The sequence below is a fragment of the Pseudonaja textilis genome, chromosome 7 (genome assembly GCF_049901715.1).
Source record: "Pseudonaja textilis isolate UNSWEBS1 chromosome 7, rPseTex1.2, whole genome shotgun sequence".
Classification (NCBI taxonomy): Eukaryota; Metazoa; Chordata; class Lepidosauria; order Squamata; family Elapidae; genus Pseudonaja; species Pseudonaja textilis.
This window is the reverse complement of record NC_141996.1, coordinates 50900262-51132125: the sequence shown is the minus strand read 5'-3', so window position 1 is coordinate 51132125 and position 231864 is coordinate 50900262. Positions and strand designations below refer to the sequence as shown.

Genomic DNA, 231864 nt, shown 5'->3' with positions numbered 1-231864 from the left:
CTTATCCTTTAACCGGGAAGAACTTCCAAAAAGCAGCACTCCAGCCTTCCAATAAATCAAAGAAAAGAGGTATATCTTCTGATAGGGAACAATGCCAGTTTGATAGATAAGCACTAAAAGACTTCAACTAAAATTAAGAAATGCCATGATCCTGTTGCATACAGAGATCTTGATACCAAAGTTTCTGATAAATTATACTTGATTTTAGGAATCATCATTCTGATGCAGCCATTACTACATTCAGCCACTGATTTCAGAAAAACCATTCAGATTCTGAAAGTTTATATCCCTGCCTGCATCACTGCAATATCATTTAGTCTGGTAGAATCTTGCTAGTTTTCCCTTAATCAAAATAAGCCAGAACTAGAGAACACATGTAAATGATAGATCAGTACAACTTTTTCCAAACTGCTACTTACCAGATACATTGGAATTGAATCTCCCAGAATTTTTGTAAGCATGGCTGAATGGTGAGAATGCTAGCAAGTACAATTTTAGTTTATCTGAAAAGTTCCAGGTTGGAGAATGTCAGAGGGAAGATAATGAGGAACTATCCTGTGTAACACTTCAAAAAGCAAATACAGTAGATGTGAATGGCTAACTGAAAGTATTCCTCCAGCGAAGGTAAAGGAAAGCTATATTAGAGAGAGGTTCATGTGAATCATACTTTACCTGGGCTTTTAAAGTGATCTTTTTTCCCCTCTATTCCAGCCTGTTTTTGGAAATATTGTGTGCAAAGCAAGTAACTGCTTGAAAGTGCCGACTCAGCAAACCATTCTGTTGCTTACAGAATTGAAGCCTGACAATGAAATCTTCGGAATCTGAAGACTTCTTCCACAACAGTATTAGTGCAAATAGCAATTTGATCATGTTTTGTTTTGTGTTTGTATTTGTATAATAATTTAATAAAATAATTTTTATATGAACCATGGTATATCAATGGAATCTTGAAAGAAATAAAATGTTAAATCTTTCTGGATGACAACTGTCAGACTACACAGGTGGCAAAACATAGATGTTTCTTCAAATAATGCAAAAAGAAAAAAAACATGCTTTCTAGGACCGAGGATATCCGTAGAAGGTGTTAGGAAATGCGTAGGATACCTGTAATTTATATGTCCGTAGCTAGGAATGCTATTATTCAAAGCACTTCCTTTATCTACTGGCTGCTTTTGGACAAATCTATGTCCAAAAGAGATCTGAATTATAGATATGGCCTGTACACATATACCAGTTCTTTTTTAGTGTTCTATTCATCCCAAATTTACGACTGGTAAATTTCATGCAGCTTTTTTTGAAATTAGACTCAAAAAATAACTAGCCTCCCTCCTTTTTTATCTATTCAGTTATAATACCATAATTTTAATGTTGTTGACACTTATATACTTTTGAAATGTGATCTAAATGCCATTCGAAGTCACAAATCCCTGACCCTTGAACCACCATCTTGATCCTTTCTGCTTCTTTGGCAGTAGTAGCCTCAATGTTCGAGAGTGTTCAACTGGTTTGCAGTCTGCAAGTCTCTTTGCTCCTGTCTCAAAAGCTAATATTGCAAAAGACATTGAGAACTTTGAGAAATACAGCTTTCACTATTGGTATAACATTTGTATCATTGTGTGCATGGAACTTTGTGTGTCTGGAAAATAGATTTTTCAGGCTCTTGTGCCTTAAATGGTATCATGACAGATGTACCTATATACAGTATTATAGTCCATGAAATTTGGTTGGAAAACCGTATTTCCATGCTATGTGAGATGCTATCATTCACTATATCTGTAGTAACAACAGTAACAGCGCTAACACATTTATTTTGCTAATACTGTTTAGAAAAATGCAATAATTAGTAAATATTGCTGAATACTTTGAACAGGACGTTCAAGTCAGAGTTAACTGTTGATGGCATTAGGAAACTCGTCAACCATTGAGGAGTATTAAAACAACCGGCTCTGTTTAGGAATAAAAGGTATTGCAAGGTAAGTATATAATGAGGAATATAAAACATAGGATGCAAGAATCCACAAGCACCTTTCAAAATCTTCTTTTAAAAAATCAGCTTTTACCTATAAATTGCTGTAAAGTGCTTGCAAAGTGACAAGGTGCTGGTTTGGTACTTGATTAGAAGAACCTTAGCAATTCGATAGCTACTTGTGACAGTACTTTTCTTTGAGCTGAATTTTATATGAACATTTTATATTTTTACTAAAATTACTCCAAGAATATTCTGATTCAATTGTTTAACATTCTTATTTCTGATTATGAAATAAACTAATAAAAGATTATTTTCAAGAAGTGTAACTTGTACAATGAGCTGCTCAATTTTTTTCTATTAGTCTAGTAAAAGCACCATGTCCTCCTTCTTATTCACCATAAACCGTGATTACACTTTTGAAATGGTATTGAAGGTAATGGAATAATATTAAGCAAACCACTAATGCTTCCATTTAAATCAGTCACTTATATTTAATTGTAATAGTTTTGATACATATGGTTTCCTAATTCTTCCCTTTCCCTAGACTTAGTAAGTACAAACTTAAAATACAGATCAACATATTTAAATCTTAATTTATATATTTTATATTCAACTATATATAAGGTATATTAACTACATTACTTAATTGTATTGTTTGTATATGCTTCAATAGATTGAATTATTATTATTTATTAAATGTGTTTACCAACCATCTCATCCTAGGAATATTAATTTCCTATGTAATATATCAAATATAGCATTAATCTTAATTTGATTGCAGATAGAGGAAGGGAAAAATAATTCCATTATGTGCAGCAAAATTAATCATGAGTGTAAAATAAAATAGGAGTATAAAGTGCAAAAGTTAAAAATGTTATGCCAATAGTAAAAAATGGAAACAAAACAGACATTTCCACTTTCATTTCTGAGGTAAAATTTCTTGGTAGACATAAAAGTAATTCCTAGCTACCACAATGTACTCAGCCAGCTCAGTTTTAATAACCTCTATTGATTAAAAAAATATTTTTCCTACTGAATATGAATCATCAAATCAACTATATGTCTTGTGTAATGCAACCGGTTTAGTGAAGTAAAATATTTGGATGGTGTGCTACATGCACAGAATTAAACCAATGTTAATTGAAAGTGAATTTGACAAGTCGTTTATGCAGATTATGGAGAATTCCTAATAGTTTCTTTTTGCCTTTACATCAAAGTATTAAACCTTGCATAAGATGTTCTATGTTCCAAATATGAAATTAAAGGGCTTCTTTTTCCATAAAAGCCAGTTCATATTTAGTGTATTTTATATAAACAGCATTTGTTTTATTGCTCCATGTATCTTGAGAGAAAATAAAGTAATTTCTTTATAAGACTTAACTCAGTCTCAATTTGGCAATAGCTCTGAATCAAAATATACTGTAACACATTTGAATGAGAACAGGAATCTTTGTCTTCATTTCAGAGACCGAAGAGGGTAGATGTATCCTCATAGTTAAAGGGATTATGAGTTCAACACTAAGGCCGTCTCATTGGCTGTCTGGCATTCCCTCACTAATGAATAACTTCCATTGCAGGCAACAGTAGGATGAGGAGCTTTGACATCTGCCTTGTAGGTCAATGAACTGTTAAACACTTGGAAGTTGATGCAGCAGTGCTTGGGATTATATGCCACATAATACGAAAATGGGCATAATACGAAACATCTGCAACCAGAATGGCCTAAAGAGATGTAGAACTCTGTGAAACAAATGCACAGGTGCAACTATATGTGGTTGGAATAAATGAATGAATGAAAGACAACAGATCAGAAATTGCCAATGCAAGTCCTACATTTCCCCCAACATCTAACCAAATAAAAATAATTTAAAATAAGGCCAAAATGAATTTGCCTAATCATTTGAAAGATGATTATTTAATTTATTTAATTTACTTACTTACTTACTTACTTACTTACCATACTTATTGAGCCATGATGGCACAGTGCTTAAAGTGCAGCATTGCAGGCTACTTCTACTGACTACCAGCTGCTTGCAATTTGGCAGTTGGAATCTCACCAGGCTCAAGGTTGACTCAGCCTTCCATCCTTCCAAGGTGGGTAAAATGAGGACCCAAATTGTTGAGGGCAATATGCTGACTTGGTAAACTGCTTAGAGAGGGCTGAAAAGCACTATGAAGCGGTATATACTGTAAGTCTAAGTGATATTGCTATTATTTACTCATTATATCCCACCTTTATTATTTTTATTATTGAGTTATTTTTACACTAACTCAAGGCAGCAAACATATCCAACATACTCTCCTCTTATTCCAAAGGTGCTTTTCAAAAGACAACTTGACTTTGTTGTTTTTTTTCCTTGAAGAAGCTTCTTGTATGAGAAGTGAAACATTTTCGGGGAGTGGGGACCCAACAAAGTGCACTTGCCTTTTGAAAAGCACCTTTGGGACAACCATGACCTGGTTGACTGAAAATCTCCATAGACATTCCCCCTCCTATTTTTCCTACAACAACCCTATGAGGTGAGAGGAAGTGATTGCCCTAAGGTCACCTAGCTGGCTCTTATGGCTAAGGTGAAACCTGAATTCATGACTTTTTGTTTTTTAGCACCTTAACCACTAGACCAAAGGAATAGCAAGAACTTGGCATTAATATATAAATTTCAGATGAAAAAGCTGAAATTCTTCAGGAATGGCAAGAGAAAATAATGGAATCTCATGTATCAAAGGTGACAGTGTTAAAAATTAAGTATTTATGTATGTATTTATTAATTTACATTTAATTTTATGGTGCTATATAAACGTATCTGAAGTCTTTTAGTTGTTATTCTCAATGCCACAGAAGCTGGAGTGTATCAAATCCTCTGTGCCCTATTATCCATGTATAAAATTGGATGACTAAGCAATCATAATTTATATGCAGAACAACGTATATAATTATTCTTCAGTGTTCTTATTAGTTCTGAAAGCATAGCAAAGGTTTCTGGCTTCAGTTAAGTTCATTAAATTTTAGCTCTACCTAACCTCTCATGTTCGTGATGCAGGAAAATAATTACCAGAAGCCTAACATATATAATGTGAATGTCACTGTTCCTAAGAATGTTTTAGTTTAAATGAAGCTTAACATACAACACATATGTCCAGTTCATTTGCATATTCACAATTACGCGCACACACAAAATCCCCTGCACACTATACATTGTAATAAGTAGATTAATAAAATTATTTCCCCAGGAAAATTCTCCACTTTCTAACCTTGCTGATGAATAGATGCTTTGCTTTTGATTCTTTTATAAAAAAAACACTCATAGAAGAAGTATAAGACACAGGACATTTTTGATTTATTTCATTCGTTTTGCAACATCCAGGTAGGCATATTCTATTTCTCGATCTGCAGGGCATGTATTTATGAACTCATCCCTATCATATGCATTATTCAAATATCTCCAGATACCAGTCATTTCAGATGGAAATTCAAAATTTCTAAACTTCTTTGCCACAACCTTAAAAAAATAAATGAAGAAATCATTATCAATAATACTTCTTATGTAATTAGTAGAAAATAAAAATATGGTGATAGAAAATTGTACAAATTTTAATGTAGCAGTAAAAGCTATTTTAGATCTTTTTATAAAACAGATAATCTGGAATAAATAGGACGTTCACACTTTTTGGTCACTTGTCTTCATTAATTGTTTGGCTTGAATTAAAGGGATAAAATTGACTCAAGTTAAAGTAAGGATTTTTAAAATATTAAATGTGAAGCAAATATGACTTGAAAATATAATTTTGGGGACATGGTTTATATAACAAATTAGAATAAATACTACATTAACATGCATGCAAACATAGTTTGAAGTATGAAATAAATGTAAAGAAGGAATTGTTGTTACATGCATTACTCATTTTTACACAAGGGAAAAACAAACCAACCTTGATGATATGAAGCTTTGGCAAGAGATTGCAATCTGCTAATGTGAGTTCATCACCATCTAGGAATTTCCTCGTGGAAACAGTGATGTCTTCAGTGCTATTGGCATCTATTTCTTCAGGCAAGGGGGTATTTAAGTAAATATTCAGTTTATTTAAAGCCTTAAGCAATGTTTTTTCTAAATCTAAAATAAAAAGGAGAATAATGAAATCCATTATTTGTTCGCTGATAATTAAGTAGCCAAACAGCAACATCCATAAAGAGGAAGATAACAGTCTGTATACTTTGAGGGGGAGATCTTATATGTGCTATAATAGAAAGATGTTGAGAAAATAACTTGAAAAAATACTGCCCATACCACTCAACATTTTCACCCCACAAGTGGCAAAGCTGCCTATTGGGAGAAAGGAGAAGATATAATTTTCAGAACTCTGGAGCTAAGATCTTGCACTGTCAATGTGACCTGAACTCAGTGACAAATGGATCAACCTTAATGGTAAAGAACAGAATAAAGGAGAAAAAACTAGGTATATTCAAGTAGCAAAACGGAGAACAAATCAGGTTGGGTTGTATCTTAACTTATAACAACCTAAAGGAAACAAGTAAGCTACTAAGCATGAAGAAGCATGATCAGTATTCACAAAACATTAGCTATCAATTAGAAAAGAAACTAAATGAATAAAAGCAGGGGGGGAAGAGGAAAGCAAATAAAATAAATTACTATAAAGGAGTGTTTTTGAAGCTGCTGTTGATATAAAATCCTTGGCCAGCTATAATGATAAGCTTTGGGACAATTTTGCAACCAAGCACTTTTCTCTCCCAGGAGCTGTAACCAAAGTTGCATATTGCTGAAAGACGGTAATCTAGGCAGGAGTAAGATAAATGGCTATAGAAAGGCATCTTGAACAGGGCACTGAAAGTTAACTCAAGGGTAGAACTTGTGAAATAAATAATCTAAGGCTATAAAAATTATCTCACTACCTCCAGCATTCATCAAATCAGAACAGAAACACATCCTATCTGTTTTTGAGTTAATGACTGAAAAAGCAGGCAAACAAAAAAATCCAGAAGCAACAGCCGATATTTAGTCCTTTGCTAAAACAAAGTGGGGGGGAACCCTCTTTATTAGTTTTCCCATAATTCCCTTTACTTAGGCTAGCGGGCATGCTGGGACGCTTGCAAGAACATGTATAGAGTCAAACTACCCAGAACAATCCCAACTGCCTTTGTCCATTTCTCTAGTTCTATGTAAACATGAATTTTGAGTGTTGTGGTGGAGGCTGGTAAACCGAGGTATTGTTCTCTTGTAAGGGATCTGTGACTTGAACGCGACATTAGCAAAAGCTTATGAACAGAAACAAACCAGAAAGTTCTGCAAAAAATTTATTACTGCAAATAGAACGATCGCTTTTTGGCCTTTGCAATTCTGGATTTCCTGCAGCTGAATTAATAGATATAGGTGCCAAACACGGATGACATGGAGTCTATGGCAACTGAAGCAGAGCAAAGTTAATAATACTTACGTTCATTGACATCTTCCCTTGTATTTTTTATAAATGCAGAAAATTTAGCAAACACATCATTTCCTGCAGAGTAAGATTCTGTATGTTTTGGTGCAAGTTTAGCATATCTGAAAAATTTAACATATAAGAATTTAATGCCATCTAATTATTTTTCAACATTGAATTTGAAACTGAAATAGAACTAAATTGTCTGTGCCGATCAAATCCTTTACCTATCCATTATCCACCTTTAATCTTTTTCAATCCACAGCCAATGATTTAAGAATATTCAACACCCATTTTATATAACATCAAACTAATTGTAGCACAGCAGAATACTGTACCTTGGTGGTGCTAACTTTTCTTCTAGAAATTCTTCAATTTTATTTACATCAATTTTAACATCACCATCAAAAGTTATAAATGGAGGATTTGTTCCTGGAGCTAATTTCTGTAAGTCTGCAGGCTTCCTATACAAAAAAGAAATATATTTTTTGAGGAAAATAAAAACTGGTCAACTGTACAAAGTATTGCCTTTTAATTCACTTATCTTGGAATTTAAAATTGTGATTGTCAATGTAGTATTTATGTACATTTATTGGAGGTAAATCATATTTAGTTCAGACTAAGTAGACATGTTTTTCTTGTTTGTGTGATAGGCTTAACTAGGCTAGGGTTGAGTGAGTTAGCAAAACCTATCAATTATGTTATTCAAGGAGATGTAAAATGGTTAACAGCAAAACAGCTCTTATCTGTGGAAGTGGAAAGATGCTATCCTAATAGGGCTTTGGAAGAATATGTCTTCTCCTAGCATTCTGACCAACATAGAGAGATAGATTGACTAAGCTTCCCTCTGACACCTTAGATGATGGTGACTCTAAACAATACACTATATATTTTTCATTCTTTTCTGGGAAATGTGGGGGAAAGAAATAGAGAAACATGGTTTTCCCTCTCTTCCTGGCAGTTGGGAAGACTACAAACATTGTGACTGTATCTTTTCATTGAAATATCTGGGAACCAAGAACTGATGATATCCAGAAATAATCAACTGATTGGAAAAGTGACTAACAGAATGTCAATCCTCATGTCAGCTCCTGATACAGCAACAAATCAAACATTTTATTAGGAAAGCCATATTATTCTATGATGGCAAAAAAAAAAAAATCAGAAGTTTGGTAGCATCTTTTCCAATTGACACAATTTCTCAAAAGGCATAAATGCTTATTGATCTAGATTTCCCTTCACCAAACACATAGAAAGGCTATTCCAATATAGAATTTAATTAAGGGTGAGTCAAAGAGTGGGGAGGAAGAGTTCATTGTGCAGATAAAAGTTAAATATGAAACGGATTATCAGTATTTTGTCAATTAAAAACTGTGCTGTGTTAATAAACTATTATATTTCTTGAGATTTTCTGAAATTGCCTGAAACCTTATACTTGTGGAAATTTAACCATTTCTCATTCAGTAGCGCTGTTGGAAGTCCTGTTTTTCCAAAACAGATACATAAGAGGTCTATCATACAGTACTAAAGAAGGTTAAAATGCTTTAATAATAGTCACTGTTTGGGAAAAAATTCCTAATTTTTTTCACATGGACAAGCATGTCATCTTTATTGTAATTCTGGAATGGCAGCCAAAACAAGACACTTGACACTCTCTGAACAGACAGAAGACATAGTTCAGAATTTATATCTAAACCTGTATAAAAATTATATTATACCTAAAGCATGCAATTATTTCATGACAATGAAGGAACTAATAAGAATTTAGTGAAAGTTTACAAATACCTCTCTGAGTAATTAGAAATACAAATTCTGGGCCGGAAGCTTTAAAAGATGTAATATTAAAAATAAATAAATATTAAAAATAAACAAATGGAGAAAAAGTCTTATAACTCACCGTTTCAAATCCACAGTGGTAACATTAAAAATAACACCCTTTAGCCAGAGAATCATGAAGAGACGTTGAGAAAATGGGCAGTTTCCAATACTTTCTCCATCACTGCCAGCCTACAGCAAGAATGAAGATTCATTAAACTACCGGCATTAATTTAAGATGCTCAGTCGTGACTGCATGATGCACATAGTCCAAGTCTCCCATAACCACAGTCTCAGTGCTCTCTTGAAATTTCTTCCTTGTTTCTTCCAGCCACATAATTAAATGACAGCAATACTGTACCATTTTTCCTGTCAGGTTCAGCTCTATACCAGGAGTCTCCAATCCCCAAGCTGCAGCCCACCATCAGGCTTTGAGCCTTTTAGAACCGGGCTGTGGAAGTGATGGGCAAGTGGGTACCCCACTGGCGCGAGAAGTGGGTGTGCGCACTCCATTTTCATGCGCGGTGGGTAAGCGCTCGCGCAAATGGAGCTATGCACGTGCTTGCCCTCCACTCACAGAGAACCATCACCTTCCCTCCCCAAAAGCTGGAAAGGTTGGTCTTTTATGAACTTCTGACAAGCAAAGTCAATGGGGCAGCCAGATTCACATAACAGCTGGTTTACTATCTTATCAACTGCAATGATTCACTTAACAACCGAGGCAAGAAAGATCCTAAAACAGGACAAAACTCACTTAACACATGTCTCACTTAACAGCAGAAACCTTGGGCTCAATTGTGGTAATAAGTTGAAGACTACCTGCACCCAGTCAACTGAGGCCATACAAGTAACTGTGATACAGAATGGATGGGAAGAGGGGGATGAGTTAAAGGTCTCAAGAGTTAAGATTCCAGAGAGAGTTAAAAGGAAAAATACATTAGGATACTTAAAATAGTTATATGTAATAGGAAGAAGATATTGTGTTGGAAATATGAGGCCATGATAAGTGGACAAACTACAAAATGGTGAATAAAGTAGAACTAAATAGGGAATAATTCCTGGGAATAAGAAAATCAAAATAAAGACTAAGAAAAAACAAAGCAAACTGTTTTCATTATAGAGGAATTTTTATGCTGAAACATAAAAATGTTCTTGTCTGGTTTGGGAACCATCTCCCCAAGAAAATCCACAGGACCATTCTTGTTTGTATTGGTCTTAAACTCGGTACAAGGTCAGAAGTGCACAGAAGTGAAATTAATATTTGCTATTTATCCTATTATGAGAATTATGGTTCCAACAGACCAATGCTATTTCTAATCCGTATTTAATAACATGCTAGACCAACTAAAGATCATACATCAATAAGGAAAAAAATAGCATTGTTAAATTCTTAAAGGGAATTATTTTAACAAAAGAGCATTGTATTCTGGAACACATTATCGGGCTGGGAAAAGGAGATTAACGGGTATTTTAATTACATGTCCTTTAATTACATATCCTTTATAGGGTTTCCACTATCCTTAATGTAAATATCATTTAAAGTAAAAATCTGTAATGAACTTTGAATAAATAGCCTTAAAAACATGAGAAGTAGGGAGTTGAAAACAACGAGACAAAAATCAGGAAACAATCTAAGATTGATAATCCTAACCTCTGCACTAGAACCAAATGGTGAAATTAAATATGAAAAGCAGGCAGTCTTTGTTTGTGAGCAGGAGCTTTAAAAGGAGTTTACTTATCTTAGTTATATAATATGAATAATAGTCTTTCACCAAAACTTTAAATATTGAGAAAGGAGTTGAAAATAATTACAGGAAATCAGTAAAAGGTTACAAGCATAACTGTTTCCAAAACTCCTCTACTGGGAGGATATAGTAGGGGGCATGTAGGCATCTAGTCCAATCTTTTGCCCAGAGGAATCTAGATTATAACGTCCCCCAAAAATGATTTCCCATCTTTGAGGCTTTAATAAGCCAGTAAGAAGTCACGGTCCAGATCATTCTCTTGTCTTATCATTTGTATTTTCTATTTTGTCTACATCAGATAAGGTTTTTTTCAAGTCTTTCTCCTGTAGATCTTCTACAGCAGTCTCTTTCAGATCTGTCTTTTTTTTTTTCATATCTTTGGGACATACTCATAGTAGATCCATAGAAACAGAAAACATTGTTGGCATTGTAATAATGAAAGATGAATGAAGTTTACAAAGACTTTACTTTTGGGTTTGTGTGCACCTTCAAACTAGTTTTTGAATCCCGGCAACTGTATGGACAACTCACTGCAATTTGCTTGGCAAAATTTTGGAAGTGATTCCCATTGCCTGCTTCTTAGGGCTGAGAGAGAGTGACTGGCACAGTCACTGAACTAGTTTTGTGTGATTAGAACTGACTACCTTCCCGTTTCTAGCCTGGTGCCTTAGCCACTTCACCAAACTGGTTCTCAAGTAGCTGGCTTGCCAATTCTTTTTTAAAAACCATATTTGAAGAAACCTATCTGTACTTCTTAGCGCTTTTTGTCAAGTTCAACTTACTATGACTTTTAGCTTTTCTGGTATCATCTTTTACAATGCCACACTAAATGTCTATCTTCTAAGGTACAGAGAATAAATTATTGCAGTATAACACTGAAAAGTCCTATAGAAATTCTGTTTAAATCTTCTGAGGCAAAAATATATTTGCCTTAAATAAATATCAGTATAGTCTCACATTTTCCCTGGAGGATCACATCCTGAACACATAAATCAGTTTAATTATTCCCCTGCATCAGTATTGTATAGCCTACAGTTTGTCTCTTAAGCAGAAATAACAGATAGAAATACTGGATGACTCTGTGATTAGCAACAATATTTCTCAATCATTCACTTACATATTATTATAAAAGTAAGTTTAATTTAGAAGCTACTGTAGAATAAATGTAAAGGGATGGGTTTTGTTACATTTCTAAGTTGGCAGCAGAATTACATGACAGTATAAACATACTAAATAAACCATAAAGTACATAATAACAGGTAATCATAGACCCAAACTGATTAAAGTATAACGTATACTATACTTAGAATGCATCAGACTAGAGAAGATTATTCCATGGCTACTCAGTAGAAAAAGGTGAAGAGAAAAACTTCCATGTGCACAAAAATGATTGCCTACTACGTTTTAGAAATAGAATATTTTACCTATGATTTTTTTAAAGAAAAATTATACAATGAGACATGATGATTCATATAGAGATTTTTGCTACAAAAAATCTGGAGAATCACTATAAGGCAATAAAGAATTTTCCATATCTCTCTGCTGCCATGTAATAGTCGCCTGGACTTGACAGCCCAGCTCTGGTAGCCTAAAATCTGATGGGAAAAGCATTTGTTTCCCAGGACTCTTATTCCCAGAAGAAGGGCATAAGTAGAACAAGTTTATCAGCAGCAGAAGTGATGATTTAGTAATCTCTTGGCAAAAAACATTTTCACCTTTCATTAGTACAGGTGTAAACATAGCAGAAATGAAAATCCAAACTGTTCTTTATTACATCATGGGTTTTTATATCAACACAACAATCAGATAACCTTCATATGTTATTTCTATAGCAGAGTTTAAAATAAGTAGGCTGTACAGAACAAAAGCTATGTGATCCTTTCAGATACCAAGATGCCAGCGTTACCCAACTCCAAATATTTGTTGGCTGCAAATAAATAAACCCATTTGCTACAGAGTAATTATAGTTTCCAGTTATCTTTATTCTGAACATTTTCTTTGTTGGCATTCCCTACTATTGAGCTAGGAACTTCTTAAATTTCTACATAGATCTGGGGGTGGGGAGAGGTAATTCTTTCCCCAACATAAAGAGTAAATCTTTACTTTTATTTTTCAGAGAAGAGGGGCAGCAGCAGAAGTCTGTTATATACTGTAAATACTGAGTGATCCTTAAGATGATACCTGCCAGGTGTGCTTGGAATCTCTAAAAATAACACCCAACAACTTTGTCCAGTATCAAGTTCAGGAAGACTGATGTTGTTTTGATGGTATATCTGAGGGAAAATCTAGAAGAACTACAAAATACAGAATAACAAAGTTGGAAGGGACCTTGAAGATGATCTTGTCCAACCCCCTGCCCAAACCAAGAGATTCTATACTGTTTCAGACAAGTGACTGTCCAATCTCTTCTTAAAACCTCCAGTGATGGAACATTCACAACTTATGAAGGCAAACTGTTCCACTGATTAATTGTTCACTCCTTAATTCTGGTCTGGATCTCTGATAACTTTTCATCTGTTATTTCCTATCTTGTCCTCAGATGCTTTGAAGAATAGGTTGACCTCCTCTTCTCTGTGGCAACCCACAAATATTGGAAAACTGTTATCATGTCATCTCTAGTCCATCTCTTCGTACCCAGTTCCTACAACTGTTAATCAGACAGTTTAGCCTCCAGACCCCTAATCATCTTTGTTGCTTCTCTTTGCATTCTTTCTAGAATCTCAACATCTTTTGGTAATATGGTGACCAGAGCTGGAACAGGATTCCAAGGGTGGTCCTACAAAAGCGGTGTATAATAGTACTAATATTTCATGTGATCTTGATACTATTTCTCTGTCACAAGGTTAAATTATGGGAAATCATTTTTCCAGGTGGATACAAAGAAGAAACAAATTTCCCCCAAATACTTGTTCCTATTTGTTTGTTTGTTTGTTTGTTTAATTTATATGCCACCTGTGCTGTCCAGACAGTATAGAGTTAATGGGATTTGGGATAGTTACTTAGGAATTGTGAGCTGTCCCCTTAAGGGAATGCATCATGGTAAATGTAGTTAAAGGTATCCTGGGAAATGTAGTCCATGTCACGAGACCACATCTGTAATCCTCATTGCTCACTATAGTGACCCTTGTTGGGTTGGGGGAGGCTCCCTCACTCTTGCCTGTAACCACCATTCGACACCATGCTTCGATCATCATGGGGTTGAGACCTTTTTTTATCTTTCTACACTACAAGACAGATATGCAAAGGATTGGACATTGAGAAGAACTTCATCATAAAAGTGAGTTATGAGGATACCTGATGTATTAATAAAAAGACTTTGTTTTGGATGTTTTGTGGAGTTACTCTGTCTGCTTTATACCATCCAGAGAATAAAATGCAGAACAGTAGAAAGATAAACTAGTCTTAATTCCTGGAAGAAGTAGGAAAAAGCAGCTGGAGTCACAGTAAAATGACATTGTTCGATTTTGAGACTCCCTAAAGTAAAAAATTTGAATCTCTGCAATAAAGACAAAGATATGTGGAAGCCAGGAGCAGAACACCACCCATCTCACTGTTGTAGTGATTCAGGGAAGCATATAGAATGATAACAATATAACATAAAAAGTTAAAAATTAAGTAAGGTTAAAGATAAAAACCAAGGTAATAGGTGGCATGGGAGCGGGGATCTTCTCATTATTCCCTCAGTCAATTCCTGAATAGAGCACCCCTATTAGGGCCCCAGGCCAATCGGCAGAGCCAGGTTCTTAAGGTCCTTCCAGAAGACATGTCTGGAGGGAGAATATTCCAGAGGACAGCAGAGGCACTTTTCTTGGATCCCACCAGCTGAAATTCTTTGGCAGATAGGATCCAAAGTAGGCCTCTTCTGCTGGAGTGAGTGGGTCAGGACATTGGGGCGAGACACCTCCTCAGACATCCTGTCTGAGGCAAATAGGACAGAATTTCAAGGCAGTTGAGTCTTTGGAGTTTTTGACTGTTTACAAAACAGTAACAAGCATCACAGCACCTGTGGCTGCCATGGCCTCTATAATACCTCTCTTCGTTATTCTATAACTTTATAATTAAATAACACTATTTAAAAAAAACTCAAAATGTCAATGATATCAATGTTCAGGTCATGGTTATCACATGTTTAAAACAAACTGATGCCTGTTATCTGAAAATATGCCTGCTCTTACTATACAACTATATACTAGCTCAAAATCAGAAGCATTTTACTTTTTAGAAGTCAATGAAGTACTTTCAAATCATCTAAGCCAAACTTGTATAAAATCCATCATTTTCCAGCTAAATCTTGCAATTAAATATTATCAGTGGGTCTGTGAGGAAATATTTGAGAAGGCTATGTATGCATGCCTTGACGTACACTGAAAACACAGAATTTTTAATGCATCATAATGCAGCACAACTTAGTAATGTCACAAAACTTGGATTATTTTAACACAGCAAATTGGTGATTAAGAATCAAGTCTTGAGATACAACAAAAGCTAAAACAAATTCCCTAGGATGAATTTCCTAAAAACTGGAGACAAAGATCATCCTCCATGAACACAGCTATTGAGTTTTAAGTCATATGGTGAAGCATAGTTGTAACAGTTTTCATAAATGGGAAAAGGTACTTCCTGTCAAATCATATTAAAACTCTTATTGATTTCAATGAAACTTTTTGGGTGGGGAGGGAGCCTTTGAGACATTATTGAATCCTTGTGATTGCCTGGACAGGTCCCTGCAGTTTTTTGGCAAACCATTTCAGAAGTGGTTTGCCATTATCTCTTTCCTAGGGCTTAGGAAGAGAATGGCTGGCCCAAGGTCACCCATCTGGCTTTGTGCCCAAGGCAGGATTAGAACTCACAGTCTCTCCGTTTCTAGCCAAATGCCTAAACTATTACAATACAACTGGCTCTCTCCAACGGAACTTGCTTTTAACTTAAATGTGAATTCAATATAAATTCTAAATAAATCTGTAAGTATTTAAATTTCCAATATCTAACAAATAACTTTTAACAATGTACAAGTATAATTTTCAAAAATATCAACAGATAATTAAACAAATGACCAGGTATGTTATGCCTATGTAAATTGAGAAAATATTCTGTTTTAACTAGTGAACAATGAAATAAATAATGCTATAGGAAGCAGCCCAAGGAGCTTAAAATACCACAATCACATGAAGGTTATGAAAAGAATTTATAATTCCAGCTTTCCCTAAGCTGCATTATGAAGCCCCACATTTTCTGTTGGAATTTTTGCATTTTCTAATACAGGCTTAATATTTGCAAAAGATTAAACATAAAATTGATGGGTTTGACATCTAGACTTAGGATGTCCATTGGCTCAGTTATATCCAATCCCCCCAGCCCTCTAGGCACTGGAAGTGTTCTTGATAATACCGGGTGGCCAGAGGCAGATATTCAGCTATCATCAGCATACTAATGATATTTAACCCCTTGCTGATAAATGACCTTATTTAATAGTTTCATAAGAATAATATAGTTTCATAAGACCTACACAACCATAGCTCTAAGCAGGTCTGAATGATTTTACTCAATAAATACCTAAAATAGTCTTCAAAGTGACTTCCTAAAGTTTTATCCAAGAAACCTCTATCCACTGTAGACAGAACTGATGGCAGGTTATCTGCAAATGCAATCAATGGAAAAATAAGCATATTTTGAATATGTATCACTCTAAAGAAACTCTTAAGGAAGATCCTTCCTTACCTGCAATCAATTAAATTTCTTCTTTGTTTTTTTTTTTTTTTTTCAATAGTGATGAAGATTTTTTTTCTTCCATTTAAGTTCTGAAATTCCTACAAAAACCTGAGAACCTATAGAACTGTGGTGGCTAACCTTTTTGGGCTCCTGTGCCAAAAATTGTTCACGTGCTTGCATGCTCGTGCTTGCGTACCAGCACCCAGAAGGCAATGCGCCCACCCTACGCATGTGCGCGCAATCACCCCCCCACCCTCTGCCGTCCCCTTACCTGCACTGTGCCTCACAGCTGATTTTTCAGCCGGTTTGAGGCCTTTTTTGGCCTCCCAAAGGCTTGAGGAAGGCTTCTGCAAGCTTTGTAGGCCGAAAACTAGCCCTGTTTAGTCACTTCCTGTTTTTCCGAAAATACCGGAAGTGACGAAACAGGACTAGATTTTGGCCTACAAAGCTTGCAGAAGACTGCAGAAGCCTTCCTCAAGCCTTTGGGAGGCCAAAAAAGGCCTCAAACTGGCCGAACATCAGCTGTGAGGCACGCACATGCTCAGTGAGGTAAGTTTGCCTGCAGCTCACATGCCGGCAGAAATGGCTCTGCGTGCCACCTGTGGCACGCTTGCCATAGGTTCGCCATCACGACTATAGGATAACTCACAGAGAATCCAGATGGATTCAAGCAACCATCACTCTCTTATCCCAAACAGTAATTAAGACATCAATTGAGCTGAGCAGTCCTAAGCATCTTCTGAAACCAGTGGACCAGCTGAATAGGTCCTTCCTCCCTGCACCACAAGCAGCCACAAAGAACTTTGAATTGTCTGTTTATGAACAAAGAACCCCCACTCCAGATCACTTTATTATTGCCCTGCCACAAAAATCAAATCCAGTGTGTCTTTGTGAACCTCTTTGTGAATCAGGTCATCAATAAACTTGGTCACGGCCATGCTGGCCCTGAAATCCCAAAATCACCTCAGATTGGGCAGGTTGAAGTTTTCCAGAACCATAACTTAAAAATATATATTTTATGGGGGCCTGTTAAAACTGCTAAGGCATATCCTTTCTGGAAAATTACAATCATATAGGTACTAAAAAGCCGCCAAGTATAAGATTTACTTTGAAATTAGAGTACATCTGAATCTGAATTTTTGTCAGTGGGAAATTGATTCTACCATTGCAAAATAACAGGAAAGTTTTTGTTGAAAGAAATTCCAGAACCAGCACTTTTATGGTCGGTGTGCCATGCCCAACTTATCATTACTTTCAGGTGGCCAGACAACGACAAAGGCTCTATTCTTAACTGACAGACTTTGTATTATTATATATACTTAGCACATAGCATGCTGACTGTAAATGCGCTTAGAGGGCTGTAAAGCATTGCAAAGTGGTAAAGGTAAAGGTTCCCCCGCACATGCGTGCTAGTCATTTCCAGCTCTAGGGGGGCAGTGCTCATCTCCGTTTCTAAGCTGAAGAGCCAGTGAAGATGTCTCCATGGTCATGTGGCTGGCATAACTAATCACCAAGGGCGCACGGAGCACTGTTACCTTCCCACCAAAGTGGTCCCTATTTTACATGCCTTTGAACTGCTAGGTTGGCAGAAGCTGGGACAAGTAACAGGAACTTACTCCATTACATGGCACTAGGGATTTGAACCGCTGAACTGCTGACCTTCTGATCAACAATATTGGAATTTACTCTGAGTTCATCTTGAAGATACCAGATTTAAAGACATGATACAAAGATAAACGCTCCATGTTTACATCATGTCTCTCACAGGATAAACAGATTACATGTTTGTTTGAATTTTTTTCTAAGTTTTCGACTGTTTCTAGGAGACATTTTGATGTCCACTTCTGAGGGTGCTTTCCACTCAGCTTATTTCTAAAAGTATTCTTTGGGGTTCAAAATGGTAATTATTGACACTTTAGAAAAACAAAACTATTATCAACAACAACATTTAACTAAAAAATGTTATCAACCATAGATCTCTCTGAAGCTCAGCCATAGAATTTGGTCCCAAGTTTGCTATAGTCTCCACCCCCAAGTTCAAAACCAACAATGAAAACTCTTACAGCCTTACTGGCAAGTTCAACAAAATTCAAATACACAATGCTTAGTTTCTCACCTATTTCAAACATTAATATTTAATTCACTCACGGTACCGTAAATTGATTATGCTGTGGAGATTCTAAACTGCATGACTTTGTTATCAAAACTTTAGGTATGATCTCTCTCAAGCATTTAGAATCTAAAGTCATGCAGGTACACGGGATCCTACTCAAAAGAATAAGTTATAGACAAGCTAACACACTCATTTTAAAGAAAAAAAATGCTAACTAAAGAGAGGCTCCCTGATTCCAACGTCTACAGTTACCTAACTGGCCCAAAGTTGTAGCTTACTTAAGTAGTTTCATTAAACAGCAGCAACCTATAATATCACCATTTTTATTATTCGTGAGCAATATTCTGTGACAGCTAACGACCCCGATGCTCATGTAAGTATCCTTACTTTTACAAAGAGAGAAATGTCATGTTCCTGTTTCTCTTGCTCAGGCACATCGAGGGGGACGGTCTGCTTCCCTTCTACAGTCGCTGCTGCTGCTTCTTCTTCTTCTTCTTCTTCTTCTTCTTCTTCTCTTCCTTGAAGGCCATTCAGCCCCAGAGCATCTACTTCTTCAGCCCCTTCGGCGGGCCCGCCAACAGGCTCACCCTGCTGTATGTGGCTGCTGAGTTCATCAGCTTCTCCCGGGCAGCCCACCGCTCCGGAATCGGCGGGCTGCACCTGCTCCTGCTGCTCCTCCTCCTCCTCCTCGGCGCTCGCCTCAGGATTATCCTGGGCGCCAGCTTCCTCTGTCCTGGCATCTGGCGCTGGTGGGCTTTGCTGGTTGACTTCTGCTTCTTCCGCCGCGAGACCCTCCTCTGCCGCCAGAGTTTCTTCAAGAGGGCTCTCGCGAGGAGGGCTCTCTCCCCGCAGAGTTTCCTCTCCGGTCCGCCACTGCTCCTCCAGCTGGATATGACTGTCCGCCTCGCCCTCCTCTTGTCCTTCTTCTTCTTCTTCAGCAACTTCAGGAGATTCTTTTTCGGAGCCCTCTTCGGCCGCGTCTTCTTCTCTCTCATCCTCAGCGCCCTCTTCCAATCCTGGGATTTGCTCAGCTGCGCTCCTTTCCTCCGCAGGCTCCTCTCCTTCAGAGGCGTCTTCTGCGCCGGCCAGGCTTGCCCTCGACTCTCCCGCCGGCTGCGGAGGCTCCTCGGGGACAGGAGCCTCGGCCCAGGTGTTGCCCTCCGAGTTTTCCTCGGGGCTTTCCGCGCTAGTTGTTCCTTCGGCGCTCGGACTGTCTGCTGATCCAACTTGCTCTGCGGGTGACCCCGCTATACTCGCCGGATCCTCGTCCTCGGTCTTTGGGGTCGTCTCTCCGCTGCTCTGGCTCGGAGGACTCGCCCCGGGGCTCCCACCTTCTTCCTCCCGGGCTGTTTCTTGACACGCTTCTTTCAGAGGGTCGCCCTCCTCGGCGGGGCAGGCGGGGGGGCGCTCCTTCGCCTTCTCGCCTGAGTCCACCGGCGCTCCATTTTCGCCCCCGCCTTTCTTTAACGCTTCTTCAGTATTCTCGGCCGGAGCTGATGGTTCGAGCGACCCTCGCGCCTCTGCCATGCTGACCTCCTCAGGGAAAAGAGGGACCAATTGCAGGCGGGCAGGTCTGGCTCCTCTCTGCTAAGAGCGCCGAGCTCTTGGCCGGCTCGCCCTCTCGCAATGGCGACTCTGTCCTCCCCGAGCTCTGTGTGGGGATTAAAACGAAGACTTGCCCAGCCCCAAGGGTCACATTCTTTACTCTCCGCTAGGTAGCCTGCCCGAGGGGTGCGCGCATGCTCAAAAGCAACCGGGGAAGCTGCCGTCCTCACCTTTACCTTTCCAGGGCAGTGGGGGAGAAAAGACTAAAAAAATAAAAGGAGCCAAGAGGGGGGCGAACCTTTATCCCCAAACTCCCTGCCCAAGTCTGCCCTTTTTCCCAAGTATTGTTTAGGGCTCTACCTGATTTTGCTTTCCTTATCTTGTTTTGAAAAATGCTAACAAGCCTGTAACTATAGAGGTAGAGACAATCCCCATATCATGTTAGAAAATGGTTTGGGTGAGGGGGGGATTGGTATGAAATGTGCTTGATCTACATAGATACTGAACGCACATTACATGTTGTCTGCTGTGCCATAAATCCACGGGACTCAATGCACGTTTACAGCTTAAAGATTGCTACTTTCACACTTTTAAAGTGGAAACCGTTGGCAGGGATGGAGAATGATTTAGTGTTTTTTTTTTCTTTAAAGAAGAGTAGTACGATGGAATGTGAATGTTACGATTCCAATAGTCTTAATTTGTAGTCTCCAGTACTTACAGTAGTCTCCAGTGCTTACTTTGCTTTAAAAAGAAGTCCCAGTCAAAACAGAAAAATTGCCTCAGTCTCTCTGATATCACTGCTACTTACTTCTATAAAAGCAGTGGCAATAAAATGGAATGAAACTTTACACTTTAAACTTAGAACCTTCTGTGCAGGAAATTGATATGTATAAAACTCCAATTTTTCCATCTCGATTTCTTCAATTGCCTGTGATGTATAAATAAGACTGGCTAAGGATAAGGTTAGAATGGCTTCATCAGTAATGCAGATCCATCCATTTCAGTTTGTCAGAAATGGTTTCCTCTCCAGGTTCATATTTATTGGGTAAATGCCTCGACCTAACACTGCCATCACTTCACAGGTGGACTACTATAATATGCCCTAAATGGGGATGTACTTGAAAACATTTGGAAACTGCAATTGATGACAAATGCTGTGCCCAATCTAAACTGAGGCAACTCACTGTTTTCATATAGTACCAATTCTGTAAGAGCAACAAGCTGGTTTGTTCCAGGTGCAATTCAAAGTGCTATTACTAATGTACCTTTAAAATCCTACATGGTTTGGCATCTGGCTATATCTGATACTGCCTAATTCAAAGAGAACCAGACCGGCAAGTTGTGCCTGTAGCAACTGTTTGCTTAGTGTCTCCACACCTTGTAAGATACAAAGAGAGGCAAATGTCCTCTGTAGGAGCTTCTTCCCCCTGTGGAATGCCACCTCCCTAGACTTAAGATCCATGCCATGGAATTACAATACTGAAGACCTGATTCTTTCAAAGAGTGTTTGGGAAGTGATTGTAAAGTTAATGGGGTATACAATGAATTTTGCAATAAGTTCATATGATTTACAGTTCTCTAGTTTTATTATAACTATTATTTCATTGTTAGTATGTATTAAATATCATTATGTATGAAGCATATTAAATATGCATTAAATTATTCATGAAATACTATATAATTGATACTATCTGTATGATTTTTGTTTTATTGTGTATTAAGTTATTACAAGTCACTTGATATTACAGCAATACAAAAGATATTTAATAAGATGAACAAACAAACAGAATTATACTGAGCCACTGTGAGTTTAACTACAAACCAAAACAGCTGGAGTCTCCAAACACTAAATTAAAACCCAGCACAGCAGATGATTGCTTAGCACATAAATTACATAGTGGAAGCCTGAATTTAATGATGGGGGGATTTATTGGCAATCTTTTATTCATTCCTTTCAGGATAGCCCTAGAAATATTCACAGAAGAGAGATGTGCCATGATTTAATTATATAACAAATCACTGGGTGCAGAAGAAATCTGGCTTAGCTCCCGTTGTCATGTTTGTTTTAAAGATAAAAAAGATTTCTGACTGAAACAGTGGGTAGACACTGTCAATCAAAGTACAAAAAAACTGGACTACAAGGACAAATACAATTTTGAATTGTAAGCTGCCCAGAGTCATTGAACGAGATAGGCAGCTATAGAAATTGAATAAATAAAATATTTTGACCAGCAGAGGTCACATGCACCAAGAAAGGTTCCCAGTTAAAAATATTACACAATTTAATCAATAAAATCTAGAACATATAACATAAAACATAGAATAGCAGGGTTGGAAGGGACCTTGGAAGTTTTCTATTTCAACCCCTTTTCAAGTAGGAGACCCTGCATCATTCCAGACAAATTCCAATCTATCAAACTCAATGGGAATTCCAGGCAGATATGTTCCCTGACTCATTGCTATCATGACAAAACCTCTATTGGCTGATATTTTTTTCAGGAAAGACTGTATCTATTCTTTAATGTGCTGGTTTCTATCATTTGTGCTTAATTATATTAATATCATGCACATCAGAATCCAAAATATTTTTTTTTCCTTCTGATAAGTTCACATTTTATAAAATGAGGTATAATTTGGAAATGAAACCTATGTTAAAGGCAACTAATCAAGCAAAAGTGAGAAGAGAGTTTCAATGTGCCACAATTAATGTTTCTACACTTTTTCTTGTTTTCCTCCTTTTCTGTTTTGTAGTATAAAGTTCAGACATACTCAAAAGACTAATAGTTCAAACTGCAGTTCTAAACAGAGTCCACCGAAGTAAGAAAGATTAATATTGAGTAAAATTGTACACAATTACACTGTTATGGCAGAATCTTTTATGGTTAATAATGTTTTATATAGTGCATTGCTAACTACAGATGTGGCTGCTGCAACACAAAATGTCGTTCCCAAAAACATTCCTTCACAGATCCCATCTAATAAAGGATCACTGCATTATTTGAAAGTGCAGAATAATATTACATGACATGGATTCCCACTGAATCATTGATAAGTTTGTTGCTTGTTCATTAGCATAGTGGCTAGTTAATATAATCAGATTGTAAAATAATTAAGTGACTTTCATTCTGTCATGTAAACATTACAGAAGAGCCACTGTGAATAATGTAGAGAATAACATATATAAGAAAATTTGAAAAAATTCTAATGTTGAGGTGATTGCCTTACAAGTAGTTGCAAAGATGTTGATAACAAAATTCTTATAAATTATATTCTTATATTATTCAAATTAATTAATGTATAGAAACTACAACTTAAAATCAATTTTTTTCTAAAAATATGAAGTCTACAATTAATAATTAAATAGGTTACCAATGAAAGACTGAATTTCAAGGACAGACACATACAATCTTAAATAGATTAGCAGTATTTGCTTATGAATGTTCAGGGTTTTTTGTGAAACAATAGATTAGCTTTACAAATAATTGCTAGAGTCAAAGTGTTGTTTGAAAGTGGTTTAAAAATTACCTTTGCAACAAGTAAAAGAATGTAGGACATAGATGTAGATATGGGTTTTTCAGGAAAGGTCAATAAATAACTTTTCAGAGGTTATTTTGGTCCTATAATATGTTAACAAGCTATAATATTGCCAAGCAAAATAAGCCCCTCTTTTTAAAAAAAGCATTATTGTAGAAACAAATTCTCGAAACTACAAAGTGCCTAACACTAAACAAGCCAATTTTATATAAATATGAGATGTACTTGAAATAAAGATCTAAGAAGTAGAATAGAAAATGATCCATATTTCAAACAGAAGTTTTTGCAAGTATACTTTGCAAGTATAAAAAAGATGTCGAGACTCTAGAAAAAGTACAGAGAAGAGCAACCAGGATGATTAGGAGACTGGAGGCTAAAACATACAACGAACTGTTGCAGGAACTGGGCTTGGCTAGTCTAGTAAAGAGAAGGACCAGGGGAGACATGATAGAGATCTTCCAATATTTGAGGGGCTGCCACGGGGAAGAAGGGGTCAAGCTATTTTCTAAAGCTCCTGTAGGCCAGACAAGGAATAATGGATGGAAACTGAACAAGGAGAGATTTAACCTGGAAACAAGGAGAAACTTTTTGACAGTGAGAACAATTAACCAATGGAACAGCTTGCCCTCAATTAACAATTAACCAATGGAACAGCTTGCCCTCCCCTGTGGGAGCGCCATCACTTGAGACTTTCAAGAAGAGATTGGACTGCCATTTGTCAGAAATGGTGTAGGGTCTCCCGCTTGGGCGGGGGGCTGGACTAGATGACCTACAAGGTCCCTTCCAACTCTGATTATCTGACTTATATTGAAGAGAGTATGGAAAGATTAAGGCTGAGTGCAATTATTCTAATACTGCCATTACTATTAAGGACTTGTATATAATGATTCACACAGAGGGGTATACTTAGTAGAACACATTTTTTTAGGCAGAAGGTTAGGAAAAAATGTTTCACATAAATTCTTGAAGAACGTTCAGAAATAAAAATTTGCTTAGTCCTTTTAACACCATGCAAACATGCCAACATGATGAAGCAATGGAGAAACCAACCAAACCAACAAATAAATATATATATATATATGTTGTGACTCAGAGATTTGAACCTGATCAGTCAGCAGATGTGGGTTCGAGCGATGAAGAAAATCTCGCACTGAGATTCGAGCCTGCATTATTAAGTGACTTAGAGGGGAGTCAAGTAGAGGGAGAGGAGTTGGATCTGAGATATGAGCCTGATTTATTGGAGGTTTCAGAGTCCACTCCCTCCCCTGAATCTACTTCCCTGATTGCACCTCAGGTGTTAACTGTTAATCAGGAAAGTGTGTCAGAGGCTTCAAGTGGTGATGAAACTGCCGGATGCTGGCTGGATGCCAGAACTAGGAGAAGATTGAGACGTCAATCTCAATTAGAAAAGAGACATCCAGCAAAGGATTAATTAATGAGACTGACACGCCCTCTCTCAGAGGATATAAGGGAGCGTACGAGTTTGTAATCTTTGCTGGAAACGAAGTGGATTTTGCCTTGGAAAGAAGTGCGTCTGACTACAGCGTTGTGATTTACGAACTATACAGAATTGCCAGACAGATTCTAGGAGGATTGCCAAAGGACTGTGATAACAGAGCAATTGAATCTTCTGTCTCTGGTTTTGTTTGCGTAAAGTATTTGAACTCTGTAACTTGAGATTCTCACCTGTGGATACAGGTAGGACAGAACATATATATACATACATACATACATACATACATACATACATACATACATACATACACTGAACAAATGTTGAACAATCGGTTATGTTTTATAGGCTATATATTATTTTAAAAAATCAAGTCAGACTTGCTCATTAGCTTTATGTGCATTGAGACATAAACATTATTTAAATATGCAGCAAGCAACACAGGATTTTCATAAATAAATATGTTAGAACTGGTTAGGCTGGCAGCATATTGTAGCCTGAAATCATGGAGAGTATAATAATCCAATCAAAAGGAAATGGGAGATACCAAAAAGAGAGATATTAAAAATAGACCCACAAATGATCCCCATGAGATAGAAAACAGGACAAAGCTTTAAAAGACCTAATGTTGAAATTCAATCTCAAGCTGAGAAGCAAAAAGGAAATAAGGAAGCAAGGATTGATAACTAAAGAGCTAGTCAATTTCATAGTTTAAGACTATTAGGATAAAATGTGAAAAGCTAATCCTCAAAGTAAAATGATGTTGAAAAAAACGAGGGATTTGCAGAAATAAATGAATAAATAAGATGGTTTGTTGTGGAAGAAAGGGGGTGGTTGTATAAAGAGTAGGAATTTTGTGTCTTTCCTCATAGAAGAGGAGAGACCCCATGCTAATATGGTTGTATGGGAATAAACTTAAGGATTGATCAACGTGTAATAAGAACATACAACGTTATCTTAAACAATGCAAGTTTCCAGGGCCAGATGTTGAATGAATTAGCACATGATAGTACAGTAAATCAAGTAAATGCCGATATTTATTTGATTAAAATCTCTCTGAGAACTAATCAAGTACTAAATGATTAGAGGAGAGCAAACAGAAGCTTACTATTCAAAAATGGAAAGAGAAAAATCAAGAAATTGCAGTCCAGTTAGCTTAATGTCTATACTAAACAAGTTAATACAGGTAGTCCTCTACTTACGACCATAATGGAGCCCAAAATTTCTATTGTTAAGTGAGACATTTGTTAAGTGAGTTTTGCCCCATTTTACGACCTTTCTTCTCACAGTTGTTAAGTGAATCGCTGCAGTTAGTAAGTTAGTAACCCGGTTGTTAACCGAATCTGGTTTTTCCATTGACTTTGCTTGTCAGAAGGTCACAAAAGATTATCACATGACCTTGGGATACAGCAAAGGTCATAAATATGAACCAGTTGCCAAGCATCTGAATTTTGATCAAATGATCCTGGGGACGCTGCAAAGTTCTTAACTGTGAAAAACAATCATAAGTCACCTTTTTCAGTGTCATTTTAACTTTGAATTAAATGAATTGTTGTAAGTCGACAACTACCTGTACAATAGATTATTTGAGATTTTTTAGAAAAGCATGCTGCCAGCATGGATTTATTAAGAAGAAGAAATGTCAAATTAATTTTATCTTTTAAAAAAACATAACAATTAATTTGGTAGACCTAGATAACATTGTGGACGTAGTGAACCTTGATCTCAATAAAGCTTTTAGATCTTACGATATGCTCATGGTCATTGGATAAATTTGAGCCAGACAATGGGTTTGCAATTGGTCTACCCAAAGGATTCTGCTTATAAATAATTTTGCAACAATAAGGAGAGAAATATTAAGTGGAACTTCCAAGGTGTAATCCTTAGTACTATTCCATATTTTTATATCCAGAGAATGGAATGGAAGGTATGCGATAGCTTAGAAGATTCCTGCACAGAACAGTATTTCAGGACCTGTACATTTTTTTCTGGTTCATCCATTCAATTATTTTATTATGTCCAAAATGTAGACATCAGAGGATGTTAGTATTTTGATAAAAGAAAGGAAACTATATGCATTGATTTTACTATTTTTTCATCTAAGTATAACTAACTAAAAGATATGTCAATTTTAGGTTTAAAAATGGAAAACAAACTTGTGGCAGTTTTAACCTTTAATATATTAAAGATGATTTAATCCAGCTTATCCTCTCTCTCCTTTTCTTTTCATGAGAAATATAGTACGTAAACAATGGGATAGAAGACTAAAAAATACGAAGTGCAACCCTGATGTTTCTACATGAAGCTAAAATATACACAAGATAAGCATGAAACATTACACAATTCACAATAGCAGTACCTATTGATAGTGCTACCTTTTCATTTTCCTTGATTACACAAAAATACTTTTGATTGTTCTCAAATAAATATAGTCAGATAAATTCTAATTGATGTATTGTTGAAATATTCAAGTTTTTACCCTTAAATATTGATTCTTAGTGTTTTAGAAGATATGGGTGTTTTTCCCCCCATAGTCTCTGAATTTTGTCTGTGTTTATGACATTTATTCCTTTAAATGGAATTATTTTAGTTTATGTAGACAACCGTATTAAATGTTCAGCTTAGTCTGGCAAAACTAGCATAAAGAATGTAATGTGATCAGCTACTGCTGTTGCAAATAGTCAGAGTGTTTATCTTATATACAGTTTAATATTATATAGTAATTATCAAGACTACAATACCACCGTTTTAAGCCTTGATGATTGATTGATTGATTACATGCCATCAAATTGTTTTTGACTCTTGTGACCTAAAAGATTTTCTCCATGGTGATTTGTCCCTAACCGGATGCTTCAGCTCTTTCAATGGTGCATTGGTGGTTACTGTAATTGAATCTAGAGCAGGGGTGTCAAACTAATTTCATTGAGGGCCGCATCAGGGCTGTGGTTAACCTCGGGGGGCCAAGCAGGTGTGGCCAACTGGATGGGTGTGGCCAGATGGATAGGCATGGCCAGCTTGACACCACTCACTGGGTGTGGCGGACTGGATGGGTGTAACCAACTGGGTGGGCATGGCACTTGGTAGACTGGGCTGAAGCCATGCTGGCCCAATGTTTCCTCTTTGCATTGGATAGACCGGCCCAAAGCAATGTGGGCTAGCCCCTTACATTTTCCAGGATGGCCCTATGGGCCAGATCCGACCACATTGCAGGACTATGTTTAACACCCCGATCTAGAGCAAGGACCTTTCCAACAGGATGCAGAATCACAGAGGACCTTATCCACTTTTTCAAGATCCACAGACTCAAATGCAGTATTTCCATGATAATACTACAGGACGCCAATATGTTAAATTGCTTGGATTCTAACCATCAACTTTCCAGCTTTTAGAAAATATGAGAAGTGTGTCCCCATGTGCTCTCTCCATTACTCTTTTCTCTCTTTACCAATGTCTGCATATCAAAGGATCCCTCTGTTAAAGTACTGAAGTTTGTGGACGATACAACATTGGTCTCATTCAAGATGATGATGAATCTGCATGTAGACGGGAGGTTGAACAACCAGCCCTATGGTGCAGCCGGAACAATCTAGAACTGAACACACTTAAAACTGTAGAGATTTTAGGAGGAGCCCACCTCTTCTAACATATCTTACAATATTGGGCAACACAGTATCAACAATAGAGACCTTCCAGTTTCTGGATTCTATAATCTCCCAGGACTTGAAATGGACACATAACATTAGAACCGTCATTAAAAGGCACAACAAAGAATGTTCTTCCTGCAACAACTCAGAAAGTTTAGACTGCCCAAGGAGCTGTTGATACAGTTCTACAGAGGAATCATTGATTCTATCATTTGTACTTCTATAGCTGTGTGGTTTGGTATAGTTAGGACTGCAGAAAAAACAACTGCCACCAGCCTTCCTTCGAGGACCTGTATACTGCACAAGATAGAAAGAGAACTGAGAAAATATCTACAGACCCCTTACATTCTGGATATAAACTGTTTCAACTTCTCCCCTCAGAATGCTGCTACAGGACATTGCATGCCAAAACAGACACAAAGACAGTTTTTTCCTCCATGCTATCACTCTGTTAAATACATAATTCCCACAGCACTATCTAGGATATCTACTATGAAGCAGAACTGTATTATTATTAACCTTCTCATCCTTCCTATTACCTACTCCTATTGGTATCTTATGATTAACACTTCCTTGGTTATATCTTATGATTTATGATTGTATCTTATGATTTATGATTTATCACTTTCTGTTTGTATTTATATATACTAAGAACTTATGCACCAGAGATAAATTATTTGTGTCCAATCACACTTGGCCAATCAAGAATATTCCATTCCATTCCATTCTACTCTTTTCTACTCTACTCCACTCCACTCCATTCCATTCCATACTAGCCCCTCTGGCATAAACAAAATTTCATTTGTATATTTCATCAACTACCACTAGATGGTAGTATTTGATTGTCCGTGATATTCTGATAGTCTGACTGTTTATCCAATTTAAACTGCTCTCATTCCAATTTGTTCTCTCTCTGCCCTGAAATCTGCCTGATTTGCTTCAAAATAAATATATTAAGGTTCATGTGTACAGGTTTTATTAATAATTTGCAAGATAATTATATTTATGTCTAGAAGGATCAATATCCCAGAAGGATCAATATTCCTTTGGCATTAGTATCTAATAAATGTAGTACATATTATTCTGAATTAAGAAAAGTCTCAATTTCGGATTTGGTGATCACATCTCCCACAGATATCTTGGAAATACCTTTGCCCAGGATGCTTACCTAAATATTAGTCCAGAAATACTAATACAATGATTTATCGGAAGAAAATAGTCAGAATGAGGTTTCAGATGTAAATAAATATTTGATGTCTAGAAAAAAAACAAAATATTGAGTTTCTGTTGTTGCTTCATTCTTCAGTTTTCATTCTGTATCACATAAGCATGCTTATCTTGAACGTTGCATTCCCATGATTTCTTTTTTTAAAAAGTCTAGAACTGTATCATATATAATTGATGACTGGAGGCTAATCATTCTTTCTTATCCCAATCCAGTTCACTCTGCTGTTGCAGGGTTGAAGGGAAGGGAGCTCTTTGAGAAAAGTAGTTAGAAATCTCACTAAATAAACAAACTTGATTGCTTCAATTTGTAGGCTTCATATCCCTGCTTTAAACAAAAAAACAAAAAAAGTATCCCTGTTTACCTGAGGCAGATTATGATAAAACACATTTGCTGCCTCTGGTAGCTTTTTATGCAATAAATGCCTGAATGTGGAATCTTGAGTTGGGAGGGACATGTTTATGTCAGCATATAGACTTCAATATAATTCACAGGTGCCTTCTTCCATTATAGGTACATAAAAACTGGTGGGCATTTAGTTTCCAGAGTAGTCAGGCTGTCATCAGCGTTCCATGCTTGTTCCCTAGCAACCGCTAAGGAGGCTTACTGCCTCAGATACCTAGATTTCATCATTTGTAACCATGGATTTAACTACATGTGCCTTATTTTTATTCCATCTAATTTAAAAAAAACATCTATGCCTTAAATCTATTCAGACTGGCTGCCATTATTCCCTCCTCCCTACCCCCCCCCCTTTTTTTGTAAATTTTATTTGAGTTTTCACAAAAAAACCAAAAACAAATAAAACATCTTTTTTGAAAGTAGCATAATCCCGGGTTACATTTCTTCGTACAGACACAAATTCTACTTCATACTCATTTTTATGTTCTATTTCATACCTTATTACTGTTTTACATTTTCTGCATAGCTTCTCCCCTCTTTTAATTTTCTCAATTTTATTTTAATTATCTCATCTCAGTTCAATTCAAATCATATTTATATTTTTTGTCTTTCCTATTTCAATTATCTATTATCTTTTCTCATTAAACAAAATTTCTCCTGTAGTTACTGACTGGAGTATGACGCCTTTATATCTTTTAAGTTTATCCATTTAACTCTTATTTAAGCTTCAATATATACCCTAAAGTTATAACATTCAATATAATACATAACTTCCATTCGGATTCTGCTTGGTACATTCTTAAAATACACACTATATTCTTTAAAAAAAAAAACTATAAATATATGTAATTAAAACAAAACATTCCATTCCAATTCAATTCTATCATTAATATTAATGTTCATTAAAATCTTAACTTCTTTAACATTACTTTTCAATTAAATATCATACTTCTATGGGGACAATTATAAACTTTCCATAATTAATCCCCCCTCACTTATATTTTATAAAACATTAACTAATTAACACGTTCCCGTTCCTTCCTAATTTCATTTTCTCATTTATTTTATTTCACTTATTTTATTAACAAACATTTCACTAAATTACACTATTTTATTCCTCATTTTGATCATACATTGTTTCCAATTTTCTAAAGTTATTTCTGTTACTATTATAACAATACAATCTTATGTACCTTTACAGAATCCCTTTTACAGTTAGATTTTCACCCATTATCTCTAAATAGGTCCTGTTTCTCTATATCTTTCTCCGGTCCTTTGTAACTTATCCTTTCCTTCTTCCCTCTCTTCTTCTCTCTCCCCTTTTTACACCCTTGTCTCTCTACCTCTATTTCTCTCTTCTGTATTCCCTTTTTCTGTTGCTTTCCAGTATTATACTTATTTTTCGAATTATTTTTCTTTTCTTTGGTTGTTTTTTTAAGTCTTAAATTCTCCATTCTCTTTCCCCCCTTTCCTTTTTCTTCCCCACATAGAATTACTTGTTCATTAAGGATGGCTTCTTCTTGGTCCCAGTCTTCTTGTTTTGCAGTCTTTTCTTGTCGTTTCTCATAGTTCCAAATCTCCATTTCTAAGAATTGAAAAACAAAGCCAAAAGAACCTCTCCCTTCTTGTGCATCTTCTTTGTACTTTTTAAGTTCCATTTTCAATTCATCCAGAAGTGGTGCCATTGTATAAATTTTTAAACAACCACCCGATTAATTTTAGTCATTCAAATGTAATAACCAAAAATCCAAAGATCACCAAATAATCCAAATACACACAAGCTGTTTCTTTTTTGCTCCTTTTTTTCCACTTTCTCTTTGTGGGGTTCTACTGTTTAGTTACAAAGTTTCAGTTAAAATGTATCTTTTAGAAGTCTTGTTGAAGTTTTACTGTAGATTCTTTTTAATTCCAGGCAGTCTCCTAGCTCTTCCAGATCCTGCCCTTATTCTTTTTCTCTCCCTTCCTGCTTATGAAAAAATTTTTTAGTGTCCAGAAATCTTTGTTATCCCTTTGACATTTTGTTTTATTTTCAGCTCAATTGCCTGTTAATGTCAAAGTGGATTTTTCCAATTTCTTATTTAAGTCTCTTAGTTGTCAGTATAGGGAAGGAGAGAGAAGGAAAAAACCCCAAACCTTTCCCCTTTTCACTTTCCTTCACTGCTTCCGACTCTTCTTTGGGAGCGATGTCATTTTTTTGTAAGTTTAGATTCCAGGGTACCTTAGTTGTTGCTTTTACAATTTAACCTGATCAGCCAAAACTTTCACTTCTTATCTTCCTCCTGCACATTCTTTTCTGGTCAAGTTCTTCTTTGAGGTGGCCATTTCTGACCACCGCTGCAACCGCCTTCGGGAAAGGGAGTAATGGCCAGCTGAGGAGGAGAGATGCAGCTCTCCTCAACCCTGCAGGCAGTCTCCCCCTTCTTCACCACCTCTACGGGGTGGCTTAGCCCCCAAACCAGCTGTCTCGGGGCGCTCCAGCAGCGAGCCCAGACCGAAACCGCACATGATCGCGGATTTCTGTCTGTCGCTGAAGAGACTTCAAACTGGAAGCCCCCTTCTCCCTACCCTTCTGATGGTCACAGAAACTATGTCCCAAAGGTGCTTTCCAAAAGGCAACTGGACTTTCTTGGTCTTGATGATCTGATCTGATGAACCTTCTTGGATGAGAAGCAAAGTATTTTCAAGGAAAAAGACAAACAAAAAAGTCCAGTTGCCTTTTGGAAAAACGCCTTTGGGACAACTATGACCTAGATCAGGGGTCTTCAAACTTGACAGCTTTAAGACTTGTGGACTTCAACTCCCAGAATTCCTCCTCCAGTCATGTTAGCTCAGGAATTTTGGGAGTTGAAGTCCACAAGTCTTAAACTTGCCAAGTTTGAAGACCCTTGACCTAGATAATTGAGGATCTCCATAGACATAGGGACTATGATGCAGTCCTTATGGATTATGACCTGGGACACCCAGATTCAGATCAACCCTCTGCCAAGGAAACTCACTGGCCAAATGACTTGGCTCTTAGCTATTAAACACCTCACATAGTCATTGTTGTGGGAATACAAAAAAGGGGATGCAAAATAAGGTAAGATACAAATATGTCAGCCAAAATTTGGTGGAAACACTACCCTCTTTGTGCTAAGCCAGTGATTCTCAACCTGTGGTCCGCAGTGTCAACCTGGGGGAGGTGGAGTCTGCAAAGACTTGAAGAAATGTTATGGTTTAAATCTTGACTTAAGTCTTGGGAGTCCGTGGCCATGGTCTGTGGCCACAAAAGGTATTTAGAGGGGGTCAGTAGTTGAAGAAAAGGTCGAGAACCATGTGCTAAGCAGCTGCTCCCAAATGAGTGAGGATAAGGACTGAAGTCTAGTCATTGTAACGGAGTATCTTTACAAAAAGCTATGGTAGTGAACTTAATATACAGCACCCCGAGAAGGATGTTTTATCTTTATAGGTGTATTTTTCAGGCAATGACCAACGTTTGAAAACAGCCTTACAGTATATGGGAAATGTTTGAATGGCTGTCTCGATCTCGTTAGCTTAAGAACTAGATAAATAACTTAAATGCAGCCTTAAGCCTCAATCATATGGCCTACATGGGCTAGAAAACGCCTTTCTCATTCATCTAAAAAAAGCCTTCGGGGCTCGAAATTACTGCGTCTATCCAACGAAAGCGAAGGAGATGGTCGGTGCAGGGCGCGGGAGACCAATGCTACGCTCTTCGCAAAGGAAGGAACCGAGAAAGGGGCGGAGAAGCAAAGCGGGCAGTGCCCTCAGCTAAAATGGTTGTTGTGGAGCCGAGACGCCTCACGATAGGTGATCTGTTGAAGTGGAGTCGAGGAGTTTGATTGGCTCGGGACAGGCCTTGACGTCACCTCAGGGGCCGAGGGGGTTAATTTTCGGGAGGGCGGCGACGAAGCTAATCCATGTTTCTTCCTACTTCAGCTGGGCCCAGCCCGAACGCGTGTGTTGCCACCCTCTAACTCCTCCCCGCCCCTCGGCATGGAGGATCGGGGGGGCGGCTGGGAAGAGCAGCAGAAGCCGTACGAGGAAGGCGGCGAGCAAGGCGAGAGGAGGGCTGCGGCAACCTCAGAAGACGCAAAGGCAACAGCTGCCGCCGCCGCCGCCGCCGCCGTTGGCGAGACGCAGCCCGAAAGCGACGAAAAGGCGGCGGAGCAGGAGGTGGAAGCGGCGGTGGAGGTGGATTCGGATTGGAACTTCATCGACATGGAGACGGTCTCGCTGCACGACCTGCCCCATGCCCTGATCGCCTGTAACCTGCCGTTGGCCGTCTTCTTCGCCGATGGTCCCTGCAGGGTGGGTGAACCGACGGGAAAGGCGAGCGGGTGGGAAAAAGCCAGGTGGAGGAGCTGCCTCGCTTTCCGAGTGCGGCCCGGGTGGGCGGGTGACCGTGTGTACGCGCGCGTGTGTTAAGGGAGTGTCTGCCCGCCGGAGAACTGACAGATCGGGCCGAGAAGGAGGATCGTGGCCTCGAGAGAGAGCGGCCGAAAGGCAGGCCTGACCGCCGGTCCAGGAAAGCCAGCCGCGGTTGTAGATGGTCCCACAGGAGCTGAACATCTGGAAGGCGGTGGACCAGGATGTTTCCACATTGTGAAATAAGGGGTTAGCGGCCGAAAGGGTCTTTTCCGTGGTTGTGAATATTCTCTGCGGGAGCGTTCATGCCCTTCCTTCGGAAAAAGAAACGTGCCAAGGACGCCTGAAATCCTCACTTGAGCATTCATTCCTAAGGCAACAGTTTGGTGGGTTTAGATGCCAGCTGCTCATTCTGCACACCCAGGAACATCTTAACGATTTGAATTGGATAAGAATCTTTTGACTCCTCACATAGTCAGGAAGGGGAAAAAAACAGCTGGGCAAAATAGGATGCCCAGAATGCTATGGCAGCATCACAAAGAAATCTTTGAGCTTTCTAATCTTGGCATTCCTTCTTAGATGAAAGGAATACAATGTCTCTTCTATGCTTATTTTTGTAATTTTTCCAACTAGATTAGATTCTAGAAGGTGCATTAATAATTTGTTATGTTGCATTGGAAAACTATAGATTGGTTCCCACCTCATTAAAAATTGGAAATTAATGCGCTGACCACTTCTGGATATCTACATTGCTACTTTACAGATCGTGCTTCAGTGGAGGGAGAATGCAGTAGAGTAGTTATTTGCCAAATAAATACATTATTCAGTGTAAAAAATCTATATCTTCAATTAAGTTTTTTGATACTATTGCCATTGTTAAATGTTATGACCCCTCCATTTGCTAAATCATTAATTATCAATCCAAAACCATTCATGATCATATGCCTTCATGTTATACCACTACAGTGTCCCCCCCCAAAAAACATGCTACTTTAGCGTTCCTTTACCATTTAATCAACTTATTTGTCAATTCACGTTCTCTGACTTTTGCTGAAGTAGCACACTAGCTTCTGTACACTGTTTTTTGCCCTATAACACTGCTATCTGTCCTGCTCCCTAGATTAATATCTGACACATTTTCCATCTAATTTGGCAAGCCACTTCTATTGTACAGTGGCTCATGAATATTTTAAGAAATTACCTTTCATGCCTGTATCCCTTTGGTAGAATAGAAAATAAGACACACTCTGCAGGAAAATATGCTCAGGAGTTTAGCTGAAGAGAATAGCTCTAGCCCTCAGATACATTACTTAAGAAAATTAGAATGGGACAGTGATCATCTCCCCTCCAATCAGAATTAAAAGACCCATTGCTGTCAATGTTTTGGTGGTTGCAGAACCCTAAAAATAGCACTTAGGCAGCAAATTGAAGGTGGCCATTCATATGAATCAAGACCTTTTGTTCACATTAAAAACCTTGTGACCATACACTTAGAGTGCAAAAATCAGTAGGGAGAAAAAAGCAGTGCGGGGGAATCAATTTCATGCAAATTCCTGCCTTCTACACTTCATGCTTCTTACCAGTGAGATTTTTCTGAAGAGATTTGTTCTAAACCAATATTTTAATTTCCATATAATTACTTTGAAACGGCTTAGAAGACTAAGATTTTAAATTACTTAAAATGTACTCTGAGCCAATAAACTTTTCATATCCTTTAATTGGGATGTATATAAAAAACTTGGAAACCTTAAATAAGCCACAGTATAGAAGTTTTGTGTCGTTAACAATACCATGCTGTTCAAGACTTAAAAATGAAATCATGCCTGGATCTACCACAAGAGGGTGAAATAACACCACTTGGTTGGTAAATTGTCTTCCAGAGAGGGTTGGAAATGTGTGCTGTGTGTGCTGTGTTTCTTCAAAAATAAGACCTGGTCTTTTGGGTTCCAAAATAAATACCAGGTCTTATTTTCAGGGGATGTCTTACCCACTTACCTTGGGACTACCACAGCCACATCTCCCATATTCTGACACCTGTTATGCCGCTGTCTAACTTCTTCTGCGGCCACATGGCTCATCGCGCCACTGCCACTGCTCATGGCAGGAGGTGCATAGTGTGTTGTGCCATTGCACGCGTCAGCAGCAGCATCAGAGCAATGAGCCATGTGGCGTCCTGCCACAAGTGGCACCATTGGGGTGATTTGAGGATTTGGCTTATATTAGGCTCAGGCATGAAAATTGGGCTAGGGGAAACAGTGTGTGTGTGTGTGTGTGTGTGTGTGTAATTTCAAAGAAGAAGCTTTCAGAACTGTTTAATTTTTTAATTGTTATTTAAAGTTTAAAACAATCAATAGCAAAGGCTCTCAGTCAACCTGGAAAAGTATTTAGCCATAAAACGGCTGTTTATGGCATGGTAAACCAGATTTTTTTATGTTCTAGAAGCAATTGAAAGAGAATCTAAGAAGTGAGAATGAAAGTAGTATGGGTAGTTTTTAGAACTTTGGTGTTGTGTAGAATGGTCAGCAGAAGAACTGTAAAAAAATATGGAAAGAAGCAGTGATGGAATACAGCATGAGAATGAACAGAGAGGTTGAGAATCTGATCAAGTGGGGAGCCCTGTGGGGCTTTAGGGTGCTTGTGAGCAGAGGCTGTGACAATTTGAGAATCATCAGGTATGTTTTATAGTGATGTCTTCATGGGTAGCAGATATGGTACGGGAGAGCCAATATCATGTTCAGTAAAGTATCTTGCGTTGTAGCTAATGCCATGCTTAGACAGACTGCCACCACTTGGAACTATGAGCTACCATCAAGTCCAAGTCTCAACAGTGAAAATGAGCAGCTATTTGACTTGAGGAACTGCATTATAAATTTTGAGAAGAGTCATGTGCCACTTATTTGTCACAAAATGACAGAGATGGGTTTGGATCAGCCCAAGTCTGAGAATTTTGTGGGTTATTTGTTGGAAAGCAGGTTGGATTGCCACAGTCAAATCTCAAGAGATTTAAAAGAAGGATTGGAAGGGAAATTGGAACAGTCATTCATCAGATGAGGGAACAGGAATGACTATATGCTTTCTGCTAGAGTCACGGGTAGTATTCAGCCAGTTCTGACAGGTTCTGGAGAATCTGTAGTGGAAATTTTGAGTAGCTTGAAGAACTGGTAAATACCTCTAGTTGGCCGCACCCCCATCTATTCTCTGCCTCCCAAGTCTTAGCTGATCAGCTGGGTCTTCTTTTGTTGCCCTGCACAGGAGAACAGAAGTGGAAAGCAGGTTAGTGGGTGGGGAGGGAATGGGGATTTTACAGTATCCTTCCCCTGGAGTGGGGTGGAAATGGAGATTTTGCAGTATATCCTTCCCCTGCCAGCCCACCAAGCCATGCCACACCCATAAAGCTACACCATGCCCACCAAGCCATGCCCACAGAACTGGTAGTAAAAAATTTGAATACCACCACTGCCTAGAGAGTTAGTACATGTTCCCTTTAAACTCCAGGAAAGCAAAATTAAGAGTTAGGGAGAAGAAATATGGAGGTGGATATATCAGGGGAGACAGAATGATTAGTAGTGCAGTGGATACTGACTGACTGTTGGAAGCAGCCACAAAGAGATTGTATTAAGGTCCATGTAGCCCTAGAGGTTATGGAACTGCACTGGTTGAAGAGAGTGGAATGGAGAGAAATAGAATTGAGATGGTGAAGGGTGGAGAGAAATAAATAATATGGTGGCAGTTGAGGAAGCAATCTTGATGGTTTGACCCTTCAGACCCTATTACCTTGTCTTACATACAGGATGCCTATTTGGAATCTTGGGCTGTGGCTAGAGTTACTAAATGCAAGATCTAAAATAAATCTATAGTACGATCATCCATAACAGATGAGAGAATACATCTGGCTCATGGTACCCAAACTGGAGTAATAGGGATAATATTTCTGTTTGCAAAACCCGGTAAGCTCTCACCATTTGGACATTCAGAGATTGCCTTGATTTAATGAGATGAGGTGATAGAAGAAAGACAGTATTGCTGACCATAAACCCAAAATATATATGACTGGGCATAATTAAGAGCTTTACACCTTCACAGAAGTAGTAAGAGTGGCAGAATATCAATATGTTTCTGCAGTAATTTCATCCATAGATTGTTTAGAATTAATTCTAATTTTAGGGCTAAAAGTTGGCTGGTCAAAATATGTTGACAGTATGATTTTTTGTAGAGTCTTCTGATTTTGATTCAAACTTACTGTTAAAGAAAATAGGTTTTAGTTCTGCCACCATGGACTAAATCTCTTCCTACCCACTTTGTCAAAATTGTCACAGAAGTAGCAAGTTGAAGCTTTGGTGAACTGTTCTTTGTTAATGAGGGCAATGCCACCTTTCTGCAAGAGACCAGCTGTTATCCAGAGTAATTCTGGTGTGTTTCTTTTGGGGTAAAGGTGGTGGGACAGAATTGTATAGGGCTAGTTCGTATTCAGTCCTGGGTTTGCCTCTGACACTGTATTGGTTGCTCTTGTTGTAATGGATCTTGAATGAGATGAGTAACTAAGATGGAGATAATGGAAGCTCCATTACTGAAGCAGTGAGGGAAGATGCATTTTAAATCTACAACAAAGTGTTCAGAAGGAGCTCACAGAGACACCTCCCTAATTCTCAAGAATATAAAAAGAAGGCAGATTCTGGTTTTGTAGACACTTTCAGTAAAAGTAATTATAGCCTTCCTATGGAGTTGGTTTCCTAGTCTAACCTACCCGGTGGAACTGACATTAAGCTCTCATAGAATACAATCTTACAATACAATCGTAGTAGCTGCAAAATTAATGTATGTCCTTGTACATTGCAATTGGAGGCTATCAATGAGTTTGGGTTGCCTTGTCTGACCATTCACTTTGTATTCTTGCAATCTGGTGGTTAGCTATCTCCCCATCTGTCCTGCATAGCCACAGGAGCAATCTATTCAGGGGCTCTGGTAGATTACATTGGAAGTATCTCCTACCTTGCTTGGAGGTGGGAGATAGTTCCAATGAAACCTATTGGATCTCCTACATAGATTTCCCCTGTGGCTATCTAGGACAAATGGGGAGGAAGTCACTACCAGATTGCAACAACACAAGCGAGTGGTCAGACAAGCAGACTCAAACGCATTGGTAGCCTCACACTGCAGTGAAGAAGGACATAAAATTTTGCAGCTACTAAGAGTGTTGGACAAGCTGGCATAAAAGCAGCCAGGAAAGTGATTGAAACCTGGGAAATGGGCCCCTTGTCAGTCAATATGCTGTTGATTTACCACCAGCTTATCAAGTACTTAAGAGGTGAGGGCTTGGCAGCACAAGGAAACAATAGCCAACAACTTAATAGCCAGCCATCAACGCCTTAGCCAACATCTAAAAAGCCAGATACAGCAGGCACCATATAAATACCACACACAGAATAGCCCAGAGCACATACTCTGCTAGAAAGAAGTTCCCTGAAGATGGACTCTAGTATGAGTCCAAAAGCTCAGAAGACTAAACCTCTGATCCCAACCTGACAGGTCCTGCATATGATACCTCTTTTTGTGAGAGCACCATTGTTTACTGCTTGGCTTCTAGGTTCAATTAAAGATGCTAGCCCAATTCAAGTGAATTCTCTCGATTCAATGGGAAATAATAACACATCTTACAAGTGCTGCCCCAGGGAAAGTTGGCCAGAGTGAGCCTTGGAAATAAGCCACCTTGGTGAAGGCTCTCTTTATCATTTATCCTCAGAGACAAGTATGGCCTCATTCCTCTTGACATTTCAGAAGGAAATAGTTAAGACCTAGCTCTCCTGTGGAAGACTAATGGGTGTTTCAGCTGTGGAGGAGAATGAGTCTGCCCATTGTTGGCATCTATTTTATTTATTTTTATTTGTTTAAAAATATAGTTTTTGACAAGTGTTTGGGGGAATATTTTCAAATTATAATTAAAATAATAAGATGGAAATATTACAGAGAAATTATGAATGGAAAGGGGAAATGTTCACTTTTAAGTCTCTTGCTTTACATGTAAAATCTTTCCTTCCTTTATAATTTTTTCTTTCAAACTAATCTGTCTGCCAGGTTCCTCTTCTCTTTTACTTTTGCTTATGTCAATTTTATTGTATAGAGGTTAAAGGGATAATTGAGGAAGTTTGAAGAAATTCTCCAAAGCATCATTAACATACTTTGGATTCTTTCTTTTGCTTAAGGAAACAAGTTATTTATAGTTTTGCATTTTTTATGGTTCTAAGTTTCCATTTGAAGTTATAAGGAGATTATTCCACTTATTTCTTTGTACCAGCTAGTCTCCATTCTTTCAAGTATCACATAACATGTTAAAAGATCAGTGTGTAGATAGTGGATACAGTGAAGCTCTGTTCTCTAGGGAGACATTCCTTTAATGGCATTTAATAGAATGAATGCCAGGGATAGAATAACACTTTATTATTATTTTAATGGGAGTGCTATACATAAAATAATGAGATTATAAGTACTTTTCCTGAAATGGCAAATAAAGAATGAATATATATATGTGTGTGTGTGTGTGTGTTTTCTTAAGTTTTCGCGGGTACTTACATGTATGGCATTCAGCTTTGTTCAGGTATTTTCCCACGTCATTGTAGTTGTGCTTTTAAAGTTGTAGGACGTTTCGAGATGAGATTCTGCCGATATGTTATCTTACAACAATGACGTGGAAAATATCCGAACAAAGCTGAATGCTATAAATACATACATACATACATACATACATACATACATACATACATACATATTCTTTATTTGCCATTTCAGGAAAAGTACTTATAATATATATAATATATATTTGTTTTCTTAAGTTTTCAGGGGTACTTACATGTATGGTGTTCAGCTTTGTTCAGGTATTTTCCCACGTCATTGTAGTTGTGCTTTTAAAGTTGTAGCAACATTTCGGCAGAATCTCATCTGCCATCATCAGGCTTCTGTATAGTGTTCATCTGTGAGTCAGGCTTTTATAGTGGTTTCAGATTTAAATTTGGGGCAGCCTATTGCTGTGCCAGAATGATTTTTTTCTTCATCCTGATTGGTTGGGCGTCTTGGTCTGTGTTTATTGGTCTTGGAGTTTGCTGTGTTCTGCTTGATTGGTGTTTCTAATATCTTTTGTCTGTTTTGGGGCTCTTTTTGTATCTTGATTGGCTGGCAACATTGTATTCCTTTATTGGAGGCCTTTAATGCAGCTTGGCTCCGGGTAAATGGACGGCTATCATTTGTTAGGAAGCTAGGTTTCATCTGGGTGCCTGGTTGGGGTGTGTTTGAGCTGGAGGTATCAGGCGGGATCTGTTTGTGCCCAGGTGCTTGTCTGGCTAGTGATGTGGAGATTTTTTTGTTTGTGAGTGCAGGCTTCCAAATGATTGACAGTCTGGTGGAATCATCTCTTCTATTCATGCTTTCTGGTCTTTTTTCAATCTCTATGGCTTCTCTGATGATTCTGTGGCTGGGGTTTTCTATAGTGGCTAGGGTTTTGGTACCACTGAAGTTGATGCTATGACCTGTGGCTTCCATGTGTTGGACTAGTGAGGAAGTGTGTTCCAGCTTTTTGACTGCATTTTTGTGTTCATCCAGGCGGGTACTTATTCTTCTATTGGTCTGTCCAATGTATGTGGCCGGGCATGATGCACAGGGGACTTCGTATATGCCTTGGTTTTCCAGGTCAATTTTATCTTTGGGGTTTCTAAGGATGGCTGCTATTTTTCTGTCTGTTTTGAAGGCAGTCTTGATGTGATGTCTGTGTAGTATCTTACTGATTTTGTCTGTAGTACCTCTTATGTAGGGCATGACAGCTGTTCCATAGGTCTGTTCATCTTCTGGGTCTCCATTATGTCTCAGTGTGTTTTTGTGGATCAAGCCAGTGATTTTGGTTTTGTGGAAGCCGTTGGCTGTCAGTACTTTAGTCAAGGTGCATAGTTCAATCTTTATGTGTGTCTTGTCTGCCAGGTGTTTGGTTCTGGCAATTAGTGTTTTAGCCACGGAGTTTATCTGTGCTGGGTGATGTTGAGATTGGGCGTTGAGGTAGCAGTTGCTGTGTGTTTTCTTCTGGTATATGGTGTGTCCTAGTGGGCCATCTGTTTTTTTGTAGATTAGTACATCTAGGAATGGTAGTTGTTTGTTTCTGTTTCCATGGTGAACTTGATTTTGGGGTGTGTGCTGTTTAGGTGTGTTAGGAAATTGTTTAGGTTTTTTTTCCATGGGTCCAAATCACAAATGTGTCATCCATGTATCTTAACCATAGTTTGGGTTTGAGGATGGCATTGGCTGGGGCTCTGGATTCAAATTCTTCCGTGAACAGGTTTGCAATGACGGGTGACAGTGGTGATCCCATAGGGGCTCCTTCAATTTGTTTGTATCTTTGTCCTTTGTATATGAAATATGTGTTGGTTAAGCAGTGTTCTGCTAGTTTCATGAGGTGTTTAGCTGGTTGGTATTTATTTTTGATGATTTCAAGGGTCTCTTTTATCGGGACTTGAGTGAATAGTGAAACCACGTCAAAACTTACAAGCAGATCTTCTTGTTCCACGTGTAGATCTTTGATCATTTCCAAGAAGTGGTATGAGTTTTGTACATGTGAAGCTGCTGTTTCAGCATGGGGCTGTAGCTGTTTTGCTAAGTGTTTAGCTAGGTTTTGTAGTGGTGCTCCTCTGGAGCTGACTATGGGTCTGAGAGGTATGCCTTCTTTATATATATATATATGGTATTCAGCTTTGTTTGGGTATTTTCCCACATCATTATAGTTGTGCTTTTAAAGGTGTAGCAACATTTCGGCAGAATCTCATCTGCAATCATCAGGCACCCAGATGAAACCTAGCTTCCTAATAAATGTTAGCATCTGTTTACTCAGAGCCAAGCCACACTAAAAGCCTCCAATACAGGAAACACAATGTTGCCACCAATCAAGACAATAAAAGCTACAAAACAGACAGAAGATATTAGAAACACCAATCAAGCAGAACACAGCAAACTCCAAGACCAATAAACACAGACCAAGACTCTCAACCAATCAGGATGAAGAAAAAACCATTCTGGCACAGCAGTAGGCTAGCCCCAAATTTAAAACAGAAACGGCTGTGAAAATCTGACTCACAGATGAACACAATACCCGATGATGGCAGATGAGATTCTGCCGAAACGTTGCTACAACTTTAAAAGCACAACTATAATGACGTGGGAAAATACCCGAACAAAGCTGAAGAGGGGGTCTCTGGAATATTATGCTCCAGAAAAGCATGGGGTTTTCAAATTTACACAGTGTGGCAGAAGAGATCCAGAAGATATATATATATATATATATATATAAAGCAAAGCAAAATTTAACACTGTACCTGACCAAAACATGCATCTAGGCATGGCAAGTTCAAACTCTGTTCCTATAGAACTAAAGAAATAAACCAGAATTAGTTCTCCTTTAGCAGATTTCCAAATTTGTGTTAAAATATTTTCTTAAAGGACACAGAAGAAGCAATTGGCTGTGAGATATATTTATTTCATAATTGAATTATTTCTTTCAAACAATTCTTTATTTGCATATGAGAAATAAGGAATCAGCTAAAGCAAAACAATTCAAATTATATCTTCTCCCCATTCCAGAAGAGGAAAGCAAACATGCAAACTCATCAAACCAGCAACTCATGCAAAGTTCATTCCTACTTATATGCACAATATTACATTACAATGATAAAAACCATCTAAATGCAGACATTAGTAGAATTCAACAAGAACCAATTGTCTGACAGCCAATGCTCTGCTTGTTTTTGTTGTTTGTATTGCAATTGTACATCTATTTTAGAAGTAAATAGAAATCAACTGCAAACATAGGATTTGTAGCTATGATAGTATGAGAAGAAAGCTTTACAGCCTGGGAATGGATACAGGATCACTTGAAGCTCTTCTGACATAACTGGCACTGATTCTGTGATGCAAGCTTTAAAATTTGATCTGTATTTTGTAATTAAGAAACTATTTATAGAATTGGGTGTTTGTTTTAAGTAGCTACATGTTCCATTTCTATGGGAAAATATAGGGCAGAGATTGAAAAAACTAGTAAACTAAATAAACATGTAATTCTTCAAAATTAAAATTTTAAGTATTTAAAATTAATTTAGTAAATATACACTGCTGTTCTAGTGTATTTATATTAATGATTCTGTGCATCATGATGCTATCTTCTGGATATCTAATTTTAAGGCACTGCAGTACGTTTGGAGTATAAATATTTTTTTATTGGAAGTTCTAATAGGTTGGTATTGTTTTTAGTTATTTGTGACTGTTATTTGGAAATTTAAAAGAATAAATTATAATTTTTGTAGATAAATAATCTTTTATCTTTTAAATTCATTTCTGCCTAGTTAGAAGAATGGCAGCAAACTCATTTATTTCTAGCTTCTTAACATTTGTAATTAAAGGGACCTAAAATAAAATGTATATGAAAAGTGGTCCTAGTGATTATATTTTGCATTTTCTATTTTAAAAGGAAAGATATTAATGGATACTTTAAACAACATATATACATCTGGATAAAGAACCAAAGTAAAAAAATATGTAAGAATGTATCTTATTAGATTAATATTTGTTCTTCCATTGAAAATGGGAAATAATTATTAAAACAACTGAGAGTAAGACACTGAATTCTTTATGCTACTGAATCCATTTGCTAAACTATGTAAGAAAGACAATTGTTATTCAGCCCACAGTAATTATGCTTCATTGAATCTAGAACATACTAATAGGTCACCAATATAACCAATAGCAAAATATCAGTCACTTTCTCTCAGCCTAACACATCTTTAAAAGGTTGTTTTTGTGGGGAAAATAGGAGGAGGAAGATGTATTAATTATATTGATCTGCTTGAGTTACTTGTAAAATAATAAAGTCAGGACAAAAAGAAAATATAATAACAATAATTAACATCATCAAAAAACAATATCTGCCCATCCCAGATCTTTGGAAAGGACTCAATAGGTAGATAAAAATGCCAAATCCAGTCTAAACATCTGATTGTGCAACCAACCCAAATAGTAAGAATACTTTTCTGTACTATAACCTTACTCTATGTTAGTGATTGGACTTGTGGAAGCAATATAAAAATATACACAAAATTGTGTCACAAGTGTTGTTTATACGGCTTTTAAAAATTTTATTTAAAAGACAATATTTTTGCTAATACTGGTTGAGTCAACATGCACAATATTTGTATAATAATGAGGTGCTATCTTCTCAGGTGGGTGGTAGTCCTTGAAATCTGTTGTCTATTATTAACTGTTCATTGTATGCTATAAACTTAATCACTATTTTAATATGTGTTATTATTTGGGGGTGTTATAAAAATGTGAGATATAATAAAAATGAATACATTTAAAAGGTAAAGCCCCTGTAAAACTTACTTCAGCTCCTGCTGACTCTATGATATATCCATGTATTTTGCTTGGCAACAGTGCAAAGGTGATCTGCCCTCTCCCCCCCACCTTTTTTTTTAAAAAATGGGAATCCATGTGTATACACACACACATACATATACTCTTTCCTAATCAGGATTGCCCCATTATCTTTGATTCAAGTGCTACCCTGATACAATCCTGGTTTTTGAAATAATTTGAGTTTGGCTAGGTGTCAGGGTGCTACTATCTGTTGAAATAATTAGTGATGTGAATAAATGTTTAGTTATTTTTTTCCCCACTGTTATTTATAAGGTTAGTCTGTTTTAACAAATATTGGTATATGAAAGGCCTGGTGGGCTTGATATTTATGCTGGTCCCCTTCTAACAGACATACTAGTGTAAGCTAGATGCCTTTTTACAATATAATGTTTTAAAACTCTGTTACTCTGGAAGCCAAATAAACTAAGGCATTGTGTTTTTATATCAAGAGTGTAAAAACATGATTATATTCTCTGTAGCTAGCTAAAAACTGCAGGTGGGGAAGAAAAGAAAGTGATCTTTCTATAATGTGTTCACTTGAATTCATGAAGTATTCATCTCTGGAAATTTGCATAGATAAATTTCTGTTCACCTATATAGCTTAATACCTGAAGAAAGTTACAAGAGAAAATTTATTTATATATTTGTTAGATTTATATTACATTTTTGCTCAGAAGTTTGGGAATAAAACTCCCGCAGTAACAAACATTTGAGGTACATTGGGTTAAAATATAATGACTGGCTCAAAGTTTGTTGGCCAGCTTCCATGTTGCCTGTAGCTTGAACCTGGGTCTCCCTGGTGTCAGTCCAGTACCTAAAGCACTGTATCATGTTGGCTTTCCTTTTATTTTTCACACACAAAAAACGATGATAGCTACACATATTATCTCATGCAGAACCAATTCTTAGAACTATTATGTGCCACCCGGAGAGCTGTTAGTTTTTCACAGCTAGCCCAGAGTGAAACTAAATACAGAGGCAGGCAACCTGTAATCCTGTAATACCTGATTGCATTGTGTCACAGAAATTTAGCAATTCAGTGTATGTGTTTCTTCAGTACAACTTCTAGCTTTTTGTTATTGTTTATATTTTTTGTTAGGAGAAGTGAGTTTAAGATTGAGGAAGGAAATTGTTTTCTCATGAAAGCCTCCCATTCCATCCTGGAGAAAAAAATGGGCTGAAGAGTGATATCAAAGCATCACAGTACGATCTCTTTTGGCCTTCTAGAACAGGGGTCTCCAACCTTGGCAACTTTGCAACCTGTGGACCAACTCCCAGAGTTCCTCAGCCAGAGTTGAAGTCCACAAGTTATAAAGTTGCCAATGTTGGAGACCCCTGTTCTAGAAGATCAGGAAACCAAATTGGAATCCCCAGCCGTTCATGTATTACTCACCTTTCACATATGGTTTAAGAAATAGGATAGATTTTTGTATTCAAGCAAAGTGTAATGATTTGAAAAAAGTTATTTGTACACAATAGTTTATTAAATTAGTTTGTTTCAGTTAATCTGGTTAAAATGGTAAACTGATTTATCTTTATAAATGAAAGCAGAAGAGAGAATGTCCAAGCCAGGCTGATTCTCATTCTCAAACCAGAAAGGTGCAATTTTTTTCTCTAGTTATTGTTGGACTTCTGCGCCAATCATTCCCCGTCCTCAAACTGCCAAGCAATTAACAAGATCTGAAGGACCCCAGGCTGCCCATCCCTGCATTTAAACAATAGATTTATATTACATTCAGATGCAGCTGTTGTGTTAGTAAACCAATGGAATATACGTGATCCTTTTATCTAGAAACAATATGCCAGAGGCATGTTTACTGTTAAAAAATTGTGTTTATAACTGTTAGCCATGTGAACATAAAGTAGACATTGTTTATTTCAGTATATTATTTGCATCAATTGGGACTATGGGATTGAGAGGCACTACTGATAGTCACTCATGCCCTAGCCATCTTTTGTTTGGATTACTGCAATGGGCTCTGCATAGGGCTACTAAAGGCCCTTTGTAAATTACAAAATATTGACTCAGGAAATAAGGAATGTGTTCCAATATCCCCAGCAATGATTGTGCATCTTCAGGAATTGCATTGGCTGCCAGTCAGCTGCTAGTTGCAATTCAGGGTGCTAATTAGAAATATCAATATGTAAAAGGCAAAACATACATTACCACAAAAATTCACAATACATGTTGGAAAGAGTAGCTATTATGATGGGAATAATGCAGTCTCTGGTTAATACTTTGGAGAATTTGTAATTAGAAATACGACTCAAGTATAACTTGAATAGTCTTTAAGGAAATACTTCATGGTTTTTCCATAGAAAGAGCAGTTTGTGTGAGATTTCCAAGATGTCTGGAAACTGGAATATATTGTAAAGCACATACGGAAACTGATTTGCCGTTTGATTGTTATCAGGAAATAGACTTTCCTTAGTATTATGCCATTCATGTGATTCGTTTAAAAAGACTGTTCACAAGTTATTGGCTAATTTTCCAATTTATTATAATTTTCCAGCAATCCATTCTTGGGTGCAGCTTTCCATGCTTAAGTTTTTCCTCAAACAGGAAACTTTTATGAGCATAAAGGAAAGCACAAACAGGTTTGGTTGTTAATTAACCTAGGAAAATTGTGTGGAGCTATTTTTAAGAATGTGAGATCAATGGCAAACCACTTCCAAAAATCTTGCAAAAAACCCTGCATGGATTGCACCCTGCACTTAGCCACCAGAATCAAGACTGACTCTAAGACATACTTACACAACCCTCCTTTACAATTGACTTTATTCATTTTCATGAATCATATACATTCAGGTATATCTTGCCAAACTGTTTGGGGTTTACCAAACCCCAGAATACCTTAGTTGTTCCAAACTGCATATGAAGCAAAATGAAGATGGGATAGGTAGACCATGGTTGATGTATATGAATACTTTCTTTTCTCTTATCCCAAGCAATTCCCTAATTAGGTATCTTTGAGTCAGGCATAGCTTCTGGGACTGCATGTTTGCCATCTTAGTGCCATTGTTTAACGTCTATATCAAAATTGGGCCCCCAGTTGATTTTGAATTTTATTTTGGGAGATCAAATTGACCAATTATAAGGTACCGTATTTTTTGCACTATACCTAACTTTTGGGGAGGAAAACAAGAAAAAAACCTGCTTCCCAGCATCCATCCGCTATTCATCTGGCTAGTTTCCTTTCAGGAAACAGCAAATGGCCTGGTCAGCTTCAGCACGTTGTCACAGCCTGATTTATCATGAGCAGCTGATAGGCAGTTGGATTGGCCACCCAGAATATTGCCGATCAGCTGTTCCAGGCTGTGGGGGTTGTCACCGCCGGTGGTGGTGATGGTGATCAGCGGTGGTGATAGGCAGCGATCCCCACCGCATGGAATGGCCTGAAAATGGAGCACACGCAATGGGCCATATATTATGTTAAAGAAGGCCGATGTTTTGTTTTGAACTATTGTGGTTTGTTACCTCAGTTGTCGTCTTGTAAGATTAAATACTGTGAATACTTCTTGTTCTAGTGCAAAGTTTGTAAAATCTGGTTGGAGTCAAGTCTTTTTTTTCACGTTAGATTCATTCATTTTGGACTTTTCTATTGTGATATAAAAGGTTCCTAGCTTTTTATTTCCCTTTGTGGAATTGCTCTTAAGTGTAATTCAGTGGAAGAGCTGGTATAGAACAAAATTCAGGCTGTTCTGTGTTAGTTAAACTAGTTAGCTATTTCTTCCAGGCCATGTCCTCAGTGCTCTTTTAATCTTCACAGATTCTCTTTATTTTTTTATCCCAAGGACTATCTATCATTATTAATATTAATTTTGTAGGCTGTTTTGCTAATGCTGTCTTTTGGCAAGTACAGACAGCAGTAGTCTAGATGAAGGATTTTAATAATAATCATTGTGAAATTTTAGAAGCCACCAGTAAAACTGGCAGCTCACTTTTTCCAGGAACTAAAAGATGTGTAATCTTTTTAAGTAATCTTTTTTTGGGGAAAGGTATTTGTGGTTATGTAATTTGATATGCTGGATTTTTAAAAATTGTATTTGTTATGGTGGCTTCCAAATCAATTTAAAAATGTAAATAGCAGTAATAAAAATGTAACTATCAATCTACAACTAAGAATTAAAGAAATGCCACAGCACATTGTAATGCCATATAAAACTAGATTTGATAAGTAATCATATGGGAAACCACTTCAAAATCCCAGTTTTGAATCCCAGAGTTTCATAATAGAAGAAACATGTAAAAGTTGTATTTTAGGTTTGTGTGGTAAAGTTGATAAGATGCTGTTAAGCTTTGTATTATTCGTATAAAGTAAATTTGCAGCAGTTTTATTTCAAAATATTTTCAAAGATAACAGAGATTGATTTAATGTTGATTGTGATTTCTCATAATCTCAAAGTTAGTATAGTTTTGTAATAATTGAAATAGTTTTGTGTGCTTCATGGAGCTTTATGGAGGAGCTGGATCAGGAGAATAAATGGAACATGATTAATTATTTGCAATGTTTTTCCATGAAATTTATAGCTATTGCTTTTTAAATCTTCCTTCTCCCCCAAACAAAATCTAGAAAAAGTAACTTTCTATTAATATTCACAATTCAATTTTTGCTATTATTGAAACAGCATGCTAAATTCACAGAATAGTAAAAATTTAAAGCTTATAAAACCTGAAATAATAAATAATAAAGGATATTTGCTTGGTTTTGAAAGGTGTATTAAAGTGTGCACAAGGTTAGCTTCTTGGGAAAGCAGAGGACACAAAGCTGATGAGCCAAAGCTAAGAAAACTGTCACTTTCACCTGCACTACTATGTTTGAGATAATTCAGAGAAGAGGTCTTTATTAAAAAAGTAAATATGGAAAAACTAAACCTAAAAACTGTAAAGATTGTCACAATGTTCTTTTCTGATTTAAAATATAAATGTAATAAATAAAATGAAATGGCACTTCTGAATTTAGGATTAGGGTTGATTATTAGCTCGCATTTTCAATGAGCAGTAGCCCTGGTTTTAATGATTTTAACTACTAATTACAATCTGCTGGACAGGAAACAAGAAAGTGTAATTCAACCAAACTGCGACATTAAAAGAATGCCCAAATTAGATTTATTGCCCTCCATGTATAAATACATCAAAAATAAAACATACAGTCCACAAAAATGTTTATACCTTTCTTTGAAAGATAGATTTACAATTTTGTTAACTAACCGCTGCAAAACCTTTGTTAAGGTCAAATATAAATCCAAGATGGAGAAAAAAATTGCATTCCATAAAGTAATATGAATAAGGAAGTAAATATGTAATACAAATAGGGAAGTAATAGAAAAGAGAAGGAAAATGCAGAAACATAGATTTGGATCCAAGGGAGCTATTCTGCTTTTTAGTCCAGTGGAGCTTCCATAAAGTATAGTGTTTGTATATATTGGGATGAGTATAGAGAGGGAGAATAAATATTATTTTCTTAGCTCTCTAAGTAATTTGTAGCCATTTGTGGGGAAGCTTAATTTTTGTCATCAAATTAAATGAATGTTTACAATAAAGCTCAAAGTGTACAATGCAAAGATAATACTATTTGAAAGTAATTTCTCTTTCATTTTTGGTTTTAGGTTACTTTAATTCTGAAAATAGCATGCTATGACTATCTAATGAAACACAATTTCAAGTAATAGCTAGATTCTGTATTGCATGATTCCACTAATAACAATTGCCTTCTCCAAACCCAAAATGTGATATTCTCCATAGTAGATCAAAAGACTTATCAGCAAAAAGCTGCAAGGATAGTGAAATAAAATAGCTACTAACTAATGCAGTGGTGGCTAACCTTTTTGGGCTCCTGTGCCAAAAATTGTGTGTGCACTTGCGTGCGCGCATTTGCATGCCAGCACCAGAAGGCAATGCACTCTCCCCATGCCCCCTGCACATGCATACACAATCCCCCCTGCGACCCCCTTACCTGCACTGCGCCTCCCAGCTGATTTTTGGCCTATTTGAGGCCTTTTTTGGGCTCCCAGAGGCTTGACGAAAGCTTCTGCAGCCTTTGCAGACCAAAAAAATGGGCCCGTTTTGTCACTTCTGGTATTTCAGAAACACAGGAAGTGAAGAAACGGGCCTATTTTTCAGCCTGCAAAGGCTTTCCACAAGCCTCTGGGAGGCCAAAATTCAGCTGTGAGGTACACGCATGTGCAGTGAGGTAAGTTTGCCTGCGGTTCGCGTGCTGGCACAAATGGCTCTACATGCCACTTGTGGCATGCGTGCCATAGGTTTGCCATCACGGAGCTAATGGATCACAATCTAATGAGTAAAATTTCAAGTTATATATATTTATTTAGGCTTAATATAATAATAATAGGCAAGACGTTTTGGGTAAGAGTATTTCAATTTTGAGATGTTTCTACCTAAGAAAGCTTAGGTAGATTTTGTAATATTTAATAAGTTATTTGTAAGTGAATTTTTTTCCTTTTAGTAAGGCACATTTTTATAATTAGTCTACTTGATCAAGTACACCTTAAGATTGTGATTGTTTTTTCCTAAGTAAACTTGAGTAACAAGAATAGGGATGGAAAACGTTCTCAGAGAAACATGAATTAACATGTTTGGGTTTCAAGTGCAATGAATGTATGAGCATAAGTATCAGAAGTGTAGGAGGACAAAAATGTGGTACTGATATTTTCTAAGGCATTCATTTTAAAAGCTGTTACTTTTTTCTTAATCTTCATAAATGCTAAGATTTGTTTATCTAAATATGCCTCTAGAATTAACAGACCTGAAATTTAAACCGGCAAATTTGTTTCTCCAATAAGGTAACCTGTCCTGGCCAGTAACTTAAAAAGAAAAAATGAGCCTCTTAGCCACAAAACAGCCAGCATAACTCGAACTGATCCCCTCCACCCCCCAATAATTCATTTTAAAACTATCTCAGTCATGGAAAATACAATCTTAGGAGTGCTATATTTGTTTCATTAAGACCCGTGGGAGTGAATTCTGAGTAAACATATATAGGCTTTGACTCCATAGTGACTAAGATTTGTTCTTAGTTTTCCAAAGTCTTGAAATATTTCCTGCCAGCTAATTGCTGTTTATTGCAGCTAACCTTAGTCCTCAAATAGTAACTTTTTCCATCTTAAAATGGGTTGTCCTATTCAAGTGAAGAGTATGTTGTCTGAGTGCTAAATGGAGTTACTAGCAATGGAAACTATGCTGCAGGAGGAGTTGATAAAGCAGCTGCCTATGAAAACTTCAGCTGTTTTTTCCATACTCCAGAGCAAAGTTAATTAGCATAGGGAAAGTGACTAACATGCTTACGTCACCTCTTTCCAGCTGAAGCTTACATTTTGTCCCTGACAGCCTGAAACTTATGTGGCAGAACTTTGCTCAGGAATTTGCTGTCACATACAGGATACTCTAAAACTTGGGGTGTTGGGGTTTTTTGTGCTTGCCAAGGGGCTGGACTTAGTCTCTTTTATAAGCTGTCTTTCCAGTACTGAACTGCTTCTTCAAAAAGAGTTTTTCTTGGTCTTGTGCTGAGCTCCTGGCAATCTTTACAAGAAGGCAAAAATGCATTTCAGGAACTTTGATTACATTTTTGGTTCCTTGATTGCTTGTGTTGCAGACCACAAGATTTTCAGTCAACCTGAAATTAGGGTAAGACTTTTGGATGTAAAAAACTGCTTTAGAGAAAGGTTTATATTGCATACTGGGAAACGTGAGTGTGTTGAGAATATTGAATTGGTTAGAAAGTGAAGCAGAATAACAGATGCACTGTTCACATTTTAAGGTAGAGAAGCTTATGTTCCTTTGATGTTTTTGTGTGGTTTAGAAATTTCTCATGTTTTTAAATTGCAAGATCGTAAAGACTCATAAAATAGTTAACAAAATATTTTATTTGCAAGTTCTCAAGTATTTCGGGTAGAAGATAAAATCTTTAATGCTTCCATTGGTTATGCACACAATGCTTCTGAGTGTGCTGGGAATGCAACAATATTAGTTGGCACTGTACAAATAACTGGAACAGAAGAACTAAAGATTAACAGTCTTATCTGTCTTAAGAATTTCATGGGATATATTCTCATTAAATCATAGTTTGGTAGTCTACCAGTATTAAAAATTCTTCAACTTCCCAAATTCCAGCAGAAATGTACATTTATCTAGCGACATAAAAGTAAATGATGCTCTCTAATTATAACTGGAAGTATTTAGCATATACAAGAACAGTATTTTTGGAATTTAATCTTATTTTCATTAGGTTAGTATAATATTTTTAGTTGCTAATTTTTCCATATTTTATGTCATATTGTGTTTCATTTCCAATATTTTACTCTATGCTTTATTTGTTTTTCATTCCATTTATCTATTTCTACATTCCTTGGACCTCAAATAACTGTAGTTGTAAAGGAACAGCCTTGCATTTTCCTGAATGTTTTACTTTTTAAGGATTTCAAATTTTCATATAAATACTAAAATAATTATAATTCTAAAATAAAATAAAATAAAACAATTACAGTGATTATTTTAAGATGTAATTAAATAATAAAGTCTTCCATGCTAATAATTTTATTGTTGATTTGAATATTTTATTTATCAGCTATAATATTTTAAGAATCATAATAATTCAGTTAGTGGTTAATTTTTCAGGTTAGCTAAAGTGAGATAATTATGTTTTGCTCCTGCTGGTGAATAAAAAGTAAGATATAAAAACACTGTCTCCTTCTAAATTCCACTCCTAGTTCTTTCACCTTAAATTTTAAAGATAGCATCTATTTTTATTAATAGTGGAAACATAAATGTGGGTTGAGTATGTGCTTAACATTTCTAATGGCTGTTCCAATAGCAGTGCCTCAATAGGAAAGGCAGTTATTGGCAGATTTATGTACATGAAGGCAGACTAGTAAAAATATTTTTGGGAGGCCAGCAACTGTCGTATTTATGAAGTTCTTTTTAAATGCAGACTTTACTTCAGACATTGCAGCACTCAGTGTCCTCATTAAACTATATCAAGTTTTACCCTCCATCTTTACCCTACTCGTTTTGCATATTTCTTATATTGTCACATATGATTGGGATGTGCTATATAGTTTCTCTAGAGTTGCTCATACAACCAAAGCAGTATTAACCATCTTCTAGCAAGACCCATCCTACGGGACTGGCTATAGCTGCACAGCAAGCAAGAAGACGGACAATAAAACAGCATATAATTTTCATCCAAGGGATGACTAGGAAAGACAAAGAGTGAGCTACATGTTCTGATTTTGTAAGAAGCAGCTGTAGTTGATGCTGATTTTCCTGGAACAGGATGATGGTGACAGAAATATATCTGTTAAACATTTTTCATAGATCTGTTAAAGTCTATGTTAGTAACACATTCAGTATAGCTTAAGTTTTCTTTTATATATTATAATGCTGATGGCTATTTATATGGCTAACAATGTAGCTCATAGCTCAATTTTACATTTTAGTTACTGTTTTTGAAATAATTGTTCTTTGAACTGGATGATATAGGTAATATTTGCAGCCCTGCCAAATAGATAATCTTCCACAGGATATTGAGCAATAGTGTTGATAGTTGTGGTATGTAATAAAACCAATATATATGTTGCCTTATTGTTCCGTTCTTCTGGCCACCACAAGATTAAAAATTAAAATATTTCAATTCAATTCAATAGCTTGTTGGGGGATTTTTGCTGTTGTTGCTAACTCATGAAATAGCCTGTCTCTGTTCTGATATGTAAGAGCCATGGTGGCACAGTGGTTAGAATGCAGTACTGCAGGCTAACTCATTGCTCCCTCTAAGAATTTGATTCTGAGCAGCTCAAGGTTGACTCAGCCTTCCATCATTCCGAGGTCAGTAAAATGAGGACCCAGTTTGTTGAGGGCAATATGCTGACTCTGTACACCACTTAGGGCTGTAAAAGAACTGTGAAGCAGTATATAAGTCTTAAGTGCTACTGCTACTGCTATTGCTACTATGAATAACAAAATTGGAGGATTCCTCCCAGTGATTCTGAATTTGATTTGTTCCCTTCCCTGCAACTGTAACAGTTTAAAAACAAACAAAGATATGTCATGCATGAGTTGTAGAGTCACTGGTTTACAAGGAAAGGAGTAGGCAATTTTCAGTCTTTTCTCTGCATTCTGGTTAAGTTTGTATGTAATACCCCCTATCTGGTCAATGTTCATGTATAATTAGAATGGAAACCTGCCACTGGGGGTGCCTATATTTCTATATAGAAATAAAGGATGCCTTTACCTAGTTAAAAACAAATAAAGATGTGTTCAGTTTAGTACTGATCACAAATCTTCTTAAGAGAAAACAAAGTAGGGAAACATGCAGAATGTGGCTTCTTGGATTCTTTTTGGTCCTTCTTCTATACACCATCCATATATGTTTCTGCTTTTTTGTTGTGTCTGCTGTTTTTGCCTATGTGTGCACTGAAAACCACAGGAGAGGGAGCATAGGCTCTGAGTCATGCGACCGGAAGGGAGAGAGGGGAACTTAGAAGAGGGCAGTCACAAAATTTTGAGCTGCTCCTCAGTTGCCCCTCCCAGAGGATTGTAGTGTAACTTTTTCTTTTTTGCCACCCAAACTGAGTCTATCTTGAGAACATGGCTCTTCTTTGCACTAATATACATAGCAAGGGGAATTTGGGGTAATGCTACTAGACATACAAGCTGGTGGGGGAGGGGGGAATTAATCTTCCTGGGGGCACTTGCAAGCTGACACATAAGCATTGGGAAGTAAAGTATAGAAGAAGACAGGAGGGGTTTTTCTTTTATTTTTTATTTCTTTTGATTTGTCAATCGCTTACAAGATAATAGATATAGGTATATACATAGTTATGAATACATAACTATGAAATGGGTACATATAAGAAAAATAAAAGAAACAATAGGACAGGGACAGTAGGCACGTTGGTGCGCTTATGCATGCCCCCTACAGACCTCTTAGGAAAGGGGTGAGGTCAATAGTAGACAGTCTAAAGTTAAAGTTTTTGGGGTTTGCGGAAGAAACCACAAGTCAGGTAGAGTATTCCAGACATTGACCACTCTGCTGAAGTCGTATTTCCTGCAATCAGGTGCGGTTAACCTTGAGTTTGTATCTGTTGTGTGCTCTTGTGTTGTTATGGTTGAAGCTGAAGTATTCATTGACAGGTAAGTCATTGCAATGCATGATTTTATATACCATACTTAGATCAGACTGAAGACGGCATAATTCAAGGTTTTCTAGGTCTAGAATTTCAAGTCTGGTGGCATAAGGTATTCTACAACGAGTAGAGGAGTGGAGAACTCTTCTTGTGAAATCTTTCTGGATTTTCTCAACTGTGCTAATATCAGATACATAATGTGGGTTCCAGATTGATGAACTGTATTCAAGTATTGGTCTAGCAAATGTTTTGTATTCTCTAATTAGTAGTGTGATATTACCAGAGAAAAAGCTACGTAGGATTAGTAGGTTTTAGGTTCTGCAAGAGATGTTGACAGTGAGAGAGACAACTGGTCTATTAAATTTGTTTTTATCTGGATTTATATTTAACTAACGTACAATGCAGTTAAATAAATGTAGTTATTAACCATTTTTTCTTAACAATTGCATTAAAAATTCAGTAACAACCATTGGGCAAGGTCTTAGTAGCTGTACTCAAAAACTTTAGAGGCATAGGAGCCCAAGTATGCAGAAAATGTGCTTGTGTTTTTTTTGGGGGGGGGGTTGTAGATTATTTATGAATTGTATTTAATTCAGAATGTGAAACTCTTGAAATACTTCTATCTTTGTTTATAGATCAATAAACAATAGGCAGGAATGCTATATTCTTGTTAACTGTTCACATATTTATTTTTCAGGCCAGATTTGAAGCTCTGTTTAAAACATATGACAAAGATGTCACCTTTCATTATTTCAAGAGTTTTAAAAGAATAAGGCTGAACTTCAGCAATCCTTTATCAGCAGCTGAGGTTAAAATTCAGTTGCACAAGACAGAATTTCTTGGAAAGGAAATTAAACTATATTTTGCTCAGGTAAGACAAGGTAATCTAACCAGTTATATTTTAATAGCTTTTTAAACAGTTCTTATATTTTTATTTTCTGCTTAGTTTCCCGTTCCTCTACTGTACTGGTTAGAATACATCATACCTTTCCTTTGCAATATATGAGCTAGAAATCAGTGAAACTTACATTATTTATAACTAAATTTCACTTATTTCTATCTATTGCATGCATCTATATCATATGTACAGTTTATTTAATTAGCTGATATTTTAAAATATTCAGAGATACTTCAGAAAAAAGGCACATGTTGCGTGGTCGGCTATTCCAAAAAGCTTTTCCACTTACCTATTGATTCTCTAGTGATATTAATAGAGACTTTTGTAAGTAGAGCTTCCAAACCAGAACTAAACTCTGTGTAGATTTGATGTTTGGCCTCCTACTTCAGGAAATGAAATAAAAGTTGGCCATTAAAAATTACTTAATAAATTATAGATTCTGGGAGACGCAGAATTATCACAGTTCATCCCTAAGTGTCTCTCTCTCTTTCTCTCTCCCTCCCTCTCTTTCTCCCTCCCTTTCTGCAGTTCAGCTATAAAAGTTTCCATGAAATGTCTAAAAATATAGGAAAATTGAACTTGATGTCATCAGAGTATTATTTTCCTTTCTCCATCTCAGGATTTAAATTAGGACATAAGTATACCTGAATGTTTTAGTTTATATTGGCTACTTAACACATATTCTTTAGGTGACACAAGCAATAAAGTAATAAAATCAATATTAAAAGAAAAGAAAACGGCAATAAATAAAAATAAATTATATGTTGTATCGGCCAATCGATCACAAATGACGTGAGGCAGTGACTAGTTTAAGCTCTTTTTATTTCAGGACTGAATCTGCCGCCGGCTGAGTATGCGGCGGCTTATATTGAACTGGTGCCAGGCGCCGCGGCCAATGACAGCTGTTCGAATCGCCTGCGATCGGCTCGGCCAATCGCGGTCGCTTCGTAACAGCCAATCAGTGTCGCGCACTCGACCAATCCAGTTGCTGTGCATTTGGCCAATCAGGAGTGCAGTATTCCAAGAATCCAAATGTCCATACAGAACATTATACATGGTCAAAAGCTCAAATAAATAGGAAAATAACAAAAAAAAATCTATCACAATTTGTACATTTGCAGAAATATTCATTAAAAATAATATTGTTTAGACTCCATTTCAAATAATGGAAAACAAAAGTCACCTCTACTATGAAGTGGGAGGGTCAGAGTACTGCATGAGTTGCTAAGGGATCATGTAGTCTTGAATGGTTTTTAAAATGGAAATGTGCTATAACCAAAATGAGTTATCAAATGATACTTTCTTGTATGATGGTACTGGTGATCTATTTCAGAATGCTTTATCAGAAGCAATCACTATTTTGCTCTTGGAATTGTTTTTCTAGCTGCAATTGTCCTCTAAATAAGCACACCTAAGATTACTGATCTGTAATTTCCATTACTAACTGCTAATAGTAAGATCAGCTGGGTTTCCATGCTTGATATGGGAGAGGACAAGCCTCTTCTACATATAACATAATCAGCAACCTTAGTATGCAGGCTGGTTGTGGAGCTGAATCAGTCTTTGCCATCTTGACCTATAATGTCTCCCATTATTACTGATCTTCTTCAACCTCAATGATTAATAGGACATTCTTCTAGAACAGCTTTATGGATTATGAAGTCAGGTCAGAATGTACCATTTGTACCTGTAAGGTCATGTTTCAAGGATAATATTGTTCTAGCATTTATCTTCTCTGGTTATAGGATTCGTTTGTTTTTGAAAGGCTCTTGCCTAGTTCTTACAACAAAATTATTCAAGGTGGAAGATAATTTTGGATGATTATATGACAGCCACAGGACAATTAACCTGTAAATTTTTGTGTAGTCACATTTTATTCTTAATGATATTTAAAATCTGTATGAAATAGTCGGCCAAGAACTTTTTTTTTGAGATTTGGAGTGAGTTTTCATGAGGGTATCCAGCTCTGCTTCTCTTGATTATGTAAACACAAAGTATCATACAGTCATTTGATCAGCATCTGGATGCAGTGGTAGGTTGAGTGAGAGCCAGTAAGGTGATGCTGAATGAAAACAAGATGAAGGTACTATGAAATTAGAGGTTCTATGAAATTAGAGAAATTGCCCATTGTTGACGGGTTCCATTCCTTCTGAGTCTGGTTGCTCTTGGAGTAATCATTACCCACAATGGGGCAAGTGGAAAAGAGTAACTTTTTCAGAACAACACCAAGATTCAGTTTTAGACTTGGCCAAATTCATCTATGAGCTGTTAACCTGAACATGAGATTACTACAGTGAGCTTTACATGGAGTAGCCTATACAGTTGGCCCAGATGCCACAGCTGAATACCAAAGACTGAAGGAGAGGAAGTTGTTTGAACATATATATCTTCTTAAAGGGAATGGACTAATTGCTGGTCTTGTTACCAAACCAAGTTTAAAGTATTTATTTTGCTGTATAAAACCTACATAGCCTTTTCTCATTAACTATGATTTTATGTGAATGCTCGAACCTTTTATATTTTGAAGTTTTATTTAATTAGTTTTTTAACTGAAGTTATGATACTCTATTCTTGATCTTAATATTGTGAAGATTCTATTATTTTATGTCTTGAATATTTATTGTCTCATGCATACTCAATCCATGAGTAGCCCAGCAGCATTATATCAGCCTGATCTTTTCTAGTTTTTCACACAAAGAGATAGTTGCCACTGCCGTAAAGTCACTAATGAGTAGATTCCTTCAAGCAGTGGAAGCTTGTACAAAAGCCTAAAAAATGAGCAGGCTCTTTTTATAAATAGAAATGAGGTGATGTGCAAAACAGCCCAACTATATGCATGCCATCTTTTTCATTTCATTTCATATAATGGTCATAATAAACATAGGAATGCTTTTTTTTTTTTGATAACTTTATAGAGATTGTATATTGGAAATACGCACTTAGCACCGCCTGATCCAGAGAAACAATTCCTGATTTCTCCTCCATCTTCTCCTCCTGTTGGTTGGGAACAAGCAGATGATGCTAAACCTGCTATTAATTATGATCTTTTATATGCAATTTCCAAATTAGGACCAGGTAAGACATTTTAAATCTGAATTCTTAATAACTCAAATTCATGTTATTTTTTCCTGTTTAATTTATTTAATCATATTAGTCTCTTTCTCTCTGTGTGTGTGTGTGTGTGTGTAAAATGTAAACTCATAAAGTATGGAACTTTATTCTAGACTTCCATGTGAGCCTGGAAAAAAATGCTGCTCTAAGAAGTAGCTCTATTACCCATTAAAGTACATGCTTAAAGAAGTTGTATACAAGTAGTCCTCGTCTTACAACTGTAATTGAGCCCACAATTATGGTTGCAAGTAGTGACAGTCATTAAGTAGGTGACCATGTCTGACTTTACAACCTTTTTTTTGTAGAACTCTTAAAGCAAATGCTGTTGTTATAAAGTGAACCCATTGTTGTTATGGGAGTGTTTTGCCAGAAACTGAATGTAGAAGCTGGTTTCTGACAAAACTGTAGATTGTGGGCACATACCGTGAAACACTGAAAATGGTCAAAAATGCAGACTAGTTGCCAAGTTCACAAAATGTGGTCCCATGACCATGGGAGGGACAGCCATCAGAACTTCAAATATGGTTTATAAGTACATTTTAGAGGGTCACTCTAAAGAGTCATTTCAAATGGGCACTAAGGGACCGATCGTAAGTAAAAGATACCTGTATTTTCTTCAGACTCATGCAGAACATGGTAATATGTTGGACTACTTTAGCAGAAGTTTACTTGGTCCAAAGTACTTCTAAACCATTTTCAAGGTGTCATTCATTTCTGTTTCAGATACAAGCAATAACCTTAAATATTCAATTTGTAGTACACATATTTAGATTGGGGAAACGAACGGATGGGAAAAGGAGAATGCATCAGTAAAACGTGTTTCCATAATGTTTTTAGCTTCCTGTGTAACTTCCTTTAAAAATTGTTAAAAGCTTAAGGTAAATAAATAAATATATCCTCCTTTAAAATTTAATCGTTTTCAAGGAATGTATGACCATAGAAGTCATATTTGTGTTTAGAATTATTTAAAAGGATTAATTAGGAACAGGACTAAGGAATGAAACAATCAGGAACTAGCAATGGACTCCTTAACGTTTTTTGGCCTATTTTTTATTTTTTTATTAGTAAAGTAAAACAAAAAAGAGGAGGAAATAGTGCATCAGCTATAATGCAGTAAGAAACTACATAGGTTACTTCGATTAAAATAAAATAAACATAAATGGGGGGGGAGAAAAAATGATATTCATATGATAAATAAAATTAATTTAGTCAGTTCTGGTGCAGTTCTTTACGCAAAAGTAATAAAAGAGAATATTTTGTTTTATCAAAATTGAGAAAATTTTAGATATTTCCAAATTCTCTATTGGAAATCTGGGAGCAGCATTCTGGATTCAGAAAGCTAAGCAGCTAGATATTATATTCCTCATCATGTTGCAACTGTTTAATCAATGGCAATATGCAATAAATTCAATTGGGAAATTGTATGTGTTATTAAGTGGTACTATTATCACTTATTTTTTTTAAATACATTTTAGGGGCTCAGTATGAACTTCATGCTGCAACTGAAACTACTCCTAGCGTGGTGGTCCATATATGTGAAAGTAATGAGGAACTTGAGTCCGCCGAAACAATGGAAGAAGTCAAGAAACCAAAGCCAAAAATTATTAAAACTAGGCGGCCAGACTATTCTCCAACTTATCAAAGCTGAACTATATAAAGTTCTCAATTCCAAACTGACATGCTCAAGGAGACTTTGAAGAGATAGCAAGCCACACTTTGATGACGCTAGAGGTGGAAGCAGCAATTGTTATGTAAAGATCCTTTTCAGAAAGAGAAGTTATCATTTGCTAGTTGAATGGCTCATGAGACAGATTCCACTATGAACTTTCTGAATGGTTGTCTTGGAGAATAATCAAACTGGGGCATTGGGAGCAGAAATATGTTCTTTGTATTTAGGGAATTACTCAGATAGTCCAGATATCTGAAATCTAGCACGATGCCTTCCCTATTAATGTATTCATTCTGTGATAAATTCCTCTAATTCATGAGACAATTATATTGTATTTCTAAAATACAGTCACTAGTGAGCACATTGGAATCAATGAGTCATATAAATAAGAGTGTTAGGAATTTCAGCTGGGGTAAAGCATCTGGAAATACAGCAAAACGTTTTAAACATGAAGTAACAAATTGTTAGTCATTTTCCATATTGGATTTTTGTGCATGCATATAGATCTAAAAAAGTAAACCTGTGCAACTTGATCTGTACTTTTAATTTATGTTTAAAAATATCTAAAATATTCAGTTTTCTTTCTGAATGGTTTGCTTTTTTAGGAGGGACAGACTTTCAGTATAACACCCTTAAGCGTAGTGAAATAATGTTTCTTAATGTTAATTGCTGATGTATGGTTTTGTAAAAAAAATGTATAAAATATCTGTGCATTCTTTCAATGGATGAATTACTTTAAATTATTCTAAAAACAATTATTTATATTGGTTTAAAACTACCTTGACTGCTTTATTGACCAGAAGTAAAAGGAACTGCAAATACTGTTACAGTTTTCTCAACAGTTGAGAGGATATAAGCTTGTATTGTCCTAGTCACAAATGTATACTTTTATAACTGTTGCTGTTAAGTATTGTTAAAGTTGTCTGAGTATATTTACCTTGTTAAGAAACATGAATTCTGGCATTTGAGAAGATCTAGTGCCTTTTTTCTCCTCATGAATTTCAAGAGAGATTGTTGCAACAGTAACTGATAGAACTATATTCCGCTTAAATGTCATCAACTAAACCAGAGATTTTCAATCTTTCTTGACTCACAGGGCCATTAGCGTTTCAGTAATTTTTTCATGGCAGTTCTTGACCAAAGGAAATGTTTTGACAATTTTATTTATTAAATAGATAGGTTCAAACAGGAAGATTTTGTGTCCTAACAATGTAATAGTCATTTGAAAAAAAACAAACACATAAATTCCAATGGTTTCTTAAAATTATTCTTAAATAATCACAATTATTAAAGGAATCTGTGTATGTTTGGGCACACAACTTCTCAAATCTTGGAATCAGATTGGACACCTCCACCCTCATTTCCTGTTCTACATTGATTTTCACACAATGCCTGCTTTTTTCACAGCAACTGCCAAAAATCAGCTTCACAAAGATTGGACATTGCAAACCTAACTTTGCAAATAAATGGAGCAAAAATTTAAAATATTCCATGATGCCCCTGTGAGTTTATTAACCGCACACAACTTGGGAACTGTTGAACTAAACTATAATTCCAAGTCCTACTTTCAAAATCACAGTGCTTTTCCTTAATACAGTACATTGTGGAAGATACTTTTTTCCTTATTTGTTTACTGACTGACTGACTGACTATTCTTTGCTAGGGCTCTGCAAATTACAGAAATGATTCAAACTGTATGCCATTATAGAATCTTTCTGCTGTTTTTTTAAGTAATTCAGCTTATTTAATTCTTGCATGTGAGCCTAAAAGGCAATGTGGCTGCTTTAAGAATCACATTAATGTTGATGAATCAATCCTTTAAAATAGCCATTTTGTTGCAGGTCTCTACAGAAGCCTGAAAAAAAGACTGATTTTCTGAATAGTAGATGCAGAGTTTGTACAAGATCTGAAATATTTCTTTTGAATTGTTATTGAAGGATTCCCTTTAGACCAATTAGCTATCATTGAAAACTAAACTCTTTTTCTACCATATTGTCAAAAAATCCTCAGCTGTCAAGTGGCATAATATTGTAAATGTTTCTAGGTGTTCCTTTGATAATCGATTCTCAAGTGGATTTAAAAAGTTCTAAACAAAATACATTTTACAATCTCCTAAGTATGAAAAAGTGGTTTTTCAGCCTTTTTATTTTCAGGCTATTCACATTTTAAAAACAGGTTCCTGGTTAGGTTTTGTTTATGGATGTCAATAGGAGACCTGTTGAAAAGAAGCTATTCTTTAGTTACAAAAAACGATATGAGGGCTTTTCTCTGTAAGCTTTTATACCCACAAATAGCCAATGTTGAATAAATAAATATTCTAGTTTGCCCTATATACTTGATAAATGTACGCTGAAAGCTCTGAGGACTTGTTGTTAGTTGCGAAGTTGTATCTGACCCATCACAATTCCATGGACAACTTTCCTCCAGGCCTTCCTGTCCTCTACCATGTTCTGGAGTCCATTTAAGCTCACACCTACTGCTTCATCCAGCCACCTTATTCTCTGCCGTCCCGTTCTTCTTCTTCTTTTGCCCTCAATTGTTCCCATTATTAGGCTCTTCTCCATTGAGTCCTTCCTTCTCATTAGGTGGCCAAAGTATTTGAATTTCATCTTCAGGATCTGCCCTTCTAAAGAGCAGTCCAGGTTGATCTCCTCTAGGACTGACCGGTTTGATCAGCTTGCAGTCCAGGGGACTCGCAGGAGTCTTGTCCAGCACCATAGTTCAAAGGCCTCAATTCTTTGGTGCTCAGCCTTCCTTATAGTCCAACTTTCACAGCCATACATTACAACTGGGCAAACCATAGCCTTGATTATACACACTTCTGTTGAAGGCTGATGTCTCTGCTTTTTAGTATGCTATCTAGATTTGCCATAGATTTCCTCCCCAGGAACAAGCGTCTTTTAATTTCTTGGCCGCAGTCCCCATCTGCGGTATGATCTTGGAGCCCAGGAAAATAAAATCTGTCACTACCTCCATTTCTTCCCCATCTATTTGCCAGGAATTGAGAGGGCCAGATGCCATGATCTTAGTTTTCTTAATGTTGAGTTTCAAGCCAACTTTTGCACTCCTTCACCCATGTCAAGAGGCTCTTTAGTGCCTCTTCACTTTCTGCCATTAGAGTGGTATCATCTGCATATCTGAGGTTGTTGATATTTCTCCTGGCAATCTTAATTCCAATTTGTGATTCATCTAGCCCCTCCTTTCTCATGATGTGCTCTGCATATAAGTTAAATAGGCAGGGTGACAGTATACAGCCTTGCCGGACTCCTTTCTCAATTTTGAACCAATTAGTGGTTCTGTGTCCAGTTCTTACTGTTGCTTCTTGACCCTCATGTAGGTTTCTCAACAGACAAATAAGATGGTCTGGTACTCCCATCTCTTTAACAACTGGCCACAGTTTGTTGTGATCCACACAATCAAAGGCTCTAGCATAGTCAATGAAGCAGAAGTAGATGTTTTTCTGGAACTCCCTAGCTTTCTCCATGATCCAGTGTATGTTGGCAATTTGATCTCTAGTTCCTCTTTTTCATATTTCACAAAAAATGTTAAACATGCTGAGTGTACTGTATATATAGATCTGAATGTGGAACTTCACATCTCTGTGCCTGAATTGACCCATTCAGAGTAAGGCATCTGTAATGCTGGCAGGATGTTGAATAGGTATACTCCAGTGCTTTCAGAGGTGGTATTCAGCAGGTTCTGACCAGTTCTGGAGAACCGGTAGCGGAAATTTTGAGTAGTCCGGAGAACCAGCAAATACCATTTCTGACTGGAGACTGTACAGTATCCTTCCCCTGCCATGCCCATCAAGCCACACCCACAAAACCGATAGTAAAAAAATTTGAATCGCATCACTTTGTTTCTGTTTTGGGTAAGTTAATTGATGAAAAAATTATAGAGTCCTTTGTTCTTGCCAAATATTACACTCAAGAAAATATACTATTTGAATTTGGGGTCTTTATTGTTTTCATTACATTTGGAACTAAGATTCTTCACAAAAATAACTAGTAAAAGAGAGACATGTATTCCTTAGTTGTCATTAATATTTATACAAAAAATCTTACATAAATTAGAGTATAAAATTTAATTTATAAGCAATTGTTTAAAATATATCAAGCACTAAGTTGTCAGAACTTTATTTAATGTTTATTATTTGCATGACTGGTAATAATTACTTTGAGTACCTCTTTTGTCCTGCAGGGAGTGCTAAATCCGCAGTAATATAGCATTAATTGCTACCATAAGCTGGAGGAACTAACCTGTTAAGAATCCTAATTGAAAATAAACTACTTGAGCAAAAGCAACTTGCATAAACTTTGAGATTACTTAGAACACTCCATTTGATCTGGAAAACTCAGAATAAATGCATGATAAATTCCATTATGCATATTAAAATGTATTTTACCATCCCTGCCTTATTCCAAGGAAGTGGATAGCAATGCACATTATGATTCCTATTCCTATTACACAAGCCACTGAGTTATTAAACTTAATATTTTTATTAATAATATTTTGATAGCACATATAAAACATTTATCAAGTGACACTGTCTCACAAAAATGTTAACTACCTCAAAAGGGCTACATTTGATTTATTTGATTTTTCTCCTCTTTTTTAAGGAAAAATAGCTGTTCTATATTTGCTCAGATGAGAAAGAATACATTTGTTTTGTATTCTTTTTATCTGTTTATTGTGACCCAATCCTGGAAAAATAATTATTTTTGCTGACTTTTATAGTTGTTGAGTCCAGTCAGAACCAGGACTATAATACATTGATAGATCTTCAACCCATCCTGCCTCGGGAATTCTGGAAATTGAAGTCCATGTATCTTAAAGTTGCCAAGGTTGTCAATATGGATGTCAACACTGTTTCAAACACTAGTTCATACAGTATATAAAGTATAGGTTGGATAAAATAATCGCAACCGCAATACCACTTAGGTTTATATACTGTTTTACAGTGCTTTACAGCCCTCTCTAAGTGATTTACAGAGTCAGCATATTGCCTCCAATAATCTGAGTCCTCATTTTACCGACCTCAGAAGGATGGAAGGCTGAATCAACCTGGTGAGATGAACTGCCAAATTCTGCAGGCGATCGGTAGAAGTAGCCTGCAGTACTGCATTCTAACCACTGCACCAACATGGCTCCAAACAAACTTTACAAGTGATATCTTTTTGCTAGGCATCTATTATCCCTTTGTCCAGTGATGCGTCTGAGGAATAGGAATATCTTACATTTTGAGAAGCAACATCTTTCTTTGGCTTGTAACCAACACGTTGACAAAATGTCCACTTTTCATTCTGTTAATGTTGAAGCTGCCTGCTTCCAGGCAACACTGAATCTTTCTAAGTGAGATCCAAGACTAATGTTGATTTCAAGTCTTCCATCATATGTATAGGTAGTCCTCAACTTATGACCACAATTGAGTCCAGAATTTAGGTTGCTAAGTGAGGTATATGTTAAGTGAATTTTGCCCCATTTTACAACTTCCCTTGCCACCGTTGTTAAGTGAATCACTGCAGTTTTTAAGTTAGTAACATAGCTGTTAAGTAAATCTGGCTTCCCCATTGACTTTGGTTGTCAGAAAATTGCAAAAAAATGATAACATGATCCCATTGGAGCCATCATACATATGAACCAATTGTCAAGCATCTGAATGTAAATCATGTGATCAGGGCGATGCTGCAATGGTCATAAATGTGAAAAATGGTCATGTCATTTTTTCCAGTGTTATTTTTTTATTATAACACTGATTTGACAACACTGCTTAGTTTTGATACAGCTCCTATTTCCTAATAACTAGCAGAATTGTAGAAATGGTTTCAAGAAGAAAGTATTATTTCAACCATTAACTAATGTTGATTTGGTTAAGGATGCCTGGCTACTTCATGGTTTATGAGTGCAAGTTAATATTTCCACCAATCTTTTTTATCAAGAAATACTAGGGCAATATATTATGTATATTTTCCCACCCACCCACCCACTCAACAAATGGAAAATGCTATGCACACATGAAATTGCTATTAATTGACAAAATAGATTTATCTGGAGTTAGCAAAGTCTCTGGTATCATTCAAAAGGCAAGTTTAAAACTGGATGCACTATGGCGATGTTGAATTTTTAACTAGTTTGAGTGTAGGAACTGAAAAACTAATTGAGCTTTTAGTCACATTTGCAGCAAACCATCATGTTGTAAAATGATGACAAGCGAAGGAGGGAATATTATCCTTTTAATGTACCCTGTACATATATTTGAATCCCAACATTTCACACAACTGTGTTAAGTTATTGCATTTGCATGAGGTCATCAACTTACATATTCAGGCATTTCCCTCCCTGGAAACCCGCATGTGTGTGCTAGCTGTGCTTGATGTACAAATTACACCAATTCAGTTCTGTGAGGAACTGACTGTAATGTTTGCACATTTTGTTAGTTCAAGGCAAAATCAATAGAAAGAAATCTCTTGATTATATACCCTGATGGTTTCAACATTGACTTTGGATTTTGCAAACAAATCCCACCTCAAAAGTAAAGGGATTCCTTTTGATAAATTAAATAATTTTTATTGGGGAAAAAAACTAACCATGGTAATGTAAGAGAGAAACATCATATTCCCAGTTGGCTCCATATCAAAAACTATAAATGGTCTGCATATTTGTATAAATCTTTAAAAATAGAAATTAATCCCTTCTGTAAAAAAAATATTTTGATTTTGAAAAGCTGGTATTTTAACACTAGGAGACTTTCTATTGCTCATGCTTCAATTATGCGTTAATTTCCATTTGGATTTTTCCCCTTTGAACTCTGCTTTTTTAAAAACTATGAGGTTAACTAAATGTATAGAAAGAAAATCCGTTTTCTTTTTTTCTTTTCCTCTTTTCCTTTTAAAGCACATTAATTGCTTCATTTCAGAATACAAATAATACATTGTAAAACACAAATAATAACTACTGTAATCCAGTGTCCATATACAAGCAGTCCTCGGTTTATGACCCCAATTGAGCCCAAAATTTCCACTGCTAAGTGAATCTGTGCAGTTATTAAGTTAATAACATAGTTGTAAAGTGAATCTGACTTTGTCTGTCATAAGATCGCAAAATGTGATCACATGAGCCCAGGACACTGCACTGCAATTGCAATATGAACCAGTTGTCCAGCACCTGAATTTTGATTACATGAACATGAAAATGCTGCAGTAGTTGTTAAATGTGAAAAATGGTCAAAAATCACTTTTTTCAGTGTCATTGTAACTTTGAATGGTCACTAAAAGGTTGTAAATCACAGATTATCTAATAAAAATTAAAATGTGATGATTAAAAATGTAAATATAAATTTCAAAGTAGAACATGTATATCAATACTAATTATAATTTCTAAAATATATATGAAAATAGACTTGCTTAAATTTTAGTTGATGCTTAGTATGACATTGATAAGAAGTTGCAAAGTCATGAATTATTTTGTAACATGAAAATAATTTATTTAATACTAAAACCTTGTGGCTGATTCTTTAAAGTTTCGCATCTGTTTTATTATGCAGTTTTAATTTGTTCTGCCTCTACATCATATCTAAGAGTTTACCTATAAATGATGTTGGTTTTATATATGCATTTTGAATTCTGTCATATTTCTTAGTGTCCCTCCCTCTTATTTAAGAACAGATTTTATCCTTGTAAATCAGCCCAGGTATGGACCAGCCTTCATTAAGTTACTCTTGCTATATATTTAGTCTTGGACTCTGAATATTTGAACATACTCTTTCTGACCCCCCCCAAATAGAGGGTCATACTCTTTCTGACCCCTGAACTTCATTTCTTCTACGACATATTGCTAATATTGAATTAACCAAATGTTGTGATTGTCTAAAATGCTTTAGGTGCCAGCACTTACTGTAATTCCCAAAGACCCACTTTTGAAAAGCATGAAAAACTTTTGAAAAACTATTGATATTATATTACCCAATCACTTTAGTTAAATTAAAGCTACAGAACTTTTACCAGTCTTTGAAATTAATATAACAGCACAAATCGGATAAAATTGCATAGGTCACATTCTTTGGGAAGAAAGGATGAGTTGAAGGATGTTAATTCTGGGCGTTTATTATTATGGTTAATCTTCAATTCAATTCACAGTCTGGGACTGGTAAAAACTTAACAGTGTAAGGCATCACCTGGTATTGCAATATCAGTGAATCAGATTTAATAGTAGTAGTAGTAGTAGTAGTAGTAGTAGTAGTAGTAGTAGTAATAGAACAATGTGAAATCACATTAGTCAGTTCTTTAGATGGTGTTGACTTTTCATTCACATCAAATTATTTTCAAGGACCCAAGGAATGTTGTGTATTGGCGTAGTATATGTGTGGATCCAAGGAGTGTGGCCTTTGACAGTTGAGAGACAGAAATTTTGTCAATGCACAGGTTTTCTATGTGCAATCCAATTATGGTTTATTCCATAATCATTCAATTTCAATTTTTAGATCTTGATACTTTGTAATCTCCACTTCTTTGTCTCTTCTATTCTACTATCCTGTGGTATAACCACATCACTTATTCATACTTTCTTCTTTGCAGCCACAGTTAAATCTGGTGTGTTAAGACTTTATCAGTCTATATTTGGAAATCCCATAATATTTTAACCTGCTCAATTTCAACTACTTTTTCAACTATATGTTTTCACCAGTTTTTCATTAGTAGTACATTATTTAAGGACATTTCAGTGGATTATTTTAGTGAGTGTGTGTTTATAATCAGTTTGTGCAATTTTCTTGCACAAACTATATGTGATCTGTTGTTTCTTCTTGCTTCTTTGTACTTTGAATCATTTGATGATTTTTCAATTCTGGCCTTGATTGCATTAGTTCTAATAGCTTGTTCTTGAGCTGCCAAAATCTTCAGGATTTTTTTTTAATGTTCCAGTTAAGTCATTACCAGCTTTTAGCTTTATTCACATTCCCTTCAAACCTTTTTAGAAATTGACCAGGTCAATAATATAATTGACAATTATATTAAATAATTAATTATACACCAATTTCTCAACTTCAGATCTATCGTTCTTTGTATATCAGGGTTCTTCAATTATCAAGACAAATAATAGATCTGTTTTGGATGCTATTAGTTTCTTTTATTATATGTGCATTACACATGCAAAAATTGTGGTAGCCATTTTTACTCTCCCCACCAAACGAGCAACAAGAAAATCTCAAAACATTTTTTTCTTTTTCTTTGTTGTACACTTTCCCATTTCCCCTCCACCCTTTTTTTCTTTTTCTCTTTGCACTTTTTACTTTCATTTTTCTTTTTCATATTTTTCTTTATTTGTATTAGCTTTTTTTGCCTTTGTACTTTAAAACTTTAATAAAAATTATGAAAGTTCAAAATAGTGAAAAAAATACACTTTTTTCTTCAGTGTTGCTCTCGAGAAAAGACAGTCCCCACAAATGTTCTTGTGGCAGTTTAAGCAATCATTGGTGGTGCAAGATGAATGGAAACCACTGAAACTCTAAAAAGTAAAAACAACATTTTGCATACCGAATTTCCTGGGTTTACTTCATTACTTCTTGGGTAATTCAGAAGATCCCAATCTGAAACTGTAAGCTAGGAATGTTTTGTATATGGAAATTTTGATGCAACTTTAATTATACATTGCAATAGAATAATCCAGCTTTAACATATAGGTCAGAAGATTTCTTCCTTCATATTTCTGTGGTCCCCTGTTGCTACAGTCACCTGTGCAGAAAGACGGATACATTTGCTTGCTTAAATCTTGTACAGTTTTTAAATATTAGAAATAATTATAGAAATGAGTCTGATATTAATCTTATTATCATAATGTAAAGTAATGAGTTATAAAATGTCCAGAAGCAACTCAACTCAAAAGCCACTTAGAGAGCACTGAAGAAGACTTTTAAAGATATTAGTTGCTTGGTAAATCATCTGCCATCAAACTACTCTACTGCTATTTCCCCTAATTTTATGTTGTGTTTTATGATGGCCAATCTCCTCAAAGGATTTTCTTCTGTTCAGCTCATTGTAGACTTTCACAATCCAAAATGAAGTAATGTGGTAATCTATGGCCTCAGGTTGCACCTCTAAGAAAGTGAGGGAAGCTGTGCCTTTTTCAATTTTTTGAAAGCTGCTTACTTACTCAAGTGATCTCAGCATCATTCAAGACCTGAGTAGATGTGGTGGCTGTCACAGTGTGGCAGATTTCCTTTTTGAACTGGCGTTGCATTGTGGTGCAAGGGTGGCAATTGACACAGAAAAATAAGACAGTAAAGACTTTTACATTTTTTTTACTATTTAGAGTGACAGTATTTATAATAGGTATTTGCAATGGTACATGCAACACAATACTACTATTCATCTGAAATCTTACAGTAACTCTGGACAATTGCATAACTGGATAGTAGCATTCCTGTCAAACAGACAACAAATAGTCAAAATTGGGAGTGTCCTGTCAAATTCTGTACCTGTCAATAGTGGTGTCCCCCAAGGCAGTGTTCTAGGACCAACTCTCTTCATACTCTACATAAGTGACCTCTGTGATCATATTAAGAGCAGCTGCGTTCTCTTCGCTGATGATGTAAAGCTATTCAACACCACAGACAATACTGCTACCCTTCAAAAAGACCTCGACTATATATCAGAATGGTCAAACAAATGGCAACTTCAAATCTCAACAAATAAATGCTCTGTCTTACATATTGGCAAAAAAAAATCAGAAAATAAAATACAAGCTGAATAGTCAAGACTTTGTTGATAATCCAAGCTCTGTAAAGGACCTTGGAATACTGGTCTCTAATGATCTAAGTGCTAGAGCCCACTGTAACTACATAGTCAAAAAGGCATTAAGAGTTGTTAACCTAATCCTAATTAGCTTTTTCTCTGGTAATATCACACTACTAACTAGAGCATACAAAACATTTGCTAGACCAATTCTCGAATACAGCTCATCAGTCTGGAACCCACATTACGTATCTGATATTAACGCAGTTGAGAAAGTCCAGAAATATTTCACAAGAAGAGTTCTCCACTCCTCTACTTGTTGTAGAATACCTTATGCCATCAGACTTGAAATTCTAGACCTAAGTATGGTATATAAAATCATACATTGCAATGACTTACCTGTCAATGAATACTTCAGCTTCAACCATAACAACACAAGAGCACACAACAGATACAAACTCAAGGTTAACCATACCAAACTTGATTGCAGGAAATATGACTTCAGCAACAGAGTGGTCAATGTCTGGAATACTCTACCTGACTCTGTGGTTTCTTCCCCAAACCCCCAAAACTTTAACCTTAGACTGTCTACTATTGACCTCACCCCTTTCCTAAGAGGTCTGTAGGGGGCGTGCATAAGCGCACCAATGTGCCTACCGTCCCTGTCGTATTGTTTCTTTAATTTTTCTTATATGTACCCATTTCATGTATTCATAACTACACTGCTCAAAAAAATAAAGGGAACACAAAAATAAGACATCCTAGATCTGAATGAATGAAATATTCTTATTAAATACTTCGTTCATTACATAGTTGAATGTGCTGACAACAAAATCACACAAAAATTATCAATGGAAATCAAATTTAGCAACCCATGGAGGTCTGGATTTGGAGTTACACTCAAAATTAAAGTGGAAAAAAACACTACAGGCTGATCCAACTTTGATGTAATGTCTTTAAAACAAGTCAAAATGAGGCTCAGTAGTGTGTGTGGCATCCACGTGCCTGTATGACCTCCTTACAATGCCTGGCCATGCTCCTGATGAGGTGGTGGATAGTCTCCTGAGGGATCTCCTCCAACTCCTGGACAGTCTGTGGTGTAGCATTAGTGGATGGAGCGAGACATGATGTCCCAGATGTGCTCAATTGGATTCAGGTCTGGGAAACGGGTGGGCCAATCCATAGCATCAATGTCTTTGTCTTGCAGGAACTGCTGACACACTCCAGCCACATGAGGTCTAGCATTTTCGTGCATTAGGAGGAATCCAGGGCTAACCGCACAAGGTCTCACAAGGGGTCTGAGGATCTCATCTCAGTACCTAATGGCAGTCAGTCTACCTCTAGTGCAGGCAGCAGAATGTTCTCCACAGTGTCTCCAGACCCTGTCACATCTGTCACATGTGCTCAGTGTGAACCTGCTTTCATCTGTGAAGAGCACAGGGCGCCAATGGCCAATTTGCCAATCTTGGTGTTCTCTGGCAAATGCCAAACATCCTGCACGGTGTTGAGCTGTAAGCACAACCCCCACCTGTGGACGTCAGGCCCTCATACCACCCTCATGGAGTCTGTTTCTGACCATTTGAGCAGCCACATGCACATTTGTGGCCCGCTGGAGGTCATTTTGCAGGGCTCTGGCAGTGCTCCTCCTGTCCCTCCTCGCACAAAGGCAGAGGTAGAGGTCCTGATGCTGGGTTGTTGCCCTCCTACGGCCTCCTTCACGTCTCCTGATGTACTGGGCTGTCTCCTGGTAGCGCCTCCATGCTCTGGACACTACGCTGACAGACATAGCAAGCCTTCTTGCCACAGCTCGCATTGATGTGCCATCCTGGATGAGCTGCACTACCTGAGCCACTTGTGTGGGTTGTAGACTCCGTCTCATGCTACCACTAGAGTGAAAGCACTGCCAGCATTCAAAAGTGACCGAACCATCAGCCAGAAAGCATAGGAACTGAGAAGTGGTCTGTGGTCACCACATGCAGAACCAGTCCTTTATTGGGGATGTCTTGCTAACTGCCTATGCTTCCACCTGTTGTCTATTCCATTTGCACAACAGCATGTGAAATTGATTGACAGTTTGATTTGCTACCTGACAGTTTGATTTCACAGAAGTGTGACTGACTTGGAGTTACATTGTGTTGTTTAAGTGTTCCCTTTATTTTTTTGAGCAGTGTATGTATATATTTCTACCTATTATCTTGGAAGTGATTGACAAATCAAAATAAATAAAGAAAGAAAATAAATATAAAGAAAGAAAGAAATCTGATGTCCAGCTTTCTCCTAAATCTCCTCCCAGAGACTGTTCTCCTCTAGCTCTCCTGCTTTCTTTTCATTTTCCCCCTATCGCCCTTCCCCTTTCTGGAGATAAGAGTAAAAAGAAAGGAATGGATTGGAATATATTACTGTGTGCTCACCCTGGCTTGACTTTCTCCTGGATCTGCTCGGCCAAACACCTTACTGTTCCTGTCTTGGGGACGAACCTCTTCCAGGATCTTCTGCCCAGTCCTTCCACAGAGATCAGAGCTTCTCCACCCACCTCCAATCTCCTCCTTCCCTGCCTGGGTCTTGAGTGAGGCCACTGTCTGCAACCAACCAGATCCCTCCTCCCCATTCCCGTGGAGTCTTCCCTTCCCTTGATCCAGGGATGCCATCCGTGGACCTTTTTTCTTTGTTCCCAACCAAGAACTGATAAATGCTCCACACACTTAATTCACCTCTTCCACTTTACTCTCCAGCAATTCCATTCACTCTGTTTTGTAACTATTTTTATCTCCCCACTCTCTCTTCAGACTCTCCAGTTTTCAGGTTAAACCAGCAGCAAGTAACTCAGCAACAGTGTAGGTGGCTAGCCAGGGCTCTGACACCCCAACACGATATGCCAGTTTGGACTAAAGGGACTATATGCCTAAATAACTCGATATACCAGCCCTGGCTAGCAGCCAGGTCAGCTCATCAGGCCTCATGACAGTGCACCTGTCCTTTGGGGCAAAAATTGAGCTTCTTTCGCCGCCCCCCGCCCCCCTTAAACTTAAGCTAATGCCAGCAGAATAGTAGCCAGGCCAGGCCACTAAAACCCATATGCCACCGTGGGAGTGTTTACCAAGGAAGCAGAGTCATCCAAGTTGTGGCATAATAATCTGTGATTATTATGCAAATATAATCATCCTATAATAGCAAGTGCACACGTGCTTCCCAAACATGCCAGCTCATGGAGTCTATTGTCTAAGGAAGGAAACCAAAAGCAGTTCCATTTGCAGGAGTCATAGAATTACAGAGCAGGAAAAGACTCCAAAGACAGCCTAGGGCAATAGCTCTCCCTGAGGCAATGGCTACTTTAGTTGCTCCCAAAATATCTTCAATCTGATCTTGGCAATTTCATGAAAAATATTTGCACTTGGCACATCAATAAACAGGAAACAGCTTTTTGATGAACTCGGACCAGCTCTTCCAGAAAAAAATGTGGCTGAGCTGTTTGCATGTTTATCAAGGGCAGATGATTTGGGGATTATATAATTAAGACAGTCCAAGATATCAGACTACATCAAAGAATGAAGACTCCTTGTAAAGCAGAGAGAAGCACCGTAAAGGATAGGAGGGAAAACAACAATATATATACTTTGAACCTATGGGTAACTCTGCCACAATCTTGTGCATGTTTATTGGGCATCTATAATCAGATGAAACACAATTTGCTATACAGGTGGTCCTCAACTTATAATCTTTCATTTAGTGACTGAAGTTATATCACCATTTTTAATATTTAGGACTATTGCAGCATCTCTGTGGTCCTGTGATCAAAATTCAGATGTTTGGCAACTGGCTGTATCCTGGGGTCATGTGATCACTTTTTGCAACCCTCTGACAAATTTCTGCTACCAGTTCTCCAGAACTGGTTAGAATCTGCTGAATACCACCTCTGCAGCAAATACCACCTCTGACTGGAGATTTTACAGTATCCTTCCCCTGCTATACCCACCAAGCCATGCCCACAGAACCGGTAGTAAAAAAAATTGAATCCCACCACTGCTCTGAACAACAATTTGATTTTCACCATTGAACTTCTCAATGTTTGCAGCTACAGACTGATGCTGCTGTTTTTCTAAAGTGCAAGGTAATGCTAGAAAAACATTACGAAATCCAACATGGTTAGCTAAAGAGTGAGACAAGACTAATCACAGATAAAACTACTGGGCAATCAAATAAAGTAAGCACAGAAAGAAAGAACAAAAACTACCTGTTCTGGTGCCCATGTTCCTGAGTGGTGCCAAGATAAATCGGTCAGGAATTCACTCAAAGGGACATATACTTCCCACTGTGCAGTGGTGAATGATCAATGAGAATGTTTCTGAAATGGTAGCAAGTACATAAGGATTTTGTGATATTCAACATTGGCCATACTTAAGGAATATTAGATATTCTCAAAATCACAGACAAAGTTCTGAAAAGGTAATTAATTTATTACAGAAGTGAAATAAGTTTTTTAAAAAAACATGTGAGAAATTAGAATGACACATGAAACTATGAATGTTTCATGGATGTTAATACAGCAGGGGGGGAATTGTCTATAAAATATAATAAACATAAATCAGCAAGATCCAACAACAATAAAGTTTGAATTTCTGAGCTGAGAGATGATAGGAAATGTGAAAGATGAAGAAAGAAAGAAAGGAAAACCACTTCTCCTTCCTGGGTGGAAGAGAGAAGAACAAAAAGACCTCTCAGAATACAAGGCTGCTTGCAAATTAATAAATGAGAGATTTTTAACCAATGGTTTTTCAGGAGTAAACAGATATGGCTGCATCAGGAAGCCTTGGGATATTCAAACTGACAGATTATTCAACTATTTAAAGATTTTCAAAGTACAGAAGTTGTGACTGTGTACTAAGTTGCTTATAAAACCAACTTTACAACCTTTTGGTTTAAATAAGAAGTTTCAAGTCAACGTAGAGAATATTTCATGACTACTTTTATGGCTTTTCAGCAATGTAAAGTATTAAAAGAAGAGATCGCCAAAGGAGCTTGCAGAAACCCAGAAGATGCATTTGCTAATGGAAGAGCTTATCCTATGCCTTTGCCAAACCGAAATTGGGCCTTTTCTTTCAACTGCTACTATTTTTAACAGAATGCGTGGGAGTTTCCCAATGGACAGGTTTAGTACATGAAATGAAAGCAATACTGGTTTTTATAAGGTATAACAGAAGGAAAAGGGGTGGAAAAATGAGGATGGAGAGAAAAAAGTGAGTCTCAAGTGCTAGTATTTTCTAATGAAAAGGGTACACTCCAGGGACAAGATAAATCTTATGAAAATGGTCTTTCAGCAGGGTTGATAGATTGGCTAATGTCCATATCATTTTCCTTTGAGCTGATGAAATAGTTGCCACCTACTGACAGTTCGTTGTACATTTCTCCCCAAAACATTGCAAATTAGAATTCAAAGCAGGGCCAAGGTAAAGCTGTTCCACAACTGGAAATTAGATCTGTCAGTCACAAAATGATACGCCTCTTCTCTCCTCCTACCCAACCTAGCATTTTGTTTATACAAGAAGCTGTGGGAGGGGAAACCTCACTATTTATGGTCACTCACTGATTCACTCCCATGTTTATTGCAAGACCCTTATTGTAAGATATCGTAAACTGTCTTCTGAAGTGAGCAATACATAAAAGTTTGCATAACTGAATGGATTAAAAAGATCCTGAACCCATCTTAATGCTGATTTTCTTAATCAGCATTCAATTTAGAATTCATTTTTAATTGAAATCCTGCACACCTTTAGTTCACTTATTTGTCACTCACTATTTAATCCAACTGCATGCATTCCAAAAGTCTGTTTTTAAGATAGATGATAGATAGATAGATAGATAGATAGATAGATAGATAGATAGATAGATAGACAGACAGACAGATAGATAGAAAGAATTCTTTATTGGCCAAGTGTGATTGGACACACAAGAAATTTGTCTTGGTGCAAATGCTCTCAGTATGCATAAAAGAAAAGATACATTCATCAAGAGTCAAGAATCATAAGGTACAACACTTAATAATAGTCATAGGGTACAATAAGGCAATCAAATTATACTAGGATACAGTCAGTATAAATCGTAAGGATACAAGCGACAAAGTTACAGTCACAAGTGGGAGGGGATGGGTGATAAGGAGTGATGAGAAGATTAACAGTAATAGTAGTGCAGACTTTGTAATAGTTGAACAGCAATGTTCAAGCAATGTTACACAGCTAGCACAATAGTTTAATTGGGGTTTTACCTAAAGGCTTCTTCATAATAATAAATCTGACATTACTTATGAAATTATAACTCAGTTGACCAGGATTTCCCCAAGCAGTTGCTTAAGTTTTGCAGTTTACAATGCCACAAAAGCACTAAACAAGAATACTCTTCATACTTGTTATGAATAAAATAAAAATACAATTCTTCATATTTTTCTCTCAATCTTACCTCTTTCACAATGTAAATGATCAGATGCAGCTGCTCCCCAGTTAATGAACTGGTAATAATTTCTACCTTTTTATTAAAATAGGAAATGAATTGCTAAATTTTAACATCATTATGATGCTTTGATTGTTCAAAAAAGTCCATGACATTTTGGAAAATCATATATACACTTTGAAACTATATAAGCATGCAAATCAATATTTGGTCAATATTTGTGATACCTTGACAATTATCTTACAAAAAAACCCAAAGCCTTTTGTCAGCAGCATTACCAAATGTTTCATAGCCATAATTTCACTTAATTTGCATAATTCAACCAAGGAATATGACTTGGTGTACATATCATGAGCAAAAAATGAATTGTGTGGGAAAAAGTGCCAACAATTTCTTGTTATTATGTGACCTTCCTATTTACCTCCAACATCATTGTGCAAAATGAAATTTTGCACTTGCTGACTTCTTCTCTCAAAGACTTGTTTTTTTAATTTTCATATGATACTGCTTTATCTTTGGTTTTCAGTATTTTGTTCTACAGCAAATGAGTCATTTCCATCAACAAATGTAATTTATTTTCCCTTGTGATCATTAATAAGAACAAGAAAATTATATTGTTGGTAAAATCTAGTCTCTATCACTTTAGAATATCAGCTATAAGTCTGCATGTTTTCCCAAATTCTAAACTTCTTTCTCTAAAGAAAAAAACTGCCATTGTGATTTAGTGGCAACTAGCCAAATTATAGCAATGAATCATTTATATTTTCCTTTCAAAGCCAACATCATTTCAGATTTAATTAAAATGATAACTTTGTTGTTTTTCCCAAAGTGGATTCATTAAGATGATGGAAAATTTTGGCCATCTAAAATATTCAGATGTGTTGAGATAGTTTTCTTGGTTGTAATAATCAAGTCAGGAATGATCTGGCACCAGGAAAATGCAGGAAAATTCCATTCAAGTTTCAAAGCAGCTCTCCACCTCTATATTCTTGCAATGTTGGAAAGCTGAGCTCAATTATTTCCACCTTAGATGTAGCGTGGTTGAAACTACTGGGAATCTAAGGTTGGTTGACTGGTTTTTAGATACAATGGCTATTCCCCAGCCAAATAAGTTCCTATATCGCTCCTTATACTGGCTTCCAGACCCATTAGATCTTAGGCAACAAGAGTCCAACTTTTTCATACAGGGTTGTCTTTCTATGATAGTCAGATCTCTGTGTCTGTTTGGAGAATAGAGTCAACTGAAAAAAACACAATTGACCAAAAGTGATGGTGAGGTTACATTGTGAATTGGAAAATCTCTGGCTGCCATTTATAGAGCAACATTGCTTCTTGCCTTTCAACTGCTATTGAGACAGCTTCTGGACTCAGGTTTAGTGCTCTTCTGGAAGCTTGATAAGCCCAAGTTTAAGCATCTAGCAGCTGAGGTGGCAGAGAGAGCATTAGCAGGTGCAACCTCTACCACTACTTCTCTTAGCTATTTTTCATGCTATTTGGAATACCGCTCTTTCAGTAGGGCACTAAACTCATGTAAGGAAAATCTGTAGGTTTAGCATTTCTGAGAAGTTTATTTTGAGTTTAGATAGTTCCAAAGAGCAGCTGACTTATAGTGGGGATTGTAGCATGATGAAGTAGAAAAGAGAGAACTAGCTGAAGTGTAAATACACACACACACACACACACACACACCAATGGATACACCATCTGCTTTTGTTCAAGCTGATAACTACTGTATATGGGCTGATGATCCAAATATCTCAGCTTGGAGACCTAGCAGGTAAACACCTTCCTCTTGCCCTTCCTCTGTTACCTACCTCTCCTATCCTACTGTTCCTTAGCCTAGAAAATGTGGTGATTAAAAAGGAGGCTAGTTCAAAGGTGGGTCTAGCTGTCTCTTAAAACTTTCCAGTCGCAACAGCACTATCATTGTTGAGGAGCCTGTTTCGTATACATAGTGATGTACCTTGCTAAAAACCAGGAGAGTGTGAATTCTAGTTCCACCACAGGCATAAAACCTACCTTGGGGCAGTCACTCTCTTTCAGCCTTTGAAAAAAAGCAATGGCAAACCATTTCTGAAATGTTTCTAGAAAAACTACAGGGACATATCCAAGCAATTACCAGGAATTGATCCTCGCTCAAAGGCACCAAAAGAAAAATCATTGTTCAATAGTTTACTGCTGCTTAATGACATTGAGAAGATGTTTCAGTTGGCAATGGGATCATCAAAGTCTGTGCCAGTTTGACAGACAGGACCGCCGCCCGAGAGGATTATTAATCATTTATCAAAAGATAAATGGAAGCACATGCACAACGCGAGGCTTTGTGTCTGTCCATAATCTGCAAATTATTAGCTGTTTATTTTTTCGTGGTCAGTCTGTTTGTACAGGATGGTCTGGGTCTAACTCCATACAGCCGACAGGAACTTTTGGATATCGGATTTAACCACCATAAGAGCAACTTTTTAGACATTTGTCTTGTCCCTGCTGAGATCTCCAAGACATCGGAGGCTGCGTACTCTTCCTGGCCGGGCGGAAGTGCTCACAGGTGGCGTCGAGACCAAAAGCAAAGATGAGGGAAGCGCGGAGGTTTGAGAGCTAAGCTAAGGCTAAAGCCGCATCGGCTCTCTTTACCCAGTATTTTTCTTGCTAATGTACGGTCTCTAGCAAATAAGATGGACGAACTTCGACTTCATATTGCCACCAACAAAGGATTAATGGACTGTAACATCATAATCCTTTTGGAAACATGGCTGAACGGTGGCATTCCCAATAGCACTATGGAACTAGCCGGACGCTACACTCTACGGCTGGATAGAACAGTAGAAGGCTCCGGTAAGACTAGAGGTGAGGGTTTATGCATTTATGTGAATAAAACCTGGTGCACAAACTGCTATCGTCGAGAAACACTGCTCTGCTATCATGGAATTTCTCATGATTAAGTGTAGACCTTTTTATCTCCCAAGGGAGTTCATTTCTTTGATAATAACTGCTGCATACATTCCACCAGATGCTAATGAGAAGCTAGCAATGAAAAAGCTACATGCAGCCATTAGCAAACAATTAGCATTGCATCCTGAGGCAGCTTTTATTGTTGGGGGTGATTTTAACCACTCTAATTTGAGAACAGTACTCCCTAAATTTCATCAGAATATCTCATGTCATATAAGGGGGAATCAAAACACTGGATCATGTCTACACTAATGTTGAAGATGCATACAGAGTTTTCTCCCTCCCACATCTGAGACAGTCTGATTACCTCCCATTGTTTTTACTCCCTAAATACACATCACTCATTAAACGTGTAAAACCCTCTGTGATTACAATTAAAGTTTGGCCAGAAGAATCGGACAATATATTGGAGGACCGATTTCAGCATACGGACTGGAGTATGTTTGCTTCCCAAGCTACTTCTGATTCTCACATAGACATTGATAAGTACACCTCTTCTGTTTTGGATCATATTAACTCCACGATTAACAGTGTCACAACTGAAAAACAGATTATCATATACCCTAATCAGAAGCCATGGATGAATAGGGAGGTCCGTCTCCTGCTCAGAGCCCGAGATGCTGCCTTCAGATCTGGTGACAGACAGGCCTATAGTGCAACCAGGACTGATCTGAGAAGGGGCATTAAGAAAGCGATGCGTAGCTACAAGCTAAGTATTGAGGACCACTTTGCCAACTCCAATCCTTGGCGTATGTGGCAGGGCATTCAGAACATCACTGACTACGAGCCTGCCCGCTTTACTCCCTCATTTGCTAATGTCTTGTTTCTCAATGAGCTAAATGACTTTTATGCTCGTTTTGAATGAGACAACCAGGAAGCAGCAGTTAAGACCAGACCCTCTGTAAACTTACAGCCCCTCATACTTTTAACCACTGAAGCAGTGGTGGAATTCAAATTTTTTTACGACCGGTTCTGTTGGCGTGGCCTATTTTGTGGGTGTGGACTAGGGGAGCATGTGACAGTGTGGGTGTGGCTTATTTGGTGGGCGTGGCTTGGCAGTCATGTGACTGGCTGGGTATGGCTTGGTGATCATGTGACTGGCTGGGTGTGGCCTGGAGGTCATGTGACTGGGAGGGATCGCTTTTTTTACCCAGCAACAGTGTACAGTCTTATCAGCATGAGGTCCAACAAACAAGAAAGACACAGTTTTTCATTGTTGGAAGTTAAAATCCACCCCTCTCCTAGGAAAATGAAATATTTTAGGATATATTCAAAAGGTAGAAAATTTCCCCTAAAAAGAAAAGTAAAAACTCAAGAGAGGCAGAAACTCAGCACCACCACCCCAACCTTTGCTAATGTGCCATTACTCTGGCCTAGGCCAATCTATTTTACATAACAAAGATCTACTCCAGGTAGAGCTATATCAAGAATTTCCCAAAGCCGAGAGTTCCGGTTTGTTAGGCTTCGGCGGCGGCAGGTATTCACGTTTGTGTGCGATCCCTTCCGCGCTCGCTGCTGGAGTGCCTCCGATCCAATTGAATCTGGAGGCTATAGTTATCCTGTAGGGATAACTGAAGACAGGGGAGATCCGGACAGGGGTCTGGGAACATCACAATTCCCTTCCTCAGCCGGTTAAACTCCCTTTTCCAAAGGCGGTGGAGCGGCGGTCAGCAATGGCCACCACAAAGAACCTCTCAGCCAGACAAGTTTTGTGCAGGAGGAAGTGAAGAAAGTGAAAGCTTTTGGCTGAACTGGGACGACAATCAACATCTGAATACCCTGGAACTTTGGCTTCTTAAGTGATACATTGTTCCCAAAAGGATTGCAAAGCTGCGGTTGAAAGTGAAAGGGAAAGCTTTTTTTTTCTCCTCACTTTCCTTCCCTACGGAGATAGCAGATGGAAATCGGAAATACCCGCTTTGGCAGCAGAAGGTAACTAACTTTAAAAATTAAAGCCAAGGGGACATTAGATTTTTAAACACTGACATTTAAAAATTAAAATCTTTTTGCTCTAAGTGGGAAGGAAGAGAGGTAAATGATTTATACCAACATTTCTTGAAGGAGACTGCTTGGAGCTTATAAGATCAGAGATTAAACTGCAATAAAACTTCAAAAAATTAATTTGGAACTGTGTAATTGAATTCTACCCCAGGTAAAGAAAGTATTAAAAGAAGAAAGTGCTAAATGAAACAGTTTGTGCTGATTTGGATTGCTTGATGACTTTGGAATTTTTGCAAACTACTTTTTGAAAGTTTAAAAACACTTGGATTGTTTAAAAAAATAAAAATAAAACAATGGCATTATCTGTGGAAGAACTGAAAATCGAATTTAAAAAGCTAAAAGAAGAGGAACAAGAAGGCAAGGGCTCTTTTGTATCTGTTTTCTGGTGTATCTGGTGATTTCTACCTATCAGGAAATACAGCAATCAGAAAGTTGGGAGGAAGAAGGAGAAGCCATCTTTAATGGACAAACTATTTTAGTTGATGAAGAAAAGGGAAAAGGCGGAAAGAAAATGGAGAATTCAAGATTTAAAAAAACAACCAAGAAAAGGAAAAATAAGGTGAAAAATCAATATAATGTCAGAAAGCAACAGAAAAGAGAAATACAACAGAGAGGGGAGACTAAAAGGGTGGAGATTGAGAGATGGCGGGGGGGTTAAAAAGATCAGATTTGACAAGAAAGGAAGGGGAAAAGAAGTCATAAAGGCTTAAAACAAGATGCTAAAAAGCAGGGTTTTTTCAGAGATAAAGGGTAAAATATGATTTAAAGAGATTCTGCAAAAGTACATAAGATTGTATTGTAGTATTTGTATTTGAAATAGAGTTAGAAAACTGGAATATGAATGTGTTAATAGAATATTGTAGGGAATGTGTAAAATATCTAAGATTTAATAATACCTAATATCTATGTGTAAAATATCTAAGATCTAATAATAGAGTCTAACTAATTAATTTGTTATGGAACATTGTTTTTTACTATACTATAAGCTTACTATCTTTTTTTCTTATTTTAAAATGTTATTTAGAATGTACTAAGCAGAATCAGAATGAAAACTATGTAGTATTTTAAGTGTTAAATTGGGGGAAAGATAGAAAGGCGTCATACTTCAACCACTGATTACAGGAAAAATTTTGTATTAAAGAGAAAAGATAAATAGACAATTGAAAAAGAACGGACAAAAGATACAAGTATAATGGTTTAAATTGAGATGAAGTAAATAATAATAGAATTAAGAGAGTGAAAAGAGGGGAGAAGACATATAGAAAGTATAGAATGTTAAATAAGATTGAAATAGTATATAAGGTGAGCATGAATTTGATTTATGTCTGTACAAAAAGATGTAACCCGGGGTTAAGCCGCTTTCTAAAAAGAAGTTTTATGTTTTCATGTTACATGTTTTGTTTATGTTTGCTTATTGAGAATTAAGATTGTTGGATGAGAACATATGAAAGTGTAAATAAGATAGATGAAAGTATAAGTTTAATGAACAAAATTGAATAGAAGTAAAGGGAAAAATAGTGAGAAATTGGAAAAAGAGTAATAAGATATGAAGTTGAATATATAAGATGCATATTAAATTGTGTTTGTATGGAAATGGGATAATTTGGAACTATGCTGTACTTAAATAAGATGTTTCATTTGCTTTCTTAAAAGATGTTCTGTGTTCTTATGTTTTATGTTTTGTTGGTTTGTGTATTGTTTTTGAAAATTAATAAAATTTGTTTAAAAAAAAAGAATTTCCCAAAGCCCTTTCATTACATTATCATCCAGCAAGGCTCAACCAAGTCTGGGACTCAGGACAGCCTACAGAGTTGCCCCTGCATGGCTCCATGGGAGTCTGACAACCAATCAGAATATAAGCTCATATTCAAATCCCAACAGAGTGCATTCTGGGTTTAAAACCAGAAATATTTTGTTGGATTCATTTAATTTTACACATACAACAGCTGCTAGAATTGTGTTTGCAAAACAATGGAAAAACAAAGGTATGGAAATGAATTAAAATATTAGAACATGCAGAAATGAATAAATTAACAATTACAAATTTACAATCAAGGAGAAGGCTTAGAATACTTTTTAACATGGGATTTCTCTTATCAATGGCTAACTAACAGAAACAGAAGTTAGAAATGTAAAAATATAAAAGAAAACACCAATTATTTAAGGAAACTTCAGTAAAAAGGATAAGTAAATATTAGTATTTGATCACTGTTAATGAGTAGATGACTTTGAAAGCATACACGACCCCCCCCCCCAAAAGAAAATACTGCAGATAAAAACTATTTTTTTACTTAATCCGCAGACAAAGCCACTGCAATAAAAACCCTGGATTGTTCCCCCAAGGACCGAAAACCTCACACCAGAAATCTCAGCCCTTCTGCCTTTAAGAAACCCCCAGGCAAACAAGCAAGACAACAAAAAGCACCACTAAAGTACAGCCATTATTAAGGTAACTCACCTGGAGGTCCCCTTTTCCTGATAACTGGCAGAATTAACCACCATGGTAGGAGAGACAAAAGACCCAGGCAAGAACAAAAGCAGCGCAATCATGAGCACTCCAAACCCATCAAACAGGCTCAGCCTCAGAAATCTCAACATGTTAAGACCAGCTTTAATAAGGATGAAATGTTATCCCCCCAAACAAGTTACTAATTTTCTCAGAAACCATAAAAGCAGCTGGACTTCATGTAAAATGTCACCTGGCCTGTATGCTGCAAGCATCAACATCAAAAAATGCTAGGGCATGTAACATGGCTGGATTGGCAGCAGACCCACAAAACTACACAACTGAAAACTACACACACACACACACACACACACACTCACAGAGCAGATACAGCTGGAAAAATCTAAAAATATAGCTTTAATTTATAGGCACATAACATTTCACACAATTCAAAAGAACTTCCATGCACACACAATGACAACCTCACAAAGCAGCTGCTTTCTAAAAATAGAAAAGCAGCTAAAATTTCCCAAATTTTATATGACTATTTTTTTAGGAAAAAAATTAACACACTTACTATTTTTTTAAATCAGGGGTCTTCAAACTTGACAGCTTTAAAGACTTGTGGATTCCCAGAAGCCCTCCTCCAGTCATGTTAGCTCAGGAATTCTGGGAGTTGAAGTCCAGAAGTCTTAAGCTTGCCAAGTTTGAAGACCTCTGCCCTGATTTAAATAATGAGTAGAGAAAAAAAGCCACTTACTTACTCAATTGAAGAAAGCAGGCAGGCAGAATCAGTTGCTCACCTATGAGCAGCACAAAAGCAAGACAGGAGATTGCAGCAGCAGTTTGGGAATCGGGAGAAGATGTCTGAAAGAGGTAGGTGCTTGCTGGAGGCTGGAGGTGGGAGGGAAGTGGGTTCTTTTAAAAAGGCTTCTCTGAGGGCTTTTAGAAGCCCTGGGGGTGGCGATCGTGGTGGCTTGGAAGATCGGGAAGAGGACAGGCTGTGGCGAGGCGATCCAGGGGCCTTTGGCAGCCGGCACAAGCCATCATGGCAGCTTGGCCAGCTGCGCCAGGCCCCAGTTTGGAGGCCATGGCCTCCGGAGGCAGCCGGAAGGTCGGGAAGAGGGCGGGCTGTGGCAAGGTGATCTAGGGCAGGGGTCCCCAACCACCGGGCCCTGGACCGGTGCCAGTCCGTGGAACATTTTCTACCGGGCCGCCGGTTTGCTGGGTGCCGCCATCTTGTTTCGATGAGAAAGTGCTTCCGGGTGAGCTTTTCTGGTTGGAAAGCGGCATTTGGGTCCTGAAGGAATCCTCGCGTCTTGGTTTCATTAAAGGGGGGGGCGGCTTCGAACGAAACTAAGGCGCGAGGATTCTTTCAGCACCCAAGGCAAGGTGAGCCGAGCGACCGTCCCGCAGCCGTCCCGAAGCCCATTGACAAAGGTACAAAGGAGGAGTTGAAGGTGGCGGGGAGAAGCGGGGGACGGCTGGCTGGCCGGTCGCTCGGCTCGCCTTGCCTTGTCATGCGTGCTGACGCCGGTACCAGGCCGTGGTACAAAAAAGGTTGGGGGCCACTGATCTAGGGGCCTTCGGAAGTCGGCACAAGCCATTGTGGCGGCTTGGCCGGCTGCTCCAGGCCATGGCCTCCAGAGGCAGCCGGAAGGTCGGGGCGATGCCAGGTGGCAGGAAAGAGCGCCAGGGGTTAAGGCTGGGGCCGGGCGGTGGGCAGCTAGCAAGTCAGAACTTACCTGGTCCTGGAGGCAGGAGGAGGCTGGAAGCTCCATTGGGAAGAGCAGAGTAGAAGACCAAATCAGCTAAGGCAGGCTGCCGCAGAGCACACTAGCATGAGCAAGTGATAGGGCCATGTGGCAAAGGGTTTTTATAAGGTGGGCTTGGGGTGGGCAGGCCAAGCGTTGTGCGGGCAGGGCAAGCGAGCAGGCAGGCAGGGCAAGCGAACTGCGAGAACAGCGTGAGGATGGGCGGAGCAAGCAAGCATGCAGTGACTACTCAGACGACTGAGAACTGGTTCGGGGGGATGGCTAGCTAGAAATTGCTAATGGTTCTGTGACCCACGCCAAATTCTTGCTACTGGGTCACAGAACCGCTGCGAACCAGCTGAATACCACCTCTGCACTGAAGTCTGTGCTGTTCTGAGCCGGAATAACACGCAAAGCTGCGGGCCCCGATGACATTCCAGGACATGTAGTTAGGGCCTGTGTGGGACAGCTGTCTGTGGTTTTGACTGACATCTTTAATCTTTCTCTTTCCCAAGCAACTATACCAATTTGCTTCAAGACCACTTCCATCGTGCTGGTGCCTAAACACTCCAAGCCAGAGTGTCTTAATGACTACCACCCCGTAGCACTTACACCTACAATCATGAAGTGCTTTGAGTGATTAGTCCTGGCACACCTCAAAACTTGTCTCCCAATCACACTGGACCCCTATCAATTTGCCTATAGCAAGAACAGGAGCACCGAGGATGCTGTTTCTATAGCATTACATACCATTCTAACACACCTGGACAATAAGAACACCTATGCAAGAATGCTGTTTGTTGACTTCAGTTCAGCATTCATTACAGTCATTCCTTCCAGGTTGATTACTAAGCTTGGTGACCTTGGCATCAGTAGTACTCTCTGCAACTGAATACTGGACTTCTTGACAAACAGACCACAACATGTCAGGTTGAATTACTCCACCATCACACTAAGTACTGGCGTTCCCCAGGGCTGTGTGCTGAGTCCCTTCCTGTTCTCTCTTTTCACTTGTGACTGCAGGCCTGTGTAGGGCTCTAACACCATTATCAAGTTCGCAGACAACACCACAGTGATCGGACTCATCAATGATACTCATTCAGAGTACAGGGAGGAGGTGCAGAGTCTAGCTACATGGTGTGCTGACAACAAGTTATAACTCAACACTAAAAGACCAAAGAGCTCATTGTGGATTTCAGAAAGAAGTATGTTTACACACATTCCCCTATATATATATCAATGGGAGAACAGTAGAATGTGTCACCAGCTTCAAGTTCCTGGGGATCCACCACACTGAGGACCTGTCCTGGCAGATCAACACCACCAGCCTGATCAAGAAAGCTCACCAGCGCCTCTTCTTTCTGAGACTCTTGAGGAAGAACCACCTTTCCCCAACTATTCTGATCAAATTCTACCGCTGTGCAGTCGAGAGCATCCTAACCAGCTGTATTTCAGTCTGGTATGGAAATTGCACCATTAAAGAAAAGAAGGCATTACAGAGGGTGGTGAAAACCACCCAACGTATTATAGGGGTCCCACTTCCTGCCATTGTGGACATTCAAAGGAAAAGATGTCTGCGAAAAGCCCACAACATTGTAAACCATAAAGTGTTTACTCTGCTTCCATCTGGGAAGAGGTTCAGGTGCCTGCAGTCCAAGACCAGCAGGCTAAGGAACAGCTTCTACCACACAGCAGTTTCCTTACTGAACTCAATTTGTCTATCCCCACATACTGTTATTTCCCCTGACAATATATAATATATCTTGTATAAACTCTCTGTGCATTATACTTATATTCAATATGTCTGTGCATTATACTTATATTCAACATACTCATAAACACTCTGTACAGTCTAATATATTTATTTCATATATATATCTTCTGTATATTCATAGATATTCTGCATATCCATATATAGTTATATATTCTGTATATTTGTCTATACATATTTATATTTCATTGCTGTTTTGCACTTCTGGTTAGATGCTAACTGCATTTCGTTGCCTGTGTTCATGTGCAACGACAATAAAGTTGAATCTAATCTAATCTAAGTGCTGGAACAAGACTAAAATAGGCCCCTCACAAGAGGGTGCCCCTGATCCAGAGCATCCACCTGAGGGCAGCAGCATAGCTGCCTCCTCAGCCAGGCTCTTCATGGTGCTGGCAGGGCCAGGACCGGCCTGGGCGGGGTGTCACGCACGCATGCATGGGGCAGACCAGGAGCACTGCTCCTCTCCCATGGAGAATGGTGCGCCATAAAGGCGACGGGGCAGAGCAGTGCATGCACGGGGCAGGCCAGGAGAGCAGTTTCTCTCCTGCGGAGGGGTGCCATAGAAATAAAATTAAAATTCAATAAATTGCATAAATAACTGTTCACTGAGTTTTAGATTAATAAAGGTTATGTCAAACAAGGCTGCAAGGTAGTTTTGCTATATACACAAAGTAAAGAGCACGAAGTTTATATCCAATATTGTTTTTCTTTTTAAACATTTACTTTTGTAAAAAAAAAAAAAATTAATCCCCTTCATGGGCCTTCTTTGAGTTCAATGGGCCCCAGAACAATGTACCGGCTGCACCCCCCTCTCCTCAGGCCTGCTCACAGATGGAAAGCAATTTAACTGAGATATGGAGAGTTGCTCTGAAGAGATCAATACATGTGGGAGATTGCCTTTCAGTTTTTGCTAAACTACTTATAAAAATGTATGACAAATATATTTTCTATTATGCTAGCCAGGGCAGGACATTTCTTCAGTATTATGATTAACCTTGATGAGGTTCACTCCGTGCTTTCTTCTGAATAAGGAAGTCTCTAATTGGCCAATGCTGGCACAGAAGGATATCTACATCTATTCTTCAATACTTTTATTATTATAACTCAGTGTTCCCCAACCTAGTACTTTTCAAATCTTTAGACTGCAAATCCCATCATTTTCAACTAACATCGCCAAAGGAATGGGGATGATGAAATTTGGCACAACACATGAAGAGAACAGCAAATTGAGGAGGACAATAGTACACTATAATGTATCATACAGAGATTTGAATCAGCATTCCATATTTCAACCTTGATTTAGTGAGATGGTACCACCTATTCAATGTAGATGCTTGCCAACTTATTTCATGTGACTGTCAATTTCACTACAATTGTGCTATAGATCTTATTAACTTTGGCTGCCACATTATTTAGTTTTTAATTAGGATATAGTATTCATTGAGCTGCTGTGTCACTACAGTACCAACTACTCCTATTGTTCTATTGAAAATATTTTTTTTCTATTCTGGGCAAACATCTCAAACAATCTGAATAATTTTGAATGGTTGTTCACCCCATTCTATGTGGTAAACAATAAAGCAAATGTTGCTGCTTCCCAGCATGTATATTTTAGATTTTAGTTTTCCATAATCAATGAACCAGAAAACTTTTGCTGTTTCTCTTTCTTTTCCTTTTTTTGCGGGGTGGGATTTTTGCTATTTTTGGAGGGCGAGTTATAGTACAATCTTTGACCTGTAAATTGGGAATAGTGGGAATATAATTTCAATATATACATAAGTCTAAGTGCTATTGCTATTGCTAATGTATCTGAAGGCAACAGATTGAAGAAGGATAACATTTCCACCTTCTAAAATTAGCATGTGGTTGCAAACTCATCCTCCTCCAGCCAATTCCACTTCATGGAATGTCAGCATTTTGTTTAGAACAAGAACTTACTGAAGCATTGAGACTTAAAAATATTTGTTCCTATGAAAAAAAAACAATACTCTTATGACATAAAAGTCTTGCTTATTCCAACATAAGTACAGGCATTGTGTTTTGTTCTTTGTTCTTCAGAGTATCTGATCTACCATTGTATATTGTCAGACTGGGTCTTATTACTCTTCTCAATGTGAGATAACAGATTTGAATTGCAGCCATAATTACAGATGCAATTAGAGAGATTAGAGTACATTCTCATGGTTTCTTTCTTACTGAATGAACTACAAGATTCAATTCTTTAATTTTGTATATGATGAGACCACACTAAAAGGAATATGGGAGATCTCTGGTGGTCAGATTCTCCTCAGAGTTGTATCTAACTGCCTCTTCAGTTAGCATTCCAAATGCATTGAACTACCCATCCTATAATCTCCAGCAAGCATGGCCAAATGGATGGTTAGAGACACAAATTGTTTTTTTGTCCGTTCATTTTTTTGCTTTGTCTTCTGCAAAAATCAGCACGTTTAAATAACGGAAGTAACATGGAGATACATGTTAATCCCTTTTTCAGGGACTTGATCACAATCCATTTTATCATCTGTAGAGATTCTCCAGTCATCCAGGTCATGATTGTCCCAATTTGGGATGAACACTCTTTGAATGGTATGGGAGTAGGAATAGATTTCCAGAGAAAAATGACAGACTACAGGAACCAGGAGCACTTCTCAGGTGACCCCGAGGGCACAGATAAACCTCCAAATGCTTCACAACCCTCTAAATAAAGGATGCAGATTACCAGCTGTCTGCAAGGAATATAAATCCTTCCATTCCCCACTATTCTGTCAGAACTGAAGAAGCTTCTTGGATGAGGAGCAAAACATCTTCAAAACAAAAAAACCCAATTGCCTCCTGAAAAAGCATCTTTGGGAAAATCCATTTTATCCTCTATTTGCCAAAAGCTTGCTTTTATATCTTTAAAAAGTATTAAATATTCAGTCACAGATCTCTATGTCAGTTGCAATGACAACTTTCAGCTACATTTTATATATATATATATATATATATATATATATATATATATATATATATATATACTGTATGCATGTATATATATAAAAACAAATATATATATATGGGAGGAGAACAAGAGAACAGCAAAGCCCTCCTCCCATATATAAAAGGCACTACAGACAAAGTCAGCAAGATCCTCCAAAAACACAACATTAAAACAGCATTCTGCATAAACAGAAAAATATCCACCATCCAAAGAAACCCTAAAGACAAAATCGAGTTAGAAAACCAAGGAGTAACGCCCAACACCTCAAAGTCACAGGACATGAGATTGACTTTAAAAATACCAGAACTATCGCCAAAAGCGAACACTTCAAAATCAGAATAATCAGAGAAGCCATAGAGATAGAAAAACGCCCACACAGCATGAATAAACGAGATGACACCTCCCGCCTACCAGCCATTTGGAAACCCGCCCTCATGAACAGACGAGTATCTAACATGAAGAATGACACCAGACCCACACACACGAGGGCCACACAAGATGCTACCACCACACTTCCATGTAGAAAGCAGACTCACACCCACACAGAAGATGAGACATGACCATGGACCAGAAGCCGCACTGCAGCTGCATCACTACCTGCTTCAAACCCCTCCGACCCATACATGAAGCGAACTGACGCCCACCATGAAGATGCGGCACGACCACGAACGTGAAGCCAAACAGCAGGATCACAGCTCACCAGCTCAAATCCCCCAGCAACTAAGACTAACCTGAGCACAACCAAGCCCCCACCTGAACAGAACACACCCCCAGCCAATCAGAACACAGCCAGCCCCCCAACTAATCAGAACCCAGCCAAACCCCCAACCAATGAGAACACACCCCCACCCAATCAGAACACAGCCAAGCTCCCACCCAATCAAGTCACACCCCCACTAGCAGTTAAAAGGAAGAAGCAGCTGCAAGCTCACATTACTCTGAGAAGCACAGAGTCGAAGACACAACCTGAAGATGATGAATGAGACTTCATCGAAACGTTGCCTAGATACTTCCAATTTTACGCGGGAGAAAACCCGAATAACCAAAGATCCACATACAAATACCCGCGAGAACCTCAGAAAACACACACACACACACATATGTGTGTGTGTGTGTGTGTGTGTGTGTGTGTGTGTGTTATTCAGCTTTGTTTGGGTATTTTCCCACGTCATTGTAGTTGTGCTTTTAAAGTTGTAGCAACGTTTCAGCAGAATCTCATCTGCCATCATCAGGCTTCTGTATTGAGTTCGTCTGTGAGTCAGACTTTTACAGTTGTTTCAGTTTTAAATTTGGGGCTAGCCTACTGCTGTGCCAGAATGGTTTTTTTCTTCATCCTGATTGGTTGGGAGTCTTGGTCTGTGTTTATTGGTCTTGGAGTTTGCTGTGTTCTGCTTGATTGGTGTTTCTAATATCTTCTGTCTGTTTTGTGGCTTTTTTTGTCTTGATTGGCTGGCAACATTGTGTTCTTGTATTGGAGGCTTTTAGTGCAGCTTGGCTCCGAGTAAATGGACGGCTATCATTTATTAAGAAGCTAGGTTTCAACTGGGTGCCTGGTTGGGGTGTGTTTGAGCTGGAGGTATCAGGGGGGATGTTTGTGCCCAAGTGTTTGCCTGGCTTGTGGTGTGGAGATTTTTTTGTTTGTGAGTGCAGGCTTCCAAATAATTGACAGTCTGGTGAAATCATCTCTTCTATTCATGCTTTCAGGTCTTTTTTCAATCTCTATGGCTTCTCTGATAATTCTGTGGCTGGGGTTTTCTATAGTGGCTAGGGCTTGGGTGCCATTTAAGTTGATGCTATGACTTGTGGCTTTCATGTGTTGGACTAGTGAGGAAGCGTGTTCCAGCTTTTTTATTGCATTTTTGTGTTCATCCAGGCGGGTACTTATTCTTCTATTGGTCTGTCCAATACTACAACTTTAAAAGCACAACTACAATGACGTGGGAAAATACCCGAACAAAGCTGAATACCATACATGTAAGTACCCGTGAAAACTTAAGAAATATATATATATATATATATAAAACCATTGAGTTATTTGAATGAATGAACCATTAATGCCAATTTTTCTTAAAGAAAGTTAAGAGTTCCCAAAAAAGAGCAAATAATTTTTAAATAATTAGGTGTTTCATAGTTCCAGATTACAAAAATTGTAACAGCTGTTTTTTGCAATCAAGAGTTATTCTGCATATTTTTGCACTATTCATGAAGCCAACAGGAATGGGATCAGTTGAAAGATTTTTACTTTTTTAGTGTATGTTTTTCTCTAAAGACACACACATATATTTGTTTATCCCACTGAAAGGCTTCCTGGTATTTTTCAAACTCTTGCTTTGTGTTCCTATTAGGATTAGAGTAAGGGCAAAATCGACTTCAGTTTGCCAAGTGTCCCAATCCAACATGTTTTTCACTGAGGATAAATGGCTCCCTTAAGCTTCACCTCTCCGCTGTCAACCCTTCAAGGAACTCAGATGAGAAACCCAAATTATTGTTGTCAAGTTATGATTAACAGAATCCTGCAGGTCTACAGTATTTCTACCCTCCCTTGCTTTTACTTTCCAGAAAACTCTAGAGTCTCTTCTGAGATGCTTTCTTCACCCTCATATCTTCTGGGGATTGAGATATCTCGTGTCAGATGATTGCTACGCAGTGGCTCTTCCTCCTGTTTCCCAAAATTATTCTCACAGCCCATTGCACCCATGTACTCATCAGGAAAGCTAGCTATCAAGGGAACCAGTGTCTCAAAGTGTTGGCAATTTTAGAGAGCTGTGTTCTCGGATCTTTGCTGAGGACCAAAGGAAACAGGCTGGATCTACTGACTCCAGATTTCACAGAACTCAGGTATGTTTCCTTTCCTTGGAATGCACTGAATGCATGTGAGTGATGGGGACAATAAATGATATGGATGTATTTGAGAAAGAGAGAATGTGAATCAAGGTGTTTATTTGGCAATGCTGATCTCTCACTAGGAAACCACCTGGACCTTCTAAAGACAATTTAAAATGAGGGAAAGGGTAAAATTTTAGGGTGTCCCCTCACTTCTGCAGATATAGACCTTTACAGGCATACCATTTTATTTGCTTCCCCATAATTAATGTGGCCTTGAAGTAAAAAGAAAAAAATAGTTCTCATTCTTGGTTTAGCGATCTGGATCTCTTGCATTTGTGTCAATATTATTTAGCACTGGCTTAGTTTAAACAATCATTGGGAGTGTCTTAAATATTTCAGGTCAATGTATTAGGTATGATTTATCTGTGTTTATTCTAAGATTATCACATATTTCGGGAGATATTTGTTTTCTTTCTGCAAAGACTGATCTCTGTGTGTATGTGTGTGGTCAATCATAGCTTCATTTGAAACACAGGCATAGTTATTAATCTACTGAAACAATATCATGCCTCTTAACCAAGAACTTGTATTCATATTATGTTTTACATACATAATGAAAGAAGTTTGCAGACATTGTTCCATAAAGTCAGCAACCTGTGAAACAAACATGAGAAGCAATAAATTCATGACTGATGTGAGATTTGAAACTGGAGCTTCAAGAATGCATTCTTTCCATGTGACTTACATATATGGAGACATCAAGGCAGTATTTCTTGTACTTAAAACAAACAAACAAATACCTCTATTAGGAAGAAGCCTAAATGATTAACTGATCAAAGAGATGTTTGAAGAGTCAGTTCTAGGTGTCATGGTTTTAAAATGTCTTCACACAAAGTACATTTGCAATGGCTATAATCCAGGACAAAGTGACCCAGCTTCCAACTGATCACAGTAATTCTGAGAAACCATTTACAGAAATTTCCTTGTGCATAACTGTGGCTGACTTGGTAGCATTGTTCTTGAAATAATTATGAGAGAGACAGTCACTTCCACCATAAACATGAGCATGGATGTCTCATATAAACAGTTTCCCCACAACAACTGCTAAAAGCAACATCTTTTCCACAGAGGTATGATAATTCATAAACATTTTCCAAAGTGTTACTATTTATAGAGGTAGACCTTTGACTTAGTTTATCTGTTTATATAGATATACCTTTGGCTTAGTTTGTCTCTGATGGCATAATTTAATTATTTAATCCACAATCTGCAACTTGAAACTGACTTTGAATTACAGACTTCCTGAGTGAACCCACTGTCCTAATTTTTGGGCTGGCTTAATCTTTGCTAATCCCAATTTTTATAACTCCTTTTTTGGTTAAGCATTTGAAGAACTCAAAAACTTATATACAGTTTGAGAGGTTGTAGATAATGCTCAGAAAAATTAAAACACAGCTATGGATTTTGGATTCTTCTTCCCTAGAGCAACTCTGAAGCAGATGTCATTGTGTAACATGATCTCCCAGACATACAGCATATGCTGTACTATACTGTATGGCTGAGAAGCTTGGAAAATAACTGGGGTAAAATAAATATAAAGTTTTCACACAGGCAGAAACTCTCTCACCCTGAAGTAAGTTAAAATGGGCTAAGGAGCTGGTAGCAGAGTTGAAGAGATGGAGATCTTGGCTGGTAAAGAGGCTCAGCCAATGTCATTGTACATATGTTGTACTTTGGCAATAAAGGTAATAATAATAATAAACTAAATGGGATTTAGCTAGTTTGGGCTGTTGCACTTCTGGGGTAGATGATTTTATTGCATGCTTCTAAGTGAATAAAATCACAAGGATGGAGGGTCAGGTCTTGAGGGATTACCTGGAGGAGAAATGGACCCAAAGAAAAGATTAGCATTCTGCTAACCATGTGAAATTATCAGCTAAATTTATCTGAAGTCCTTGATTAATTCCAAAGGGACCCTGGTTATTAAGTACACAAGTCACAATATATCAACACAATGAAATCAGAAGTATTACTTTGCAGGAAAATAAATAGTTAATCACTGAATGGCAAAGCAGTTGCAATTATTTCCCGCTTTTATTATCTTCCAACCAAGTCAGCAAAGCATCCAAAGTTATTTATTTGTTTTGGCAGCATGATGCTTACAGAGCTATCTAAATGCAAATGTCAAACTCCTGGAGAAACAATTTTTTAAATCTTACACTGTTACAAATAAATAAAAAATGTAAATTGGTCCTTAGGATGGTTTTTGCTTGATGTGATTTTGTCTGTGTGATCATGAGAAAGATGCACTGTGTGAAACTCAATCAGACGCTGAACATATTACATATATAAAACTAGCCTTCCCCATTCTGATGCCTTCAGATATGTAAGAATGTTAACTTCGTGCAATATATATATATATATATATATATATATATATATATATACACATACATACATACATACATACATATATATACATATACATATATATATTCTTATATTTATATTTATATAATTATATATATTTAGAAGTGCCAGGTTGGAGGAGGGGGCTAATTTGATCTTCCCTCATTTACCCTTGTCCATGGCCAGGGAAGGGTTTACACATTAAACAGTTGTGGAGATCTGGTTTTTGAAAAAATATGTAGAGACTGAAAGTAAAATGAAAGTATAATTCTATTCCAGCTCATCAAATTTTTGTTTGTTATATACATATTCATATACATATGAAAAATCAGTGTGGATACTTAAGCCTATAAAACACAAAGATTTAGGATACCCGTAAGAGAATATTAACCATGCATTTATTAGTGCTGCAACATCATCTTATCATTTGCATTGATCCTCTAGTTTTTTCTAGTTCAATGCTGCTAGTTATTTGTAATTTCCTCCTGGTCCTAGGAAATGTTTAACTTTGAAGATCTAGGTTCAGGCTCAATTTCAGCCACGAAAGCGTGCTGAGTAACTTTGTATTAGTCAGTCTCTCTCGGTTCAAACAACCCATGAGGTTATTTTAGAAAATATGGAGGTGGAAGTTTATGTATACCTCCTTGAGCTCTTGGAGGAAAGGCAGGACATAAATTTAATAAATAATTAAATGCAACTCTTCAGTTGGCTAAGCACATGCTTGTTGTAGTTTTATTTGTGAAAACGCAACCATTGTTCAACCTAGGAATCCAGCTTTTGAAAGTCTTTTCAATTTTCTTGTTGATGGGGGGCGGGGGGAATAACCATGCCTATTGGGAACATTGTATAAATTGCATCTAAATAATTTGATTTCAGTTCAATTCAAATTTAGATTTGACCCTGGCAACATCCACTTGTTTGTATTGGCTCAACCTCTAAAAGCGCCTAAACTGATAAATGCATTTGTTTAAGTTACATGCTTAAGGCGAATGTACAAATTTGCTTCTGCTTGTTTGGATAAACCAGTTCTATACATGTTTGTGTTTTTCCTTCATCCTCCATACCTCAAGCTACACAAGTGCTGACTCATTCATTTCATAATTAATATAGATATGTTTATAGTCCATATGATTTCAGTGCCTTGAAATCTACACCAGTGTGTTCATCCTGCCATGAATCATTAAGTTGCTGTGTCCCAACAATCCTCTGGTGTAAATGATCCTATAATGGCCAAAGAATGGACATACCTCAGCTGTGGATGGCCAACCTTCTTATGGTCGTGAATGGAAGTTGATAGTTCTAGCATCTAGTCCTGTTGGATTGTTCAAGCTGTTTCTGAACCTGAGCCTCTTTTCCTTTGCTAGAAGGTTACCAAACACTGACAAAACTCTTGGTTGTAAAAGAGAGATAAAGCACTGCTTTATTTCTCACTGGCTGCCCAAGGTACTGCCGAATAACTGAAGATCTAAGTCACAGATCTAGAAAGCAAAAGACATAAAATATGTACAAGCAAATATCTAAGTACTGTTTCAAACTTACAGTGTTTGAATTCATTTAGTTTTCACCTAAATAAACAAAAAGACTGCTTCTGAATTTGCAGAAAACAGTTACTACCGTTTCTTGCTTCCAAAGATGGCAGAACTTTCATACAGATAATGTCTCAGCATTCCACTGTTACCGATTAAGCACTGACTCATTTTTTTTCCAAATAAACTACAATACATAAAAATAAGGATCCCCTAGACATAACTTCTCACCTTGGCTTTCCTTCTTTCTGCAGTGTTTCGTAAATAGAGTCTTTCTCTGCTCTCTATTTTTAACTCAAGTTGTGCCATGATTTCATTGTGAAATCTTTCAGAAATAACTATATAATATTAAACATAAGTATCTGGAAAATGTCACTGGGTACCAGCAAAGCATTTTTGCCTATGCTACATACAGCTGCCTTTTCTTCCTTATCCACAAAATCAATCACTAATACCAGCAATTTGTTTTGAAGATAAAATCAAAGGGATAAGAAAGAACATGATCTAGTACACAAAACTGGGCACAAATTGCTGTCAGCTGGACATATAGAACGGGGTGAGCAAACTGACTGTGCAATGCTTTCAGCTGAAGATTTACTTAAAAATTATAGAAAGTAGAGTGTCTGGTGGGGATGCTGGTACTTTTCTTTTCCTTTTAAAGTCCCTGTTTTTAAAAATGTAAACACTTTCTTAAACACTTTCTTTCTCAGAGTCACGGCTCTCAAAAGGCCCCATTCTGAAGCATTCTGGGAGAAGCAAGACCCATTGTGTTGCTAAAATGATTTTATGGCGCTTCTGTAGAAGAAACATTGCGGTTGGAGAGAGTAAATTCAGATGCTCTGCAAAATATCATTATTTCATGTGAATCTTTTTGCCCCGTGATAAACAACATTTTAGCTCTACATAAATATACATTTCTATGCAGTCCTTTCAATACCCTCATGCTTATCTTTCTCTCAAGGAATACACTAGGGAAGAATCAGTAATCCAGTCAACACAGATTAGCTGATCATGGTCTGTTGACTACCAGTGTCCAGACTGGGAGTGTTCACATGACGTATTTATCCAAGGCAAGTTAGGTTCAATTTATTTAATAAACTCAATGTTCAGAATTTGCACAGCACCCTGAACCACAAGTTAACTATTGGATTGGATAGATACTCAGAATATTCTAGGGTAAAGTGCGGTAGGTTTGTTTGTGTTTTAATATGGTGTTATCTAGCTTCCTGACATTAGCAGCAAGAATCCAATGATCCAAGCTGATCAGGGTAATTGTAGATGGGGGTAGTTGTTTTATATTGTTCACAAGACAGAAAGAAAAAGGAGAGACAGATAAGATGAAAGAGTTGTTTCATAAAATCATAGGGAAAGAATTCACCCCAGCTCAGAACTGGTATGTAAATGTTAGGTGGGAGTTCTGGGAACTAAACTCCAAAGGACCTGGAGCATATCAAAACTGCAAACTCTTTGTCAGATTTGTTCCTTGTCTTGAAGGAGAACTTTAATGCTACCTTTGTGCAGGTTTGCAACTGCAGGCAGAGTGATGAGGCTTTGGCCAAACTTTCTAATACAAAGTTGCTTGGTCTACCCTGGATCTCATCACTAACTAAGTGATTGTTAAGGCATCAGGCTGGAAACTGGGAGACCTAAGATTTAGTCATGGAAAATGGCTGGGTGATTTGGGCCAGTCATTCTCTCTTTTTAATAAAGTAGCTCCACAGAACTGAATCAGTGGCTTTTTAAATTGCCCCTGCCTATTTGTTCTGTGACACAAGTCAGAATTATTTTGACCCTTGTGTTAACAGATGGTTGACTGATAGATTTATATAGTGATTGAAGTGATTTATATAACCCCCCCCCCCATTGCAATTCTGGGAATTTATTTTTAATGATCTTTTCATTAAATTTTTACAAAGAACATAAAAAGTAACAAGAACTAATAAAGAGCAAAAGCAGTAAAGAAAAAAAAAAGGAGAGTTGGAAGAAAAAGAGTAAAAGTACAAAAAGAAAGAATCGAAGGAAATGCAGTACAAAGAGGATGCTCCCAATTTCCTTTGCACATATCAATACAACTATAAAATTATCTCTTAATCTATGAGTACAAGCGATTCTCAATAAGCACGGTAGGATTAAAACTCAAGTAAAATTAAACAATGAAAAGCATGAAGAAAAGCAGTCCAGGAAAATGACTGATGATGCCGCATGAACACCAGGCTCTTCTCTGCACATGGCCCATTTCCTTGCTTGTTTGTGTTCCTGAGCATTCCTTCTCTACCTGGAAGTGTGTGTCACCTTCCTCTACCTCGTGTTGCTGTTCTGCCAGCTGGTTATAGGCTGCCTTCTCTCATGTGCGCTCTCAAAGCATGAGGCTGTGAGCTCAGTCACTAGGTCCCTCCCAGGAGGCACAGCCGTACAAGCTGGGTGGATTCCCGACAGCCAAACTTCAGGCTTCTTTCTAGCCATTCTCAGAGTGTGAGCCTGACTCACAGCATCCCAGGTTGCAGGCTCCCTCCTTCGCACAACTTGGTGAGTTTGCATGTTTTCCCAGTTTGCTTCTGCCCTCGCTTCTTGCTAATCAGAAATGTAAATCTTCTTTTCTGTTGGGGCACCTGAGGCAGCAGCCTGGCATCTCCTGAGCTTCTTTTCATTGGCTTGATTATTTTTATTCATCGGTTGATTTTTGTCCTGAAGTCATTTTATACTGTAAAATACTTTTTTTTTTTTTTTTTGCTGAAGGGGGAAGCATGGGAATAATTTTTGCTTTGAAACATCACAGCACTTGAAATTATAGGTGAACTATAGGATTTAACTTTAAATTATAGGATTTAATTTTTACATCCACTGTTATATTGATTAACATGCAGTGTTGACATCTTGCCTGAAACTTGACAATTCAGATATTGTGTGTGCGTGTGTGTGTGTGTTCATGGACACACATGTGCACGTGTAGTATTGCTATGAAGAATTTTTCAAATACACATTATACAGGTGAATTAGAATGTGGCAAACAACTCTAACTGTTCACACCAGTGTAGTAATTCTTTACAATATTATATCCGCTTGTTTGGAAATAAATAATATTTTTAAAAAGAGGGGATTACATTGTACATAGGCACTGGAGCCCTATATTTTTTTAAAAAAACTATACAGCGTTCATTTTTCTTTCCTTTTTTTCTTAATCTATGTAGGCAGATAGCTTATCCTTTTAAATACCATTTGATGCAAAGATCCACATCTGCTCTTAATGTGCATACTGCATATTATTTGGGGAAAGTGGGGCAGAAATAAGGTTTCATGGCATGCCTCTTGCTCAATGGAAAGCTGATCACTGTTTCTAAAAAGTTAATTATGTCCAATAAATCAATCTGTTAATATCCAAGGAAGATTGAGTAATTTGACACTAATCAGTTGTAATTATACACACCCCAAAACGGATAGTTACATGCATAGATATTACTGTAGATGCTTCTGACTTCCTCAAGGTCTTGTTCTCCAGTTATGTTTACAATTCTCCCACCCCACCAAGTTTTCACAGGCAAAGACCATACTAAGCCAAACATTCAAGGAGTTATAATCCCAATACATTTGGAACATGCTAAATTGAGGAAGGCTATTCTAAGCTGATATTTCTTGTTATCTCCTGCAACTTCACACAAAAGCTTCCTCAGAAAAATACCCCCAGACTAATCAATTTAACAAACTTGTGCACATGAACCCACACATGCACACACAAACACAATACAAAAATAATCAAGAACTACAAAAATAATATGGCATGCATGTTGCAGACCTGAACATTTTTTTTAGAAACTGAAACCAATGACAGAATTAGTTACAGAATTGAATCCAGCCCAATTATTTACACTAACAAAAACACATTTTTCAACAAACAAATATCATCCAGCATATAAATGAGCTACTGTGGCCTTCTAGATTTCACTTAACTATAGCTCCCAGCATGTTATGGTGATTTTGACTAGGTCTGCTGTATTACACAGAGTCCCTTCAGGCTGCTTTTGGATGGAGTGGAATAAGAGGAAAACGTGTTTTTTTTTTTAAACATTGGGATAGATTAGGATATCTTAAAGCTATGTCAGTCATGGGCTAGTAATATAGGTAATATCACGGAGTCATGGCATAAAAAAGACATTGCCAATGCATGTTTGTGCCATGATTATCTGAGATAGAGGCATGGCCAAATAGTTAGAAATCTGATATAGAAATAGGATATATTCATTTTGTATTAGTGCTATAATTTTCTAGAAGAAAGAGCAGGACATAGGGGCAAATTTCCAATAAATACATCCTGAAGAATTAAAGAATAATAGCCATACGAAAATAAAAAATGAAAAAATCTGAAATCTATTTTTTCCAGTAAAAAGTAATTCTTAATCACTATCTCATCCTATGATTCCAGGGTATCATAAACAAAAACAAAGAAAACCCCAAATGTGCCACAAATGTAATATAAAACATGATCACTTCATAAATAAATGGCAGTGTACACTAAGAAGAGTATACTAAACATGTGAAAAATACACAAAATTATGTAGCACCTCTATGCTTCATACTAGATAGCTTTGTATTCATGAGCCTCCCCATTTATACAGCTGGGCTAACTGCAATATCCCACCTGTGCCTCTAAACAGAACCACCATCTTCATTAAAAAAAGAAAAGTGCCCAAACATCCATGTTTCTGAAACTCTGTGAATCAGTTTTTGTGGTTCTTATTAGTTGTTAGTATGTTAATTCAGTAATCATCAGATTTCTGAAAGTTTTCAGACACACTGCATTTGCGAGGAATTAAGTACACTTGGAAGCCTGGATTACCAGCAGAGAGCCTGGAAATAGATGCACAATCATATCAGACCTGATCAGATACACGACTTGGGCCCCCAACTGCATGAAGAACTATCCCTACAATTGTTTTCAGAAATTAACTATACGGGGGTGGGAATGAAGGGTGGAACCAGCAGAGCAATCAACTGTCCATTTTCCCCACTAGAACTCCTAGTCTGCATTAAAATTATCTGCTTACAACACAAATTATCTGCCTAATGAATGAAGCAATTTCATTCTCCTGCTTCTAATTTTCATACCTGTGAAGTTAATTCATAAAAAGGAAATGTTGTTAATCTTTCATATCTCTTCCTACAAGGGTCTTGTTTTGAATTTAAAACCAAATTCAACCATCAGTTATACAGTGATACCAAATGGGTATCATGTAGTTTAACTAAAATTTAGGAAATGCCTAACAAACCAGGGAATACAGCAATCTCTCTACTTTTGGTTCCCTTTTTCCTTTTTACTAATTTCTATCCAACACATAATGAAGCTGAGCAATTTTAGTGTACAAATATCAATGAGGGAAATGCTTATCGCATTCTTATGAAAAGTATGAGTACATGATAAAATTATAATAACCAACAGACTACAGTAGATACAGAGGAATAAAGCAATATATGTTGTCAGATTTATTTCATCTCCTATTACTAAGCATATTATCAATTGCTTCATTATTGTTTCACATGGAATATCTTTTGGTTACAAATAATAGCAATGTTTAGGGAGACGATTGGCCCATGGTTCACATGATTCATTTAGATGAAATAAAGATCTGAAGCATATACAGTTCAAGAACCAATCCCAATTTTTAAAAGTGTATCATTTTTATAGGTCAGTTTGAAGACAGTATTAGATACTATAATTTTCATGCATTCTTTTTAACTATCTTTTTTCAAACTTCTCTAGATCTTGTAGAAACAGCTGCATCCCTCATGACACAATGGCAATGCCATCAAACAACACAGCCTTAACCTTGATCCTCTCAAAATTGTTAGAAGACTACCTAGAGAAGAAAACCCACCCTACGCCTGTACCCTTCATTGATTCTAGTGACCATCTGGAAGTAGTGTTTATACTTCTGCTGCTTGGATTTTTTGGATTCATCACCTTTGGGGTCATGATTAGCTATATCCGCTCCAAAAAGCTGGAACATTCCAATGACCCCTACAATATCTACATTGCCACTGATCTCTGGCAGAAGACGGATAAATCCAACTTTCAGGCCAAAGTAGTAGAAAATTATAAATCATGCTGTATATGGAAAAATGAGCATGCTGTCGAACAACCTGCTAATCATATCCCTGAAGTGAAATCTTAATAACAAGATGGTCAGCCTGTTGAAGAGACATTGTGCCAAAAGTACCAGAGTACCAAAGAAACAGCAGTTGGACAATACATTTCAAAAGTAAAGGGATAGAAGCTATAACCTCTATTATTGCCTCCCTTGAATTGGTGCCAGACTAATGTGTTGAATGACATCTTCTATCAGTTCCTGACCATGATGTGCTTACTGTATAATAGAAGGAACTGTTATTTGAAGAGCTCATCATGAGGCACCATGTTGGGAAAGGCAGCTGTTCTAACCTAAACAGTAAAATATAGGAAGTATTTTTAAGCTACGGTTTATCCCAGCATAGTTTTTCCATTTCAAAAATCTGGATGTATTGTGACTAGATCCTTGTTCTAGACTTCATTCTTATTAACAAAACAACAAGCATGAAAATGTTGCTTCAGTTTGATATTTTGCAGGTATCTCCATTTCACCAACAGAAAACATGAAGCTGATTCATAAGAGATGGAGAAAGACCAATATAGTTTAATATGTCACATAATTTGTGTATAAATCCAGATGGTCAGCCAAATGGCTTTTAACCAGTTAAAATTTATGGCTGGGGACAGTTTTGTTTAAATTTAGGATTTTTTTAAAAAAATAGGATTAAAAAAATACTTTTAAATTTAGGAAATACAGAAACAGCCATTAGCAACTGTTCAGTTTTGCAAAATATGAATTTTCAAGGGAAAATGTAGAGAGAAAGAGGAGCAGGAGCTATAATTAAACAGCTACATTATATAGCTAAGAGCACTTCAATACCAATATTGGACACCATTTGGGGATCAATTCTAGCTCTGATTGATCTCGTGATATTTGTTTTGGAGAGCTCAGTGGATTAATTCTGACTTTTGACCTTTAAATCTCAGTGGTGATTTGCTTTGCAACTGGCAGGACCTTTTGGTCCATGGGCTCCATTTAAGCCAGTCCTTGCTCTCCTATCCCCCAAGGTTCACATACAATTCCTGGAGTTTCTCTTTCTCTCTATGCATTGCTTGGAACCTATTCTTTTTTTTTTCTAACAATCCAAACAGAAAAGCAACAGATATACATTGCCGCTTAGAGTCACCCACTAGGTGAATGTAATTAATAAATCAATATGATTTTATATATGATAAGCATTTCACTGACAGATTTCTTATGAAATCAGTAGAGTGCAATTTTTCAAAAAAAATCACTGTGCATCTTTCTCCAAACCTATGTTATTGATCAATCTTTTTTATGACAATTCAGTGATTCTTGTTTTAATTTGTATAATTTTTCACATTTTCCTTTAATAAGTGATTTCTATTGAAGGATTTTGTAATTTCTGGTTATTATATAACTTCTGTAGTATTTCAAACAAATGGTTTATTTTACTGCATTTTTATACAATATTCTCTACTGAGGAACAATTGATTGCGAATTGGTAAATACTGGTACAGGAATGTATCATTAAAGGCTACCAAATGACCCGGAAAATGGGCTAGTTAAGCATTGATTTTAGAAATCAGCAAGTAATTAGTATAGATATAAATGATTTCAAATAATTGCAACTTCAATTTCAACTTCAATCTTTTTATGTACATTAAGTGATTATAATTAGTCTTTATACATTTGTAATTTTTCATCACAAAATGTAATAAAAATGCTAATTTCAAACATGTTGCATATAGCCCTGTATATATTGCCAATTCATGACAAACTCACCTTGGTTGTATCATCACCCCAGAAACAATCATTCTCTTGCCATTTCTTTGAATTTCACCAGGTTTCTCTTGATATAGCAGCCTATCACTATCAGAATAGTTTCAGAAAAATCTATTTTGTGTCCTCCCTTTTCTAACTGCTAAAATAAATGAGTGTTCAATATTTCATCCACTTAAAACAGTTCTCCAAACTATAGCCACCTATTGGTCTTTTTTGGTATGAGGAGGAGGGGAAAAAAGCTAGCTAATCATCACCCAGAGAATTAGTCAGGATCCCCAACTTGGTGCCCTTCAGTTGTGTTGCCTACAGCTCCCATTGCTGTTTCAGCTAGGGAAAATGAGATACAATACAAATAGGAATATTCTAAGGCCATGCATCAAACGATAAGGAAGTGTTTATAAAAAATGGCAACTAATTGAAAAATTAATGTAGTTTGTATAACAAATTGTCTATGGAACCTGACTTTTGATACACCCTGTATTATATAGAGCATTGTTTTCATCACCCATTCAAAACAATTACATTTATACAACATTTATACAATTGTCAAAGAATGGAGTAATACATTTTTGTGTACTTGTTTCTTTACCAGTTCATATAATTGGCTTGGTAATATTCAGCATAACAAGTATTTTGTTTTAAAGATAATTCTAACATAACTTTATTAATATTCTTTGCATTTTTGTGTTCACTTAAGTTCCTCAAGATCTGGGTATGCCTGGGGATCCAGAGACTGGGGAGATTTTGCAATGGTTTCCTGACTGTAATTAATATCATTTCTTGTTTTGTGTACCTTTTAATAGTTTTGTGAATTTTTTAAAATACTGTCTTAACTTTTCTAATTAAGTGTTCACCACCCAGAATCACATTCCTTTGAGATGGGCAACTACATAAATATGATAGATAAATAAATAATAAAACAAATAATATATAATCTGAAAAGGTGAGATATTTTCCAAAGTAAGCATCATGTTTAAGCATGACTCAATATATATTAGAAACAATTTAATTTCTGCATTGTATTTCCCAATGAAATTACTCGCTGTTTTTTTTTTCTATGCCACAAAAGCCATCCATCCTGTTTGTAAAAATTGTAAAATTGCAACCTGAAATGGATTAGAACATTTAAACTGAAGTTCTTGCTTAAACCTGTACAAAGGAACACCACTAAAGTGTTTAGTATAATACGGGAACCTGGACACTGGGTCATTGCTGAGAGATTCCATTAACATTTCTTTCATGTTTTACAAACCAGGGGAAAGACTAGAGTCCTAAATATTATGCTTAACCATATTCTTGTTTAAAATAATACTAATTATAATGAAAAACATCTTTTGGTACTGAGCACTTTCTGGTCAGCCAATTCATTCTGTCACCATGTGTATTTAAAAAAATAATATCCTCACCAACATTTTATTTTTAATTCCTAATGCACATTTTAAGAAGCCCAAGTACCCACACTGCTTAGTTATAACAACATGCTGTACACTTTCAATAGTTTATTTTTTAATAGCAGCATATGCCCAGAATGTAAGAAAAACATGAAACACATCAGGATTCATTTCTTCAGATCTGCAAAATAAAAAAATGGGTTTCATTTTGTGTGAGCACCACCTGCTGGTGGAATGATTGAGGCAAAAGTAACATCATAATCATCCAAACTGCTGGTAACAGATGTATACTTATTCGTTAACTCATTTCAATGTATATGGTTAACCATTAATGACTCTGGGCAGTCAATTTAAAGCTAAATTTAAAAACAACAATAAATGTACATACAGTAACAGCTGAGGTCAACAACGATCACTACAAATAATCTTATGGACTCCATTGACCTCTCAATATCCACACCCAAGAAAATAGCCAAAGTCTTTCAAATGCTTGCAGAGTTCCAGCCTGCTGAATTTTGGGGTTATGATGTTCCAGAAAAACAGGCATGGCAACAGAAAAGGCCTATTTCCTGAATCCCACCAAGTGACATTCCTTCATAAATAAGAATTGAGACGATACAATAGGAGGGGAGCTGAATTTCTTTCTGATATAGGAGGCATAACTTAGATAAACCTTTGAATAGTCATTACATGCATGTTGATATCACTAAAATGTATTTTAGTAATGCTGTGTCACTAAGGATATCACCTATGAAAAAGCAATGTGCAATGTACAGCTTGGAAGAAGTAGGGTTTTTTTTGTTATTAATGTAATTTTAATTCTTATAAAAAAAAAAAAAAGTTAGGCTACATAACAGCCAGGACTCTAAATTGGGACTTTCTTATTTATTTCATTTCATTTATTTATTTATTTGTACAAGAAAACAAGTATAGGTATGAACATAAATATGAACAAAGGAAATGCAGATAAATGGGGACAGTAGGCATGCTGGTGCGCTTATGCACGCCCCCTTTTAGGACCTCTTAAGAATGGGGTGAGGTCCACAGTAGACAGTTTGAGATTGAAGCTGTGAGAGGTTGAGGTTGTAACAACGGAGTCGGGTAGGGCGTTCCAGGCGTTGACCATTCTGTTGCTGAAATAGTATTTTCTGCAATCAAGTATGGAGGGGTTTGCCTTGAGTTTGTATCAGTTGTTTGCCCATGTATTATTATGGTTGAAACTGAAGAAGTCGTTGATAGGCAAAATGTTATAGCAGACAATTTTGTGAACTATGCTTAGATCAGACTGCAGGCGGCACATTTCCAGATTTTCCAAGCCCAAAATTTCAAGCCTGAAGTCATAGGGAATACTATTGTGAGTAGAGAAGTGGAGTACTCTTCTTGAGAAATACCTCTGAACCCATTCAATCGTGTTAATGTCCAATATACCGTGTGGGTTCCAGGAGGACAAGCTGTATTCAAGAATTGATCTGGCAAAGGTTTTGTGTACCCTAGTTAGCAATTAAATGTTACCAGAGAAGAAGCTTCACAAAATAAGGTTAACAACTCTTGATGCCTTTTTGGCAATGCTGTTATAGTGAGCTCTGGGGCTTAGATCGTTTAAAGAATGAGGGTTGTCTACGAGATCATTTCCGCCCAACTTGTTCTGATTTTTATTGTCAATGTGTAGGACAGAACATTTATTAGTTGAAATTTGGAGTTGCCAATTCTTGTATTTCCCCAACAAGAACGTAAGACCCAGAACATTTCTGATTTGATCTAGTTATAATAAAGTCTGTTACACAATTGATCACATGACATAATCACATCCATATTACAAACCATATGCTAGGACCTTCTTTTGGGGAGGAAGAGGAGATCTCAGCAGGCCTTCTTAAAATATCATGGCCAGAGGTTTTTACTATAGTGTGCTAGAACCACTCCACAGTGCAAAAATCAATGGACTTGTCCTGCGGATGGATTTCCTCCACTGACATCCCTTCATGAAAGAAAGAACAAGCAAGCCATAGATGGCTGCAGTGAAGAGGCAGAAGCACTGGATACTTACAGCATTTTAGATATTTGGTTTTTTACAGGTATATGTTAAACATTTATGGAGGCAAACAATATATATTTGGCAGACTAACATTTTTAGAAACATGTATCCCAAATTGCTTTGTCTCTATCCTTGCCAAAAACTCTAGGTTTATCATGCAGCCACAGCCAAACATACGTGAGTGTATTTGATGTCTCACGGAATATGTGAAGATGAAATTTCCAATCTCAGAACTAAAGAGGAATAGGAAGTGGAGATGAGGTTAACTGGATAGAGTAAAGTGGAGTTGTTTCAGGCAGCCATTTAGATCTAGTTCTCTTTGGAGTTTACATCCATAACTAGATGGGCCCACCCTGGTATTGTGGCTGAATGGAGCCAGCATTTATTTCTGTTGCATAAATGTAAATACCATCCATGCTACTGCACCATCCTGTAAGATGTCATTGGCCCATGCCTTTCTCCCCTATTCTCATTGATCTTCCAGGCTAGTAAACAGGATGCAACTGAACACATACATGTGCAACCTTGTTTAAATCAATTCCTTCTCTTTAGCTGGGTGGAAAAGGTGTTATCATTGAAGTTCTTGTGGCCTCTCCCATTGAAAACACTCCCCAGCCATTTCCTAACAATCTGCTCACATTGAGGAAGCTTTTAGTAATTATTCTGAATTACTGAAATGCAATTTGCCTGCCAAAAGAAATGGCCAGAATGTCTGCTCATCATATTATTATTCCAAATTAATCCAACAATCTGAAAAAGATGTGCATTCAGAGGATATTATTCTGCTTCTGAAACTTACTTTCAGTGACCTATTAGGTTACCTGCTAATTCTTAGCCTCTCTCTCTGCAATCAGGATTTATCAGTTTTTGATAAGAGAAAATAATTTGCTTTCCTCTAATATGAAGCAGAAAGATTAGAACTACATCACAGAATTAATGATAAGTTCATAGAGGAGAATAAACTTAGGACAATTTTCCATCCTTTTAAAAAATTGTTTAAGAATAATTATTCTTAAGAGCAAGAATAATTACAGTGCTTAACAATGTTGTAACTTGGGCATAGAAATGAACTTGTCTGGGGTATGCTGGAGGATAACATGTTTAAATTCCATTAAAAGTTGCCATTACTGAGAAATGGACCTCATGAAAACGTAGTGCTTGAAACTTTCTGAATCTAGAATAGATTAAAAAAATATTCTTCTTAAAAATATTTCTTGTGGCTTCTTCTGGAGGAAAGCTGGTATCTCAAAAAGGGAGCAAGGTAATATGGAGTTTCTGAGAAATTCAGCAGAGCTTTCTTGGGAGAATATATCACCAATGCAGAGTATTACAACTGGAAGACCATTCTCCCTAATCAGGTATCGTAATTTCAGATAGTATAACGTATAAATATGCAGGCTGATTATATCTTCCTTCAAAATCAACAATTACTTTTATTTGCATTTGCAATTATGATCTAACTTCAGGTAAGAAACTGAGTCAATAATTGAAAAAAGAAACTTAGTGAAGATTTGTGTTTTGGCAAAGAGGCCAGGAAGTTATGTTAATAAATTCAGATCTTGCAACAATAGGATCAGTCAAGTATTCTTCTATAATCATCTATTTCCTTGTTTGGAACTTTCATCTGTTTTTTTAAATATTTAAAACAATAAATATTATTCATTTATTTGTTTCCTAACTTTTGTATTTTTATTCTGTACCCAGACTCTCATTGCAATATTGTGCAATACTTTGTTTTCTTTATGTACTATGTTTCTAGAGTTTCTCAAAAGTTACTCTATTATAAAAACAAAATTGGAAGTCATATTTCTTTTTATAGTTTTTTTTCTCTCGCTCTTTTGTAGTTTTGGCTTTGTTTTCTTTCTTTTTTTCCTTATCTTAATTATTAATTTCTGTTAGTTTTTTATATCTTTTTAGTGTAAAAAATAGTACGGTTATCTTTTAAAAAGTTATTCCATATGGATGCAAATGCAAATGCTGTTATTTCAGTATTTGAATATTCTTCAGTTAAATTAATTATTTGCACATGGTATTCAGTTACAAATTATAGCCAGCAATTCTAAAATTGAATTTTTTTCTTCACTACTCCAAAATTCATGTACTGAATATTTTTGAAAAATTTGAGTAAATGTATCAATTGTTTGTAGACAAAATAACTTGCTCTGAATTCCAAACTTGTTAAAAAGAAAATCAACACTATTAATTTTTCCATGGTATACCTTAGCACTATTGCATAACAATAGCAATCCTTTCTCTACTATAATGGTTTACTTCTCAGTCAAAGATAAATTTTTTTCCTTAGATCTTCATTTAATGTAATTCTTGCCATAAGTTTTAGCCACCAGTAATAGAAAGGAGTCTCACATACTTTGGCCACGTCATGTGGGGAATTCTCTGGAGAAAGCAATTATGTTGGAAGAGTTAACTGTAAAAAGAAATCAAAGAACACAGTGGCTGGACACCATCAAAGCTAATACCAGCCAAAGCACGGAAAAACTCAAAAGAAACAGTGCAAGATCAGAAGATGTGGAGAGACCTGGTCCACAAAATAGCTAAGAGTCAGATTCGACTGAAAGGATAACATCATCATCATCAATAGAAAGGAATTCTTATTACCCCATCACAAAAGAATATTCCCATTCCTTATCAAGTCCTTTCTTTCCTGGAAAGTAAACAAAGAAGCCAATCTCTTCCTTTTATACATTCATGGCTCTGTCTGAACACTTTTGGGCTAACAAATGTTCTGTTTCATTATATGTCTCCCTTTAAATGCTCATTATCACACTTATGTATATATAATTTTTAAATCTGGGAAGATACGTTGTTAAAGAAATAATGAAAATGGGAAAATATTTAAATAAATAAACTTAATCTCTTCTTAAATTGTTCTTTTAAAAAAGTGCTAAGCAGTTGGAATGTATTAGGAGTTTTAACAATATTCTCTTGGATTAAAGCAATACACTATACTAAATATATTAATGCAAAAATAGTTATATCACACACAACCACTTATTCAAGTGTTTCTATGTAATGACAATTTTAATGTCTGAATTTTTTTATATTATATTATCTTCTAACATCAGTTTTTCTAAGGCTCTCTCCAAACATTGTGCAAGCTATCCTTTTTTAGGACATCACGCCCTGCATCTGATGAAGTTAACTGTAGTTTATGACATAATAAGCATTTTAATCTTCCTGATGCCACAAAGCTTACATTTTGCTATCTCTAATACATTTATTTACTTTATATTACCTTTGACATTTTTTTCCTTTTGTCAAATTTCTCCAGTATCAAAAGATAAGAGGAAACTGGTTTATTAAAGTTATCTCTTACTGGGCAACTGAAAGAAACTTTTCTCTTCACACAAGTAAAGTTCTTTACTTTTATTTTATTTTGGTTTTGTGCTGTTTCTTATCTCTCTCAATATCTTAAAACTTACAAACCTACTATAAGTTAGATCCTGGGGCTGATGAGTTATTGTACAGAGCCTAAATTATCTTTCCAAATTCCACACCCAATTTACATCCTTAATTTTGACTATACAAGTAGATAAGCATCACATCTGCTTCTGGTAATAGACTACTCAGAGCAGAGTTGGCAAAGAAGTGCTTCCTTCAATTAAGTAATGACTATAGGATTCTCATTCACCAAACCTAGGACAAATGAAGTAAGTAGCTTTTGTTACTTATTTGGGTTTTGGATTGATTGCAGAATGCGTGATGGGAAGGCAAACAAATACATTTATTATATATTTCAGAACTTGTTTTCACCCTTGCCTGTTATTGTTCCTTTGCCTTGAATTCAAATATAACCTTTGTTGTTTTGAATAATTGTGAATAAAATACAAGAGTTTTGTCCTAGCTGTTTTTATTCAGACTTTCAGATCAGAAATTTGTATTTCATAATCGGTGATTTCAGAAATATCTAGACTAGGAGGTTCTACTTCTACTAACAAAAGGCACTGTCCAACATAGGTCCAGCATGCATACCCTGTGATTTTTAAACTGATCTGAACATAGCTCAGCTCAGCTTTCCATATATTATCTACTGTTTTCACAAAAGTAATACTCTGAAAGTGTTTGTATTTTGAATGTGGATCAATATTCATTTTGTCATAAATATACAGTATTGTCTAACTTCAGTGAAGTAATAAATGAGTTTTGAAATAACATATCTAATTAAATCAAAATTCTGTAGGACTCTGTAGGATTAAACAGAAAAAACTCAAAAGAATTGGTTAACATTCTTTCAACCCAGGTTTTTTTTTTAACAAAACAGAAAAGATGGCAGAATTAATTTTCTTTTTCCAGTTCATCAAGTGATTCACAAACCTTATGTCCCTGTATATATTGAACAGCATAGTGTAATTCAATGCCAAGATCATAAGACATTATCAGGTTTTCAATCTTGGTGAGTAAAAAGTCCATAAAGGTGTTCCAGAATATCATAAAAATAGGGTTTCTTTTTAACCTTGATCAAATAAGCCAACGTTACATTTTTCTTTTATTTCCTAAAATCTTAATCTTTAATTTATTCAAATATTGTTGCACGATTTGATCTCGCTTCCATTTTTCTTTGTCCCACTGCATAGGCTTCTTCAAGGCTTTAATAAATCTCTTTATAAATCCAATAATAAAGAGACTGTCTTTAATATTTTAAATGTTGTAGTGCTTCATGTCATTTTGTAAATTCCAATCTAAGACAAAACCACAGGCAAGGGTTTTTGGCTTTTGGTCTGCATCTTTAGCCCCTGTTAAATCATATAGCCTCTATTCTCTGTTATAAGTTTTGCTCAGAAATATAGACTCACAAGATGTCTTTTCAAATGACATTCCAAAGATCTTTAATAGGGCTCAGATAATTAAAGTCAAGTATTTAGAAGCAAGATTAGCAAATGAATTATCTTTCAAAAGATTCTGCTTTAATTGTGAGCTTAATTATTGATCCCTACGCCTCCCAGCACTAAAATCTGTGGAGGACCACTGCCTTGCAATGTCCTTGCGAGGAGCAAGTGTTCAGGGTATATGTGGGTGATATCTCATCCTCCACTTATTCAGAGAGGTTCTACTGGTTCTTCAGTCTTTCCCATGGTTCTCTCTGCTCTCCATGGAGACTTGTTTAGTTTTTCATCTCTCTGGTGGAAATCTTTTCCTTGTTTCTGTTTCTAAATTCAAAGCAGTTACTTAATATAAATCTGTATGGTCGATTGGATACACAGTAATAGTGAAAACCTCAACTAGTTCATTACTAACTACATTTTTAATAGATTGAGCTCATTATGGCTGTTGGAGATATCAAGAATCAAATTGGGGACCTTTGTACACGCAAGGCATTTTAGTAACTCAGTCCTGCATTTAGTCTTACAAAATCATCAAGACACAATTTATAAGGATTTGCCTTGTACTATACCTGAGAGGAATTTGTTGGCAGTCTTCAAAATAATGCCAATTGAAATATTTAGCTAAGGATGTCAGAGTCAAGAGTAAAAGCATCAACTCTACCCCTTACATTCTGCTTGTTTTATGACTGCTGTTAAAAATAATGAGTGTGTGTGCATGTGTCAGGGCAAAACACTGATGTTAAGTTCATATGATCTTAGTATGAAGGTGGTGAGTAGGAGCCATATATTATATAATTTTATTCCAGAGTTGTCATAAACTTCAGGGCAAAAATATATATTTTATTGTTTATAAAAATGAGGCTGATTTAAATGAAGTATGGAAAAAGCTGCTTAAGACACTTGTCCCCCACAAGTCATTAATAATGTTAATCTGCTGTTTCATAATATTCAAGGTCTTTATTATACAAATACAAAATCCACAAGGGTTAAGGCTGAGCCCTAATCTATCCTCTATTAATATAATAATAATCAACAGGTTGAAGGTATCTTGAAATTTCAATTCTCAATGGTCAAATGAGAATCTATTAAAATGTTTTTCAATTTCAGTTAGGACTGCTACAATATAGATAACTAAACTAAGCTAAACTAAAATGTGATTGATTTGTTTTTTGGTTACGGTAATTTCCTGTCAGAAACTATACCATTTAATCATCAGATTATAGGTAAATAACCAGGGGTGGGATTCAATTTTTTTAACAACTGATTCTGTGGGGGTGGTTTAGTTGGTGGGCATGGCTTGGTGGTCATGTGACTGGCTGGGTGGTGGCCAACTCAATATCACTCACATCTAGGCACACATCTCCTTGCCTGACATCTCATGACTGTGGGGATGCTGCAACAGTCGTAAGTGTGAAAAATGGTCGTAAGTCACTTTTTTCGGTGCCATTGTAACTTTGAATGGCCACTCCACACAAGCAAAGTACCAGCAAAGGAGGGAAAAAAACCTCCAGAGAAGTTCCAGAGACAGGAAGTCTAGTCCTGCCAAGAATGTAATAAGGGTTAATGGAGAGGCAGTTTCTGTAAGCAACACCAGAATGTTTCCTTCCTGCCTTCCTTACAGGATTAGGCCAGTAATTTCTTCTAACAACCGGTTCTCCGAACTGCTTAGAATGTTAACAACCGGTTCTAGCGAATAGGTGTGAACTGGTAGAATCCCACCCCTGTAAATAACCCATAGCTCAGAACAATTTGTTTACCTAACCAAAAAAATAATGGTGGATTTCCCCATTTGTGAGATTACACAATCCAAATTTTTATTTAGACAATTCGAATTGTTAAAACAAAGTACGGAATAATGCTGGCCCTCGGGAAAGATGGAAAGTATTATCATTCAGGAAAAAGAAATTGTTTAGGTTGTTGGAACTCTCATGGAAAATATTAGGGCTTATATCAGCAAATCCTATAATCTGTACTGTTAGTCATGAAATGGGTGTATAAACAAAGTGGTGTAATATACACTGATACTTGAGGGATGTGCAACCACCTAGCCAGATGCATAGCAGGAAAAGCGAGTAACAGGAAGGTGCATCATTACTTCATCTCTGTGTCTTGCAACAACGCCTTCTGCCTTTCTTTTCTCTCAATATTTTGGCCTGCGGTATCAGTAAAAAAACATGAATATCTTCATTTATGTAAATAGAGACACCAGAGGCTCAGGGAGTAATGGTTCATTCAAGTACTTTTCCTGTAATTGTACTCCAACTTCAACTCATCACTGTGCTTAAACATTTGCAATAGGCAGGAATCATTCTGTATCTGTTTCTAGAAGATAAAGCAAGGAGTAACTTGTGGTATCCTAAAATCCACCAGTGAACTGTAAAACTTCTTCAAGCAATTCATAATTGAACTCACCTCATGGATGCCAGCAGGACTCATTGATGAGTAACCATGTTTAGAATTCTAACTTGTCACATGTCTTCCTTGAATATTTCTTAGAATTAAAGAGAAGACACGCCCCCTTTCTTATGCTCTTGCCACGGCCAATTCAAGGCTTGTCATAAGTATCTCTGAAAGGGCAGTTCTTCACACTTGATAGACTAGTATGAAATGTAAGTATACTACTGTGCATTGTTTTTTTCATATGCTACTGTACTAGATTTAGACTTAGTTTGGATTTCTTTCAATCTCAGAAAGCAAAGACACACACAAAAGAAATAGTGACTTTTTCTTTTTATTCTTTTGCTAGATCTTAATTTTCATTGATTAATTTTCATTGATTCATTAAATGAAAATGTCCTAATGTTATATTTATATGGAAAACAATCTAATTTTCTTTTCTTTTTTTAATGGAATTTTCGGCCACCTGTTGTTCAGTCATTCAGTCATGTCTAGTTTTTTATGATAAAATGACATTTCAGCAGGATAGACAGTCAGTAACTGTTACTTTGAGTTTTTGGAAGTGCTTGTTTATTTCACCCGTTGTAGCATTGAACCACTTTGTCTTCTGAGCTCTCCTTTTCAATTGCCTTCAGCTTTCCTATTATTAGCATATTCTCCAGTGGCTGTTGTCTTCATTTCAAGTGTCTCAAAGACTTTTGCTTCTTTATTAATGATTCCACTGTAGATTTTAGCTTTTCTCTATCTTTTCTTAAATAATTAATTCTTGCAGCTCAAGGTACTGTATTCTTAAAATTGCCTCCAGTTTCACAATTCCAAAGCATCATTTTTTTTTCTTCATTCTGCCTTTCACAACATTCAGCTTTCACAGTAATAAGTTACAGTCATAACAATATGTGGTTTTGTAATCAATATGATATCCCTGCAATCAATCAATCAACATTTTTGTCTATGCCTTTAGTAAAGAAACAGACATCTGTTTATTCCATGGATACAGTCACCATGTAAATGTTTCAGTAGGGGGGGGGGAGGGGGGGGAGAGAGCGCAACAGGATGCTTTTTTGTACTTTTCTACTTTAACAAGAGATTCCTTATGTCTTTCTTACCATCAAAGTGGTATCATCAGAGTATCTGAGATTACTAATACACTGAATTACTGATTTTAATTCTAATTTCTATTTCTTGTAGGTCTGCATTTGTCATTACATATTCCACATATAAGTTAGTATATAAACTTGGTAAATTCTTAAATAACTCTCTTCTCTTTTCCATTTAATCCTTATACTAAATTTTTTTGCATTGCTTAAATATAAATCCCTGCCACTTCATTTTCTCTAGAACTCACATTTTGTTTAGCAAATTTTCCTACATACATGCACACATATTTTTTATTGTGGTCACTGACCACAATATAACTATCAACAGCAGGTAGAACAGAATACAACTGTGTGTGACTAATGATTAGTTCATTGATATAATCAAAGTAGACCTAATTTTGCAGAGAGAATAATGATATTTGCCCACTGTGGAAACTCAGTCCTACTCGTCTGGTATTAATAACTCTGTGTAGAATATATTGAGGTTGCCAGTTTATTCTTTACATTATTTTATTTCCAGTTTCTCTAGACACGTTTATCAGTCTAATTTACTTCCATCTATTCATCACATAATCATAATGAATATTGATCATATTTCATTATTTTGTTTTCTCTGTTCTAAGTTGTTCTTTTAGGTGTTTGTAACCCACATTGTGTTCTTTTTTTGCTGACTGATGACACTAGAGCTTCCATTTTTGCTTGTAATATGTGTAGATAATTTGATTTTGGGTTTGTCTGTCCAGTGGAGATCTTGTGTAATCTCTTAGGTTGATATAGGAAAGTATTTGCTAAAAACACTGCATCTTTTTTTGGCAAAACTGTTATTTGTCCCCTATTCACTTTCAAATACCAAGGCCAAATGTTCCCATTACTCCAGAAGCTATTTTACTTCCACCTTTAGCATTCCAGTGCCCTATATTTATTATGGCATCTTTTCTGGAGTAGTGTCAATAAGATGTTGCAAGTTATAATGGAATTGTTCAGCTTCCACTTCCTTTGTATCTGTGGTTAGAACATATACTAGATCACTGTAACAGTGATTAGTTAGCCTTCAACTTGAATTGAGAGGATCTATCTTTTTGAGACTGTGTCCAAACATTTGTACATATTTACCTGTTTACACATTTATATAACCAGGTATCTACCCAGGAAAAATGGAAATCAGAATTTTTTTAAAAATCATCCAAATTTTACAAATAAAAAAAGAAACATTTGCATACTTTTTAAATAATAATAATTAGTTGGTTTTTTCCCCCCTGTGATTTGATGGGATCTGCAGAGGGTTCCTTTGATGGGAATTCCAATATATTTCAGTTCTTTAATTCCTAAAATGTTGATATGCAGTCTTGGCATATGTTGATATGCAATCTCCTAATGCCTCTGGACTCATCACATCTAGATGTCCATTCAGCTTTAATGATGTCACTGTAAAATTATCAGTGCTACTTGCCCCCTACTTTTCCCTGGTTGATTGTTCAATATCTCCCAACACAGAGGGTGGCTAATTTTCTAGTATCAGGCTGGCATTGCCTTGGCTATAAATGTCTATTTGGTTTCTTAACACAGTACTGTTAAGTATTTGAAATAATATTCAAATAATATTAGAAAAAAAATCTCGAACATAAAGATGCTTGATTGGAGCATTGAACTGCTTTTTTGAAAATAACATGCTCTGCTTTGAATAAGCCAGTTTATTGAGACAAGATACCTCCTATCAAATCTGGTACCAGAGCAGTGCTCCAAGAAGCTCAGCAGCTCAGGCCAAGTCTCTCTGGAGTTGGAACACCAGCACTCCTCCTTTTCCCCTGCTATCACTTGCTGTAAATAAAACAAAAACAAAACAAACAGGACTTCCTGGGGTGAGTTTTTAAGCATGAAGACTCCTCCAAAACAAAGGCTGCCCCATCCACAGTTAGCAGGTATGCAAATGTGCTTGTCATGATTTGAAATGATACAAAACTGTTGGTGATACTGGGGCTAAGAGGCTATTAGGAGGCCCTGATGTTCTGCTGTATTGATTTTATTTGTTACAACTATTTCTATCCTGCTTTTCAAAGCAATGTTCTTCCTGATGCAATATAAGCCATTAGAAATAGAAATAGAATATGACTCCTCTCAAAGGACAGTTTATGATGCCACCCTTACAGGAAGGAATATATTCAACTTTTATTTCCACGATTGTAAGTGTTTGTGGAAGTGGCAGGTGGGGGAAGGGACAAATGACAAAACATACGTGGGTATGTCACAATACCTTCCTGTGACTTACCTGCTTGCTTTTTGTGCTCTTCCTAAATGCCCATTTAAATTTCTTTCCATTCTCACTTTTCTTATAGCATTTATTTGTTGGTTTGTTTATCAGACTTTAGATGCCTCTTACAACATAAACTCTGGGAACTTGTACTCCTAAAAATATAAACAAACAAACAGTTCCCAGATAAAAAATATAAACTAGGAACAACATACTGGATGAAATGAAATATAGAGCATCACGAAGGCTAGCCACCTAAATTCCCAAAGTCCAATCAAAGTGGATTGAACAGAAACAAGCCATTTCTACAAAAACCACATAAATCAATTCTTCCTTCCTGGCTTACAATATTAGATATTCTACATAATAAACCACTGACTGAGACCCAACAGAGAGCATCTCCATACACTCTATCAATAGAATAACCATTTTTTCTCATTTTCTAGGGAGTACTGAAAGCTACGGGTAGTGAGTTCAGTTATTTTCCCAATCTATGCAAATTACCATTTGCAGCACCCTTTGGACAAAAAGTCTTGAAGGTAAATGGACACAAAACTGTATTTTAAGTAAGAAAGATAAAATGTATTGACTTTTCCGATCAAGGATGACTAGCAGTCACTGAAAGGGGCAGAATTTTGTGATATTCTTTTCCTTTTCCATCTTTCAATTTCAGGAAAGTTGAATGCAATGCTTATGACAAACCTTAGTCCTTACCACCTCTTTGCATCCGGAAAATTTTTTTTTGTGTACCTCTGATGAATTATCTTCTGGTTTTATCTGACCATAATTATCTATGACAACATTATATTTAAATTAATAAATCATCAGGAATGAATTGTAGAGCTGCAGTGTCCCACAACCCAATCTACCACATTTGCAGACTGTAAAGCTGGAGTGAACTTCAACAGTTTTGAAGGGAACACATCTATGCAAAATAGTCACCATGTGGAGATAATTTCAAATCCCAACTGCTGGTAATAATACTTTTGTTCCATTATTCTTTGTACTAAAGAGCTCAGAATGACACCACACCAAAAAATATTGTTGGGGTCCTAAAGTTGATATAACGGATAAGGTATTTATAAAATAAGTTTGGCATAAAATAATTATCATTTCTGTTCTTGTAATGGGATATGGTGAGACACCACACACACACACACCCAATTTATTACATATTATCATCAGTGGTTTGGAATAGTTATCAATTTGACATCTGCTGTTCCAGTGGCATGGTATCCACGGGCAGGAAAATGCCGTATCAAATCAGTGAATGGCATTTCCCTGGAAGAGATTCTTGGTTTCCCACCTTCTAGGACAAGGGTCTTCAAACTTGGCAAGTTTAAGACTTGTGGACTTCAACTCCCAGAATTTCTGAGTTTACATGACTGGAGGAGAAATTCTGGGAGTTGAAGTCCAAAAGTCTTAAAGTTGTCAAGTTTGAAGAGCCCTGTTCTAGGACGTTGGTAATAGCATGATTAGGTTAAGAAACCAAATCCAAAATTACTGCTAAACTAGTTATGGGCATCTACATATTACAAGAGATGGAGCTTTGATTACATTGTCCCTTTTTCCATCTTGACTTTTTTTGACACTGTCTACCTCAATACCATCATTAGGCATTTGAAAAGCAATGTGAGTTTGTCATAGTGATTAACACAGAAACTTTAGGAACACTTGTAATTCAGTTTATTTTTTGTGATAGGAGGGAAAATGACATGTGTACATACAACTCAGAGGAAGCAAAGTGAAGCACGGAGTTACTAATAGGTGCTTCACTGGGCACAAAGTCGGTAAAGCCTTGTCACTAATCTTATCTGATCAAGGAAATGGTGAAACAAAAAAGGGACTAGAAGATGATATAATTTCTTAAACATTTCATTACCATGTGTCAGACAATTTTGTAAAGGTTCTCTGGCTCCTGGATTTTGATGATTCTAGGCATAGTGATGTTCATTTGGTGATGACTTAAACCTGTGTCATTTTGTTTGTTTGTCTGAAAAACCTTTCCTGGTTCATGAAAATAAATAAATAGGCCTATTAAAAGTATGCTTCATTATAAGAACTAGGAAGTTTATCTGGAATTTCACAACTATTTGGCTAAGGTCGCTACAATATTATCTTCCTGGAAGCACAGACACTATACTGCTCAACACATTTTTAATTTAGTTTCTTGCAGCTATTATTTTGGCTGACAAATATTTATGGATTCTATAATATGTAAAACAGTGGGCTGTGCTGATTTTGTTGACTGGCTCAATCACAAGCCTCACACACAGCAAACACTCCCATTAAACTCTAATAATACCAAAGGAGGAAGATGAGTTGCTAGCAATAGCAGAACTGAATCATCCAGGATGTTCCCACAATTCCTCATGGCCAATGATAACTCCTATTTGGACCTCACAAAAGGGATCCAAAATAGTCCATGGAAGGAAGTGCCTTGCTGTCCACATTCAAAAGTAAGATTTGACATAGAGTCAGAAGAGTACATGATACAAAACAAGTGTGGAGACCAGACAGGAAGAGAGCAGGTGAGATGTTTGATAAGAAAAGGGATGATTCCAACTGGAGCTGCAGTGTATACTGAGCAGGCTGCCTCACTATGATCTCTTCCCAAGGCATCTATGGCCTTGGGAAGCTGTAAGTGTAATATTTACTTATTTCCATATGTGGCTTATTTCTTAATAGATTTCTTACTAGATAAAACCATTGGGATTTGGGGGGTAATTCTAAACATAAAAATTAGAGTTTTGAGTTATTACAATGAATGGATCTCTGAATCTACATGTGGCATAAACTGATATTTGACTTAACAATTTCAGTGATGTTGATGAGAAACATATTATTATTGTCAGGATCAGACAATGTATCTGAAAAGCAGGGATATGAGAAATAAACATGTCCTATCTTATGAGGAAATGGTTTGTCCGTATTAAGTAAAAAAAAAAAGGGACGGGGGAGGAAACATGTAGGTACCAAGAACAAAGTAATTCTTTCCAGGAGTTTTCTATGTTGAGTGATGTGATGGGAGTGTATCTACAGAGGGAGAGATGGTGTGATGGGCTACAATGAAGTGGCACATTGGGGGGAAGGGGTAGAACAGAAAGAGCATAGTCCAGAGCTGGATTTTTTTTTAAAAAGGAAGAGATCAAGCGTAATTATTCACTAGCATCTCCCCAGTTTATATCTGTTAGAGTTCAGAGTTTTATAGGTTTAGTTTGGTAAGATTCTGTCTATATTGTGTTAGCAAATTATTGGATTGTTCCGTGTTATTTTTAGGCTTGGCTTGACAGTATTGGTATTCTAGAAATTAATATTTTTGATATAAATCTAGCTTCTGATTTCACAGAACATGGGAAGACAAATCATTATCATGAATTAAGTTTCTAGACCTAAGGAGCACTTTGAAATAATCTAATGGTTTGTAATTGGTAGCACAAATTTGATAAGTTAAGTCCTCTTTATTTATTACATTTACATTTTTTTTCTTTCTGGACTCTAGGCATTATAAGTTAGGGTCTTCCCTAATTTTTGCTCCACAATTGTGTAAATTGGACGCAGGGGTCAGTTGGAAAAGGTGCTTATCACTCTTTCTACTGTTTGCCCAGTCACCCAGTCCTAATTTTCACATCACACTGGCACATGTCTGCTATTATAATTGCTACTAAAGCAATACTTGCATTTCACATGCAGTTCCTTGAGAAAAAGATAGTAGAAGAAAAATAATTTGTGGATATTTGGTGTGCTTCTCTTATCCTAATGGGAAGTAGTCAAACAAGTACCTGAATATTATTTTGTTTTTGTTTCTGCAGCTCAGATGATGTTATAAAATGAATGTCAATCCCACGGAAGTCAAATCTGTTCTGAAGAGTTTGCTATCTATCTATATGCAAGACAGGGAAAGGAAACTGAATTATACAAACCCATCTCTTGTACAGCAGGAAGAAATCTCGGCTTCCCTATACATCCTGATTATTATTGGGTTTTTTGGTTTTCTCCTTTTCTCTATGATGCTCAGCAATATTGTTCTCAGGCAGAGGGAAAACTACATGGATTACCTCTTCCAAAATAAATTTCCAAGAAAGAGGATAAGTTCCTGCAACAGCATAATGGTACATGCTGGAAAAGGTGTTACAATAGAAGCTAACACAGATTGCCAGTGCCAAAAGACTGACAGTTGCCCAATGGCAGAAATTCCGAGCATGGAATCAGTGCAGAAAAATGTATGAAGGTGCAGTATCATGACCTATTTTTAACTATGGATGATTTTGTTGCCATCTAAAGTATTAGATCTGATTGCACTAACTTGGGCCATTCCTGGCAAGCCTCATTTGGAGCAACCTTTCTATCTACTGTGCAAGAAAAAAATTGTTTCTTTCTAAATTGCATTATAGTTTTCCTATTCTAAACTCCCTTGAGTTTCCACTAATAGTTTGGTAATCCAGTTCAAACTTGTATGATTTCTTTATATTCATGCTGATATACGCTTTTGTGATGTGTCCCACGTGGACTAAGTAAGCTATCTTCCTTTTTTTCCCCCTTAATTGTGGGTTTTGTAAAGACTTTTGTTCTTGTAACTGTGTCAATTGTGGAGACCTCCTCACAATCTAAAAGAAATACATAAAGACTGAAAGAGTCAAATCAAGTAAACATTGGCTAGAAATCTAACTTTCCTGCCCTGGTTTATTATTGGCCCATTACCCATAGATAGAAAATTCAAAACAAAGGGAACCTGGAACCCAGAGCTGCAAGTTTTCCCTGAAAATTAGCAGAATCTGAAAATTGTCAAATTGCCATGTTTAATGTGACAAAATAAGGAACTTTATTAAAACCCATGACTAGGGAATAGGCAGGTTAATTATACTGAAGTTTAACTAAATTTAAATGGAAACGAACTGAAGTCAAGTTTAGATTCTAACTTACCATTCAAAAGCTAAGTGTGATCTTCGCCAAGGAAAAGTTATGCATTCCTGGCATTATATAATGAATCCAGGTCATGTGTTTTCTGTACCACACATCACAGGTGGGCTTCAAAAATTTCAGCAGTGGGTTCTCTTCCCAGTTGTTGGGTGGGCATGGCCATGATGGCCATGGCCTTGTTGGCCTCCTGCACCATGGGGGGAGGGGGGGTTTGCCCTCCCCAGGCTCCGGAGGCTTTCCTCGAATCTCTGGAAGGGTGAAAACTGCCTCCCCCAGCCTCCGGACGCCAGAAACGTTTCTGGCCTTCCGGAACTTCTGGGGGGGCCTGTTTTTTGCCCTCCCAAAGCCTCCAGGTGGGCTCTGCACTTACCTCGCATCCAAAACGGGTTGCGTGGAGACTCCTGGGAGGGGCGGAACGGGGTGGGTGGGGTGGGGTGGGTTGGGTGGGGCCAGCCAAGGGTGGGATTTGGCGGTTCTCTGAACCGGCCATAACACTATCTATGGGTTCTCCAGAACCTGGGCAAACCTGTAGCAGCCCACCCCTGCCACACATTGTCAAAACAAAGATGGATTGAGAAGTTGAGGGTGTTCTTTACTGTAGCCCACAATTCTTGTAACACAGTATTTCATTCTAGTGACTGCTTATACATCATCAAGAAGGGGAAGGGGGAAACCACTTTGAAAAGAAAGGATTATAAGTAGACATCATTCTTCTCATGTAGATCAAGAATCCCCAACTTGTGGTCTGTGGCCCATTACCAGGCCATGGGCTAATCACCTTAGGCTGCACGAGGGGCCAGATGGTGTGCGCTGAAATCTGCTGCTACCCTCACTATTTATAACTTATTTACTAAATTCTTTAAACCCTATAGCCAAATTCTCTGGGTGGTTTCAATAAAAGTAAAAACAAAAGCATGTTCAGTACAGTAAAATTCAAAATAAAAACACCCATAAACTATGCAGCTGAAAGCTGGTCAGTCAAAGACCAAAACAATAGAAATTAAAAGGGGATTAAAACATACTTAATATCCAGCTTAAAAGGCAGAGAAAATGAAAAGGCTTCCACCTGAAGTGAAAATGATGCTAGCATGGATGCCAGGCAAGCCCCTCTGAGGAAGAAGAAATTCCATTAATGGAGTTCCATCAGAGAAAAATCTCTCCCTCTTGTAGAGGCCTATCTTACCTCCTTTGGCGATGAGATCTGGAGGGGAACTTCAATGGAAAATTTTAAAGACTGCGTAGATACATATGGGAAATGGTGCTCCTGATCCTAACTTGTTTAACAAGTTGAAGATCAAAAACAACACTTTGAACCTGATCCAGAAATGGACCTGCAGCCAGTATGGATAGCAAAGAACCATCATGATCAATTTATTGACCAGTCCCAGGAAGCAATCTAGCCACCATATTTTGAATTAAAATATTTCTGAACTGTTTTCAAAGGTAGCCTGTTGTACAACACAATAATCCAATCTGAAGTTACCTGAGGCGTGAGTCACTTATTGTGAGAATGTTTTTGTTCAGGTAAAGTTGCAATTGATAAATCATAAATGGCACTCCATGCCACTGAGCCATTCTGGATCTGTAATGATAGTGATGGACCTAGGAATATCCATCCCTTTCAAAGTATGAACATGCTCCTTTAAAGGGCAGATGCTTCCAGGATAGGTATGACATCAGTTAGCTGAACCGATGCATCACTGACAAGCAATGTTTTGGTGTTGCCTGGACTGAATCCCAGTTTATTGGCCGTCATCCATGTCCATTATCCTGCCCAAGAACTGATTCAGAATGCTGAATACCTCATGTGCTTTAGATGAAAAGGAGAAGTAGAACTAGGTGTCTTCTGCATATTGATGTCACCTTAGCCCACTTCCCTGGATGACCTCTGCCAGCCTGAAACTGGACTGAAACGGATCTAGATGAATCAGTCTCAATCAAAAGAGCCTGAAGTGGATGAGCCAGCATCCATTCAAGTACCTTGCTGAGAAAAGGAGTATTGGCCACAGGCATATAAGTTTTCTTTCTCTGAGATCAGATTTGAATTCTTTAGAAATGATTTAGAAATTTTGGTTTCTGAACACATCATTAAACAAAGACAACCTGTGTAGTTGGGTAGCTGTATAGTAAAAGGATAAGAAACCCCAACATTCCATCTTCAATCAGCCTGATGACCTTTGACATTCCATCTCCATTCCATCTTAACAACAGACTTCCCCAGCATTGTCGCCACTCTTCAAGGGGCCATTTTGCCTAACAACTGAAATAACTTCAGATATACAAAGACCTGCCTAGTTTCCCCTAAGTGGCCAGCAAATCAGATCCCTAGGATTTCCTACCATGTAGTTCTCAAACATCTTTACTTTCTCATTTTTCAGAATTCCTCATTTGTGGAAAACAGGCACTCAATGACTATTACAATGAACATGGTTCTTTCTCCTCTGTGTTGGGTTCTGAACTTCTGAATTTTCCACAACAGTTAATATTTTGACTGCTTTTGTGCTTCACAAATGTAGCCTATAAACCATTCTTCTATGTTGGATTTTTTTTTCTTTGATGCTCACTTTTAGGAGACTTTTATAAGAAATTAAGATGCACCAAGGAGTCATTCACTGCACTTAATTGAAAAAAATAAACTTAGCTGGAAAAATTATTCTGAATTTAACACACCCTGTCCCCAAAGGAAAACTAGACGGAAGAAAAAGAAGCATTGCTTAGTAATAGCCGACCTTCAGGCAAATCTTTAGATACATTCTTGCTTTTCAGCAGGGGTGTTTGCAGATGTTTGCATCATTAACCCAGGCCTTTCTTACCAACTGTTACTTCTATTCTTATTAGAAAACGTTAAGATTCTGCCTCATTCCCATCCCTTGCATACCAATCCAGAGGTAATGGTTTGGAGTATAATATTTTGGCTTCCTATCAGGATAAATCATGCTGTTTGTTCCAGTTTACTTTTTTTCAGATGCACTTCACTTTCCCCATCACATTGGACATTTTTTTCAAGTTTTTTTTTCTTAATTTGATGATAGACCTCTACAAACTGAACATAATTTCAGAATTGCATTCAAGAATGTTGTTGACCATTTTCTTGGTAACTATAGAGCATCAAGCTACATTCACACGGTTGACAAACATCTTACAGCATGCAAGACCATTTAGTGCAACATGTTATTGAAGATTCATTTTCTGCATTCACACTTGGATTTCTTACTAGAGGCTATCAGTGACAAGCTTGTTGAAAGGTTTCACCAGGACATTGCCACAAAGGAAAAATGATATTGGGGCAACAGGAATCCATCAATGCTGGCTGATCATTGTTGGACACTGCAGCAAGATGCATTGGAGATTGAATAGAAATGAAATTCAGCAGCAAAACACTTTTAGCTCTGTTGAACTCATGCACCATGTCAAAAACTTTACGTGATTAAATACATTATTGTCATTCAAAGTTGATTTCATATTTTTCAAGATTCCTGTGTGATATAGTCATTCTCTCTGGCCGCACAAACAGATCTTCACACTGCTCATCATTGATAATGTACTGTATCTGATCTATTGACCCACAAAAATGCCCTCCTTAATCTTGGCATCAATTATTCTTGAAAACATTTGTCCCAAATAACAAAAACTTTTGTTTTTCATCAATCCAAGATTTATGTGAGCAGAAGCAAAAATGTCTTTGTCACATCATCAAATGGTTCATGTGCCATGTTTCTTCTGTCCCAGAACCAAATTCTTTTGGGGAGGCCATTTTTAAAAAAATATGTGACTCTCTTGCATGTTTGTTCCATTCGTCTATGCAACAACAGTACTTGGTATATGCAAGTTGCATTCTATGCAGCAGAGCCACTACCTTTAGACCTCCATAGATATTCTAGTTATACTTGGTGTATTGGATGTGCTTTTACAGTAGTTCCATGTTTTTGTATATTTCTTTCATGCGTGCAGCATAGCCAACAGTTACTGAAAGGTGTATATTGTCATTGTGTAAAAATAGGCAGAAGACTTCTATAGAACAGTACATGATAAATTATAGGTTGCTTTCATAATTAGCAGCCATAAACCTATTACACCGAAAAGTGTTCAGGAAGCAAAATCCTTATTGTCCAGCATTATTTATCCATGACACATGAATGCATAATTCAACTTTTGTTTCACTTTTTTTTCTTTTGATGACCCTTTAATCCCTTTATTCAGTGTGGAGTTGGGGCAACTGAATGGAGGTGAGCCTTTATTGGCCGGATGCCCTTCCTGACGCCTTTAGGTTTTTTTTTCTTCCAGTATTACTAAGAAATACAGGCAGTGATATCCATTATGAGATCATCAATATCCCTGGGCATCATTAGAATTTTCTGTGCAGTTCAATTTTGCTAGGAAATCCATGATGCAGCGCATTGTAAATCCACTATTAAAACACATTATTCATCGGAGTTCCCACGACGCTACATCAAGAAAACTATGTCTGCAATATTTAAAAAATTTAAGAACTCTGCACCTTAACGACTACAAGACTATATTTTTAGGTGAAACTGATCTTTCTGAAAGTCTCGTAACAGGAGACAAGTTTCCTTATGAAGATAATCTCAACTGGCCTATATGGACAGTTGTACATGCTGGCAACAGCCAAGGATGGGTACCCTGGAGATACAGAGTATATCTAAGGGATGATTTACCCTTAGGGCAGCAGGACGACATGTTTCAGGAATTCTGTGACTTTCTCTCTATTACTTATGGGAAGTGTGCCATTGTGGTCAAAGAGAAAAAACGCTTAAGGGTGAAGACTGAAGCATTTAACCAGGAAGGGGACATAATCGATCCTCAGGCCATTTCTCACCCCTACTTGTTGAACATCAAACAATGCCCTGAAATTGCCAAGGCTACAGGTCACGAACTTCTTTCAGTGCCTTTTGATTACAACTACTTGCATCCTATGGATGCTGTCTGGTCATCTTTGAAATGGTTTATTATCAATAACCGAAAAGACTTTTCTCTGACATCCTTGGAAAGGACCTATTCATACCAGTGCATCCTCTTCAGTGACCTGATTGGGAAAGGAATAGAGAAAACAAGCCCAACCAAATGGAAAGTGGCTGTTAACAAAGTGCGGAGATGGGAAAATTACTATTTGGATAAGTTTTCCTGACAGCTTCCAGACATTTGTCAAGTGATCTTTGGTTGAAAACTGGCTAATTCATATATTAAACGTGCATTTTCACTTTATAATTCTAGGTCAATGATAATAATAAAAAATAGTTTTAAAAAAACTTTTAGTGTTATAGTATTAGAGTCACATGCCATTTAAGTAGATTAATTTAATTTTGTCATTATGTGGACAAACAGCTATTTGTAAATATGTAGATACTTTGAGGATAGGAAAAAAGAAAAATAAGAACAGTTATTAAGAAATTAATATTTCTTAAATCAAATTACATTAAGTTAAATAACTTAATTTAAAATAAATTTAATTAAGTAACTTATTAAGAAATTAAGTTTTGTTAAATTAAATTACATTAAGTTAAATAAATATATTATTTTAAATAAATTAAAAATTAAGTTAACAATTAAGAAAAACAAAGATGTAATCCATATCCCAAATTCATGAAGATGTACACTTTAATTGTATCACCTTGATTCTCATAACAGTGTTAAAACAAAATTATAAGAGCAAAAAAAATTGATGGGTTCCATTAGAGAGATTTCCTTCTCTTCTAGAATCTTTCCACATTTTCATGAATAACAAAGAAGTAGTCTAAGTCAGTCAAGAGACAGAGGTGGTCACCCCAATAAATAGGTGGGTGAGGGAGAAGTATGGTTAAATCTTTGTTTTTTACAAACACACTTTTCTGAAAACCTTTTCTCTCCTTAAATCTAGTTACAAATTAGAATTCCTGGCCCTTGCCTGCATTGTATTTTAAGCTGACTTATTCTGGTCAAATTTCATCCAATTACACCAAACATCCAATACTTTTTGAGGTGACCAAGAGATTTACGGATTTTATATTTCAGGTTCCTAAAATGAGTACATTTTATTTTTGGTAGTACAATTCAGAAGAATAAAAATAAACGGAAGAGTCCAACCAATGCTAAATAAATCGGGGTACTTTTGTGCTTAAATTTGAAACCACTATTGTGATGCTGAAGTAATAATCAGCCTCAATTATATTCTAGCAATTCATATATTCAAATAGCTTCCAAAGATGTTTTGTGGCTATACCCCTGAAAACACAAAATATGAATACTGTGGTAGAGACTCAAATTCCAAATCGGATGCATTTGGCAGAACATTGGCCACATCCAGGGCATAGTTCCATGGTTTTAAAAAATAAGGCGAAAAACAAATCTATGAGGTACATTATACAAGGAAAATGAATTACAATTAACACAAATTCCCTCTAGAGTTCTCTGTGCTATTGGTCACCCTCACCTCCTTTTTGGTTCCCTTTTTCCTCATTTCAGACTTTCTATGTACCATTTCTCCCCTTGGAGTTATGCTTATACTAAGTTTGCCAGTATCACCCAAAAAGACTTTTCTCTCTTCTGGAAATTGACACATTGGGAGATGCTAGTTTAGCTGGATGAAGGGTTAAATGGGAACAATATTCTTAAAAGACTCCCACATGTTTTACTGTATATCCGTTTATCCAAAAATTTTCTTAAAATAGTGATACTGGTACCCTTCAAATCCATCTTTAGATGGAGAGGATACAAGTGGTTCTTGACGTTTCTGCTATACCAGCAATAATAAAAAGACCTTTTGAATTTAGCAGTAGTCATTTCCAAACATTTACAGGACTCCATTGTCAGCCTATGATATGTTTTTCTATTAAGGGTGACTTTCATCATGGTTAGCCACAGCAAATCATCACATTTCCACAGGATGGCAGTACATGATATTAATGTGCCACAGACCTTTTTGTTCTAGTGCAAGCAGTGCCTCTCATTCTTGATTCATGTTTAAGCGGGGGGGGGGAGGGGGATTGGCAACATAGGTTCTTCCAAATGTTGTCCAGTTGTTTTCTCAAAAGCCCTAGCTAGGATGACTGATGAGACTGGTCCATGGACTTCTTTCCCAACTTGTTAATTAAAACAAAATAAATTGGATAGCAGAGATCAGTTTTCTCAGCAGCAAATGGAAGAATATGTCTCCAAGCTACAAAAAGAGAAATGGAATCCTTTAAAAGTCACATTGAATGCAAATGGAAATTTAAAAAGAGCCAAAGTAAAATTCTTATCAGATTCTCAATATGAAAACTTGTCTCCCAATTGACGCACTTTGTCTGGAAACAGCAGAATTATAAAACAAATATTCAGCATCTCCCATTTTCATTTGTATAAAATGTACCTGCTGATATGACTTGTACTCTGTGCAAATTTAAAGTACTTTTATAACTAATCTGGCTCCAAGAATAACTCAAATCATCACATTACATTTAAGTGGCTTCTTAGTTTAAACATGAAGATTAAAACTGAACCTAATGAGCCTTATACAGTAACAGTAGGGTCATTATTTCACTTGTATAAAAGGGGCAAAGGAAGAAGTTTGTAAAAAATCTGCTAAGGCAATATATCATCTCCCATTGAGAGAACTATCTCTCTTGGTTATTAGAAAATGAGCTATGAATTAGGTAATTTAAAATGTATTAGGGCAATGCAAACAATCATACTCTTTTTAAACTATGTATTAATTTAGAGCCTATATTAAGGATTTTAAACTTCTATATTCAAGTTTAACTTCAAGACCAAGAAAAAGCAACACAAGAGCTTATGAAGTTTTTCTTCAATTTAGTAAAGTTGCAGCACAAGACTATAATATTTACTGAGAAACAAGTCCTATTATATTCAATGGAACTTTCTGCCATGCAAGAGTACAAAGAACTACAGCCTTTAATTTTGTGATATATTGTGCCCAAAGGTACGAGTGAAGTCATTTGCAGGCCTGCTCATTTGGAAGTATAACTCAGTTCAAAGGAATCCCAGCATTGCAGATTTTAGACTTTAGCATTTATATATTTTCTTCTACCATGTTTCTCACAAAATAAGGCCAGGTCTTTTTTTTTTTGAGTCCCGAAAAAATGGCTAGGATGTCTTTTGGGGGGTAAATTAATTTCTCCTCCCCTGCGCACCAGCGCCGTTTCCAACAACAGCATCTGAGTCGCTCCCGCTTTTCCCCTGTCCCCGTAACAACAGGAAAAAAAAGATTTTGAGGTACCTGGGAGCGCCGTGCGCTGCGTTTTGGTTTAATCCCAAGCGGCTGGGTGGACGTGAGAAGAGCTAAGCGAGCATCTCTGCTGCTGCTACCCTTGGTGCTCCAGCCTTGGGCTCTGCAAGTTTGTAAAAGTCCTGGTGCGCAGCCCGTTCCTGCATTCCAAGTGCCCAGGCCGAGCTGCAGCTGTCCCTCTCTCGCCAGCGTCGTCTCCAACAACAGCGGCAGCAGCAGTGGGAACCATGGAAGCGTTTCAGCCACTTCTCGGGGGAGATGCCGCCATAACTTCCACGGTTCCCACCACTGCTGCCGCTGTTGTTGGAGAGACGCTTGCTCGGCTCTTCTCACGCCCACCCAACCGCTCAGGATTAAACCAAAAAGCAGTGCGCGGCACTCCCTGGTACCTCAAAATCTTTTTTTTCCTGTTGTTACTGGGACAGGGGAAAAGCAGGAGTGACTCAGATGCGGTTGTTGGAGATGGCGCTGGCGAGAGAGGCGCCAGCACCGATGGAAACCATGGAAGCTACGGAGGCCTGAGAAGCGGCTGAAACGCTTCCGGACATCCATGCTGACGCCGCCCACCTGCTGACCCGGGTAAGGGAGCCCTCCGTGCTTCACCATGATTGGCTGTTAGGAGCGGCTGATGGTGAGGCATAGCTGCCCGCGGGGCACTCCTAAATGGCAAGTTCCCCCCCACCTTCCCCCTCCCCATTTCGCATGTTTTAAATTAGGCCTAAATTTGGGAGGGAGGGGCTTAATTTCATTTTATGCCTAGAAAACATGCTGGGTCTTCCTATGGGGGGGCGTATTGTTGGAGAAACACAGTACATATAGTTTGTTTCTTCAAGACAGGGTGAAGAGTAATGACTTGATCAAATGTGACATTTTAAGACTGTACCTCTGTAGTTGCCCCAAAGTAATTTTTCAAAGCAGATACTGGGGAATGAAGTGTTAGGGACTGCAGCCATAGAGCATACCTGTTCTGCTAAGCATTATCTATTTTATTGGGAGAGACAGACAGCAGTAGATGTAATACCTGGTTCCTTTTCCTTTCCAGTTCAAAGTGTAGTTTTAAAACCAATAGAACAGTCAAGACCAATCTAATTTAATTATTTTCAGTAGAATGTATTCATGAGCAACTACTAGGCTGCAAAGAAGGTTAGTTTCCTCTTGCATAGGAGAAAAATCTATCTACCTCACTGGAAGGTCCTTGAACAAAAGGAACACAACATGTATGATTCCAAATGATACCAGTTTTGCAAAGGAAGATTTACTAAATAAATAACTGACAATATCCTGCTACTATCTGTAACAAAACAACAAAATTAAAATACATTATTCAAATCAATCTTGATCTTAGGGAATTCATTTCTCCAACATAGTTCTCCATTTCAGTGAAATCTTCAATGCTTCCCAGAAAGGCATCCAAGTCGGCTGCAACATGTCAGAAAATCTGCACACAAAATAGAACGGTTCTATTTGCAGCAGCTAGTAAGTCTACATCTTCTCATGCAAAAAGCAACATGCGAGTTGGGAAATAAAGTTCTGCTTTGATATCATGGGCTCCTAAGTGATACTGCAATCCCTTACAACTCCTAATGCTACTGTACCTAAGGTCCACCTGTCTGCTTGGCTTCAATTTCACAGCTCAAATCTCAGCCTATCCTATTCTCTGCAGACAAAAAATTAGGATTGGGAAGGAAGACAATGACTTGAGGTTTCACTCTTCTTTTTCTTGCTACTTCCTCCCAGCCTACTGTGTACACAACTTGACATCTTTATTTTGTTTGCAGAAGACAGTGCCAAAGTTTTATAATATAAGCTAAAGGGCACTGTTACCCTACCTGGTAGGTTACATTTCAATACGCAATCTTTATCCATTTGAAAGCACACAGTGCTGGAACTAATCTGAAAGCTGCATACAAAATGGGTGGAATGTGAATTGCACAATCCAATCTCCTTTTTGATCTATTTTTTTCCCTTTTCTTTCCTTCCTTTCTTGTTAGAAAATAAAATCAAGAAAGAAACGGACCATTTTTATCAAAAGTCTAAACTGATTGTTGATAGAGGGATTTCAAAATTAGGATAAGTCCCCCTAGGAAACAATAGCAATAGCACTTAGACTTATATACCACTTCAGAGTTCTTCTCTAAGTGGTTTACACAGTCGGCATATAGCCCCCAACAATCTGGCTCCTCATTTTACCCACCTCAGAAGGATGGAAGGCTGAGTCAACCTTGAGCCAGTAAGATTTGAACTGCCAAATTTTTGGCAGCTGGCAGTTAGCAAAATTAGCCTGCAGTACAGTATTCTAATCACTGCACCATCACAGCTCCATTACACCACTATGGCCGAAGGAAGTAAAGAGAAAACCTTATATACGGGTAGCAAATGCTCAGCCCTAGATTAAAGTCTTACTTTTAAAAGTCTTACTCCAGATACCACTCTAATCTAATCTATGAAGTGTAGTCTTATCTTCATTGGCTCCCATGATATGGAATCTACTGTCGAAGAGGTTCAATTAGTTCCCATTCTGCCTGCTACTACTCGATTTTTATTCAAATATTTTTCTTAAATTCAATTTGCAAAATGTAAATTATATTTGGGTTTCAAGATTTGTTTCTTATTGTTTCTTCAGATTTTGTGATGTGATGTTTTAGCACAATATTATTTTATTTTGGAATGCTTAAAATAAAATAGTTCGAGAAACCTAATCATTTGAAAAGTTATCAGAAGGCAACATTCAAGCCAGTTTACGAATGCATATGCCATTTGAGGTTCAAAGCACTATATAATATTTCATAATTTCATTGTTTTCCCAGGAAACCAAAATTGTTTCGTGTTCTGAAATTCACCTTTGTAAATCTCCCATTCACACAAGTTCTGAATGCAGCAATTATCATGTATCAAATAATAAAATATGCCAATCAAAAGGACAATCATAAAAGAAGACTTCCTAAGCTCTCAGATCATAAATTACTGTTCTCAGTTGTCAGAGTGTTAATCACATTTTTGCATGTTAATCACATTTTGCACATATTTAGTAAACTGTTGGTCAATGTTCTGTTCTCATAGGCTGAGGTCTATATATATCTGAATATGTGTGTGTTTGTGTATTAAGTGCATGGGGATGTGGAACAAATACTCCACATATAATCAAAGCAATTATTTCCAGTTCTTTAGAATGTCCTGAAATTGCAACGCTGATTCTTTCATTTTAAAAAAAGAGTTGGAGCTGTTTCAGCCTTCATTTACAAGGTTGCCCCAGAGGCCCAGTAAAACAAGCAGTGCAGCTTATTCAAATAATATGCCTGGATCAGGATGTGCCTAATTCAAATATATTCTTCTGCTGCTCCAGTTCCAACATGTTTTATGTATTAAGTTAAATATCTGAGTTGACATTTTTCCCATAGTGAGCCTCCAGATGATGATCTTGGCATAAGCCAATTGTCTACTACAATTGAACAGAAAGACTGGAAGATCATCACCTGAAGGAGAAGACATGTGTTGTTGTTTTTCTTTCTTGGAAAGAGTTTTGTCTTTAATCAGGCAAAGTCAAAGAATGAAAGGTGGCAATGGGAAGATACCTGACAGGATCTTTTTCTCATGTTAATATTCCCAAACCAACGTATTTCTGTATAGGAAAAGAATAACTCATCTCACAGTACATATTATTTATGGGGTAATAATCATAGTTAAAGGGGTGGGAGAATAGGAATTTGAAAGTGCTCCTTCTACTATGACAGTTGAAGTTTTCAAATACCTACTAGACATATAAAATCTAAACTGAGGTTCCAAAGAGTTCCAGTAAACTGTTTCACCAAGCATGAAATTATTCAGAGGAATGTGAGTTACGAAAAACACTCCCACACCCTGAAAGGCTAAATTCAACAATGAACCACTGATTGTTTAATTATAGTTTACTGTATATGCCATAACAGCCTGTTCCAACTCATACTACACTGTAAACACCAACCCACTTCTAGTTTCACTTTTATTAGATTGTATGCTTTTAGTCCCAATAATGTATTGGGAAGCTGTTCACCACTTAATTGACAGATTAAAGTACCTTCAGTCCTGGAACAAATCAAGAATCAATGTGTATGCATTTGTGTATTGAGGCCATGTGGCTGTGTATATGGGGATCAGCAACACAAATCATCCAGGTTTTCAGAGCTTGCAAAGGAATTGTTTATATGCACAAGTGTAGAAATTCTTCATGTAAGAAAGGGGGGGAAGAGGAGGTCTTCTGACCAACCTGAACGTAGAATGGGTCATGTCACTTCACAACTCCCTTCATGTATTGTTTCTATCAACGGAATGTTCCTTTTAAATTATTATAAAACATCATTGATTCCAGTGCAAATATACCTTTAGATCTTCAGTTTTCTTTTTTCTCCATTTCTTTTTTCTGCTTTTCTGCTTGTTCCTTTTTCAGCTTTTCTTCAAGTCTTTTCCTTTGATATACTTTTACCCCAGCAAATGCTAAGCAAAGAATTAAAGTTTTAGCAGCTAAAATGTACATTAGAAGTGGAAAATTTTCCAATGCCTAAAACAGAAAAAAAAAATACTGAGTTATTTTAATGTAATAATATAAACCGAATAGTTAGAAAATGAATATTTGAATTTGTAAAACTCAAACTACTTCCTTGAAATAGCTATGATTCAGAAGGCCTTCGTAGTCATGGAATACTTATAATTTTATCACATTAAAATGCCTTATGAGGATGATCTCAGTTAAAATACTGTACAGGTACTTTATAATTAATTATCTAAAAATTCTTTGCTTCATGAGGGTTAATTTGTGATGGTTATTCCAAATAGGCTCACTAAAAAGCTAAGCATAGAGAACCTCCAATAAAGGTTTTGCTGGCTTTAACATCCTCCATTAAAAGAAGAACAGAATGATTATGTAGTTCTTTATTCAAAAGGCTACAATTTTAAAAAGCGTGAAAGCAAAACACATGCATCAAATCCAAATCATGTAAACAGAATTTGTTCTTTATAGAACAAAGATAAGTGACCACAGGATAAAGTACAAGAACACACACACACACACACACACACACACACACACACACAGAATGTGTAGTCATTGATTGAGATATGTTCTTGCACAGCCAGTCAAGAAACAAGATAAAAAGGCCACAGGAAGAACCTGTTACAATCTTTTTACAAAATCACAAATCATACAGTACGTGTATTTATTTACTTAGCATATGGCAAATGCATGGACCTATTGTGATTCAAATGTTAATGTCCAGTCCACCTAGCCATTCAAGGACAGGGAGGTCTATGTTGAAAAAAATCAGACATTGGGCGGGTGTAAGCTCTTGATGGACATTTGGACTCAATGTGATAGATATCGTTGAGGAGCACCACAGTCACACTGAGGGGTACAGACAAGACCCCACTTAAACAATGAGTCCTGGCAGATACCATGTTGGGTACAGATCCTGTTCAGAGTTGACCAATGCTGGCAAGGAAGGTCAAAACCTGGCACCTTTTTGTAGGGTTGGGGTTAGGGTTACAGTATAGATTGTAGTCTTCTAGAATGTTATACTCTCTCAAAATAGGTATCCATGTATACTAAATATACAGGATAGTTTCTTCCAGACTCCGTGACTAAGAAATCAGGAGAGTAAAATTTAAGATACAAATTAAAAATTCTCTCACCTTCCAATTCAGGAGCACCATCTTAATTCTGTATCACTGTAATTTTCAGCTTCAGATGTTACAAGAATGCAGGGCAAATATGTAAGATACTTTTTTTGTGAAAAGACACCTGGGGAAGGAAGAGAAGTGATATATTCAAAGAACCCATTTGAACCACAGATAAATGGGCAAAATCATCTGCCAAAATAGCTCACTGATTTGTTTCAACAGATATTCATTAACAAGATGTCAATATTAGTGACGCGGGCTTAATATTTAGTTATTTATTAAATTTATATAATCAGCCATCTTACCAAAAATTACTCTGGGTGGTACACAACAATTAGATAAAATAGCAAGTGTGAAAAACATATTAGTAAAAATATAAAAACCAAAAAGATACAAATAAAGTGAATGGCCCCTTCAACAATAGAGCCCTCAAAGCAAGTCTCTGTTACCCTGGGAGCCCCAGGTCTGATATGATAACCAGGTCTTAAGGGCTTATGGAGTTTCAAAAGGATGGAGTTGATCTCATTTCAGGGGCAGGAGAGGATGTTCCTATACATAAGAATTCCCAGCACTCTTCTCCTCAGATACAGAACATTCAAGAAAGCAAAATGTGTTTCCACTGAGTGACAAGATCAGTGACCCGGTGCAATACAAACAGCCAAGACTTGATGATTGGTGACAGGGATCAGATTCATCGGCAAATGGCTATTCAACGGTTATTCAGTTTAAGGGGGGGACGGGGACAAAAAGAGAAAACCTCACTGGCAACAATGAATCCGTTTGTTAAAATACTAGTCAAGTGATAATAGCACAGCTATATGCTCCAATCCATTTAAAGTTAACTGCATATAAACCCTACTGAAAACCATACTGTAGGGTGTCAATTACAACTAACTTGTTTTTAGAGGAGAGAATCACAACTAACTTCTGCTCAGTTTCTACAACCCAGGGTCTCCATACAAATTCCAGTAATGCTTCTTATACCTTGTATGTGCAATACTAGCAGGGACCATTAATTTTAATGCTGGGAATGAATGCATTTTTAAACAATAATGATTGAATATATCATCAAATAAAGCAGACATACGTTGTTTAAAAGAAAGGCTACTATAGTTTATTGGGAATAAGTTATTAGACTTGAACAAATGCCAAACAAGTTTGCCCTTTGCATTAGGGAACAGTTTTAACTTGTTAAGACCTTGATCAGCCTGAATGATGCATCTCCCATTATAGATTTCTCTTTGGCAAAATATTGAAACTCAGGCCTCTTTAAGGCATGGGCACCAACAGAAGCTTCCTGCCATCATCAAAATGATGAAATGGGATAGTGCTTGCATTATGACTGCCCAAAACTCCTTCTGTCATTCTGATACCTCCCCCCATCCCCTCTGGACACCACAGTTAGATGGTTGGTAAAATGGTAGAGAGTCCCAGGGCATTTACTGCTTATTTCTCTCTAAAAACATACATCTATCTATCTGCTTCTAGATGAATTGAACCATCAGATTCTAATGGCCATAAGGCAGTTGCAAAAATTTAAGAAGCTACGCTTCAGTTACAACCACTAACTTGGCCAAAGGATAAACTATTCAATATCCTCCAAATTTGGTATATTACTTGCCAAGCTGGAAGTCAACAACTAAGCTTCAGCTTACCCTCCCAATTCTTAACCAATAGCAATCTACACTGTATGCACAATTATTAGGCAAGCTATATTTTATAAGGAGGAATAATTTGATTACTGAACAACTACAAGGCTCTTGGTCAATCCAAAATGTTAGTAAACTTCAAACCTGAATAACAAAGTTAAAGTGAGGTTATGTCTTTCTTAGGAGAATATCTATATGTGTACAATTATTGGGAAACTATAAGGTTGACTCAGCCTTCCATCCTTCTGAGGTGGATAATATGAGGACCCAGATTGTTGGGGGTAATATGCTGATTCTATAAACCGCTTAGAGTGGACTATAAAGCATTTTGAAGCAGTATATAAGTCTAAGTGCTATTGCTATATAGTTTTTATGAAGAACAAATTTTGGGGAGTAATACTTGACAAATAGATGAGTTATTCTTATACAGTAACTAACATTAAAGACTCTAGCAATAATTGCTTTTCATTATTAAAAACCCTATAACCTTCTTCTTTATGCTGGAAAAATATATTGTTACAGCCTTGAAGTATGATTAATTCATAAAGACTTCAAAATTATCTTCTTGAGACCCTTAGAACCATATAGACATAAGAGTTCCCTATTTATCTTTTCCCCAAAAAGGTCAGTTAGCGGGTTGATATGTGATCATGGTTTGTTTTCCTATAGCTGCAAAGTTTCTCCTAATAAAATAACAAGATCTAATGCTATGCCAGGAGTTTATATTGTTTATTTATTTGGAAGATTTATATTTCTGCCCACTTCACAAATAAGACTCTGAGAGACTTATATATATATCTAAAAAAAAAAGTAAACCAATAGCAAAATACATGAAACACTACAATATAGCCAAACAACAACATAGTCCAGTGCAAGGTCATTTCAGAATGTGTTCAACCAATGTTCTGGCCCAAAGCCACAAGGGGGAGGCAGGAACCAGGTTTCCAAGATCTTATAAAAAACCAACTGGGTCAGGGGCATCCAAATTAATCCACAAAGTCCTGTTAATGTAATAACCTAGATAAATAAAATAGCATTATGAATAATTGGTATTTATCTATAACCTAAAGCTATACAATGCTTCACAATTGATTTTCAAAAGATGTTTCATAGTATATGGGTATGCAAACATAGCATTGATCTACAACTATTTAAAGCACCCATATGTGCTTTCTGGCATCACATAGGAGATACAGAGAGCAGCTGTAAGGAAAATAGGCTGTTGTTTTAAACAGCTGCAGTTACTAGGTCCTTAAAAAATATTTATATTTAAGGCTTTTAGCAAAGACATAAAATAAAATGAAAACACCAGGCTGGAAGAAAGAAAGTACTGAAAATATATTGGAAAATATATGTGCATATTAATTTAGTTTTAAATAAATAAAATTAAATTTAGTTTTTCTTATGGCTCCATCAGAGAATGGCTTTGGCATGGCTGAGTGCAGCCTACCTTCAAAAACTTGTTCAGCTGTGTATCAAATGTTAGAACTTTCCAAAATGTGAAGTCCTTGATCAAAGTTAGCCCATTATTGGAGCTTGGAATATAAGCCAACAGGATAGTAAATCTTCCATGAGATTCTAATAGGGGAAAAGAAAGGCACAATGTAGATTGGATTATATTACCATTATGTGAAATCTGAGCTCTGAACAATTGTACCTAATTAGTATACTGATACTCCATATCAAATTGTATGGAAATCAAGTAGCAAATTGAAAGCTTCTTTTTTGGGTCCTGTATTGTTCAACATATTCTATGAGACTTAAATGATTAGAAAATATAAAAATTTCAGATCATGAAAACACCTTTGAGGCGAATACCAAGATTCAATGGGATCTTGATAAACTGGGGCAATGGGCATAAGCTAGCAACTTGGACATACTGCTACTATAGTGAATTTCTACCCTGTGCAGGGAGCTGGACTTCCAAACCCTTCAATTCTATGGTTCTATGAAGTAACACTGTTATTTGTAACACAAGTTGTAGGTATCTTTAGAGGAGTTCAGGCCAGGAGTGATATACATACATCTATATACATACAAGCGAAATACCACTCATGCATCATCGCAAAATCTCCAAAACTGTAAAGCCTACAAACTTGAAATTTGGCACATATGTTCCTCTTGGCTTCTAGGTGCTCATTAAGAAAGGATTTTTCGAAATGACCATCAGAGCATTAGTATTCGTATATTATTATTAACACGCTCTGATGCTAAGGAGTTCTACTCCCCCTCCCCACCTGAAAAGAAATCTGTTCCAAATGCAAAACACAGAGGAGTTTCAGTTTTAGTTTCACAGCAGCAACCAGATTTAGTACAGAACAGTTGAGCTAAGCCACGCCTAGGCTCCTTGCTATCTCCTTGCTCACACAGCAAATGCTGCTTCAGTTTCCAAACATCCCTCAATTCTCTCACACACTTGACAGGACGCTAGTCAGATGAATGCTGATGGATGCTGGTAGGCAGAGGCACAATTCCCCCCCCCTTATTTTCCTCCCCCAAAACTAAGCCCAATCACATAGTTTCCTAGCGAAGCATGGGTACAGAGCTAGTGTTTAATATTCATGTTTGATTGTGTAGCTTGTTAGCTAGTTTAGCCCTGTTGCCTTTTAATTCTTTTTTTTTTAAGAATTGGTTTAACTCTCACCCAACACTACAAGCAAATTTCCATATAAGGATATAACATACTAAACTGCTCTAATCATTTAATTTAGCTATAGTACACATATTTGCCCTCATTGTTTGATATTCTCCATCCTGTTTCAATCTGCCCTAACAAACTTTCTTGGGTTTGCAAGATATCCTGAATTAGTTATATGTGCTGATTTTTTTTAGATTAGCTACTTTATGATTCTGTGTGACTTTCAAAGTAGATATTGTGTATGTTCACACTAAAATAAACCCCAATGTGATTAACTAATTTGTTACTAGGCACAGAACTGCAACTTTAGACTGTGAGGATGTAAATATTTTAATTAGTAACACAAAATGCAAAGTTTCGTTGTAAAATTGACATTTATTTTGTAAGAATTCCATAAACATACAGAATTGAAGTCCTAAGAACACTTTCAGTACAATTTTCTATATTTAGAAGTCTATTTTGATTACTCCTCCCAAAACTTTAACCACCTCTTACATGAGATAAGCGCTATTTATTTCCGGAGAAAACTACATGGCCTGGCCTGGCCTGGCTTGCAACATACACCAACATACAATATTTACATCGATGATTCGGAAAACGGTTAAATCTTATGCAAGTAGGAAACAAAGAAAACTTCCCTTATGTCTACCTAGTCTGTATTGTGTAACTGAATTCCACGCATGCTGGTTCAAAATACGTGCCTTTGTGTCCAACAAACTTAACTCCAAATGTAGATTTACTGCTATGAGATTCTGAATTGTAGACCAAAGAATTTACAAATCACTGATCTTACTGCAATGTAAAGGTTAAAATATGAAACATAAGGTCCACAGCACCGTCGCTTTTCATGATATGCTTTCTGTTTAAATTAGACTTGCTGGTAAATAATCCTAAAACGCGGCGTAATTTGTTATGCAAAAGCTACAGTACCTTTAATAGCGAGGAGCCATTAATCACAGGGAAACTACTAGAGCCTACGATTCCCAGAATCCTTGCTGCTAGAGTCCAATAACGTCAGCAAAGGGGTGGGGGGGAAACGTAGATGTTAACCCTTTCGGTACTAGTCCTGCGAGGGGAATTGAGATTTACTATTCGAATTGTGTTAACGAAAGGCTTCCCCTTTTACTATCATCGGTATTGAAGGCCTTCAATAGGCTCTAGTAGTTTCCCTGTGATTAATGGCTCCTCGCTATTAAAGTACTGTAGCTCTCTTAATAAAATAACAGATCAGAATAACAGAGTTGGAAGGGACCTTGTAGGTCACTAACCCTCTGCTTAAGCAGGAGACCCTATAGTACCATTTCTGATAAGTGGCTGTCCAGTCACTTCTTGAAAGCCTCCAGTGATGAAGAAAATTTCTCCTTATTTCTAGGTTGAATCTTCCCTTGATCAGTTTCCATCCATTGGTCCTTGTCTGGCCTTTGGTTCCTTTGGAAAATAGGTTGTCTCTCTCCTCTCTGTGACAGCCCCTCAAATACTGGAACACCTGTCACCCCTGTTCCTTCTCCACTAGACTAGCTATGCCTAGTTTCTTTTTCAAATTCCCATTTCCACCCGCCAGTCCTCGTGTTTGCGAAGCCGGCATCAGTTGCGGCCAGGTTGGGCCAGTGTCTCTGGGAGGAGAGCAGGTTGCACATCTCCACAAGCGACCAGGGCATGCCCAGCACCAACAAGGGCCAGAAGATTGAGGCACTGGAGAATCAGCCCTGCCTGCTTCTCCATCACCTGCCATTGCATTTACCTGCTCATGCCAGGCAAGGGAGGGGAGAGTGAGGGGCAGGGCCAGCCAGTGTTGGGACAGGGAACCACAGCAGAGGGCCCAAAGAGCCACTGGATCTGCAGGTTGCCAACACCCAAACTAGACAGTCCTGTTGTGGCCCGCCAGTGGCCAGCAGAGCTGGCAGCAGATTTGGACAGTGAGGAGGTTGGGGAGGAACATGGGCCAGTCCTGGAGTCTGGAGAAAGCTCTGAAAGTGCTGTGCGTCAGAGGCAGAGATGGGGCCAGGGCCATCTGACAGTTATCAGCTGCTTTTGGAGTCAGACATCAGTGAGCCTGTTCCCAGTGTGCACATGCAGAGAGCTGCCAGAAGATGGGAACAGCTAAGGAACAAGAGTTGACTTGGGAGTAAAGCCACAGGTGGATGGTGGATGGTGAATGGCCCTCCCAGAGGGAATAAAATAGGAGTGAAAGGAGAGTGGGATTTTGTAGGAGACAATTAGTTCATTTGGGTGAAGATCTGTTCTTGCATTCTTACCAGTATTGTCTGCTACAGTGTGGCATCTGAAAGATATCGGCCTGGCAATTCTCCAAGCCTGATAAAGATCTGTAATTGTGAAATATCTTGAAAGATTGTTGGCCAGGACTTTGCTAAACTAAATGTTTAGCATTTAAATAAAAGGGGTTTATCACGACGAGGAGTCAGCTTCGTGCTGTTGGGGAAGCCTAGGTCAGAATAAGTCCATGACTCCTTGGGACATCATTTCAGAGATATTTCCTTGCTAGATTCCTCAGTGCCTTCAGCAGTGATAGAACTTCCAATAAACTGCCTTCAGTGGAAAACTTGGGAGATAAGTATTTGCCTTGAAAATGGCATATGTTGAACTTTTTAGCACAAACATCAGCACAAGAAATGTTTTGTGACATTTGCATTATGTTATAAACTGTTTTATAATAATTTTTACATCATAAAAGTTTTATCAAACTTATTTACTATACTTTATTTCACTTTTTTCTTTTCTTTTCTTTTTGAAAAATTTATTTGGGTTTTCACAAAAACAAAATACAAATAAAACATCTTTTTTGAAAATAGCATGGTTCCAGGTTATCACTTCTTCATACAGACACAAAACCCAATTTCATGCTCATTTTTATATTCTATTCCATATCTTATTACCATTTTATATTTTCTACATAGTTTTTCCCCTTTTAATTTTCTCAACTTTATTTTAATTATCTCATCTCAGTTCAAATCATTATATTTATACTTTGGTCTGTCCTGTTTCAATTTTATATTATCTTTTCTTATTAAACAAATTTTTCCCTGTAGTTACCAATTGGAGTATGACACCTTTATATCTTTTAATTTTATCCATTCAAACTCTTATTTAAGCTTCAATGTATACCTTTAAGATTATAGCATTCAATATAATACATAACTTCCAATCGAATTCTGCTTGGTACATTCTTAAAATACATACTATATTCTTAAAAAGATTGTGTGTGTGTGTGTTTGTGTGTGTAAATAAAACACACATTCCATTCCAATTCAATTCTATCATTAATATTCATTAAAATCTTAACATCTTTAACATTTCTTTTCAATTAAATATCATACTTCCTTGGGAACACTTATAAACTTTCCATAGTTAATTCTTTTTTTTTCATATTTCTCACTTATATTTTTATAAATCATTACTAATAATTAAAAAGTTCCCATTTAATTCTCTCAATCACTTTAATTCATTTATTTATTAACAAACATTCCACTACATTACAGTAAATATTTTATCCATCATTTTAATCATATTTTCTAAAATTATTTCTCTTTGTAATATAACAATGCTATCTTATGTACCTTTGCAGAATCCCTTTTGCAATTAAATTTTCACCCATTATCTCTAAACAAGCTTATGGTTACAATCCTTATATCTTTTCCCTGTTTCTCCATTTCTTTTCCTTGCTTTCTTCCCCATCTTCTTCTCCCTCCCCTTTTTACCCTCTCATCTCTCTACTTCTAACTCTCTCATCTGTAATCACCTCTTCTGTTGCTTTCTAATATTATACTTATCTTTCAAATTGTTCTTCTTTTTGGTTGTTTTTTCTAGTCTTAAACCTTTCACTCTCTTTCCCCCCTTTTCTTTTTCCCCACCACTTAAAATTATTTGTTCATTAAGGATGGCTTCTTCTTTGTCCCAATCTTCTTGTTCTGCAAGCGTTTCTTGTTGTTTCTCATAGTTCCAGATCTCCATTTCTAAGAATTGAAATACGAAGCAAAAAGAACCTCTCCCTTCTTGTGCATCTTCTTTCCATTTTTTAAGTTCCATTTTCAGTTCTTTTAAGAATGATACCATTTTAAAGACTTTTAAACAGCCACCTGGTTAATTTTAGTCATCTAGATGCAAAAACCAAAAATCACCAAGTAATCCAAATAATCCGAGGCTGTTTCTTCTTGCTTCTTTTTTCCACTTTCTCTTCCTGGGGTTCTAATATTTTGTTACCAAAATGGTAACTTTTTTCTTTTCTAATATTTGTAATTTTTATCTTGTCAAAAAAATCAATTAAAATTATATTTTTTAAAAAATGAAAATGCTTAAAATATTCAGTTCTCTAAAAGTAATTGCATTTTGCGTTAATTTATCCATATGTAAAAGTGGGAGGATCACAGAAAAGCCCTAGTAGTGATCAAACATTTGCACTGTTCATATTGATCAAATATAGTGCTTATTAGAGCATGTTGTTACATCCTTGTACGCCAAGCACAAGCAATTTTCCAGGAGTGCAAAGACTTTACCAGGTTTTGGTTCCCCATAATCAGATCCCTGATTGTTTTAGGATGTTTGGTAAAAGGTGATTAATTTATGGGCTGAATGTAAACTTACATTCATTTACAGGCTGAATATAGATTTAAATTCAGGTACAGGCTGAGTATGGAGTGAGATTCAGAAAATTAGCACTTCAAAAAAAAGTTTGTTCAGCCATTAAATTCTAAAGATGTTTGCAGAACTCCAATATAACATTCTCTGCCGCACTCCAGAAGCAGAATTCAAATTGCTTCCTTTTTTTCTTTCTTTGCATTGGGAAATTTTGTTTATTAAGTGAAGTATAATTAATCACAGTGTAGACAGAATACTGAAAAATAAGAAGCCTCTATATGCTCTACTACAAATGCTCTACTACATATAGTAATAACCTTTATACATTTAAAGTATCAGATAAGAATAATATAACTACAGCTCAATGTTAATTGATTCTAAATGGATAGAATGTCCATATAGTCATAAAAGAATTGTAATATTACGTACAACAAAACTTCCAGTTATTATATTAATAAGTTCCATAGTAAAGGGTGGAATCTATTGGTTTTTCATCTGATTTACAGAAGCAGCTGATATCCATTTCATAAAATCAGTAAGGTAAAAGTTTCCCTTGTCCAGTTGATTCTGACTCTAAGGGGCGGTGCCCATCTTCGTTTCCTAGCCGAGGGAGCCAATATTTTCCAAAGATACTTCTGTAGTCATGTGACCATCAGGATTATAAGCTGAGGTGCATGGAATGCTGTTACTGTTATCTACTTGCATTGGTAAGCTTTTGAATTGTTAGGTTGTTCGGAGCTGGGGCAAGAATGGGAACTCACCCCATCACATGCTGCTTGGGTCTCAAACAGCCAATCTTTCAGTCTACAGACCCAAAGATAATTATTGCAACTTTCCTTTCTCTTCCTGGGTGGCAGATTCCAAGTGTTTTACTGAGCAGGAAGGGTCCAGTTACAGCTTCATGAAGCAGGACAGAGTTGGAGGTAACAGAGTTTTGGTCCTCTGGCTTCTTCTGTTGGCAGGTAGTTGAAGCACACACACACACACAAATAGAGTGGTAGTGGTGATAAAAGTTAAAAATCCATCTAAAAAAGAATATCATGGTGTCTGGGTAGGATCACCCATTTTCTTCAACAAAGTAGTCAATGTATTTTTTATAATTTGTTATAATTTATCTGAAGGATCTTCATTTAATCACTCAGTCTTGTAAAATTTCTTAAAAGAGTGCTCGAAATTTCAGAATGTAAACTAGCTTCCCTGATTTAACCCACTTTGTAATTTCTTGAACTGATGAAGATATCTAGAAAGTCTTGTTTTGATTCCAATATGTCATAGTCGGTTACTGCTCTGCCTGTAGATATTGAATATTTAACTTAATCTGATATCCTATCATTATGTATAGAATAGAAGTTGTAGCATGTTGATATTAAAGCCACTAAATTAGGGATCCCAGTTCTTCAATATTTAATTCAGGTTTTGGTGATTATGGACTACCTTTGCCCTTTGCTCCACAATTTTCATGGACAATGGATTTAAGATCATCTTGGAAAAGAATCTGGTTTTTTAGCTTTTCACTCCAATCATCCACGATGTACTGATGATAAGGGTCATTGGAATGCTCTTGTCTCTTTGATTTCACTGTGCTTACTAAGATTGCCACAATAATAAAAGAGAAGATGCCAATCATTACCATAAGATACAAAATTACATAATCTAAATTTTCAGCATCAACTCGTTCTTGCAAAGCATTTTGTTCCATTGTGGTATTTCTACGCCAATTGTTCATATAGTCAATGAAAATCTTCTTGAAAGTCTCTTCCAGAGAATGGGTGAAGTTTTGCAAAGCAGACATTTTTCAGTTAATTAACCTTAAAAACAAAAGTGTGTGTTAGTCATCTATGTATGGTAGAATTCATAAAAATGCACAATTATATTCAGAGAGGAATATATGGCATTTGTCTATAAAACATCTGTGACCATGCTTATTGGAAATTTTTGGAAATATAGTCCCAGTATAGCATGTTGAGCGAAGCTAGAAAATACCCACAAAAAATCCTGTATATGGAGCTACGTTTATATGAACAGAAAGAATGAACATGCTTGAAACATTTGCATTTTAAATTCAGAATATTATGGATTAACCATCATTAGGAATTAATTTTTGACTGTACTCAGGAACAGATCTTTTAGAGCAGGGGTCGCAACCTTTTGGACCTCAGGGACCACCAAACTCATAATTTTAGATCCCAGGGACCACTAATTCGTTCTGTGGGCGTGGCCTAATTTGTGGGTGTATCTTGGTGGTCATGTGACTGGCTTGGCATGGCTTGTATGTAAATATTATAAATATTTATATAAATATTGATTTTTTTATTTTTAAAAAAGAGCAACTTTTACCCCAAATTAGGCAAAGCAGGCAGGCAGATTGAGTTGCTCACGGAATCACAGATTCATTCAGAAATCTATCTGCCATTAACTAGCTCAGTCTGTCACATAAAATTTGCTTGCAAACAAACTCACAAAATTAACTCACAACACACCATGCATGTAAATATTGAATTTTTAATTTAAAAAAAGAGCAACTTTTACCCAAAATCAGGCAAAGCAGGCAGACTCTGCACTGAATTTGCTTGCAAGCAAATCTTCAGTCCTAAGGGAGGTTCGCCTGTGCTTAGCTAGAAAGCAAGAAATCCAACCATTTCCTGCTTCCTAGTTAATCTAAGTCTCCCTGCACAGCAGAACAGATGATGGTCAGAAAAAGGAAAAATAGCAACTTAGCAGACAAGTTTGCCAGGTAAGGAGTGAGTGGGCGGGGAGGGTTCCCGTCGGCCATGTGGGTGGCGCAGCCTTGTATTTTCTGTGCAGCCTGGATTAATTGCTTTGGGGGGGTGCTCTGGGGGTGAGATTTCTCTGCGGCCTACCAAAATTTTCTTACGGCCCACCAGTGGGCCATGGCCCACCAGTTGCCGATTGCTGTTTCAGAGAGCTGCAGCAGACCAGCCATGACTGCAGATTGGAAAACAAACAAACAGTACCTGGCTTGATATTAAAATGGCCTTGAAGTTAATTTATTATATTTGCAAAACTTCATTGCAGTGCCAACTTTGACATTGTTGTAAACATTTTCACCAAATGAAGTTTAACATTTTGAGAAATTTTTAAAAAGACTTTGAAATTTTACAGGCTTCAGGAATTATTTAGGCTGTAACCATATATTTTTCCAGCATAAACAAGGTTATAGGGTTCAACAATGAAAAGCAACAACTGCTAGAGTCTTTAATATGTGCTACTATATAAGAATAACTCATGTATTTGTCAAGTATTACCAAAAAAGCTTTGTTCTTCATAAAACCTATATAGCAATAGCAATAGCACTTAGATTTATATACAGCTCCACAGTGCTTTACAGCCCACTCTAAGTGGTTTACAGAGTCAGCATATGGCCCCCAACAATTTGGGTCCTCATTTTACCAACCTCAGAAGGATGGAAGGTTGAGTCAACCTTGAGCCAGTGAGACCCGAACTACCACACTGCTGGCAGCTGGTGATCAGCAGAGGTAGCCTGCAGTACTGCATTCTAACCACTGTGCCACCATGGCTCATGTATTCTTAATTATATAATAAAGAATTATATAATTATAATATGTTATTCTTGTATATTCTGTAATTGAAATATACCAATACATTTTAACTTATAATTTTATTTTGATAAAACAATATATTAATGCTCAAGTTCTCCAGGCTAGAATATCTGACTGGGCACTTTAAAATGTCATAAAAGTGCTTTGAGTCACAAAATTATCAATTTTACACATGAGAAAACAAATAACTTCAAGCTTTTCTTGAAAAACAAGATCTCATAGCCTTAATCACAATTTATAATAGTTGATAAGTTTAGCTGATTTTGCCATATTTGTTACGTAAAGTATATTCTTAAAGTAGACACTATTTGTGAACACACTGGGAGTTTTTCTGATCTCTGAAATATTTTATAGGACCTTGTCTGTACTAGCTATAATGTAAGTATAATGAAGGATCCTTGCTTTACCCATTGGGACATTTTGGAAATGGTATAAGTAGTATTTGTACCAGCCACATCTATGCAAAACCACTATCTGAGAATGGAAAGTGTAATAAAATAATTCACTCTGGTTTTCTATGGTATGTAGTATATGGCATATTCTGCTGGCAATTTTGTATAGGTCATAGACTGTCACTTAATCGTTGGCATAAATGAGCTATTTTATCTGCCCAATTAAAAAGCAAAGAAGGAACCTACTGATGTATGTCCTGCAGTTGGCCCTTGAAAATGTTGTCTAATCTAATTGTAATTTAAAAGCTTTAAAAGCTCTTACTGAATATCTTGTTCCCTTCCCCAACCTTCATTTCACTTTGCCATTTATATTTCAGTTGTTGGACTATTAAATAGTTGAAAGCCAGTAACGCATTTCATATATTGGGTTAAAAGGACATGTAGTCTCATTCAAATGGAAATCAGTGGAGCTGAACATCATAATGAATAAATTTTCAGTTGAAATATAAGAATGACATTGGCTTAAGTATGAAGGAATTAGAATCTAACTCATTACATTCTTTGCTTAAGCATTTTATGAATTCTAGTTTCACATCTCAAAACTTTGCTCAGTTTTTTTGTCTATCCTGACTCAGTATACTATTTTTCTTGCTTAATTTTAAATTAAAGTTAACAAATTATTTAAGGAAAACTAGTTATTTTTATCAAAGACTTACCTCTTCTGGATTTTTTCTGCATAAAAAGTTCTCAGTAGCAAAGAACATGTATGAATACTGTTACGATATTCTTGAGGAGAACTGGGAAACCATCAACCAGAAGAATCCATCTTGTTCTATGAATAATTGCTTCATTGTAATCTGTCTTTAAAGTAAATGTATTCGTACATTTAATCTCACTGGGAAGTTAAATATTGGCTTACTCAACCTTGATGCTTTGGGCCTGTAAGTTATTGGAATATAAAAATTTAAAGTTACAGTTATGTTTTTACACTCAGCAGTTTTGTATTAGACAATATCTCTATTGAAGTTATAATAACATGGCTTATAATTGAAATTGTAACTTTCAGTGGGAAGAAAGTAACTTTAAAAATAAAACAGAAGGATGATCACATTAATAATCTTTTTCTTTAAAAGAAGTCTTTTTTTACACTAAACTGTCTAAAGCTCTGCTTCTGCAATGCACTGTTTTTAGACAAATATATGAACTCACATTACTTCATCCAGTAGAGTTACTGGTTACATGAACTTTTAAAAATGTGAAGTTTTCTGGACAGGACATGGCCATCAAATTCCAATTTCTTTCAAGCAGCTACAAAGCAAAGTTGGGAAACTTTGACGGTTGAAATTTCCTGGTACTGATTTACTTCTTACTTTTTCAAATGGGCTTTACCCATTGAAAATTGCCCTTTTCAAATGGAGAAAACAAAATGGGATTTGTCAAGGGTACACCATTCAAAGGCATTTTGTCTTTTCTCTTTTGATACATTTTCTCTGCAAGAAAATTACAGAAGATGAAGTGGAGGGCTGCAAACCTCTGGACCACTCATAAGAGTAGGTGAATAGAGATAGTCCTTGACTTACAACAGTTCATTCAGTGACCATTTGAAATTGCAACAGCACAGAAAAAGAGATTTATGACCAGTTTTCACACTTATGACCATTGTAGCATCAAATTCAGATGCTTGGCAACTGACTCATATTTATGATAATTGCAGTGCTTTGAGGTCATGTGATCACCTTTTGTGACCTGAGAAGCAAAATCAATGGGCGAACCAGATTCACTGTGTAACTGTCATAACAACTGCAGTGATTCGCTTAAGAACTGTGGCAAGGAAGTCATAAAATGGGACAAAACTCACTTAACAAATGTTTCACTTAGCAACAGAAATTTTGGGCTGAATTGTGATTGTAAGTTGAGGACGGCCTGTACAGAAGATTGATTACACAGTCTTAGTAAAAGGTTCAAAAGGTTTGGATGGAGATCTTTTTATTCTCTATCATGATTTGCTAAGTTTAGCTCAGTTCCAGCTAAGCAAAGAAAGGATGGCTATATAGGTAGTCCTCGACTTCCAATTACAATTCAGCCCAAAATTTCTGTTGTTAAGTGAGACATTTGTTACATGAGTTTTACCCCATTTTACAACCTTTCTTGCCACAGTTCTTAAGTGAATCACTGCAGTTGATAAGTTAGTAACATGGTTGTTAAGTGAATCTGACTTCCCCATTGACTTTGCTTGTCAGAAGGTCATAAGTATGAACCAGTTGCCAAGCATCTGAATTTTGATCTCATGATCATGGTGATGCTACAAAGGTGGTCTCAGCTGATAGTGCTTATAAGTGTGAAAAACAGTCATAAGTCACTTTTTTCAATGCCATTGTAGCTTTGAACAGTCACTAAATGTACTGTTATAAGTTGAGGACTACTTGTAGTTAAAGGATTAGTAGTTAAAGATAGGAGCACACCGGCTTTTGCAATCTGAGGCTGTCCCTGGCTTTTTAAAGACTAGAAACCATATCCCATCAGATAATCAAGACTGGAGCAAAACCTTCATTTTATTTAATTGAATGGGGGGTGTGGGACTCATTTTTATAAGAAGAATAGTGCAAGTTCTCCAGCTTCTTCTGAGAGAAAATCAGTCAGAAGAGATTTCCAAGTTGGGGGTGTGTGGACAATGAAGGTGTCCTTAATTATTACATTAAAAGGTGCAACAGTATTTTAATAACACTTTTTAAAATGAACTGCAGCCATCTTGTTGATTTCAGTAACACTTGTTTACACGAATTCAAAGCTTGGCAGCATTTTGCATATTCTCACTCTAGGTCACTCTCACTTAAAAGCTACCATTTTCACTTGATATTTTGTACAATTGAATTAATGGGCTTATATTTCAAGATGAAGATATCAAGGATACATTTTAAGACTTTCTTTAGACATCATATTGTCCCGCCCCATCTTACACCACGCAAGCCTTCTAAAAAGAGAAATGTTTCAGGGGACCTTTTGATTGTTTGTTTGTTCATTTTCAATTACCTCTTGTGACTGGTAGTTAAAGACATGGTCCAATACTCTTCAGAATGTCGGAAGTATTATTCAAATTAGTACTCCAGGCTTCTAATTTATATATTTTTATTTAATTGTTAGAATTTCAGGAACATAAGGCATTTTACAAAGGATGTTTTTCTGCAGCCTTCCTTTCTCCATTCCCCCCATAATAACAACAGTGTGAGATAGGTTGGGCTGAGAGAAAGTAACTAGGCCAAAGTTTTCCAGTAAAGCTTTGGTGGGGAGGAAGACGGATCTGAACCTGGGTTTGCCCTCTGCCAATCAGTGCCAACCGCTCTTGGCACCATGCAAATACTTTTCATATGAGGAAAGTACCTCACCAGAAGATTAAGTAAGCTTTCAGTAAGATTACAAGAGTTTATTGACCAAACCTGTCACTTTATAACCTTATCAAAACCTTTGGCTCGTTAAAAAAATCTACCTGCTTTCAAAAGAGAGAAATATCATTCCAGCATGAAGATTCTAGTGTTCAATATCAAACAATGCTACGTTCAACATTTATTTTATTCTGAGCTGTCATACTTATGCTGCCATATTCCCATTTCCTTAGGTTTGCTTGTTTCTTTCCCACATTAAGGTAACTCATATGGGCATAGGATGTATGCTTGGAGTATGTATTCTTTGAAAATGGCTCCAAAGAGATGCCTTGGAATTGTGGGAAGGGTTGTTTTGGCTGTGGTGTATTTGAAACCATTGCAAAGATGGGTGTTAAAAAAAAAAGATGGTGGCTCATTTTCCCACAGAGAGAGCTCTGTTCCATCCTTTGTCTTGGTTTCTAAACATTAAAGAAAATGTTTCTCCAAGGCTTTATCTGCTGCTCTTTCTCCCTCAGTAATGTAAAGGAAACAGATGGGTAAAACTGACAGTTTTTCAGTTTCCCCTTTGTTCCCAACAGAGGAGCAGCCAATTTGCAAAATGCCAAATGATATTTTTCTTCTCTTTCTGTTTTTTTCTAGGGAGGTAGATGAACTTCCAAAAGCTTAAGGCATAAAATGGCTTGTGCTCCATGTTATGTTACCAGAAGTGAAGACAAACATGTCTTACCCTTCAGAGTTCAGATCACTTCGAAACGCTTGGGCAGTGAACGTGATAGTGGTAGAATATGTAGGCTTGAGTTGACTTGTTGCTATTGCTAAATAGTAAGAATTCAGGACTATACTAAATTAACTAATGATATGATCCAAATCTGCTTGATGATCCAAATACGTCACTTCATTTTTATGGCCATTTTTTCCTTGTAATGATTACCAATTACCAAAATAACACAACTGGGCAGAAACCAATGTTTCTCTGGAATCTCCAATAAATTCTGAAAAACTCACAATACATTCATAATTTTTTTCCCCTCGTGGAAAAGTGTGGGTGAAAATTCCATGACAATTCACAGTATTTCTAACTACTATTAAGGAGATTAACAATATTTTACTCTTGACAACTTCAAAACCGGTACAGATTTAGATATCTAGCAAGGTTTCCATATTCTATTGATACTGCAAAACACATCTGGATGAAAAAACAGGATTAGATTAGAAAATAATAAAAATAGTAAAACGCTTTATAAAATGAGGAAGCTCAAGCTCTCTTCACATGTTAAACCTATGAAGGAGCCATAGTTGTTGAAAACTATGGATATATTATCTATTACTGTCCCCACAAGTATCCCAAGTCATGCTATAATTCCATATAGATTTCATTGCTTTAAGACGATGAGGAAACTTCCAGCAGAAATCTACAGTTTAAAAGCAGCTCTGCCTTTCTGTTGTTGTTTTTGTATTTGTTTTTGGTAGCAAATACTAGAAGTTTAGTTTCAAAGAATAGATGATGTACCAGTCCCAAATCAGGAACATCAGGTGAAAAATGGTGAAAAGGAGAGAATATGGTCTATGTCAAAGCCATAGGCATCTCTTCGTAACTACACTAATGACAAAATAACAAAATGGGCATTATGATGTCATAACACATCTCCATCTTTTCATACGTGCATTATGGTAATGCATGCAAATATATAGGAATGGAATTTACTAACTAAAGGCCATGGAAACAGCCTTTAATAATTCTGCAATACAGGCTTCCCCTGATTATATCTTCCTTTTTCTCTAGCTTATATAGACAATGATAGGAATGGCTCCAAACATTTGGAGGATCTTCTAACCTGAGAAAGAGCCAGTGTTATCAGGAATAATAATTGGAGTTAAGCTCAGTAGAATGAGCTGAATGAACTGTGTCAACACTTGTAAGATATGAGAGCCTGTTCCTGTTATAGTTTTTGAAATTCTCAATAACCTTGGCTTGGAATGTCCTTATACTTGTCTTTGCCTTGGCAAGTCTTAGCAGACAGAATAGAAACACGCTGAAGAGGTCACAAGAAAACGGAGAAGCTTCCAAGTTTCTGTAGTGGCAGCAAGAGAAAAAAAAGCAACACATGATGCCTGTCACACTGCCCCTCCCCAATTTCATCACTGTCATTGTTTCTGCCAAAGTCTTAGTACAGTTACATCCAAGGCATTTACAATGGTCTAGATGGCATGTCAGAAGCAACAATATTGTTGCAGAATATCGTAGTGCAGATTAAGGTAGCTATGAATTTTTGTGACAATAGGAATATACGGTATGTGTTTGTATGTACATACATACACACACACACACACACACACATACACAGACTCATTCACATTATTCTTTGACTTTGGATCAATTCTCTCTAACCAAACAACAATTTAGCAACCTACTATATCACTGTTCTACCATTAAATCCTAAAAACAATTCAGTCGTAATTAAGTCTAACCATTCATTGTCCCATATAGTAGCATTTTCACAGCTAGATCGTTTATAATACTGGATCAGAAATTGCCCTGAGATTCACAACAGAGAGCCTGTATTCAGTTTCATAGAACGGTGATAATTGTTATTAAGTTTATGAAGCAGTGATTGGGAGTAGAAGGGCACATTTTAAAAATCCTTTCCATACCAGATATTTTTCAGTTCAAAATTGTCATGGCGCAATTTTAGGCATTTATTAAACACTGTTTAGATAAGCAGTTTCAGCTGAAGAAATGAAGGGTTAATAGAACTTATTGATTCTCATTAAGTATTAGAGGAAATCCCTCTGTCAAAGCTGTTCTTGATATAATAATTACTCAATACATTTTTTGAAAAACAGAATGCACCCAAGGTACACATAAGTGCTGCTAGCCTGCTGGTCCTGGCAAAAATCATAGCCTGAACAAATAATTTTAATTGATGTAAGGCGACAGCAGTGAGGAATTTGGGCCCTGCACAGTGGGAGGTGACTTGAGGAAAGAAAAAGGCTTAGCAGCAGTCTGCCAACTGCTCTCTTGTGCCTGGTGCTGGCTTGCCTGCAGATGGCAGAAACTCAACCTGGAACGTTCGACATATAAAACAAATGAGTTGCAGGGAGTAGACTTAAAAATCATAGTCAAGACATAATGTGAAGAATCATACTTATTTCCTAGAACACGAAAATATAGACTAAAGGTGGTTCATGAAGTTAAAATCTTTAAATAAATGAATTACTTTTGCACTATAAACTAGAAAAATCCAGGAAATCCTATATCCTGTTCATGATATTAGGGTGGAATTTGGGGAAATATGAAATAATAGTGATGGACTTCAGCATATCCAGGCTGCCTTGTCTTTCCCACCAAAAGAATTTGAGATTTTACCCTTTTAAATAATCACAGTAAGCATTGTATGACTTAAAATAATGTTCAGCAATAAAAACATTATGTTAAAGCCATTCATAATTTGAAAGTCCCCTTCCCCTGATATGTTCAAACAGAGGTTGCTTTTAATTTGTATTTTTACATTGAACAAGGCATTGGATTTTATAGCCAAATGGCTCTTTCCAATTCAGTGATTGTTCAGTGCTTAAGATTAGTTCTGTTAAAATCAGTAACAGTAAATAAAGTGAGAAAGCATTTTTTTATTTTTAGAAAAATACCATTAAAAGCCTGTAATATAGTTTTACAACATATTAGAGAAAAATATCCCATTTCCTTTTTTAGTAATGTGCAATTCTGGGCCAATTGAACATGCACTTGTAAACCTGTAGTTCCTCTTAGCATAATAGCACCTACATTTTGCTTCTCAGTAGCATTGCTTCCCACTTGGCAGTTACCACCATCTTTTGCTTTTAGAAGGAACACAGTTTCGAGGACTTATACTGCATCTTTCTTTAAAATAAGATTGTACCTCCTATCTATCTTGCATACCTTAGGAGAGTGTTCTCACTGACAGGTCATAATGTTTGCTACCCATAATTCCAGGGAGAAGTTTTAATACTACTCCACATTCAAGTGTACACTTCTTTGGATATACAATTTACAAAGCATTTCATGTTTTTCTCTGATGTCCTTTATATCAAGACAGGGGCTCTGAAATAGTAACATCCTGGATAGCCAAGTATTTAGACCAGTCTGAAGAATGCTTTGTTCTTGTTTTAAGATAAGTCCATCTCAAACTTTGAGAACTGCTACGTGTTATTTGACTATCATTGCCATAAAAGCTTTGGATTTAAAGCTAGAAATGCCTACAGGTGGATTTATCACTGGAGAGTTATAGTTGTTTACCCTTGATGAATCATTTGGGTTCTTTTAATGGCTATTTCCTGTTTGGATTTTATTTGATTGTATTGTGTTGATATCTTTGACTTTGAGGTGTTTGACCATTAAATAAACTAACTAAATAAACTAACCCTCCCTCTCCATTCCTGATACCACCTGGTCCAAGATGATTCCCCTGCCCCACCGCAAAAAAAATATAGCTTATGTCTATTTTACAAAGAAATATTCTGTGTTGAGATCTGGCCATTTTTAATTTATAGTCCTAACAAAAGTAAAGAGTATTTGACATCATTCCAGAAGAGGTTATTAGAAATAGAATACAGGTAGTCCTCAACTTATAACCACAGTTGAGCCCAACAATTCCATTGTTAAGTGAGATATTTGTTAAGTGAGTTTTACAACCTTTCTTAGCGTAGTTGTTAAGTGAATTACTGAAGTTGATAATTTAGTAACATGGTTGCTAAGTGAATCTGACTTCCTCATTGACTTTGCTTTTCAGAAGGTCTCAAAAGAGGATCACATGACCTTGGGATACAACAGTGGTCATAAGTATGAGTCAATTGAGACATTTTAAAGTGAATTTTGACCCATTTTATGACCTTTCTTGCCACAGTTGTTAAGTGAATCTGATTTTTCCCATTTACTTTACTTGTCAGAGATTTGCAAAAGGTGATTGTGTGACCTAGGAACACTGCAACTGTCATAAACATGAATCAGTTGCCAAGCATCCAAATTTTTGAACACCTGGCCATGGGGATGCTGCAACAGTTATAAGTGTGAAAACTGGTCATGAGTTACCTTTTCAGTGCTGTTAAAACTTTGAATGGTCACTAAATGAGCTGTTGTAAGTCGAGGACTACCTGTATTCCTGTTCTGTATGTATATCTCTAATCTGCTTTGGCTGAACAAACAAATACGATCTGAACTGAAGTTTTTTTTTTTTAAATCAAAAACACCTGCGTATTTTATTTAGGGCAGATGTGCTATCTAAAACAGTACTATAACGTTAACAAGACAAATGCTAGTTTTTGTTCAGGGAAACCATTATTTTGTTTCTGAAGGTGATTAAAACCAATTCATATTGATAATAGAAACATAGTATCTTAGTTTTAAGCACATTGATTGATTGATTTCTATTGGCTCGAGAATTGATAGTAGAATTTTAAGTCATTGATGAGGAAGAGTCTAAATATTCTCATATCTCTCCTGGCTATGAAGTATTCATGCACAGATAAACAACTTGTAATAGGTAAATGCATAGTTTTATATTATCTACTTAGTTTAATACCTAATGTATTAAATTTTTGAATAAATATAATTGTAGTTTATCTTTGAAATTAGCTCAGAATATTTAGGCCTCTTCTTTTTTTTGGTCAGAGTTCATTTAGAAAGGATACATTTGATCGGTGGCTATTTTAAAAAATAAATGGAACACAAGGTAGGCTAAAACCTTACAGAGTTGTTTATTTTCACTGTATTATGCTTTGTATTCTGGTGGCTTCCTTGCTACTTGAAACAGAAGAATTGGAGGAATAATTACCATTTCCAGAGTGACCACAGTGTGTCCTCAGAGTGCTATAGTGTATCATTAAACATTCCAATGAAATTATTTCTCTAATCAAAGTCTAGAAATGAGGGAGAAATGTGTGTGGTTCATAATTTAATATGAACCAGCCAACTTGCATTTTTTTAAATCAATAAAACATATTGGAACACAGGTCTCCTGCTGTTTTTCAACTTTTCTGAAATTGAAATGCAATATTGCAGTGAGTGAAGATACTTTATAAAAACTTGGATAGTCAAAAACATGTATATATTAGAAGAAATGTACACAAATAGACATATTTTTTTTAAAAATGTACTGCATCAATTTTTTGGCAGTTGTGAAAGATCACAATTTTGTTCATACTATATTACTAAGACTTCTAATTAATATAATTTATATTAATGCTATCCAGTTTCAAACAATTCTGATTATTATCAGTTTATCAACTATATGTTATTATTTATTAATCACATTTATATAGCCATGCATCTCACTAAAAGAAAGTTTTATTAATATATTGTTATTTTTTATATTAGGTTCATATGCTTACTTTCACTCAGGAGCTCAAAGTGGCAATTAAAGCTTGCTAGAGATCAATGGTAGACAGCTGAGCAAGTTTGCACAGACAATGTCTAAAACATTTAGTTTTATTTATACCAACTCCAATTAAGAGATCACAACTAGCAGCACTAAGAAAGATCTCAGTAAATCCACATCTCTGTGAATGAATAAGGAAATAAGAAAACTAACTCTTCAATTCCTTCTCTCCCTTCCCCAAAATGACAATTGATTTGGATCTCATACATCTCAGCCAGATTACTCAGATTATTAGCATGAAAAAAAGGTTCTTTAAACTCCTCTTTACAATGTAGTAATCAGTAGAAGTCTTTGTAGTCAGCCCCTTATCCTCTAAACCTCAGCAGAAATGTCCCACCTGAGAGTGAAAGGGTGGGGGGGGAACAACCCAAACCCCAAACTCACATGCTTCTAGGGAAAAAAAAAACTTAAACTGCCTAAAAGTCTAAGATATTTTAATGTATAATTAAGCAGCATGCGATGTTGCCAACTAGCTAAAAATTCAGAAAACTCATACAGTTGCATTACAGTAGAAAAACTCTTACTTATCTTGGCTTGCCTTGCGCTTTAGTTCCTTGGATGTCCTTGAGAGTAAAGCAGTAGCTAGGTACTGCTTGAAAGCAGCTCAAATTTTGAATCATAATGCTGCAAAACTGCTGTAAAACAGCATTGGCATGAAACATGCTGTCCAAGAAGCTTCTGAAATGAAACAAGAAGTCCTCTCTTTGGGTCTTTCCCCCTTGTGGAATTGAAGTGCTCCCTACTGGTCCCATTCTCACTTGCATCCAACCTGCATTGCTTCAGTTTCAAGTTACTGTAGTTTCCTGGTTTACACTCCCCCCCCCCAAATGAACATGACAAAAACCTCATGCACTTTGTTGCAGCCCTTGGACAGTGTCAGAATAATTGGATAAATGCTATTTTATCCCTTTGCAGCTTAGGGGTTGGTGATTTGGGGTGTTTTGTGTGTGTGTGTGTGTGTGTGTGTGTGTGTGTGTTTTGTCTCTGTCAGCCAATGCCTACTCCTGTCTAGAAAAATCAGGGTGGATAAAAGTCCCAGCTAGAGATCCAAAAATGACAACCGGTACCTTGTACTGCACCCAGAAATCTATAGGAAGCCAGTGCACATAGGAGTGGTGTGACATGAGCCTACCATGTAAGAGTGCCCAATATTATACATGCTTCTTCATTTTGGACCAATTGAAGCTTCCTTATCCTCTTCAAAGGCAGCCTCATAACGGCAGTCAACCAAGGCATGAGCAACTGTGAGCAGTGCCTCCCAATTTAAGGCTTTCTTTTTGCAGTAAATTATCTGGAATTTAAAAGCAAGATCTTTAGGTTAGGTTTCACTGCTCTATCAACAATGAGCATATTTTTCTCCTTCTGAATACTGCAATAATTATTCCTCATTCATTTTCTTTCCCCCTCAATTTCTCCATGCCTAAGAAAAAATAAAATTGCTGCCAGAAAAATCAAGTGAGGAGATCCAGACAGGTCATAGCTGAATTGACTCCACTTGCCTAGGAAAAGTAAAGTTTATTAAAACTGGCCAAGCTGAGCTGCCTTTCACTTCTTGACACACACTCAAGGGTGGGATTCTACCAGTTTGCACCTATTTGCTAGAAGCGGTTGTTAACATTCTAAGCAGTTCAGAGAACTGGTTGTTAGAAGAAATTACTGGCCTAATCCTGTAAGGAAGGCAGGAAGGAAACATTCTGGTGTTACTTACAGAAACTGCCTTCCGTTAACCCTTATTACATTCTTGGCAGGACTAAACTTCCTGTCCCAGGAATGTCTCTGGAGTTTTCCCCCCCTCCTTTGCTGGTACTTTGCTTGTGTGGAGTGACCATTCAAAGTTACAATGGCACTGAAAAAAGTGATTTATGACCATTTTTCACACTTACAACTGTTGCAGCATCCCCATAGTCATGAGAGGCCAGGCGAGGAGATGCGTGCCTCAATGTGAGTGATATTGAATTGGCCACACCCAACCAATAACATGACCACCAAGCCACGCCCACCAACTAAGCCACGCCCACAGAACCGGTTGTTAAAAAATTTGAATCCCACCCCTGCACACACTCCTCCATGAATGAAACACAAACCTTTGGTTTTTCCAAGCTATAGCAAAGGAAAATACCTCAGTTCAGTCCAGTTAGAATTATGTCAGTGTTCTTGAGTCTGTTAAGATAGCACAACTTCCTAAGCAACAAAAAGTTCTCTATAGATTTACAGTATCTGTTTTTCTGGCAGTTGAGGGGACATTGTATCTGTTTGCTGCTTATTGGGCCCTTGGGGATTTCACTGACCTGTATGTTCTTATACATCCGAAATAACTCCTTGGTACCAATGCAATGTAAAGTATGGCTTAAGTATGGCTTAAGTCCACAAAATGTTAGTTATCATTTATTTAACCTTTACTGGCATTTTAAAGTGATTAACCATCAATAATTTTTAACATCAACTCTCAGGGGCTCTCTTTAAACTGGTTATCACTTTTGAAATCTTAAAATGTCAACAAATATCAGACACAGCAGGGTGAGTTGTCTTATTTACCAAGCCTGAACTTTGTTCCATGCCATTATGCCCATTATCCAAATTTTCAGACAGGATGACTTTTCAGCACTAACCTGGACTGTGGTGAGCTCTGGTGTAGTAAGATGATTTTCAAATGACCTACAGCCACTGAATTTATATCCCTTCCAAATGGCCATGATTCTAGAATCGGTATTTGGAATTCTAATTCAAAGGAACAGAAGAAAAGCCTTCCTTTGTTATAAGCAGATCCTTTCAAAAGTGAATTGGTATAAATGAAGAATTCCTCCTTAAAGTGTTCAAGTGCTCAAATCCTCTAGAAGTCTTAGATCAGGTGCTTTGATTTTTTTTTCCAGTTGCGCTGCCGATCGTAGCCTCGGTGAAATGATCTCTCTATTAAGTGTGCAACACTGCCATTTTGCTTCACTAGTGTGAATTTTATCTGGGCATGCAAGTGCAAATACAGACAATTTCCAGATGATGCAACTACTTCAATGCTTTGGGAAGAAGTTCATTTGCACCAATGTATCATACAGATACCCCCCCTTCCAATGTTATGCACGATCCTCATGTAAATAAGAGTAGGATTTAATGCAATGAGAAATAGCTTACCAAGAGAAGTTCACATCAGATTTACAAAGAAAGCCATTAAAGCACAAATATTACAGGTGGCAAGAGAAAACACATTGAAATATAAAGATAAGGAGATTGTGGTCCTGAAACAAGTGCCTAGAAAAGTGAGAGAAATGAGAAGAGAATACCGATTCCTGACTAAAATCCTACTTAAAAAGGAGGTGAATTATAAATGGCTGATTCCAGAAGGTTTAATGTTCACATGGCAAGAACAGAGACACAGAATTGACTCAATTGAGAAAGCTGAATCATTTTATACTTAATACTTTGGAGGGAGAGAGGAGGAGACAGAAAAAGAAATGTCACTAATTGAATTCCAAGAGGATTGCCAAATAGCGATTGAAAAAGAAGAAGGTGCAGTAGGCGGAAAGGTGGAAGTTAAGGAACAACGTGAACCAAGATCTACAAGAGCTGCTAAACCTAATTATAAAGTATAAACATGGAAGAGAAAAAGCTGATTACAATTAACATAAATGGACTTAATTCAGCTGCTAAAAGAAGGAAAACTTTCCATAAATTAGAGAAATTAAAATTTGACATAATCTGCCTGTCAGCTGGTGCTAATGTCAGCTGGTGCTCCATTCAAAATCCAAGAAAGAAATACTTAGACTCTTTTAATCAGAGAAAAGATATCTTTTACTGGAAATCAACTGGTAGCAACCAAAGAATTCTGAATCTGAGAAAATGGGCACGTAAATCACATATACAAAGTAATGGCAACGTTCCCACCCGGAATAGTTCAATTGGCTCATCCAATTAAAAGTTGTGTATATCATCATGTGGGCATCTCCAGGTGGTGATGAGGCTTCTGTCCGTTGACCTTGACATAGTTTGATAAAGGGTTGCAGCTGCGCATAGCATAGGATAGAAACCTAAGCAAGAATGTACCCCACCCACAGCTTATACAGTTCTGGTTTGTAACACTTCCAGCTCACTTCCCATAACCATTCCCCCCTCCTCCCCACGTTACTTATGACAGCCAAAAGAAGTAAAGCAAAGGGAGAAAAATCTTTTTTTAAAAAAAACACAATTTTATTAGTTTTTAAAAACAAAACAGACTGTGGAAAGGGAACTTCATGAGGACAGTGGTGATACCCAAGCAGGAAAAGCCCAAAGGGAACATCAGGCCAGCCATAAAACAAACTTGCATAGGAAAAGAGATTTGATAAAAGGTATTGAAAGAAGCCCCCTAGACAAAAGCCAAGTAATTAAGAAAGCTAGGGAAACAAGAAAAAGAAATCCCTTACAAACAAAAGGTCATGCCAAATCAGCAAAACAAATAGACAAAAGATACGAAATAAATTCCATAGCAGACAGGAGATTGCCACCAAACAAATATAAGAAAACATTAGGATGAAACTGATAATCCAATCAAACCACCCCACAGAGTTTACCCTCTGGCAGAAATGAAGACAACCCCCTGACAGGATTTAAAACATTAAGAAATACAAACACAAGCACTCACACACAAAAGGAGAAAAGGTATAAAAACCAGGAGTTTATTATACAAAGATGGCTAGCCCCAGGAACGCAGACTTCTTGCTATCTCTTGCCTTCCTGAAGAATAAACCAGCTTCCAAGCAGTTGTCTCTGTCTGTGTCCTTGTACTGGAGCACTCCCAGCAGGAAAACCGAATCCTTAGAAGAAAGGCATTTTCCAGCCTTTCAACAAGACAAAACATAAAAACATCAGCTTTCTTTCATAAATATATATAAACAGTGTGCTGGTTGGTTTACCAGTTTTTGTGCATTCATTTTGTAGTCTCAATTACAGTTACGTTACATAATAACTCATATTATCAATCAAAAATTATATATCCTAGTATCACTATTAAACAATCATTTGACTATAATTTTATTCATTCATACTTTACGAGATAACTATAATTTGCATAATTTATTTTATAACAAATCATATAGTCATACCAAATCTATCCTAAAAACATTTTATAAATATGATATTGGGAATTTTATTGGGAATTTTATCTGATACATATAGCAAAGATTTGAAATACCTGATTGTAAACGTATTAACAGCGTCTAGGATTGTATTTGCTAAAAAATGTGAAAAATGAGAAAATACCATTGCAGGAAGAAATTATTAAGAAAATATTGGAATGTGCTGAGATGAGTAGATTGACATTTGAAATTAGAGAGCAATAGGATAAACAATTCTATAAAATTTGGACCTTTTCTATCAATGGTTGGATGATAAAATACAATAATAGAATATTTAGAATTTTAGATAATAAGGAATATATAAAAAGATATTTTTTCTTTTCAAAGGGAGAAAAATCTTAAGGCTGACATTGCCTACAAGAAGAACATATTAAAAAGCAATATGAACAACTGTTGATACAGCCAAAGTTAGGGAAAATATTTACTTCTTTGACACAATGCAAGAAAAGAGGAGTGGATTTATACATTAAAGATATTATCCCAGCGAAATTGATTGATACAGATGATGATGGAAGAGTATTAATGGTGGAAATAATGGACAATAATATGAAAACACTCCTGATTGCAATCTATGCCCCGAATGACAATCAAGAAGAATTTTATAGAAAACTACATATGAAAATAATTGAACTGGACTATACTAATATCATTATGATGGGACATTTCAATGGAATTGTAGACAATAAATTGGACTATACAACACTGAAAACAACAGAGCAAAACAGAAAGACTCTCCCTAAATCCTTTTTGAAAATGACAGATGAAATAAACCTAAAAGATGCATGGAGAGAAAGAAATGCTAAGTCTAAACAATACACTTTCTATTCAAACAGACATTCATCATGGTCCAGAATAGATATGATATGGATGTCAACAGAATTGTTAGCCAATATGCAAGAAATAAATATTGAAACAAGTATTTGGGCAGATCATAATCCAATGACACTTAAATGGAAAGGACAAAGAAGAAGATCTAGATGGATGTTAAACAATACTATATTAAAAGAAAATGACTTCATACAGAGGATGGAGAAAGAACTGCCTTTTTTCTTTAAAGAAAATAAAAAGAAGACACATCAACGGAGAATGTATGGGATACAATGAAGGCATATGCCAGAGGCTTGATAATAGACTATACAAGGAAAAGAAATATCACGAAAAGACTAGCCTCTAAGACATTAGAGGATGAGTATAAAGAACTTGAAAAAGAGTTACAGAAAATGCCACAGAAAAAGGACATTAAGTTAAAAATGGATATAATTAAACATAAAATGGGATTAATGGAAAAAGAAGAATTAGCACAGAAAATCAGAGGCACAAAACAGAACTATTTTGAAGATGCAAATAAATCAGGTAGATGGTTAGCATATAAACTGAGAAAGGAGAAAGAATCAAGAAAAATATTGCAATTAATAGATGATTAAGGCCAAATTTGCTATGGAAGCAAAGAGAAGAGGGAAATTATATGAGACTATTATGGGAAATTATATACACAAGAGAATATTGATGATGAAAGAGTTAAACAGTACTTATAGAATGCTAACCTACCCCAGATACCTAAAGAGATGGAAATAATGTTAGAAAGTAATATAACGATGATGGAGTTAACTGAAGCACTTAAGAAGCAAAACAATGGAAAGGCACCAGGCCCAGATGGACTTCCAGTGAAATTTTATAAAACACTACAAGAATTGTTGAGTCTTCCATTGCTAGAAGATATGAATGAAGTTATGTCAAAGAAGAAGATACCTAAATCATGGTCAGAAGCTTATATTACACTTATCCCAAAAAAGGAGGCTGACCCATTACAAATTAAGAATTACAGATCTATTTCCCTACTAAATGCAGATTATAAAATTTTTGCTTCAATATTGGCAGAAAAACTTAAAAAATACCTAAATAATTTTATTCACTCTGACCAAAATGGATTTCTGCCAAAGAGACAAATTAAAGACAATATGAGAGTAATTTTGGACACTTTGGAATACTACGAGGCACACCCCGAAAAACAAATGGCTTTGGTATTCTTAGATGCACAGAAAGCATTTGTCAATGTGAATTGGCGATTCATGTTATTACAGCTGGAGCAGATGGGTTTTGGTGAAAAACTCATCCAAGCAATAGAAGCTATGTATCATAAATAAACGGCAAAGGTAATGATAGAGGGAGAATTAACGGACTCTATTGATATAAGAAAAGGAACAAGACAAGGGTTCCCACTGTCACCTTTGTTGTTTTTGTTAACCTTGGAAGTGCTAAACAGAAATAGTAGAGAAGAAAAGGACATAAAAGGGATGAAAATTAAAAAAGAAGAATTTAAATTGCAAGCATTTGCAAATGATCTGGTTTTCATCTTAGAAGACCCACTAGAAACAGCATTAAAATTGATAGAAAAGATAGAGGTGTATGGGAAGGTGGCTGGTTTGAAAATAAACAAAACAAAGATCTTGACAAAGAATATGTTATCAAGACAAAAGGAAGAACTGGCAGATGTATTAAAAATCCATGTCATGAATAAGATCAAATACTTGGGGATACATTTGACAGCAAGATGTAGTGCACTAAAAGAGAATAACTATATTAAACTTAAGCAGCAGATAGCGCTAGATTTGGCGAAATGGGAACATTTACAACTGTCATTAATAATTAATAATTAATATCAACAATCAAGATGAATATATTATCCAGAATTTTGTATTTGTTTCAAACAATTCCAATTAGGCTTGGAAAATATTATTTTGAAGATTTAAATAAAATTGTGTTGAAATATATATGGCAAGGTAAGAAAGCAAGAATAAAATTAAAACTTTTGCAAGATGCTAGAATAAGAGGGGGATTTAGTTTGCCTAATTGGGAGTTGTACTACCAAGCTACAAATTTGATGTGAGTTAAGGAATGGATAACATTAAGAAATGCTAGATTGTTGACATTAGAAGGACATGATCTGTTGTTGAGGTGGCATGCTTTTTTATGGTATAAAGGAACTAAAACACAGGGGTACTTTAGAAGACATTATATACAGGAGTCTCTGTGGTTAAACTGGGAGAAGACTAAAAGGCAATGTTATTTGGAAATTCCAGTCTGGCTATCGACTGTTGAAGCTTTTTCTTATAATATACAAAAAGGAACAAACACTTAGATATGGTGAAATATTGAATGAAAAGGGTGAACTTAAATCTATGCAAAAATTAGAACAAGGTATAAAGATGAATTGATTTCATATGCGCAAATACATTCAAGGTATGATAAAGATGCTAAAACAGAAGGTTTCTATGATAAATTGACTGATTTAGATAAGATTTTGACAGGTACTGATGAAAAGGTGATTAAAAAATTGTATGGATATCTATTAGAAATTAAACTAGAAGAACAAGTTAAAGAAGCTTGGGGGAAGAATTTTGGATATGGGATTGATCTAGAGAAATGGCAAAAATTGTGGTCTCAAAATTATAAAATGACATTGTCAATAGCATATAAAGAAAATTTGTATAAGATGTTTTACAGGTGGCATTTTCCCCCAACAAGAATAGCAAGAATGTTCAAGAATAAATCTGAAAAAATGTTGGAAATGTCATCAAGTACCTGGCTCATATTACCATATGTGGTGGACTTGTGCAGATGCCAAAAAATACTGGACTAAAATCCACACATGGTTGGAAAAAATGACAAAAAAGCGTATAGACTTGAAAACCAGAGATATTTTTACTGGGAATTTTACCTGAAATATATAGTAAAGAATTAAAATACCTGATTGTAAATGTATTAACAGCGGCTAGGATTGTATTTGCCAAAAACTGGAAAAATGAGAAAGTACCATCACAGGAGGAAATTATTAAGAAAATATTGGAATGTGCTGAAATGAGTAGATTGACATTTGAAATCAGAGAACAAGACGATAAACAATTTTATAAAATTTTGGATCTATTCTATCAATGGTTAGACAATAAAACATGGTAATGATGAACATAATGAATATATAAAACAACATAATGAATATATAAAAATGTATTTTTTTTATCATATCTACCAAATGATTGTAGGATAGATCTGAGATGATAATATGAACTGTCACAAAGCAAATTAAATAAAATATAGATTATCTTGTAAAACATGAATAATAGTATAGTCAAATGATTGATTAATAATGATATTAATGTATTTAGGAATATTTGATTGACAATATGAGAATATATACAATGTAATTGTAATTCAAGACTACGAAGTGGAAAAACAAAACAATTTGTAAACCAACCGACACACTATATGTATATATATATGGAAGATGGCTTGATGTTTTTATGATTTGTTTGTCTATGTTTGTCTTAAAAAAAAATAAAACTTTATAAAAAATAAAAAAAAGAGATGGATTTAATATAAATATACAGGCATATCTCATATTGGGGATCATCAGGAAAGGAACATAAATAACATATCAGGCAAAGTTTGGTATTTAAAAAAATGCCCAATATTCTAGATCAGGGGTGTCAAACTCAATGTCATTGAAGGCCACATCAAGGTTGTGTTTGACCCGGCGGGGCTGGGAGGGCATGACCAGCTTGGCATCACTCAGGTCAGGGTGGTGGTGGCCTGGGTGGGGCTGGGTGGATCCACTTTTGCTGGTAGTTTGGTTTGCTAGCATTCTGCCAGCAAAAACAGAGCTTGAGGGGCACTCTGTCCCCCCCCCCAGACTCTGTTTTCAGCTGTGATGGCCTCCTGCAGCACTCTACCAGTGAAAATGGAGGCAGGAGGCCATGCACAGCCCTCCGGAGCTTTGTTTTTGCTGACAGAGGCACAATGGGACGGTCCTTTGCTGTTTTCAGGGTGGCTCGTGGGCAGTTCTAAGCACCTTGTGGACCGGATCCTGCCCCCGGACCTTGAGTTTGATACCCAGGGGTGGGATTCAAATTTTTTAACAACCAGTTCTGTGGGCGTGGCTTAGTTGGTGGGCATGGCTTGGTCATGTTATTGGCTGGGCGTGGCCAATTCAATATCACTCACATTGAGGCACGCATCTCCTCACCTGGCCTCTCATGACTATGGGGATGCTGCAACAGTTGTAAGTGTGAAAAATAGTCATAAGTCACTTTTTTCAGTGCCATTGTAACTTTGAATGGTCACTCCACACAAGCAAAGTACCAGCAAAGGAGGGGGGGAAAACTCCAGAGACGTTCCTGGGACAGGAAGTCTAGTCCTGCCAAGAATGTAATAAGGGTTAACGGAAGGCAATTTCTGTAAGCAACACCAGAATGTTTCCTTCCTGCCTTCCTTACAGGATTAGGCCAGTAATTTCTTCTAACAACCAGTTCTCCGAACTGCTTAGAATGTTAACAACCTCTTCTAGCAAATAGGTGCGAACCAATAGAATCCCACCCCTGTTGATACCCTTGTTCTAGATGGACACTGAACTTTTACTTGCTCTGCACCCTCTTCCAGTTTGCATCTAACAGTAAATGCAAATATGTCTTTGCTACTTCTTCGTTTTCTGTCATGTTCTTAAGTCGTTACCTTCATCTCATTGCAGCCCATGAATGAAATAGGGATAGGTTGCCCTTACATGCACCAGTGCTGAAATAATGTTTCTCTTGTTAAGTGGACAGCCTCCAACACGCTCAGGGTTGAATCCATTTCCATGTTGACTGCCATCCAGACAGAAACCTGGCCCACACTGTGGCCTAAATGGAGAAAGATGAAATCTGGAGTAGGGGTTATGAAGCCAGCTTCATTTTCAGCTGACACATATACATGGGAAGCAAGTAGCAAGAGGTTGCAGCAATAAAAACCCCAAGTGATGCCAAAGGGAACAGCACATTTCTGCCATATCTTTCTTCCTATTCAAGAATGAATGGACAGCAGTTGAACTTAGCAGTGGGAAAAGGCCCTTTGTAATGGGAAACTCATTGTCATGGCTATTTTAATCTGGGTTCTCACTTGTTCATGTTTTTCTACCTATTCCAATTTAGGTTTCCAAACAGGCCCATCAATTTCTTTCTGAGTTTGAGTTACTCAACTGAGAAAGTTAATTGCAATTGAGCATTTGGTTTCTCACTGCATTATATAAAAGATGTGATTTGCCACTGAAACATGAACAAGGTAATAAGGTGCAACTCATCAAATTAGGCCACTGTAATCCAAAGCACATTCTGAACTGCAGAATAGGTTTAAAATGGCTTACTTGAAATTTAAACAGTTAAATTGAAAGTTAAATATTTACATTTTTAAAAAATTGCTTAAACAAAAATAGACATATTGTTTAATTCTTATGAGAATATATATTTCAACCAAATATTTTGGTAAATGAGGACTGAATTGCTCACATTAGAATAAATGCTTACTTATATTACCTTTGAGACCATGTTTTGGAATATGTTCAAGATAATAATGAAGATGAGTTGCAATTGTTACATATATATTTTATGGTGATAGCTACATGACTACCCTATTTATTTACATGGGATACCCTATTTGCCATATGTATGACAGAGTCAATCTTTCATAAGTCATATTCTTCTGTGAAATATCCGATTCAAAAGGCTTCTACAGAAGAGGTGAGAGCTGATAGTCTTTTTTAAGTAAAATACAATGAACATAAGATTGACCTGATGTCCAAACATCTATTTCAGTCTATGCCAGTGGTGGCTAACCTTTTTGGGCTCCTGTGCCAAAAATTGTGTGCGCGCTTGCACGCTCGTGCTCGCAGGCCAGCACCCAGAAAGCAATGCGTGCCCCCCATGGCCCCTACGCATGTGCTCACAATCCCCACCCATCCCCGCTGCCTCCTTACCTGCACTGCACCTCACAGCTGATTTTTGACTGGTTTTGAGGTCTTTTTCGGCCTCCCAAAGGCTTGAGGAAGGCCTCTGCAGGCTTTTCAGCTGAAAACTAGCCCCATTTCATCACTTCCTGTATTTTTGGAAAAACAGGAAATGATGAAACGGGGCTAGTTTTTGGCCTGCAAAGCCTGCAGAAGCCTACAGAAGCCTTCCTCGAGCCTTTGGGAGGCCGAAAAAGGCCTCAAACCCACAAAAAAACCAGCTGTGAGGCACGTCCATGTGCAGTGAGGTAAGTTTGCCTGCAACTCACGTGCCAGCACAAATGGCTCTGCGTGCCACCTGTGACACGTGTGCCATAGGTTCGCCATCACGTGTCTATGCAATGTGGGTTGTGTATTGCTGTAGGGCTATAGTTCCAATTGTATCCAACTAGAAGATTGGGGTGATAGAAGATGCCCAACATTTTTGGAGAATATGAAGATCAGAAAAACATATTTAATTCATTATTTTGCTCCTAAATGGGTAGTCCTATACTTAATGCCACAAATGAGCCCAAAATTTTTGTTCCTAACTGAACTATTTGTTAAGTGAGCTTTGCCCCTTTTTATGACCTTCCTTGCCACAGTTGTAAAGTGAATCACTCCAATTGTTAAGTTAGTGACACAGTTGTTAAGTGAATCTGGCTTCCCCATTGACTTTGTCAGAAGCTCACAAAAGGTGATTACATGACCCTTGGACACTGCAGCCATCATAAATATGAGTCAGTTGCCAAGCGTTTTAATGTTGATCACATGACCATGGGGATGGTTGTGTGAATGGTTGTGTGAAAAGCGGTCATAAGTCCCTTTTTCCTGTGCCTTTAAAAGGACACTAAATGAACTGTCCTAAGTTACAGACTACCTCTAATGATCAAGTAAACATTTGCTCTTCCATTATGTCAGCCCTTTGAAGCAGACTAGGTCAAAAAAACAGACTCCACAAGAAATACAACTGTAATTTACTGTTTGGACTATCGTAACAGAATCTTGAAAAACTGATAGCATATCCCCTTCACTCCCTTTCATATCAAAAAGAGTTGTTTGACCATTTTAAAGTTTCTTATTTATACTTTCTTGATTTCCCATTTGGACATCAGAATTTCCTAACAGTCTGAACTCATGTTTTGCATATCTTCTCTAAGGTCTATGTTGCACTACAACTGAGGAAGGGAGTTGTTGTTTGTTTTTATTTTGTGATATTCTATCACAGAAATGTGTGGAGTAGTTTGGCTTCCTATCAGGTATGTGAACCTGTTTTATAACAGAATAGAGACAATCATAATTCTATATTATGGGTTAATTTTTGCTAAAAACCAAATTCACCAAAACCAGCTTCTTCACAGTAATAATAGCAGGATTGTAGCCAGAAAGTAAGTTAGCCAATTGAAACCTAGCAGAGTTTGGCATTGAGTTTCTACCAATAACACTGAAATAAATATTAGCAGTTTTTGCAAAAGCTTATGCTTCTTGGTTCATAGGGTTTCTATTAGTGATGACTATTACAAAACAGGCATGTATGCTTGATGTAAGGCAGAAGACCAGAGGAAATTAAGTAATCCATAGAAATAACATATTATGACCTGTTTGAGGTAGGAGCTAATGTAATCCTTAATGCTATAGAGCTTGATTTATGACTACAATTGTGCCCAAAATGTTTAATGCTAAGTAAGACAATTGCTAAGTGAGTTTTGCCCCATTTTACAACCCTTTTTGTCACAGTTGGTAAGTGAATTATTGCAGTCGTGAAGTTAGCAACGTATTTGTTAAGTGAATCTGGTCTCACCATTGACTTTGGTTCTCAGAAGATCACAGAAGATGATAACAGGACTCCAGGGCACTAAACCCATCATAAATACGAACCCCGGTTACCAAGCATCTGAATTTTGATTACATGACCTTGGGAATGCTACAATGGTCATAAATGTGAGAAACAGACATAAGTCACTTTTTTCAGTGCCACTGTAACTTTGTCAATAAATGATAGTTGTAAACTGAGGGTTACCTGTATGCAATAAACAAAAGTTTGTGTATCTGTTAAAAATTGGAACATTCTCTAAGTGTGCATAAAATGACAATCGAGGCTTGTGAGCACATCCATTGGGCCCAAGATGCTGACTTTTTAAAAAAAAAAATACAGTAAGGTTCTTTAGGTAAAAATAAAGAAACCATTAGAACACTTATTTTTTGCAAGTCTCACTCTCACTGCCATTATTTTTAATGTCATTCTGTATTAGTTATTTGTACAGCCTTGCTCTCAATGTGAAAGAGGGTAAAGTATAACATTTTCAAAAGTTACATGTTATAATTTCTCAAATAAATCTCATGCGAATGCTTCCCTCCTTCCTCAACCTTACACAAGCAGAAATTTAGAATACCAGGAAGAAGTATTTTAATACAATCTGCTTCCTTTTTTCTTGTAAGGTTCAGTATATGTGTGCATTTCTCTATATCTTTCCTCTTTAGAACCATCTCAAAAGGATGAAGAGGAGGTTTTATAGAAGACCTAAATTTGCCCCAATACATAAACATATACCAACCAATATGGATTTAACTGAACAACAGTAAGAATATTAGCAAGGTATGAAAAATCTGGTTGCATTACCACATCAAACACTACTGATATGCATTTTGTGGTTTGTTCATTCCCTCTTTAAGTTAGCCTAAAAGAGAAAGGCAGTTCTTTCTCTAAAAGAGAAAGGCAATGAGAAGATCAGTCAGTGTCCCTATAAGTCAGACTACAGGATTTTAATTATCCATTCTTATCATCATACGTGATCTTTCCCAAAAAGCAAAACCTTGCTGCAAGGCTTTGAAAAGAGCAAAATGTTGTTTTTAGTTTTACATGCTTGCCGGTACTAATATAGATGGGGTGTGGGGTGTTGTATCTCAGGGGTGTCCAACCTTGGCAACTTAAAGCTGGCTGAGGAATTCTGGGAGCTGAAGTCCACAAGCCTTAAAGTTGCCAAGGTTGGAGACCCCTGTTGTATCTGATTTAGCTCCAGAAATTCCATAATAAAATAAAGTGGTTTGGAGCCAGAAAGCTAAGCCTTTGGGGGAGTAAAAAGCCTGCAAACCAAGCAGGGGCATTTTTGTTAATTAACTTCAGATAAAATGTCACTTGCAAAGGACTTGGCTATGAAACTAACCTTTTAGTGGATTGATGAAAGTAAGTCAACAGTGGGAGTGCCTGAGATATTTTCCTAATATCAGATGCAGTATGTAACAGGGAATGTCTGGGCTTGATTTTAGTTTGTGGTTTTTTTTCAACATGGGGAGCAGGTGGATTAATTATTACACTTTAAATTTTAAGTACCTATGATATATTGCAAAAATAGTTGCTGCAGTTGGGTCTTCTCCTGTCACAAACTGGCTAGTTACAAAATTAGAGTATTAAATTACAAAAATAAAAAATTAAGATTTACTAAAATTTTACTTGCCACTCATTCTAGCTTCCTTCCACAGACATTCTCTATCATTCCTTAGTTTCATTATGTGGGCATATTTGAACACAGAACATTAGCATACCACAGCTTCCCATATACTAAAGCTTTCGATCCCATTTGGAGACCAAAGACATTCTTGGTAATATCTGACCTAAATCAGCAGTGGTAAATATCAGTCATTTTTACCCTATATGTCATGTTGGGCATTCTTGATATTAAAGATGTCATAAGAAACTAGGTTTTTTTGTTATTCAAAAACTAGCTTTATCTGTCTCTAAAACTAACAACCTCACAAGATGACAAATAGTAGCAATGGATAGAAAAGATAGAAGTTATGTTATGCTTGGAGCTGCCAGATCTGGACAAGAACTAGCTGGCAGTAAATAGATGTCAAAAATACTAAATTTCTGCTGTCATCTACTAGGCACATAGTAGTTTAGTCCAGATCTGATAGCTGATTGATTGTTTGAGGAACCACTTTAGGCCTAACCTCTGTTTTGATTTATGTCTTTTTGTAAAACACACACACACACACACACACACACACACACACACAAACAACCCTTTAGTACACAGAGTACTAAAACTGAAAGTGGCCAAGAGTTTGCCTAATTTTGAAAAGAAGGAACAAAAGTCAAATATTTTAAGTGATCCTGCTCTCATAGTTTGCCTTCATATGAGAGTTTTTGTTATATCTGAATTCAAAGATAAAGTAATCCACAGCCTAATCTGGCTTTTACTGGCAACTAATCAGGTTCTCAGCCAAAAATTAGTGGCCACTCCCTACCCATGTAGTTGTACTTGGCTCCCTTTGTAGTGTACTTGTTTGCATATTCATAATACTGCATTCCTATTGGACAGATACCATCGCTAGTGATTGGTAGATAACAACAGTTCCGATTGGCCGCCTAAGTGGCGGGAAGTTTAAATAAATGCCATTGGTTGCAAGCTGCAAGTAGCTGCTATAAAAAGGGCTGCCCCGGCTCGACTTTAGTTGAAGTTACTGACAGTTAATAAAGAGCTGAATTCAACTCCGGTCTCGAGTCTGGTTTTGTTCTGGCGATAGAACACCCTTGTGTTTCTCTATTTAGTAGGATTAGGTCAATCAGAGTATGAATGAGTTCCTAATTTTACTATTTTTTCCATATCTAGTTATTAAGATAGATTATGATGATTTCTGAAGCAAGCCACAGGATGATTGTGAAAAACATTTTGGCGCTTCTCAGAGCTCTGAGACATGCAATGTACTAAATTATTTATAGTTTATTAAGTTTATTCCCACAAATGTTTTTTTCTTTATTTGCATCTAAGCATGGCTCAAACATGCTGTAGCTACATGTATTTTCAGCCAAGTCTATGTGACATTGTTTTAGCCTCATCTCCAGCTCATAAATAAGACAGACATAAGTTGCCCTTTCCTATATCCCCATTAAAGTAGCATTTTCCTCTTTTTCTGATAAATTCAATGGCAGTTTAATGGTTTTATGTCAGGGTTTCTCAGCCATTACCTTACAGGAAAATTAGGTGATTGGCAGAGAAGTGGAACAGAGGCAACAAAGGTAGAATAATGATCAGCCAATTTGTTGTTAGCATTTTATATCGCTCAAGAGTATGCCGAGAATAGTTCAAATTTTCTGATTCTTCTATATAAACAATACAATTCTCTTCAAATATTATTCTATTTTGTCACTTTAAAATGTTTGTGTTAATTGGAAGTGGGAAAAAACAGTATTATTTAGTAAAACTGTGTTCACTTGAGAACAATATTTTTCTCAAAAAATTATATTTGGTTTCCTTACTTAATGAACCATTGGCTTCCATTAGTAGAAAACTCTATTAATAATTATGCATTTTTCCCATTTCAGGTAATTATTTATTGGTTCAAACTGTCACCAAGATGCAATTATCTTGATTTCATAGACATAGCCATGTTGATAGTAATCTCATTATTTATTTAAAACATTTATATAGCCACCCATCTTATACAAACTCTGGGCGCATCCTTAGGACTGGTTATGTTAATTCCAGATAGTTGGTTTTACCTGTTGAGTTGACACTAAAGAATGTGAAACAATGGAGGATATAGTAGAGAACAAAAAATGGTAATAATCCATTGTCCACTAACTAAAATCAGCAATTTCCACTGATTTTGTAAGACTTAAAATTTGGGCATTATCATAGCATACATCCACCATAATGTTTTAGAAATTCTTGCTCATTCCTCTACGTATGTATCAACTGCATTGTGAACATATGCACATTAAAAAGACCTAAATACAGCATTATGGGGTCAGTTTTTCCAGTCAAGTATTGTAGTGCATGTCTGTGCAAACATTTAACTGTAGATGCAGTTTCATATAGTCTTTGCCGTCTTTAAAAAAAATCCTTTAAAAGTTGGAAATTGATTTTTCCCTGGTAATCTGCTGTGTGGGAGAAGAAGAGTTCGTATGAAAGGAAAAGGGGAATATCAGAGATAAAAAGAATGAGTTGCCTTGTCCTTTTTTTATAACTCTGACTTCACTCATTCACAGCAAAAAAAAAGTGCACATTCCTAATGGTTTAATTGATTGGTAACATTTCCATTTTAAAAAGTGAACACTGCCCAATTCCAAGTACATTATCTTTTCCCAACTCTGGCCCACACAACATGTTGAACTTTGCTTCCCATAATTCTCTGATAACATGGTCCTTTATACAGCTGCAATTCTCCAACCAGATGTGAAGACTTATCTGGCTCTCTGCTAAATTTGTTTTTTGTAGTAGTAACAGGAACTAGAATTTGAAGGTCATTACTTGCTGTATCTGGTACTGGGAGCTAGAGATCATCCAATCAGCTTTTCAAACTAAAACATTAAATAATTGTCTCTCCATATTTTTCTGGAAAATTATGTATCCAGTTGTGACTCTATGACATCTTACATAGAGAGTGACTAGACATTGGGAGACCAGGAGGTTAAGTCCTGCCTCAGTTATGAAAATTAACTGGGTTGCCTTGGGCTAGTCACTTTTTCTCAGCCCAACCAGGGGTGGGATTCTACCAGTTCGCACCTATTCGCTAGAACCAGTTGTTAATATTCTAAGCAGTTTGGAGAACCGGTTGTTAGAAGAAATTACTGGCCTAATCCTGTAAGGAAGGCAGGAAGGAAACATTCTGGTGTTACTTACAGAAACTGCCTCTCCATTAACCCTTATTACATTCTTAGTAGGACTAGACTTCCTGTCTCAGGAACGTCTCTGGAGTTTGTTTACATTCCTTTGCTGGTACTTTGTTTGTGTGGAGTGACCATTCAAAGTTACAATGGCACTGAAAAAAGTGACTTATGACCATTTTTCACACTTACAACTGTTGCAGCATCCCCACAGTCATGAGAGGCCAGGCGAGGAGATGGTGCCTCGATGTGAATGATATTGAGTTGGCCACGCCCAACCAATAACATGACCAGCAAGCCATGTCCATCCAGTCACATGACCACCAAGCCACGCCCACCAACTAAGCCACACCACAGAACCGGTTGTTAAAAAAATTGGATCCCACCCCTGAGCCCAACCCACCTCACAGAGTTGTTGTGAGGAAAATAGGAGACGGAATACTTTTGCTTCCTTACTTGCAGTAATAAGAAAGATGAGATACAAATAAATAAAAATATACTATATCAGAATAGAACATTCTATTCAATATTTTATGATCACTGTTCTGTATAATATTTATATAACCTTGAAGCTCTTGCTCTTGGCCCCATTGGATACAGATCGGTGATTTGCTATTCAAATCTGCTAATTTTGATCAGAAACAGTTGTTGGAAACTCTCAGGTTGTTGCCATTTATTGGATGTGTTTTCTACCAAAGCACTTACACTGTATACTCTGTAAGAGCACTATCAGTACTAGTGTACTGCAGTTATTTCAAAGTGGGTTATATTTTTTGACAAATCAAAAACTTTTATACTGTATAAATACCCATGTACAGAAGAATTATATACAAAATTGCATTGTTAGTGTTATCTTCTCAGGACCTCCCCTCCTAAATAAAGAGCTTTTAGCAATGCATTCACCTTTAAAATGATTATGTAGTCATACAATGCTAATATAGGTTCCCATTGCCTGGAAAATTCATAGGAGGTAGACAAGGTGATAGGCCTTCTCCATGGTAATCCCCACTTGTAGATCTCTCTCCCTACTCCAGCCAGTAAATATATATAATCCCCTAACTTGTTAATATTCCATAAACTAGTTAAATCTGCATTGTTTCAGTGGGCCTTTGGTACCTAACTGATTTAAGGGACAGCAAATCTATGATTTTATTGTTTTATTTCATTGGTGTTGTATGGCACCCAGAATTGTTGGGATTACAGTGGATTATAGGTATTTTAAATAAGTAAATACTTTTCATTACAAGAAAGCAATCAATTGTGTTATCTCCCTGTAGGTTGCTGCCAGCAATTCTGGCTTTGTAGAACCTGTTATTGAATTCCTACATGTTTCTGAATTCCAATCAGTCTAGTCAATAGTCTGGAATGATGGAAAGTCTTGAAAAAAGCAATGTTTATTTATAAATTTATGAACCATTTCAGTCAAAATTATCCTGTTATATAAAAGCAGTAGCCATACCCTCATAAGAACATAATAACCAGTAGTGGGATTCAATTCAACTGGTGTAACAACCGGTTTGCTGAATGTGGTGCATTTGAAAACAGCTCTAAAACTTACCTTGAACTGCAGCCCCAGTGAGTAAAATAGCTGAGGCGTGGCAATCCGCTCTGCCATGCCTATCAGCTGGGCTTCAAACAAAGGAAATATAGGGCAGCCTAGCACAGAGGTGGGTGGGCGAGGCCAACTCACTACTGGAGTGAACCGGTCTGTACCGGTCTGGATCTGGATTTAGGGAATTGCCTCCCACTAGTTGTGTCTAGCTATCCCATTAGATCCAGCAGGCAAGGTATGTTATGGGTCCTACCCAGTAGTGAGTGCCATCTGCCTGGATCCAGGAAGAGAGACTTTCAAACATGGCACCCACTCTGTGGAACACCAATCTCCCCGAAATCAGACTAGCTTCCACCTTGCTGGCTTTTTTGTAAGGCCTTGAAGACATGGTTATGGCACAGTGCATAGAGATTGGAATATATGGCAGAGCCTGTAAGATCACCATCTGGAACTTAGATTTTGGTGTTATAGTTTATCCATAACAATATAAATACTGATTACGATTATAGTATTTGTTGTTATGCTGTTCAGGTTGTATAAATACAATGAATAATTATAGTAAGGGTCATACGTAATATTGTTTTCCTAGTACCAGGAGCTATGTAGCATTCAAGTATTTAAGGCCTTTTGGAAGGTCATGTTCTTATTTTGAGGGCATTCCAGGGGGTTCATGTTTACCAGTGACCAAAACACCAGATGAGAGGAAGATCTGGAATCTCGTCATTATTTTCAAGTTTCCTTTAACTACTGCTTTTAAAAGGCTACAGAGGTGACTCTGATCTAGTTGAAAAATAATTACCAGTATGTTTAATTTTCAGTTATTGCATTTAATTTTCATTTATGACTCATTTTAGTAGTTCCAGAATTGTAGTATGAAAGTTTTAAAAGTGCCGAGGCCATTTCAGTTAAGCCATTCAAACAAGCTGAATTTAATATTAGCATTAACTGTTTGAAAAAGTCTCAGCCAGTTTATTTTTAAAATGGTTCAAAAATCTATAGAAAAATTACCATAGAGAGAAAACAGATCTATACGATTATTTTTCAGTTTGTTCATATTCCATCTTCATCCTTGGCCTATGCTCTAAAAAAGAAAGAAAATGTACAACAGCCACAAAAGATATACTTAAAATGTCAGGCTAAATAAATGTTTGAAGCAAGGAATAAGCTTTGGGGTTATTATAACATCAAATTATGTGATATTTAAATTATTGCAATATGCATTTTTGTTGCATTTTGCCATCATGATTAGAGCAGATGTTCAAATTAACTACTGATGGTCTAATTTATTTTATTTCCAAGGCAAGTGGCCTCAACACCAGCCCCATCCTGATTAAATATCATAATAGCACCTAGCACATACAAACTCTGGAGACAGAAAGTATAACATTCATTTTAATTCTTAACATTTCTTAAGTGGTACCATGGCCCATAATGAAAATTGAATCTTATTCCCCCAGATTTCTCTCTTGCTCTCCCTCCAGTTTGAGTAATGCAGCATACAAACTGAAGCTTATAATATTTGCTGTCTATTTGTAATTTCTTTTTGCTAGTGTACCACATCAAAAGACTTTTTATTTGCTAATCATCGCTAATCGACCTGAAAATATATTCCACTGTTTCTCTATATTATCCTTACCATATACAGCAGCAGCCCCCAATCTTTTGGGCACCAGGGATTGGTTCCATGGGAAAGGACCGGAGGAGGGCAAAACCAGTGGTTTTGCATGCTGCCTGCATCCTGCAGATGGCGTTTTGTTTGTGTGGCAGCTGGTCCATGGACCAGGGATTGGGACTTCTAATCTACAGATCTCAAAAGCTTTCAGCAAAGAGTTGAACATGTGCTTATGATTTTGGAGCTTTCAAAGGGAACTTGCAGCCCATAAAGGCTTTGCTTGCAATAACCAATAGCTGAGCATAAAGAAATCCAGCCAATCAGTGTTCACTCTTTCTAACCAGCAGTGATGGAGTTTGAGGTTCCAGGAGAGTGGAAATATTTTCAATCCCACACCTAACATAGACCATCACTTAATAGGGTTGACCACACTGGATATGAAGTCATTGTTGTTAGAATATTATGAATATTATGATATAAATTAACTTCTTTTCAAAACCAGTGGCCCATCTGTTTAAAGTATGCTTGATTTATACATATTATACTGCATGACCTTCCATTCCACCCAAGTGTACAAATACATGTATCATCTCTCATCTTTTTATATATTATAATTATTATTCCACTATTTACCAGAATAGTCCAGAGAAGGGAGGAGATGGCAAAAGAGCACGATGGCAATACAATTGTGCAATATACATTTTGTTTTTGTTTTTTGGATCACTTAAATTGTGTGGTTATGGTTGGCATCTTGACTTTTTGATCCTCGATAGATGTTCTTGTTCTGCAAAATTCTGGATTTTTTTAAAAATGAAAGCAGAAACAAAACTCCAGCTTGCAACTACTTGTAACAGTATATTTATTTCTAATATTTAAATATATTAGCCCAAAAAATTTCAATGTTCTCACTTCCTGATTTATTATTTCCCATAATAATCAGTTTTAACAATAATAATAATAATGCCCTCAGCACAGATTACTGCACTTAGAACAAAGTTCTAAGGCTTTATATGTAACAAAGAGAATTATTAATATATGGCATAAGAGAAATCTAACCTTCAGTGGTAGATAATTAAAATTAAAGACATTAAAATTTCTTTTTAATATTAGTGCCTGTATATTGAAAGAGTTTATTTATATGGTATAAAAATTAACCATCTTGTCTCTTTTGCTCCTGGTTCATGTTCATATCTTTTTTCTCAATCCTGCTTCAAACTAAATAAGTACCACAAAGCTTGGCTTGGTACTAACAGCACAAGAGGATTCTGGGCTATTAGTTGCAGTAGATTAGCCCTCATTTCAGAAAGAGCATATGAGAAAAGAATTTGTGGTTTAAATTACATCCCAGTACGGGCCTGGCTTGAGGAGAGCATACTGAATACTCCCATTTCCGTAAAAGCCTTATTCACACAAGTGTCTGTGAAGAATACCTTTGTTTAAGAATTTTCTGAAGAATATTCTTCTTCCAGTAAGTATTACATAATTTAACATTGTTGTAAGCCTACACTGCTTTCAGAAGCAATATGTACCATCAAGCACTATTCTACCGCTTATCTGCTATTTGGAGAACTAGCCCATTTGTCTTATTCACCATCTTCTTATTCTAAATAAAATTTCCCCTGGCACACAACTATATATCCAAATATTAAAAAGCTGAGAAAAGATAATTTATAAAGTCTTCTCATTAATATTAAATAGAGTACATCAAGAAAAAAGCTTCAGCAAGTCCCATATAATATATTTTAATTCTAAGATGTTTCGTTTCTTTGTTTTCCTAAGTAACCGATAATGAAAAAATAAGTAGAAAAGCAGACAATAATGGCAACATATGTCTGTAGTGCTAATAAAGATTATGACTGTTCTTTATGAAGCTCTGATAGCAACTACTTACCAAACAAAATCCCATCTGCAAGTCTTGATATTTTTTGCTGCACTTAATTTTATTTTGCTCAACAGGTCCAGCTGTTTAATATCTTATAAACAAAAGGAAAAGGAATTATTTGAAACAAAACACCTAATTCAATTTGCTTCAACATATGAAATATGAGCCAGTACTTCCTTTGATATGATGGGGTTTTATTACATTTGATCTTTCAGAATATTGACTTTTATCTTTCTATCATAAAATAAAAATAATAGGTCAAGTGGTGCCTCTGGGTAAGAAAGAGATTATGGTATAACGTGTTTGTGAAAAACAGGCTGCTTCACAGATCTAGAAGTGTTATTCAGGGGGAAAAATACAGTACATTTCCAGATAGATGTGAGCAGAAGTAAACATAGAAGTTACATCAAAATGAAACATTGAATACACAGTTTCTTAGTGATAATGACTGTTTACAAAATATCTACAAGGGTTATTCAGGAAACTGATGGATATAAGGATTGTAATAATATCTCTTTGTTTCTGTGACATAAAATGTAACAGTTGATGAGGTTGAGGATGGGTGTTGAGATGGCCTTGTTCTTCTAAAATTAAGGCTAGTCTGCAACAGTTCCAACTGATGCCTTTTATTATGGTAACTAATAAGCAAGAATCCTTATAACAACTGCATGTTAGGTTTTAAACTGGAGTGACCCTCTAATGATTAAGTCACTTTAAAAAAATTCAATAATCTTTTTTGCTCTGAGAAATCAAAGATCCAGTTTCATTGTCTTCTTATTAGTAGAAGATTCGGTGTTTTTTTGTGTATGAATGAATGTGTACAGCATTACAAATTTTAATTCTGCATTATTAAAAAAAAGTCTGTGTGTGTTTGAGAAAAATTCTCCAAGAGGTTATTGAGGTCAGCCAATTTCCCATCTCTGTCTTAGGTTTAGTGAGGATGCCCCCTCCCATAGTGCTTTTTCTTTTCTTCAAATTTTTCCCCCTTTGTTCTTTTCGTTTCAGTTGCCTTTAAGGAAAAAGAAGCAGAGCAGTGACAGCAGTAATAAGAACATATACCCAATATATCTCATCTAATAAAAGTGCTTCTTTTCTTTCTCAGAACATTTGATTATTATAAATGAACAAAGCATAATTGTCAGTGATTTCTGACTCTGACAGTTACTTTAGTCATCAGAGGAGCCATACAGGGACATTCAGGTAAAAAAAAAATCAAGAAGGCATTTGTGACTGCACAATTGAAGCTCCATCCTTTTCTCCATATGCCACATATGCAATGCACATTTAAAAGATTACACTCCTAGAGAAAACAATTTAGTTAAATTTATCTAAATACATTTTAAAGATTTATTCTTGCCAGGAAAAAGAAGAAGAAAAGAAGAAATCATTCAAATGTCAACAGGGAAAACATACTAATTATCTACCATTGAAGATTTGATTTCTCTTATGTCATATAGTGATACTTCTCTTTATTACATAAAGAGAACTTTGTTCTAAGTGCAGTGATTAATCCCATATGCCAAAATGGACAAAGGACAGGTTTAATATCCAAAGGAACATAAGACCGCATAAGTGTGGCAGTAATACAAATGACTGGGGCTGAAGGAGTCACAAATGTAAACTGCAAATTGTCGTGTTTTCTTCAACATTATCTTAATGTCATTTTAATGATTGAATCATCTCAAATCTTGATCCCTTTTGTATGTTCCCTGATTCAAAATAATGAAAAATGCTTGGAAGAGTTGGAAGGGAGGGTGCATATATATAGCTTCAAGTAAGTCTTGACTCCTAGTGACTATATGGACAAATCCTGGCAGGGTATTTGGTAATATTTTTGGAAGTGGTGTTTGGCCTTGCCGTCTTCCTAAGCTAAGAGAGACAGACTGGCTCAAAGTCACTCATTTGCCTTCTCAGCTTAAGGAAGGACTAGAACTCAGATCTACCCTGCTTGTAGGACCATAAACGTTAGTCGAAACTGTTAGGTTGGAAGACTATACACATCCTTAAAAACTTTAATTATTGTAAATATATTTATACCACAATGTAATAATAGCAGGACAGACTCAACCACCATATATGGAAGGCGGTTAGATCCAGGCTGCCCAAATCCAGATAACCACTAGAGGACAGCAAATCTCATTGAGTGGGTATCTGGATTTTGGCAGCCTGAAGTTGATAGCCCTACATAAAACTGTATCTATTTCTATCTACAACAGAAAGGGGGGAAATCATAACCTGCCCTGATTAAATATTCCTGAACTGTTCAATGAATGCAAAGGAGTTTCTATTGTACTAATTTAGTTTTATGATCAAAAGAAGCTCATTTTTAAACCACCTGCTGTTGTGTTAAAAATACTGCATTCAAGTTCATTATTCCAAAGGTCACATAATAAATTAATATCAATTTCACCTACCTTCAGTGGTGGTATGTTACCAGTTCGGACCGGTTCAGCCATAGTAAAAAAAAAAAAAAAGGCCTCCGATGATCAGCTGAGAAGAGGGGAAAAAATCATCGGACAATCAGCTGAGAGAAGAAAGAAGAGAAAAGTGTAGGATCGGCCCTCCGACCCGCCTCTGTCTTTTTCTTTATCCTCTCAGGTGATTGGCGCTGCAGGTCTCAGGGAATGCTGCGCGGGGGCGTTAGGCAAAGCACACCCACCAAGCCACACCCACCAAACCGGTGGTAAAACAATTTGAATCCCACCACTGCCTATCTTGTACTCTTTCTGTTATATCTGGGAGGACAGTTCAAGAACGGAGGCAAGACTCAGATAGTAACTAAAGCTCTTTATTTGTGACTTCAGATCTGAGCAACTAACCCCAGCCGCAGCAGCGCCTTATATAGGGCTGGCTGCGGCTAGGCAGCCAATGAAGGTGATTTGAGTTTGCCGCTCTTGGCAGGGCCAATCGCGGCAGCCCGTTTACTGGCCAATCGCATCAGTCCATGGCGACCAATCACGATCGGCTTTCAGCCGGCCAATCAGATTTGCAGGCTACGAGCCTGCTAGTCCGGAACACCCCTCCCCTCTTGGTTCCATTTAAGGGGTGGAGTAATATAGTCTCGCAGGTAGGCAGGTCTTCGCACCTGTCTGCCTGACTTACGCAGTTCCGCTTGACCCTGTTCAAACCCGGGTTCAGATGGACTGCTTGCTGGATCAAACAGAAACAGTGAACCGGTGTCATGGTTAGGGCTCTCCTCTGGTGCTCCCAGGGTGATGGAGTCCTCAGCCTCGCTGTTACTGCCATGGCTCCCGGGGCTCGCTGAACCTGCCTGGTTGCTGCTTCTTGGCGAAGCGTTTGACTGTCCAGTCTCAGCTGCAGCTGGTGAGTGTTGCCAACCATGGTGCGGTGATCTCGGTGATAGCTCGGAATAAACAGGTGTTGGTTGTAATTCTGAGTTCACTGCTTCCCCTCCCCCCCTAGTGTCAAAGTTAGGGTCAGGGTTGGAAGATGTGGTTAGTCTGGAGCGCAGTTGGTCAGTATGGCGTTTCCATGGTCTGCCATCAGTGGTGAGTAGACGGTAGGAGCGGGGACCCGTAACTTGAGTTACCTGGGCAGGAATCCAAAGGGGATCCCCAGAAATTTTTTTTGCGAAAACAAGGTCTCCTACCTTGAAAACACGGTGCTTGCTGCTGGAACCCAGGGGCTTTTCCGGGGTGTAGGCAGGGTGCAAACGATCTAGAGGCGATCTGAGTTTCCTGGCCATCAGGAGTTCAGCTGGGCTCTTGTTGGTCGTGCTGTTTGGTGTGATGTGTTGCAGGAGCAGCATTCTAGTGACTTTGTCGTGGATGTTGCCTTGATCCATTTTCTGCAGGGTTTTCTTTGTAAACTGAACCATTCGTTCAGCCCGGCCATTCACCGCAGGATGAGCCGGCAATGTGAGTGCGTATCGGATGCCCCATTCCGCTAAATACTGTTCAAAGGCTAAGGCAGTAAATTGGGGCCCATTGTCAAAGACCAGGACATCTGGTAAACCGTGTGTGGCGAAGAGTCTGTTCAGTTTTTTAATGACCGCCTCAGTAGTGGTTGCTTTCATTTTATTGACCTCGAGCCAGTTTGAGTAGGCATCAACAGTTATTAAGAAGGTGTGGCCTCTTGTAGGTCCCGCAAAGTCAATATGAATGCGAGACCAAGGACCCCTGGGTGTTTCCCATTCTGTTGGTGGGGCTTTAGGTGGAGCTGAGTGGTTTTCCTGGCATTTGTTACAAGAAGCGACCCAGGTTTCGATTTGTTTGTCTATACCAGGCCACCAGGCGTAACTTCTTGCCAGCGCTTTCATATGCACAATGCTCGGATGTCCATTGTGTAGCATTTGCAAGACCCTTTTTTGTAACTTAGTTGGTACAACAACTCGGTCTCCCCACAAAACGCACCCTTTTTGTGAAAAAAGTTCCATTTGTCTGTTTTTAAACGGCTTAAACAGTTCCTTAGTGTCGTAATCTGGCCATCCCCTCTCCACCCAGCCAAGAACTCGTGCCAAACAAGAGTCTCTTTTGGTTTCAAAGGCGATGTCTTGAGCCGTTAGTGGAGGCGATGGCATTGTCTCTATTTGCAGTACCGGGAGTGTGGGAGCTGGGTCTTCCTGTGGCTCGGGTAGCGGTGAGCGGCTCAAGGCATATGTGTGGGGAATAGATTTCCCGGGGCGGTATTTTAATTGATAGTCGTAGGCGGTGAGAAATTCTGACCATCGCGTCATTCTGGGGGAGAGAATGTGTGGAGTAGGTTTGTCGCCCGCCAGGATCCCAAGTAGTGGCTTATGATCCGTTATAATAGAAAACGGTCTCCCATAAACATATTCATGAAATCGTTTTATTGCAGAGACAATAGCAAGGGCTTCCTTATCTAATTGGCTATAGTTTCTTTCTGTTTTTGATAGAGTCCGTGAAAAAAATGCAATTGGTGCTTCTGAGCCGTTTGATAGGATGTGGGTCAGGATGGCCCCTACCCCAAATGGTGAGGCATCACACGTGACAGTCAAAGGTAGTGTCTCGTTATACTGAATTAGTACTGTCTTTGACGTAAGGAGGTCTTTTACTTGCTGGAAGGCGTGTTCCTCCCGACGTCCCCAAATCCAGGGTGCCCTTTTATCGAGTAGTCTATGGAGGGGATCAGCAACAGTTGCCTTCTGGGGTAGGAAGATGTTATAAAAGTTAATAAGTCCCAGGAAGGCTTGGAGGTCGGTTTTGTTCTTGGGTCTTGGGGCGTTTTTGATAGCTGCCAAAAAATTTTCTGTGGGGTGGATTCCTTGCTTGTCAAGGAGGTAGCCAAGAAACTCCACCCTTTCTGTGCAAAGCTGGCACTTTTCCTTCTTAACCTTGAGGCCAGCGTTTTTGAACCTCTGTAGGACTGTTCTGAGATGTTTTTCTAATTGGTTTTTTGTGGGTGCTGCTATTAATACGTCATCAAAATAGGGCACGACCCCTTTTATCCCTTGTAATAGTCTCTCCATCAGGCTTTGAAGATGCCTGGGGCTACGCTTACACCAAACTGGAGCCTGTTGCATTTGAATGCACCATGATGTGTGACTATAGTTTGGGCTTCTACAGTCTTGGGATCAACTGGTAGCTGTTGATATGCTTGGGCCAGATCTAATTTTGCGAATATTTTGCCACCCCCAAGTGAATGCAGGAGATGTTGAACAACTGGCACTGGGTAGGCGCTCTGCTGTAGTGCGTGATTGAGGGTGGCCTTGTAGTCACCGCAGATTCTTATGGACCCGTCAGGTTTTATGGGGGTGACAATTGGTGTCTCCCATTGGGTGTGGTCAATAGGTTCTAACACGCCTTGCGCAATTAATTTGTCCAGTTGCTTGTCAATTTTGGATTTAAGAACAAAGGGAACTCTGCGTGGCCTTAGACGAATGGGTGCTATGTCGGGGCGAAGATTAAATGAAATAGGGGACCCCTTGTACTTGCCTAGGCTTTCGTTGAACACTTCTTGGAAATCGTGGACGAGAGCCGCCTCCCAGTCATTGTCTTCAGTATGATGGATGCCAGCCATTCCGATTCCTAATGGCGCGAACCACTGAAGACCCAATAGACTTGGCCGGTCTCGGTCTACGACGGTGAGTGGTAGAATTGCCTTATGTCCCTTAAACGAGACCTGCACATGGCGGGTACCTGCGACTGGAATCCGGTTGCCTTGATAGTCTTTTAGTATGAGTCTCTGACTGCTGAGGTCTTGGCGTCGGATGTTGGGGATTAGCTGCTTGAGTGTTCTCCAGGATACCATGGATAGAGATGACCCAGAGTCGACTTCCATGTTGCATGGTTTGTTTTCAATTGTGACCTCTACTCGGATCTTTTTAGCGTCAAGTGATGAAGCGTGGCCGATGGTGATGGTTTGATGAGCCTCCTCTCGTCTGGGGGCGTCGTTAAACCTTCGGGGTCTGCTGTACCGGTTCCACTGGTTGCTAGGGCGGTCCCTCTGCGTGGTGGCATTGCCATCGTTTCTCTTTGGGCTGCTCCCTCTCCGTCTGGGGCTGGAATTTCTCTTGTTTCTGCATACCTTCGTGATGTGTCCTCATTTCTCGCAAAAACGGCATATGGCATCTAAGAATCTGCATTCGGATCGGGGATGGTTTCCCCCACATCCGGCGCATTGGTAGTTGGACTTGTGACCCCGCTGGTCCCGTTGCTCACGTTCTGACCGGAGCCTGTGGACTTCTTCTTCCTCGCTGTCTGAGGATGACTCGACGTCTTCGTGATGGGTGGTTGATGTGTACTTGTCTGAAGGTTTCCCAGCATCGTTGGTGGGTTGGCGGTTGGTCCCACTGGTTCGACGCATTCGTGCTGCCGATTTACGAGTGGCTTCGGCTGCTGTGGCATCTGCTATGGCATCTGCAAGCGAGATGTCCCCCTTGGCCATGATCTTGCTCTGGACGGTGGGGTCTCTGAGGCCAAGGATGATGCGATCTCTCATGGCTTCTTCGAGGTTGGCGAAGCCACACAAACCACCCAGGTTCCTCAGGTGTGCCACAAAATCCCCAACGCTCTCACCTTCATGTTGGTCCCTCTGGTAGAACTCATGCCTGCGAATGAGAGTTGGCACGGCTGGGGCGTAATGGTTGCGCAGGATGGGAGCAAGGGTGTCCCAATCCATGGTTTTAACTTCAGCTGGCTTGGCTAAGGCTTTAGCCATCTTAAAAATGGCTGGTCCACAATGGGTTAGAAAAATGGCTCGTTTCTTGCTAGGCGTGGCATCTTTGAGGTTGTTGGACTCCAGGAACATTTGAAATCTGTCCATGTATGAGTCCCAATCTTCGCTAGCTGGATCGAATGGTGCGGGTGGTATAGCGCTGCTGGCCATGTCGCCGTCATTGCGCTCTGTCAGCCACGTGCTCCTTCGGCTAGCTCAATTTCAATAGCTTTCGTTGCCTCCGCATCCCATCCTCGTCGCCAGTGTTATATCTGGGAGGACAGTTCAAGAATGGAGGCAAGACTCAGATAGTAACTAAAGCTCTTTATTTGTGACTTCAGATCTGAGCAACTAACCCCAGCCGCAGCAGCCCCTTATATAGGGCTGGCTGCGGCTAGGCAGCCAATGAAGGCGATTTGAGTTTGCCGCTCTTGGCAGGGCCAATCGCGGCAGCCCGTTTACTGGCCGATCGCATCAGTCCATGGCGACCAAACACGATCGGCTTTCAGCCGGCCAATCAGATTTGCAGGCTACGAGCCTGCTAGTCCGGAACACTTTCCAACAAACACAAGTTTTCAAAATAGCAGAAATATAAGTTGAACAGAGAAACAACACAAATACTTCACTCTTTCTACCCTCTTTCTAAGTTACATTCATTCAAAGTAAATTATATGTGTGCAAATGTTCGATCAAACATAACCTATGTTAAATGTAAGTGGTCAAATATTACTAAATAGTAGTGTGCAATATTTCTTTTATTATTCAAACAATATTAAATGCTCCAATTTCTTAATAATGTAGTGGTTGGAAAATATTGTAAATACTCCAGACTAGAGTGTACCGAACTAAATTATAACTCTAATTATATCAATAAATGAGCTTCTATTTTCTTCTTTCTTTCTCTCTTTATTACAATAGAACTTATATTAGTTGCTAAAAATACAGAAAGTTTCATAACATATGACTGCCTGATGCCCTTCGGTCTTTATTAATGCGGATATTTCAAAGTGTTCTAACAATTGTGTTAAAAGCATGAAATTCATGTGACTCTGAATACATTTTGATTAACTATTGTCACGTGCTGCCTATTAATAAATTAGATAAAAGGGAAAATGGCAAATGGTCTAAGATATAAAGAGAAATATGTTTAGTAAAATATTAACTTATTTGTCATATATTATGGTTAAATGAGTGTTATTGATAGTTGTCAGCCTTTTTGTGGTATTTGAAGAAATCTACTGCATAGATCATTTAAGTAGCAGATGTTAAGATTATTTTATAGCCATTTCATATCTTGCCAATATGATTGATATGCTTAACATAATAACAGTTTTAAGATTGAATCATACAAATTCCTTAATAACATTCTTACTTTCCTCTGAATATCTGATTCTTAATTTATAGGTATATTATTATAGCACATTTGCCAGTCTGCTGGTGCTGTTATGCTAAATTCACTAACAAATGTGTGCTGCTCAAAGGATATACCTTTAGATTGGAAATGGAATGATTGGAATGATTTATTTATACAAGATGTGTTTAGAGTTTTTTCCCCACAGAAATCCACTTTATGAAACTTTTCTGAGCTTTTTTCTATTTTAGCAGTTGAATTAAGACCAAGGATTGGATAGGAGGAGACCGCCCTGCTACCACAAAGTCTGGGATCATATGGAGGGCAACCACTTTGCAGTCCAACACCTCCATGGTGCAAACCCTTACATGGAGATTATCCCATCTCTCTGAGGTCACCTAGAGGTGCTGGCTCTTCTCCTTTGCTCTTATTCAAAACCAAAGCATTCTATCCTTGCTTCTAGTTACCATTAGTTGAAAGAGCCTATCTATTAGAGGGTCAGTTGTAGCAGAACTGGCATAAACATGAGAAAGCTTATGTGGAATTGGAGCCGAGTGAGACCTTTTGATTTCCATGCTGGGACTTCTGAATGGTCAGTTTTTCTAGGGGCTTTGCTTTTGCTTCCCAACCCTTTTTCTTACTCCAACTGTTGCAGCAACTCAAAAAGAGATATTGTTCAAGCTTCGTTTTTTAAATTCGGTTGGTTAGCTGTGGGAAAAGTCATTGGTGCATGGTGTACCCTGCCTATTTCTCAATATTCTGAAACTGGCAGAACTTAAGATAATGGAAAGTCAGCTTTAGATAGTTTAGGAGGGATGGGTGTGTGTGGAAACTTTGCTCATCTGTAGAAAGTACCCAAAGAAAATTGGCTTCAAAAACATTCCTTTCCCCTTCATTATTCATAGTATTTTAAAGACAATTTTCATTTGGCACTCTGCACATTTTCCCAATAGTTCTTCTATTTTTGTTTTGAAAAATTAAGGCACCATGCTTTTGATAAATAATACTAGCAGTCATATGTCTAAAAGCATTCCATGTAGCCCAAGTCAACTGTACCTCTAGCTTAGAGGAGAAGCAACATGATTCATTAGGTGTTTGTAAGGCCTTTGTTCATCACAATATCCCTTTGTACCACGGAGGGAATTTGATTCATGATACCAAAGTGTCAAGGCAATTCACAGCACTGCTAGATATGGTAGAGCAATACAAATGAAGCAACATAGCAGCTTTGCTTTCCACAGCTTAGAGGCTGGCAAAAATGAACCCTAACACGAGTCCAAAATGCTGGAAATGTAAAAGCATAGAAGGAACCTTTTTTCACATGTGGTGGTCTTGCAAGGAAACCCAGAAATATTGGCAAAAAATTAGAAAATGGTTGGAGGAGATAGCCAAAGAACAAATAGAATATAAACCAGAGTTCTTCCTATTAGGGATCTCTGACAAACATTTATCCAAAAAGATGAAATATGTAACAATCCATATTTTAACTGCGGCCAGATTAGCATTTGCTCAGTGCTGGAAATTATCGTATACACCTACAGAACAAATGGCTATCCAGAAAATATGTGAATGTGCAGAAATGGACAAATTAACGATAGCCCTAAAAAACAAAGAGTCCTCAACATTTTACAATAATTGGAATTCTTGGTATAATTGGTTAAGCCAGAGATAAACTGCCTAAAAGATAAAGGGTAATTTAAGCATAGTTGATGAGATGAGCGTACTCGAATTAATTTAGGAGGAATGGATCTTACAGACTGTCAAAAAGGATATTGTTTGCTTTTAGATGTACCCTTTTCATTTCTTATTCTTTTTCTTTGTCTCTTTTTTCTTTTACATCCCTTCCTCTCTTCCTTTTCCGGTTTGTTAGGCCGGGTGTTCTTTTTTTTCTTTTTTGTGTATGTATTGTTGATATGTTTTTAATTATAAATTCAATATTTTTTTTTTAAAAAAAGAAAGTCCTCCTGGATTCATAGCTGCTGCTCAGGAAATAGTTTGCCAGCTGTATTTGGCAATGGATTTGCCCAGATTTCTCTGCTACTGCTTAACAACTGGGACTTAGGAGCTGTTCAAAGTTACAAAAGACCCCTCAAAAGCTACTTATCACCCAGTTCTGGAGCTGCAGATAGAGCTCATTGTAGTAATCCAAACAGGATATGACAGGGACATGAGTGACTGAGCACAGGGCCTCACGATCCAGAAAATGGCAGAGTTAGTTCTCTCCTAGTCACTCCTGCCACCTGTTCTTCAATGCCATTCCATCTTACTAAGGTTCAGCTGAAACCTGTTGTCCCCTATCCGGGCACTTACAGCCTCCAGGCATCACAAAAGGGCAGTCACAGCATCACTTGGATCATGAGGGATGAATATAAAAAACTGAGAATCATCATATCCCATGATGTCACATGATCTTACCCAGAGGCTTCATGTAGATTTTAAAAAGGAGCAGAGTATTGAGCCCTGTGGTATTGCACAAAGGAGCACTCATGGGTTGGACTTCTTGCTCCCTATCAACACCTACATGTTGGAACTGGATGTAGGAAATAAACAGAACCAGCACAACACTGCTCCATCAAGTTCTAAAACTCTGCAGCTGGCCGAAAAGGATATCATGGACAATGGTATCTGTTCTGTATTGCTGTATTAGCATTCTTGTAATACTTGATTCTGATTGGTTAAGACGCACCGCGCTCGGATTGGCTGAGTAAGCCGCAGTGATTGGCCCGTTGTGAATCACCCGCAATTGGATAAACCGATCGCGGGAGATTCAAAACAATGTCATTGGCCGCAGTGCCGAGAGCAAGTTCAATATAAACCGCCACCGATCCGAAGCCGAGCGAGCCGATCTAAGCATGCAATAAAAGAGCTTAAAAAGTCACTGTTCTCGCGTCTCTTCTTGGGACCGATCTACCAATATAACAGTATCAAAGGCTAGTGAAAGGTCAAGGAGAGCAAAAATTGATGCCCTACCATCATCCTGCTCTTGCCAGAGACCATCCACAAACGTGACTAATGCCATTTCTGCCCCATAACCAGGCCTGATATCTGAATGAAAGGCGTCTAGATCAAGTGTCCCCAACCCCACAGTCCATGGACCAGCACCAAGCCATGGCATGCCAGAAACCAGGCCAAGCAAAGAAGCAAAGGCCACCTGTGGGATGCTGGCAGCACATTGAAACCGTGTCCCCTCCAGTCCATTGAAAAACCTCTCTCAATTGAACCGATCCCTGGCTCCCTAAAAAAGGAAGGTGGGAGACTGGATGGAAATTATCCAGTAAGGTGGGATCTAATGATAGTTTCTTAAGGAAAGGGGGAAATACAACCTCTTTAAAGGATGTATTAATCATTTTATGCACCACCCAGAAGTCACCATCCTAGACGCTTTCTCAAACTAAGAGGGAAGGCATCTAATAAACAAGTGGTTGCTCTAACAAACCCAAGTACCCTGTCCACTTCCTCAGGTCCAACAGGATCAAACTGCTCCCAAATAACAGGGTAAGGCCACTCCTCAGACATCTCTAATAACTTGATTCATGTTTGGATGCCAACCAAGAGCAAATATGAGTGATTTTATCTGTTGGGTGTTGAGCAAACTCCTCCTTGTGGCCTTGAAATTGATTGTCTGCATTCTCCTTCCTGAGGAGGGGCCAGATGACCTTGAACAGGGCCAACAAATGACACCTTGGATGCAATAAGCATGGAGAAATACTGGCATTTTGCCATTCTTACTGCCACAAGGTGGACCTTAAGAGCAGTTTTAACCTGTGTTCGGTCAGATTCATTCTTAATTTTCCTGCAGTGGCACTTTAGCTGTCTAATGGCCCTTTTCAGCACCCTGAGATGTCATGGATTATTCCTGAAATGCTGCATAATTCTCTTAGTATATCACAGGTAGATGTATAAATTTGTTTTCCTCCTTTCTTTGTTTGAATACCAGCATACAAATAAAAAGCTACCAATCAACACATAAAAATGGACAGCAAGTGTGTGTTTTTGTTTTCTTTCCACAATGATTTGGAAAGGAAAATAAATGGTCATCTAAAAATAATGCCTTCGTGCAGGAGGCTTTCTCCAATTTTCCACTGACCAACTGTTGTCCGAGCTTCTTAGCCTTAATATTAATCAGAGAGCAGGCTCAGTACTTTTCCATGAAAGAGGGATCTTTTTTTCAGCAACATCCAATATCAAAAGAGGGCATATCTGGCTCAGCTGCAGAGACTAGCAACTGAAAATCCTCTTGCCAGTCATGTTGACTTTCTAAGCTTTTTATCAAATGGATGATTTTCATGCTTCAATGGCACTTGAGAGGGGAAAACGAATAGGCGCCTGACAAGCTATTATTTGAAGGGAAAGTTATCACAGATAAGAGACTGCACCAGCTTCCCTTTGTAACAATCTGGACATGTTGAAACTTGAGCTCCTAAGATTCTCAGCCAACAAAATCAGCAGTCTTCATGTTTGAGAAATCTCAGAGTCACATTCCAATATCTTAGGATAGGGCTATACATGGGAAGGGCCAGGTGCAACATTTAGGCAGTGTTTCTCAACCTTGCTGGCTGGGGGATTCTGAGAGTTGGTCCATACATCTTAAAGTTGCTAAAGCAAGAGACACTGATTTAGAAAACAAACAGCTGAAAATCTGTACTTCTTTATAGTGTGGATTTGCAGTGAGGAATGATGTGATCTCAAAAAGTTAAGGATGGAAGAATTTGGAGAAACTTTATGAACAGTCCTCCTTGGGAAGCATTTTCACACACAAGATGTAACTTGTCATTGTGCAACTCTTGAGTGACAGGAATGGCATACTCCTGATTTACTACATTGGAGTCCTTTCAATATTTTTCTCCTTCTTGTATAATATTAAAGCTAGTGAGAGGCTGAGGTCAAATGAAAGCAGTACTTACGTTCACAGTGTACTCTTAAACTGACAAAGTCATTACCAGAAGCCAAATTAAAGACTAACAATATCAGTGCTTTTAAAAGGGAACTTGACAGTTTCATAGAAAATGAAACAATCAATGGCAACAGAACCTTATGCCTAAATATTGTCTTGCAGAAGAACCAGAAGGAATTTTTAATTTTATAGATTTAATTAATTTTAATTAACTTTCTGTATGTATCTTTTATTATACCTATATTAGTTTGATTGTTACAGCCACCCAGAGTTAAATTGTGTAAGATAGGTGGCCAAATACTGTAAACATTTCAATAAATGAACTTAATACCAGTTCCAGGAAACCTGTGTAGGAGGGCGCTATTGTTCTGCTGTGATATTCCACAGGGCACCTGATTGAAAATCAAGACAGTTTGGTCCAGCAAGGTTTTCTTATCCTCTAAAGGTCTCTTCCCACAACTATATGGTATGACTGCTTCTTATGGAGATAATGAAACACACATCAATAAACTATTAGAACCTAGATATATTATTTTGCAGACGTGAGGATGAAGGAATGGATGAGTTCAACATGACAACTAATGTCTGATGGATTGTATAAATCCAGTCCTTATTAATTCATATATAAAGTATAATCCTTTTAGCTTTGTTCACTTAAATCCAAACCCCATGGGATATCAAATATATCACTTGCAGTTTCATGAAACTTCAAAGCTGCAGAATGAACAACAGAGATAGAAATGCTTAATCCTTCCTTCATCTGCCATTGTCCAAAGTAAAATCTCCCTTATCAGAATGGAAGGAAATCTTGCACTAGCATCAGGATTAAAGTGTCACTTTGAAGAATATTATGTTGGGGGATTGTGACATGAAAATGAAACAGTTAATCCTCATTTCTCAAATGCAAAAAAAGAGGAAGATGTGCATATGGACACACACATTCATACTCTCTCTCTCTCTCTGTGTACGTTTCTGTATCTGTATTTGTTTTAGTAGATTTCGTAGATTCTGTATCTGTGTATTCATATACAGCAAAAAAAACCCACATATAATGATTGAAGACTGAAAACAAAAGCTAAAATAATTTTAATAATGCTACCTTGTATATATTGTAGTGTAGTGACTACAAGGATCTTCTATTTGAAGATAGATAGAATACAAATTTCTTGTGTGCCTAATTACACTTGGCCAATAAAAGAATTCTAATTCTAATAACAGAGTTGGGAGGGACCTTGGAGGTCTTCTAGTCCAACCCCCTGCTTAGGCAGGAAATCCTACACCACTTCAGGCAAATCATTATCCAATCTCTTCTTTCAAATTTCCAGTGTTGGAGCATTTACAACTTCTGGAGGCAAGTTGTTCCACTGATTAATTGTTCTAACTATCAGGAAATTTCTCCTCAGTTCTAAGTTGCTTCTCCCCTTGATTAGTTTCCACCCATTGCTTCTTGTCCTGTCCTCAGGTACTTTGGAGAATAGCTTGACTCTCTTCTTTTCTTCCTTCTTCTTTGGGAGACAAACGGTCAACAAACAAAAGCAACATTTTTTAAAAAGGAAGGGATTAAAAAAAATAAAGTTTAAACTTCAAGCAGCACAATATAAACATTCCGTGCTGAACGTATAAATTGGCTGTCCTGATCACCATCACACAACAGCTTGACAACTTGCTTAGAAAAGAAAACCCCATGGTCTACTACTGCTTCAAATGAGAATTTTCTGCTTAAATCTTGAAATTCTCTCTGGGGAAAGAATTCCAAGTATTAAAGATCATTAAAAAGTTTATAAAGAGGAATTATAATTTAATTAATACATTAATGAGATTTGAAAGAAAAAGGTTGAAATGATACCAATTTCCTAATTTGTACAAAAAACTACAGATTATATGCTAGAGCGAAACAGAAATAAAACATTGATTTCTAGTTTAACCAGAGGCAGCAAGGAACAGAAAGCCCCATATTTTTCCCAGTTTTGGTCCACAATCTTCAATGAAATTGTTCCGATTTCTGCCTCGTGGTTTAAAATGAATAGGAAAAACAAAAGAAAGGGCAGAGGTATCTCTGTATGTAACAAACCCCAGGAGCAGCTTTCCCTTGCAGGGATGTGGAGTGACAGTCTGTCAGGAGTGGATTGCAAGCAAGAGACATAGGTATGCCCAGAGATGTTCTGCAGTAGGATCAGTAGTAAAGAAACAAACCAGTTGATCACCATTACTGGGGATCTGAAAATGTTGGGCTTTGAATGAAGCCTCTTTGCGTTGTTAATATATTTTATAAAACATCAGCAAAGCCTCGTTGATTTTGTGAGATAACACTCATCCTTAAGAATTATTTCAAATCTATTGTCTTAGTTTATAGTTTATATTTATCTTGATGACTTCTTTTTATAAATTCCTTCTTTTTATAAATAAGGACAGAGGAAGAAAATAAAATTAAGTATTTTTGTTTTCTTTCTAAAAAATGTTGATTGTCGTCAATCCAAATCCTCGAATTTGTATTCTATCTATAAGGAAAAGGTTCAAGTTATTTTAAGGGCCTTTTGATTTATATCACGTCTGCTGCACAGCTCAAAGGGTTTTTTTTTATAATGCATGTATTATCAAAGTTTAGCTTTGAAGTCCTACAGCTCAAAGCTAAGGCTGTTCATGAGACAATGTGTAATACAAAGACAACAACCTCCAGGGTATCAGTCAAATAAGTTATAAAAATAAAATATTTCATTATAAGTGAACTTTTGTTTTCAAACCATGGACTGTTTTTAAAAACTGAAAATGTTTTCCCGTGATTTTGTGAACAAAGTAAATAACCACAAGACTCTGTATTATAAGGGACATATTGAAAAAGATGTTGCTTTGGCAGAATGCAAATGTCAATATTTTATACTCAGAAGGAAAAACATCATGTATTTCATTATTCTAAAATGTATAAGAGAATATATGCCTTGCTTTAAAACTTCCCAGATGTAGCCAGAAAAGAAATGTGCCATCTTTGGTATTCTAACCAAACTTGATGCCAGGGCTCCCTGTGGAATTTTGGAAAACTGGCAGATTGAAATCTGTACAATTGGGTTGAGAATATCACAGTTAATAGACAAATTGCATACTTGACTATACAAGTTTGTACAGATTGAAATCTGTACAATTGGGTTGAGAATATCACAATGAATGGACAAATTGCATACTTTACTATACAAGTTTGTACATCTGTTATTTTTACCTTGGACTGAACCAATCTGAGAAGACAAGTGAAGGAAGGGAAAATTGTAAACATTTTGCTGTGAGATAACAAACGTGAATCTGAAACATTTCAAGTCACGAAGATTGTATTGTGCACAATGCTGCAAGCAACCTTCTCAAATACTCCCACAGATTTCCATTTACATCTCCACATTAAATTAAAAAGCAATCTACCCCTCCTTGCATTATTATGTGCTGTTACTATTTCTTAGTCACTGATTATTTAATAGATTAGTAGAAAACTGCTGTGCACTTTCTCTCCTAAGACAGCATGACTTCTATAGCATGTCTAAAATTGCTGTAAGATATTTTAGATATAATGACGATTCCAAATGCATCTAAGTCTCAAACTGCAGTGAAAACTTTTTTGGTCTTCAGTTCTTTTAGAAATATTAAGGCAAATGAGCATGATCTAATCAACCAAAATACAGTGACTATTTCCATCAAATGAAAGAGACAAATAGAACAGCTAAAATCATCATAGAAACAATTTAATCCCCCTTTTGATGGCATGACCTAGCAGAGCATTTATGTTTTTAAAGAACAACTGTCACTATCTAATTGTTTGTGTGGAGTGAGGGAATGTTACACTTCACATTTTTTAGAAAATGGGCTGCCTTGCAGATAAAACTGACACTATAGAAAGCTAAGGTCTGATCAATAATACTAGTCTCCATTAGAAGACTGCAGCTCTTTTACTCCCATCTCCCTTGTAGGCCCCAGGAGCTGCAGTCTGTCAGTCAACCTGTTCCTTGGCAATTGGCAAGCTCCCCACTGTCCCTAATTTTTTTGTCAAGGAACCTTGCAATTAAAAAAAAATGAATAGGGAACTAACATACTGTTGAGCAATGCATCTGTTCAAATGTAACCAGTACTTCCAATCTCTCTGAATCCCACACACCCAGAGTTGGTCTAGGAAAATAAATTAATAGTTAATTGCAGCCAAGTACTTTGTTTGCCTTTGACTGTATGAGTGGTTCATTTATGACCATGGTTACCATGGAAACCATTTTGTGAGCATATTTTAAAATTCCAGAGGTGCCCCTGAACAGAAAGGCTAATAGTCCTAATGAAAACCTGACTTGATACAACACCTTTCATAAATTCATAAGAATGAAAGCACCATTCCATTCTTAAGGAGTCCACCCCAGTGAGGGTAGAAATCCTTACATCTTCCCAGACAAATGGCTGTCCAGTCTTGGCCTGAAAACCTCCAGTGTTAACGCATCCACAACTCCCGGAGTCAGACTGTTCCAATGCTATTCCATTGTATCATTGTTCTAATAGATCTAGTAGTTTCTTCTTATTTTCCCCTGTAGAGTTTCCATCCTCTGCTTCTTGTCCTATCCTTGCAAGGTATTTCTTAAAACCACTGAGTATTTCATGAGAGGTTGGCAGTTTGTGACTCATAGAAGATGGATGATTTGTAGCTGAAAACAAAGACTAAATTTATCAGGGCTGCTAGCTCTGTCACAGTAGCATCCATACAGAAATAATGACTACAAACTATCTTGATAACACTTCAATTTTCATTTATAATACTTTGCCAAAGGGAACAGGAAAGGAATTGAAGAAGAGGAGACATAAACAGGGAAGTAGCTCTTTAGCCAGAAATTGGGAATTGTGGTTAAAGAATTACTTCCCCTCTTATTTCCCTCTTCCACCCTTCTCCTGACATTGCTCTGAACCCTGAGCTTGGTAAGTGGATGTTTAGCCACTAACTCTTTGATCCAATAGTATGATCTAAGAAGCCATGTCTCTCCACTTCTATTATCAGTCCGGAGAGGGATTGGCAAGAGAAGGGCTTCGTTTTTAGCATGTGTCAAATGATCTTCTGAAATATTGCTGGACATGTCAGTGCTCTTCAGACTGATCCACATTGTGCGTCAGTGCTTTATGATAAATATTTTTTCCTTTACCATGAGATGCTTACCCACTCACTGATCAAATGCTGCTTTATCAGACAAAAACCATCCTCCTGCAGAGAAAGTGTCACAGCACCTAATCTAGATAGTAATTGATTATGCCTGTTAAAGCAGACACCGGTCTAGTTACCTGTCAAAACCTGTCTCCTCAAGTAAGGAGAGAGATCACTAGTTGTTTCCCCTGCCAGTAAGTAACACCAGAGGAACCCACCAATTATATTTTTAAAGAGCCCTTATTACTTAATGCTGATGACCTGCTTGGTGGAGAAGCTGAATAGCTTCTTCACTGGCTTTGAGGTTAAAAGACCTGTCTTTGTGGTTCTAGCCCAAAGGCCCTCTAACCTCCAGCCCTTCCCCCCCCCTCCATGAACATCAGGTGAGAGCTGTGCTGAAGGCCATAAATCCCAACAAAGCTGCAGGTCTAGACGGGTGCTGGGGAAAGTGGTAAAAACTTGCACTGACCAATTAGCAGGGGTCCTGACAAGGATTTTTAACATCTCCCTGCAACTGGCTAGAGTCCCATCATGCTTGAAAGCAGCCACAATTATCCCAGTTCCGAAGAAAGCAGTTATAAACAGTTTGAATGACTATAGACCCATTGCACTGACATCTATAGTGATGAAGTGCTTTGAGAGACTGGTTCTACAACACCTCAGGTCCTGTCTTCCACCAAATTTCAATCCACACCAGTTTGCTTATAGAAGCAACAGGTCAACAGGGGACATCATCACCACTGCTCTACATACTGCAGACACCTTGGGAAATCTGGGAATTATGTCAGAATCCTTTTTATAAACTATAGCTCGGGCTTTAATGCCATCTTACCAGGCATTCTCATTGAAAAACTGATTGACCTGAATTTCTCTCCTCTCACTTGTGACTGGATCAAAGATTTCCTGGCGGATCATCCACAAACAGTAAGGGCTGGGTCCTTTACATCTTCCATCCTGAAGCTCAGCACGGGCCCCTTCAGGGCTGTGTACTCAGCCCCTACCTGTACTTGCTGTATACACATGACTGCATATCCTCTGTTCCATCCAACATCATAATAAAGTTTGCAGATGACACAACGGTGCTGGTCTTATAACTAGAGGGGATGAATCAGCAAATAGGGAAGAAGTCCAGAAGCTATCTGCATGGTGTTCAAGAAACAACCTATATCTAAACACTAGCAAGACAAAGGAGATGGTGCTGGATTTCCGGAAGCAAAGAGAGGAACCTGCCCCACTGTATATCAAGGAGGGCCATGTGGAGAGGGTTTCCTCTTTTAAATTCTTGGGAGTGCTCATTAATCAAGGCCTCACCTGGAAAAACAACACATCCCTGGTGGTTAGTAAGGCTTAATAGAGATTTCATTTACTTAGGGTTCTGCGGAAAAATCAGGTGGAACAATGGCTGATGACCTAGTGTCCTCACTGTATAACAGTATGGTACGCTGGTTTAACAACCACGGACAGGAAAGCACTACAGAGAGTGATTTGGCACAAGAAGCCATTGGTTGCCCTCCAACATCACTGGATAACATTGTCAGGTCTCATTGTTTCAGCAGAGTAAGGAAGATACTTAGGGATGACCAGAATCTCTTTTCACTTTTACCATCGGGCAGAAGACACAAAGAATAGCCAGCTGGACAAATAAGTTAAAAAACAGCTTCTACCCATGGGCTGTCAGACTCCTAAACACAATATAGCACCACAAACAGATTAATATGATGAATTTCACTGGTGCCAATGTAGTTTGTAATATTTATGTATCATGATATAAGATCATACACCAGAATAATATACATATTGCACAGAATATGACGTACATATGGAAACGTATGACTAGTTTTTTTCCCCTAACTACTTGGATAAGGATTATTTTTATATTATTCACGTTGTCTTGTATTCTTGTATGGACTGCACCAGTAGAGGCTTAATCAATTTTGTTGTATACATGATGTACAATGACAATAAATGCTTTGAACTTTGAACTACTTGTATAAGAGCACCTGTTTTTGTTGCCTGTAGAGAACAATACTCCTCTCCAGGAAGTACACAAGATGGAAACAGATTAATACAGCCGTGAGGAATACCTCATATAAATAATAGCTATTACTTCCAGAAATCACAGGTCAACCATATCTGGGCTGCAAACATCCAGAAAACTAGTAAATAGCTGTCTCTCTTTGCAGCTCAGATACAGATACCTAAATCACAAGACCTCAGCATATGAGTTTAGTAACTGGGGATCTACTCCTTATACAGTCATTGGCAGCAAACCTTTGAAATTTCAGCCAGTTGAGCTTCCTCTGTAAAAGCCCTCATCAGAGAGTCTAGAAAGGCTGAACTAGAAATGCTATGATGCTCAGCATGTGCTGCAAGAGGCAAGAGAGTCTATTGGCAGAACCCACAAGGAGCTTGACTTGTTTATTTTACACCATGATGCTTCTTCTTCTTAGAAGAGGTCGTATTTCTCTATGCTGTCCTCAGTGAAAATTGGGATTGAAAAGACTAATTCTTCTTTAAAATTAGAATTCTCTATAGAGATAGAATTTCAATTTATTCATGTATTTAACACACAAGATTTTATTTTACCACTCCAGAAATGCGAACTTGTGTGCTAAAGAAAACAATAGAAAATAGTTTAGAGAAACATGGAAGACTATGTTGTAGATTCAAAAAATTATCTTCTTTATATACACCACAAAACTCAGTCCTCTCTTCTCCCCACCCCATGTACCTTGATTTATTATTTTCAAAGGCAGAGATAATAAAAGAGAGAAAAATATCACTGTTCTGACTCCAGGAGCAATTTTAGCAATTAATTTGTCATGGTCAAAACTTATCTCCCTTTACAGACACTCCATTTATTTAATTATACACCAATCCACCTCAAAGAAATCACAGAGAACAAAACCCACTCCTTTAAAGCATAATTTCAAAAAAAGATATTTGTGCAATCTGATGGTAGAAGGTACTTTTAAACGTATCTATTTTTCACATTTGGCATAACATCAGCTGTTTCCCTAGCAGTCAAATATTGGTGCTTGAGTCAGCAGTTCCAGAGATTCATTAAAGAAGTTGTAATCCTTTGTGTTCCTAGCATGCCAAAACCAATTATATTTGTGACCATCAGCACACTAGAGATTTCCACACTAGCGGTTTATAGGATTACCCAGATATGCAGTAGTTTTTCCATTAGGCATTGATTCCCACAGGGTCTTTTTGGCTGATGCTACAGATCGCTTAGTGTTAAAGTTTGTTAAAAACAATGAAAAATGTGGGTGTTTAATTTGTAAAGCAGACCTTTTCAACAAACGCAACTACTTCATGGATACAGCCAAGCAGTTTTCTGGAAACAGTCCATAAAGTATTATTTATATATTATTCATTTATTATTAGGGTTTTATCTCACCTTTATTTTGCCTTCCCAGTCCTTCAGCCAGGCCTGAGATTTCTTGGAGAGCTCCCATTAAATTATTAACCAAGCTTTCTCCTGCTTAGCTTCCAAAATTGGCTTTGGTCAGACATTTATGAATATCTGCTGAAGTAAGTTGGAAAAGAATAAACCAAGAACAAATAGTAGTGCAGAATCTCCACTGTCATTCTGTGTTTTGGATCAAAAGGCTGGGGGGGAAATCTGACTCTTTTGGAAAATGCTAGCTGCACCAATATTATTATTAATATTAATATATAATTATTTTACTGTACTTTTCTATATCCAATTTCCACAAAAAATTAGAATAATAAGCTATATAACTACAAAACCAAAAGAGGAGATAAAAACATTCAAGTCAGAACATAAACTTGCACCCTTTAAAATTAAATGAGTTTTCCAAGCTAAAGGGCTCTCATAACTTCTTTTATATTGTGACACTGGTTTATTGTAAAAGTATGTTCTTAAGAATATAAGATTACATTGATTATGTTTAAGTAGTTATGAGTGAAATACATGCAATATTCTTTTTTGTACATTGTTTTATAACTATGTTTGTGTTATGTGCTTTTTGTTGACAATGTGCATTTTCATTTCTGGACTGACCCTTAGAAAACTGTGATAGCTTTGTGAACTCTTTGCCTTGATCCTTGACCACATCTTTGTTACAAGTGGTCCTGGTTTCTTCACACTGGGTACTTTACCGACCTGCTGTGGGGGGGGGCCAGACACACTGATGAGCCATCAAGTCAATGTGTTATGTTTCAATCCAATTTCTAAAGAAAGGGAAACAATGAGAATTCAAAGGAAAGAGTTCCTTCAGAAGGCGATAGACTTTATTTTGTTTCTTATAAAAAGACATCTGCTTTACAGGTGACAAAGTTAGGAATATGTTAGCAGAGGTTTCTTTAATTTCTAGATTTCCTTAACCTTGTGATCTGCAGGGAATAGTAAAATAAACTGTTTCAGGGTTAGTTTTCTGGATGTATCATTCTATAAAATGATGCATTATGTATTTCCCAAGGAAAAGAATTTATATCTTCTTCTGCTTTCCAGAAGGAATACAAACAAAATGCCAGATGACACACAGATCACAAAAGGGGAATTGGGAGATAATGCACCAGAAAAAGTGGTGTAAGTTCTTTCCAAATAATCTTTTTGCCATTCCATCACTAGGGGGACTTGTAGCATCCAAAGTTGTATAATGTAGTTGGACTGCAACTGAAAGCTTCACAGGATGGATGATTTCCTCATACAGTATGTCCTTTCTTAATTAGTTGGAACGTCACCAAAAATATGCCATATATCTTAATTAGAGTACTCTGTTTAAGATTCTATCCAGCAAGCAATGTTTTCATCCAGGAGATCACAAGCTGTTTTCTCAAGCAAGATAGCATATTCTTCATATTTTTCTCTTGATTCTCCATAGAGCTGATTCAGTATTTATGGCACAAAAATAAATGTTTTTAAAAGATCCAGAAGACTCATGGGCATTTGCTTAGCTCTAAAGGTGTGTTGAAATGGCCGTTTCAAAGAAGGTCATTATATAGGGGGTGTAGTCTTCCTTCTTCATAGTAACTTTACATTTTTCTCATTCAGAAGCATTTCTCACCTCTTTTAAAATACATTTAAATACTGCATTAGTTTTCCTTAAACCATCCAGTCCCATTTTTGGAATATCTTAAAAATGAATTTGCTGTGCATTTAAACCCTTCCACATTTAAGAGCTTTTTAGGAAGTGCGAGTTTCCATTCCTTTCCCTTTTAGGTATAATGTGGAGGATAAGGAAAACTGTGGTTCATCTTCAGCCATTCAAGAAGACAATCTTTGCCAGGATTGTTTCACGGTAGCTGCTATTTATAAACTCATACTATCTTCCTGTAAATATACACCCTTTATTATGTTGCAGAAGAAAGATGAGATGGTGGTGTAGAAAAAACAAGGGAAGGTGGAGTGGAAAAGCAGGTTTCCTCTGGCATATTAGGATGGCATGGTGATAGAAATGCAACACCTGGGTTGAAAGGCAGCTATAGCTATATCTCCCAAATGGCTGATGCATCATTAAAACAAGAAGTTAAGTTTCCTAAATGCTGCCAGTTCAGCTATCCACCTCTTCTTCCAGATCTTTCCTTTTTGTAGTGTCATACAGATAGTCCTAGTTTAATGAACATAATTGGGACCAGAAATTCCATCATTAATGAAAGCAGTTGCTAAGAGAAACTGCAACTGTGCTTATGATCTTTCTTCAGATGTGAAGGTCTTAAATGCAAGGACTGGGCACAAAGTTACTTTTTCATCATTGTCATAACTGTGATCAGTTGCTGCGTGAGAAAATCACTAAATGAGGACTACCTGTGTTCCTTAATTTGTTAACTTTCTTTGGGGTAAAGCTTTCTGCAGCAAAAATAGAAAGAACTGAACACATCCTCACTGATTACCTAGGAGATTGTGGATAAAATATTATATTCATTCAAATATTGAGAAATATGCTAATCCAATATCAGATTTATTCATATGATGTTTTTCATTCAAAATATGTAGTTGGATATTCCAAAAATATGAATAAATCCAAGTATTTTGTTTGTTCATGTTACAAGAAGATTTATTCAAGATACATTAGTGCAATTTTTCACAATTTCCTTTTAGCTATTGTATGTATTTAGATATAAACATACCAATGGTGGGATTCAAAAATTTTTACTACCAGTTCTGTGGGCGTGGCTTGGTGGGCGTGGCAAGGCTTGGTGGGCGTAGCTTGGTGGGCATGGCAGAGGAAGGATACTGTAAAATCTCCATTCCTTCCTCATTCCTGGGGTAAGGTTGCCATTGTTTCTCCGAACTACTCAAAATTTCAGCTACTGGTTCTCCAGAATTGGTCAGAACCTGCTGAATACCACCTCTGAAACATACCCTTGTGTCAAGTCCAACTCCTGTTAAGATTGCTGTGAAAGGATTTTGCACTGTTTTCTTCTGGGTTAATTGTTCAATGTTTTTAACTCCTTCTGGGATAATTGTTCAATGTCTTTAACTCCTACAAGATCTCCTGTCTAAATGCCAACCAGTATTGATCCATTTGAGCTTCCCTAGGTGCTGTCATTTATTGAGACAACTAGATTTTAAAAAAGCACAATTTCTTCCATATAACATATAGGAAACACATGACTGGAGCCTCTTGACTTGGTACAATTAAGAACTCAAAGGCTTTAGGCAAAAGCAAAAACATTTATTTGCATATGTTTTTAGTGCTTTATTATGAATGTGGGAGGAATCTGGCTTTACTTTTATCCACTAACTTTAAACAGAGATTAATGGGAAAGTATCGTTTGGATACAGAAGAATCCAATGCTTGAATTAAACAAAGAATAAACTTCTAGTCTGTAGTCTGAGAACATAGGCAGAAATTTGAACTAAGAAGAGTACGAAAACAAATTGTGAATTGGTGGTGAAGGTAAAGTAGCATCCACACAACTGAGAAGCCTTGAACAATAGCAACAAAGCGAAAATGAGAAAGATTGTTCTAAAGGAAAAGATTTTGTATAATGAAACAAGAAATACTTACATATTTCTGTAATTAAGGGTAAGCATATGGAGATCAAATCAGAGGTGGTATTCATCAGATTCTGACCAGTTCTGAAGAACCAGTAGCGGAAATTTTGAGTAGTTCGGAGAACCGGCAAATACCATCTCTGACTGGAGATTTTACAGTATCCTCGCCTACCAAGCCACTACCACAGAACCAGTAGTAAAAAAAATTGAATCCCACCACTGATACAGTTGACTTATGTAATATGAAGGTATGTTTGGAAGGGGAAGACTGTTGATATCGTGACATTGCATGAAAGAAATGTACCAACCGACACGGTGTATCTTGGAAGATGGTTTTATGTTGATGTTTTATGTTTGTGTTTGTGTTTGTTAGTGTTTGTCTTTTAAAAAAAAATTCTACAAAAAAAGAGAAAAGAAACTGAAACAGACCAGTTCAGATTTTATGCAGCAGAATCCTATAAAATAGTTATACAACTGTCATGCCCCTGTCTGAGTCTGAATCCAAGGAGGAAGACGAACAGCTGACAGGGAGCCAGAGTGTGGCCATTGGCTGTGGAGGAAACTGGGGAAGGGCAAAGTTCAGCTGGAGGGGTGAGGTAGGACAAGGGAGAGGAAGTTCAGAAGAAGACTCAAGCCCACCCCTTCTTCATCCTAGGGCACGCAGGGAAGAACTGAGAAGACGTGGGTTGCGTGGGTCATGGGGGAGGAAAGGGGCCCTGATTCCCTTCATTAGGCACACCTGGGAAGAGAGTTTAAGGGAGAGGCAGCTGAGAGCAGCATTTTCTGGGAACAAATGTGAGTTTATCTTGTGTTGACTGTGGTTTTCTGCATTCCTGACATCCTCCCAACTGGGTTGATTTACGGCTGTGCCCCTCACTTCTGGAATTCCTTATCTAGCCCTGCTGTATTAATTATCTCATCTTGCTTTGATTGGACTTATAAAGTTTCTGTTGACAACGTTTTGGAATTGAATCTCTGCAGCCAAAGGCTTTTCCTGGGATAGTTTTTCTTCAGACCAGAAGGTAACTCTTGGACATTGGGAGCAAAGTTGGAGCTAATAAAGGGACTCCTACTTATTATCTGACTGTGTTGCCTTTGTGCCATGCCCAGGTCATCACAGACAACATTGCATTTTACAATTATACTTGTTTGATATTAATGTTACAGTTATATTAGTATTATAATATAATGTATATTTATTTAGATTACTGCAATTATTGCAATATTGTCAGACAAAACTAAACAAAGGTTCCTTCATGAGACAGAATAAAAATATTTATCCAGTTTATTATAGCAAAAGAGATTTAAAACAAAAACATGTTCTCCCCCCTTCCCACATAAAAGGGCAAAATAAGCCCCTGGTGATCGCTGGGAAAGTTCTTGCCAGTATTCTAGTCCTAAAGAATGTACTTGTACACTTTGTCTTTTCTTTCCTCCCTTCTCCTTCTACATACTTCTTTTATTTAATGTGCCCTATTTTTGGATTGTAAACTCTTCAAAATAAGCACTATGTATCTTGCCAGTTTTATTGTTCTGTGCAAATAAATGCACAAGAAGCAATAATAACAGATAGCCCAGAAAGGAGTAGCAAGTAGTAGTAATATTAGTAATGGCTAAGAATTATGATTGCTGCGTGAGAAGAAATGCCAAGCAGACTTTATGCCGCCTTGTTTATGTTCAATCATTCCAGAGAATTTCAGTCATGTACTACATAACTTCAATACTCCTTCTATTGAGTTTATTTTAATTAATGGCAGAAAGCTGTTCACATTCCTTAAACTGTCTTAACCACGGCAGCCCAAAAGGGCTAACTGAGTCCTACATTTCAACTGTTGCCAATATTTATCTTTCTCATAACAGTATCTATCTTCTATCATATCACCTTCTACCATTTTTAAAAAAATGTTTCCCATCTTTGGTATAAAAATATCTGCAAGAAAAAAAAATGAAAATATTTTAAAACAACATTTTCTCTTTTTAAAGGATAAATTGCATAATAACAAAAAAACAGAATTTTGCAATAGCAGCAAATCAAATAGATGCATACTCAAATGTTATGGGCATAATATTACTACTCATTCAATATTCCTGCTGCAAATTCATTAATCTATTAACATATATATGCCGGCAGTCACAAAGCCACATTTGCCTGTCATTGGAAAAGAGACGTTTGCCAACACTATCAGACTAGAAAACCAAACTTGGGAAATATGCAGAGATGGCAAAATTAAGAGAAAGCATCCAAAATAAAATTTGACTGAGTTTTTTTAAAAAATGGCTTTCTCCATACACAACAAGGCAAACTCAATACAATTTTAAAGGGAAAATATTTTATGAAAGAACAATAGCAGAAGCACTTTAAATTTCTATAAATAATTTGACATAATCGCCAGTTGGTTACTAATGGAATTCTGATGGCTGTAGGTGAAACAAATGTCAAAGATTGCGTTTCATCCTGTCCTGTTTCTCACTGAACCAAGATTATCTGAGCCACCATACTTCAACCCTCTGGCTTAGGACAGTATTATTATGGGACTACTACTTTAATAGTTGGATTTAATAGTTGGCTTTAATAGTTGGCTTTAATAGTTAATAGTTGGAATCCTCCCCTGTACCCAGAAAAAGTTATTTATACATTAATTTCTCTCCCTAATGGAGCTGTAGCTATTTACACCACCAGGACATTGATTTCTAACTTTATGGGCTCTTTACATTCAGGAATAACATATATACAATACATATAAAGCATTGTCCCTGGGATGAAAGATGACTTGTGGGTTTGGATGTCTTACTTCAATGTGACTGTAGTCTGGTAGTTAATCTTCAGTTTGGAAGTTTCTAACACTACCCTTTTAAAAGAACAACTGTTCTTCACCTGGGAGAAACATGCTGTTTTAAGCCAACCAGAGTTGTAATGGTGAATTGAATGCTCCAATCATTAAAATGTCATATTGAGGAGCAAACATCATCAGCTCTTGGGATTAGATTTAATTATCTTCGCAGCCTACCTGACTTGAGGAACATAATTCATACTGTGTGGCCCAATAGTTATTCTCGTACTTCTTAGTATGTACCTAGGTATTTACGCACTATAGGTGTGTAAAATACTGTAGGACAGCAAAGCATGAGATTTCAAAAAAGAAAAAAGGTTGAGGGTTTAAAATGAGGGAAATGAAACAAAATTACAAGGGTTTCCATGAAAATATTTGCACACATGAAGCATGAAGCACTCCAAAGGAGCTACTGAAGGAGAAAATGGCATTAGCCATTTTTTTCTTCAGCCATTTATGAAAGCAATAAAAACATAAGTAAAGCCATAAAGATTCATAAAATGCAAAGGAATATTGACTAAGGATACTTGGTAGTGAGGAATGCTATGGAAGGCAAAAGGACATAGTCGATACCTCCCGCTTATCAGACATCTGAAAACTAGCCCTTATCAACAACGAGTCCCAGCCACAAAAACCAACACCGGACCCAAAACAACACATGATGCCACCACCAATCTCCCTCACCAGACTCAAACCCAAAGCCATCTCATAGAAGAAAGGCAACCACTGTCCAGAAACCACACCATGGCTGCATCACCAGCTGCCACACACCCCGACCCTCAAACCAAGCAAACTGACACATGCCATTAACACATAGCTAGGCCTCAAATTCGAAGCCAAACCAAAACCCAGAACGTCACATCACAGCCACCCGCTCAGGATATCACATCATGGAACTCAGGAGGTTACACCACAAAACCTCAGGATGTTACAACACAGCCAATGACCCAGGAGATTACATCACAAGACCCAGGATGTCACAACAATAGAACGCAGAAAGTCATCACACAGCCCATTACGCAGGTCATTACAACACAGGAGGCTGATAGACACACAGCCAATACCTTGCCACACATGTTCTTATGAAAAAGCCAACCAATCTGCAAACATCAACTCCATCAACCAATCAAGAAATAACAACACAGCCAACCTCCCGACTAGTATTTATAGAGAGACGGCAACTCCGATCACGCTTTGCTCGCACAAACACGAAGCCGAAAGCACCAGCCTGAAGATGGCAAGTGGGACCTTGTCGAAACATCGCCAAGATACTCTCAATCTTACATGGGAAAACACCTGAACACGCCAAGACATATATATATATATATATATATATATATATATATATATATATATATATATATATATATATATATATATATATATATATATATATATATGTCAGCCTCAAGATCTCTTCGGTACCCCAACTATTATCCTTTATTTCTCCCTTAGTATCTCTACTACTAGGCTTACTTCTTTCGGCTGTCATTAGCAACGGGGGAGGGGTAATTGTGGGGGGAAGAGAGCTGGAGGTGTTTTGCATTCTTTTACTGTGGGCAGAAGAAGGGGGGATTTCTTCTTTCCAATTTTCCATTTCTTTCCTAGCCTCTATCCTTTTGCGCAGCTGCGAGGTCTTATCAAAATATGTCAAGGTCAACGGACAGAGGCCTCATCACTACCTGAAGATGCTCACATGATCATATTCAGAACTTTTAATTGGCAGAGACTTCTGGACTTTGGGGGTGGGAACAATTCCATTTCTTTGTATGTGTGATCTGCTACCAAATTCTCACTTTCGAATTCCATTTGTAGCTTCCTTTTCATCTTCCAGTAAAAGAAGAACTTTGCTCTGAACCATGGAGTCTGAGTATTTCTTTCTTGGATTTTGAAAGGAGCACATACCGACAATATATATATATTTTCTGAGGTTCTCGCGGTATTTGTATGTGGATCTTTGGTTGTTCGGGTTTTCTCCCGCGTAAGATTCGAAGTATCTAGGCAACGTTTCGATGAAGTCTCATTCATCATCTTCAGGCTTCTGTCTTCGGCTCTTGCTTCTCAGACTGATGTGAGATTGCAGCTGCTTCTTCCTTTTAACTGCTAGTGGGGGTGGGACTTGATTGGGTGGGGGCTTGGCTGTGTTCTGATTGGGTGGGGGTGTGTTCTCATTGGTAGGGGTTTGGCTGTGTTCTGATTGGTTGGGGGTTGGCCGTGTTCTGATTGGCTGGAGGCGTGTTCTGTTCAGGTGGGGGCTTGTTTGTGCTCAGGTTAGTCTTAGTTGCTGGGGGATTTGAGTTGGTGAGCTGTGATCTTGCTGTTTGGCTTCGAGTTCGTGGTCGTGCTGCATCTTCATAGTGGGTGTCGGTTTGCTTTGTGTATGGCTCGGAGGGGTTTGAAGTGGGTAGTGATGCAGCTGCAGTGCGGCTTCTGGTCCGTGGTCGTGTGTCATCTTCTGAGTGGGTGTGAGTCTGTTTTCTACATGGAAGTGTGGTGGTGGCATCTTGTGTGGCTCTCATGGGTGTGGGTCTGGTGTCAATCTTCATGTTGGGTACTCGTCTGTTCATGAGGGCGGGTTTCCAAATGGCTGGAAGGCGGGAGGTGTCATCTCGTTTGTTCATGCTGTGTGGGCGTTTTTCTATCTCTATGGCTTCTCTGATTATTCTGCTGTTGAAGTGTTCGGTTTTGGCGATGGTTCTGGTATTTTTAAAGTCAATCTCATGTTCTGTGGTTTTGAGGTGTTGGACCAGGGAGGAGGTCGTTTCTTCTTTTTGATTGAGTTCTTATGTTCTTCAATACGTGCACTTATTCTTCTGTTCGTTTGTCCAATGTATGTGGCGGGCAGGCAGTGCAGGGGATTTCATATACTCCTTGGTTTTCTAATTCGATTTTGTCTTTGGGGTTTCTTAGGATGGTGGATATTTTTCTGTTTGTGCAGAATGCTGTTTTAATGTTGTGTTTTTGGAGGATCTTGCTGATTTTGTCTGTGGTGCCTTTTATATATGGGAGGAGGGCTTTGCCGTTTTCTTGTTCTCTGTCTTGGATTTTGGTTGGGGTTTCTTTTTGGATTAGGTGGGTAATCTTCCTTCTTTGGAATCCATTGGCTGTTAGTACATTGGTGAGAGTGTGTAGTTCGGCTTTTTGGTGTTGTTCATCAGCTAAGCATTTTGTTCTGGAGATGAGTGTCTCGGCTACGGAATTGATCTGTGCTGGGTGGTGGTGTGAGAGTGCATGTAGATAGCGGTTTGTATGTGTTTTCTTCTGGTAGATGGTGTGTCCTAGGGAGCCATTGGATCTTTTGTATACCAAGACATCTAGGAAGGGGAGTTGATTGTTGGCTTCTGTTTCCATGGTGAATTGTATTTTGGGGTGTAGGCTGTTGAGGTGTGTGAGGAAGTTGTTCAGTTTTTCTTTCCCGTGTGGCCAGATTATGAAGGTGTCATCTACGTATCTGAGCCAGAGTTTGGGTTTGTGGTCGTATTTTTCTAGAGCTTAACCAACCTACTCCAAGACCCCACATACAAACCCCTAAAGACAGACCCCACCACCTACCTAGAAAAAACTACCAAATCCAAAATAAAAGCCTCCCCCATCAGTGAAGAAACCCAGCAAAGAATTATACCCAGAGAGAAATCATCCAGATGCCCTAAGCTTTATGGTCTCCCCAAGATACACAAAGAAGGAACCCCACTCAGACCCATAGTCAGCTCCATAGGCTCACCTCTACAAAACCTGGCCAAATTTCTCGCCAAACAACTACAACCCTATGCAGAATCCATCAACTCACACGTAAGAAACTCATTCCAGTTCATCGAGATCATAAAGAAACAAAACTTACAACCCAGCGACCTACTAGTAAGCTTCGATGTCATATCCCTCTTCACCCAAGTGCCAATAAAAGAAGCCTTGACAGCCATCCAAAACAAATACAACCCCCAAGCACATCCTAGATCTGACCAACCACTGCCTATCCAATACATACTTCACCTACAATGGACAAAAATACAAACAAATAGAAGGAGCACCCATGGGATCACCCCTCTCACCTGTCATCGCAAACCTCTACATGGAACACTTTGAAACACAAGCTCTAGAAAAATACGACCACAAACCCAAACTCTGGCTCAGATACGTAGATGACACCTTCATAATCTGGCCACACGGGAAAGAAAAACTGAACAACTTCCTCACACACCTCAACAGCCTACACCCCAAAATACAATTCACCATGGAAACAGAAGCCAACAATCAACTCCCTTCCTAGATGTCTTGGTATACAAAAGATCCAATGGCTCCCTAGGACACACCATCTACCAGAAGAAAACACATACAAACCGCTATCTACATGCACTCTCACACCACCACCCAGCACAGATCAATTCCGTAGCCGAGACACTCATCTCCAGAACAAAATGCTTAGCTGATGAACAACACCAAAAAGCCGAACTACACACTCTCACCAATGTACTAACAGCCAATGGATTCCAAAGAAGGAAGATTACCCACCTAATCCAAAAAGAAACCCCAACCAAAATCCAAGACAGAGAACAAGAAAACGGCAAAGCCCTCCTCCCATATATAAAAGGCACCACAGACAAAATCAGCAAGATCCTCCAAAAACACAACATTAAAACAGCATTCTGCACAAACAGAAAAATATCCACCATCCTAAGAAACCCCAAAGACAAAATCGAATTAGAAAACCAAGGAGTATATGAAATCCCCTGCACTGCCTGCCCCGCCACATACATTGGACAAACGAACAGAAGAATAAGTGCACGTATTGAAGAACATAAGAACTCAATCAAAAAAGAAGAAACGACCTCCTCCCTGGTCCAACACCTCAAAACCACAGAACATGAGATTGACTTTAAAAATACCAGAACCATCGCCAAAACCGAACACTTCAACAGCAGAATAATCAGAGAAGCCATAGAGATAGAAAAACGCCCACACAGCATGAACAAATGAGATGACACCTCCCGCCTTCCAGCCATTTGGAAACCCGCCCTCATGAACAGACGAGTACCCAACATGAAGATTGACACCAGACCCACACCCATGAGAGCCACACAAGATGCCACCACCACACTTCCATGTAGAAAACAGACTCACACCCACTCAGAAGATGACACACGACCACGGACCAGAAGCCGCACTGCAGCTGCATTACTACCCACTTCAAACCCCTCCGAGCCATACACAAAGCAAACCGACACCCACTATGAAGATGCAGCACAACCACGAACTCGAAGCCAAACAGCAAGATCACAGCTCACCAACTCAAATCCCCCAGCAACTAAGACTAACCTGAGCACAAACAAGCCCCCCACCTGAACAGAACACGCCTCCAGCCAATCAGAACACGGCCAACCCCCAACCAATCAGAACACAGCCAAACCCCTACCAATGAGAACACACCCCCCCAATCAGAACACAGCCAAGCCCCCACCCAATCAAGTCCCACCCCACTAGCAGTTAAAAGGAAGAAGCAGCTGCAATCTCACATCAGTCTGAGAAGCAAGAGCCGAAGACAGAAGCCTGAAGATGATGAATGAGACTTCATCGAAACGTTGCCTAGATACTTCGAATCTTACGCGGAGAAAACCCGAACAACCAAAGATCCACATATATATATATATATATATATATATATATATATATATATATATATATACACACAACACACACACACACAGTACACACACACACACACACACCTTGAAGTTAACTCCTGTATCTTTCTGCTGTGAGAGCACAAAGAAAGGTGGACAGTATACAGTATATCATTACAAGAAACAGGCTGTGTGACCCCCCATGGCCCGTTTTTGCCCAGCAGAGTGCTGCGGGAGGCAGCACCTTCTTCATGTCCTGTTTAGCAGCATCTGCAAATCAGAACTAGATACCCTCCAAGATTAGGTTATTCCCCCCCCCTATTTCCACCCAAATATTAACCAAGCTTAACTCTGCATAGCTTCTAAGTGGGCAGTACAGCCCCCTGGGGGGCGGTGGGATGCCTTAGGGGGGCACTAAGAGGCAAGGGGGCCAGCAGGGGGTGCTAAGAGGCAGCATGGGGGTGCTGGAGGTGGGCCCCTTGCAGGGCGCAATTCAGGGGTAGGATTCTACCGGTTCATTACTGTTCCCGATAGTTTGGAGAACCGGTAAAACGGCCCCTGGATTGCCCTGCTCCTCTCCTCCCACTCCTCCATTCCCTGCCCAGTCAGTCCTTATGGCACATGCGCAACAATCACTGAAGGGCCACAGCAGCGTGTTGGAGAAGTGGAGCAAGCAAAGCTGGAGGTTGCTAATTTTTGCTCCAAAAAGCATCCAGGTGCCATGTGGTTTTTTTGGATGCAGCCGGAGTCCAGTCGCACTGAAAAGAATATGCAGTGTCTGGAGGCTTTTTGCAGTGAAAATTACTGACCTCCGGCTTTGCTCTGCTTCTTCAACATGCCACTCCCACGGCATTCTATGCACCAGCCATGCAGGCTCACCCCATTGGCTGCTGCACCACTCTGCTCAGACTTGCTTGGGCAAGTCCCTCCGGTGCAGTGGGCTCAATGGGGTGGACCTGCAGGGCCGGCACATGTGGCTGCAGTGGCGCAGGGCCGGCACATGTGGCTGCAGTGGCGCATTGAAGAAGCAGAGCAAAGCTGGAGGTCGGTAATTTTTGCTGCAAAAATCCTCCAGCTGCTGTGTGTTTTTTTCATTGTGCCTACTGTCCAGCCACACCAAAAAAAACATGCGGCGGTTGCAGGCATTCATGACAAGGGCGACGTGGGCTGGTGGGGAGCCCAGAGACAACAATGACTCAGTCCTGGCTTGTGTTCCAATTGCCTTTCTAAATTCTTCTATCGATATTTTATTGTTTAAAATGTATTTCTCTTCATCAGTAATTTCCGGCAATTTTTTTTCCTTCAAATATTGATTAATGAGTACTTCTTCTTGATTGTATAAATTCATAAAACAATCCTTAGCAATTTCTTTCTTTTTCTTGGCCTGAGTACATACTTTCCCTTCTTGGCCCGCCCCCTTCTTTTCTCTCACCTAGAAATTAAAACTTTTCTCCACAGAAGAAATGTTCTGTCAGATGGGTGGAAGGCCACAACCATGAAGGGAAAGGAAAACTCAAAGATGTTAGATATTTTTCATTCTGTACTGTTTCCCAAATATTCACTTTCTTTTCATGATGACATTCACATTTCCTTTAGCCAATTCTTTGGAGGATAACAGCATTCCATATGCATTCAATCTATGTTACTTTAAATTCCTGTTTATTCAAATTTCAGTTATTTCTATTGTCCTGATTGGGATTTGTATCATAATCCAGTCTTCTCTTCCATACAAAACACCCAGAAAACATAACTACATACAATCAACAAAACTCCAATCTGAAGTTCTAATAGTAAAAAACTTTGTTTATACTGCTTTTATATTTCAAAATATAAACAAATTTTATCCTCATTTCCATCCCATCTGACATTCAAAATGCAGATGCTTATAATGTTTCATCCGCTGTACTTCTTTTTCCACTAGTATATTATCTGGTTCAATGGATTTATTCGTACTGATAACCATTATTTTTGTTTTCCTCTGATCTATATTTAGTTCATATTTTATTATGATTCTGCTTGACTAATGGTAATGAAATGGCAAAAGGAACAAGAATGATTATTAAAGTACTTTAATAAATATGGGACATTATAGAGTATGCCTTTTATTGCGTTTAAGTTTGTGGAAATGACAAAAGTCTAAAATATGAAAGTACCATTTACATCAACTAAAAGAATTCTGCTAATCAATGGGAAAAAATGATGCTGTGACTATTGATGATTGGGTGGGAAGATGGCACTTCTAGAAGCATAGGCAAATATGAAATAAATTCTTTTTTTTTTTTTTTTGTAAATTTTATTTGAGTTTTAACAAAGAGAAAAAAAATACAAATAAAACATCTTTTTTGAAAGTACCGTAATCCCGGGTTACATTTCTTCGTACAGACACAAATTCAGGTTCATGCTCATTTTTATATTCTATTCCATATCTTATTACTATTTTACATTTTCTGCATAGCTTCTCCCCTCTTTTAATTTTCTCAATTTTATTTTGATTATCTCATCTCAATTCAAATCATTATATTTATACTTTTTGTCTGTCCTGTTTCAATTTCATATTATCTTTTCTCATTAAACAAATTTTCTCCTGTAATTACTAATTGGAGTATGACACCTTTATATCTTTTAGTTTTATCCATTTAACTCTTATTTAAACTTCAATATATACCTTAAAGTTATAACATTCAATATAATGCATAACTTCCATTCGAATTCTGCTTGGTACATTCTTAAAATACACACTGTATTCTTTAAAAAAGATTATAAATATATGTAATTAAAACACTCATTCCATTCCAATTCATTTCTATCATTAATATTAATTACTTTTCAATTAAATATCATACTTCTTTGGGAACAATTATAAGCTTTCCATAATTAATTTTTTCCCCCTATTCCTCTTCACTTATATTTTATAAAACATTAAATAATTAAAATGTTCCCATCCTTTCCTAATTCAATTCTCGCATTTGTTTTATTTCATTTATTTATTAACAGACATTTCACTGGGTTACAATAACTATTTTATCCATCATTTTAATCATACATTATTTCAAATTTTCTAAAATTATTTCTATTTCTAATATAACAATACAATCTTATGTACCTTTAAAGAATCTCTTTTTCCATTAAATTTTCACCCATTATCTCTAAATAGGCCCTGTTTCTCTATATCTTGTTTCTGTCCTTTGTAACTTCTTTTCCTTTCCTTCTTCCCTCTCTTCTTCTCCCTCCCCCTTTTACCCCCTTGTCTCTCTAGTTCTATTTCTCTCTTCTGTGTTCCCCTCTTCTGTTGCTTTCCAATATTATACTTGTTTTTCAAACTATTTTTCTTTTCTTTGGTTGTTTTTTTTAAATCTTAAACTTTTCATTCTCTTTCCCCCCTTTCCTTTTTCTTCCCCACATAAAATTACTTGTTCATTAAAGATGGCTTCTTCTTTGTCCCAATCTTCTTGTTCTGCAGGCGTTTCTTGTTGTTTTTCATAGTTCCAAATCTCCATTTCTAAAAATTGAAATATGAAGCCAAAAGAGCTTCTTCCTTCTTGTGCATCTTCTTTATACTTTTTAAGTTCCATCTTCAATTCTTCTAAAAGTGGTGCCATTTTAAAAACTTTTAAACAACCACCCGATTGATTTTAGTCATTCAAATACAATAACCAAAAATCCAGAGATCACCAAGTAATCCAAATACTCCCAAGCTGTTTCTTTTTGCTTCTTTTTTCCACTTTCTCTTCTTGGGGTTCTAGTATTTTGTTGCCAGGTTTCAGTTAAAATGTATCTTTTAGAAGTCTTGTTAAAGTTTTACTGTAGATTCCTTTTAATTCCAGGCAGCCTCCTCCCTTTTTCCAGATCTTGCCCTTTTATTCTTTTTCTCTCCTTTCCTGCTTTTAAAAGCTTTTAAGTATCCAGAAATCTTTATTATCCCTTTGACATTTTATTTTCAGATTCAATGCCTATTGATGTCAAAGTGGATTTTTTTTCCATTTTCTTAAATCTCTTAGCTATCAATATAGGGAAAGGGAGAGAGAGAGAAAAAACCAAATCCTTTCCCTTCTCTCTCTTTTGCTGCTTCAAAATCTTCTTTGGGGATGTTACTTTTTTTTGTAGTTTAAATTCCAGGGTACCTTAGTTGTTGCTTTTGCAGTTTAACCCGGTTAACCAATACTTTCTCTTCTTATCTTCCTCCTGCACATTCTTTTCCGGTCGAGTTCTTCTTTGAGGTGGCCATTTCTGACCACCGCTGCAACCACCTTCAGGAAAGGGAATAATGGCCAGCTGAGGAGGAGAGATGTGGCTTTCCTCAACCCTGCTGGCAGTCTCCCCCTTCTTCACCAACTCTATGGGGTGGCTAAACCCTGAAACCAGCCGGCTTGGGGCGCTCCAGCGGCGAGCATGGATCGAAGTCTCGCACGATCGCAGTTTCGGTCTGTCCACGAAGAAGCTCAAACCGGAAGTCATGAAATAAATTCTTAATGAAAATGAAAGAATCTTCTCAGAAGAAAGTAATTTTGTAGCTGATCAGTATCTACAGCTAGCATTATATTTTGAATCGGTATTGCCAAATTTCACTGGCAACACTGCAACATTTTGGAAAGTGATCATACAATTTTAACTGTTAGAGAAGCATTGAACTTCAGTAATTGAAATTGTATGGAATGGAGTACTGGGAAATGGCATTGATAGCTAAAATAGCAGTTGAAATATATCCTTTTTTTCAAATCTCAATGATTATAAATTAGTATCTGTCTTTACAAAAAATCTCTGAGAATCCTGTTAGTTTTCAAGTAGCTTATTAAATACTGAAATATGTTTTGAAAGTAATATATTTTCATCTAAGATTATTCTAAAGGAATCCTACTCCTACACAAGTGCCTTGTTTCTATAATGCAATTTTGTCTGGCTTCTTGGACTCCAAGATGCTGCTCCATTATATATTAAATGCTTATTAAAAACTAATGTTTAGGTTATTCTTGATCCACTCCTTGTAACTCATAGATTTAGGGATTGTTATGAGCATTCTTCTGCATTGCTATAAAATAATTGGGAATTAATTTTTATAGTAGATTCTTTGCCGTACAAGCCACATTTGCATCAAAACACAGACATTATGGGATTATATCCTTCCTACATCTCTTATGGGTTAATTTGCATGGCTGTTTCTCAATCTATTCTTGTTCTTACTCACATATGACATTTTATCTGTATGTCTAAAAATATAATATGTGAAAAGACTCTTTCAAGCACTTTTAGCACAAAGTCTTGTGACCTTCAGATGAAAACTTCTGGGAATGAATTCCTAATTCCTAAAGACTTCTGTATTCATTCAGCCTCTTCCCTACAAATAAACAGACATATTTGATTCTAATCTTTGCTTCAAAGTGTTTGGGGGGTCCAACCCTTTCCCATCTTGAATCTAAGCAGTAGCATTTCCTTGGCAGAAGGCTTACCTTCTTCGAAACATGTCTAAGATAGGCCCAACCAAAGATCAAAATGGGCAAAATTGATTTAAATTTCCTTCCACCCAGGTGCACATTATTTAATTTTACATGACCAAGCAATTCTCTACTTTTCATAAACTTAGGGGGAAAGGAGTTTTACAGTTTGAAATATGTCAAGTTTTCTTTGTATGCACTGAGACTGGTGCTAAAGTCCTTACGTGCCACTTTCACAGTTCATTTGATGCTGTAGAGAGAATTTTACATTAAAATTTTAAAAAGTGGTCATATAAATACTAGATTGCAGTCAGATACTTATTTATTATTTCTAAAATTTCTCTGAAGCAAATTTCAGTCTGAAAAGTGTTACTTGAAATAAAAATAAGCAATCAGTTCTTAAGAAGATTCATGTCTATTCATTACCTTTAATTCACAGAATCTTGAACAGTATTAAAAGGCGAAAGGAGCGGACAGCTTGGTGAGCTCCAAAGGAGGTGTCCATGGAAAATTTGATGCTCACAGAAATTATGTTAGAAACTCCAGCTATTCTTGGGAGATTCTGATTTTTAGCTTGTAAACTGTAAAGAATGTACTCTATCAGTTAGTTAATGACTTTTATCCAACAGAAAAGTTGGTTTCTTTAAATCCATTGTAAAGAGACAATAATCAACTCTTAGAGATCAGTGGAGGCAAAATCTGTTTGACCTAATTGTCACTGTGATCTGCTCCCACACAAAGGCATTCTGCAAAAACTTGAAAGCAGTCTAGAATGACAGATAGTGGTAAGCTGGCAGCTTAGCACACTACTGTATTAATTGAACTAAAAGTATGATACACACTGGAATTGGATTGGAATATGGAAACCCCCTCCTTTTTTAGTAATTTGTTCATAGAGAATCAGAGCCAAAGGGCATTGGTACTAACCTGACACGCCCGTTCTCTTTGAGCTGTGAAGAGCCTCCAGTAGTGGGAGGTGCTTTAGTCTCTGTTTGTCTAGGCTGGGCTTAATTTGCGGAACGCTCCTCCTCCTCCACAGGAATCCTCCCCAGCGTTCCCCAGTTTTGGTGAAGACAAGAGAAATAAACACCCTCACCCTTAGTGCGCTAAAATTCATTGGCCGAAACAGGATCCCACCAGACAGAAAGAAGGTGGGCTGGATGCTCTTCACAGCTCAAACAGTACTGGTGTGTCAGGTAAGTACCAACGCCCTTTCTCCCATGAGCTGTTCAGAGCATCCAGTAGTGGGACATACCAAAGCTTGGCCTGTCCTACGGGAGGGACTCCGTCTGTCTTGGAATCCCCTCCTGGTCCCTGTGGACCCTTTGCAGAACCCTTCTGCCAAAGGAAGCCTCAGCTGACGCAAACACATCTATTTTATAATGCCTAATGAAAGGCGATGGAGAGGCCCAGGTTGCAGCTCGACAGATGTCAGTGATTGGTGCCTGCGTGGCCCAACATGCTACCAATGTTGCGGCGCTCCTTGTTGAATGAGCTGTTATGCCCCTGGGCACCTGTAGTGATTGAGTCTGATACATTTTCGCTATTGTGGCCCGTAGTCAACAGCCTATTGTGGAAGATGAGACCTTGTATCCCTGAGTGTTGGGCTGAAAGGACACAAATAAAGCTTCCATTTTTCTGAAAGACGCTGTGCGGTGAATATATATTCACAATGCTCGCCTCACATCCAGCTGATGCCATTGTCATTCCAACCCTTGGGATGGCCTGGGACAAAAATTAGGAAGTATCACTTATTGTGCTCTGTGAAAGGCTGAATTAAGTTTGGGTATGAATGTAGGATCAGGACGAAGGACAACACGGTCGGAATGGAATACGCAAAGATCTTGTCTGATCGACAAGGCTGCAAGTTCTGAAATACGATGAGCAGAAGTTATTGCTATGAGGAAAACTACTTTATATGTCAGAAATTGGTGACTTGATGATTGCAAAGGTTCGAAAGGGCACTTAGTGAGTGCAAGAAGGACCTTGTTAAGGTCCCAAGTGGGATAATGGTGAACCACTGGTGGACGTAAGTTTGTGGCTCCTCGAAGATAGTAGACCTTCATAACTGACAACTGACGCTAAGGCCGCCACCTGTCTTTTCAATGTATAAGGTGATAATCCCCTGTCAAGCCCATTTTGTAAGAACTCTAGGATTTGAGCCACAGATGGAGAAATGGGATCAATTTGAGACTTGGCATACCATTTGCAGAACCTGGACCACGTGGCATTGTAGATGCGAGTTGTTGAGAGGCGTCTGGCAGCTTGGATGGTGGTGATAACTCTGTTGGAAAACTTTTCGTTCTTCAGATGACTCCGCTCAACCTCCAGACAGTCAGGTGCAACCATTGAGGGTCTGGATGTTGAAGGGGTCCCTGGGTTAACAAGACTGTGGAGGTGTGCAAACTATGGCCGTCTGGGCCAGTAAGGAGCTACCAGAAGCAGCTCCACCTTCTCGTCGAGCAGCTTCTGGATGACCTTGGGGATCCGTGGAAGTGGCAGGAATGCGTACAGAAGCCCCGGGGGCCAACAACAATAGAGTGCATTAAAGTTCTCCGCTCCTTGCGACGGGTATTTGGTAAGAAATCTCGGGAGCTGAGCATTGAGGGGGGAAGTGAACAGGTCTACCACCGGCTGTCCAAATGTCCTGACCGCCTCTTGAAAGAGGGTCGGATGGAGGCGCCACTCCGATTGATCTATCATGGCCCTGCTCAGCCAATCTGCCTGTGTATTCGACAGTCCTGAAGTGTGTTCTGCTCTAATGGAAAGCAGGTTGCTCTCTGCCCAACGACATAAGTGCTCTTCTTCTCGCATGAGGTGCTTCGACTGAATTCCCCCTTGTTTGTTTATGTGAGCTTTTGCAGTCACATTGTCGGTCAATATTAATATGTGTTGATTGCGTACCTGTGGAAGGAAGCTGCAGAGAGCCAGGTGTACCGCTCGAAGCTCCAGCCAGTTTATGCTGCACAACTGTTCTATGGAGGACCAGCGGCCTTGTGCTGTGAGCAATTGAAAGTGAGCTCCCCATCAGAACAGGCTGGCATTGGTGGTGATGGTAAATCTGTGGGGCTCTTTGAATAGACAACCTCTGTTTATGGCTGGTCTGGCCCACCAGAGGAGAGATATGAGGACCTGTGATGGAACCTTGACCTTGTATTTGGAGTTGCTTCGGCCGGATCGCTGGTATGGGAGCAGGAATCACTGGAGAATTAAGATATCATCAAAATTAAGATATCATCAAGGTCGCACGGTTGTCATATGGGGACACCTCGGAGATGAGCAGCAAGAGCTGCGAGAACCTTTGTGAAGGTCCTGAGGGCAGATGCTAGTCTGAAACGAAGAGCCACATATTCAAAATGGAGGTTATTATAAAGAATTGTAAAAATTTATAGTGGGAAGGCCGAATGGGAATATGTAAGTACGCCTCCGTCAGATCTATGGATGTAAGGACGTTACGTTTTCTGATGCCAAGTAAGATAGATTGCAGGGTGTGCATTTTAAATTTGCGATATACTAAGAATTGGTTAAGGCGTTTCAAATCCAGGATTGCTCTCCACCCGCCTGAACTTTTGGGAACAACGAAAAGATGTGAATAGAAATCTTGCCCTTGTTGGTCGGTAGCTACTGGTTGGATGACTCGTATGTCCAGTAGATGCTGAATAGCTGCTTCCATAAGATTTCGTTTAACCGGATCTCTGGAAAGAGAGCACAACATAAAGAAGTCTGAGGGAGCAGATTGAAACTCCAGTGCAAGGCTGAATATAACTGTGTCTCTGACATATGTTGAGGAGTCCCATTGGTCCGTGAATAATTTAAGGTGGCTGCCAATGGGAGTCGGGTCCATGAGGTTATCTTGGACGCCAGAAAGATCTATTTCCTGCTCTTCGGAAGGATCTCTTGGATTGGCCACCCCTTTGGTTCCTATCACTGAAGTCTGAACTCTCTGGCTGTTGCCCTGGTCAGAAGTGTGGGGGTCTCTGGTATCTGGTTGAGAATGGTCCCTGATAAAAGGGCCGAAAGAATCCCCTCCAAAAGGACGGGGGGGTTCTAGGATCTGACTTCCGAAAAAGGGAAGGTAAAATGTTCTTTTTGTTTCGAGTCTTGATAAGTAGCAGATCAAGGGAAGGGCCAAACAGTCTGTCTCCCGCAAGAGGAGATGAAGCGAGCTTGCATTTATGCTTAATATCTGCTTGCCAATGCTTTAACCATACAAGTGTTGTGCTGTGACATGTGAAGTAATGGCTCTGGCTGAAAACTTAACTGCATGAAAGGTTGTATCAGTAGAGAATTCAGCGGCTGCTATAAGTTTTGCAATGTCTTAGTGTGCTTTAATGTTAGAATTGGGGACATGCTCCCATAATAGCCGGAGCCATCTAAGGGAAGAATGGGTAAAGAATGAAGCGGCCGTGGCTGCTCTGATGGTCCAATCATCAGACTGATGGGTCCTGCATAGGGCCAGCTCGTCCCGTTTTTCCTCCGGCTTTAATGCCTCCAGAGCCTCACTGGGAATGGAGGACAAGGATGCTAATCCCGCAATGGGTTCATCTACCTCGGGAGTATTCAACAATTTTAAGAAATCAGGG

At 37.5% G+C, this 231864-nt stretch overlaps 6 protein-coding genes and 1 long non-coding RNA gene across 17 annotated transcripts; 4 read left to right on the top strand and 3 right to left on the bottom strand.

Moving 5' to 3' along the window:
- Positions 1 to 5283: 5283 nt before the first annotated feature.
- CLIC6 (CLIC family member 6) lies at positions 5284 to 109059 on the bottom strand. 2 transcript variants are annotated; one of them, XM_087937588.1, is made up of 6 exons: positions 108910 to 109059; positions 9303 to 9412; positions 7744 to 7869; positions 7421 to 7527; positions 5900 to 6081; positions 5284 to 5469 (listed from the first exon to the last, which is right to left on the bottom strand). In XM_087937588.1, exons 2-6 carry the CDS (start codon positions 9356 to 9358, stop codon positions 5308 to 5310), a joined length of 633 nt encoding a protein of 210 aa, XP_087793714.1. In that variant the 5' UTR covers positions 9359 to 9412; positions 108910 to 109059; the 3' UTR covers positions 5284 to 5307. The 2 variants fall into 2 exon arrangements, with proteins under 2 accessions (XP_087793714.1, XP_026556331.1); XM_026700546.2 differs by lacking the exon at positions 108910 to 109059 and adding an exon at positions 19175 to 20528.
- Positions 34491 to 64701, top strand: RCAN1 (regulator of calcineurin 1). 3 transcript variants are annotated; one of them, XM_026700547.2, is made up of 4 exons: positions 34491 to 34901; positions 58234 to 58407; positions 61350 to 61509; positions 63021 to 64701. In XM_026700547.2, exons 1-4 carry the CDS (start codon positions 34587 to 34589, stop codon positions 63191 to 63193), a joined length of 822 nt encoding a protein of 273 aa, XP_026556332.1. In that variant the 5' UTR covers positions 34491 to 34586; the 3' UTR covers positions 63194 to 64701. The 3 variants fall into 3 exon arrangements, with proteins under 3 accessions (XP_026556332.1, XP_087793718.1, XP_026556333.1); XM_026700548.2 differs by lacking the exon at positions 34491 to 34901 and adding an exon at positions 53713 to 54039; XM_087937592.1 differs by lacking the exon at positions 58234 to 58407 and having other exon boundaries at positions 34519 to 34901.
- KCNE1 (potassium voltage-gated channel subfamily E regulatory subunit 1) lies at positions 103441 to 108916 on the top strand. The gene is made up of 2 exons (XM_026700549.2): positions 103441 to 103570; positions 106797 to 108916. The coding sequence occupies exon 2, from the start codon at positions 106831 to 106833 to the stop codon at positions 107206 to 107208; it is 378 nt and encodes a 125-aa protein (XP_026556334.1). The 5' UTR covers positions 103441 to 103570; positions 106797 to 106830; the 3' UTR covers positions 107209 to 108916.
- A 10311-nt stretch (positions 109060 to 119370) lies between the features above and the next one.
- On the top strand, positions 119371 to 128227 carry LOC113436257 (uncharacterized). 2 transcript variants are annotated; one of them, XR_015744352.1, is made up of 4 exons: positions 119371 to 119785; positions 122361 to 122589; positions 123365 to 123457; positions 126731 to 128227. It is a non-coding gene; the product is annotated as an uncharacterized LOC113436257 (long non-coding RNA). The 2 variants fall into 2 exon arrangements; XR_003374050.2 differs by lacking the exon at positions 119371 to 119785 and having other exon boundaries at positions 119924 to 122589.
- SMIM11 (small integral membrane protein 11) lies at positions 122939 to 146964 on the bottom strand. 6 transcript variants are annotated; one of them, XM_087937602.1, is made up of 5 exons: positions 146926 to 146964; positions 144808 to 144935; positions 141721 to 141829; positions 140416 to 140593; positions 135604 to 137497 (listed from the first exon to the last, which is right to left on the bottom strand). In XM_087937602.1, the coding sequence occupies exons 3-4, from the start codon at positions 141739 to 141741 to the stop codon at positions 140426 to 140428; spliced, it is 189 nt and encodes a 62-aa protein (XP_087793728.1). In that variant the 5' UTR covers positions 141742 to 141829; positions 144808 to 144935; positions 146926 to 146964; the 3' UTR covers positions 135604 to 137497; positions 140416 to 140425. The 6 variants fall into 6 exon arrangements, with proteins under 6 accessions (XP_087793731.1, XP_087793732.1, XP_087793728.1 ...); XM_087937605.1 differs by lacking the exons at positions 135604 to 137497; positions 144808 to 144935 and adding an exon at positions 122939 to 123073; XM_087937606.1 differs by lacking the exons at positions 135604 to 137497; positions 144808 to 144935 and adding an exon at positions 133437 to 134991.
- On the top strand, positions 128322 to 133266 carry C7H21orf140 (chromosome 7 C21orf140 homolog). The gene has a single exon (XM_026700550.2). It carries the CDS (start codon positions 132223 to 132225, stop codon positions 132982 to 132984), a length of 762 nt encoding a protein of 253 aa, XP_026556335.1. The 5' UTR covers positions 128322 to 132222; the 3' UTR covers positions 132985 to 133266.
- A 1775-nt stretch (positions 146965 to 148739) lies between the features above and the next one.
- KCNE2 (potassium voltage-gated channel subfamily E regulatory subunit 2) lies at positions 148740 to 165224 on the bottom strand. 2 transcript variants are annotated; one of them, XM_087937598.1, is made up of 2 exons: positions 164876 to 165224; positions 148740 to 152396 (listed from the first exon to the last, which is right to left on the bottom strand). In XM_087937598.1, the coding sequence occupies exon 2, from the start codon at positions 152378 to 152380 to the stop codon at positions 152012 to 152014; it is 369 nt and encodes a 122-aa protein (XP_087793724.1). In that variant the 5' UTR covers positions 152381 to 152396; positions 164876 to 165224; the 3' UTR covers positions 148740 to 152011. The 2 variants fall into 2 exon arrangements, with proteins under 2 accessions (XP_087793724.1, XP_026556336.1); XM_026700551.2 differs by lacking the exon at positions 164876 to 165224 and adding an exon at positions 155278 to 156118.
- Positions 165225 to 231864: the final 66640 nt, after the last annotated feature.

Excerpts from the sequence above, each read along its gene's own strand:
- C7H21orf140 (XM_026700550.2), top strand. The coding sequence starts at position 132,223 with ATGATGCAGCGCATTGTAAATCCACTATTAAAACACATTATTCATCGG.
- CLIC6 (XM_026700546.2), bottom strand. The coding sequence starts at position 20,314 with ATGGCAGAGGCGCGAGGGTCGCTCGAACCATCAGCTCCGGCCGAGAAT. Across the intron at positions 9,413-19,174 it reads ACATTTCTCTCTTTGTAAAA|GCTGGCAGTGATGGAGAAAG; the intron begins GTAAGGATACTT and ends TTCTTGCTGTAG. Across the intron at positions 7,870-9,302 it reads ACCACTGTGGATTTGAAACG|GAAGCCTGCAGACTTACAGA; the intron begins GTGAGTTATAAG and ends TTTTTTGTATAG.
- KCNE1 (XM_026700549.2), top strand. The coding sequence starts at position 106,831 with ATGGCAATGCCATCAAACAACACAGCCTTAACCTTGATCCTCTCAAAA.
- KCNE2 (XM_087937598.1), bottom strand. The coding sequence starts at position 152,380 with ATGTCTGCTTTGCAAAACTTCACCCATTCTCTGGAAGAGACTTTCAAG.
- SMIM11 (XM_087937605.1), bottom strand. The coding sequence starts at position 141,741 with ATGGTGCTCCTGAATTGGAAG. Across the intron at positions 140,594-141,720 it reads TGGTGCTCCTGAATTGGAAG|GCATTGGAAAATTTTCCACT; the intron begins GTGAGAGAATTT and ends TTTCTGTTTTAG.
- RCAN1 (XM_026700547.2), top strand. The coding sequence starts at position 34,587 with ATGGAGGATCGGGGGGGCGGCTGGGAAGAGCAGCAGAAGCCGTACGAG. Across the intron at positions 34,902-58,233 it reads TCGCCGATGGTCCCTGCAGG|GCCAGATTTGAAGCTCTGTT; the intron begins GTGGGTGAACCG and ends TTTATTTTTCAG. Across the intron at positions 61,510-63,020 it reads AATTTCCAAATTAGGACCAG|GGGCTCAGTATGAACTTCAT; the intron begins GTAAGACATTTT and ends AATACATTTTAG.